This window comes from Schistocerca nitens, chromosome 5, assembly GCF_023898315.1.
Source record: "Schistocerca nitens isolate TAMUIC-IGC-003100 chromosome 5, iqSchNite1.1, whole genome shotgun sequence".
Classification (NCBI taxonomy): Eukaryota; Metazoa; Arthropoda; class Insecta; order Orthoptera; family Acrididae; genus Schistocerca; species Schistocerca nitens.
The window spans coordinates 411,111,683-411,391,945 of NC_064618.1; the positions used below are offsets into that span (position 1 = coordinate 411,111,683).

Below are 280,263 nucleotides of genomic sequence, written 5' to 3' on the forward strand. Positions count from 1 at the left end.
ACATCAATTTCCTCATACCCTAGTGATAATCTAATTGCTGCATGAAGATCTTTAGATGCTTCCCCCTAAATATCTCTGGTGCCAGACCTCTCAGAAAAGCATAAGCCCATGATGCTCAGCTTCCTGTGACAATACTTTATTCACCTCTACACTCTGCATTATCTCATAAGTATGTACATTCAACTTCCTAATCCTATCCACAAAATCGTCAACTGCTTTATTATATCTTTTGGAAATCGCACTCAACTGCCCATGGAAAAACCATGCACTGTTCTGTTTCCTACACTTTAGCTCTAATCCTGGCCTGAGTTGATCAAATGTCTCTGCATTGTGCAGCACCTCCTTTGCACCATACACATGACATACACATGACTTTGCTTCTCCTGTTAAACATAACACATTCTCAGGTGACCAACTAGAAATGGTAGAAACAAGGTTAGCAACAGCTGGATACACTCCTAGACCCTGTGACCTTAATACCTCCATTTCCTCATTTTCCTCCACTAGTTTATTGTCTGAAACCATTTCACCAGACTGAGCTACCTGATTCACCAATGACTGTATAGCCTCCTCACTGGTGACACCTTGTGTCTCTGATTTTTCCAGTGCCTCACTGTTACTTGTCTTCATGAGTCAGAATTAATACACCAGAGCAACACAATAATTATAATCCACGAATAACCCAGGTAGAACAGCTACCTTACCTACTTCTTTCGTCTAATCATGAGCCACCTGGACTCTCTACACTATCTAGCCATGTGGCCAAAACAATAACAGGTAAAGCAAACAACTGCTACAGACCGTGGCAAGGGGCAGAATGCCCAGCAAATTGCACTGTGTACAATGCACAGGTACTAACCATTCATCTCTAGAGTTCCCCTTAAACCATGATTAGTCATCTGATTCCTCTGGTTTTACAAAAGTAACCAAACTATCATCATGCCTTTTAATATTTGACCCCATGATTGTCGCCACAAAAGAAGAAAATAGTTTTGCTCTTCCTGAATGACAATACTGTTGGCTGTGGTGTAGATGTCAGGCTGTTGAGGGTGCCACATCCTCTGCTGCTGATTATGGGGATGTCAGCACACCTGACGAGTGCCCAGTGGTGATGAGCACTTGGACACCACTCTGGAGTGTGCAGTTGCATTCAGAGAGGTGCGTGGTGATGGTGATGGGTTGAAGGGTCCAGTGGACACACTGTTGACAGTACAGAATGACTTCATTTAACTCCAATACATGGTGTGTGATGTTGCACACATGATGTGTGATATGCACCCATGGTCTAAGGATAGTATCTCTGATTAGTAATCAAAATGTCTTTGGTCCTGGTTTTGAAACCCACCACTGCTTAAATTTTGATTAATAATCAGCATTGGCGGCAGAAGACTTCAGGCATATGAAGTCACCGTCACGGCCTTATCAAAGAGGGTGGAGGAGTGGGCAGATGTACAGGGCACTCTCTTCTCCTAGGGGTGGGAAACTGCCCCAAAAGGCAGAAGAATCAGTGATGATCATTGGCTTGAGACTGCAGAAGGCAATGGAAACCACTGCATTAGAGGCACGTAATGTGTATCCACTGGACATGTGGCATGTAATTGAAAAATGATCTCTCCATTGGCAAAAGATTCTGGAATAGTCCCTCATTCAGATCTCTGGGAGGGGACTGCCAAGGGGTGGATGACCATGAGAAAAAGATTGAATAATCAACAAAAGGATAACGTTCTACGAGTCAGGTTGGGGAATGTCATAAGCTTGAATGTATTAGCAAAGCTAGAGAATCCGAAAAGGGAAATGCAAAGGCTCAATCTAGATATAGTAGGTGTCAGAGAAGAGAAATGGAAAGAAGACAAGGATTTATGGTCAGATGAGTATAGGGTAGTATCAACAGCAGCAGAAAATGGTATAATGAGAGAAGGATTCGTTATGAATAGGAAGATAGGGCAGAGACACTGTTACCATGAACAGTTCAGTGATAGGGTTGTTCTTATCAGAATCGACAGCAGACCAACACTGACAACAACAATTGAGGTATACATGCCGACGTCACAAGCCGAAGATGAAGAGACAGAGAAAGTACATGACGATATTGAAAGATTAATATAGTATGTAAAGGGAGATGAAAATCTAATAGTTATGGGGGACTGGAGTGTAGTTATAGGGAAAGGAGGAGATGAAAAGGTTACAGGAGAATATGGGCTTGGGACAAGGAATGAGAGAGGAGAAAGACTAAATGAGTTCTGTAATAAATTTCAGCTAGTAATAGTGAATACTCTTTCAAGAATCACAAGAGGAGGAGGTATATACTTGGAAAAGGACAGATGACACAGAAAGATTTTAGTTAGATTACATCATGGTCAGACAGAGATTCTGAAATCAGATACTGGATTGTAAGGCATACCCAGGAGCAGATATAGACTCAGATCACAATATAGTAGTGATGAAGAGTAGGCTGAAGTTTAAGACATTAGTCAGGAAGATTCAATATGCCAGGAAGTGGGATACAGAAGTATTAAGGAAAGATAAGATACTCTTAAAGTTCTCTAAGGCTATAGATACAGCAATAAGGAATAGCTTAATAGGCAACAAAGTTGAAGAGGAATGGAAATCTCTAAAAAGGGCCATCACATTAGTTGGAAAGAAAAACATAGGCACAAAGAAAGTAACTGCAAAGAAACTATGGGTAACAGGCGAAATATTTCACTTGACCGATAAAAGGAGGAAGTACAAAAATGTTCCAGGGAACTCAGGAATACAGAAATACAAGTCGCTGAGGAATGAAATAAATAGAAAGTGCAAGGAAGCTAACAAGGGAACCTCCCCATCGCATCCCCCTCAGAATTAGTTATAAGTTGGTACAGTGGATAGGCCTTGAAAAACTGAACACAGATCAATCGAGAAAACAGGAAGAAGTTGTGTGGAACTATGAAAAAATAAGCAAAATATACAAACTGAGTAGTCCATGTGTAATATAGGCAACAACCAGGTGTTTGTAAATGCATGATCGCCGTGGTCCTGTGGTTAGCGTGTGCAGCTGTGGAACCTTAGGTCCTTGGTTCAAGTCTTCCCTCGGGAGAAAATTTTAATTTTTTATTTTCAGACAATTATCAAAGTTCAGGCACTCACATATAATCAACTTCGCTCTCCAAAATTCCAGACATGTTCAGATTTGCTTGGACATATGCAGCATTTGACGGCCTACACACGGAAAAATTTGAAAACGTTAAAAACATGTTTTGACAGAGCACAGACAAAACTGTGCGACTGTGAAACTGTTGCATTCATTTGTTGCAGTTTATGTGACAGACTCTTATGTTTTCACACTTTTTTGGGAGTGATTATCACATCCACAAGAAAAGCTAAATTGGGCAAGGTAGAAGAATCTTTTTACCCATTCACCAAGTGTACAAGTTAGGTGGGTCGACAACATATTCCTGTCATGTGATGCACATGCCGTCACCAGTGTCGTATAGAATATATCAGACGTGTTTTCCTGTGGAGGAATCGGTTGACCTATGACCTTGCAATCAAATGTTTTCGGTTTCCATTGGACAGACACGTCCTTTCGGCTACTAATCGCACGGTTTTGTGGTGCGGTCGCAAAACACAGACACTAAACTTATTACACTGAACAGAGACGTCAATGAACGAACGGACAGATCATAACTTTGCAAAAATAAAGAAAGTAAACTTTTCACTCTAGGAAAGATCTGAAGCAGGAACTTCTCGCTCTGCAGTTGCTCACGCTCACCACGGGACCACGGCGCTCCTGAACTCAGACTCTCCTAGATGTTGCATATCTTGCACATGGACTACTCAGTTTGTATATTTTGCTTAGTTTTTTCATAGTTCCACACAACTTCTTCCTGTTTTCTCGATTGATCTGTGTTCAGCTTTTCAAGGCCTATCCACTGTACCAACTTATAACTAAATCTGAGGGGGGTGCGATGGGGAGGTTCCCTTGTAAGACAAAATGGCTGCATGGAAAATGTGAAAAACTGAAAGAGAAATATTTGTTAGAAGTACAATGTGAAAAATTGAAACAAAATTATCAGAAGTACAGACTCAGCATACAGGAAAGTCAAAACAACCAGTGGCTTGAAAGCTAGGGTGGTAACATTAAGAGTGCAATGGGAATTCCACAGTTAAATGCAGAGATGAGACTGGATACCCTCTACAAGGGGGAAGATTTGTCCGATGTGATAGAAGACGAAACAGGAGTTGATTTAGAAGATATAGGGGATCCAGTATTAAACCAGAGTTTAAAAGAGCTTTGGAGGGCTTAAGATCAAATTAGGCAGAAGGGATCAATAACATTCCATCAGAATTTGTAAAATAAATGTATGAGTCTGGTGACATACCATCTGACTTTAGGAAAAATATCATCCACACAATTCTGAGGACTGCAAGAGCTGACAAGTGTGAGAATTATCACACAGTCAGCTTAACAGCTCATACATTGAAGTTGTTGACAAGAATAATATACAGAAGAATGGAAAAGAAAATTGAGGATGTGCTAGATGATGATCAGTTTGGTTTTAGAAAAGATAAATGCATGAGAGAGGCAATTCTGATATTGATAATGGAAGCAAGACTAAAGAAAAATCAAGACACGTTCAAAGAATTTGTCAATCTGGAAAATGTGTATGACAGTTTCAAATGGTGTACGATATTCAAAATTCTTAGGAAAATAGGGGTAAGCTGTAGGGAGAGGTGGGTAATATGCAATATGTACAAGAGCCAAGAGGGAATAATAAGAGTGGATGACCAAGAATGAAGTGTGCGGATTAATAAGGGTCTAAGACAGGGATGTAGTCTTTCGCCACTACTGTTCAATCTGTACATCAAAGAAGCAATGGTGGAAATAAAAGAAAGGTCCAGGAATGGAATTAAAATTCAAGGTGAAACGATATCAATGATACGATTCGCTGATGACATTGTTATGCTCAGTGAAAGTGAAGAAGAATTACACAATCTGATGAATGAAATGACCAACCTAATGAGTACAGAATGTGGATTGAGAGTAAATTGAAGAAAGATGGAAGTAATGAGAACAGCAAAAAACTTAACATCAGGATTGATGGTCAAGAGACCCTTTGTAGCTTAGCAGCGTCTGGAGGCCACGATCGTTGATGTCAGCGGCATCCTATTTCCCTCGGAGGCATGGAACTGTTGTGGCCCCCTGGTTCCTTATGCATCACTGCAGTGGTGCATGGAGACAGCTGTGAGGAGGACTCAACTCACTGTACTCTGGCAGGAATTGGATGGCGGCTCATGCTGAAGCACCAAATCCCTTTGGCGCCAAGTCCCATGAAGAACTTAGTGCTGATGGCAGCTGGCGCAGCCCAGTATCGAATCCATCGCTGCTGCTGGCAATACCCAATCATCTTACTTCTGGTGTAGCCCTGTCGTAGTGGTGTTGCTGCACCTCGGTGACAAGGATTGTACTCTTCCTCAAAATTTAGACTTATTTATATGCCTCTGGCATACATTTGTTTTAGTGAAACTTGACACCTAGTCACATTGCCCATAACAAGAAACTTGCCCGGTGTGGTGACATTGACTCAACCGCTACGGTCATTAACGCTGTGCAGCACACTTTTCTGCCGAGTGCAGCTAGCCTCATCTTGCAGTCTCCTTATATGTATGTTATTCTGATCCATTACTGTGGCTGCCTTCCTGTGGCTGTTAATGCCATACTTCACGGCAGCCTTCTCACTACTTCTTATTACTTTTGCTAATTACTTTTGCTCAGAGACTGGGTAGCAACATAATACATTTAAATCAATAGTGATGTTATCCTGTTCTGTGGTGTGTTGTTCTGTCTTTATCCATATAGACTTTAGTCTGTTGTCAGAATTATTTATTTCTGACATAATGTGCCCATTCCTTGATTTTTAAGTAACTATTCTTAGCGATTTTGAGAAATTTTTGTAGTGTGCAGCTACTGCGGGATCTTTATTTACTTGTTCTTGCCAACAGACACAGTCCCTTTTCCTTTCACAAAATAATGTAAACCCTCTAATGGTCCACATTTCAGCAGTATGATAACTGCTTGAGCATATCCGTATTTTCTCTTCTTCCATAGTCATATTTAGATTGCGTCCTTCCATGATTTGGGAAAGTGTCATGTATCTCAGGTTAGACTGAATAGTGTGAGAATAATTTCTTCAGTTGCCTAGGTGACACGGTTCTCTAAGTACAAATTGTTCTGTGTTCCAAATAGCTACATGTTTGTTTGGTGATAGTGATACATTTACAACTGCAAGAGTTTGTGCCAACAGCATTTCATGCCGTCTGGTGTCAGCAGTCATCCTCAAAATGGTTGCTATGTTAACTACAAGCATTTGTGAGGACTGTATTGCTTTAAGTGTCTTCTTTGCTTCAATTTACAGTACTTGTTGATGGTTGAGTAATATTTGTGTCCCAGAGTTATTTATTTGTACACTCCGTGGATCACAGTTGTGGCCTCTTGTTACGATGCTGAACGAGTCAGTTTTATAATAGAACCTCTGACAATAAAGCCCAGTGAATGAGGTCAGAACAGTCGATTGGGCAACACTGGTGACTCACAATGCTGCACCTGTATAGCGACCGGTGTTGACAACCTGCCCCCATCATAGTTCAGTTGAGCATCATGTGTGTACAGTGTTAGACCTGTTGGTCGAATAGCTTTTTTAGGGCATTGGTTCTAAAATGAGAACAGGACAACAAACGAGCAAAGGATCAATCTAAAGTTTTGTTTGAAGCCTGGCAAGACATCAAAAGAAACACATGCAATGCTGGTATGTGTTTATGAGGATCAAGCACTATTCATAAAGTGTATGTACAAGTGGTTCGCCCGTTTTCGAGGAGGCTCGGGAAGTGTTTCCGACAATCCGCGCAGCAACAGAGCAGCAACCTCTGTCAGTGACGAAAACATTGAGAATGTGAGGAAATTATTTATGAACAATCATCGATTAACTGTGCGCATGATAGCAGATGAGCTACAGATGAACCATGAATCCGTGCAACTAATCTTTACCCAAGAGTTAGAAAAGAGGGAAACGTGTTGTCATCTTATGACACATCACGTGACTGACAATAAGAAGCAGACACATTTAGGGGCTTCACAGGATTTTGTAGAAATGGTGGATGCAACACCCAATTTATTAAACTGTATTGTCACTGAGGATGAAACTTGGTGTCTCCAGTACAACCCTGAAACAAAACAGCAAAGCATGGAATGGCATTCTCCATCACCTCGTCGGAAAAAGATCAGAGCCGAAAAATCACACATCAAAACGATGCTCATCATCTTTTTCGATATTCAAGGCTTTAACCACAAAGAATTTCTACCTGAGGGAACGACGCTGAACGCTGCACGGTACACTGAAATTTTGACCCATCTCACGCACTGTCTACGCAGGGTATGACGCCAGTATGCACAACAAGTTCCTCGCTTTTTATTCACAACAACGCTTGCTCACACACAGTCAATATCATCAAACAGTTCCTGGCAAAAAAGGGGTTGGTGCAACTTCGACATCCACCATACTCGCCATATCTAAATCCTCCAGAATTCTTCCTATTCCCTCCACTAAAATTCGCTTTGAAAGGAAAGAGATTTGTCAATATTCCTGACATCCAACAAAATGTGATGCGGCTTTTGAACACCATCCCAAAGGAAGACTTCGTGCAAAGTTTCCAGGACATGTATCACAGAGCTCAGCAGTGCATAGTTATGGGAGGTGACTATTTCAGAGGACATTAAGGTAACTGTACTTCATAGTTCATCCACATTAATATTACATGACTATTCGCCGAACTTTATTGTCAGAGGTTGTATAATACACTTTCTCAGTGAAATATGGCAACATGCTGACCATTTACATATTTTCTTAAGTTGTGTACTTTTTTCATGCATACAGTAATTTAGGTTTAACTATGTTCAGTCTGTCTGTCTCTCCCTCTCTGGATGTAAAGACACTCAGTGGCACAAGCTGGAATTCAGACACTCATGGATGACACAGGAGCTGAACATTCATTTGATTCTTCCTTGAAAATTGCTCGAATGTGAGAGACGAATGCCGTATAGGGTCTAACAGATGATACTGAATACACACAAAGCACATCATGAATGGTGATAGGTTTATTTAACTCAAAGGAAAGTTCCATGGGTATGCTGAGAAACCTGAACGGGTAGATTCTTGAAGATGGACACCAATAATATTGTGAAAATCAAGTAAGTGTCAAGAACCAATATGAAACGATGAGTCTGGAAATACACTATTGCCTTCCCTATGTCACTCCTGCAGGAACAACAAATACGCGGTTAGATTAATTACCGCATACACAGATGCACTGAAGCAATCATTCTTCCAACATCCTATGTTCGAAATGGACAGGAGTCGGCGATGCCAACGAATTTGAAGGAAAAAACGGTTATGGTGACACACTGATCTGCAGTTTGGCCCAAGGTAGAGATCTGGTTGCAAGCGAGAAGTTTGGTTGTGCGATGGCGAAGCCAAAGAATGTGATGCTAAAAAACCGTTCGAAAGAAGTCGCCAATAACATCACATTATACTCGCCAGTCACCATATTGTCTACGGCATTGGTCATATGTATCCTACGTCACTAGACAAAGCCTTATCGAACATTCCTCTACATCTTATTTTGCCGATTATTGCAATAAGGAACCAGCTGCAGACCATATACTACCAGGCAGTATTTATCTGGAGGATACTCAGTGGCAGATGATAAGTTCCTGGAGGTCATCATCATGCAGAAATATTCCAAATTGCTCTAATACTTTCACTTCGTGCAAGATCTCTCAATAATCATTAATCAATTCTCTTGTTTCATTACCGACCAAAGATTATGATTAATGGCTGAAAGGAGAACTTTAAAAAAATATTTACCACATGAAAATTCCATGCACAGGCATCCATTTAAAACTTCAGTGGGACGGTATTTCTGATGAAACTCATATTTATCGTACAAATACAAAAGAAGCAACAAAACATTGTAACTTTACGCAGTGCTCTGTATTATCATTGACAATAAATTCGACATGCTGCAGCCTACGCTTCTGTACGATATACGAATTAGATGAAAACACATTCTCCAGAAAACTGTGGAACATAAAAGTTTAGATTGTCCTGGACTCCTGGGACTACTAGCGTATTGCGGGGAAGAGTTTAAAATTTCAGTTATGAGGACAGAAAATATTTACAATCATTTGCTTCACGATGAAATCATATCAGGTCTGACTTATTGACACAATATTATTATTTACATTAAATTCTAGGAAACATCTACAGCCATAATCTGTAGCTTGTTAATATGCATTGTTCACCTTTGCTGTTGGACTGCTATTTTGTGAGCGTTTTAGTGATGGCAATTTGATGTTAGCACATTAGAAATTCTATTCATTTTCGTAGATTGCAGAAAGACATTTGTAAAGATCAGTTGTAAGAATTGATGGCGGTAATAAATCGGTCAGGGACCCATGCTATGGTAGTAAAACACTTTTTGTAGAAGAGATTGAGGCTGATAGAGAACTTTAATAAGTTTTGTGTAGGGTAGAGAAAAGTAAAATTTAAGTTATGTAATCATGCATTGGAAAATTATTATTCCAGTAACATCAGAATTTTGAAGTCGGATAACGCGTAGAGAAGACAGCAAATAACGAGCAACGAGGGAGGGAGGTAGGTAGGTAGGTCTAAATAAACTAGCCACAACTGGGTTATTGCCGGTGGCAGTGTAATTATTCGTCATAGGTTTATCTATATCACGGTGGGTTTTGCGGGAAGGATTTGTCACTGAAGTGCAACGTTATCCAACATTCCCCTTTGTGTTTCTACATTATTTGTGAAGCGCCAGTAGGATTGTATTGTACCATGTCTTCATATCTTCGTTTTCCGCTGTAATATAGCAGTAAGCAGCCGATGATCTCCATGGCGAGCGTCATATGTTCTGCTAGTAAGGACCAATCAGCGATCGGGTTAGCTGTGGTATGTAGGTTTGGGTAGCGTGCATGGAAGTTTGAAAACGGTTAACTGAACGATAAGTGCAATGTGGATATCTGAGTATTTCAAGAATTCTGGATATCTCCGAATCAGTTCAGATCTAGTAGTACTATGCCGACGAACTTCAGAATCATGCTATATAAGGGAGTATCGTGATCGTAACTGAGGTGAGAAAATGAATTGAGTACGTAGACCGCAGCAAGCAGCAACTGGAGGTAATTTTTGGAATTAAGACCTACTAATGGTTTAGAAGTAAATTTTTGGTTGTGCATTTTAATTAACTATTGTCGTAGGTAGCGACAAATGTAATGTCAGGCGTTGCTTTGCACGCGCTCGTGTAAACAATTCAGACGCATTTGCTAAATGCCCTTATAATCGAGCGGTTTCAAATGTATGGAAGTTCACCTTAAAATTGTTCAGATACCAGGGTGCCCGTAGAATTAGGCTCAAAATTACAAACAGATTTTAAGCTTGAAAGTTGTATCGTGCGTCTGACAGCATCTCGCAGCCCGTGAAGTTATTTTGTAGGCGTGTACCACAACAGATGATGCTTTGCAAAAATTTCTTTGTCTGCTTATCGGACTGAATATTGGACTTCAAAGGTATATTTGAATATCCAGTTTCACACCACAACCAATGAAATTTTTCAATATGTAACCATGCTTTGCGATATTCTAGTCAGTAGGTATTTTATCGTTGTCAACCATTACCAAATTTTAAACTACACACAAGTAATGTGAAAACCATGATATCCTTATATAACAGGTTACAGTGTGAAAGCTTTTTTAATGTCGGTTACATATAAAGGAAGTCGTGCCATGAGTTTGAGACACTTATTTTGTTGCAAATTCTTAACGCATCCGAAGTAATTCATAATACTGATCATTTTAAAAGAATTCGATCAATGAACACACAATCTAGTGTGCCACTCAACGTGGAAATACATTGTAAAGTGTCTCTCTCTCTCTCTCTCTCTCTCTCTCTCTCTCTCTCTGTGTGTGTGTGTGTGTGTGTGTGTGTGTGTGTGTGTGTGTGTGAGAGAGAGAGAGTGGGGGGGGGGGGGGAGAAGCTGCAGTGAAGATACTTAACTAATGTTAAAGAGAAGCTGCAATCAGTGCTTCCCAGGGCCGTACTGTTGTGGGGTTTTCTTTATTCATTTTGTGTAACTGCTAGAACAATTTCTTCAGCAAGGTCTCAGTGGACTTCCTACAGTCTTCATCAGACAAGTTGTTATGATCTCAGTGTCAAAGTATGAAACAATGGTCTTCTTCCTTCCATTTTATTTAACTAGCACTGTGTTAATGTTCTCATGCTACAAACCTTATCCAAGTGTCTTGATATTTTTTTGCCATTTCTAGATTTGTTTCCATAATTTACAAGATTTTTGTGGTTACATGCCCTACCTATCAGTCTTATTACACTATCTGTTCAAAAATATTGGGCCACCAATTGGCGGACATTAATGTGGCGTGTGCCCACACATAACCTTTGTGACTGCTTGAAGTCAGTCAGGATCACGTTCAATTATTTCTCAAGAGCTGTAACCAGAGAAGGTAGGATGTTGGTTGGTGGGGATCCGGAGTGAAGTACGTGTTCAAACTATCCCAAAGCTGTTTCAGTGGGCTCGGCTTGGGAGATTTTATTGTCCTCACAGAAACTGTTTTATGACAGTGCACTGTTGTGCTGATGCAGTAGTCTCCAAACTGTTCCTCTGCCATAAGCAGTACACAGTGTTGTAATGCTGTAAAAAATGTGTTCTTATCCTCCCGCATTGAATGTTTCCTTGACTCCAATAAAGGGACTGCACCCGAACCACGAAAAACACTTGCGGGCACATCCATGTCAAATCAACAAGTGCTACAACCTGACCTTTCTGATTTTTATGAAATTAAGTATACTACTCATAAATCATGACACAAATTAATTTTTTCACATTTTTCTGAGGAAAAGTTACCGAGTAATGCCCCTTCAAAAATTGAAAAGACGTGATTAGCAGGTTAACCACAGTTATTGGTAGAGATGGGACATTAACAAAGCCTGAGAAGAAATAGTCATAGGATACGAGATCAGGAGATCTTGATGGCCAGAAGTGTAGATCAGATCTTGATTTCCCATGTGAGCTATCCATTGCCGAGGAACTTTTTGATTTAAAAATCTTCTGACATGATGGTGCCAGTGGGGCAGAGGGCCATCCTGCTGGAAAATCAAATCTTTGAATCTTTGTAACGTTTAGGAAAAAAACATTGTTCCAGTGTGTCCAAGTACATTATTCCACTTACAGTGCTGTCTGCGAAAAAGAACAGTCCATAAACTTTTGTCCATGATAAGGCACCAACACTTTTAGCTTTGCTGAGTCTCTCTCTCATGCTGCAGTGTTGTATGGGGATTCTGCTGGCCCCATATGCGAACATTGTGTCTTTTCACTTTTCCACTAAGATGGAACATAACTTCATCACTACAAATGAAGTGTGATAGAAACGTCATCCTCCATCTTTCTAGCATATCGCCACAAAATTCAATACACTGTTCTTCGTAATTCTCTTGACACATGTTGCGGCCTAGGCTTTTTCTTTGCATACACATCCTGTTTGTTAAAACTGCTTAAACCAATGGATTAAACATTTCCTAGTTGGTGGTTCAATGCTGAATTGGAGACGAAATGCCCACTGCACTGAAACTGCCCACGTACTTCATGCAAACTCAAGAAAGCAGAAAAATGTCTGCTGCCTTGTAGCTAACTTACTCACAACTGCCTATTGGCATGCATACCCAATGGCCATTTACTCAAGTATCACTGCCCTGTGGCTGTTTAGCAACTAGAGGTTAAAAAATAAAACTTAGGGCCTTCCAATTTCCTTTGGTATGTAGATTGTTCATGTTCCATTTACGTGTTGTGCATTGCAAATTAATTAAATTGGGTCCATCTGTTTGAAATGATTTAATTATCCATCACTCACTACTAATGTAGCCTGCATTATATACATCATAAACCTAAAAATATTTGTATAGTAGCTAAACTTTTTAGTCTATGAAATACAGCTTTTGTAAAATGTTTTACTGTTTCAATACACAAAGTCCACTTAATGAATTTTCATTCCATCTAAGTTTTCTGTCCTGTAAGGAAGGTAAGCCTCTGCTTTTTTTGTTATCAGAAAGGGCTCTCCTGTCAGGTAGGAGGAATTATAACGTTTGCATATCTCAGCATTTGCCTTCAGGGTCTCAGCATTGATTTGCTGGGTACAGGCTTGGCGACCCAGGTGTTGCAGAGTTGGGTACTGGTAAGCACTGCCAGTGCCCTGTGTCTGTAAGCTCTGGGCATGCTTCAGCAACCACCGTGCAGAGCGGCGGTGGAATGTTGTGTATCTCAGGGAACAGGGATATTGACTTGACTGTCCGCATTGTGAGGACAAGATAAACCTCTGTAAAAATAACCCTTACTCTCAAGGTGTGCTGTGCGCTGATGGGATGCCTGGCTGTTTAGGTGGAACAGTCACTAGTGGGCAACGTCTTGGGAACCTGCCACACCTCTGCGGTGATCGTTGAATCTCCACCACATGGGAACATCGATGTGATGGTTGAGCAGGTGACTATAACAATTGTTTCTGTGGCAGAAAAGATGGTCCCTCACTCTTTAGGGTGGGCCCGGTGAAAGACAGTCCTTCAGTGGTTGCTGGAAGTCGCTGAAGCAATTAAGGAGCGTCGGCGAGCTCTACAGCGGCATAAGCGGTACCCTTCCCTGGACAACCTCATAGTCTTTAAACGGTCCGTGCTTCGTTCGCCAACATGTCAAACAACGGAAGCAGGAGTGTTTGGAGAGATATGTCTCGTCCATTGGGTGCCATACATCACCTTCCCAAGTCTGGGTGAATATCAAACGTGTTTTCAGGGTCCAGACTTTGCTGAGCACTATGCTCGAGCCTCTGCGTCGTAGACTTACCCCCCAGCCTTTCGTACTCTCTCACGGCAGCTGGAAGGGAAAATCCTCTCATTTACTACACGCCACAGTGAATCTTTTAACACCCCATTTACAGAGTGGGAGCTCGTCAGTGTCCTTGCAAGTTACCCTGACACAGCTCCTGGACCGGATCGGATCCACAGCCAGATGATTAAACATCTCTCATCTGACTACAAGCGACATCTTCTCGTCATCTTCAACCGGATCTGGTGCAATGGCGTTGTTCCATCACAATGGCAGGAGAGCACCACCATTCCGGTGCTCATACCCGGTAAAAACCTACTTGGTGTGGATAGCTATCGGCCCATCAGCCTCACCAACGTTCTTTGTAAGTTGCTGGAATGTGTGGTGTGTCAGCGGTTGGGATGGGTCCTGGAGTCACGTGGCCTACTGGCTCCATGTTAGGGTGGCTTCCACCAGGTGCACTCTACCACTGATAATCTTGTGCCCCTAGAGTCTGCCATCCAAACAGTCTTTTCCAGACGCCAACACCTGGTTGCCATCTTTCTTGATTTGTGTAAAGTGTATGACACGACCTGGCGACGTAATATCCTTGCCACATTAGACGAGTGGGGTCTCCGAGGCCCACTGCCGATTTTTATCCAGAATTTCCTGTCACTTCATACTTTCCATGTCCAAGTTGGTGCCTCCCATACGCGGAAGAATGGGGTCCCACTGGGCTCTGCAGTGAGTGTCTCTGCTTTTAGTGGCCATTAATGGTCTAGCAGCAGCTATAGGGCCGTCCATCTCACCTTCTCTGTATGCAGACGACTTCTGCATTTCATGCTGCTCCACCATTACTGGTGTTGCTGAGCGGCGCCTACAGGGAGCCATCCACAAGGCACAGTCATCGACTCTAGCCCACGGTTTCCAGTTTTCTGCCGCAAAGTCGTGTGTTATGCACTTCTGTCGGCACCGTACCGTTCATCCAGAACCTGAACTTTACCTTAATGATGATCCACTCACTGTAGTGGAGATTATCGATTCTTAGAACTGGTTTTCGACACCTGATTGACTTGGCTACCTCACCTTCGTCAGCTTAAGGTGAGATCAGACCCCAAATTAAAAAAAAGACAATTTAGTTTTTTTCTGCTATATAAATATTTGGACTTTCATGGAGATGTTGGTACATAATTTTTTGAAAAAATTGCATTTAAATGTATTTTTAATGTCTTTTTAACTTTTAATTGACACACCGTGATGTGTACATTGATTTTGTCATCCTCTCACATTTATATTCAAATCTCAGAAATACATGCTGTAGAAGGCTGTGGTTTTTTTCTCTCTCTTTTTCATTGTTTACCAGGGGTTGGCTGCGCTGATTATTTAACATCCCTTGCCCATACACTTGCATATCTTTGAAAACAAGGGAAATGTTTACACGTTCGGTAGTTTGCTGTGTTTATAGTGAAAATGTGAATTGTTGCTCTTATTAAAATGACAAAACCAAAAGGTATCTTCGTGAGATGCCAAAACAAAGGAAATAGGTACTATAGAACTTCATCAATTGTGGATAATATGAATTGAATCAAAATAATAGCTGTAAAGGCTAGAAGACTGTTGGCACTCTTCCCAGTGCATCATAAAGAAAATTGCAAGCTCAGTGTGAAGGAGATGCATTATCTTTCCATGAATGCAGTTGTGTGAATATAATTATAGATTTGAATATTTTAACAGCAGTGTTGAAAGAGGCTTTAGCATGCAAGTTACGTGGTCGAGATATAGTGCTTTCAGAATATGACATTGCTAGGGACGGAATAGTGTGTAAACTTAAAATTATATGCAAAAATTGTGGTGTTGAAAAATCATTTCTATCTTCTGCCAAATTTCAGGAATACAATGGCAAAGCCATAAGAGAAAACCCACATGATTTGGAAAGCATGAAAAGAGCGGTGTGGGCAACATACTTTCACAGGCTATCCACAGACACTAACCCTGTACATAGCTTGTGCCTGCCTGCACAAGGTACATGATGCAAGTATAAAAAAGCAGTGACAGCAGGAAAATTAAATGTATTTAAACATAAACAATCAATACCTGAAGCAGTAATGGAGGCCATTAAGCCTATATTCAGAGAGTTAGCACATCCAGACTTGCTAAGGAAATGCCTCCATGGGAAGACACAGAATGCTAATGAGGCATTTAACAATATTGTGTGGACACGGAAACCAAAAAAAAAGTGTTTGTAGGCATAAAAACTTGAAGACTAGGTGTGTGAGATGCAGTTACTTCTTTCAATAATGCGAATTATGGGAGATTAAAAGTCCTGGATCAGCTGGGAATAAATATAGGGCAGAGTACGGCAACTACATTGGAAGCTATGGACTGATTAAGAGTGCGTAAAGTTGAAATTTCTGCTCAGCCAATGACTAAGGAGGCAAGAAAGAAGAGAAGAATGAAGAATCAGATTACGGAGCAGGCTGCTTTTAGCCAGTTTTTTTAAGAAGAAAGGTGTGCTCCTATAGTCTTCTTATTTAAACTTGAAGTATATCAAAACTGTAAATTTTCATGCAAAAGACCCATTTTCTCATGAACCAATTAACATAAAAACATAAAATTTATGGGGATTGTTTATAGGCCTATAGAGGTGGTGATTATACGAGTCTCCAATCAGTGTTTTGAGAGTTACATAATTGATGCTGTGTTATATAAAACACAAGAATTTATTCAAATAAACAGGCATATTTATAAAAAATTGTATCTCTATTTCCACTGTGTGTACTTTTTCCATTCTTATCAGTGAACTAAATACATTCAGATAGTCAATTGGTAAAAATTTGGTGGTCATATCTTCAATAGTTTTAGAAATAATAGGTTAAAAGTTGAAAGAATTTAGCATTGACAGCATAGGGGGTCTGATCTCACCTAAAGTGGAAGTGCTGGTAGCACCTCAATACTCTCCACTGCCTGAGCAACACCAACAGGGGTGCAGATCACTCTACGCTGCTGCAGCTCTACAGAGCCGTTGTTCAAACCCGCCTTTACTATGGGCGTCTGGTATCTACATCTACATCTACATCCATACTCCGCAAGCCACCTGACGGTGTGTGGCGGAGGGTACCCTGAGTACCTCTATCGGTTCTCCCGTCTATTCCAGTCTCGTATTGTTCGTGGAAAGAAGGATTGTCGGTATGCATCTGTGTGGGCTCTAATCTCTCTGATTTTATCCTCATATACGTGGGAGGGAGCAATATACTGCTTGACTCTTCAGTGAAGGTATGTTCTCGAAACTTTAACAAAAGCCCGTACCGAGCTACTGAGCGTCTCTCCTGCAGAGTCTTCCACTGGAGTTTATCTATCATCTCCGTAACGCTTTCGCGATTACTAAATGATCCTGTAACGAAGCGCGCTGCTCTCCGTTGGATCTTCTCTATCTCTTCTATCAACCCTATCTGGTACGGATCCCACACTGCTGAGCAGTATTCAAGCAGTGGGCGAACAAGCGTACTGTAACCTACTTCCTTTGTTTTCGCATTGCACTTCCGTAGGATTCTTCCAATGAATGGTTCGATGGTGCCCTCAGGGTTGCATTTACTGACCCAGTGCATCACTGTGGTGTTCGCCTAGCGACAGGAGCTTTTAGGAAGAGTGTGCCTCCATTGCAGGTTAGGCGTGCACAACTGCTGACCAGTTACGTAGCACACATTTGTAGTTCTCCTCCCGCGTAGGTGGCCTAGGTCAAGGCTTCCTATTGTAGTTCATGTCTGATCCCTTGTTTCTGGAGTCCTTGCTTTTACCACCTATACTTGAGGTCCATTCATGCACACCTCCATGTTGTACACCTAGGCAGCAGCTTCCTCTCGATTCTTGACAAGTACTGTACAAGCTCTTGACCAGTGCTACCCTCGGCATCCTTTGATAGCAACCATCCGGGAGTCCATCTATGCCCTTGAACAGTCCAGTTGTTCAGTGGTGTTTTTCTGGACCCCAGGTCACGTTGGAATACCAGGCAACAAACTTGCTGACAGGCTGGCCAAAAAGGCCACGCGGAAATCACTTATGGAGATCGGCTTCTCTGCAACTGACCTATGTTCAGTGCTACGCCACAAGGTTATGCGGCTTTGGGAGACAAAATGGCATAACCTCAGGACGCACATCTAACTGTGTTCCATTAAGGAGACTATGAATATATGGCAGTCCTCCACGTGGGCCTCTCGCAGGGACTCTGTGGTTCTCTGCCGGCTCCGCATTGGCCACGCTTGGTGACACATGGCCACCTCCTGTGCTGTGATGACCCACCTCAGTGTCGGTGCAGCACCTGGCTGATAGTGGCCCATATCTTGGTGAGCTGTCCTTCTTTGGTTGCCCTGCGACAGACTCTTCAGTTACTTGACTTGTTGCCATTAATTTTACCTGGCAATGCCTCATCACCTAATTTAGTTTTACGTTTTATACGCAACTGTGGGTTTTATTATATTAGACAAGTTTTAGCGCATGTCCTTTGTCCATTTGTGTTCTCCACTCTAATGCTTTTAGGGTGGATGTTTAAATGTGTCGCAGAGTGACTGGCTTCTCCTTTTTATTCTCGTGGTCGTCCAGCCACGGTCATCTGTTCTCTTGTTTTTACCCCTTGTACCTGTTTCTTGCTTTTCTCTATGGTTTTCTTTTCCTGTTTTTGTCCATAGTAGTGTTGTTCGTCCTTCTGTCATTCTTTTAGTTCTTCCTATCTCTTGTTGTTGTGCTGTACGTCTCCTTTCTTTTCTTCTTTCCGTTGTGTAATTATTTTACTGGGAACAAGGGACCGATGACCTTGCAGTTTGGTCCATTCTGCCCTCCCCCCCTCCCCCCCTTTTAAACCAACCAACATCTTATGGCGGGGTTCCTTTGACTTAATGTCCAGCCTTACATTCCAAACCCTATGCCGTGCTATAAACACCAGTGTTTTGGTCATACAACCATGAGTTGTGGAGGTGAAGCAATCTGTGGGAACTGCAGAAAAGCAACTCGTGACACTGGGACTGGCTGCCCGTCTCCAGTGATCTGCATCAATTGCTCTGGGAACCATCCAGTCTGGAGCCGAGACTGCCCTGTTTCTGCTGAAGAATGTAGAATACAGGAGATAAAAGTGACTAAGCAGATCCACTATGCCGAAGCCGTAAAAGAATATATGGTGACGAAATACCCTGCCTTTGCCACCTCGTTTTCTTCCATGGTGCAGAAACCTGTTACCGGCACAGACACTTCGACACAGATGACACAGTGTGTGCTTGTATCCACCACAAGCACATGTACTTGCCCATGTACATATCAAGGGAAAAAGATAAGGACAAAGCAATCTCGGCAGCTGCACCAGGAATGACCATCATCAGTTCCGCAACGAGCATCCAGAAGATACAAGAAAAGCACAGTGCCTCTCAACACCTCCTTTCTCCCTCATCATCAAAGGGACAGGGCACAGGGAAAGGCTCACGATGTTTGGGTCAAAAGCTGTCCCAAGCGCCTTCAGATGTCATTCTTTACCGTCTGACTGGTGATGAGGATATCATGGAGTTAGATGCCTTGGATCTAGGCAGCCCCTCCACTCCCCCTCACTTTTAAAGTGCTTTACCTCCCCGGTTCAGAGATAGGGGTAAATGAAACTGCACCGATGACATGGCTTCCATACAACATTGGAACATGAATGGGTTCAGGACTCGTGTGGAGGAACTGAAACTTCTAGCACAGGCATGTCCGTTGTGCTTTTGTTTAAAAAAAAAAATGTGTTTGAAAGATGCAGATGTCCCTATGCAACAGGGATATATGCTATACCGCAAGAATGACCTATCGGAGGGAAAGGGCCAAGGGAGGTGTCGCAGTGTTTGTCACTATTGCACACCACTCTTCTGCTCTCCTCTTGGCTACTGACCTGCAAGCAGTTACAGTTCAAATTCATGTGTGTCGAAGGATCACTGTTTGTTCACTGTATTTGCCTCTGCAAGATGCACTAGACTCTGAGGCTCTCAGGGATCTTATCGCACAACTCCTGCGACCATTCCTCATCCTGGGAGACTTCAGTGCCCATCACATCCTGTGGGGCTTGACCAATACTTGTCCTCAGGCTCTGGTTTTGGAGGGCCTCATGATGTTTCACGAGCTGTGCATCCTCAACACAGATACTCGCACACATTTCTGTACCGCTACTGGGTCATTGTAAGCCCTCGACCTCTCTTTCTGTTGTGCCCTCACCGACTCTGTTCAGTGGGAGGTCATTGGCGACCTTCATTCCAGTGACCACTTCCCAATCTGCTTTCATCTACTAAATGGCTTACCAACTGGAGTTAAGCCCCCAAAATGGATGGTCAGCAGGGTTAACTAGATTCATTTCGGCCAGCTGGCTGTGTTCGAACACTGCGACAGTGTCCAAGGACGGGTTGACCACTTCACATGAGAGATCTATTGTGCCGCTGACTTCTCCATTCCACAGTCGTCAGGTCATCTTGGGAGGCGACCAGTACCTTGGTGAACAGATGAGTGCCGTTCCGTGATCCGGGAAAGGCGTGCGGCGATTCTACATTTTAAATGCCAACCAACAGCAGACCACCTTAGGGCCTTTCAAGTCGTGAAGACCAAGACTCGACCTTTCATTAGGGAGAGTAAGAAAAGGTGATGGCAATCGTTCCTGGACTCCATCAATTGTTCCACTTCTTTTATGTAAGTATGGGAAGCCATCCGGAGGATTTCCGGTAAACGCAGCTGTTTACTGATAGCAGCAGTGCTGAAACAGGGGTGTCTCCAAACAACACCCAGAGACATTGCTCAGGCACATGCTGAACATTTTGCACAAACTACTGTCAATGCAAGCCAGGATCTGGCGTTTCGTCGCTATCGTGCGACTATAGAGAGGGAAAAGTTGGACTTCAGGTCCAACAGTTCTGAGGCCTACAACTCCCCTTTCTCCATGTGGGAGCTCAAATCAGCACTGATGAGACTTGTGACACTGCACCTGGTCGCGACCAAATCCGGTACTGCAAGCTTTGACATTTGCCAGCGGCATAAAAGGAAATCCTCCTCGAATGTTTTAATCTAATATGGCATGCAGGCAACTTCCTCAACTCATGGAAGGAGGCAATTCTGATCCCTCTCCTCAAACCAGAAAAGGACTGCACATGTCCCAGTAGTTATCGGAGTATCGCCTTAACGAGCTGTGCAGGAAAGACCCTGGAGCAAATGGTTAACTGTTGTCTGGTCTGGTTGCTAGAGACCAGGCATCTCCTTAGCTGCTAAGTAAGGCATACAATACTACTTGGAGACATTGTATTCTCACACAACTGCATCAATGGGGCTTACGTGGCCACCTCCCTACCTTCTTGCAGTCTTTCCTGTCTCAGCGGTTTTTTAGGACCCGAGTTGGTTATACGCTGTCCAATCGATTTGAGCAGGAGAAGTGTGTTCCTCAGGGCAGTGTTTCAAGTGTTACCCTGTTTGCCATAGCCATCAACAGTATCACACCTGTGGTAAGTAGTCCTGTACAGTGCACCTTATTCATAGATGATTTTGCTGTTTTCTGTTCCTCCTCCAGTGTTGCAACGCGAGCCATCAATTGCAACTTACAGTGCGGAGGTTAGAGGAGTGGGCTGCAAAGACAATGGGTTTTCAGTTTTCTGCAAATAAGTGTGTGTGTGTGGTTTTTTTTAAATCATTCTTGTCATCTTTTTAATTTGCCTGCCTTGAATATGGGGGGACACCATCCTACATTTTAGATACACAGTGCGGTTTCTGGGCCTCATTTTTGACTCCCGATTGTCGTGGTTGCCACACCTGCAAGACAGAACCCAGAAGGCACTGAACATCATCAAGTGCCTCAGCCACAGGTCTTGGGGAGCGGACATGGTGCGTCTCCTTCAGTTTTATCAGGCTTTTTTGTGTTCGCGGCTGGACTATGGTTGCACTATGTATGGGTCAGTGAGGTCCTCTTACTTGGTATCATTGACACTGTCCATCATGAGAGGATTCGGCTGGCCTCAGGTGCTTATCAGACAGTCCCATACCTAGCGTCTGTGCTGAGGTGGGGGAACTGCCACTTGCCATACGGTGCCAGCTCCTCGTGGTGCATCAGGCATGTAAGTTCCTTGCAGCTCCAACTTCCCCCATACACCACACTGTTGCTCGTCCACCTCTGGAATGCCTTTTCTCCAACTGTACATGAGCCACGATGCCTTTGGGATCCACATGCAGCATTTGCTGAAGTCACTTGGTGTGGAGCCAGTACGACCCCAAATCCAAGGTTTTAACCGCCTGCCACCCTGGTTACTGGAGAAGCCCAGTGTGATTTTAGATTTGGTGCGGTACAGGAGAGATAGCACTCCTTCTGTTTTTAATGCAATATTCTCTGATATTTTATCTGAGTACCGTGACCATATAGCTGTTTTACAGATGAGGTCCAAGCAGGGGAACTCTGTTGGTTGCTCAGTCGTTTTCCAGGAGTGTGTCCTCAAGGTCAGACTGCCTACAGAATTTATAGTCTTCGACGTTGAATTATATGCGATTTTGCGAGCACTGGAGCAGATGAGACATTCTCCCGATGTTAGATTTCTTGCCAGCTCAGATTCTCTGAGTGCCATTTACTCTCTCCAACATTTGTAGCCAGTAGATACAGTAACCCAGAATATCCAGGATGCCCTCCTACAATTACGACAACTGGAGAAGGAGGTGTTTTTCTGCTGGGTACCTGTACACACTGGAATTGCAGGGAATGAAAGGGCAGATTGAGCAGCCAAGGAAGCATGTCGTGATCCTCTGGTATTTAGATGTGCTACCCCTCTGCATGCTATCACCTCGCTGTTGAGGTACAAAGTCATGTTTCGGTGGGAAGACGAGTGGCTGGCAGTGACTGATAATAAGCTGTGGAGTACTTCCTTCCAGCCACGTCTGCGGGTCGAGGTCCTTCTTAATCATCTTCACATAGGCCACACCCCTATGACCAGGATTCTTACTTTGGCGAGAGGACCCTCCAATGTGTGGTGTGCAGATCACAGTGCGCCACATTTTATTGGACTGCATTTTATTCGCCGACCAGCAGACTGGTGGATTTGCCAGTGGATCTGTCGTCTATTTTGTGGAATGATCAAACTAATGTAGTTAGGGCTTTAAAGTTTTATGAATAGTCCACATTTTAGGGAGATGGTCTTAATTTGTCGAAGGGTGGCTGGTTCACCCTAAATTTTTGTATGTTGTCAGCCAGTCACATTTCCCTGTAGTTCTTGTGTGTTTTGTTTCTCTGTGTTTTAATTTCTTGATTGGCTCTCTTCCCTCCTAATTGGTTTTAATGCATGTGATACAGAGTGATTGTGTGGTCATTTCTAGTGCATGCACGTACAACACTTTTAGTTCATCTCCACATTCATTTGTTTTTATAAGTGTAAAGGCACTGATAACCTTGCCATTGGGTGCCCATCAAATCCGAACGCATGCATGCATGCATGCATGCACGCGCGCGCCCACACACACACACACACACACACACACACACACACACACACACACACACACTGACACATACACAGCCTATGCTCCTACGTGACGCCAGCTAGACTGACAGTACAAATGAGCAGGTGGACTGGTTGTAGTGAGCGTAATATCATGGGAGTTGTGAAAGGGAAGCAGGAGAGGTAGCTGGTTTGCCAGGTGTGTGTGTGTGTGTGTGTGTGTGTGTGTGTGTGTGTGTGTGTGTGTGTGTGTGTGTGTTGAGAGAGAGAGAGGGGGGGGAGGTGGTAGGTATAATTGGCTGGCAAGATTGTAGTGGCCAGTGAGAAGTGGTACACGTGAAAGGTGATGTGAACTGGGAGGGGGTGACAGGATGGAGGAAGGAGGAATTGTTGGGCGGAGAGTGCGGAGGTAGTGGGTTACCTGAGCTGAGACCAGGACTATTAAAAGTGCAGAGGACGTGTTGTGAGGAAAGTCCAATCTGCGTAGTTAGAGAAGCTGGTGGTGGGTGGAAGGATACAGACTGCTTGAGTTTTGAAGCTGCCATTGAAATTGAGCATGTAGTGCCCAGCTGCATGTTGAGCCACTGGGTATGCAACTTCGTTCTTGACAACAGTTTGACAGTGGTCATTCATTCTGGTGAACAGCTGGTTGGTAGTCATACCAGCCCAAAAGTTGTGCAGTGTTCGCAGCAGTGTTGGTATATGACATGGCTACTTTCACATGTGGCCCGGGCTCTGATGGGGTAGGATAAGCCTTTGACAGGACTGGAGTAGGAAGTGCTGGGTGGGTGGATAGGACAGCTGTTGCACCCTGATGGATCACAGCGATAAGACCCCTGTGGTGAGGGGTTGGGAGTGGAGTGGTTTAGGGATGGACTGGGATGTTATGTAGGTTGAGTAGGCAATGGAACCACTCTTAGAGTGGCATTCTGTCACCCAGTAAACCTACACAACATCCTAGTCCATCCCTATGCCACTCCCACTCCCATCCACTTGCCACTGGGATCAAATCCCTATGGCAGACCAAGGTACAAGACTTGCCCATTCCACCCACCCAGCACCCCCTACTCCCATCCTGTCACAGGCTTATCGTACCTCATCAGAGGTCAGGCCACCAGTGAAAGCACCCATGTCATATATCGACTCTACTGCAAACACTGTACAGCCTTTTGATGTTGGAATGACTACCAACCAGCTGTTCACCAGAATGAATGGCCACCATCAAACTGTTGTCAAGAAACAAAGCTGACCACACAGTGGCATAACATGCAGATGAGCACAACATGCTCAGTTTCAGTGGCTGCTTCACACCAAGCCACCTCCCTAACACCAGCTTCTCTGAACTACGCAAATGGCAGTTATCCTTACAACACATCCTCTCCTCTTGTAATCATCCTAGCCTCAATCTCAGGTTACCCACTGTCCCTTCACCGTCCACCCAACAGCTTCCTCTTCCTCCATCCTATCACCCCCTCCCAATTCCTGTTCCTGCATTGCCTTCAGTGTGTGCCACTTCCCACTGGCAGCTACAGTTGTGCTAGCCTGTTATACCTGCCAGCCCACACTAAATCTACATATGCGGTTCATAGTGGAGAGTACCTTGTACCATTTAAAGTTGTTTCATTTCCTGTTCCATTTGCAAATAGATACAGGTAAAAACAACTTTATCGTATCATTCATATTATTATTTCCCTGTCTGAGTGGACAATTTTTTCTTCTAAAGAAGCTTGCCTTTCTTGCTGTATTGCCTATGTACTTCACACACAGGTACAACTTTCTCTTGATATGAACAACAGTGTAATGAGATGGTTTGTCTGTGAGTGAGGGAGCATCTTTCGGTGACACTACAAAACAAACATATCCATAACATTACAAAATCAGCATATGTCAAGTTCTTGTGGCATAGAAATTGTACAAAACACAGTAATTGTATATGGACATGAAATAATTCATATGTTCAAAATTTTAAATGAATGATTTGTCCTTGATCATAACATTCACCCACTAGATTATCTCAGATGTAAAGAAATTATACAATGTATGGGCAGCTGGAGTCAAACCAGTTAACAGCAGCAAAGGAAAGAAAGTTCAACATCAAATTGTCGAATAAATAGGTATCCTACTCTGAAAAATGAGAATCATAAATGAAACATCAAGCACAACTTACATACTGCAAGGCTTTGGCATGAACACGTGATGTTGAAGTTAAATTAATATCAACCTCACAGAAACACTGAGAACATTTTGTGCTATGTACTATTGGTATGCTATATTTCTCAACAATGCCTTGATCCACACCCTCTTCCTTGTGCTGTCCTTCATGAAGTTACATTTGTAAACATAAAAATTTGAAGCCAGTACTTGCGAACATCGAAATGAATAGTCCGTATCTAAACAAAAAGTACTAGTTCAGCTAAAGGATTTATCTGTAGATAGTCAACTGACTTTCCACTTCCGTTTATGCAACCATAGACAGCATAAGGCATCATTTTTGCACAAATTTGCATTTTTGTCTTGGTGAATAACACTACTGCACAAACACTTCTCTCACAGTGTTTTGACCTCACTACTACAGTGGAGTGTAGAAGTCTCTTTGTTTTCTGCCTTAGAGCACCTCCATAGATTCTAACCTCCTTGGTAGTTTCAGCAGATTCTGTTGTTCAGGTTGGAGTTCGTTCAGTGAGTAAAATCCTTTATTACAATTAATACAAAGCCCAGACACCACTCTGCATTATTGAAACAACTATTTAACTACTGTCACATTGCGACCACAATAAAGTCCAAGTCTGAAATCAGGGTTATCGGTGAAGTAAGGCAGTTAGCACCAAAAGCATGTTTATTGTGGACACAAGTGTGCAAACAGAACAGCTTCAAGACAGTGTGTGCTGCTATTTTTACAAACGGTGAATATTTGAGAATATGAAAACATTACAAACATTAGAAATTTAGAGATCCTTGCAGAAATGATAATTAAAAAAAAATATTTGCTGGTAATTGTATTTGACGATAACTGCTACATAACAGTGCATGCAGCTCAGCTTATGGCATTGCTCCCTCTCCTTCAGAAATTCTCACTGGAGCCATCTACACTATCCAAGGTCTAGATCATGTCAGTGGTCCTTTGCATGGCAGCACTTGAGGATCCTCTTGTTATAATCATGTTGTCACATCCTCTTCCCTGTGATGACCTTTGAAGATAGGTCCCACCACCCCATTGAAGCTTTGCGGTCATCAAGTGGGTCATTAATTTCCTAGAATAAGAAGCCTCCATTGTCTACCCGTGCCCCAGTACTGCAGTAAGGCTTCATACAGAGGATATGGACGATATCTCCGCACTTCATTGTTTTCTTGATGAAGAGTCATAATCCTCAACATTGAATGTGATGACCAACAAACAATGAAGTATAAGATGCAGCCCAAAGTAGCATTTTAGTAACTGTTCCAGTAGTCTCAACTTTTGCGCAGGCATAAAAGTCGTTACTGAGTATCCCGGGTTGTATATCATTCGCTGGTACTTGACGTATCAGCGCTTTCAGCTTTTCTCCTGGGTGTCCATATGCAGGCCAGCTGTCTTGCTCTTTGGTCGTAGTGATGCAATGTTTCCATAGTCATCCTGAGTATCATCTGCTTGAAATGGGAACATTGTATTCATCGTTGTTTCAGCTATGCAACTGCGGTGCAGATAGACCAGTCTCGAGCATGTAGTGTCTTGCTTTATTGTGTTACGTGTGTATGTCACCATGGGCCGGCCGCCGTGGCCAAGTGGTTCTAGGCACTTCAGTCCGGAACCGCGCTGCTGCTACGGTTGCAGGTTCGAATCCTGCCTCGGGCATGAATGTGTGTGATGTCCTTAGGTTAGTTAGATTTAAATAGTTCTAAGTTTAGGGGACTCATGACCTCATATGTTAAGTCCCATAGTGCTTAGACACATTTGAACCATTTGTCACTGTGGATAGTATTGTATCCTGCTAATCATTCTGTCCAACATTAAGGAACATTGAGAGCACATCTGCCAACATCTTATTAAATCTTTCTGTGAGACCATTCACCTGTTGGTGATTGGTAGTTGTCATCTTCTGGTTTATGTAATGTGAAATTACCTCTGATTCTGGTCGCCACTGGAAAACTTTTCTGTGATCCGAGATTATCACTCGGGGTGCTCCGTGCTTCAAAATGATGTCTTCTATAAGCAACATTGCAGTTTCTGGAGCTTCTGGAAATGGCACAGCTTTGATGAAAGCATAGCAGATGAGGTACTCAGTACTGACTATTGTTCATAAAGTCCCATTTGTAGACCTCGAGAACCTGCACAAGACGTTGATTTTACTAGGGTAGAATGAAGCTGCTGAAAACAGAATTGGTATCAGATGCCATGGAGGTAATTGCAGCATGTGTTTTCCTCACCCCCCAAGGCACACTTGGCTTGCTTATTTCTGCACTTGGTCACATTACCAACCACTGTAGTCAAGCCTGCTACTCTCCTTGTCACCTTCTTGAATTTCTTTTACACTGGTTTGCGTACATTATATTTAATAAACATATTCAAAAATATGTGTATGGTTTTTTGTCCTATATCTTAACACCTACATTTTATCCTTTTATGTTGTTAATTTGCATTCATTCTGAGAGGATAAATAGGGCCAAAAATTGGGCCCAAACAATTGCAAAGCACTCTTTCCTGGTTGAAGAGCAGTTTGTATTGGACATGGAGTGTACTCTAGAAGCTTATGCTATTACTTTTTCAAACCATCACAAATTTGCACTAGAACTGCAACTATTCCGTAACTACAAACGTTGGTGGAAAGTTCTGCCTCGTCACTCTTGTCCAGTGCTGGAGCTGTAGATGTTAATACCTTCTTAAAGACAAGGGAAAACCTATCGTGCTTCTCATTTGAGGAAAATTTGGTATCTTCAGACATTAGGTCTCGAAAAAGGCAAGCCTTGGTACGAAAGTCCTTTTTGAATTGGCGGTAGTCTAAGCCCATACCAAGGAAACCTTTCAGATCATGAGTGTGACTGCTCTTATTGTCATATAGATTGCAAAGACATCTCGACCATTTAAGTTGTAGGAGCAGGTTGTTCATCATATGTTTGAAGGTAGCTAGAGTATTACACAGGCCAAACAGCGAACTTTGAATTCAATAGAGGCTTTCAGGAGTTATGAAGGCTGTCTATTTCGAGTCAACTCATCAGCATTTATTTACCAGTAGCCTTTCTACGTGTATGTAGTTGAGAGATACTTTGCTCCTTTCAAGCAGTCTAGGATGTCATCAATTCGTGGCATCTTTTTTTGTGATTTTGTTCAGTCATTGGTAGTCGATGTAGAAACACCATGTACCATCCTTCATGAGAAGGATTGCAGGAGAGGATGAAAGACTCCTTGTAGGTTCAGGATGTCATCTTGCTGCCTCTTCGTCACTTTCTCTGAATTATGCATTGTCAGCCAGCAACACTGTACACAAGTGCTGGCTAATTGATGGATATGTTTTCCATGGATCACTTAGTCTGTCTTTTCTTCACTCCTGATTCGAAACCATTCGAAATTTGGCACAGAATGGTTAATACTTCCTGATGTTCCTCAGTTGACTAGATCCTATTGGCAGTTTGATAGTAGATTCTCCATTATGTTATCTATAATGGTAGCAGAGCATAGTTCTTCATTGATGGCACTGAGCTGCCCATCATGGACTGCTTCAGTTATTCCTATGCACATACATTCAGGGACGAGTCATGGCTGACCTGTGACTTTTATGATAGTTCCCCAAGACCACCTGTAAAGCTTTTGATTGTTGTTAAGATGTAGATTTCTTTTGTGTGTGTGTGTGTGTGTGTGTGTGTGTGTGTGTGTGTTAGTAACATTTTACAGTTCACAAAGGCTTCATACATGAAGCTTCACAACATGACTGGAACTCATCTTGTTGATGACTATGGGATGTCAATAACTTCAATTACAAAGAGCTGCCCAGAACGATATAAAATTTTGTATGAACAATTGCACATGGTCCCAGTGAACATTGGCAGAGTTTCATGATCGTAAATTCAATACTTCAGAGATATAGTCATTTGTTTGAACCCCATAGTGTGAGTTTTCGGCAAACTTGAGACTTAATCTCTCTCTCTCTCTCTCCCTTTTTTTGAAAGAAACAAAAAGTCATATTGCATATGGAAAAGTTGAAGAGCAAAGTTAAATAGATACTCGAGTAACTGTCAAGTCCTAGCATTTTATACCTCAGAAAGTAATGGGCAATGCACCTGAAACCTTGCATGTAATATCTTACCAATACAAGGGTCTTAGAATATAAAATTTCATTCTCCTACTACTTTCCATTAGTTTATAAATAGAGGGCGAAGTTGACAGTTCTAAAAACTCCAGAAATAGCTATTTTTGGCCCCCTTTTACAGAAAATGTGTTCTGCAAACTAGATTAGATTAGATTAATACTTGTTCCATAGATCATGAATACGACACTTCGTAATGATGTGGAACGAGTCGGTTAATAAATTTCAATTGTTTTGTTTAGAAAGACCTTGTTCTAAACCACCAAAAAAACTATATTTGGTTTTGCAATACAAGCAGACAAGGCCCTAAAAAAGAACAGGTTAGAGATGCATTGAAAATGGGGCCCATATTCCGCTGATAAATTAAATCTGACATCTTTTATTATGTCTGCAGTGTTTAGCACTCTCTGTTTAAGATAATATCAGAAGTCCTGATTACTAGAAAATGAGCTTGAATAAAAAAAACTGCAAGTAAGTAGTAGTATTTTCCTTTTTATATATCTCTACTGCATTCAGCTCTATAAAATCCTTTTTATAAAAAATGAAAGCTTTTCCTTACTTGTGGCTCTAATAATCTGAGGTAATCACATTTGAAAAATGTATTTTTTTGGGTTCAGTCTCATCAAAATTTTTTCCCAAACAATCCCATCAGTGACATCATCTGGCCAGCAGTATAATTTTTCTCATGGTACTCTACAGAACATTAATGAAGCCTATAAAAAATTCAGCTAACTTGAATTAAACATAAGCTTAGGATCCTAAAAGAGACCTCTTCTAGCTTTGGCCTCTGACACTTAAAGTGTATCTTCAACTTGTGATCTTGTATAAAGAAAACCTTAACTGCAAACTTTGCCAACACATCATGCACTGTACGTTAAACCAGAATTGAACTAGCATATCAGTAGCATTGCTTAAGAAAAAGATATACTAATAATCCTCTAGAACTTGAATACGTTCCAAAAAAGTCTGGAAAACTGCAATGAACTTCGCCATAATATACACACGGGGACAATGGTCTTAAACCTGAAGGCCATTTGCACAATGTGTGCCGCAGCTGTTATGCATCAATTTTGCTAAAATGATCTCCAGTGCCTTGGTAATGCACAGTTAAACTGTGATGTTTATAATTACTTTCGCTCTGTAGTTCTAGCAGAAAACCATGACTGAAATATGTCATGATGAGTCATATAAGAAGTCACCTTTTTGAAGTTTTTCACATTATTCAGACTTTCGCACTTCCTAGTCATCAAGACTTTTGATATTGCTCTCCTCATAGAGTACTGGAAAACTGCAATGAACTTCGCCATGATATACACACAGGGACAATGGTCTTAAACCTGAAGGCCATTTGCACAATGTGTGCCGCAGCTGTTATGCATCAATTTTGCTAAAATGATCTCCAGTGCCTTGGTAATGCACAGTTAAACTGTGATGTTTATAATTACTTTCGCTCTGTAGTTCTAGCAGAAAACCATGACTGAAATATGTCATGATGAGTCATATAAGAAGTCACCTTTTTGAAGTTTTTCACATTATTCAGACTTTCGCACTTCCTAGTCATCAAGACTTTTGATATTGCTCTCCTCATAGAGTACTAAACAACTGTAAAATATAATAAAATATGTCAGATTTAAGTTAAGTACCATTGGAATATTGGCCCAATTTCAATGTGCCTCCACCTTGTCGTTTTTTAGTCTTATATGATCACAATGCAAAATCAGAGATATACCCCCTGCAGGACTGGGGGTTAGCATAGGCCTGAGGTATTCCTTTCTGCCGTAAGAGGTGACTAAATGGAGTCTCACACCTTTTGGCCTTTGTGACTGCTGTAGGGTTTGACCTACATTTTTCAAAATTTTCCTGAAGAGCGAGCCAGTTGGGGAAGGGTGCTTTACATGGTGCATCGTGTCCATCGTGCATTGAAATATTTAGCCCACTTTCTCGTGGCATTGCAGTCCCGCTCATACTCCATCTCTTGGGCGAGGGCACCTTCCTAGGTGCGTTTTCCTCCACCCACTATGCAGTGTCATTTTCTGCACCTACGATGATCATGGAATTCTTTGCATCTCATATCCAGCACGGTAGCCAGTCCGTTGTGGTGGGGCCACCATGTACCCTGCTGGTTGGAGCCCCCCGACTACACAGGGATCGCTCTACTGATGCCTGCGGCGTTAACTCCGCACATATGCTAAGGAGTAGATGCCCATCATCCTGGGGCATCAGGACTCCCGGCAATGGCCATTCTGCCAGGTGGCCTTTGCTGTGGCGCCAGTGGGGAGGGCCGCTGGCCAGAGTGGGTGGCATCAGGGTGGATGACAAGCCATGAAGTGTAGTATGTCATCTCTTGCTGGTGGTCAAACACCAGCAGTGTCTAAGTGGACAAGGTCTTAACTTCAGTGCTAAGAAATACAACCCCCAAATCTTCCCCCTCCCTGGCCACACCACGGGATGAACGCCTGGCCAAGGATGGCACCTCGTATGTACGAGAGATGATGCAGAATCTTTATTGTCAATGAAACCTAAGTTTTTTGTGGAGCATTAAGAGGACAAGTTTGGGGAAGTGGAGGGCTTGTCCAAAATGCGGTCAGGGTGAGTCTTGATAAAAACAACATCCTCTGCCCAGTAATGGGCATTACTCGCTTGTGACAAGCTGGGGGATGTTTCCGTTACAATCACGCCTCATAAGAGCTTAAATGTGACTCAGGGTATTATATTCCACAGGGACCTTCTTTTGCAGTCTGCCGATGAGCTGCGCGCCAGCTTAGAGCGACGAGGAGTTCATTTCATCCAGCACGTCCATCAGGGTCCGAGGGACAATCAGGTTGCCACCGGTGCCTTTATCTTGGCCTTCGAGGGTGACACATTACCCGAGAAGATTAAGGTGATGCTCTACTGCTGTGATGTCAACGATATATGTGATGTCAGGGATATATATCCCTCCCCAATGCGGTGCTTTAAGTGCAGGAAGTTCTGCCATATGTCTTCCCGCTGTACTTTCAGCATCACATGTCGACATTGTGGACGTCTATCCCACTGCAATACTCAATGTGCCCTGCCTCCCATCTGTGTCAACTGTGGAGAGCAATATTCCCCAGACTCCAGGATTTTACAGCGAGAAAGGAAAATAATGGAATACAAGACGCAGGATGCCACCCACTCCGCTAGTTGCTGAAGTGCCCAAAAACTGCTGGTCGTAGGGCTTCATGATCATCCTCTGTCACAGAGACTGAATCAGTGAAGCCCCCCCTCCTCCCCCCCCCCCCCCACGCAGCCAGAGAAACCCACGAATCTGCGAGAGAAATTCAGAATGTAGACCCCCCCCCCCCCCCAAGACAAAGGGGCACCAACACCACCTCTGAGTACAAGCTCTGCATCTGAGGATAAGGTGAAGATTCTGGCGTCTGCTGAGGACCTAGATCTCACCAGACCCTCAGACACTATGGATACAGCCTGTTCAGGAAATAAGTCTGTGGCAGCAGGTGACCCTGAGGTGTAGACTGCCTCATTGAGTGTTTCATGACTTCCCAGTCTCACAATCACATCATCCTCCTGTGAAATTGTGGCGTTTTTTTCCGCCACCTGGCTGAGCTACAGCAACTGTTTTTACACCTGCTTTCTGCATTGCCCTCCAGGAAACCTGGTTCCCGTCAATGCAGACCCCTGCCCTTTGCGGCTACAGGGGATATTACAAGAACCATAGCACGTATAATAGTGTGTCAGGTGGAGTTTGCATTTATGTCCTGAACTCGGTATGTAGTGAACCTGTTCCCCTTCAATCTCCTCTTGAAGCTGTATCTTCCTCTAGATGGTGCAGTACCCCTGAATGTATTGGCTGCACTGATTGGTCAACTCCCTAAACCTTTCCTACTTCTGGGAGATTTTAACACCTATAACCCCTTGTGGGGTAGCACCATGTTTACTCTCCGTGGCAGAGATGTCGAAAATTTACTGCCCCAACTCGACCTCTGCCTCTTAAATACTGGGGCTGCCACACATTTCAGTGTGGCTCATGGTAGTTACTCAGCCATTGATTTATCAATTTGCAGCCTAGGACTTCTCCCATCTATCCACAGGAGAGCACATGATGACCTTTGTTGTAGTGACCACTTCCCCATCTTCCTGTCACTCCCGTGGCGCATGCCCACGGACACCTACTCGATGGGCTTTAAACAAGGCAGAATGGGTAGCCTTCACCTCTGCTGTCACCATTGAATCTCCCTCACGTGGTGCCATTGATGTTGTGATTGAGCAGATCACTACAACGATAATTTATGCGGCGGAAAATGGGATCCCTCGTTCTCTAGGATGTGTCCCCCCCCCCCCGGCAAAAAAGACAAGTCACTTGATGGTCGCCGGAAGTTGCTGAAGCAATTAAAGAGCATCAGCAAGCTGTACAGCGACATTAGTGGCACCCTTCCCTAGAGCACCTAATAGCCTTTAAGTGGCTCCGTGCCAGTGTTCACCTGCTTATAAAACAACAGAAGCAGGAGTGTTGGGACAGGTATGTGTCGACCATTGGGTGCCATACGTCACTTTCCCACGTCTGGATAAAGATCAAAAGATCAGATGTCTTTTTGGGTACCAGACCCCAACAGGTGTCACTGGCGTTAACATCAATAGCGTGCTCTCTACCGACGCAAACGCGATTGCCGAACACTTTGCTAAGCACTAAGCTCAAGCCTCGGCGTTGGAGAACTCCCCCTACCGCCAGCCTTTCACGTTCTCAAACGGCGCATGGAGGGGAAAGTTCTCTCATTCCCTACACGCCACAAGTGAACCCTGTAACGCCCCATTTACAGAGTGGGATCTCCTCAGCGCCCTTGCACGTTGCCCCGACACAGCTCCTGGGCTGGATTGGATCCACAGTCAGATGATTAAACATCTCTCTTCTGACTACAAGCGATATCTCCTCGTCATCTTCAACTGGATCTGGTGCAATGGCATCTTTCCATCACAACGGCAGGAGAACACCATCATTCCAGTGCTAAAACCCGGTAAAAATCTGCTTGATGTGGATAGCTATTGGCCCATCAGCCTCACCAGCATTCTCTGTAAGCTGCTGGAACATAGGATGTGTTGGCGGTTGGGTTGGGTTGGTTCCTGGAGTCACATGGCCTGCTGGCTCCATGTCAGGGCGGCTTCCGCCAGGGAAGTTCTACCACTGATAATCTTGTGTCCTTAGAGTCTGCCATCCGAACAGCCTTTCCCAGATGTCACCACTTGGTTGCCATCTTTTTTGATGTAAAGTGTACGACACGACCTGGCGACATCATATCCTTGCCACATTGTATGAGTGAGGTCCCTGGGGCCCACTCCCGATTTTTATCCGAAACTTCTTGTCGCTCCGTACTTTCTGTGTCCAAGCTCGTGCCTCCCATAGTTCCCCCCTCCCACCACTGTGGCGTTCACCTAGCGACAGGAACTTTTAGAATGAGTCCGGTGACCGGTGTTCTGGTGGAGACCGGAGTCCCTCCCTTGCGGATCTGATGTGCACAACTGCTCGCCATTATGTTGCACACATTTGTAGTTCTCCTGGGCATCTGAATTACCATCTCCTTTTCCCACATGTGGCAATTCATCTCCCGCATCAGTGGCCCAGGTTCAGGCTCACGATTGTGGTTCGCGTGTGATCCCTTCTCTCCGAACTGGAGTCCTTCCCTTTACCACATCTACTTGAGGTCCATTCACGTACACCTCCATGGTGTACACCTTGGCCGAAGCTTCATCTGGACCTTTTGCATGGCCCTAAGGACTCAGTTAGCCCTGCTGCTCTCCACTGTCACTTCCTCTTGATTCTTGACGTGTTCCAAGGCTCGATGGCTGATGGTAATGTTGGCTTCGCCTAAGTCCACGGAGGCCATATTGCACAGTATTCCTTGCCTGCTGGCTGCAGTGTATTCCCTGCAGAGCTTGTGGCCATATCTCGTACATTTCAGTACATCTGTTCCTTTTCTGGTGAGTCGTTTCTTCTCTGTTCTGACTCTCTGAGCACCTTACAAACTGTTGACCAGTGCCACCCTCGCCACCCTTTGGTAGCAAACATCCAGGAGTCCATCTCTCCCCTGGAACGGTCCAGTCGTTCAGTGGTCTTTGTGTGGACTCCAGGACATGTCGGAATCCCAGGCAACGAACTTGCTGACAGGCTGGCCAAACAGGCTACGCGGAAACCGCTCATAGAGATGGGCATTTCTGAAACTGACCTGTGTTCTGTCTTATGCTGCATGGTTTTTCGGCTTTGGGAGACAGAGAGGCATAACAGTATGCACAACAAACTATGTGTCATTAAGGAGACTGTGAATGTATGGAAGTCTTCTTCTGCGGGCTTCTCGCAGGGAATCAGTTGTCCTTTGTCGACTCTGCTTTGCCCGCACATGGTTACCTCCTCCGTCACGAGGAGCCACTTAAGTGTCGCTGTGGCTCCCAACTGACAGTTGTCCACCTTTTGCTGGACTGTCCATTTTAGCTGCTCTGTGGCGGACTTTTAAATTTCCCAGCACCCTACCTTTGGCATTGGGGGACAGTGCCTCAACAGCAGCTTTAGTTTTACTTTTTAATCGTAAGGGTGGGTTTATCATTTGATCTGAGTTTAAGTGCATGTCCTTTGTCCCTCTGTGTCATCCACCCTAGGGCTTGTAGGGTGGAGGTTTTAATGTGTTGCAGAGTGGCTGGCTTCTCCTTTTTTATTCTCATGGTCAGCCAGCCTTGGTCATCTGCTTTCTTGTTTTTAATCTCTTCTTCCTGTTTCTTGCATCTCTCTGTGGTTTTCTTGTCCTGTTTTGTCCATTGTAGTGTGTTTTGTCCTTCTGTCATTCTTTTGGTTCTTCCTTTCTCCTGTTATTGGGCCTTACGTCGTCTTTGTTTTCTTATTTCCCTTGGTTAATTGTGCTATACTGGGAACAAGGGACCGATGACCACGCTGTTTGCCCCCCCCCCCCCCCCCCTTCAGGTGATTTAGGACATTGTCTTTCTAATGAAAATGTTTTGAATTTGTGGGAGACAATTTTTTTTGTTAAAGTAGTCAAAAATAGTCATTTTTGGCATTAGTTAGAAAAATCGTCAACTTTGCCCCCAATTTGTAAACTATTGAAAACAGTAGGAGAATGAAATATTATATGCCAAGACCTTACATTGGTAAGTCATTACATGCAAAGTTTGAACTCTTTATCCCATAATTACTTCAGAATCTACAAAAAGCTAAACTGCACTTTTGTTTTAGAATCTACTTTTCTGCCGTCTATGCTTCAAATTATCCATATGCGAACCGCTCAGGAAATTTTTTTGTTATTTCACTTAAGAAAATGCAACAAGCTGTGCAAGATGACGTAGCTTTGTTTCTTTCAAGAAAATATTGCTGAAGGTATTATGTCTCAAAGTTGCCGAAAACTCGCAAGTGCACTGCTGATAGCTGTGCTATGGGTTCAAACAAAGGACTCTATCTCCAGAAGTATTGAATTAATGGTCTTGAAACTTTACTGATATTCATTGGGAACGTGTGCGGTTGTTCATACGAAATTTCATCAAAATGCGTATAGTCATACAGGAACCTCCAGACTACTTGCCATGGAATGACCCATCATTATAAGCACATTCTGTTAAAACAGCAAATACGAAGTGCTATATTCTATCATTGATAATTATTCTTAAAATTTGTGTTTGTGTTGACTGTACAAATTTTCCATTCGCAAACTTCAATTCAATTGGTTTTGTATCACTGAAGATATTCTTCTTGAGCCAGCGAGAATAAGCATCTGACATTATAGCAAATGAAGAACAATTTTGTCTGCTGGTGATGACATCGAAGATGTTTCCTGGCATGTTGGTGACTGTCATCCAATGAAGATTTTCATTTATGATGACCTCACCTACATATATGATCTTCTCATCATTTAGTTTTCCTGAATTTGACAGCTAGACAAGTGGTTGGTACCTCAGTACAGTGGCAGGGAATGTCTATGACATGTTGGGGAGTGATCTTGTGCAGGTACAGTGATGGACTTTGCCTGGCAGGTTCACTTAATCTGCATTTGATTGGCATGAATGGGACTGTTGTGGTAGATGTCATGGAGCTTAATAGTAGACAAACACTCGTCAACTTTCTTTGCAGTAGAATATAGTGTGCCCGGGGCATCCACAGTGGAAACATAGTGGTACATTGTCCTCCATCCTCCAAATGTCTCTCTTTCTGCAGGGCATTGTGCTTGGCAGAGAAGTTGATTGCACCTGCATTGGTTGTATGCTGGGCCTGTGGCATAATACCGAGATGGCAGAGTCCATTCTCTCTACTTCATATATTACCTTCTGACACATGGGGTTGACATTTATGGCTACTATGTCTTGTTTACTTGGTCCAACATTGCTGGCTGCTCTTCTCTTACTACCTTGCATATGAGAGAAGCAAGGTCATGGTGGTCTTCCACAACTGCCATACAGAATATAGTCAGGAGTCGATCATAGCTCTTTTAACAGACTCTTTTTCTCTCACATTTCCTTGATGTGCGGGTACCACTTGATGAATTGCTCCTATACTAGACAAGCTAGGTACATTTCTTCTGTGACTCCTTTCATCAAGTAAGAGATGTTGTTGGTTTCTGTTGTATTTGGACTCTTTATGTGATATAGAGCCAAGACAGTCTGTATGTAAGAAAGTGCCTTTCCTTGTTTTTCTGCTAAGTAGTGGCTTTTATGCTGATTGCCACCAAATGATTTCTTCAGTTCAGCTGGAATTTACCTCCAACTATTGATAGTTCTTGAACCACCACGGGGGCTGTACTGTCCAAGTAAAAGTACATCTCGTGTCAGCCCACCTGTTGTATTTGGGGACTCATAGGCATTCTTTCAGCAGTTCTGTTGGGGCCAGACCATTGTCTCCAGTAAACACTGATGGATGTCCAATGTGCAGCTGATTTATTGGTGTTTTGGAATTATTAGTCTTCTGAATAAACAGACCTCATCGGGAACGATTCACTGCTTGCGTTCTGGTCCTTGTCCACGTAGGTATGCCTTTTACACTAACTAATTGGAGCCATGGTGATGCAGATGTATTGAACTATCTGGCATCTCCACCAAACAGTATCATGTTATAACCTCAGTAATGTAAATTCCAAATAGGTTTGGCAGTGAAGTACAACATAGCACTGAAAATGCATTTGTTGCAGATACAAATGTATAGATGGAACAGAACTGCGTCTTGGAGAGTGTGTGCTGCTATTTACATAAATATAAAATATTACGAAGTATGTGGAAGGTTACAAACATTAGAAACTGCAAGAATGTTCTAGAAATAACTGCAATATGAAAATGGTAGAATGCTGCTCACCACATAGGGAAGACATTGAGTTGTAGACAGGCACAATGAAACAGACTGGAAAAGATTTAAGCCTATGAACAAAATCCTTCTTCTGTAATAGAAAAACAAACCAATTTGCATGGGCACAACTCTCCAGGATCTGAGGCCTGACTTGACTGCTGATTTACTGGTGATTGTATCTTAACTGGTGACCCACAGCATGCCAGCCAGTGACACTAACTGCTACTCCACAGAACATGCAGCACAGATCACAGCAATGTTCTTTGAGGGATACTGTAAATATGATTCAAAGATTTTTCCAAAGGTTTTGGCATCGGTATTTGCTCTTTTGTTTTGAAGAAGTTTGTTTCGAAGTTTAACTCTCAGGTGGAAAGTAACTTTTTGACACACAGAAATGTTGATTTGGGTCCCTGATGCCTCCAAGAGATCCTACAAACAATTTTAAGGCCCTACACATGTGAAGTCGGTGACAAATTCATCCTATTAGATGTCAATGGAGGTCTGGACAGTACTCTAGCAGTGTCTCAGTATCTTCAGAGCTGCATCAACTGAATGCATTGGCCAGTACAGTCCCCAGACATGAATGTAATTGAACATGCATGATACCTGTTGAAGATGGTCTTTGCATAGTGTCTCAATCTACAGGACCTCACTGAAGCTGCCATTGAGGAGTGGGACCTCATCCCCCCAGATAGACTTGATGGTCTCATCCAGAGCATGGTGTGCGGGGAGGACATACTCACTACTGAAGACTGATAATCATCGTCATGAGATGAAAATTTTCACTGTTTTTGTTTTCAAGAAGTACACTTTGGAGAGAGCCTGCTTTGTTCTGTAATGCTTTTTTGTAACCAACCCAAATTATTCTTATTTCCAGAAGGAATTATGTTTATTTTGTTAATAAAGTATTCTACAAACCTCAATGGGTGTACTACAAGAACTCATTGTAGTAAACTCTTTGATATTCCAAACATTTGTTGAGGTGTGTAGATACTTCCTACCCACCTCCCCTATGAACTATGTACCTTGCTGAGAAGCGATGGCTAGACTACCACAACAATACAGGTACCTGCAACGTATTTGCACACAATGGAGGGTTATCTGTGAAAAGACCAGAGAAACATGGGGGTCCTGAAGAGGGACTGCAGCCTTTTCAGTAGTTGCAGTTGAGTAAAAATCTGTGTGATTGATGGATCTGGCCTTGTGACATTAGCCAACATGGTCTTGCTGTGCTGTGACTGAATGGCTGAAAGCAAGGGGAAATTTTTCCTGAGAGCTTGGAGCTCTTCTGTGTGGTTAAATGATGGTAGCACCCTGTGGAAGTAAAGTAGTCCCCCATTTGGGTCTGCAGTTGGTGACTACTCAGGAGGATATGTCAACAGGAAAAACAAAACTGGCATTCTGTGGATTGGAGTGTGGAATGTTAGATCCCTTAATTGGGTAGAAAGGTTAAAAAATTTTAAAAGGGAAGTAGGTAGGTTGAAGTTAGATATAGTGGGTATTAGTGGCAGGAGGAATAGAAATTCTGGTCAGATAAATAAAGGTTTGTAAATACATAATGAAATCGGTAATGGAGGAGTAGTCTAAGTAAACAAGGAAATAGGACTGTGGGTGTGATACAATGAACAGCATAGTGAATGCTTTGTTGTAGCTAAGATAGGCAGTAGTACAAGCTTGAATGCCAACTAGCTCCAGAGATGATGGTTTTGAAAAAATGTATGACAATGAGATACAAGAAATTATTCATATAGTTAAAAGAGAGAAAAACATAATTTTGATGGGAGACTGGAATTAAGAAAAAGAAGAGAAGAAAAATAGGAGACCATGGACTGGTGGAAGAAATGGAAGAGGAAGCCACCTGGTAGAATTTTGCACAGAGCATAATTTAATCATTGCTAACCCTTGGTTTAAGAACCACGTAAAAAAAGTTGTATATGTGTAAGAGACCTGGAAAAACTGGAAGGTTTCAGATTGATTGTTTCAGATTGATTATATAATGGTAAGACTGAGCTTTTGAACCAGGTTTAACTGTAACATACTTTACTAGCAGTTATAGAATTTGACCATCTTTATTGGTTATGAACTGTAAGTTAAAATTAAACAAATTGCAAAAAGGGATTAAATTAAGGAGATGGGACTCAGATTAAGTTGAAAGAACCAGAGGCTGTTGAAAGTTTCTTGGGGAGCATTAGGCAATATTTGATACGGGGAAGGGAATACAGTAGAAGGCAAATGAATAACTGTGAAGAGATGAAATTGGAAAGACAGCAGATAATCAAGTAGGTAAAAAGACAAAGCCTTGTAGAAATCATGGGATAACATGAGAGTTATTGAATTTAATTGATGAAAGAAGAAAATATAAAAATGCAGCTGGCAAAGGGGAAGTAGATAAAAAGGAGATGAGAGATATGGTACTGAAAGACCTAAGCCCAAACAAGACCCATGGAGTTAATGACACTCCCTCAGTATTATTGAGATTCTTGGCAGAGCAAGCAGTGACAAAACTATTCCACTTGACGTGCAAGATCTATGTGATGAGCAAAATACCTCTGGACTACATGTAGAATGTACCAATTCCAGCTCAAAAGAAGGAAGGTGCCAAAGGGAGTTAAAACTACTGAACCATCAGTTTAATAAGTCATTGTTGCAAAATAGTGACACAAATTATTTACAAAAGGATGGAAAAACCAGTAGAAGCTGACCTTGTGGAAGATGTTTGGATTCCATAGAAACATGAGAACACGCTAGACAATACTTAATATTGTGACTTATCTTAGGTAGGTTGAAGAAAGGTGGACTTACATTTATAGCATTTGTAGTCTTGAAGAAAGCTTTTGACAATGTTAACTGGAATACAATTTTTGAAATTCTGAAGACAGCTGGGGTAAAATGCAGGGAAGAAAAGGTTATATACAGTTTGTACAGAAACCAGGCAACAATTTCAAGAGTTGAAAGAACATGAAAGGGAAGCAGTAGTTGAGAAGAGAGTGAAGCAAGGTGGTATCCTATCAGGCAAGGTGGTATCCTATCTCTGTGCTATTCACTCTGTACGTTAAGGAAGTAGTAAAGGAAACCGAAGGAAAATTGAGAAATGGATTTAAAGTTCAGAGAGAAGAAGTAAGAAGTTTGAGGTTTGCTGATGACACTGTAATTCTTTCAGAGACAGCAAAGGATTTGGAAGAGCAGTTGAATGTAATGGGCTGCATATTGCAAGGAGAATGTAGCTGTAAGATGAGCAACAGCAGAAGCAAAACAAGGGTAATGGAAAGTAATTAAATCAGGCTTGCTGTAAGAGAATTAGTAAAGTACCAGATGCGTTTTGCTATTTGGGCCGTGTGTGCTGAGTGCAGCCTTGTCAGACAAGAAGAGAATAGAAGCTTTTGAAATGTCCTGTAGAGAAATGCTGAAGATCAGATGTGTAGATCATGTAATTACTGAGAATGTACTGAACTGAATCGGATAGAAAATAAATTTATGGCAGAACTTGACTAAAAGAAGAAATTTGTTGACAGGACATATTCTGAGACATGGAGAAATTGTTTTGATATTTGAGGGAGGTGTGGAGGTAAAATTTGTCAAGGGAGACCTAGGGATAACTATAGTAAGCAGTTTCATATGGCTATAGTTTGCAGTAGTTATTTGGAGAGAGGAGGCTTGCACAGGATAGTCAAGCACGGAGAGCTTCATCAAACCAGTCTTCAGACTGAAGGCAACAACAGTGATGATGACAACATGGAAATGCCGTGTGGTTAGGTCCTCCAGTCAGGTAGACTGTTGCCTGGTGCAAGTCTTTTAGAGTTGACACCACTTTGGCGACTTGTGTGTCAATGGGGATGAAGTGATGATGATAAGTGTAGTAACCAAAACCAACCGCAGGAACGCCTTGGGCTGCGGATCGGAGCCGCCAGGCGGGGAAGCCGCCGGTGGTGGAGCACGCACCACCGGGTAAACCCAAGGATGAGTCGGACGACAGACCAACAACTGACAGCAACCGACCACGACCGACTATGACCGACACAACAAGGAAGAGATAAACAACGGAGGCTTGTGGAAACCACAACACCAAACACCAACAGTAAATCCACTCGGAACCAGAGCCAGGCAAATGTCAACAACGAGCAATGACCAGAACACAGTACCGCCGAGATAGAAACGCGATCCAGAGCGAGTACCAGACTGACTGGACTAGGGCAGAGCGGGTCCCTATATACGAAACCGGAGGGAGCGGCTATTGGCCGCTGTCTGCATGTGGCGTAGCGGTGGCGCCCTCACTGCGCTAGACCCGCTGTGCGGAATAGCCGCCGCGGAGGCGGAGCCCTCTATGGGCTGACCACGTCCATTTGTTCTGGCGCATCTTAGACTTATGCGGCGGAAGGTACTAGAATAAGGACAACACAACACCCAGTCCCTGAGCAGAGAGAATCTCCAACCATGTTGGGAATCGAACCCGGGCCATTAGGTATGACATTCTGTCACGCTGACCACTCAGCTACCAGGGGCGGACACAACAGTGTAGATACATGTTAAAGGAGAAATACCAGAGAGCTTAAACAGTAATTTACATGAGTTTGCATCCAGATATGATTCTAACGGCTCATTTTTGCCATTTGAATGTGCTGGTGGCAGCTTTCAAGTTTTCTCGAAATATGTCTCCATATTTCAGATAAGAATGAAATTAGTCAAGATTTGCCCTATTGACTGTTTTTTCACTAAAGTAGTGTGTTATGGAGCAAAGAAGGTAGCAGGTTTTGCTCTAGTTTCCATTTAAATATTTTATAGACATATATTTATTCCATTTTACTTTGCTTTGCAGCCATATTCATAAGTATTGGTTTCCATGCTGTTGCCAACTGTTTTATCATTGATATAGATAAATCAGATGTACCTATCCATTTTTCAAACATGGAGAAAATGATAGTTCCTTCACAAATTTGTTAAGTTCTTAACATCTTGGTAAGATGTGCTTCATGTTACTGGTATATTTACAGTAATGATGAAACAAGCTTACATTTTTGAATAATGTAGTGAAGATGATTGTCTGTATCCCTAACATTACACTTGTGTCAGCAGTGACTGCACCAGATGGTATACCTATTTGAATATTATATATTGAGTATGCAAAAGAACTGCTAGTCCTGTAGCAACAGTGTGTCATAGTTTGCTGGAGGAACAGAAGTGTTCAAAATCAGATGAAAAATACAAATATCCTCCTTGTTTTTATGAATGGTTGTCAAATATGCTCACAGTCTGGACTGGTGACATCTAACTGTAGAAATTTGGAACCTGTTTTATTCTTGTATATCATGACAAGTAGATACTGGTGCTCAGGTCACTGCTTTGTTGCATGATTACTGGAAGGTGTTTGACATTGTTTTGCAGTGTTACCTAATGAACAAAATATGAGTGAATGGAATCCCAGACCAGCTTTATGATTTGGGTTGAAGTGTATAGAATTAGCATAGAAAAATCTTGAGATGCAATAGTAGCAGTGGGCATACCATAAAGGAGTATTTAGGATCATTACTGTTCACACTAATATTCTAATGAAAAATTCCAGAGGCACCACGAGGCTGTTTGCGGATAATGCTATAGTATACAAAGTTATATTGCTAGAAGGTTTAGTGAAATGCAAGAGCAGCAGAGGATTAACATTTGGTGCAGTGATTGACAGCTGACACACACAACAGACAAATATGTAATATGTTGTTCATAAATGGTTGGAAAGTCTTTTTAATTGACCACACAGTTGCTGAACAATCACTGAAAACAGTTCAATCCATTAAATACCTGGGAGTGTGGGAATGGAGCAATCAAAGTGGAATAACCACTTAAAACTAATCTTAGGAAAGATAGATACCAGAAATAGGTTCATCGGAAGAGTCCTCATGAAATGTAGTCCACTCATGAAAGAGATAGTTTAGAAAATCGTGAGCTGATTCATATTTGAAAACTGCCCCTCAGACTGAGACCTTTACTATTTAGAACTGATAGGGAACATAGCGAAGAATGAAAGGAGAGTGATTCATTTCATAACAGGTTCTTTTAGTAAATGTGAAAACCTTATGGGAATGCTTAGCCAATTCCTATAGCAAACACTGTAAGAGAGGCATATAGTTATCACAGTGTGAATTACTAAAGTTCCTAAAATAAACATTCCCAGAAGACTGTGAAGTTAATTTCAGCCAGTGCGTACAGAATATGTAGTGGCTGTAGGCTTATACTATAAAGTAATTTGAATATTCCATAAATTTAGCTTGGTTGATGAGGGCATCAATACATCCTATTAGAGGACTAGAATAAGAATCTCAATGACATGTTGACTCCCTGCATGCTTTGACACAGCCATTGGCCTAGCAATATTTATATCATATTGATAATGACCGATAAATTTTAAATTGGTATAACCACTGAATTCTGTGGTCATTGACTGAAGTAACCTTTATAGTGAGAAAATAATATGCTCATTGATGTTCTTGGCCAATAAAATGGCAAACATGAACAAAATTTGGATAAGACTTTACCAAAATTTTGCCTGCTCTTATATACTCTTGGGGAAACACAATAAAGATAAAATTAGAGATATTTGAACCTGCATGGCAGCTACCAACGATCATCTTCATGAAACTTCCTGGCAGATTAAACTGTGTGTAGTACCAAGACTCTAACTCGGGACCATTGCCTTTTGCAGTCAAGAACTCTACCAATCTCGGTCCAGCACACAGTCTTAATCTGCCAAGAAGTTTCATATCGGCACACACTCCGCTGCAGAGTGAAAATCTCGTTCTGGAATCATCTTCATGGCCATCATTCGCAACTTGTAATTCTCAGTTAGAGCAGGTAAAGGTGGAGGGGGAAGCAGCTGAGGTGGGGGAATGACTGACACGTGAACTACATTGTGCCAAACACTGAAAGTTGACTTGCAGAGTATAGACGTGGGTGTGAGCAGTCTGCATAGTTGAATAATTGCTACCTTCCATCAATGGTATGGATGGCAACTATTCAATTATGTATAGTGTTATGAAAATGCAATTCTGCTTACGAACTACATTCTTCAATTACTTTCTTGTAATGTATTATACCTTCTTCTTTCTTCTTCTTATTGTTATTATTATTATTATTACTACTACTACTACTACTACTACTACTACTACTACTACTACTACTACTTCCAATTTGGCATTGTATAATTTCACGTTTTATTGCTCAATCTTTTTCATCTCTTTCAATAATTTGTATTTTATGACATTGTCATTTACATAACATCTAGGAACAAAAATATTGTTATCTTGTAATAAAGAATAACGGTATTTTCTTTCAGAACAGCAATGGACCATTCTGATATTAAGCTGGTAGAGAAATTAAGAAGGGAATATCCAGAACAGTTTTATACACTAGTGAGGATGCATCTGTCATTCATTCTGGATCTTAATACAGATGAGTAAGTTTTCATTAAAATAAAATGCATTATACCAACTACAACAGTAACATCATTTGAGTAGGATTGTTGAAATCAGGTATATTTACGATATCATGCCATCACATATTGACCACTTGACTTGTGCATTCAGTTTTTTTGATTGCTTATTGTTGAACTTGAGATATTTCAATTGTAAATATCTTTCTGTTTATTTATCTAACTTCTATGTGTTTTCATCTATTTTATATATCATCTATGTTGTAGATCCTGACCAATAAAGAATTTGGAATAGGTTAAAAATTGGTTGCTTTTATTGGTTTCATGCAGGAACACAGTTTCTAGTTACTGATTGACCTTAGTAGGATCAGTCATCTGTAATTAATAAATGTGCTTGTCTGCCTTAATACATTTTTGCTTTTACCTGAAACGTGTCCTGTAAGAGCAAAACTTTTGAAATGTCCCCTTTTCTGTTCTAGTAATTTGACAGCAACAAATGTTGCACAGTTTTCATCCATTTTCTTTGTGGTTAGTAATGGAATGCTTTGATGGAACACTGTGTTGCCGTAGTGGGCAATATTTACAAATCTGGTGAATGTTGTGCAGAAACTGTTTGCAATTTCTGTGGAACACTTGGTCAACAAAATACGCTAAGTAAATTGAGTGTAATGACGCTCACGTGGTAGTCATTCTCTGCAAAACATTGCTGTTGTGGATGAGTGATAGTGTTGCAGTAAGTCCAATGAAATATGTTTGCCAATCTTGACAACAAGTGGATATTCCCAGAATCAGCATGCAGTGAATTCTGAAAGTTCTGCACCTTTGGGCTTGCCTAAAAAATTCCAACTTAAACAAGAACTGAAGCTAAACAATTGTGAAACAAAGAAGACACAACAGTATCATCAAGAAAATAATGCACATTGGTGGGGCACTTTTTGTTGAATAGCTTTGTGAACAAGCAAAATTGTAGGAATAGGGGCACAGGAAACCCTCAAATTGTTGTGGAGAAACAATTACATCCACACTGTCTGTCTGTCTGTCTGTCTGTGTGTGGTGTGGCATTTGGGCTGAGGGCATAGTTGGACCATACCTTTTTGAAGATGGTGCCAGAAATGCATCAACAGTGGACAGTAAGTGCTACTGCAATATGTTCAGTGCTTTGTGGTTTTAACTGGATCATGTGAATGCCGAAGAGGTTTAATTTCAGCAAGATGGTGCAACATGTCACAGTTTGATTGCAACAATGGACTTTTTAGAGAGGTTCCCTGTTCGGATGATTACTTTCAACGGTGACTTTACCACTCAGATCTTGTGATTTGACACCAAGTGATTTCTTCCTGCAGAGGTATTTGAAATCTAGTGTATACATACGCCAACATACCATGATCACTTGCAGAGCTCAAGGCCAACATTTAGCGTGTGATTTCAGAATCGAGGTGCAGGCATGCTAGAAAGATATGGGCAATTTCATCGAAAGAAGTAGTTGTGCGTGCAGAATCGTGAAGGGCATTTGAATAATACCATATTTAATACATAATTACAGGTAACATACACTGAAGTAATTTACATATTATTCAGTTCCATCAAGTAACTTGCATGTTATTATGCACTGAAAAGTTGCAGTCTTTATGGGACACCCTTTTCTTCAAATATTTTGTTCCTAACTTTCTTTAGTTCTAGTAACTTCCGTAGTGTAACATGTAAGTTAGGTGTTGGGAGGTACAAGAAAGATAAGAAAGCAACAATCACTCTCACACACTTGCATGATCAGGTACAGGTCTGATCTTGATTAAGGGATGGAAATAAGAATCCTTCTAAGTGTAATATTACAAAGTTAAAGTAACACATAATCTGATAAATGTTCAGATACTAGCTCCGTGCCGCAGTATCACCCACTGATAAGCCAGTATGTATTTTTGTAAATCTTCCATTAGTCCACCACCTCCAGCCTCCTTTCTCTTCCCATCCCTTCCCCCCATTGCTCTTTCCATCTCCTCCTCCCCCTACCTGCGTCCATCGCCTCCTCCCCCCTTGCCTGTCCATATTATTACCTTCACCCCAGTAGGGGGCTGGTGGTTCTCACACCCACAATGTCTTTCCCGATCATAATTAATGTGTGTACCAGATTTGGTTGAAATAGATACAGAGGTGTGGGATGAGCTTTCTATCTGCACTCATATTGTACCTGCATCTCAAGCGAATTCCACCCTGCAGTTTAGTTCCCACACAGCTCGATGATGATGATGATGATGATGATGATGATATATGACATAATTTTGCTGGTGCATCCTGCGGTATACGTGAATACTGTGTGCAGAATGTCGTGAATACAGCCACTAGTGAAAAAGTAATGAATTAGAACATGCATCTGTGATAGTTTTACTGTGTGAACAGTGAAATACAGTAAGTGATAAACTTTTTTTTTCTTGTCGTCAATTTGTGGGGGTTGAAGAGAGAAGACATTTCTTAAAGGTTTGATTTGTATGTAAAGTTTGGTGAAAGTAAAAAAGTGTTGTCATTCTTAAATACTGGGTGAATAAAGAAAGAGTATTCGTGTGTTGTGGGCTGCACTTATTTTTTACCCCAAGGTAGGGGTGTAAAAGATAGCCTGTGTGCTAGTTCAGACTGTAAGCTATCTCCATTCCACATCTCATCCAAATCTGCCAAAGCGTTACAGTATGAATCAACATACTCTCCCATATGTTGGGTCCCCTGCACCACCATCAGAACATGTTGACCACTTAGCTGAGCAGGCAGATTAGAGAATTGATAATTCTGTAAAAATACAATCAGATTGAGTTGCTACCCAGTGCTTGCCTACAGGAGACAAAATACTGCTGTTGTCGCAAAGTATATTATTTTAAAACAGAAATAATTATTCCTAGCTTTTGGAACTGTTGCTCCTTCCTCAAGGAGGAAAGTGAGGTGGGTTAGAAAGGATGAGGAAGGAGGGCCAAGTCATACAGACTCTAGGTTGAGGAGGACCTACTGTATAGCCATTTGTACTTTTTGTATTACATGTCCTGAGATGTTGTCCTTTTTTTCAGATCTGAAGTTGCTCATGAAAAGAACAAGTTCAAGCCGTCAAAATGGGTGTCTGTTGCTTTCTCCAGAAAAGCAAAGTGTCCATCAAAAGGTGTCATGGAAGGTGCTCCTTTAACACAAGAAGGAATTTGTCAAGTGTATCAGCTTATTGAATTTCTAGGAAAAGAACAGAGTAAGTTATATGTAAAAGCAATAGCTAAACCTTGATTCTTTAAATGTTGAGAAATGGAATGACGAAGCTTAGAAAGCAGCAATTATAATTAAGGAGTACATGTAACATTGTTGCTTGCTCTTGTTGTTACATTATTGGAAACTGTCAGTAGGAGTAAGTAAATAAAAAATAGGGACTCAAACCATGATTCTGGTAGTAATAATGTAAACTGCAGCTATGCAAAAGGAAATGGTTGGCAGTCTAATTAGCAAAGTTGTACTGAGTAATAGAGAAGGTTAACAATTGGTATCTAGTTTACTTGATACTGAAATACTATTTTTGCTTATAGAACATGAGACAGTAGTACACTTAAGCAAGCAGTATACCAATGGTTTGTTATGAATAACACAGAGTATTAAAACTGGCTTTCTGTAACACTTAGTATCTGTACATTAAAGCAGAAAGCTAAAGATCATTACAGGTAATTGATTATTAATGTTAGAGCACTAGTAATTGGGACTTGAGGATCTTTTTATCAGTTTAATTATTGGGAAATACTGTCATTGAAATGGTATCCAAATCTTTATTTATGCAGGTTTTTGTTTGTTTTGTCAGGGACCATTTACATCTGTGTACTAAATAAAGCTAACAGAAGACATGTGGTTCCTGAATCTGTAGTTGTTTGAAGAGTGGTAGCCAATTATTTATTATAGCAAGCAAATGTTATAAAATTGGTAGCTGCACTTAATTAGTATAGTAACTGTAATTTGGAAAGCTAAACTGACTGAAGAGTTCGTGTGGGGGGAGTCAGAAACGTATCTATCAGTGACTAAGTTCAAGGCTGATTAGTTTAATTAAAAAACACTATTAATTGCAAACACATGAAATATATACATAATTACAAACCTAAACATTAATTATTCCTTAAGCCTATTTTTCAAGTTTACTAGACAGTAACTACTCTCATTGCAGTTGTATGCAAGTAACTTTGTACTGTACTGATATTTCAATAAGAATGACATTTAATAAAGCACTTTAGATCTTTTCTTGGCAGTTACACTTCAGTGAAACTTTATCTTTCTATGAAAAACATGAGGAGTCCTTCAGAAACAAAATTCACTGATAGTAAAGAAATCTACTACTCTACGAAAGTTATTAAATGTTGTTGTAGAAATAAATTACTTTTCAGTTCAGTAAAATAAAATACTTGGGAATATCGCAGCACTTAGAATAGGACCCTGTCTAGGTAAATGACTAAGGATAAAATATGGGTCTTCACAACAAAGTTTAAATGAAACAGCATTATTATTTGGATAACAAATCAAATAAATGGTGCATGAAATTTTGCAGTACTCAACTGGTTATTAGAGAAAAGATGGTGGCTGTGGTGATCAGCGGTGGCTACTAAAAAAAGGCGGCAAAAGTATGCATGTCTCTTGCTATGTAACAAGCTCTGAAAATACTCTTCTAACATCAGATTTTCGTAGTACAGAGATAACCAATGTATGCTATGAATAATGCGTGAAATTTCTTCAACAGCAGAGGCTATATTAAATAATTTTGCTGCTCTTCCTACCGCGTTCAGCACACAAGATGCGAACATTTTGCATGCTGGCCATCAACTAACTCTAAAAGGAGCTTTGCAGTTCAACTGCCAAATCCACTTTTTTTATTCCCACCATGTGGGTTTTATTGCACAGGGTCTTTGCTCCGCGTTTTACATAATTACAAACCTAAATACCCTATGCATGAACCATTGTTACTAGTAAAGTTGTACATTTTCATTCTTTTGCAGAACATTACTTTTAAGATTACATCCATAGATTAATTATGTTGACCTGAATAAAACATTTATATAGATGTTACCTCAGAGTATCGTCGCATTAAGTAAAAGCTGATGAAGTTTTATGAGATAAGTATAGATAGTATTGATATTGGTCTTACAAATGGAAGTCCTAGTTAAATGGCGGTGTTAGAAAGTTCCATTGAAATCAGAGAGAACTTCAGTACTGATTTAAGTGAATGCAAAGCCTAATTGATAATATCTAAATGAAGCCAACGGAGTGCGAGGAGAGCAATGCAATAAACATTTAATGAATTCAGGAGTAAAATTTTGCCAACAATCTGACTTATGCATACTGTATTTACTCGAATCTAAGTTGCACTTTTTTTCCCATTTTTGTAATCCAAAAAACCGCCTGCGGCTTGAATCGAGTGCAAAGTAAGTGGAAGTTCTGAAAAATGTTGGTAGGTGCCGCCACAACTAACTTCTGCCATCAGATATATGTAGTGCTCCACAGGCAAGCTTTGCAGGCACAAAGATAAATACTGGTGCAAAAACCTCTGTGTCAGTAAATAAATTTAAAAAACAGAGGTGGAAGACGAGCTTTTTTCTCTGTCCCGAGTTTCAACCACTGCATTTTCATACATTATCCAACGAAGTAAATACAAATTCCGTATTGTTCATCTTCGAATGTAGCAGCATTTCAGTGTACTACGAAAATCCGACTGGCAAGACTGTTTGGGATGTGTGTCAATAAGGCCAACTCTACGTTCTGAATTTTTTCCTATCTGTCAGAAGAGATGGTTGCTAAAAGGAACTTTTATGAATTGTAAATCACATGCAGTATTCTCTTCACCATAAGAATAATACGAATATAAACATTTTGCCATGTATTCTTTCATGTTTGTTGCTATCTCATTTAAATCCTGTCTGCCTAATAAACTATGAAACTAGAGTGAGACAACAGCAAACACGGAAGAATATACATATCATGTCATGTTTATATTCGTATTATTCTTATGCCTAATAGTGATACAGTCAGAAATGAAGCATGGCAGTTGACTAGATTTTTAAATCTAAGATGACTCTAATTTCTGTGCAGAGTGTAATGTACTAAAGAGGCGTCTGCAAAGATTTTCAAACGGAGAGAAATTTTCGCTGAACTCTCATTCAGAACATCTTCTATCATACGCAGTCTATTATTTGGTTCTTGTTGATCATTATCAAAGAAAGCAGCAGTGTAAGTAACAACAAATAGCAGTCTCTTGCCATTGTTTCGCTAATGAGACAATTCCTCTCTCTCTCTCTCTCTTTTTTTTTTTTTTAATTGTAAGCGGCAGTATTGTGCCCAAAAGCAAGCCATGCCGCGAGTGGCGACAGGTCGTAAACATTCATCATCAGAATGCGACAAACAATGCATGACACAGTACAGTAATGCATTTTCAGCTTAGAGTGGCGTAAACATCTATAACAAAGAGAACGGCACTTATCAGATCAAAGAGAAATAAGCAATCAATTCAAACTAGACGAAGCACGTGAAAAAGGAAGGGTACCTGTATAAATACAGATGGAGCGCCTGACGCATAGCAATGGCTACCTGGTAAAGCTTAACTGTTAAGCTTACGACTCGAACCAAACTACTGTGGCTGTATCATCATTCATTCGACCTAAATTGTGTCTCATATTACAATGGACCAACTTTGTTTTTATTTGGAGGTGGGGTCTAAAACTTTTCTCTCCCCTTGAATTTCAAGTCTCAAATTTCAGGTGCGGCTTAGATTCGGGAAAATTTTTATTCCTTGATTTAGAGTCTCATTTTTCATGTGCAGCTTAGATTCAAGTAAATACGGTAGTCAGTAAATGGTTCAAAATCATCTAGCGGTCGCCCAGTGACCATACTAGGGGCTGTAATATGTGGACATCGCACAGAAAATCTTTTTGCCGATCGACTGTGGAGAGTGAAGCCTTAGGAAGACCGTCAGCATTGTGGCCAAGGGGTCACTTGTCATTGCAGGTAACAGCTTCTTCGAGTTGGTCAGCATTTCTCACTCGTGTTATCCAATTCTAAAATTTACAGTCTTGGTATGCATGAATAGCAGATCTAAGCTGCAAATGTGTGTGCCAATTTTTCTACCATACATTATAATTTGTCATTAACTATAATGATAGTGAGCAACTCTTTCTGGGCAATGTCTTGACATAACAGTATCAGTTCTTTGTGGGAAGTACTGCATTTGGTTTAATGTCTGCACTTTTAAATGGTTGCTTCTGTTAGCGATCGACGAATTCTTCTGGCCCCACACAGGAAACTGCCGCCATGTAGCGAGTTGCAACAACTTGACAATGCTTTGCATGTCATGCAAAAATTGGGCAAGTATTAATGAATGAATTCTTAAAAAACGTAGAAAATCCATCTTTATCTTAGAGTGAAAGTAACTTTTCTGTATTAGAGATAGTTCGAATATTATTTCACGACATTCCTATGTTTTGGAGTGTTACACTGATCTGTATGATGCAAACAACACAAATAAGAGGATACCAGAAAACACAGAGGCAAACACAAACAGTCTGATGTAAATTAGCTCTGCATCATTATTAGGCACTTTACAAAAGTCATGACGTGCCAGATTTTTAATAGCCATGTGCAGTTATTATAATAAACATTCTCATAAAGATTGTCGCTTAGCAAGTGTTTCCAGTAGTAAGTGAAGCAGTAAGTGTACAATGAATGTTGAACATGACTGGAAAAAAGTCAGTCTTTGGCACAAGCCCACATCCAGACCATTGGCCTGAATGCAGGCTTAAAGTACAACTTGTTGAGATTGCAAGTTTTCCATAATGAATTCATGTATTTGACGCAGTAGCTTAGCAATTCTGGCATTGCAGCAGCTGAACAATATTCGGCAATTGTTGCCCTTCCTCACTCTTCTAAACATTAAATCATCACAAGCATTCTTTGGTAAAAATTAATTTATATACAGAGTTTATATCAGGAACAACACACACATCTAGGCTCCTGAATTTATTAAGATTCAAAAGCATATTATTCAAATGGTTTCAGCATACAAGCAAGTTTTCCAAATATTGAAGATCATGTCGTGCTCGGAACTCTTTTTAGCAAACTACAAACTCATTGAAAACCTTTGGTAGTGGCAGCAGATGCATCACGAAGTGAAATGTCTTGCTTCTTTCACACAGTAGTCTGAATAGTTCCAACTGACCAGAGGAATTTGCTTTTAAGATGCTCAAGACATTTCATGTAATTACTCACAAAAAAAAAAAAAAAATCATTGGCACAGTATAAGCAATCACAAGGTTTATATGTACTTATACTAAAATAGGATTTTTTTCCCTTGTAACAGGCTTCAAACTGTTAATAGATAGTTTTGCACCATGGATGGAGACACCAGGAAAGGCAGCTCAGAGTGCAAATATGGGCCTTATTCGTGTTGTGACATGATTTATTCTGTGTATTGTAAATGTTGGGCATTATTAGACATAGTTTATTGTTTTTACATATAATTTTTAGAATAATTCCAAATTGAATCAGTTCTTTGTAATTTTTATGGCTTAACAAAAACTATGAATTTTCAGATATTATTCAAGAAGGTATATTTCGCCGAAGTGGAAAAATGACTCGTCAGAATGAGCTGAAGATGTTGATGAACCAGGGAGTGCCTCTAAAGTTGGGAGAAGGGAACTTCTCTGTGCATGACTGTGCTTCAGTATTGAAGAACTTCCTGGCAGAATTACCAGAGCCATTGTTAACTGATGCACATTTTCCAGCGTACTACCAAATATCAGGTACAGTCAGCTGAAATATGATTTGTTTAGTAGTTGTTCACTGTTTGAAAATAGGACTTGCTACTACCTTTGGACACTTCCTCTTTCTGAAAGCTTATGTTACTTATATTTGTTGTTACTAATGATTAATAATACCATGAAGAGTAAATCTTTGAATTAATCTATGTGTACTTCATTTTTGTAGTACGCAACCTGTGTGATATAATTAGTTTGCCAGAAATTGTTGAGAATAGATTTTTCTTGCTGACCGAAATTATGAAATAATCAAAAATTCACTTTGCATGTTAATCACATGTAATATGTTTTTCTTAATTGTGTTCCTTTAAGTATCTTTATTTTGAAATAAAGAGATTTTGTGATGCATCATCAAACAGTGATACAGAAGTTATGACTCTCACAGCAACTGTTGCAGATGTTAAAAAGGTTACATGTATTTTCAAGGCACCACCAGTTTTATACCGACCATAAAGCATGAGTTACGAATGATTCCCATACTTTTACAATGAAAGAGCTGAGACACCACTATTATGGTTGTACTGAAGAGAAATTGAACAAACATACATGTAGTATTTTTAGTTGTACAGATGTACAAAATATTTTCTTACATTAGTATAATGTGTATTACAATGAAGGGAGGAGTAAAGTTAACCACTTACCATATAGTTAGGCTGTTAAGTTTTGCAGAGCTTTCAGACAGATGCCTTTCCTTGCAACTAACTAAAAAAAAAAAAAAAAAAAAACACTTACAAATGTAGACGCACACCGCTGGTGGATGATAAAGTTAATGACCAACCATGTCTCAGACATGTTCGAGGTACATTATATTAGAAGACGGAGCAAATTGGGGAAGCAGTGACGCCAAAGCCAGCTTTGCACATTCATCATTCAATGTAACTGAACATTCTGTTGCTGAAATAAGACATTTGGAGTTGCGTAAAGGAGAAGCAGTGTATCAGGCTCTGGAGACTTCCCTGGTGCTACATATGCTGTTGAGATGTGACCACTGTATTGGAGTAAACATCACACAGTTTAGTTAAAGTCATCCTAAAATGTCTCACTTCACATTTGTCCACTACACCTAGCAGTAATGCGGGCTACTATATAGCAATCAACATGTTAGTGTCGTAACATACATGCATAGCTACAGGAAGGCAGTTGAAGCAACATTTGACTGCAGACATTCTGTTTTGTCACTAAGAATGCCAGTAATAACATACAAGATTCGTTCAAAAAATTCCAGAACATTCATAATTTCATACTAACGGCGTATTGGAGCAAAATGTTGGCATCCCTACACACGCCTGTATTTAATGTGTAGCTGCCAGAAGTTTCATTGTTGTATGTCTGTTAATTACTGTTCAGTGCTGTATTGCATAGAACGTTGTCACACACAGTTTGCAAATTTTGAGATGGCAGAGATAGATGAGCAATGTGTGTGCGTTAAATTTTGCATGAAACTCGAGAAAACTCTACAGACACACATCAAATGATGCAAGAAACCTACTGTGATGAGTGCTTCAGCCATACTTGGAGCTATGAATGGTTCACGTGGTTTAAAAATGGCCAGGTGAAAGTTAAAGATGACCCTTTGATTTCTGCCAACAATGCTCATGTCAGCAACGTCAACGAAATTGTGTGTACCAATCGAAGACTGACTGTCCGAGAGATTGCGGAAGAATGTAACACTTCAGTTAGATAATGTCATGAAATTCTAACACAGTAACCTTGAAGGCTTTGTATTTCTGCCAAGTTCATCCCATGGCTCATGAATTAAGAGCAGAAAGACCTTTGCCTCACAATTGGTGAAGAGCATGTGGATTGCACAAATGAGAATACATGTTCCCTAAGGGAATCGTAACTGGTGATGAGACGTGGGTCTATGGTTATGATCTCGAGATCAAGGTCCAATTTTCAAAGTGGGTCGGGAAAGGTTCTTAAAGACCAAAAAAAGCTCATTAGGTCAGTCAAATGGCAAAACCATGCTGATAGTTTTCTTTGACTTGGAACGATTAGTTCATCAAGAATTCGTGCCACGGGGATAAACCGTTAATCGATAGTACTTTCAGGATGTGTTGAGATGCTTGGGAGAAAATGTGAAAAGGAAACGGCCTGAAATGTGGTGACACAATTCACGGCTCTTGCATCACAATAATGCACCCGCACGTTCATCCCTGTTGGTGCATAATTATTTCACAGAAAATGAAATCACTGTGCTGCCTCATCGTCCGTACTTTGCAGACCTGACAACTGTGGACCTTTTTTTTAAATTTCCAAAGATGAAAATCCCGTTGAAAGGATGAAGATTTGCAATGGTAGACGAGATAAAAGAAAATTCGCTGAGTGCGCTTCACACGATCCAGCAAAAGGCGTACCAAGACCACTTCCAGAAGTGGTATCAGTGTTGGGAGCGGTGTATCAGTTGTGGAGGAGAGTACAAAGGAGACCATGCCCAAAGGTGAGCATGGAAAAATTTTGGGACAAAGTTCTGGAACTTTATGAACGGAACTCGTACATGTGTTCATTTCAGTGTGAAGAATTTGGTACACATGGACAATGTAAGCTGCCACAAGTGTACCGCAGATCCTTCCTGCATCTGTTGACATATATTGGTCCACAAATGCAGCAGTGACAAGCCAACAGTGTTGGCGAATCTGCATATTCAAATATGGTCATGCAGACAATATGAGGGATGTACCATGCAGTGGTCACATTGCAGGGACAGTTGCGCATGAACGCGCGCCCAAGCCCACACACACCCATACCAAAAATCGTCACATAGCAGGATGCATTGTACGCTGTGAGTCTCTGTATTACAAACCATGTTTCCTTGAGACTGACTGTCAGTGATTCTCCTGCTCATTTCAGTCATTGACACGCTGATATTGTACACATTGATGTCAGTGAGGTGTACTGGTACTTTATTATGTTTCCTCATTGATTCTACTGCACTGGCACACTTTGGCAGTCAGTGACTTTTTCTGATCATTCAAATTAATGTATCATTGGGCCTAAAACGGTGCCATCTCTGGTAGTCTTAATCAGTTACTATTGCTACACAGTCCTACTCATCCTTTGAGTTTCGACTCATTCACAGAATCCCTTCTGAGATGTAATTTTCACAAACATTTCCGTGATTGATCTGTATGTTCCTCCCAAGGAAATTGCTGCATTTTATGACAAACTACATGTTTGTTTCAAACAAATTATTTTTTGCAGCAAAAGAAATCTTTTGTTCATGCAATTTACTCAACATAATTATGCAATGATCCTGTGCGTGAGTAAGTATTTGCGCAGCCAAAAATCTAACTTGCTTGAAACAAAGTTGAAGGTAAATGTTGTAGGATAGTTCTTGTAGAATGTAAATACTTTATGATTAAAGGAGACCATTCACTGAAAAGAAAAAGCATTGAGTTATTGATAGGTACATAGGAAAGAAGGAAAATTTGCTAGCTTTTGGAAACATCCTTTGATGAACAAGAGTAAAACACACACACACACACACACACACACACACACACACACACACACACATACGCATGTGTGTGTGCCCTCCTCTGCCCCTATATGGTGGCAGCTACACTGACAGTGTCAATGCTATTTACGGCAAGTGGACAGGTTATGGTGAGAGTAGTGCTGGGTGGAGGGAGAGGGAGACGGGAGGCAGGGAGAGGGACCATGAGTGGTTGGCTAGCAGCTAGTAGGAAGGCCGGTGGTTTGCTGGCTATGAATGCGGAAGGAAGGGGTGGCCGGTATATGTAGTGACAAGTTTGTAGCAGCCAGTGGGAAGTGGCACACACTGAAGGTGGTGTGGGGACATTAATTGGGAGATAGGAGAAACTGTTGGGTGGAGGTTGCAGGGACAGTGGGTTACCTGAGATTGAGGCCAGGAGATGTACAGGAGCGTAGGATGTGTTGTAAGGATAACTCCCATCTGTGTAGTTCAGAGAAGATGGTTTTAGAGGGAAGGATCCAGATGACTCAGATTGTGAAGCAGCCACTGAAATTGAGCATCTTGTGCTCAACTGCATGTTGTGCATGGCACCATCAGCTTCTCTGAACTCCACAGATGGAAGTTATCCTTACAACTCGTCGTCTGCTCCCATGATCGTCCTGGCCTCAATCTCCGATAACCCTCTGTCCCCACACCCTCCACCTGTCAATTTCCCCTTCCTCCATCCTGTCACCCCCTTGTAATTCATGTCCCTACATTGACTTCAGCATGTACCATTTCCCACTGGCCGCAATTGTGCCAGTCCATATACTTGCCACCCCTCCCTCTCGCATTCGTAGCCAGCAAACAGACTTCATTTATATTTAATAATGCATTCTGACAATTGTGACAGTGCACATTGTTTTCGTATTTATCATATTTAACAGACTGCAAGGTGCACCTTAATTTTTAAGTAATTGATTTAAAAATAACATTTTTACCATTTTTATTATTAGATTGCACAGCCAGGCTAAAAAAATTATTAGTTAGAAACCTAATTGATGCTTAAAATCCTTGAAAAGGAACTTTCTTCTTCTTCTTCTTCTTCTTCTTCTCCTTCTTCTTCTTCGTCATCATCATTATTACTGTCCTCTTTATATATCATTTCACACCAGTCTCGTTCATCCAGCCTTTGTCGTGTATGTGAACACTACCACCCTGCAGTATTTCAGAAGGTTTTGGCATTGTTTTGCACTTGAAAATGGTCATTGGATTAAGTTTAGTATCATCAGCATGACATGAAAGGAAAACAGTGTAGCACATTTTTTTCATGTCCACTTGTTTTTATAGTTTTGGCACCTTTTGTGGCAACAGTTCTGTTACTCGAGACATCAAATGTGGGAGGAGTTTCGTCCATATTAGCTATTTGGCTTAGTTCCACACTGTTTTTTTTTTTATGTTGAATAATAAAGCAATGGAAAGATAATATTTTCTTTTCATACTCCTGTGACATTTTCAGAGAGATTTTGGTTTTCGTTAACATGTCAAGTCCATGATGCTTCATAAACCTGTACCACCAACCAACTTCACCCTTAATGTCTGTTAACTTCTACAGTAGTGCAAGCTATGAGCGTGTACTTAAATTATTTTTGTATTAATTCCAATGCCATTTTGACAGTGTCCTTGACTCCATTTCAGTATACCATCTAGTTTTCGCCATTTTTCCATTCAGTCCTCTATTTACACAATTAGTCTTTATCATCGTATTCAGTTCTTCTTTACTAGCCCACCAGTCGCGAATGGTTTTCCCTGTTGGTGGAGGGCCGAAATGCTGCTCAGATGCTCTGTTTCCAAGTTCCTCTGCATATGCTATTACTGTCCATTTATAGCCTGTCTCATATCTTGTTTTTTGTTTTTATATCTTACAAAATTAGCTACTAACAAAAATATTTTGCTGTCACCAGTAACACAAATAGCTTTCAATTCAAGTTAACTGGTACCACAGACTGCAATGTTGCATCATAGGCTAGACAGTGTTCTGGGTTTGTGATGGCAGGATGGGAGGGAGATAGTATTAGCAAGCTTGTGGATCCCTGGAACTCGTGTTCATCATGTCAGGGCACTGCTGCTACCAGTTGAACCCAATGTTGCCAGATAGAGATAGGCTTCCTGCAACATTAAATATATGGCCATTTTTAAGACTGGTGGGAATATTAAATCAAACACTGGACCTTTTTATATTAATTTCAAGTATAAGACACACACATTTTGGAGGCAATTTTTCGAAGAAAAAAGTGTCTTGTAGTCTGTAAAATATGCTATATGACTGTTAATTTTAAGGACAGAGTTTTAAGAATTTCTTACAACCGCAAATTAACTTTAGTGAACAATTACATCTGTTTTAAATTCCTGCACTCGAACAGTCACAATATGGGACATCACCAGAGTGTAATCTGTACGTAAATGGTAATAAATGAGACTCGATATGACCATACACACTAGGTTATTTAATGTCTAAGTGCCATTAAAGTGTGTGAGCTCACACTGGTATAGAACTTATCATTTGAAGTAGCCTACTTTCGACAACCACAAGCCAGATTTGAAGAGGCACTGCTACTGAGGGCACATTTGCACAGATGAAAACAATATACTACACACTATCAGTCTAGCTGGCACTATGTAGGTGTGTGTGAGTGAGGGCGCACGCGCGCATGTGGGTGTGTGTACTCAACGCTAGTGCCCCCTTTAATCCTAAAGTATTTACAAATTTGAAGATAAGCATTAAATGCTCCATCTTGCTCCAGAGAAATGCACACTCTGCCAATTGAATGAAGTAGTATAAAAAGGAAGAACTTGGAAATGAGAATAAATTCTTAGTTTTGTTGCGTATAACAATAGGCAATAACTAAGGTCTGACTGACAACAAAAAATGTACACACTCTACAAGAAATAGTCTTCTGTTTATACTGCCAAGTCTCTCCTTCAATAATTACGTAAAGGATCAAAAGAGGGTAAAATATTGGACTCATTGTGCAGGGCATTCGTACACTCTGATGTTGAACTTGATGTATTATTGTTTCAGTATCTTTGCAGGGCGTATAGGTTAGGTTTTTGCATTTTTACTCGTATGGGAGGGAACTCTGGGTATAATTTTAATGGTTAATGGAAACCAGCTCAGCATATGTTTATCGTGTTATGGCCATTCTTCTTCTTCTTCTTCTCTCTCTCTCTCTCTCTCTCTCTCTCTCTCTCTCTCTCTCTCTCTAATAACTCAGTAATTTGTTTTTCAAAGGAGCGTAATAGGAGAGAAACATAAGCCATATGTTCATGAATCTGTAGTTTACAATAACAGAATAGAGAATTCAAGATTGCAGAGGAGTTGTTGTTTTTTTTAAACAATTTTCGCTTGTTTGGCTTCTGTTTTTTAACAAACAACTGTATCTTTTACATGAAAGAGCTATAGTAATCTAATAAGCTCTGCTGTGGATTTTGCCTTTTCATTTTGTTGATTATCTGGTGACAAGCATGATGGAGAGCTCTTTCAGTGAGTCCTTGATTTTGATATGCAGCGTGTTGCCAAATTTTTTCCTATGACTGTCATCTTGGACAATTCAATAATAATCCACATTCAGTATAGGACTAGTGCTCCAAGAAGGTAGCCTGTGGATTTTCAGTTATGTAGGTGGCCTTATGTCTGGCCATACAAAGAGCTGACTTGTATTTAGTACTTGGATATCCCTCACTATCAGGCCACATCAATTCCGGAATGTTGAGATAGCGTGTGTTCATTCTATCAGCACTAGCTAGTTGGGGGTTGTGAAAATTCCATATATCCTGCACTGCTCCACAAACAAATCTGCATGTGAGTGAGTCAGCATTTACACATTTGTGCCAGGCAGCTGTTGCAACAAGGTGAATTCTGTGCATTTGTCATTCGTAGGAATTTTGTCATTGGCAGTCAGATAACATTGTGAGTGAATCTGTGAGGGCTGGAACATCTGCTGAATATGTCACCACCATACTGTCCAGTACACCTGGTCAAAGGATATGTGAGGGAGGCATGTGTCCTGATGCTGTTTCTTTTCTCATTCGGTTGGTTAGGAGCATTGCGAACTGGTGTCGAACGCTGATTAGCCCAAGTCCATCTTGGGAGAAAGGTAGGGTGAATGCCTTGAACAATACTTTAAAGATGTTACCACAAAGGAGCAGCCAGCTGAATACTGCCGCCAAAGCTTCAGGGAGTGCAAGTATTTGAGTCATTAGTACATTTTGCTAGCACTGGACACATGAATTGTTTGCACCTTTTTCAGGGAGTTCAGATGTCTGAGTGCTGATTCAGAATGGCTCTGATGCGGTTGAGGAGGTCCATGCAGTTGTTAGTTATCACGTGACCAGGTGTGGTGTCCCAGTAGATGTTAGAGAATGGGGTGAGGTCTGTTGTTTGGTTGATGTCACTTCTGGTATTTCATCAAAGCCCCCCCACGAAGGGGAAGTATGGTCATTTTCCTGCTGTTAATGTATGTAAATTCAAAGTACATCTACCAAGGAGGCTACATCATGCTGGAAAGATACAACAATGGATACACCGTCTTTGTATGCAGTGCAGCAGATCTGTGTGTTCTGAACCACTAGTCTTTGAATTACACTTCCAGTGAGACACAGTAGATGTTCAGTAACTCTGGCATACCGGATCATCGGTAGCTGGCGTTCTTGGCTGTCATATCAGCTGACATCGAGCATTTTTGTGAGGTGACCATTGATAAAAATCAGATACTACTCCACAGATGATTGTTGTGATATGATCTCAATATTCCATCATCATCACATTTATTAAAATCTCATGGCTCAGATGGTCCACTTTCCAACAGTATAAAAATATAATTGATAATCCAGTTTCAACCGATGTTGCGGAGCATATCATGACCCATAGTCCACACGTTCCAGAGAGGATGCTCCTATGAGGGACAGCATGATGTTGGTAGCTACATAAAGTCTTCTCCAGTAGTGTTTTCAAGCAAATCTTGGCTGCACACCTAATGGTTTTGAAATCTGCATTAAGCAGTGTGACGGGCTGGAGGTAGCGTACATGCACGCTACAGTTAGTTTTTGGGAGAATACTAGTGTCCCATTGTTCGTAGTGTTTCGTACCATTGCAGTTCATCACATGTCATTAGCAACAGCTTGAAGGGAGTTGTTGAGGATGTCCGCATAGCATTGGTAGAATTCTGTCCCTTGGCCATCAGGCCCTGGAACTTCCCTTAATCGCTCACAATGTTGCTTTCTCAGTTTCACTGATCGTGAATGCGTTTCCCAAAGGGACAATCCACCTCTTGCAGGTTGTGATGTTGGCCAGGTATATTACCAGTGGGAGGGATCTTATAAAATGGGAATATTGCTGGGACTATTTCTTTGGCCCGGAAGTTTCCCAAAAATTGGGAATTTATGAAAATTTTTAGATTTTGAACGTTTTAACACTTATTAACAGTAAAAAAACCTTAAAACTAGGTTAATTAAGTAAATTCGTACATTTCAATCAAGATTTATGATTCCATGCATTAATTTCTGTGCAAAGTCCAGGCAAAACATCATTTACTGGAAGTGTGGTGGAAAAAATAATTTAAAATATTTGCTAGGCCTATTTTTAGGCAAGTTGAAACCCCACAATTCTCTGAATGAAACCTAAACTTACAAAATATTTCTCTGGACGTGTAATTTTCAACCGGCCATTATCTGTAGTATTTTTTAATTTTTCCTAATGAATGACAAGAGGTGTTTCACTTTCAGAATTCAAAGACTCCTCATTTCCTGCGATGAATTATGATTTATAAATTTATTTTCCGAAATATCACTATCACTTTCACTTTTAGAATTGTTAATTAATATTTTACCATACTTTGTGTCAATAAAATCGCTTGTATTTTCAAGTACATCATAAATCTCGGCTGGTTTATTCGTATAATTTTTCCCTGAAATGCAATTTTCAATGACTAATGTTTACAAAATTCACGTAAGTTTATTTTAAACTTTATAACCTAAAATACCTCGAACATCGACAGAAAACTTAACAAATTGAATAAACAAACTTCCCTGTGTATTTTAGTAGCTTTAGTTACTCACTAGATGGCATATCAATATTATAAACTTGGTTTTTGTAAAGGTTGATTATTTCGATGTTAGCATTTGTAGGTAACGTAAGAATCGTAAATGTCGATGCTTGGCAACTCTAGGGCTAATTCTTTGCTCTGTAAAACTTTGAAAATAAAAAAATATGTTTATTTCTAACAAGGAGGTTAAGTCCAGATCCATATAAATTTGATTTAACCTATTTTTACCTATTAACAGTTTTTTGAGCTATCTTGCCAATTAATCATAAATTCCCAGGAGTTTATGAACTTGGGAATATTACCGGCAGTATTCCCTGGGAATATTTCTTTGATTTTAAATTACCGGGAATTTTACAACACCACTTGCAGGTGTTCCTGGATGGTGCTGACTACTGTGTGACAAGCCTGATTTTTGATGTCTTACCTATCATACAGCGTCAACTCCTTTCCTCGTGGCTCATGTCCTTCTAATAGACATACGTAGAAGACCTGGCCCATACACCCCTCCCACCACTATCTACTCCAGTCCGGTCATAAGTATCACCTGTCACAGTCCTACCTGTGAAAGCAATCGTGATCTACAAACTAAGCTGCAACTGCTGTGCTGTGTTCTGTGTGGGAATGATAACCAACAAGCTGTATCCGCATGAATAGTCACTGCCAGACTGTGGTCAAGAGACAGATGGATCACTCAGTTCCCAAAAATGCTGCCCAACACAACGTTCTTCGCTTCAGTGACTGCTTCACAGCCTGTGCCATCTGGATCCTTCCTACCTACACCAGCTTCTCTCATTGCGCAGGTGGGAACTCTCCCTGCAATATATCCTACATTCCCATATCCCACTTCGTCTTGACCTTCACTAGTCCCTGTCCTTCATCCACCTACCTGCTCCCACTCCACCATGACACAGCCTTCTATTCCACCAACGCACCCACTAGGGTCTCTTTTTTTCATTTTTTATCATAAAAATACTTAGATTTTACTTATGTTACAGTGTCTACAGCAGTAATTTCTGGTACAGGTCCTAATGCGTTGATAGTAAAACTTTATGCTTGATTTTTTACCAGAAGCTGTTCTGCCTGGTATACTGTTTCATAGGCATTGTGTAGCCAGTCCACCACGTTACTGTGTCAGGATGGCTGTGCGTATGAAAAGGAATTTGCTCCCATTTAAGTTTTATTTCATTTTTTAGCTCAAGAGTCCTGCAAGAGGCTATTTGGTTTCCAGTAGCCAAAACCAAGAGAGACCTGTTGAGTTGACATTGAAAGTATATAAAACGTGAGTAGGCACAGAAAAAAAGACTAGCTGTGTGTCATCGCTCATAACATGTAGCTGCAAAGTGGATGAGACAGATATCCTATCCAGTCTGCATGCTGCTCAGTGGGACAGATAGGTAAATGTCGTTGGTACCATGTAACTGTTCAAAGTGTCAGTGAGATGAAGACAGGTAACCAGTTTCCAATTCGTGACAGTTATGGGAGTGGGGTGTCTGGTCCTTTGTACATAGGATCCAGTTAATCTCCGGCAATGAGTAGCTGACTGCCATTGGTGCTGTTAATACTGGATAGCACTTTTTATTATTATTGTTACTGTTGTTGTTACTATTAATAGTAATAATAATAATAATAATAATAAACCCCGTGGAGGCCCGGGAGAAGAATAGGCCTCCGGTATGTTCTGCCAGTCGTAAAAGGCGACGAAAAGAACAAACCACTAATAGGGCTAACCCCCCTTTTAGTGTGATTAGTTGGTTCAGGACAGAACTAAAGAAGCCTCGGACAAGCGCCGTCATGGTCAGGGACGACGCTTGAACCCTATGCCCGCCCACAATGGTAACGACACTGCTAGCCAACTGGAAAATGATATAAATCCAAATAGAGGTGTTTTGCAGGATATGCTTCCTGCAACCACCCTAGAAGGAAAACAAAGACAGAGGATGAGATGTCAGATGAAGTTAATCAACACCTCATGTTCTGTTATTACCAAGCAACAAACCTAGGAACCAACACAACTGGATACAGATCACAAGTATACACAACATTTATTACCAGATACCCAGAATTAAAATTTTTAACAGGACGACGACTAGCTGATCAGATCCGTGTAATAATAAAAAATAACAGGATACCCCAGTCAGAATTAGAAAACATCAAACAACAAATACTGGAACAAAATAACGTGCAATCAGAAGAAGAAGAAAATACAGTAATGGACTCAAACATCACAGAGAAAACAAACAAAGAACAATACGCATCAATTAAACAATCAGAGGAAAACGAAATCTTAAGACAGCCACCAGAACAAGCACAAATAGAACACGAAGTGACACACATGTTAGATATAGAAGAAAAATTTCAGCTGACATATATAGAATACAAAGACACAAATACAGACATTAGACCATTCTTGCATAGACCGCCAAATAACCCACAAGTCGAAACAACAATAAAAACTATCAACACAATCATACACAACAAAATAAATGAAAACACAACTATGGAAGAGTTACAACTACTGGTTTATATAGGAGCACTCACTACACTAAATATACACACTAGGCAGAGATCAGAACCAACCAACACACAGAAGAAACCCACAAAACCAGCATGGCAACACAGGCTACAGATCAGAATAGAAAAACTGAGAAAAGACATCGGACAGCTAACACAATTTATAATAAATGAAATGTCAGAAAAAAAAACGAAAACGGTTAGGTAAAATCTCACAACAAGAAGCGATAGAGCAATTAGATGAAAAGAAGCAGAAATTACAAGCATTGGCCAAACGACTTAGAAGATACAAAAAAAAGTGAAAATAGAAGGAAACAAAGCCAAACATTCAACACAAACCAAAAGAAATTTTACCAGACAATAGATAACACACACATTAAAATAGACAATCCACCAAACATAAGACATGGAACACTTCTGGAGCAACATAAGGTCAAACCCGGTACAACATAACAGGCATGCACGGTGGATACAAGCAGAAACAGACACATACAAGATGATACCACAAATGCCTGAAGTGATAATTTTGCAACATGAAGCCACCCAAGCAATTAATTCTACTCACAATTGGAAAGCCCCTGGAAAAGATAAAATAGCAAATTTCTGGCTAAAGAAGTTCACCTCAACACATTCACATCTAACTAAATTATTTAACAGTATGAATATAACAGAGGGAAACATTCCACGTGGAAAAAAAAAATTATATATATATATATATATATATATATATATATATATATATATATTATTTAACAGTTACATTGCAGACCCATACATATTCCCTGATACACTTACACAAGGAATAACTTATCTGAAACCTAAAGATCAAGCAGACACAGCAAACCCAGCTAAATATCGCCCCATAACATGCCTACCAACAATATACAAAATATTAACTTCAGTCATTACACAGAAATTAATGACACATACAACACACAACAAAATTATAAATGAAGAACAAAAAGTCTGTTGCAAAGGAGCACGAGGATGTAAAGAGCAACTGATAATAGATGCAGAGGTGACATAATAAGCTAAAACTAAACAAAGGTCGCTACACTACGCATACATTGATTACCAAAAAGCTTTTGATAGTGTACCCCACTCATGGTTACTACAAATATTGGAAATATACAAAGTAGACCCTAGATTGATACAGTTCCTAAACATAGCAATGAAAAATTGGAAAACCACACTTAATATCCAAACAAATTCAAATAATATCACATCACAGCCAATACAGATTAAGCGAGGAATATACCAAGGAGACTCATTAAGTCCTTTCTGGTTCTGCCTTGCTCTGAACCCACTATCCAACATGCTAAATAATACAAATTATGGATACAATATTACTGGAACATACCAACACAAAATCACACACTTGCTATATATGGATGATCTAAAACCACTGGCAGCAACAAATCAACAACTCAACCAATTACTAAAGGTAACAGAAGTATTCAGCAATGATATAAATATGGCTTTTGGAACAGACAAATGTAAGAAAAATAGCATAGTCAAGGAAAAACATACTAAACAAGAAGATTACATATTGGATAACCACAGCGACTGCATAGAAGCGATGGAAAAAACAGATGCCTATAAATATCTAGGATACAGACAAAAAATAGGAATAGATAATACAAATATTAAAGAAGAACTAAAAGAAAAATATAGACAAAGACTAACAAAAATACTGAAAACAGAATTGACAGCAAGAAACAAGACAAAAGCTATAAATACTTACGCTATACCAATATTGACCTATTCATTTGGAGTAGTGAAATGGAGTAACACAGACCTAGAAGCACTCAATACACTTACACGATCACAATGCCACAAATATAGAATACATCACATACATTCAGCAACAGAAAGATTCACATTAAGCAGAAAGGAAGGAGGAAGGGGATTTATCGACATAAAAAGTCTACATTATGGACAGGTAGACAATTTAAGAAAATTCTTTATAGAACGAGCAGAAATTAGCAAAATACACAAAGCAATCACTCATATAAATACATCGGTTACACCATTGCAATTTCATAACCACCTCTACAACCTTTTAGATCACATAACATCAACAGATACGAAGAAAGTAAATTGGAAAAAGAAAACACTACATGGCAAGCACCCGTATCATCTAACACAGCCACACATCGATCAAGATGCATCCAACACATGGCTAAGAAAAGGCAATATATACAGTGAGACGGAAGGATTCATGATTGTAATACAGGATCAAACAATAAACACCAGATATTACAGCAAACATATTATTAAAGATCCCAATACCACAACAGATAAATGTAGACTTTGCAAACAACAAATAGAAACAGTAGATCACATCACAAGCGGATGTACAATACTAGCAAATACAGAATACCCCAGAAGACATGACAATGTAGCAAAAATAATACATCAACAACTTGCTATACAACGTAAACTAATAAAACAACACGTTCCCACATACAAGTATGCACCACAAAATGTACTGGAGAATGATGAATACAAATTACACTGGAACAGAACCATTATAACAGATAAAACACCACCACATAACAAACCTGACATCATACTCACCAATAAAAAGAAGAAATTAACACAACTAATCGAAATATCTATAGCCAATACAACAAATATACAAAAGAAAACAGGAGAAAAAATTGAAAAATACATCCAACTGGCTGAGGAAGTCAAGGACATGTGGCATCAGGATAAAGTTCACATTATACCAATTATACTATCAACTACAGGAGTCATACCACACAATATCCACCAGTACATCAATGCAATACAGCTACATCCAAACTTATATATACAACTACAGAAATTCGTAATTATTGATACATGTTCAATTACCCGAAAGTTCCTAAATGTAATATAACATATACCGTACAGTTAAAAGGAAGTCGCGCTTGATCAAGGTCTGCGTCACTTTCCATTTTTGACCAGACATAACGTCTGAGAAAAGAAAGAAAGATAATAGTAATAATAATAATAATAATAATAATAATATAAATGGGGAATTGTGTTGTTGTTTGGTGGAGCCTGATGGAGCATAGAGGTTTATCTCTCTCCTCTTGACGGTACATAAGATGGCTTGACTCTTAAGAAGACACTGCTCATTATTGAAGGGAATGCCACCATGCATCATGAGTGCGGTGACAGTAGAATATTTATAACCCATGTTAAAAATTGCAGTATAACCTACAACAATAGTATCGATACTGGTAACTTCCTGAAGAATAGTAATATACACCCCAGTTCCATAAACAAAGTCCACAAGAGCATGGATCTTATGGCTGCAAATAGTTAGGTTAATATGATTTTAGTGATGTTATCGGTTTGGCCCTGCTTCATGTAGCTATAGCTGCATTATAGCTAAAGATGGCATTCCCATCTCCACTTCTAACCCCCCGGGCAATGTTTCGGGCATCGTTGGTAGGTCGTCTTCCATCGTTGTAGTTCCAGCAGTGACATCAGGTTTAGGTTCCAAAGCGGTTGTAGATCCATTAATGGACGTGACCATTTCCTGTGGAGTAGGATTTATTTGTTCAGCTTTCTTTTGGTCCCTGGAACATGCAGTGCAAATTTTTTCAACTTGGGTTATAGAAATATTTAGTCTCCTTTCCCTTTGCCATTCATGTCCTTGTTATGTCACTCTTTAGGTTGTGTTTCATCTCTGGAATGTCGAATGGAGCTTCTGGTAGTAAGGACAGTGTTGCCATTATTTACAACTGAAGTTATACTGCATGTTTTGCGAGAAATTGCATTGAGGGTGCTTTCAGTGGGTCCAGGAGTGTCAACCACTTCTTTCACATCCTCCCTCGCCGTATTTTTTTCTGATCTGTGATTACGGTCTACAATAGGGCTAAGTCCAACTTCCAGCTCAGGCAGCAGAGCAACAGCAAAAGGTTTAATGTTAGCTGGCACGTAAGCCATGCCAGGTAAAACAGGGTGCAAGAATGCAGCAGCATAGCTCCTCATCTGCTGGGAGTAGTGACTGTCCCAGTTACGCTGTGGAAGTAATAACTTTTTTGCATAATTCAGAATTTTTTAGTCTAATAAAAAGAGTGTTAAAATGAAATCCAGTTGGAAACCAATAATATCATCATGCGCCATCTTAAGTTCCTCAAGATCCTGTTTTCGAATGTCAGAAGCATGAGAACACTGAGAGACCTGTTCAGTGATGCACTGAATACAATCTCTCTAATTTAAGTTCCACATTACTTACAGAACATTGTTAGGGCAGCTACAAAATAATGACTCTCATGTGTTGTGTAAACACACAGCAGCCACGCCACTGGATGAGAAACTGCTGCTGCACGTCTGCTCGTTACTATGGTTGCCTGCAGCTGGTGGTTTTCAGGTTGGGTTAGATTAGATTAGTACTTGTTCCATAGATCATGAATATGACACTTCGTAATGATGTGGAACTTGTCAGTTTAATAAAAGGTGTCTATACAAGATATTACATTCCACAAAATATGACATTACACCTTTCTTTCTTTCTTTCTTTCTTTCTTTTTTTTTGTGGGGGGGGGGGGGGGATATTACCCACTTATTATATCCAAAAATTCTTCTAATGAGTAGGAGGAGTTGCCATTAAGAAATTCTTTTAATTTCCTTTTAAATGGTATATGGCAATCTGTCAGACTTTTGATGCTATTAGGTAAGTGACCAAAGACTTCTGAGGCAGCATAATTTACCCTCTTCTGAGCCAAAGTTAGATTAGCAGGTTGCCAAGTAGTGCTAACCTGAAGAAGTTCTAAGAACAAAGCCAAACAAACACAATAAATTAGTAGTAATACGGCTAAAGTGGTTTTCATTAATCGTTAAAATTAGTGTCAACTCAGCTGTAGTGCTAAACATGATCAACAAGAGTATGGGAGTAATTGACTAATTATCAATGTTAAAAGGTCTATAGGAATATTACATACATTAGGTCATTTTGAGGGCTGTGGCAACAATTTTACTGTGTCGTGCATATTTCAGGTGTTACATATTGCAACAGCAAGACAATGGAGCTCAAAATAGACATTTTTAGAACTGTTTATGATACTACAGATGTTACTGTGTCAGCATATGGTACATATTACAGTAACCTTGATTGAAGTTCATATTTACTATTTCAGTAATTAATGTTTATTTTTATTTTTATAGATTTATGTAAAGAGGTAGCATCAGGACGTGGAAATGAGAAACGTTTACTCAGAGCACTTCAGCTACTTCTTCTTCTGTTACCAGTTGAAAACCGTTTGCTTCTGAGAGATCTGCTGCAGCTACTGCATCAAACAGCTTGTCATGAGGCTAAAAATAAGATGTCGGCAGACAACCTTGCAACACTGTTCACACCACATCTTATCTGCCCAAGAAAGGTTGTGACATGGTGCTTTCCTTAAAAGTTGTGACAAAGACTTGGTGATTTCACTTTACTAAGAGCATGCAACTAATATATGAATGTTAATTAGCAGATTATGCAAGAGAAATGAGCCATCTGCTTAACAAACATTAAATTCAAAGTAAAACCATGACTTATATTTATAGTGTTTCTATCTTTTGGTTATATTGTAGTATCTCTCTGTAAATATTATCATTGTAAATGCAGATGATGATAGCTCATTGAGATTTGTCACCATTAATATAAAAAAAGTTTTAGTCTGTATATGTAAAATGAGACAACCACTTATCTATAGAGGACTGGTACGTGGCTAACAGAAACACATAATAGAAGATAATTAACACTAGCTTTCAAACTCTTGCTCTTCTAGTAAGAGTACACACATACACAAACACAACCAGCAGCTATTGAGTGTACTGATTGTGTGTGTGAATGTATGTACTCTTACTAGAGAAAGAGCACGAAGTTGAAAAGCTAGTATTAAATGATTTCTATTATGTGTTTCTGTGTGCCACACCACAGACCTCTATAGGTTAGTAGTTCCCTTTGTCTTATATTACGTATTTTACCAACCAGGAATTTCCATTATTTTTATTCTGTGTAGATTAATATATGCGTGCGTGCGTGCGTGCGTGCGTGCGTGCGTGCGTGCGTGCGTGTTTGTGTAAATAAGATGACGTCTTGTAAATAGTAATTGTTTATACCCTGTGTATTAAAAATCTGTGTGTGTTTAGGAGGGAGGGGAGCTGTTATGAGATAACTGCAGCCAGGAAGTTTACAGTTATGTTTTTTAAGTTTAATTTTGACTGGTAATATCTAGATGGTCGGGTAATAATAACACTCAAAACTTTCAGCTGAAAAGGGGGAAATTAATACTGCTGCAAGAGTCCGTTTTAGTTAAACATGTTTAAGAAAGATTTGCTCTTTAAAGTGTATTTGAGTTCTCAAATTCAGTTATTTGTTGAAGTATGTTATGAAGTAATCGTATATCTGTTGTGGAAAAATTAACAGTGAAGTTTTACATTGAAATGTAAAGAATTGTAGCAACAATAATGTGTAGTTATCACTCTAAGTACTATAAATTCCTTTGATGTCTGAAGAAATGCGATAAGCAGTGCTCTCCAAATATGCATTTGAAGAAGAAGGGGAAGTGGAACATTATCTCTAATTCAGAATTAGTGGGAGAGAGAAAGGAGTGGAAGGAGTGGGGCATTCAGCAATAAAATCTTTAAACACTTACCAAAGTCTGTGAAAAATCAAATATATTTTTCTAGCCTGAAGTGCTTCAGTCCGCAGAGGAAAGAACAGCAGAACCTACCTTGTACGCAGTAATTAGTATAGTCTTTTCTTAAGTGCTTCTGTGAGGAGGAAGTAAAGACATTATCTATTTATCTGTTGAGTAGTGTTTATTAATTTTTTTGTGAGTGTTTATGTATTAGATGACCTTAAATGTCATTTGAGGTGGTTAACTGGGGTAGTAGTAGCAGCCAGAGGCAGTGTAGTGGCAGTACCTAAATGGTATTTTCTACTGCCTGAGTTAGTAATATGTTTCATGCATTGTTCACATCTGCATTATTATTTTCAGTTATTCAGACTGTGCTAGCCTCTAAACGATGTTGTGGGCATTAATGGAAATAAACTTTATAGCATCTAAACAGTATTATGAAAAGGATAGTTGCTGCTCATCATTAGCAGAGATGCTGAGTCGGAGATAGGCACAACAAAAAGATTGTCAGAAACTGAGCTTTCGATAACAAGGCCTTTGGACCTTTCCCCCCCCCCCCCCCCCCCAACACACACACACACACACACACACACACACACACACACACTCACACAAAATAACCAGTGTCTGGCAGCTGAAGCAAGGCTTAAAAATATCTTGTATTGTATAATGGAACACAGGTAAAGATGGGTATGGGTTTGCCTGTAGTGAAGGGACGCATGAGGAAGTGAATCCTGTTGAAACCTGCATTGACCATAGCCAACAAGTTTCAGACTGCTGCAGTGGACTGAGGTGGCATTCAAGCACCTGCAACACTAGACGTATCACCTATGATGCCCCTAGTCGTGTCTGCAAAACCTTAATGTCCCTACTCATTGTGATACAGCTGATATGAGTGGTTCATACTTATCTGCAGGTGAATGGGGAACAATGGCAGGTTCACAGTTTTGGATGAGAGGCGAAAGTGGGTGCCAGCTTCGCATCTGTCCCTTTATGCCTTAAAATTAGACACAAGGTCTTTCTAATTGCTGAGACTACATATTTGCCAGTACAGAATCCATGGTCTGTCTGGACTGCAGCTGAACTCCATAAAGGTTCAGACAATCGCATTGAGTGTGTGGTGGTCATTGGGAACTCCAGTGTTAGGTGGTTTATGGAGTCTACTCAGGTTACAAAGAAAGTCAGTGTCCACTCCATATGCTTACCACAAAGTCTCGGCCCAGATGTGGAGGCAGCTCTGCAGGCAGCTGTTAAGTGCACTTGTTGTAGCGAATTGTAAATCGAAAGGAATGATCCCTGCAGCCTACAGGTAACCTGTTGATTTGGTGAAGACCTATTGGGATGCTCTGGTTTCGAGCTAAATGCAAGGATTGCAGTTCCACTCACAATCACTTTCCCAGAAGAGCAAACTCAATTCCAGTGTGCTAAGTCTTTTGCATGGCTTGCTGAACTATACAGGGGGTGCCCATGCATTGTCACTTTCAAGTCCAAATCCTGACACGGGTAAGATTCCTCAAACCTTTTACTAATACAGACAAACTTACAAAAAACAATGAAATATCTAATAAATAGATAATTGGAATGAGAATGGAATATTTAAATTAGATCTTGTAGAATAATTACATTGCCTAAACCAAGTTGTTTAGAAATCGACCAAAGGTTTATTTCAAATAAGTACATAAATGGTGGTCACACATAAAATTCGTAAGTCAGGTGAATAATGTTTAAACTAGTAGTGCAAATTCTAATTATGTAGTGCAAGCAGGCAATTTACAAATGGTAGCCTATGCGAAATAAGTGCTTAATGTCTCGCATTTGTTACATGTTCATACTGTATTTTAAGGACTATAAGACACACTTTTTTCTTCAAAAAATTGCCTCCAAAATTCAAGTGCGTCTTATCCTCGACATTAATATAAAAAGTCTAGTGTTTGATTTAAGATTCCTGCCAGTCTTAAAAATAGCCATATATTCGATGCCGGGGGAAACCTGTCACTATCGGGCAACATTGGATTCAACTGGCAGCAGCTGTGCACTGATGCGAAAAATGTGAGTTGCGAGGAACCACAGACTTGCTAACACTGTTTACCTCATGCTCTGCCATCAAAAACCCATAACACTGTCTAACCTATGATGCGTCATTACAGTCTACAGTGCCAGTGAACTTGAATTGAAAGCGATTTATGTTATTGGTGACAGTAAAATATTTTTGTTAGTAGCTAGTTTTGTAATGTATAAAAATAAAAGGTATTCATATTATGTGGGCTGTAAACTGAAAGTAATAGCATATGCAAAAGGACATGGAAACAGAGCAGCTGAGAGGCATTTCAGCCCTCCACCCAACAGAAAAAAACCATTTGCGATTGGCGGGCTTACTATGAAGAACTTAAAAAGTTGAGGAAGACTAAATATGTAAATATAGTACCGAATTCAAAAATGGCCAAAACTAGAAGATGACATACTGAAATGGAGTCAAGGACACCATAACAATGGCATTGGAGTTAATACAAAAATTATTCAAATGCAGGTTCATGAAGCGTCATGGACTTGGCATGCGAACGAAAAACAAAATCTCTCAGAAAATGCCACAAGAGTATGAAGAGAGAATATTATCTTTCCATCGCTTTATTATTCAACACTGAAAGAAAACCAGTGTGGAACAAAGCGAAATAGTGAATGTGGATGAAACTCCTCCCACAGTTGATGTGCCGAGTAACAGAACTATTGCCATGAAAGGTGCTAAAACTGTAACTAGAAAAACAAGTGGACATGAAAAAATGCACATCACTGTTTTCCTTTCATGTCATGCTGATGGAACTAAACTTAATCCAAGTGCTAAACAGTGCCAGAACCTTCTGAAATATACCAAGGTGGTGGTGTTTGCATACATGACAAGGGTTGGATGGATGAAGCTGGTGTGAAATTATGGATTAACAGAGTGAGAGAGAAGGAAAGGTGCTTTATTAAAGAAGAGTTATCTTCTGGTGCTACATCAGTTTAGTACACATTTGAAAAATTCTCTGAAAGAGTAATTGAGACTGGGAAATACAGATTTTGCTGTTATTCCGAGAGGACTTACTTCACAATGGCAGCCTCTTGATGTCTCGATAAATAAACCATTTAAAGTGTATATGAGGGAGTAATGGAACAAATGGATCATGGGTGAAGCCCAACATGAATTCACTCCAAAGGGAGCTTTTAAACAACCTACAGTCAAACAAGTGTGTCAATGGATAAGAGTCGTAGTCTAGGGTGAGGTAAGACGTTATTGTTAAGTTTTTCGAAAATTGCGGCATACGTAATGCTCTAGATTCCAGTGAAAAACATCTTATATATAAAGAGGACAGTGATGATGATGACGAAGAAGAAGAAGAAGAAGAAGAAGAAGAAGAAAGTTCAGATGATGATTTTCAAGGATTTTAAGCATCAATTAGGTTTTGTAAACTAAGAATGTTTTAGCCTGGCTGTGCAAACTAATAATAAAAATGGTAAAAATGTTATTTTTTTAAAAAATTGCTTAAAAATGAAGGTGCAGTTCGTAGTTTGTAGTGTCTAATAAGCTGTAAAATACGGTACATCATTTGAACAGTTCTGTTATCGAAATGATCAGTAGTGAGTTGATTCATAGGATATGTGTATGTGATTAATGTTAATGAACACATTATTTTTTAGTCCCACCCATGTAACTACACTTAAAAACAACTAGTTTTCAAATAAAAATTTGTCCATTGAGTGGAAAGTGTTGTTCAGGAAAAATGGTTTTAGTCTAGCTTTAACACTTGCTTTTCTGCCTGTCAGACATTGTGTTATTAATATTTATTTATTTATTTTTTTGCTGCGTTTTGAATTCCTTTCTGAGCCACCAACAATTTTATCAATGGTTAAATAAAGGCCATTTTTCTCATCTGGTGTTGCAGGTGTAGACATCACTATTTCTCTGTAATTGTGATGCGTTATTTGTGATGATTTTGATTTGCGGATATGCAGGGTCAACCACAATTCCATCTGTAAGCTTTCAGTGGTTGTTCAGGAATATCATCGTAGTATTTTGGTATACAGGTTCCACAGTCCCTGGGCTTCATTACAGAGTTATAGCATTTTGTTTGGTCTCGTGGCCCAAATATATTTGTTTCCGTATTTCACTGAAAATGGTGCACAACAGTGCAGATGTTGACGGTATGTGCGTCTTGTTTGTATTCACTCACGGTACCTGCTATCATCAACAGTAGTATCCATTTTACTCTCTGCCTTCAAGCTTGCTTTAAGTACTGCTCTTTTCTCTCGTGGATTTGTTTTCCTGGCAATATTAGTTGTAAATTAACAGTGTTACACAGCTGTATGGATAGGTTTACTGATTAAAAGTTGGTTGTTAATTACTTTGTGTATGGTTTCATGTAATGTTATGGAAGAACAGCACAACAACAGTATTCTGAGCTTTTCTTGCAGTGATGGCAACCCCGTTCACAGTTCAATAGACACGAAGCACCCAACATAAGTGCAAAGAGGAACTAGTCCATTATGGCCAATAGGAGACGCTGACTCCAGTCATGTGATTTCCATTCCAGTCATAGCAAGACGTTCCCACACTGAGCAGCTGTTAGCATTAGTTTGTCATAATAATATTGCATAGTGCTAATATTAATAATTATTACTATGAGGACACAGTTACTTACCTGCTGACTAAGTTTTCATTAAACAAACTTCTATAAGAAAGGCCAACAAATGTAATACAAGAAGAATATAAAGAGGTGTACGAGTCGGTCGGTGAAGTAAGAAACCATTATAAAGATTGGAGAGTGATAAGACGTGAAATCTTGATCTGAAGGCCTGCAAAATTTAGATCGTGTAAGTTAAACAAATTTTTATATACAAGTATGAAGCTGTGGGAAACAATCATATTGACCCGGAGGCAGCTGTGTTCTGCAGGTCACAGCAAGATGTAAATGATGCAAAACAGTTGATGAATAAAACAGTGGAAAATCCAAGATGGAATGTAACATTGTTATGAAAAGGATAGTTGCTACTCACCATATAACAGAGATGCTGAGTTGCAGATAGGCACAAGAAGAAGACTGTTGTAAAGTGAGCTTTTGGCCAGCAGAGCCTTTGTCAAAAAACACACACACACACACACACAGAGTGAGTGTGTGTCACTCACACAAACACAACTCTCACACATGATCACAGTCTCTGGCAGCACTCGTGTGTGTGTGTGTGTGTGTGTGTGTGTGTGTGTGTGTGTGTGTGTATTTTTGGCAAAGGCATTGTTGGCCTAAAGCTCACTTTCCGACAGTCTTTTTTTGTTGTGCCTATTTGTGACTCGGCACCTCCGCTGTTTGGTGAGTAGCAGCTATCCTTCTCATATTATTCGTGAATAAGTATTCATAGTTTAAATAATAAATCATCTAGAATGCTGGTGTTTTTGTTTGCTTCTTGTACAGAATTCTAAAACTGCTGTTCATTCTCCTGGCTCAGTGCAGTTTCTGTTTCATAACTTAATTTATCTATGATTTTTACAGAAATATGGCTCAGTGGGTTAAGTTCCAGGCTACAAAAGTAAAAGTTTGGGGTTCAATCCCCTGTTGGTCCTACAATTTTATCTGTTACTTGTTACTTCTTCCACCCCTAACAATGACATAAATGCCAATTCAAGTTGCACTATGTTTCGGAGTGCATGATGAAATGTAGGTCCGACTCCAACTGGCTATGTTAGTCAGTTCATATGTGGGAGAACATCGAGGGCACACCACTATGCCTAGTAGAGCACTATAGTGTTAAGGTCAACCTTCAGGTTGAGCTTTACTTGCTTTACAAGTGCAACATGAAAATATTAATGGGCAGATGACCTTAGCAGTTACATTACTTAAAGAGTCCAGTTCAACTGTCTCTGCACCTGTTGGTACTTTCTCCCTTCCCCTACCAACATGCATGAATACGCTAATTAAGGTGCCAAAGGGGAGTAAGCAGCTGACGAAAACTCTAAATCTGCAGCGTCTTCCTTAGGTTGTTAATACTGTTGGTTGTGGGTGTCTGCTTGATATAATTATGTAATTCGTTCATGTTTATGATGCTACAAAATGAGCGAACCAAGCAAGAACTTGATGTTTACTAGTGACTAGCATTGACAAACATTTAATGTAAAGTCTCCTAATACTTTTATGGAATGCTGCTGAACATCCCGGGTCATTCGAAAATATTTTAGGATTAACTCTGAGTAAGCTTTCCTTTAGAATAGGAACAGTTTTTTGGTCCACTATGTGTGTTCATAATATTGCAGCACTCCGGCAATGTTTTTGATTGAGAAGGTGCCAAGAGACAGTGGGAATAATTTTTCCAACTATCTACACAAACTGCAGTAATTGCTTATCATCCACGATTTAAAAATAAATAGTTCACCTGCATTGCTACCTGTGACCAAGGGAGACCTACAATAACCCACATACATATAAAAAGAGAAAGAATTAGGCCACTAGTTTCAAATGATGTTACATCATAAAAAGTTAATTTTATTTTAAACGTGATGTGTGTGGAGAAGCTAAGATTGAATTACAACTAATTTTGCAAAAAGATTACAGCAGAATTGATGATTTCTCAGTTTTTGCTGAAGGTGGTGTGATTTGAAAGTTACTGTGAGCCCTTGATATTCACGTGATTGTGGAGAAGTGTGTGACATCCGCATGGCTGCATCCAAATGCTCACACGCTTATGTTGTTAGGCAAGGAAGCATCAGTCATATTCGTCAAGTTCCGCCAACATTCTCGAAGTGTATTTGTGTGCTCTCTCAAACAGCAGGCATGTGCAGACCATGTAGATAAACCACATGTTTGCAGGGCTCTATTTCCTTGACTTCGGGAAAGCACTCAATACAGGTTTACTCTGTCACCATATGAGCCAAATGCAGGTGTGCAGAATATCAGACCAGCTTTGTAATTGGATTGAAGAGTTTGTTGCAAACAGAACGCAGTATGCCATTCTTAACTAATAGAAATCTTCAGATACAAAAATGGGAAAGACAGAGGCCAGACAGATTCATTGCAGAAATCCTCAAGAAGTATAGTCCACCTGTGAGAGAAGTTACAAAACTCATTCAACTGACACTTGAATATGGTTCCTGAATACATTGCCCTTACCAGGTAAAATTAATAGAGAGAATAAAGAAGCTTCATTCAAATAGAGCATTGCTTTTCATTTCTGGTTTGCTTAGTAAGTCCAGTGCCAGTCATGACTAGAGAGGTGTCGTACATTGTGAAGAAGTTTGTCACAATTCTGAGAGTGCACATTCCTGGAAGAGTTGCCCCGTCTTTTGCTTTCTCCCCCAAAAAGATTATGAGGATAAAATACAGGAGATTGAAGCTCATGCAGAGGATTAACAAAAGTCATTCTTTTTGCATGCTACTCATGCCTGGTGTTGGAACTGAGGAAGTGTCAATGGTATATGACTTTCACTACATTCCATAAGATGCTTTGGAGAATATAGATGTGTATGTAGATACTCCAAGGAATAATTTTTCAAAATGTAATGTGTGTGTGTGTGTGTGTTTTATTGAACATACTTGTTTATAAATCACTGTACACAAAACTCAAAATAATAATAATAATAATAATAATAATGGATTAGGGTTAATGTTAGACAGTCATGTAAATGATCAGCCTGTTGTCATTGTGAAAATATCTAACTCCATGTTGCTTGTTATTATAGCTGACACCAGAAGCTTTGCATGACAATTCTCAGAAAATGTGTGGTGTAATTGCTTTCATGATCAAGCAGGAAAAGAACTTGTTCAATATTCCACCAAAATTGGCTACAGATGTTCGTGCTTTCTGGATTGAGCATAATAAATCAAGAATAACACCGAAGGTTTGACAAATTTCATTTTCCTTAATCTTTTTTCACAGTTGTATCAATGTGCTCCAATGTCTGAATGAACAAATTTTGTACATAATTTATCAAAAACTTTTATTATTACTGTTTCAGTTTATTATTACTGTTTCAGTTTATTATTTTAGGAAGTATGTACTAAAGACGAGAACTCAAGGCTCTCAACTTTTGGGAGTTATGTACGTTATTTCTGTTGGCTTATTAAGTACAGTAGAGAATTGATTATCTAAATAGGATTAGCTGGAATTGTGGTTAAGCGAAAATGTTCCAGTCAGCAAATTCAAATTTGTGCACATCCTATTTTGAAGTTCCATTGATGCAGCATTTATTGATTTCTGGAAAGCATTCGACTCAGTACCACACCTACACTTTTGAATGTTGGGCTCCATAAGGTTCCCTTGCTGTGCAGCGGCCGTGGAATATAAAATTATAAAGAATGTAGCAACCAGTCGCAGAAACATAATTTATCTATCTTGTTGCAAGTAGATTTCGACTGATATCAGTCATCATTGGTGCATTTTTCTAACTGATACATGCCATAAGTAGAAGTACTGTCCTTGGCTTCATGATAGAAATCTTCCAAGGACAGTACTTCTACTTATGGCATGTATCGGTTAGAAAAATGCACCGATGATGACTGATATCAGTCAAAATTGATTTGTAACAAGATAAATTATGTTTCCGCGACTCGTTGCTACATTCTTTATAATTTTATACCTACACTTGTAAAAATTTTGATCATATGGTGTATCAACTGAAATCTGTGGCTGGATTGACTACTTTATGGCAGAGAGGTCACAGCGTGTTACCTTGGATGGAGCGTCATCATTAGATGTAAAAGTAACTTCAGGTGTGCCTCAGGGAAGTGTGTTGGGACTCTTGTTCATGTTGTCTATTAATGACTTTGCAAATAATATTAATAGTAACCTCAGACTGTTTGCAGATGATGCAGTTGTCTGTAATGAACTGCTGAATCAAAGAGACTGCATAAATATTCAGTCAGATCTTTATAAGATTTCAAAGCAGTACAGAGATTGGCAACTTGCTTTAAACGTTTAGAAATGTAAAATTGTGCATGTCGCAAAACGAAGAAAGGGGGGGGGGGAACTTAGTGTTCTATGACTATAATATCAGTGAGTCACAGTTGGAATCAGCCAATTCGTACAAATATCTGGATGTGTAACCCTTTGTAGGGAGATGAAATGGAATAACAGCATAGGCTTGGTCATGGGTGAAGCATGTGGTAGCCTTGGTTGATCGCTAGACTATTGAGGAAGTGCACTCAATCTCCAAAGGAATTTACTTAAAAATCACTTGTGCATCTCATTCTAGAGTATCACTCAAGTGTGTGAGACCTGTACCAAATAGGACTAACAGGGGATATTGAACTTACACAGAAAAGGGCAGCACGAATGGTGACAGGATTGTCTGACACATGGGAGAGTGTTGCAGTGATGCTGAATAAACTGAACCGGTAGTCTCTTGAAAATACACGTAAACTATCCTGAGAAAGTCTGTTAATGCAGTTTCAAGGAGCGGTTTTAAATGTTGACTCTAGGAACGTACTACAATCTCATACATATTGTTCACATAGTAATCATGAGAACAAGATTAGAATAACTACAGCATACACAGAGGCATTCAATTAATCATTCTTCCTTTGTGCCATATACAAACAGAACGAGAAGAAACTGTAATGACTGGTACTATGGGATGTACCCTCTCCCTTGCACTTCACAGTGATTTGCAGTGTAAATATAGAAGCAGTTGCTGGCAAAAGACTGGACAATTTGGCAGTTTCTGCCTATCGACCTATAGCAACCTGTAGTGACTGGTGGAGGTGAAGTGCAGGCTGCTGCAGAAGCTGCGTACGAAGCATGGCCAGCAGCAGATGGAAAAGGAAAAGCAGGCTTGATTTTTATCCATCAGTCCCATTGAGCTGAAGCAAGTAAGGAACTGTGTATCACATCAGGTGTGGCTTAAATCTATGGGTCCAAAGGACTTACTTGCGAAGCGACACCTCTCAAATGCCTCACTCTTTACAAAATGCAACATAGTTATGATGTGACACAATATAGTACTGAATTCTTCAGTGTTCTTGACAAGTTACAAGCAAAGGGTGATCAGTTGTCAATAATTCTGCACTACAATCTTAAAGATGTCTACACCTTTTGAAGCCCATGACAGTCTACCAGATGTCGAGATTTTAAAAGTAAAAATGTTGAAAGAAAAACACAAGAATTCAGAAAAGCGGTGAAAATGAGTGTGCCATAATGTTTATTACATTGGATCAATGTTTCATGAACAAGACAAGAAGTACTGTGAGTGACAGTGACACATTGGAACAAAAATCAAAACTGAAACAAGAAAGGAAAGAATCATCATACAAACGCAGCTTTTGTAATAAGAGTGGACACAAAGAAGATAAGAGTTTTTCAAGAAGAAACTAAGTGTGCAAGTTGCAAAGACTGTCAACAAACTCAGTGTTGTTCCTCTATGAATGAGCCCTCTCTGTAGTTTGGTGCTTTCAATATTAGTTAGTGCATAGTCAGTGGTTGCACATCACACATGTGCAATTATCGAAAATTCACACAACAGATACACAGGCGAATTTAATGCTTGCAGACAAATGCCACACTAGTAATAGCTAAAGGTAACATATGCATCGTAAGCGAAGGTAGTGGCACCAACTGCATAATGCTGAAAAACTCTTTATATGTGCTAGAACTCTGAACCAATCTCATTTCATTGGCAAAGATTGTGGACGACAGTCGCACAGCAACATTTGAAAAAAAGCTCTTGCAGTTACATAAGATACTAACGGTAAAGCCAAAGTGACTGCAAACAGAGTTGAAACTTGTTTTATTTACAAGAAAATGGGCCAAGGAAGTGTGTCGTATCAAGCTGAAAGTTACAAAAAGTGATATGTTAATGTGGCATGGTTGATTAGGCCTCTTGAACATGCACGATATGATCAAAATGACCAAAAAAGAGAATATGGCAGGTTTGAAAATCAGTGATGTCAATCTCACTAGATCACTAAGGGTCTTTCCCCCTGCGGGTCCGGGGTAAGAATAGGCCCGAGTTATTCCTGCCTGTCGTAAGAGGCGACTAAAAGGAGTTTCAACCATTTCGGCCTTCCATGTGATGGTCCCCCTTGGGGTTTGACCTCCATTTTTCAAAATTCTACAGAAGTACGAGCCTTTTGGGGAAGGACGCCTTACGTGGTGTACCACTGGTCCTCAGTGCACTAAGACCTTGGCACTCAGCATTGTAACGGCGTTGTAACCATACCCACTATTCCTCAAATTGGGCCTAAACGCCTGATGGGTTGTACAAGTTACGCCCATAGTGCGTCCCCATCTGCACCTACGATCATGATGGACTTTCCATGGCACACAAAATCCAGCACGGTAGCCAGCCCGTTGTGGTGGGGTTGTCATGTACCCTCTAGGTTGTAGCCCCCTGACAACACAGGAATCGTACTGCCGATACCTGAGCTGCACCCTCCCCACGTCGGCCAAGGAGTAGATGCCCGTCTCCTTGGGGCATCAGGACTCCCGGCAACGGTCATCCTGCCAGGTGGCCCTTGCTGAGGCTGGGTGGCACCCGTGGGGAGAGCCCCTGGTCGGAGTGGGTGGTATCGGGGCGGACGTTTCGCAGATGAAACGTCAACACGTATCAGGTCGCTCTGCGGCCAAGTCTTTCAAAAGGAAAGGTACTGTTTCTAGTTCTGGTTCTCCTGCCCTTTCCCCCTTGGCCACTCCCTGGGAGGAGGGACAGGCCCGCCGGCTTGGGGCGAAGTACTTCCCCCGCTATTTGGTCTGTTCTCGAACCGATGGGGGGACATTCGCCACCTCCAAGCCCATGTTCTTTGTTCAGCACATTGAGGACATCTTCGGGGAAATCGAGGCTCTCAGTAAGATGCGTTCGGGGTCCGTTCTTATAAAGACCACCTCCGCCACACAGTCGGCGGCGCTCCAGGCGTGCGACCGCCTAGGGGACATCCCAGTGTCCATTGCCCCGCATCTGGCAGTAAATAGGACGCAGGGGGTTATTTTTCATCGGGACCTCCTGCTGCAATCTGATGAGGAGCTCAGGGCCAACCTGGAGCGCCGAGGTGTGCATTTCGTCCGGCGAGTCCAGCGCGGCCCCAAAGACCGTCGCATCGACACCGGGGCCTTTATCCTCGCCTTCGAGGGGGACGTTCTCCCGGAGAAGGTAAAGGTGATGTGCTACCGGTGCGACGTGCGACCTTACGTCCCACCTCCTATGCGCTGTTTTCGGTGTTTGCACTTTGGGCACATGTCGTCACGGTGTGAGGCTGAGCCCCTTTGTGGCGATTGTGGACGTCCTCTTCGTGAGGAACATACATGCACCCCACCACCTCGGTGCGTTAATTGTCCTGGCATCCACTCGCCAAGATCTTTAGACTGCCTCGCGTATCAGAAGGAGAAGAAGATTCAAGAACTTAAAACTTTGGATCGTCTCTCTTATTCTGAGGCCAGGAAGAAGTATGACCGCCTCCATCACGTGCCGTTGACAACTTCGTTTGCCTCAGTCGTGTCCACTCCTTCCACAGTATCCTCACCCATATCCTGTCCCCCCTCCACCTCCTCCCCCCATCCTGGGTCTATGCCTCCGCATCCCAAATCCCTCCCTTCCAAATCCTCCTCCCCCGCAGCCCCCGCCCCCTCTGCCCCAGGGGCCACCCTTCGTCCTCCCCCCCTCCTCCCCCCCTCCCCCCCCCCTTCCGCCTGAGAAGCGATCCTCTTCTCAGGCGTCCATCGGCGAAACGTTCCGGACCCCGGCTTCTGAGGTCCGGCGTTCCAAAACGGACCCCGCGCGTGAGGACCTTCTTCGGGTCCAGCCCACCATCCCTGTGCCTCCTCGGACTTCCAAGAAGGCCTCCAAAAAGAAGTCTCTATCCCCCTCTCCACCACGGCGCGTTTCGTCTGACGCTCCATCCGTGAGTCGCTGCTCCCGGCCGTCCTCAGTTTCGCCGGGACGCTCTGCTGCCAGGCGCTCAGCTGGCCTCTCGTCGGCAAATGATGCTGCCCCTCCTACACAACCAGGGACAGCGGCCGCAGCTGAAGACGACTCGATGGAACAGGATCCGCCTCCCGCCGGTTGTAGCGTTGTTCCCTCGAAACCTGGCCCTCCGCGGCCGTCGAGGTGACCAGCTCTGCCCCCGTCTCGTTCCCCCTCTTTTTTGACTAGCGATGGCCTTGTTACATTGGAACACAAGAGGTATTCGATCTAATCGGGAGGAATTACAACTGCTCCTCCGCCTGCACTGTCCGCTCGTCCTTGGTCTCCAGGAAACCAAGTTGCGCCCGACTGACCGTATTGCCTTTACCCACTATACCTCGGAGCGGTATGTCCTCACCCCTGTGGACGGTATCCCAGCTCATAGTGGGGTCATGTTGCTGGTTCGGGACGATGTCTATTACCATCCCATCCCATTGACCACCCCACTCCAAGCAATAGCTGTCCATATTACTCTTTCTGCTTTTACTTTTTCAGTTCGTACCATCTACACTCCATCGTCATCTGCTGTTAGTCGGGCTGACATGATGCACCTGATTGTTCAGCTTCCCCCGCTGTTTTTATTGTTTGGCGACTTCAATGCCCATCATCCCCTTTGGGGCTCTCCTGCATCCTGTCAAAGAGGCTCACTCTTGGTGGATGTCTTCAACCATCTCAATCTTGTCTGCCTCAATACTGGTGCCCCGACTTTCCTCTCGGACTCTACTCATACCTACTCCCACTTGGACCTCTCGATCTGGTCTACCACTCTTGCCCGTCGGTTCGAGTGGTATGTCCTTTCTGACACCTATTCGAGCGACCACTTCCCCTGTGTCGTTCGTCTCCTGCACCACACCCCGAACGTTCCATTCCTCGTACTACCTCTTCTTCACGTCGCGTTTCCGTCCCCTGGTGGAACGAGGCTTGTAGAGACGCTATCTGTGCTCGACGACGTGCTTTACGCACTTTTCGCCGCCATCCTACGTTGGCGAATTGTATTGGATACAAACGACTCCGAGCGCAATGCCGTAGAGTCATCAAAGACAGCAAAAAAGCTTGTTGGGCCTCTTTCACCAGCTCCTTTAACAGTTTCACTCTCTCTTCTGTCGTATGGGGTGGCCTGTGCTGGCTGTCGGGCATTAAGGCCCACTCCTCGGTACCTGGCCTGACCTCAGGTAACGAGGTCCTCGTTGATCCTGTGGCTGTCTCCAACGCCTTCGGCCGGTTTTTCACGGAGGTTTCAAGCTCCGCCCATTACCACCCTGCCTTCCTTCCCAGGAAAGAGGCAGAAGAGGCTCGGCGACCTTCCTTCCACTCGCTGAATCTGGAAACTTATAATGCCCCCTTTACTATGCGGGAACTCGAACGTGCGATTGCACCGTCCCGGTCCTCTGCTCCGGGGCCAGATGCCATTCACGTTCAGATGCTGGCACACCTTTCTCCGGCGGGCAAAAGCTTCCTTCTTCGTACCTACAATCGCGTCTGGACCGAAGGTCAGGTCCCCATGCGTTGGTGTGACGCCGTCGTTGTTCCTATACCCAAACCCGGGAAGGATAGACACCTTCCTTCTAGTTACCGCCCCATTTCTCTTACAAGCTGTGTCTGTAAGGTGATGGAGCGCATGGTTAACACTCGGTTAGTTTGGATTCTTGAATCTCGACGGCTACTTACCAATGTTCAATGCGGCTTTCGTCACCGCCGCTCCGCTGTTGACCACCTTGTGACCTTGTCGACATTCATCATGAACAACTTTTTGCGAAAGCGCCAAACGGTAGCCGTGTTCTTCGATTTGGAGAAGGCTTATGATACCTGTTGGAGAGGAGGTATCCTCCGCACTATGCACAGGTGGGGCCTACGCGGTCGCCTGCCCCTTTTTATTGATTCCTTTTTAACGGATCGAAAGTTTAGGGTACGTGTGGGTTCCGTATTGTCCGACATCTTCCTCCAGGAGAACGGAGTGCCTCAGGGCTCTGTCTTGAGCGTAGCCCTTTTTGCCATCGCGATCAATCCAATTATGGATTGCATTCCACCTAATGTCTCAGGCTCTCTCTTTGTCGATGACTTCACGATCTACTGCAGTGCCCAGAGAACATGCCTCCTGGAGCGCTGCCTTCAGCGTTGTCTAGACAGCCTATACTCATGGAGCGTGGCAAATGGCTTCCGGTTCTCTGAAGAGAAGACGGTTTGTATTAACTTTTGGCGATATAAAGCGTTCCTTCCGCCATCCTTACATCTCGGTCCCGTTGTTCTCCCATTCGTGGAAACAACTAAGTTTCTAGGGCTCACGTTGGACAGGAAACTGTGTTGGTCTCCGCATGTCTCTTATTTGGCGGCCCGTTGTACATGTTCCCTTAATGTCCTCAGAGTTCTTAGTGGTTCATCTTGGGGAGCGGACCGCACTGTCCTGCTTCGCTTGTATCGGTCCATAGTCCGATCGAAGCTGGATTATGGGAGCTTCGTCTACTCGTCTGCTCGGCCATCTCTCTTACGCCGTCTCAACTCCATCCACCATCGGGGGTTACGTCTTGCGACCGGAGCCTTCTACACTAGTCCTGTAGAGAGTCTTTATGCTGAAGCTGCCGAATTACCATTGACATACCGGCGCGACGTACTGCTGTGTCGGTATGCCTGCCGGCTGTTGTCAATGCCCGACCACCCCTCTTACCAGTCCTTCTTCGCCGATTCTCTCGACCGTCAGTACGGGTTGTATGTTTCTGCCCTGCTGCCCCCCGGAGTCCGCTTCCGTCGCCTGCTTCGACAATTGGATTTTGCCCTCCCTACCACCTTCAGAGAGGGTGAGAGCCTGACACCACCTTGGCTCCAGGCTCCGGTTCATATTTATCTCAACCTCAGCTCACTCCCGAAGGAGGGTACTCCGGCTGCAGTGTATTGCTCACGGTTTGTCGAACTTCGTGCTCGACTTGCCGGTCACACCTTTATTTACACCGATGGCTCCAAAACTGACGATGGTGTCGGCTGTGCCTTTGTCGTCGGGGCCGCCACCTTTAAATACCAGCTCCTCGACCAATGTTCGAGCTTTACGGCCGAGCTTTTAGCTCTCCATCAGGCCGTTCAGTATGCCCGCCGCCACCACCATTCATCGTATGTACTCTGCTCTGACTCACTCAGTGCTCTTCAGAGCCTTGGAGCTCCCTATCCTGTCCATCCCTTGATTCAACGTATACATCAGTCCCTCCATTCTTTCGCTGATCATGGTTCTCCTGTCAGCTTTCTGTGGGTTCCCGGACATGTAGGAGTGCCTGGGAATGAGGCTGCGGATGCTGCAGCCAAGGCTGCAGTCCTCCTGCCTCGGCCAGCCTCCCATTGTGTCCCGTCATCTGACGTTCGTGGGGTTGTTTGTAAGAGGCTTGTGTCGTTGTGGTGGGATGCTTGGTCATCCCTCCAAAGAAACAAGCTCCGGGCAGTAAAACCGCTCCCAACTGCTTGGACAACCTCCTCCCGACCATCTCGGCGAGAGGAGGTCCTTCTGACCAGGTTGCGGATTGGACATTGCCGGTTTAGCCACCGCTACTTGCTCTCCGGTGACCCAGCCCCACAGTGCCCTTGTGGTCAGGCATTAACAGTGCGCCATGTTTTATTGTCGTGTCCCCGCTGTAGTCAATCTCGTGTTGTCCTGTCCCTGCCATCTACTTTACCGTATATTTTAGCTGATGACGCTCAAGTAGCTGCTCGTGTTCTGTGTTTTATAACTTTGACTGGCTTGTCCAAAGACATCTAACCTTTTTACTTATTTTATCTGCATCTTTGTCAGGACTTTCTGGTGTCCCCCCCTCCCCTTGAGTTTTACTAGATTCCATGTGCTCTAACAACAGTGACTGGGCGCTTATGACCTCGGTAGTTGAGCGCCCTTAAACCCCACAAAAAAAAAAAAAAAAAAAAAAAAAAAAAAAACACCAAGGGTCTTGAAGGAAAAAGTGTCTCCATTCCTGTTACCAAACAAGAAGGTAACACAAACAAATTTCTGGAGTTTATCTACTCTGATGTCTGTGGGCCAAGGAGACAGACACCTCAAGGTGGTACAACATTTTTATGTGATTTTCGTATATGAACACTCTAGATGGTGTCAAGTATATTTCCTTCAACATAATGAGGAAGTTCTCAACAGATTCGTTGATTTCAAAAACCTATCTGAAAGTCAAAGTAGTCATAAAATTAAATTCTTTGAGTCAGACAAAGGAGTACTGCAATAAAAGACTGGACTCCTTCCCCAGGATGGCAGGAATACACTAACAGTTCCATACACCATTAAAATGGTGTTGCTGAAGAAAAGGGCTGCTCATTGGTCAAAGTGGCCCATTATATGCTGCTTGAGTCAGGGCAACGACCTTTGTTTTGGGCCGAAACCACCAACACAACTAACTACATCCAAAATTGTTCCTTTACATCTACATCCATACTCTGCAAACCACTATGAAATGCATGGCAAGGGCATGTCCGATTGTACCTGTTATTAGGGTTTCTTCCTGTACCATTCACATACAGGGCGGGAAAGAATGATAGTTAGAGAGACTCTGTGCATGCTGTAATTGTTCTAATCTTGTTCTCAAGATCCCTATGCGAACAAAACGTAAGGGGTTGTAGCATATTCGCAGAATCATCGTTTGAACCTGGTTCATGAAACTTTGTTAGTAGACATTTTCGGGATAGTTAATGTCTATCTTCAAGAGTCTGCCAATCCAATTTTATTCAGCGTCGCTTAAACAGTTTCCCATGGGTCAAACAAACCTGTGGCCATTCGTGCCGCCCGCTCTGTATATGTTCATATTCTAAAATGGGTCGTACAAGTGATTCGTAAGCAATCTTCCTTGTAGACTGATTGCACTTTCCCAGTATTTTACCAGTCAACCAAAGTCTACCACCTGCTTTACCCACAACTGCGCCTAGTGATCGTTCTACTTAATGTCCCTACAAAGTGCTATACCCAGGTATTTGTATGAGTTGGCTGATTCTCACTGTGACTCATTGATATTATAGTCATGAAATACTACACTTTTCATTTTGTGACGTATACAATTTTACATTTCTGAACATTTAAAGCAAGTTTCCAATCTCTGCACCATGTTGAAATCTTATCAAAATCTGACTGAATATTTATACAGACTCTTTCAGACAGTACTTCTTTGTAGATAACTGCATCATCTGCAAACTGTCTGTCCACAGAGTCACTGATACACAACATGGACAGCAAGGGTCGTAACACACCTGGGCCACACCAAAAGTTACTTCATCTAATGCTGACTCTCCATCCAAGATAACATGCTATGTCCTCCCTCCCAAAAAGTCTTGCATACAGTCACTAATTTCACGTGATACCCGATATGATCAAACTTTTGTCAACAAATGAAGGTGTGGTACCGAGTCAAATGCTTTTCAGAAATTAAGAAATACTGCATCTACCTGACTGCCTTGCTCCAAAGCTTTCAGCATGTCATGTGATAAAAGTACGAGTTGAGTTTCACATTTTTGGACTCCATGCTGGTTGGTGTGGATGTGGTTATCTGTTCATTATGTTAGAGCTCAGAATATGTTCTAAGATTCAACAGAAAATTGATTGTCAAGGATATTGGAAGTAGTTTTGTGGATCACTTCTACTAGCCATCTTGTAGACTGTTGTGACCTGTGCTTTCTTCCAACTACTGGGCACAGTTTTCTGTACGAGCAATCTATGATAGATTATAGACTGAAGAGAGGCTATCTCAGCTGAAATACTGGTTTAGAATCTATAGAGTTTTGATCGGGCCCTGGAGCTTTGTTCAGATTTAACGATTTCATTTGTTTTTCAACACCGCTGACACTGATACTGATTTCAGTCATCTTTTCAATGATAGGAGGATGAAATTGGGGCAGTTCTCCTGGGTTTCCCTTTGTAAAGAGCATTTGAAAATGGAGTTAAGTATTTCAGCGTTTGCTTTACTACCCTCAATTTCAGTTCCTGTCTCATTTGCGACATACTGGATACTAACTTTGGTGCCACTAGCAGCCTGTACACATGACCAGAATTTCTTTATTTCTTTGGCCTTTGGGGGAGATCATTTGACAATATTGTGCTACGGTAGTCATTAAAGGGTTCACCATTGCTCTCTTTACAGGGAAATGTGATTCATTCAACATCTCTCTACCTATAGCCGTATGCATTATTTTTATGTCAAATATGTAGTTATCACTGTTTCGTGAGAAGTGTATTTACAGTGACTGTATACTATCGAAGTTCCCTCCCTTTATGAACTGTTCTACTGGGCTTATCTATTCAGTGCATTGTCAACTGTCCTCTTAAACTTGAGCCATAATTCCTCCACATGCTTCTGCAATGTGCTAAAGGTTTCATGTTCCTCATTCAGATACGATGCTACTGATTTTTTATGTAGTTTACTGAAAATATATATCTTTCTGCTTGTTTTAGTTGCTTGTTGTACTTTGGTAATCATTGTTGTTACAACCACATCATGGTCACTTAGTACCAATTTCACTGTGGACATCCTCAAAGAGATCAGCTCTGTCATTATATCTAATATATATTTCCATCATGAATGGGATTCTGAACTATCTGTTGTAGATAGTTTCCAGAGAAGACATTCAGTACTGTTTCATAGCATATCTTGTCATGCCCAGCACTAACAAAACTGTAATTTTCTTAATTAATTGGATTATTAAATTCTTCATCTATGATTACAAAACAATTGGAGAGCTTACGTACAATGGAATTGAGATTATCTCTCTAAGTTTTTGATTACATCAGGATATGAGTCTGGTGGACAGTAGAAGGATCTAATTACCAATCTATGCCCACCCCTGATACTGTGGAGTGTGATTGGCGCTGAAGGGATTTTTGTTGGCTATTCATACTGTGTGTAGGTATCAAGAGATAACAAGATTCACATGTTGAAATGTGATGTCCTTCGATCAGTTTCTAGCCCAAACAAGCTGATGATAAATTTGATATCAGCGTGAATTCCATTGGAGGAGATTTCAATAATGATACAAATACTGAATCAGAGGCATCATCAGGCAATGAACCTCTGAAGGAGACTGACTTCCAATCAATACAGGCCAAGAATTCAGTCCCTACAATGACTTGTTAAATTATGAAGACAAAAATTCTTAAAGCATCACACCTGCTCAACAGTTTGTGCCAAAGACTTATCTGATATTTCCATCATGATACTGACTTCATTGCAAATGTGACAAAGGTCAGTGACAGTGATGCATTGTGTGGTCCAGATCATCAAGAGTGTTATGAAGCTATATATGATTATATCAGGTCGTTATTGAAAAATGATACCTGGGGCCATTGTAGACAAATCAACAAATGAAAGGGTAATTGACTGCAGGACTGTTTTGAGGAATAAATTCAGAAGTTATATATCTTCACTGAGAAGGTAACCGTGAATGGTTGCATGAGGATTCAACCATTGGCCTGGAGTTGACTTTGTGGAAATATTTGCAATAATCGACAAATCATTTAGGCTACCCAGGGCTCTGTCAGTCAAATCTGAATTGCTTGTCTTGCAGCTGGATATCACCACTGCATTTCTCAGTGGTGTAATTAACACAGAAATATTCACTGGTCATATTCTTGGTCTAAAGATGAAAGGTGAGGAGAAAGATAATCATATAGTCAAGAAGGCAAATGACATGCTCCAAACACTGAAATTCTGTGATTAAGTGCACAAACTTAGAAGAGCCATTTTTAAGTTGAATGCAACCTTAAAATCAATTATATTGCAGTCTACAGATTCAAATCTGTGTGTTTATAAACAATGTAAGAAACATCCAGTCTTCCTACTCATTTATGTAGATGACACTGTAATTGCTTCAGCAGACAAAGAAAGGACAAAACAAATCAAGAATGGTTTATTAATGAGATTTCACGTCGAGGCTCATGGTGCTGTAAGATGTTATCTGGCCATTGAATTAAATCATCTATTGACATAATTACATTATATCAGAGTGGTTATATCAGAGAAGTTTTTACATGAATGCAAGCCAGTAAGGACTCCATTGCCAGTTCGGAGCAAGTTGGATACAACAGCCATGAACACAGAAGATGGTATTCATTATTCAGTCTGAGAACTTATTGTATTATTGATGTACATTGCTTTCAGTCCTTGACCTGTCATACACTGTACAGTCAGTAAGCTAAGCCAGTACAATAACAGTCATAATTCTGTTCACTGGCAAGAGGCTAAGACAAGAAACTGACAAACATCAAGGAGAAGGAAGGACATCGTCTCAAAAGGTGGTTACACTACATTTTATTGGAAAGTTGAGTGCAGTTGTGTGTTCATGCATCAGTTGTTGCGAGAAGCTCATATTTGTTGAGTTGTTACAGACACAAGGGAGTTTGCATTAAAACAAAAATTTACATTGTCGAGTGTTACGTAAAAACACATTGTTGAGTGTTACGTAAAGACACACTTTATCAAGAAATGTAAAGGAATGTTTCAAGCAAAGTCTCCTGCTAGGAAATTCCCCTTGACCAGCACTATTCGAGATCTGTAAAAGAAATGGACGCTGTGATAAGATGCGTTGTCCATTACAAGAATGCTGGAGGGCTCTAATTTGGCCAGAACATCTCTAAACCACTTACGAAGCACTTCACCATTCATTTCTTTGTGATAGTCTCCTGTTTTCTTAGATTCAAAAATTAAATCACCGCCTTCCACAAAACCACAGTTGCTACCTACATGCATAATAATTCCTTTTCCCGTCGGGTTTTTTATCATTTGCAACAGACCTGCAACAAAAGATTGCCTCTTATCAGTAACTGTTTCCAGCCCATACTTTTTGTCTGACATGTCCCGCATTAACGCAAGTCTCATCAAGGTAATAAATATTATGTTTTTCATGTCTAAATTCATGATTCTCATGAAGATAATGCCTCTCCACAAAGAAATATGATCTCTGTCTGTTACTATACTATTTCGTTTCCTTTTTTTTTTTTTCAAACTGGGAACCAATGACTTGCATTAGCTTTTAAAATGTTGTCCTTTTAAAACTGGGCAAGTCATCGTCATTTACCAGGTTAAGTGCCTTATCTATTGTGGGTGCTTCGTGCCTAGTTTCTGAGGAAAAATGCGTGCCCCTTTGAATGCACAGCACTTTTCACAAAATCATCACTCTTTCGTAAGACATATGATTGATGTTTCCACATCTTCCCTGGTGTGGAAAGTTTGCCGGTATTCTGTGTTTCTTTCCACACACTCAGAACACTTGACACAGAGATACCAGTAAATTCAGAAGTCACTTCTGCAATCTGCCATATCACTAGCAACAGATACTTTTCTGTAAACTTGTTAAAAACATTCAGAACAATCTGTTTCTCATCACTTTTTAATCGTGTTCCATGCACATTTCACAACGGAGGTGGAAGCAGCCTTAAGATATTTATAAGGACTTACTTTCAGGAGCGTAACAACACTGGTGTATGTGTGCTACAACTGCTGACCAATCAGCGCATGTTTGTTCACATCAGATTTATCTTTGTGATGAACAGAGTGTAGAGGTGATTAACCAGTACATGAGGTGTACCAGTTTTACTTGGGACATCCTCTATATCTGGTCTGGTGCTAAACTTCCTTTTTTAAATTTATTTCTTACTGTTTGATCCATGATACAAAGCATAAGAGTAGTCAATAACACGTGGGGTTAAGAGTAGTCAATAACACGTGGGGTAAAAAAAGGAAACATCCAAGATACGATGTATTCTTTTGTAGAAGTTTGCTTTATAGTGGAGTTCTTACTGTCAAGAATAGATTGCCAGTGGGATAGTGATAATCATATTCCATATTTAAACTGGGAACAATTTGCGTTAAATCACATACTGTGTTCAGAAATGGGCACATGCATGACATTTCCCTGTTGTGCGAAGGTATATTGACTGTGCTTTGTGTGTTTCCACAAAACCTGTACAGTTACATTGTGCCGGCTGTTGCGACTGACAATTCGCAATGTTTCACAAACACTTTTATTGATGTAAGTTCACAAGGTTGATGACTGAACATACAAACAAAAGGTAAAAATAGTGAAAAAACTTTACTAATTGAGGCAAACAAAAGTTCACTTCCAAGTTTCTACAAAGGTTCTTGGTAACACACTCACACACACGAGTAACAGTCAAATTCCAAGACAAAGACGTAATCTTCAATGGTCGCAGTACACGAGGTCGGCATCCGGCGTGAACTGAACTTCGGGCCTGGTTCTAACCCCTAAATAGCTGTCTCCAGCCAATCAGGTTTTGGCGTAGTGGTACTTCCTGCAGGCCATGGCTCGAGCTCCCCTGCAGGAAGTAGTGCTTGACATGTCTGTTTACATTATCTTGTATGTAAATAGCTGGTGTTTACCATGGTGCTTTTGGGTACGCCTTGGGCATAGACAATCTCGTCCTCTGTGGTGTTATATGGGTTATCGGCCCTCAGGGGCTACCTTGGCTCCGGTATAACACTGGCTGAATGTACAATGCTGGGACTGCAGTTCTCCAGCTTGAATGGGGTCAGGGTTTGTCTGGTAGAATGGAAGAGGGGAAGAAAGGAGGTGTGGAGGGGAAGGGTGGGAAGGTTGAGGAAAGGGTCACTAATGGCTTGAAGGGAGGAAACAGGTGCACAGAATAGGAATACAACAGGCACCAGCACCAGTAAATTTGTAGTGTGTCCAGTCATGAGAGTGATATGGGGGAGAGGATTGGGATGGGATGCCAGAACACAGGAAGGGTAGACGTGGGGAACATCGTGTGAGTGCAAGATGGGTTAAGTGTGTGAAGCTAGATGTTCGTGGGACAGGGGACAGGAGTTGTTTGTTAATAAAAATAGAAGATTTCAATATGATTCATATTTCACTTTGAGCTGTATCTATATTTCACTTTGAGCTGTAGCTACGCACATAACTGACAGGGGTTAAAGGCAAAAGGTTATTTCCTTCATTAAGATCATGCCTTTAGAAAGTTCTGTGCTGTTTAAACCAAAAATTGGTGGTTCTGACACACAAATTGTTTTCTCTTGTTACACACCACAAGCTAAAAATCTAATACATCACACACTATTTAAAAAGTTAAATGAGACGTTCCACGTTTCCTGTGTGTTCCTAGGTCATCATCTCATTTATCTTGACTGAAAAGTAAAGTTCCTTAAATAGTTATCTTTATCTATTTACAGGTATGTAGAGTAAGCACTGATGGTTTAACAGCAAGTACAGTGTTCTCATTTGTCGATCGTGAACGCTCGGCAGAAGTTCATAAACAGGTGGGAGATCCTACTGAGGTAGCACTGGCCCAACTCTATGCCCACATTCAGACACTGCCAGAGTCTCAACACAAACGACGTCTTGTGAAACAGTTTAATCGAGAAAATGGTCATGGTACACCGTTACGTTTCAAACCACACGGCCGAAGCCGTAGTTTGGGTGATTCTATTAAGGTATGTCATTTTTAATCAAATTGTTTTTGTTGTAACAATAACTCTGAGATCATGTTTTTGCACATAAATTGTTCTCTCTCCCTCTCCCCTCCCCTCCCCTCCCCCTCCCCCTCCCTCCTCCCCTCTTGACATTCTGCATTCCATTTTTACTTTTGTGATGATTACCTAATAATGATTGGTGGTACCCTAAGTGCTTCACTGTTGTATAAATAGACTGCTGTTCATTACTACATTTTTGTCATTATTTGAAGGCTAACACCAAATACCTAACAGTAACATTTCCACTGTTTTAACAAGTTTTGGCAAATGTTGAAACAATATGTCCTCTTGTGAAGCTTAAATACGCATTGCCACTGTTGGGATAAGTGTGTTGTGTTTTATCCTCGTGAGACCTGCTGAGTTTCTAATAAAATAGACAGGGTGCATCTGTGATTAAATGCCTATGTGGTGACATTGTAAGAGGGGTGATGGCGATGTGATGCTATGCATATATGACAGTTGGCAGCAACAGCAGCTTGTCATTTTTACAAGAAGAATTTTGTATTCAACCATTTTTGTTGACCACCTTTAGCTGAATGCTTAGTGTTGCCGTCTTCAGCTTGGAAGAACCTAGGTTTGATTGCCAGTACCTCTTCAGACTTTTCATGAGGTAGTGAAGTCTGGTATGGGGACCTCTCAGCCCTTATGGTATCAAATGAGGAGCTGCATAGATAAGAAGCAGTGACATAATCAGGACTTATCTGGTGGCAATAATGGCTGGAGGGGTTGACAGCATGCTGATTACAAGTCCCACGATCGTATATCGCATCTCACTCTGCCCTGTAAGGCAGCAGCCAGCCAGTCAGAGCAGGCCTAAGACCTAATCTGTGAGTGGTGTTTACTTTTCTTGCTTTGCCATTATTATTTAGATTAATAGAGGCATTTTTCAGTAGCATTCTGATCAAAACATGTCAGGCTGTGTTGAAGGGTGTCCACCAATAGAAGTCCAGGGTATGTTCTAGGGAATCTTTCTCCATGCTGTTTGAGTAAGAATCCCTAGAATATTGACATTGCTTGCTGGAAGATTGCAAGAACCAAACAAGTTGCTAACCAACACTATCATAAACATGTTTGATGGTGAAGATGATGATCGAATGTGAAAGCACTGTAAGTAGAGGGCTTGGTTACTCTTCAAGAGGATTATATTTCTCATCATACATGATTGTGCAGTGTTCTGCTAAGGAATGACATGTGAACTTATCTGAAGGAAGTTAAACACCTAGTGCTCTAACTGCCCTCCCCTCCCCTTTTCCAATTGCAATGTGCGTACTGTTCAGAGTCTTTTCTGTATGTGGAAGTGAAGATTTTATGTTCGCATTCATTGGTGACAATGAATTGGCATTTGTGCTCTGTAACACTCAGCAGTACAGCGACATTGTAATGTGTATGAGGGCAGTGCTGTAGGGGAGGATAACTAACTAAAACCTGCAAACTTCCAATCAGCACATGAATTTTTTTCATGTAGACAGTGCAATCTAAGATATTTGCGGTTTCTGGGTGAAGGGAGCCAATGCAATATCATAGATGCTTCAGTCCATTCCAGGACATGGTGACAAAATTGTGCCAGCATATAGTGACAAATTGTGAGCACAGGCACATTCATGCCTATTGTAGCGCTACAGCTCTGGCCAACACTCACTGCTGATAACTCTGTTACGGCTATATGTACAAAGTGGCAGTCATTTTATCCTGTGGTCACATAATGGGTTGTATGAATAAACCAAAGAATATAAATTATACTCAAAAGTTTGGAGAAAGTTCTCTGGTTTGCTTGAGTAAAGTGAGTCTGAGAATATACTTCACCTGAGTATGTTCTCAATGTGAATTGAAGAATGGGGGAAGTTGCTCAAAACAAAGAATATTCTCAGATTTCATATGAATAAAACCAGAGAAGTTTCTCACAAGTGGAGAACATTCTCTGTTTCTGTGAGTTAGCTCCGTAGCATACGTTGAGCTGTGTTGTGGTTAAGTGTTACCGGGTGGTTTTAGTGAAAATGACAGGATCTATGGTTCTCCAAAGGCAAAAAAAAAAAAAAAAGATATATGTAGTATGAAGGAACATAGAAGAAATAAACTGTAGAAGTTTATATAGATTTAACAGTGGAAACATTATTTGGCTGGTGAATCACGTTTTCCCTAAAAATTGCAAAAGAGGAGGAGGCACCCTTTCCAACGAATGAAATAAAATACTCACATAGTGAGAAATTACTCCCAGATCAGAGGTTATGCTTCGAAGTTTTCATTCATACGAAATTGAGAACTTTCTGTGAGAATGTGCTTTTGCTCAGAGTATCTACTCTGGAGAATGTTCTTGTTTTTATTTATACGACTCAATGTAATCCAGCAGCCAGTCAGTATAGCTAAGTGTTACAGAGGACAAATGCCATTTCATGACCACGAAGAATGCAATATAATATTTATTTCTACACACAGAAATCACTCGTGCACACTACCATCAGAAGGGGGGAGGAGGGGGGGGGGTGAGAGCACTAGGTACTAAAAACTGCAAGTCATGTTTCAGCAGGACGTTACCCAGCCACTACTTTATGATACAATTCTGTTCATTAGTTCCTTCTGTCTCCTATTGACCTTGCTGTCAATGGGACATTAAAACCTAATGTCCTTCCTTTTTGTTCATACGTTCCATTCCTGTATCACTCATGTTCACTACTTTGTTCCTGCATTTTGTTTTCGTAGCTGTATATTTTGTCATAAATTTGTGTGTCTTGCAGACCTTGTCACTCCTACAGTGGTTTTGCCCTTACTCTCCTGATTTATGTTTTCATTATTTGTGGTTGATGTGGTTGTTACTATATCATCACACGTCATATCGATGAGGGTTATTGGGGTTGTTCTTTCTTCATCACACAGCACATCTTTGGGAATTGGTACTGATACCCCTACTTCATCACAAGTCACATCTTCAGGGATTGGTGGTGGTACCCGTACTTCATCACTTGCCACATCTTTAGGGGTTGGTGGAGGTTTCCTTCCTTCTCACATGCCACGTTTTTGGTATTAAAGGTGGTCTCCATTCACAATCATTCACTAAATTTTTCTTTTCTTACCCAATACACTATTGTTGTTGATCTGTTTTGTGGGCATTGCTATGGGTGGATGCAATGGCCTCTCATTGGTAGCAGAAGGGGTTTCCCCTGGGTTGTAGTATCCTCCTGAGATAGACTATCTAACTTATCTATTATGTACATTTTGTCGTGTCATATCTATCTGCATATTCAGGATTTGTTTGATATATAATTGATAGTTTTATGTTTTGTAGATGTTGTTGTGAGATGCATTTTGACACCCTCTATTTTGTGACTGAACTGCGTATGTGTAACGTTTTGAGCCTCTTTCAATTAGTTCATGTTCCAGTTCATCCACCATTAAAATTAATGCACTCTGAAACATAGTCCATTGCAAGAGTTCAGGTTTTACTGTATGTGTAACTATTGGACCTACCTTACCTACAGCACACATTTTGTCCAGATAATCTGTATTATCGATATATGTGTCTTGGGTGGCTTGCATGAATATTTACTGACTTTTTTAAAAAAATATTAGATTAAAAAAATCTACTCGCCAAGTGGCAGCAGAACACACACACATAATACTGTTGTAATTGGCAAGATGTTGGAGTTAGTCGCTCCTCCTTCAGGCATGAGGGTTGAAGGGGAAGGAAGAAGGATGAAAGAAAAGAACTGTAGAGGTCTAGGAAAAGGGGTAAATCTCGGGGAAAGTCTCGCAGAACCGTGGGTCAGGGGAGACTTAACCATACGGGAATGAGAAGGAAAGACTAATTGTTGGGGACTGCATCAGACGAGATTTGAAAACCTGAGAGCTTAAAGGTGGAAGACAGGGTGATACGCAAGACAGAGATTACTACTAAAACATCATGCACTGACTGGTTTGATATGGCCCTCCACAAATTCCTCTTCTGTGCCAACCTCTTCATCTGAGAGTAACACCTGCAACCTATGTCTTCAGTTATTTCCAGGATGTATTACAATCTGTCTTCAGTCTTCCTCTACATTTTTTACCCTCTACAGCTCCCTCTAGTGCCATGGCTGTTACTTCCTGAGGCCTCAACCCATGTCCTATAATCCTGTCCCTTCACATTGTCAGTGTTTCCCACATATTCCTTTCGTCCGCGATTTTGTGCAAAACCTCCTCATCCTCCTCATTTCTTACCATATCAGTCTACGTAATTTTCAAAATTCGTCTGTAACACCACATCTCAAATGCTTCGATACTCTTCTGTTTCGGCTTTCCCAATGTCCATGTCTCATTAACATACAATGATGTCCTCCAAACGTATATTCTCTTGGCCAGGAATGCCTCTTTTGTCAGCACTAGCCTGCTTTTGATGTCATCCTTGCTGTGTCTGTCATTGGTTATTTTGCTCCCTAGGTAACAGAATTCCTTAACTTCATCTACTTTGTGACCATTAATCCTGATGTTAAGTTTCTCACTGTTTACATTTCTGCTACTTCTCATTACTTTGGTCTTTCTTGGATTTGCTCTCAGTCCATATTCTGTACTCATTAGACTGTTCATTCCATTCAGCAGATCGTAATTCTTCACTTTCAGTCAGCATAGCAATGTCATCAGCGAATTATATCACTGGTATCCTTTCACTTTGAATTCTAATTCCACTCCTGAACCTTTCTTTTATTTCCATCATTGCTTTTTCATTGTACAGATTGAACAGTAGGGGCGAAAGACAACATCTCTGTCCTACAGTCTTTTTAATCCGTCCACTTCATCCTTAGTTGTCCACCCTTATTATTCCCTCTTGGCTCTCGTGTATTACCCATCTCTCCCAGTATCTTACTCCTATTTGTCAGAATTTTGAGCATCTTACACTATTTTACATTGTCGAATGCTTTTTCCAGGTTAACAAATCCTATGAATGTATCTTGATTTTTCTTTAGTCTTGCTTCCATTATCAACTGCAATGGCAGAATTGCCTCTCTCATGCCTTTACCTTTCCTAAAGCCAAACTGATCGTAATCCAATGCATCCTCAATTTTCTTTTCCATTCTTCTGTATATTATTCTTGTCAGGAACTTGGATGCAATAGCTGTTAAGCTGACTATGTGATAATTCTCACACTTGTCAGCTCTTGGCAGTTTTTGGAATTGTGTGGATGATTTTTTCCGAAAGTCAGATGGTATGTCACCAGACTTGTACATTTTGCATAACAATGTGAATAGACGTTTTGTTGCCACTTCCTCCAATAATTTTAGAAATTCTGATGGCATGTTACCTAGCTCTACTTCCGTATTTGCCCTTAATCTTACAAAGCTCTTTTAAATTCTGATTCTAATACTGGATCCCCTATATCTTCTAAATCGACTCCTGTTTCTTTTTCTATCACATCAGACAGATCTTCCCCCTAATAGAGGCCTTCAGTGTACTCTTCCCACCTATCTGCTCTTTCTTCTGCATTTCACAGTGGATTCCTGTTGAATTCTTAATGTTACCACCCTTGTTTTTTTTTTTTTTTTCGCTGAAAGTTGTTTTGACTTTCCTACATGCTGAGTCAGTCGTCCTGCCGATCCTTTCTTTTTCAATTTCTCCACATTTTCCAAGCTGCCATTTTGTTTTAGCTTTCCTGGACTTCCTATTTATGTCATTCCTCAGCGACTTGTGTTTCTGTATTCCTGAATTTTCCCCGCACATTTTTGTACTTCGTTCTTTCATCGATCAACTGAAGTATTTCTTCTGTTACTCATGGTTTCTTCACAATTACCTTCTTTGTCCTTATGTTTTTCTTTCCATCTTCTCTGATTGCCTTTTTTTGAGTTGTTCATTCCTCCTCAGCTGTATTGCCTACTGAGCTATTCCTTATTGCTGTCTCTATAGCCTTAGAGAACTTAAAATGTGTCTCGACATTCCTTAGTACTTTCGTGTTCCACTTCCTGACTAATCTCTTAGTTCACCCTACTCTTCGTCGCTACTACAATGTGATCTGAGTTGTATCTGCTCCTGGCTGCGCCTTACAATCCACTACCTGATTCCGGAATCTCTGATACGTTCTCTATTCATCTTCAGCTTGCGATGTTGACATGTATACCTGAACTATCATTGTCAGTGTTGGTTTGCTGTCAATTTTGATAAGAACAACTCACTCTCTGCCCTACCTTCCTATTCATAACAAATCCTACTCCCGTTACACCATTTTCTGCTGCTGTTAATATTACCCTATACTCACCTGACCAGAAATCCTTGTCTTCTTCACTTAACTCACCCCTCTTTATCTAGATTGAGCCTTTGCATTTCCATTTTCAGATTTTCTAGCTTCCCTGTCATATTCAAGCTTTTGACATTCCATGCCCCAACTTGTAGAACATTATCCTTTTGTTGGCTATTCAATCTTTTTCCTCATGGTGGTTTCCATTGCCTTCTGCATCCTTATGCCCATGATAATTGCTAATTCTCCCATCTTTAGGTCCAGTTTCCCACCCCAAGGACAAGAGAGTGCACTGAACCTCCCTCCGTTCCTCCGCCATATTTCACGAGGCTTTTGGCAGAATGAGGGTGACTTTGTATGCCAGAAGTCTTCAGTCACCAATACTGATGATTAATCAAAAGTTAAGTGGTGGCGAGATTCAAACCTGCGACTGGTATCTTTTTGATTACTAGAGTGGGTGTCACGTATCATGGCGGGTGGTGGGGGAGTTCTGTGCAGCCAGCAGTTAATGGTGGGGGGAGCCAGCTGCCAGCCGTGACAGTCAGTGTAGCCACATTGTGTGTTTCCGCTCCATTCGACTGTCGGCTACTGACCGCCGCCCATTGCAGTATGCGCGCATGCAGGAAAGGAGACAAGCGCAGTAATACCTACCGTATACGTCTTTGTGAGAAAGGTGTTGTCATCGAAACGTCTGCCTTTAAAATATGCAGTTGTATAAAATATGTAAAAAAAAAAAGCTATGAACATTGGCAAGAAAAATAGACAAACTTGCATTGTTTATTGTGTGTGTTTATCAACACAAGAATACCATGCTGAGTAACTGGGAAAACTGCTGCGCATTTATTTATCTTTCCTACTCTAACTCATAAAATACAATCTTCTTGTGCTGCCTTGAAAAATAAAATTTGAAAAGTAGAAGAACCAGCGTGAAGCACAATAAGGCGTCTCCCTTTTCCCACAGGAACCTTCAGGCCACCAACATCGTCACTTGTCTTCCAGCACATTGGTCTTGAATAGTTCCGGTGAACGTAATGTTTCATTGAGATAATAAATACGTGCTTTTTCTGCTTGTTTTATCTAGTGCATTTCTCTCAAGAACACAGTTCTTGCTGCTACAATGTCACTTCTCTCTAAGAGCAGTTTTCTTCCGTCATTGCTCTTTCTGTATTTAAATCCCATCTCCCTTAATATTCTGAGCATAGTAGATTTGCTGCCATTGAATCTTTCAGCTTCTTTCATGTAGGAACATAATTTAGCTGCCTTAGGATATTCACCTTGGCTATACATGTCGAATATTTTGCGCCGTAACACATTCTTGCTGAAATCTTCGAGCTCACTTACGAATTTCTTTCGATTTCGGCACTTACCAGGCGACTTAAAAATAGGTGCTTCGTTCTCTTCAGTAGATGCTTTGGCTTCGCTGGCGATCCGTTGTACAGTTCTCAAACCGATACCACACACCTCAACTGTTCATTCTTGGCACTTGGCAAGACTGGGCGACACTTTTTTGTCTGCTGTGGCTGCTGCTTCCAGCTCCCGTCTAAAGAACTGATACATGCGAAATATTATTTCTCTCGCCTGCCTGTGTAATACTGGGTGAGATTTGCTGTTGCCACTCACATTACCACAATACCTGGCAATAACTTCTAAAAAAGCACGACACACAATGCTAAAACCAGCCGTAAACTTGCTACGCACAGAATGACGTTAAATCGGGCGCTCGCTATTGCTGACTGACTCCTATTGGTCGGCAGGTCACGTGACTTCCGTGCTACTGTGCATCCAGTCCTCACCCGCCAAGTAACATGACGCCCGCTCTAATCAAAGACGCAGCCCCTAGACCATGGGCATGATGTCATTTCATTTTTACTGTTTAATGTATCCTACTGCAGTAAACGATGCTGCCATCGCCATGCCACAGTGGGGCTCCAGCTTCTGCTTTTTGTGTATGTAGATCATTTTTTCATCTTTTGTAGAAATGTCCGATTCTGGATTTACTGTGTATAGAGGCTGGAATTCGTATTCCAGTTAGAGGCTATAGTCAGTCTTCTCAATTTGTCTGATGTACGAGAGTTTGTAAGTTAAGACACTCAGTCTTTCTGCCCCTGGTGCAGGTCCTGCCTCATTTCTTACAGGCATTGGATCCTATTTTATGCTCCGGTCTTAGACATTTAGCTTTTTTATGCCCTTCTTCACCGCATGTGCCACAAATTATTCGAGGGGCTCTGCAACACTTCAGTGTGTCCCAGATTACAACACTTGAAACATTTTGCGCCTGAAAACCTTAATCTTGTGGCCTGGATTTAAATCTGTTTCACTTCATTTGTAAATTCCTCTCTGGATATGTGTTCTGATAAATTTAACTTGCATAGTTCATCCAGAAACTAATTTTCCTAGTAAGTTGTTGGCACCTGATAATTACCACTAGCAGTCTTCTCCCCCCCCCAATCTCCCCCCCGATCTCCCTCCCCCCGATCTCCCTCCCCCCCGATCTCCCTCCCCCCGATCTCCCTCCCCCCGATCTCCCTCCCCCCGATCTCCCTCCCCCCGATCTCCCTCCCCCCGATCTCCCTCCCCCCGATCTCCCTCCCCCCGATCTCCCTCCCCCCGATCTCCCTCCCCCCGATCTCCCTCCCCCCCGATCTCCCTCCCCCCCGATCTCCCTCCCCCCGATCTCCCTCCCCCCCGATCTCCCTCCCCCCCCCGATCTCCCTCCCCCCCGATCTCCCTCCCCCCGATCTCCCTCCCCCCCGATCTCCCTCCCCCCCGATCTCCCTCCCCCCCGATCTCCCTCCCCCCCGATCTCCCTCCCCGCCATCTCCCTCCCCCCCACCGTCTGTGGCCCCCCCCCACCGTCTGTGCCCCCCCCCACCGTCTGTGCGCCCCCCCACCGTCTGTGGCCCCCCCCACCGTCTGTGGCCCCCCCCACCGTCTGTGGCCCCCCCCCCACCGTCTGTGGCCCCCCCCCACCGTCTGTGGCCCCCCCCCCCCACCGTCTGTGGCCCCCCCACCGTCTGTGGCCCCCCCCCCACAGTCTGTGCCCCCCCCACCGTCTGTGCCCCCCCCCACCGTCTGTGACGCCCCCCCACCGTCTGTGACGCCCCCCCCACCGTCTGTGCCCCCCCGCCACCGTCTGTGACGCCCCCCACCGTCTGTGCCCCCCCCAACCGTCTGTGCCCCCCCCCCACCGTCTGTGCCCCCCCCCCACCGTCTGTGCCCCCCCCCCACCGTCTGTGCCCCCCCCACCGTCTGTGCCCCCCCCCCCACCGTCTGTGCCCCCCCCCCCACCGTCTGTGCCCCGCCCCCCACCGTCTGTGCCCCGCCCCCCACCGTCTGTGCCCGCCCCCCACCGTCTGTGCCCGCCCCCCACCGTCTGTGCCCGCCCCCCACCGTCTGTGCCCGCCCCCCACCGTCTGTGCCCGCCCCCCACCGTCTGTGCCCGCCCCCCACCGTCTGTGCCCGCCCCCCACCGTCTGTGCCCGCCCCCTCTCCACAGCCTGTGCCCGCCCCCTCTCCACAGCCTGTGCCCCCCCCCCTCTCCACAGCCTGTGCCCCCCCCCTCTCCACAGCCTGTGCCCCCCCCCCTCTCCACAGCCTGTGCCCCCCCCCCTCTCCACAGCCTGTGCCCCCCCCCCTCTCCACAGCCTGTGCCCCCCCCCCTCTCCACAGCCTGTGCCCCCCCCCCTCTCCACAGCCTGTGCCCCCCCCCCCCTCTCCACAGCCTGTGCCCCCCCCCCTCTCCACAGCCTGTGCCCCCCCCCTCTCCACAGCCTGTGCCCCTCCCCCTCCACCGCTTTAGTGCCCTGATGAATTTTGCAATCACCTTAAAGGTTATATTTTCAAAATTGATGTCTACTGGTGGTGCATGCAATGTCTGCACAAGTAAATATACTACATCTGTATTAAGTTGTTTATAACTGGGTACAGTGTTTGCTGGCACAGTGAGAAAGTAATCATTGAATTTGGTAGTCAGTAAGGTGAAAGTGTCACCAAGATAAGTGTGTCTGAAATTTTGTCACAGAGGCCTAATTTTTCCTTTTACTTGATGTATGTCAGGAATCATATGATCAGTCAATTGAGGGAGATGGTGCAGTGGTTGAGGCAGTAGAGTCATATGCAGGGATGGGGTACACATCCCTAAATAAGCACTGAGCGAGGTGGCACAGTGGCTAGCACACTGGACTCGCATTCGGGAGGACGACGGTTTAATCCTGTGTCCAGCCATCCCGATTTAGGTTTTCCATGATTTCTCTAAATCGCTGCAGGCAAATGCTGGGATGGTTTCTTTGAAAGAGCACAGCTGACTTCCTTCGCCATCCTTCCCTAATCCGATGAGACCGATGACCTCGCTGTCTGGTGTCCTCCCACAAACAACCCCTAAATGAGCATTCAAATTTAATTAATCATAAGCAAAGGTTTTAAGAAGTCTACAACTGTGTTGTTAATAATTAAAATAATAAATTTAATGCACCAGTTAAGTTTCTTTCATGTGTGGCACAGTGTGTTTCAAGAATTCAATCTCATTTTCAAGTGCTGTAGAAGTTAACTTCATTTTTGAATCAAATCAGTTCATGTGCAGATGTACGAGGTCTGTTCAAAAAATTTCAGAACTTTGTCCACAAAATTTTTCTAACTTACTGTTTACTTATTGTGCATGGTCTCCTTCGAAATACAATTGTCCACAATTGATACACTGCTCCCAACACTGTTTCCACTTTTGGAAGCAGTCATGGTATGCCATTTTCATTTTCTGTGCAGTAGTCACGCACCAACATGGATGAATGTGTGGGTGCATTATCGTGATGCAAGAGCCAGGAATTGTCTCTCACATTACAGGCCATTTCCTTCTCACATTTTCTCGCAGGCATTGCAATGTGGCCCAATAACACTATCAATTAACAGTTTGTTCCTGTGGCATGAATACATGATGAACTAATACTTTAAAAGTCAAAGGAAAGTATCATCATGGCTTTGACATTTGACATTTGATCTGACCTGACCTGACTGGTCTTGGAGAGAGCCTTTCCCAACCCATTGTGAAGACTGAACATTGATCTCGACATCGTCTACATCGATACTCTGCAAGCCACTGTAATGCGTGTGGTGGATGGTACCATGCTCCACTAATCATTTCCTTTCTTGTTCTATTCGCGAATAGAGCAAGGGAAAAACTATTGTGTATATGCCTCCATATGAGCCTTAATTTCTCGTATCTTGCCTTTGTGGTCCTTACGTGCAATGTATGTTGGCAGCAGCAGAATCGTTTGGCAGTCCTCTTCAAATGCTGATTCTCTAAATTTTCTCAATAGTTTCTCGAAAAGAATGTCGCCTTCTCTAAGGGTTTCCCATTTGAGTTCCTGAAGCATCTCCGTAATACTTCCATGTTGTTCAAACCTACCTGTAACAAATCTAGCAGCCTGCAACTGAATTGCTTTGACATCTTCCTTCAACCTGAGCTGGTATGGATCCCAAACACTTGAGCAGTGCTCAAGAAGTGGTCACGCCACCGTCCTATATGTGGTCTTCTGTACAGGTGAACCACTGTCTCCTAAAATTTTCAAATAAACCAAAGTCGACTATTTGACTTTCGTACCACAGTTCTCACAAGCTTGTTCCATTTCATATCGCTTTGCACTATTACGCCCAGATATTTAAACAACATGACTGTGTCAAGGATACTAGTAACATTGTATTCGAACGTTACAGGTTTGATCTTCCTACTCATCCACATTAACTTAAGATTTCCCACATTTAGGCCTAAGTGCCATTCATCGCACCAACTGGAAATTTTGTTTAAGTTGTCTTGTATCTTCCTACAGTCAATCAACTTCGACATCTTACGGTACATCATGGCATCATCAGCAAACGGCCTCAGATTGCTGCCCACCCTGTCCACCAAATCATTTATGTATATAGAGAACAGCAGGAGGTCTATCACACTTCCCTGGGGGCACTGCTGGCTATACCCTTGTCTCTGATGAACACTTGCCTGTGAGGACAACATCCTGGGTTCTGTTGTTTAAGAAGTCTTCAAGCCACTCGCATATCTGTGTTCATACCTTCAACGGGCGTCCTGAACAAGGGTTATCTTTAACTTCCACCAGGCCATTTCTAAACCATGTGAACCATTTGTAACACAGAGTTTGTCTTAAGCGCTCATCACTGTAGGCTTCCTATGTCGTTTGGTGTGTCTCTGTAAAGGCTTTCTTGAGTTCCATAGAAAATTTATTGCAGACACCTTGCTCCTCTAACTTTGCTATCTTGAAATTCGCAAACTGTGCACCACAACACTCTACTCAATACAGCACTGAACAATAAGTAACAGACATACTCATATTTCCAGCAGTTACACATCAGACACAGGTGGGTGCAGGGATACCAACTGCATTTCATTCCAACACACCATTAGTGCAAAATTATGAATTTTCTGTAATTTTTTGAACAGACTTTGTATTTGCATTATCTTTGTATTATTTTATAAAGAAAAAAGATCTCACACACACACACACACACACACACAAACACACACACGCACACACACACGGGGAGGGGCAGGGCAGAGAGAGAGAGAGAGAGAGAGAGAGAGAGAGAGAGAGAGTGTTTCTCTTTGGTCTTCATTGTAGCTTTAATGAAGAATATCTAAATGTAGCATTGAACCCTGACCCATCTCTATTTTAAGATCACTCACATTTTCTGTGAAAATTTACATTATCCAGTATCCATCATTATTGATTGACTGATTGATTGATTTTAACAGGAGAGCTAAAACACCATAGGTCTTACCGCCACTGCCTGCACTGAAACTAGGTTTATTGTGCGGTATCACTCCCTGTATATCTAGTAAAGCTAACCAGTGCCATTATATAGTGCAAGGAGTCCCTCAACCAGTTTTTTGTTAGACACAATTTCTTCAGGTCTAGTTGTCCGGAAGATTCTGTATCTTTTACTCTCCAATGCCATGCATTCGAAGATTAGGTGTGATCAGTTTCTTCACCCTCATCACAGATCCTTCATTGTGTGTAGGTGTTTTTTGAAGTTCCCATGACTGGTCATCAGTCCAGTCATGAGTTTGATCTCTGTTCAATCCCAGGATTACAGAGCTTCTTTTAAAACATGGCTTGGGCATCATTACCTTACCATGTTTTTGTTTATGGACCTTGGTCCAATATCCTACGCGCTGTTTCCTAAGCCAGTTCTGTAGTTCTAATTTGATCATATCCTTGGTGCTTGTCAAGACAGGTTCCCGTCCAGTAAATGGAGTTGTTGCCCCCATCCTAGCCAATCTATCAGCTTGTTCATTGCCGCAGATCCCCAAGTGGCCAGGGAACCACACTAGGTTCAGCCTTTTGCTTCCCCCCAGCTCCACCAGAGCCCTGTGGCAATCTGCAACAATCTTAGATCTTCTTGCCGGAGCTGCCAATGATTTCAGGGCTATCTGGCTGTCTGAATGGATGTAGATGCTACACATATTCTCCTCCACACATTCCCTAATTGCAGTAATTTCGGCTTGGAATACAGAGGCCAGTTTCCGTAGAGACATGATGCTCTCCAGTCTTGGCTGAACCCCGTACAAACCTGCCCCAATGCCTTGGTCTGGTTTCGACTCATCGTTGAACCAAACGATGTCCCCCATACGATGTCGAACTGTTTTCTCCCACTGCTCTGTACTTCCAATTATTATGTTCTAAGGCTTGTCGAAGCAGTTGGGAGTTGTTATATAGTCGGCAGGCATTTCCCCAGCCATACCTATATTTACCTCATTCACCATGTTAGTGTGTGATTCTGGATATCCAAATGAGACACAGTTTTGGCCAGTTTTAAGTCTGTATGCACCAGCCGCTGCCTCCATCTTAACCCAAAGATGAAGTGGAGGCATATCCAGCATGGCTTCGATTCCAGTAGTTGGTGTGCTGCTAATTCCGTCCGTTATGGCTAAACAGGCCAATCTCTGCACCTTATCTAGCTCTTTAGCAGCAACCCGCTGTTCTGCCTTCTTCCACCACACTATGGCCCCATAGGAAATCCTAGGTGTGTATCCAATGCATACCCCTGGGGCTTAGGGCCTAGTTTTTGCCACAATCCCTCCTAGTACTCACTAAAGTACTTTTTGCCTTGGAGCAGATACTCTTAATATGAGGGGTCCAAGTTAGCTTCTCATCCAAGGTTACCCCCTAGATATTTCACTGTACCCTTCACAGGTAGAGTTTCATCGAAGAGCTTTAGATTCCAACTTGTATGCTGAATATGTCTCTTCGTAAATGGCACCACAACAGTCTTCTTAGGATTAACTCTCAGATCCTGTTTAATGCACTATTTTTGCACAATATCCAACCCTCCTTGTGCCATATTCCTGACTGTGTCAGTAAATTTGCCAAGTATTACTATGACAAGGTCATCTGCGTATCCTTGACAGAAGCATTGTCTAGCATTTACTTCCTCAATGAGTTTGTTCACCACTAGATTCCACAATAGAGGAGACAAAACTCCTCCTTGTGGACAGCCTCTAGTGGTCTTAATTACCATCTTTTTATTCATCATGGTACCTCCTACCTTCCTTCCACTAAGCATGGCCCTGGTCCACCTACATTTAGTGGTCCCCAGGTCATGCACCTCTGCTGCCCTTACCATGGAATCAAAGGTCATGTTACTGAAGGCCCCCTCAATATCCAGGAAGATGCAGAGGGCTATTTCTCGGAAGTGAAGTGCTTTTTCCACCTTCCCAACGAGTTGGTGGAGAGCTGTCTCACATGATTTACCTGGTTGGTATGCGTGTTGGTTCAGGTGTAGAGTGACTCTCCTTAACCCCCTCTCCCCAACATAAACATTAACCAATTTTTTCAACGTTTTGAGAATGGAGGAGGACAGACTGAATGGTCTCATATCCTTTCTGGGGTCACATACTGGTCTGTGTTATCTGGCAGAGCATATTGAGGAAAGTGAGTTTTGAGGAACAATTCCAGTGTCTCATGTGCTGTCTTTGTAAATTCCCCATCCTCCTTCCTCAACATACCTCCTGGATTGGTTGGTACGCTAGTGAGACTCTTGTGAAATCTGGCTTGTGCAGCCGTGCCCTCCACTTCCTCACAGACTGCCTGCCAGGATGCTTCCTTTGCTTGTCTTATTGCAAGATTGTAATTGACAAGGACCTCACGATATTTAGCCCATTGTCCTTTACGTCTCGCAATGTTAAACAGTCTCTGTACCTGTTTTCTTTGTGTTTCCAGTTTGTTATTCCACCAAGGAACACTCCTATTTGTGCACTTTCTGGTGATTGTGCAGTTGTCCTGATATGAGGTCACTATGGCAGAGGTAACAGCCTCTGCTACTTCCTCAAATTCTACTGGCTTCCTTATCGTGGTTTTAATTTCTGATAAACCCAAGTCAAGGTCCCTTCTATGTGTCTCCTAGTCTGTTTTCCTGGGATTTCTGTAAGTCATGGTCTGTCAATTCCCATTTCAACCTTGAATTTAATGTACATGTGGTCCGATGAGGATGGCTCCAACACCACATGCAATTTTTTGACATAGCTACCCATTGTCATGGAACCAAGTGTTACGTCAATTACTTCTGCTATTCCTGAATGTAGGTTCATTGCCCCTATTGAGGACCTCTAAGTTGTTAGCTAAGAGAAATTCAAGAAGGTACTCACCTCTACTGTTGGTATCCTTGCTTCTCCACAGTAGGTTGTGGATATTGGCGTCGCATCCCAACAGCAGTTGGTCACCTTGCTGATGGCAAATCTCTACCAGTCTCCTCACCTCCAAGGGAGGGGGAGAACTGTCTTCATAAGGAAGGTATGCTGAGGCCAAAATAATTTCCCTCGTGATACCTTCCTCACATTGCTGCATTTTGATGGTTACTAAGTCCCTAGAGCAGAAATCCATCATTGGCATGAAAGAAATGCCATTTCTAACATATGTGCATGTTCTGGAGTTTCTTAGATTCCTAGCGTATATCAGCTTACCTCCAGTGCCTCTGAGGTCCGATACACCCCCTTTGTATAAATAGGGTTCTTGTATCAGGGCCATGTCCACTTCCTGTCTCTCCAGGCAGCAGCTCAGGGCAGCAGAGGCCCCTTTACTGTGCTGCAGACTAATCTGTAGCACCTACAGGCTCCGTCTTAACTGCCATTTTTGAGTTCTTTGAGAACCCTGACAGTGACCTGCGAGAACCCTAAAAACAGTTTCAGGTCCTGCTCCTGCGTCACCTTCAGGGACTTCTCACCAACGTCCACCACCAGGGTTCGTCCTTCCGGAGCAACCTTCTGGTTAATCACTCTCCAGTCTTCTGTCGGGTCTTTTGGGTTCTGGGCCCCTATTTTCCTGAACAGAGTCCTGGGAGGGACTTCCTTAAGGATCTTAGGAACCCATAATGATATCTTTGCAGTCTTAAGAAGCTCCGCTACCGTCTTGACCAGCAGCTTCTCATCTTCCCATGGGGATATCATGGGCGCCTTGTCCTTGAGCCATTTTACTGTGTGCACCCCCTCACAGACAAAAATGAGTGCACCATGATCTAGATAGACCCTCCTGAAGTTGGGACCTGGGCCAGCGTCCCCACCAATCTTTTCAAAGAGGGCCATCTGTACTAGTTCCTCCTGCTGTTAGGTGATGGCCACCAGTGCATAACCTTCCATGATAACTGCCATCCTAAAAACCGAGACTGCAGTACTATAGGTCTGTTTCCCTATTTATTGCCTCGGTTTTTTCTGGACTCACTTATCCAGGGAGGAGGGAGTCTTTGATTCCTCCCTTATCCGCTTACTACCTGTCTTTGACGTTGTGGGGGTCTGTGTGTCCCCTTCAACCTGAGACAGTTTTTTCCTGGGGGTCTCGGGTTCTAGTACCTTTACTTCCAACCACTTGTTTTTAGGAAGCGATTCTTTTCCTTCCTTTTTCCTCTGTTCCTTGAGTAGCTTCCTCCTCTGGGCCCCAGACAAGCCTTTGATCTTAATTTGGTCTAGCTTCTCGGTTACTGTTCCCACTTCTGGCTCAGTTCTAGACCCTGATTCAGTAGTGGAAATGCCTTTCATCAGTCCTGTCTCTGATGTTTGAGTATCTGAGGTCTCAATTTGCCCCTCAGTTTCTTTTTCTTTATTTTCTATAGTCATGTCCATGTTGGCCCCACGAGATTTGGGGATCTAGAAGGTCCACACTACGAATACCCTGCGCGGTGTAAGGCTAATTACTCAGGGAGGTCGCCCGGTATCCCTGAGGCTCCATTTGTGACACATCTTCCCATGTGCCACGCACTCCTCACCACGGATCACATCACACCTTGGGTTGGGTCAGGGAATATGGTAGGACTAGGAGTGGATAGGGAAGATGGGACGTTGTGGGACACTATTAGTCTAATCCATTGGCTGAGGCCTTTCCGGCAGTAGGTCCTCTACCTTCGGCATAGCCTTCAGCTTCCCGCAGATACGCAAGCCCCTCCACCCGCACGGACAGTGCTTCGACAAGTTGTTGTCCTCCGGAGAGGATCCATCATTATTAGTTGATATCAAATACATCTACTTGTGTTTCTAATTTGTGCTGCAATTGCTGAATGAATGCATGATAGACTTACGTATATCGTACGATTATTTGCTTTATTATGGAAGTATTCAGTGGAGTGATTTCATTGCAATAGTGGTGTAACCTTATATAAGAAAACTAGCTACAAATAGAGCTCCGCAGAAATAGGTAAGTTCTAGGTAATGTAGAGAAAACAGTTACTGTACATCTGTTGAGTCTGATTATTAGCATGTAGTTGATTGACACTTGTATGTTTTTGCATACTATTTAGACCACAGTTGCACAGTCTTTGTATAATGTCAAATATATTTAAACGGTGTACATAATTTGTAGCAGTTAATTTAGGGTGTAAAGGGAAAATCACAGTTATAATGTCTTATTACAAAATGTATACATAGAAAAACTGCAAGAATTCACAGGGGAGAAACAACATTGAGGAAAGGACTGCATGGGGCACATGCAAAAATTTCTCGGACTAGTTACCTAAATGTAATAGAGATTTATTATAAAATTAACAAAGTTAGAGATATTAAGAGAAATGAATGAAATAAGTATAGTACAGATTGAAAGCTTGATAAAACCACTTGACTGTTGGTACACAAGTGTCATCATTTATACTTCTTGGCCGCACGGTTAGGGGTGCCATGTCACGGATTGCTCGGGCCTTCCCGCTGGAGGTTTGAGTCGTCCTTTGGGCATGGGTGTGCATAAGTTAGTTCAAGTAGTGTGTAAGTCTAAGGACTGATGACCTCAGCAGTTTGGTCCCTTAGGATTTCACACACATTTGAACATTTTTTTATACTTCTTGCAGTAATTAACAATATTTTCCCAGTAGTCGCACACCCATTCAAGAAGTGTGCATATTAATTGTTTTCAGAGACATATTTTCAAAGGTGGAACAAAGATGGACAAGTGTGAGGATTCTTTGGGGCGGCGGTGCAGTGTGGTTAGGTCTTTGAGTCAAGAAGATATAAGTGTAAGTAATTTTTTTAATACATTTACTCATTGCATAACAAGAAGTTACATAACTTTCCTATTGTATTCCACAGTTTCTATTTACAATCTGTTGCTGTTGCCACACTTTGTTTCGGATTTCTTTGCTCCACAGCATTATCATTTTATCATACCCTGTTGTGTTGCTATATTTTATCCACCATATTTGAGCGAGTCTGATTTCCAATTAGAAATTTGAATTCCACTATTTTTGGGCTACATAAGCCTTAAAAATAATTGTACTGCAAACTGACTAGGTTGCTCTGTTCGAATTTATAGTTTTCGTTAGTTTGGCATTTTATTGTAAAATTTAGTGCAAAGGTTGAGAAGAGGCTATCCGTGCATTTGTCATTGGTTCTTGAAAGCTTGTTAATTTGTTTCTGATTAATGGAACTGTGTTTCACAGTGTGTGAACGTAATTGATATTCCTTTGTCAGAATCTTTCAGTAAGACTACGGCCCTTTATTTAAAAAAAAAAAAAAAAGATAGTATAGCAGTGTTTGCTAGGTACTTGTTTATTACGTTAATACTCCAGTAGCTACACAACTGCTGCTCACTTATCTTAACCAGTTAGTTTCTGTTCTGGTGTCATTGAAGCAGATACTTAGTTAACATTGTAATTTAAGGAATTGAAAGTAATTGCAACTTGGCAGAATATCAGTATTATGAGAGCATGTTGTATATATATATATATATTTTCAGTGATCATATTTTTTGCCCTTTTACAATATCTTCAGATAAACACTAATGTGAGAAGAAAGTCTTGTACATGTGGTGCTGTGCCCCTTCCAGATATTGAAAATATTAATATTGTTGACATAATCTTCCCAGTAGAGTTTCATTTTATTTCATTGCTGAACTGGTGTTAGGCACATGCCAGTCAGCTGTGGCATGTTGTATATAATGTTTTTTCAGAACGTGCCAAAGAAATTTGCTAGTAACATTCCTGTAATTATTCAATTATATGACTGGTATGGTAATTAGCATACAAATTCTGATGATTTGCAGGACAGGGACATTTGCTTAGTTGCTTGTTTCATAACCTTTGAAAAGGTAATGTATTTCTCCGCAGGTGCAGTTTTCAGACTTTTCAACACTGTAAAGGGTCATAGGCAGAAGTAAGAACCTGCATGGTGTATGAAATAAATTACATGCAAATGATCATATCACATATGTTACTTATGTGACACAAATTTCTTAATTGTTTGAATTGGACCTTGTGCATCATTTTTTTTTTTGCACTGTCTTCACTTCATGAGCATGACTTTTAGTTGCATCTGCTTCTGTCAATTTGCTCATTTGATTCTGATATACATTTAATTTCGGTGTTTATTCCAGCAAGGTCCCCCCCCCCCCCCCCCTCCATGCTTATGTCTTACACAGTTAAACCTACTATTCATGTATCTGCTCATCCGAGACAAGAATTACCTTCTAGATTAATTATTCATGGACAGAACAATAACAGTATTTCAGTTTGTGACAGCAGTCGTACATGCTGTAGCTTGAAAATTGAAGTGTTTCAATTTTACCTGTAGATATTGTTTTATTGTGGAATACTATCCCAGGTGCAAATCATTATGTAAAGCTATTATCAGGCAATGAATCTGAGGAGGAGAGGCCGGACTCAGACACTGTGACCCACTGATTTTGATGAGTTTCAGCATAGTAATTATCAGCCACTCAGAAGTAATTCCTGTGAAAGAGTGGCATATGTCATAACACTTCTCCAAATTCAAAACTGTGTACATGGGTTCATATTACACTTTTCGCAGTATCTCTTACTGTTTTATTCTTCATCGTGATAATGCAGAGTGTCATACTCCTTATTTACAATGTATTAGCTGATGGAGAGGAACACTGGATTAATGTCTCATTGCCCCTATTCACTTGGTCTGTTGGCTAACAACTTCCTTTGTTCTCTGATATCAAAGTAAAAATTCATGGACTCCTATTTTCATCACTTCAATAAGCCTTTCAGTCCTTCTAAAACCATGTTTTTGAGATACCAACATCAAAATGGAAAAAAAAAAATTTCCAGGATTGATGCAAAGGTGTATAAAAGTTAGTTAATTGCAAAGGCAAATGTGTGAAAAACAATAAAATGTTTTGTCTCAAAACATGTTTTTATCTATTTGTGTTTGTAAAAAAGGCAACCCTGTATATAGATTTCACATCAACTTGCATTCTCTGTGAAAAAGTAAAAAATATTGCAAAAAGTGAGATTCAAACACGTCTACCCAGTGTTGAGCACGATTTGAATGCAGGCCTTATTTTTCTTCATGACATTCACATTTGACCAGGACTTTCCTTCTGACATATATCTCCAACTAATCAGAATCAGATATTTTTAAATTTCTTGGAAACTATTAGTATGCAGACCTGATAAGTAGTAGTAATAAGATTTCCTTGGTTTTGAGTGGTCTGATGAATCCACCAGTTCTGGAATTGACCTATCATGACATATGACATTGATTTTTTTTTTTTCAAATGTATGTGCAAATCAGTTGGTTTCAGTGTCTGGTCATACTTCATAAGGCTCAATGAAATAGTTATTTTTGAATTTTCAGTTGTTTCATTTTGGTCTCTGCCTAGAGTGTTTGGTTTCAGGGTAAGAAGAGCTGAATTTAGCGAACTTCCTAATTTTAATAATTTCTGCATACAAAGGGGCCACCTAAAACATGTAGTCCCTCTTCCTTTTATAGTTTTTGAACAAAAAATTAACCTCTTTGTGTCTCCTGTATGAAAGTAGTCTTAAAAATGTAGAAAACAGGAAATGAATCTTTCCATTTGTATGTCTAGATTCGAATTTACTTTCAGTTGTTTGTGTAAAATGAAGTATTTACCGTAACAATATACACTCTTTGAAGGAAAAAAAAGGGATTTGACTAACTTAATATTATTCTTGTTAGTACGTGATTAACACTTTGAGTTGGGTCCCACAGAATGGACTTATTTGGACAGTTCTTTCATCCTTTTTCTTTCTGTATGTGTGTTTTTTCTGTCTTTTCAATTTCTGTGGCTATTTGGAATTTCCTTCATTTTCAGACACCAACAAGAACAGGCGATCGTATTAAATTATTCCAGGAACATGGGAGTGGTGGATTCACTCCCCTCTGTGAATTCCCTACTTTGAAAAAATCATTGTGTGACTCTAATTCGACCGTAGTACGCCTAAGATACTCAAGGAAAACTGCCAAACCACTGTTGTTGAGACGGCGGCTGATTTGTGTTGATTCTGAGAATAGCATGTGTGAAGAAAACAGTGTTATGCTGAAGTCACTTAGGCATAATAACTGTGACTCTAGTAGTGGATCCCATTCCAGCAAATGGGATGGCTTACATAAAAATTCAGTGAGCAATAAGTCTCAAATGAATATTGCTTTTAGCTCAGTGCAGTGCCAACAACCTACTGTTGATACTCATAATGAATTATTAGTAAATGATTACTGTGACAGACATCTTATAGATGGTAACATTCCCCTTACAGTTAGAAATATGAAATTAATTGGTGTACCTGAAAGCCTGAGTAATGGGAGATTGTTTCATGCAAAGTCTGTGACTTTTGAAGCGGAAGGTGATCACAGTAATTCCCCTGCCTTCCATGTCAACCTCCATTCAGCCTATCCAGTGGCAGCACCTTTACATAACTCAAGTGATAGAAATTGCAGTGTATGGTTAAGTGAATTGGACACAGAACGTACACAAGCTTTACAAAGAGACCAGTCTCCTTCTGTTCTTCCATCTACCCCAATCTGGGCTGCAAGTACACCTGCCCTGCAGGTCATCAGCTTAAACCAAAGCAGCTCCATATCACCCATCACCCGGTCTACTCAGAAAATGCCTAAAGCTATGCAGGTAAGCAATAAATCTTAAATGCGTAGACTCGTCCTTGCATGGAGGGCATAGGGTTGATGAGCATTATGGACTGACTAGCAAGCACTGGTGAACTGGTTAAGTTTTATGATTGGTGCAAATATTAAGTTCTCTTATGTGTAGCTTCAGTTTTGCACATTATGTGCAACTGAATAGTTGAAGAAGTAGAATTGAAATATTTAAGTGCACAGTGTTTTGTTTCAACAACAAAGTTTATTGTGTCTTCAAATAAGACAGTACATCTGGGTATATATAACACAGATAACTATCAGTTATTGCACTCATTTTAGTGGGAAGCTTTCTTGGTGATTGGTTGCTGCAATTAGTCAGTTTGTGTGAATTTTTAGTAAAATAATGATACATTTCTTGACACACGCATCTGAAATATAATCTCCTCACAGTCTGTTGACCACTGCAGATAATTTTTAGCTATTCACACATATTGCAACCTGGACTGTGTGTATTGCTTTTGTTATTTGTCATAAATTTTTGCAACACTTTGCAGATTCAGTTCAAGAACAACATTAGATCTTGGTATTGTATGAGGTTAGTCATTAAGTGGCAGTTGGTGGTACTAAGTTGCAGTTTGTCTACAAATGTCACATAATATGCATGTATCTTGATCGGAATGGAGAAGTGCAGCCTGTTGCGGTTGGGGAGGGGGGCTACAAAGTTGAAGCATGGCTCACTGTTTGGGACTTACATTAACTTGAAAATTGTTTCTTTGACATCTCAGTTTATCATCTAATATATATATATATATATAACAGAGGGAAACATTCCACGTGGAAAAAATATATCTAAAAAGAAAGATGATGAGACTTACCAAACAAAAGCGCTGGCAGGTCGATAGACACACAAACAAACACAAATATACACACAAAATTCAAGCTTTCGCAACAAACTGTTGCCTCATCAGGAAAGAGGGAAGGAGAGGGAAAGACGAAAGGATGTGGGTTTTAAGGGAGAGGGTAAGGAGTCATTCCAATCCCGGGAGCGGAAAGACTTACCTTAGGGGGAAAAAAGGACAGGTATACACTCGCGCACACACACACACATATCCATCCACACATACAGACACAAGCAGACAAGCTACAAAGTTGAAGCATGGCTCACTGTTTGGGACTTACATTAACTTGAAAATTGTTTCTTTGACATCTCAGTTTATCATCTAATATATATATATAACAGAGGGAAACATTCCATGTGGAAAAAATATATCTATATATATATCTATATATATATATATATATATATATATATATATATATATATATATATATATATATATATATATATAGTTGAGGTGGAAATGACAAAATAATATGTTACGCATCCAAGTATGGACAACCACCAACCTGATCAGACTTGGGCCCTACTCCTTATTCTAGTCCCATAATTTTATTGTTCGCACTATACTGCTATTAAGTTAAACTGTGGTTACCAGTCCTCATTCAGTCTTTGCCTGTGTAGTGCTCCGGACTCTTCCTTTATATTGCAGCATACCAAAATTTTGGTAGTTGCCACAGATGAAAGTGAACTTCACGAACTGTTTAAGTGAATGCTGTATGTCACTTTGAGTTTAAGCTCTGATCTCCACAAGTGATCAATTCTTTATACCTCTTTGAGAAATGTAGGTCAGATTTGGAATGACACAATAGTTTGCCTTAAGATGAAAGCATTATGGCTTTAAAGCCCTTACTCTAGACTAGAGAGGAAGCTTCCCATTCTTGAAATGGGAAGACAGGATTTTACATAGGTGGACCTATTTTTGTTCCATTCAGATTATTAAGAATTATTTTGTAAATTGTTTTTTTAGTGTACTGACAAAGTACACCAAACCTAAGATAGAAGTATTTGTTGTATCTGTTCTGTTTTCCAAAATGAATCACTTCTGGCCCTTTGTCATCTTTCCTTTTCTGTTATTTTGGAGTATTTCATTCGTAATGTATACATAAGCTAAAACTCTAATGTTGTATTTAGTAAATGTTGCAGTACAACATAAGGTCATTTTTGTTGTATCAGCAGATTACAATGAAATGAAAATAATAGGTTTCCATGATAAATGTACATGCACGTATGGGCAGTGTGGGTGGAATGTAGTTATTCATTAGTGAACATTAGTACAGGTGTGTGTATTTTTAAATCTGTAGTAGTTGTGAATTATGTTATAATTTTTGTTATTAATATTGTTTTTTAGTGTTTTTGTGTTTTTGTTTTCGGTCTTCCAGAACTATTTTGTTGTTTTATTGATAGTATTTTCTATGTGGGAAATATATGATTACTTGTAAGTACTTACGGTACATTTGAAACATTTGATTAACATTTTGAACTGTGGTTTGCTCTTATGAGAGTATTCAGTGATCTGTATAGTTATGTTGTACCGTGTTAACAAAAATACACAAATAACAGTTCTCTCAGTGCTCTGAAATTAATCCATTTCTGCAGTCAGTAGTGGAGTAAACAGCAAAACAATAATAAAAATTGGGCACTAATGAGCACACTGCTACATGCCTTGTCACTTAGAGAATGGTGAAAATATTGGAATAGTGCTTCAATTTGAAACAACCAGAGAATATGCATATCACCCCCACGCCCCCCCCCCCTCCCACCCCAATTCTTTAAAAGCCACAAGCGGGATACTGACTAGAAACAAATGTATCCAGAACCATTTGTGAAATCTCAATAGTATTTCTCCATTGACTGTGAAATTAATAAGTTTCCTCCACTCTTCCAAAGCTCATATCCTGGGCATGCTCTTGCACCTCAGGTGCAAGTGAAATGCTGTGCCACATCTAGAGCATCCCTGTATGCAGAGAGAGAGAGAGAGAGAGAGAGAGAGAGTGAGAGTGTGTGTGTGTGTGTGTGTGTGTGTGTGTGTGTGTGTGTGTGTGATATATATGGTAACTAATTACTTATATAACTTATGGGTAGACAAGAGACAGAGCCTGGGTGGGTAGCAAGTAACATTTGTAAACACGAAAAGTTATTTTGTTTTGTAAATGAACACCATTTTGCAGAGATGAGGGACATTTAATATTACATTCATTGAAAATAAAGCGTATGATTTAGAAGTGAACATTGCTAAACTGAAAAGTGTATAAGTGGATTTGGATTTGGGGAAGAGCAGTGTGGAGGAAAAGTTATTGCTTATGTAATAACAAGTGTCACTTTAACTTCACTCAGTTAAAAGGTGTACAGCTTTGCTTCCGCCATTTGCTGATAGGTGGTGACAACGGTAAGTAGCGGTCGAAAGAAACAGATCACAGACGTCAGGCAGTTAGTTTGGACATCGGTCAACATAACCTCATTCAAACATTAGTCAATTTGTGTCTGCATCATGAAGTTGTTCTGGATTGAAGATGTCAATTTACGAACCTAATTCTCGTCTTTTGCGGGAGGTGTTACTGTTTTGTTTCAGTATGAAGAAAACAGTGGCTGAGTCTCATCAAATGCTCTCAAGTGCGTTTGGTAAGGATGCTATTAGTGAAAGAATGTGTCATGAGTGGTTTCAATGCTTCAAGAACTGTGATTTTAACGTCGTAGACCGGCATGGTGGTGGAAGAGAGAGTGTTTTCTAAGGTGCAGAATTGGAGACCTTACTGAGTGAAGACTCAAGTGAAACTCGAGAAGAATTGGCACAATTAGTGGGAGCAAGCCATTTCAAAACATCTCAAGGCTATGGGCATGATTCAAAAGAAGGAACTTGGATCCCATGTGAGCTGAAACCAAGGGACATTGAACGGCATTTGTGTGTTTCTGAACAGTTGTTTCAGAGGCAAAAACTGAAGGGATTTCTGCATAGCATTGTGACTGGGGACAAAAAAATGGGTTCATTACAATAACCCTAAACGCAAAAAATCGTGGGGATATCCTGGCCATGCTTCCACGTCGATAGCCAAACCGAATATTCACGACTCCAAGATAATTCTCTGCGTTTGGTGGGACCAGCTCGTCGTCGTGTACTATAAGGTGTTAAAACCAAGTGAAACAATCACAGGTCCTGGTTATTGAACACAGTTAATGTGTTTGAGCAGAGCATTAAAAGACAAATGGCCGCAATACAGCGAGAGGCATGATAAGATGATTTTGCAGCTCGACAACGCCCCACGTTGCAAAAGAGGTCCAAACATACTTGGAAACGTTAAAATGGGAAGTCCTATCCCACCCGCCGTATTCTCCAGACATTGCTCCCCCTGACTATCACCTGTTTAGATCACTGGAGCATGGTCTGGCTGACCAACACTTGCGATCTCATGAAGAAGTCACAAATTGGATCGATTTGTGGATCACTTCAAAAGATGAACAATTTTTTCGACGCGGGATTCATACACTGCCCAAAAGATGGGTGAAAGTAGTGACCAGCAATTGAAAATACTTTGAATGATACATGTGTAACCAATTTGTTACATTAAAGCCTCAAATGTTGGGGGAAAAAAAGGCGAAAGCGAATTTGTACACCCTGTAGTGCACAGGTTACTTCATTTCTCCAAAAAAAGAAAAAAAAAAGAAGTTATATACTATAAATTTCCAAAGAATTGAAAATGCTGTTACTGCTAATAAACTACTTGCTGAGGCGTGTTATAGTGATGTGCACATGAAAAGGCGGTTGGTGGACATGCATGTGGCAAGGAGCAGTATACCATGTAATGCTCCAGCCAGTAGCTTCATTCTGCCATGTCTGCCTGCAGCAAGCAGGCTCTTTGGGGGATGCATAGAACATTTTGCCTTGATTTTCATGTTACTTTAGATATGATGAGGTTACTTAGCCACTTTAGTGTTCATTACACTGGTCAACAACAAAAGTACAATTCAGGTTCAGAGAGAGAACGTGGTGGACGTAACTAATTTGAACCTGCTGATTCTGAAACTGAAGTTGCTGTTAGGTTTTTGTCATCAGTCTCCAGTTTGATGTTATTGAAGTTTCAAAATACCAGTGTCTATTTAACAGAGGCTGCAGTGGTCTCTGTATCTACTACATTAAATTTGTACAATTATAACATAGTTTGTCATAAAATTAAGTTACTGTGCTGCCCTAGGGCTAATGTAGATTTTTACAGTCAAATATACAACATTCATATCCTGGATGATGATGATGATTGGTTGAATCCTCTTGTTGATAACTTCCTTCTGTGGGATGTAGATTCTTCATATTTTAGAAACTAACAGTAATCACCTTTAGGCCTATACCTGTCTCCGTCTGCAATCTGTCCTGATGGAACCTTCCCCCATGCTCGTTACTGTTGCCAAATAGGCAAGAAAGAAATCAGATGAAGGAAGAGCATTTTTAGAGACATTCAGCATCCAAAGTTTTTATAGTTCTCTACAAGATTCCTATTAACTTATCACTCTTTTCTGCTCTTGTATCTGTTAGGAAACTGACAATTTAAAATAAAACCAGGCTGCAAGCTCTGATTGAATTAATTTTTCTTCAAAGTTCTTACAGCATATTTATTAACTTTCTAATCTTTGGCTCTATAAAAATCCCTTCTTTCAGTTTCACATAACTTAACTGAGAAATCACTCCATGTAGGTGCATGAAACCATTACCACTTTCGTCTGTCCGCTTCACCAAATTCTTGGCATACGGCAGGGGAATGAAACAGTTTGAGAATCCACCAAAGGATTCACATTTTCTTTCCATGGAGCGAATTCCCCGGTGTCCACAGTATAATTGTATAATGTTTCTGTTGCAGGGCTGTCCCAAAGACAAAAGAAACAACAGTACTTAGTAAAACCATTCTGGAGACCAGTTAATAAACCGGTTATCTTCAGATTGCCACATATTTTCTGATTTCTTTTGTTAGTTAATATCTTCGGTTAGCTCTGATAAATTTATGTAATTCTCTTTCATCACTCAACATCCTACAGGTGCAGATGGAAAAGTATTGCAATTATGTAGTAGTTCAGCCTTCAGGCTTGTTTATAAACAAGTGCCACTCTGTAGCATGGTATGGTGTGTTTAACTATTTTATTAAACCTACTGCATAAATACAAGCACAAATGTTGTCCACCATGCGGTAGTTTGGCATCAGATATTTGTTGTGTTGTCCGAAGTGAATAATTTTTGTTTCTTCATTAAGTTAGTTCCATTTCTTTGGATGCGAAGACAAAAATTCTGCAAACTTCTTGGATAAGCATCATTCACGAACATCACTATTCAGGTCTACTTGGGTTATTAAACGTGGCCTTTGTTCTGGAAAGTGGCCATCTTCACTTGATTGATACTGTGCTTCCTCTGAGTTTGTAGATGCATGGTCAGAATCAGAAACTTTTTCCCATAAGGATGAAGGAGCTGGTGCTGTTAAGTCTTCACCATAGGGGACAGGTTAGGATACTCAGTTTACTTCTTATTCTTCGATGGAAAGTTTGTTATATTTGTCAAGCATAAGTAGCAATTGGCATGGTTTCAAGGCACGTGTCAGATAATTGATATGCCAAATGGTAAGTGCTCTTTTTTTACATTTTAGCCAGTGTGTTAGTTTAGATTTACATCTCGAGCGCGTTATGTGAGGTGCCCAATTTTTATCTTGATCATCCAATTGCCATTTGAAATACAAATGATACGGTGCCATCAGTGAGCTAGAAATTAGTCATCTTTATTTCCTTGTTATGAATTCATCATAAGTAACAATATGTTTCTGGATGGTTTGTACAAGCAAGTTGTGATTCCTTCAGGGTATGTTATATGCATACAAACCACTTTTCACTATCAGTAAATTGCATGACAACCAAATTAATTCCCAAAAAAACAAAACAAAAGTTATTAGACTCCAGGTAATAAATTAAGTAAATGAACATATAATACGTATTGGCTGATGTGAAAAAGTACACGATAGGGAGTACAGAAGTGGTATATGTTACATTCAAATCCACGCAGGGGGCTCGTCGCTCTTTGGCGGGTTGGTGCTTGGCTACGACTGTGCCCCAGCCTTTGCAGCATTTTTTCCCCTCCATGCTGCATGTCTATCGAACTGCTATTCTTTTTCCCTTCCCTTAGGGAACGTGTCTGGGGTATTATTGGAAATGTTCTGCATTGTGTCACTGACAGAACAGTCTAACCTTTGTTTTTTGCTCCCTTTTCCATTCTTTGTTTCCCTTCTCCTCTTGTTCCTCCGCTTCGGTGTTTGAGGATCCTCTTTTTGTCTTCTTCCGTCCTGTGCGCACCTGAAGGCCAGCACATGCGTCTGACGCGTAACAGGTGACTGGCTAACACGTAATTCCCGGCCCCGGGTCGCCAGGTAGGGTTCACACATACCCCCTGGTACAGGTCAGGCCCAGGGAGGGGTGATTGCCTGAGCTGCAACCTTCCCAAATTGCCGATTGGTCCCTCTGTCGTATGTTCGGGAGGTATGACCTGAGGTGTGAACGAATTACCTGAGGTGGGTGTGCCCCATTGTGAAGGGGGCCTCCAGTTGGAAAGAGCACAGCATTGGAGATGCTGGCAATCGTGGGGGATTTCCTCGCGATTAGTCAATCATCTTCCTACACGACGACTACAAAGCATAAATGTAATGAAGCTAATGATTCAAAGACCTTTCCCGCTGCACCACGGTTCCTCGTGGTATCATGTACTGAAGACGGTGAGTCCTTTGCCACGGTCAATCCGTTTATTATTCAGAAAGGTGTATAGGCAAATGCTAGCCTTGTGAAATCTTGCTCTCGTTTGCGGAATGACACTTTGCTTTTTCTGGTTCTCAAGCACAACAACTGCTTGCTACCTCGCTTCTCCACGGTTACCCTGTTCGTGTCGAGGCCCATAGGACTTTGAATTCTTCCCATGGTGTAATTTACACCAGGCTGTTCGAAAGTCTAACGGAGGCCGAAATAAAATATTATCTATCTCATCAGGGTGTCATTGCCGTCCATCGTGTAATGAAGAAGGTAGATTCCTTCTTAGTGCCCACCCGCATTGTCTTTCTCACCTTGTGCTTCCGTCCAAGCTCAAAGGAGGCTATGAAATTGTCACCATCTGGCCATACATTCCGAACCTGAAGCACTGCCACCAATGTCATCGTTTCAACCACACTAGAACGTCATGTTGGCACCCAGCCAAATGTGTCACCTGTGGTATGGATGCACACAAGAGCGATTGTCCACCTCCTCCCCACTGTATCAACTGCAATGGTGGCCATGCCACCTCCTCTCAGGATTGTACAGTGCATCTTGACGAGCGGGCTGTTCAAGGGATCTGGGTAAAGGTAAAGGTGCCTTACCCAGTCACTTGCAAACACTGCATTCTCCCATCTGGTACCTATAATTCTGTTTTTCTTCCCATCTCCCTGAATACCCATCTTAAAGCTGTTGCAGTTCATCTTTTCCTTCCCCACCTGACTTTCTCCCTCTGTACCATATATGTCTCTCCATCATTCACTGTCACCAGGGCAGACTTCCTTCAACTTGTTGGCAGCTACTTGCCCCCTTTTGGCTACTCGCTGACTTTAATGCACATCGTCCCCTTTGTGGTTCTCCCAGGACATGTCAGAGAGATGCCTTCTTGTCTGACCAACTTAAACTCCTCTACCTTAACACTGGGGCACCCACTTTCCCTTCCGACTCCTCGCACACCTACTCCCATCTGGACCTATCTTTCTGCACTACCCATTGTTTTGAGTGGTCCGTTTTTTCTGACACCTACGCGAGCAACCATTTCCCTTGTGCTATCCGTTTTCTGACTCCTGCCCCATCTGCATGCACGCCTAAATGGCAGCTTCCTAAGGCAGACTGTCAGCTTTACTCCTCCCTGATGAACTTTGAAGAAAGAGATTTCCCAATTGTGATGACCAGTTCGAATATCTCACAAACTTTATCCTTACTGCTGCAGAATGTTCCCTTTCCCGCACTAACTCTTTATCACGTTGAGTCCCAGCCCCTTGGTGGACTGAGGCATGCCGCGACATGATTCGCACACGGAGACATGCTCTCCGCGGTTTTAACCACCACCTTACACAAGCAAACTGCATTCGTTATAAACAGATGCGTCCAAAGTGTCGTCTCGTTCTTCAGGATAGCAAAAGAGCTAGCTGGATTTCATTCACTAGTTCTTTTAACAATTCCACACCTTCCTCTGTCATGTGGGCCAACCTTCGACAGCTCTCCCAAGATCCAATCCCCGGCCTGACAGTAGCTGACGATGTCATCGTGGAGCCTATTGCTATCTCCAACGCTTGGGGGCCACCATTTTGCAAAAGTTTCGAGCTCTTCCCACTATCACTCTGCCTTCCTCCATCGGAAACGAGCGGAGGAGGCTCAGGCGATACCCTTCTCTTCTCAGAATTGGGAGTGCTACAATGCTGCCTTTACTATGAGGGAGCTAGATCATGCTCTCAGTTCATCCCGATCTTCCGCCCCAGGGCCAGATGCCATCCATATTCAGATGTTGCAGCACCTTTTTTCTTGTGTCAAGCACTTTCTGCTTAACACGTACAACTGCATCTAGGCAGGGGACACATGTCCTGGATGCTGGCGTGAAGCCACCGTCATACCCATACCTAAGTCCGGTAAGGGTAAAAACTTTCCTTCTAGCTACCGCCCCATCTCTCTTAACCAGCTGCGTTTGCAAGGTGATGGAACGTACGAGTCGTGCCCGACTGGTGTGGTGGCTCGAGTCTCGCCATTTACTAACTAATCTAACTAATGCACAGTCTGGATTTAGAGCGCGGCATTCTGCAGCTGACCATCTCGTTACTTTTTCCACCCAAGTCAGGAATGGTTTTCTGCAGAAATCCCAGACTGTTGCTGTGTTTTTCGATTTGGAGAAGGCCTAAGACACCTGCTGGAGAACTGGTATCCTCCGTACTCTTTATACGTGGGGCTTCCAATGGAGCCTGCCCTGTTTTCTTCAGGCATTTTTACATGACTGAGTTTTTGAGGTGCATGTGGGTTCTGCCTTGTCGGACACCTCTATCCAGGAAAATTGTGTGCCTCAGGGTTCTGTCCTGAGCATCGACCTCTTTGCTATCGCCATTAACCGTATAATGGCCTATCTCCCGCCGGGCGCCTCCGGCTCCCTTTTTGTTGACAATTTTCCATTTATTGCAGTTCTCCATGGACTTGTCTCACTGAGCAGCGGCTTCACCGATGTCTTTATTGTCTTTACTCCTGGAGCATCGACAATGGCTTTCACTTTTCCACTAACAAAACCATCTGTATGAATTTCTGGTGGTGCAAATGTCTTCTCCCACCATCTTTACATCTTGGGTCTGTTGCCTTTCCGTTCATTGAAACTACGAAATTTCTGGGGCTCATGCTTGATAGGCAACACTCTTGTCCCTCCCATGTGTCTTACCTGGCAACCCACTCTATGCGGTCCCTCAATGTCCTACGTTCTGTTTGTACCAGTCTTTTGTTGGTTCGAAAATTGACTATGGTTGCTTTATTTATGCGTCTGCACGTCCATACCTCTTACGCTGTCTCAACACTTTCCACCATCGTGACATCCGTTTGGCCATGGGTGCCTTTTACACTAGCCTGGTTGAGAGTCTGTATGCTGAAGCTGCTGAACTACCACTGTCCTATTGCCGTGACTTTCTCCTCAGCAGGTATGCATCCCGTTTGTCTACCATGCGTGGCCACCCTTCCTATGCCTCCTTTGATGATTCCTTTGATCATGAGTACGGGGCTTGTCCCTCTTCTGTTACCTCCTGGAGTCCACTTTTGGCACTTCTTATGGTGGCTTAACTTCACACTGCGTGCATCTTTCCTGGTGGGTGCGGAACCCTTCACCACCCATGTTAATTTTGGCCTTCATTCGCTTCCTAAAGAGTCTACTCCAGCCTCGATCTATCGCCTTCAGTTTCACAACCTTCGCATGGAACTTCGTGATAGTACCTTTGTACACACTGATGGCTCTTGGACTGAGTGGGGCCAGGTTTGCCTTTGTCATTGGCACCCGTGCCTTTCAATATTGGCTTCCGGCACACTCCTCAGTATTTACAGCCTAGCTCTTCACTCTGCATCAGGCCACAGCGTACATCCAGCGGCACAGGCTTTTCAATAGTGTTCTCTGCTCAGACTCACTCAGTGCCCTTCAAAGTCTATGTGCGCTGTACACTGTCCATCCCTTAGTGCAGCAGGTCCAGGAGAACTGTCACTTGCTCACTCTTGGTGGAGCCAGTGTCATGTTTATGTGGGTTCCCGTTCATGTTGGTCTGCCAGGAAACAAGGCTGAAGACACTGCTGCCAAGGCTGCAGTCCTCGTACTTCAGCCCTTGAATACCTGTATTCCCTCCGATGATCTCTGTGTTGCCGTCTGCCAGGAGGTGGTGTCCCTTTGGCATCGCCAATGGTCCTCCCTTCAAGGGAATAAGCTTCGGCTTATTAAGCCTCTCCCAGTGCCTTGGATGACCTACTCTTATCCCTCCCACCGGGAGGAGATAAAATTGGGCACTGCCTTTTTAGCCATAGTCATTTGCTAAGTGGTGCTACCCCACCACTTTGTACATATTGCACCCAAATTTTAACTGCCCACCACTTCCTGATGGACTGTCCTTTTTTTAACCATTTATGTTCCAGCTTGGGTTTGCCGTCTGATTTTATCAGGCGTTTCAGCGAATGACGCTTGGGTTGTCGACCGCATTTTACTTTTTATCCGCCGAATCAATATGGCGAATGCCATTTAATTTTTAGTTTCAGACCTCCATTTTTGTATGGTGTCTTTTTTTTAGCCCCATTACAGCATGCCTGCTTTTAGCTATCTTCTCTTCTGTCAGTTGGGAATGACATATAGTTGCTTAACTCCTCTCTATGTTCATGTTCTATAGTTCTGACTTGGGCTTATATACCCCAGGTGTTTTTTGCATCCTAAAGCACAACAAAACAATGTTACATTCAAACAATAATTCACAGTAAAGTTAATGACAGAAAAGTCACTGTCCCTATACTTTCCATACTGCTTTCGAACAAAAATCACTTAAAAATTATACAGTAAATCTCTCAACTGTTACCACTTAGAGCTCCTAACTTTTAATCCTGACATGATGTACACTTTCTGATTTCACGTTTCATGTCACATTATGATATAGAATTAAGTTTAATATGTAATTTGTGTACCAAAATCCCTGTTGACCAGAGTGACAGATGGCATAAAGCAAACATGATAAGTATTACCTTAAGAACTGACAGTATTAGTTTTCTGAACATGAAAATTCTACTATGGAGATTCAGAAGAAGCTGAACCAGTGGTCTGGTGTACCAGTCACCTCATCATTGCCAGTTACCAGGGTAGGAAGTGGCTGGAGGGTGAGGTGTGGGACAGACACAGAGAGCACACTGGTGATGCTGCAAAGTATTCTCTTTCTCTAGGTGCACAAAACGCATTGTACTGGCACCTGCTTACACACACACTGCTGTAGTACATATCTAATTTCAACCTTGGAAATGTGTCCTTATGCTGAGGCAAGTATTATCTCTCTCTGTCAACTCAGACTGAACATTTTCCTACGCATGTATTCTTGTGCTCTACCAGAAGGCAAAAGTTCCTGCACAGCATTGTAGAAAATTATGTATAGAAATATTTATAGCAGTTGAAGGACAAAAATTAAATGTTTGTGATCTCAAATGGTTTGTATTCACCCATAACTAATTCAACATATTTGGTAAGTACACAATGTTTTTTGATGGAGTGCATGTGTATGCCTGTTGCAAACTGTTTGTCCACTGCCACTGAGTTGATTGATTTTGGCAGAACTTCTCATAGTAAATAAAAACTCTTTCAAAGTTGACAGATAGTACCTTAGCACTACAATAACCTTTGTTTTATTTTATGTCAAGATAGTATGCTGCTTTCACTTGTTTGCTTGCCAATTGGAAAGTAACTAGGTATTGAAAAAGGCAAATAAATTCTACATTTACAATGCTAATTTATTTAAATTAATGTCATGCATACATTGTTGTAAAAGAATGTGGATGCATACTTTAAAATTCGCTGTAGGTGCCAGTGACATCCACTTATCATCCCAAATGGCTGGGTATCAACCCCACAGTCCTCTGGAGGAAGTCGCATGCGATGTTGCTGATAATGTCCTGAATATATACTTGTGCGAGGTTTTGTCCTTTACACCTTGTATTTTTCCCATCCCCATAAAAAGTCACATGGTATCTGGTGTGGACTTCTTGAAGGCCACTCATGTGGTCCATGTTTTCCTAGCCAGTGTCCTGGAAACTTCTCGTCCAATCACACAGACATAACATTTACAAAGTGAGGTGGTGCACCATCTTGCATAAAAGACTCATCACTATTATCCCATGCAGATACTGTGGGCCAGACATAATTTTCAGGCATCCATAGGTAGCTTTCTGCGTTCATTGTGTTGCACAGGATAAATGGACCGATAAAATTTGTGGCTGACATTCCATACTACACAGTCTCTTTTGAGTGAGCCAACATCATCTTCACTGTAATACCAGGCTCCTATTCTGCCCAATAATTTTAACTGTGGCAATTGATAAAACATCCCACATGGAATAGTGTTTCATCACTCTAGAGGATGTTATTGAACAATTGACGCCAGTCGTCGTGCCAACCAAACATGGGCTCCCCACATTCTATGATCGTGGTCTCCTGGTGATGGGGTTTCCACATTCAAGAATTCGATTCCTTACACTGATTTGACATACCGAATACCTTGTGAGCCCACTTTCATGTGCTGCCATACTTGTTGATTTTGAAGGGCTGAATACAAAAATTTCCTGCACAGTCACCACTTTTATCAACAGATCAAGACATGGATGGACGGCCAGTTTGCCTTGCATCTTTTACTGAGCCTGTGGCCACTAACTGTCAGTTACAATTATTTATTGTTTCGGGACAAATTGTGGAATTCACTCCACTCACAATATGCTACAGTCTCTACACTAGGATGATGGAATTCCACACCTCATAATCTGTTGGTTGGTTGGGGGAAGGAGACCAGACAGCGTGGTCATCGGTCTCATCGGAATAGGGAAGGATGGGGAAGGAAGTCAGCCGTGCCCTTTCAGAGGAACCATCCCGGCATTTGCCTGGAGTGATTTATGGAAATCACAGAAAACCTAAATCAGGATGGCCGGACGCGGGATTGAACCGTCGTCCTTCCGAATGCGAGTCCAGTGTCTAACCACTGCGCCACCTCGCTCGGTCTCATAATCTGTGCTCACTGTTGAATAGTCAGGCAGTCAGCCATCTTTTCAGTTATTGTATGCATCATTGTTCATGGCCACCATATTTACTGAAGAAAACAAGCTCTCACCACGGGACGTGGCAGGGGGTGGGGGGAAGTGTTGTGAACGAGGAAGATGGAACAAATGCAGAATGTGGAACGCAAGTCTGGCATGGGAGCCATATGTTTGCAACTGTATCAGTGCCAATATGGATTAAGATTCCATTAATATCAAAACTTGTACAGCCATTTTATACCTAGTTACTTTCCAGAAACCCTGTGTATCACTATATGTTTCTTGTCTAGTCTTGCTATGTACTTATAGAAAGCTTAACTTATTTTATCATCATAGGAAACAATGATGACTCCAAGAAGCAGAAAACCAGTTGTTGTTCTATCTGGATCTAATCTCTGCCATCTTACAAGTATTAATAATATGGACACTCCAGATGATGCTAATAGGATGCCTTCACCCATTGATGGGAGCTGTGCCATTAAAGCATTTGTGAATGGTGACTGTGTGGGCACAGAAATACACACACCTATAAAACCTTCTGGTGCTTTTTGCACAATAAGTGATTATGATAAAGAAAATAGCTGTTCAAGAAAAATAGTCCTGGAAAATGAAAACGGTATTTTCAACATGTACACCGATGGCCATGAAGCTGATAGTTGTAATGGCGGTTCCCTGAGCAGCCCGTTTAAATCATATCTGTCAAGTCGTAGTGTCCTTACTGCTTCTCCAGTTGACTTGAGTTTTATAAGCCGTGGGAGTGATTTGGACTCTTCTGTAGAAGAACATAGGATTCTGCAAAGTGTTGAGAACAATCTGAGTGAATCATTATTGTTTTGCCTAAATGGAGGTCAACCATCTTCTCTTGAGGATGATAGTGTGGAAAATAGCAGGTTTGCAGCAGACAAACTGTGTGCTGTTCAAGTAGCTACCTCTGTACCTGTTAAAGATGTGGGGACTGAGTCTTCTACATTTTGCAAGAACTTTCTGCAAGAAACATCATTATGATGTTGATCAGGTATTTTTACGTAATCATCATAAATACGTACTGAGGCCAGTATTGACATAATGTTGATAGTTCAACATTAACTGTATTTGTCCTAAATGTGATATGGAATACCAAAAACCTGTAACAATAGTATTTACAACCAAGTACAAGAACTAACTTGTAATGTTTCTATGACATTGTAGAAAAATTTCACTGGAATCAGGCCAAAGTAAGACTGTTACTTCAAAAGTTATCAAACACAAGCTTCAAACTGTCTTGCAGCTTTCGTAGTGACATTAAATATTTAAGGATTCTTAGATGTTTCATATACCTTCTAAATGTCACATTATTTCAAATGTTTGGAAAAAACTTCCTTTTCTTAGTTTCTTTAAAGAACTTTGTGCTTATCAAAAATTAAGATTGTAAATTTTAAAACAGATGTAAACATATTGTAATATAGATTCTCACATTAATTTATATTTCATTCAAACTGAAATGTTCATCTAGTTATAATGAGTTAATGCTCCTTTCTGTTTTGTTTACTGGATTCTACTTTCATGATGTATAGTACAAGAAACTGTAAGTGCCATGTACAAAAAGAAATTTATTAACTTTCACCTATTTTGGTGCTGTTACGGCTTACATAATTAAATTATTTTGAAGAAAATATTGTGAGTACATTACTGTTTTTGTATAACTCCAGTTTATATTGCCTTCTACATACATTATGTTGTGCACTTGTGTGGTAATAATTCTGTATCCATTTTGACCGTCCTGTGATATCCAGCAGCAATATGTTACTGCAGCGATAGGCATTCAACTTCAATTATTTCAGTTTGTTTCTTTAGAATGAGGTTGCACCTGGCGGCCTATGAATCTTGTTGTGAATTTAAGCATGCGTAATTCCAACTGAAATACACACAGATGCTAAATAGTACAGAAGCCAGTGTACATAGCATTTTACAGACACATGAACTTCCACAAATGCAAGGAAAACTTGTGATGACTCTAGAGTCATTGTCATTTAACATATCTGTACTCAACATAAATTTCATTTTGCCATTTGAATTGGCAGTATGTATTTGGACAGACTTGTATTTACCAAGATTATTTTGGGAACAGTATGGGTCTCAATTGACAGTTCAAAAACGAGTCAGTGTCAGTGGAATATGTGCATTGTTGGGTAATAGTAATACCTTGAATAATTTGTAGAGAATAACTACTCAAAAGCAGGAATTAGTGCATTAAATACTTTGGGGAATGTTTATGTTTGTGAAATGGGAAGATGGTCTTTTGAGAAATTACCACACTATGGGATTCAAAAAGTTTTGCCGAGTGCCAGGAGGATGTGGATGCCATCAAAAAAAAAATATATTGCAATAAGGATATTTTCAGTGGAGCAACCTTTGCAGATTGCAAATTAGCTGCTGTCTACACAGTTATGTGTGAGCTTCAGAATGTCCTGAATCCCTTTCAGGAAGCTGCCTGGAAGGTAAAAGAATTGTATGAAATAGTAAGTACAGCAGATGTTAAGAGTACAATGAAGTAGTTAAATGGTAAATTGGAAAAAAGTCTGGCTTTGTACTCGCAATGTGTGCCCTAACCTGTTGCCAGAAGTGAAGTCTTGTACTCACAGTCCAGTAAGGAACTTTAACCAGATAATAGCAGCACACAGCTGAAGCTGCCATCCCAACAGGCCAATAGAGGGGAAAGTAGTGCAAAGCCAAATGGAAAGTGAGCTACTGTACTCAATTAGAAGAAATGGGCAACCAGAAACCAAACCACACTTCATTCATATCTATTGTGCCGGAAGGTTACTCACTGAGAATGCCGTTTGTGGGGGGAGGGGGGGATGTGAGTGGGCACGCAGTTGCTCCAGTATGCTTCCGCAAATGCACCTGGTGAAGGAACTAGTCAAAAATAATCAAGGCATGAAAAATGACAATAGTTCCCAAGGTGGCCTATTGGTGATGAATAAAAAGTGGATTGATGTGAAATAAAAGTAACCAGAATGCACATGTATGAGGCATGTTCAGAAAGTAAGTGTATTAGGTTTTTATTTTATTTTTAGAAAAAGTGTATTTGAAAAAATAATTACAAGTATTATTGATACAATTGTTGACTTTTTTCCTCACATAATTGCCATCTTGTTCAGTACATTGGAGAGCTGAGACACAAGCTTCTTTATGTCCTCCTCAAAGATCTCTCTCCAGCTCCTTCCCCCACTTCAGAATCTCCTTCTGCACCTGCTCATTAGTTGAAAAGTTTATTCCACTTGGGTGCCTTCGAGGAGTTGAAAAGATCATCATCTGAAGACACCAGATGAGGGGAATACTGGGGGGGGGGGGGTGTGTTTGAAACATCCGAGCCAAATTAATCCAAGAGCACATTGGCCAAGGCTGGGAGAGAACGGGCAGTGTCAAGCAACTATCACACTCCTCTTGTCACCATTCACATCCTTTTCTTTTGAATGCTCGTTTTGAGTTTCTCTAGTCTCACAATATCATTGTGCATTGATGATAGCCCTCTGAGGCAGAAATTTGATGAAAATGATGCCTTTTCAGTCCCAGAACGTTGAGGCCATGATTTATGATTCTGAAATTGTGATTTTGAATTCAGATGGGGGAATTGGTGTGACAACTGTCTTTTTGTTTCAGACTTGTAGTGAATCACTGAGGTTTCAGATCTAGTCACAGTAGAGCTTAGAAAATCCTCACCTTCTAATTCAAGTCAGTGATGAAATTTGGAGGTTCCGTTGACCTGATTTTTCTTATGCTTCTCCGTTGGCTGTGTTGAAACCCATCCTTTGCACAATTTCTGGTGTCCCAGTGTTTCTGTGTGTGTCCCATGTAAGAGAGTTCTGGAGAGTTGTAGAAAAACTGCAAAAATTTCATCCACTGTCAATAGATGGTCTTCAAAGTTTCTTGGGTGTTTTTTTTTTTTTTTTTTTTTTTTTTTTTTTTTTTTTTTTTTTTTTTTTTTTTTTTTTGCAGCAACTCACCAGTCAAATTGGAAGGCCTACCACTACTCTGTCTTGAACATTCGTTCTACCTCCACTGAACTCCCTTCACAAATTAAATGTACTTGTTCTGTTCATGAAACCTTCACCGTAAACCGTTGTGATAAATAAAAAAATTTCGGTAAGTGTTATTCTTATCACAAGTAGGAAGTGGATCACAGCATGTAGCTCACTTCTGACAGAATTTCGTACCTAAATCTTTCATGCTACTGGACACTACAATTTGAGTTTTCATGCTGCGATGCTCACTCTGTTCTGAGAGTCCCCCTCTACCACTCAGTGTTGCCAACCTTCAAAAGAAATCCACAGCTCATTAGGGTTCCAATACATGTAGTTTTGAACATGCCTCATATTAGTGCTAAAAGGCCAAAAATATGTGCTAAAATATATTGATCACATAGTGTAACTCACACACTATTAGCAATTTGTAACATCAGCAATAAGTGTTTCACCTTGGTGATGTCTGTTACAACATAGATCTAAAAAGTTACCGAAATCTCTGAAATAAATACCTATCTGTCAAATTATTTACCACATTTAAAAAAACTGTTTCTACATTTGATATTAGTGGGCAGAACTTATTGCAGCGATGTCACTAGGACAGTGGTCCTAAAATTTCTTTGCTGGTACTGAGCCAACATCATGAATAAAACATGGAACTCCAGCTTTCTTAACAGAAATTGACTCCAACATCACAACACTGGTATCAGATACACACATCTTCGAAGCAGACAGCAAAGGAAGTTCTACTCCCTCCAGATGTTTGCTGATGCCAGGATGCTGAAAGGTATACAAGTGGGCCCAAGAGTTCTTGCTCCACCATGCACTTTAAAAGCAACCTTGGTGCTGTATGTTTCCTTGGCTCAGGTCAAGTAAAAAATATAAAACTGTGAATTATTTAAAGGAATAAACATTCAACTTGTCATGTAATTGATACCTGAGTTGTCAATAAGCACGTAAATGAGATGACCGAGAACAGTACTAGCTTTTGGACGAATCCTCCTTCAGAGCTTAGAATACACATACATCTGTACCGCTAAATTATCACAACTGACTACATTGTGCTGGGCCTACAGTTCGACTGAGGTGAAGTGTGCAGCATAGCAGGTGAGGTGAGGATTAGGGAAGTGTGGCTTGTGTCTGGGAGAGAGAGGCAGCAGTCGCATAAGATGGGAATGTACCTCCAGTGAGCTCATTCTGGCTACAGGCCAGGGAGAGCTGTGTGCAGTGCACAGTGAGGTGGAGTGGATTGGGAGGAGGAGAGAACCAAAGAGGAAGATGTGACTGCAGGTTGGCTGAAGGAAGGATACTTGGACATTGGTAGAGGTGATTTTGAATGGGAGCTAGTGAAGATAGACGTCAGCAGGATTATGAGAGTGAAGGCTCTGGTGTAAGAACAACTCTCAGCTATGTAAGTTGGAGAAACGATGTTAAGGAGAAGGATCCAGATGGCACAGGATGTGAAACAGCAATTAAAAGTTGAGTGTGTGTGCAGCAACATGTTCTCCCACTGTGTGTTCGCCTGCAGTCGTGGTCACAGTTTGGCAGTGGCCATTCAGCTGGGTGTAAACCTTGTCGGTGTTCATGCACAGATCATTTTCCCAATTATATGGATAGGTAGTTGTAAGAACAGCTGAGCTGACATATGAAATGCCTGTATTCATGGGTGGCTCTGCCTCTTGGCCCTTTCATAGATGAACTCAAAATGTTGGCCCTCTATGACCAAGGTGCGTCTCCCCTTGTGGTGTCAGATGTGAGTGCAAAAGCCCCTCTGTGATAAAGTGGACAAACTAATAATCGAGGGAGGATACTAGAGGACCCAGTACATGTTTGAACTGGACTTCATCATTTAAAATCAGGGAGCCAGCTGAGTTTGTTTGAGGGATGAGCAGCTGTTACCACTAATATAGATGTCACATAACAAACCACATGGCAGTAGCTAAGATCACTAGCTCATGAATGCTCCATAACATGATGTCCAGCAACCATAATGCAAATGTCGTCAAAGGGGCAAGTGGCATCAATAGAGGGAGAAAAGCAGAGGAAATCATGATTGGGTTAGATTTTAAGAAAATGGATTTGGATGGTTTAACTGCCTACCTTGCAGCATTTCCAACTGACTTGCTCCCAGTACATGTAGACCTAGGTTTGCAGCTATTAACTGAGCTCCTACAAAGATCATAGGACACTTTTATCCTTATGAAAAAGATAAATAGCCATGGTGCAGTCCTGCAGAGCACAAAACATTCCATGTTGAGCCAAAGGGTAAGATTAAAAAGAGCAGCTTACGAACACGTTAAAGGTCAATCAGAGCACACTGCGAGGCTCCATGAATACAGACCAGTTAAGATGCTACAAAACATTGCTTCAGGAAACTAAGAGAATACACTGGCAGAAATTTCTTCTAAGGCAACTGGAATCTGACATATGAGGAAAAGAAGTTGTTGACTGAAAAAGTTAAGAACCTACTGCTGTGCCACAATTCGTGGAGAGGATGGCTGTGACAGCTGGATGGAGGGACTCGGCAGAATATCTACTAATGCCCCTTTTCCTGATGGTGACTCATACGCAGGTACTGAAATAATTCACATCCTTTAAGCAAATTAGGTAATGAACATGACAATCAGATGTTTGTGTTATGTTTTGCTCGGGATGAAGTTCTATTGCAATTTCTAAACTCAAAACATGAAAGGAACTAGGTCCAGATGGCATCCACGCTGAGCCTGTGCAGATGTTGGGTACATTGATAATGCCATATTAGACAGTATTAGTAAAGAAGGGATTGTGAATAGGTAGGATACTAGTGAACTGAAAACATTGCGGGTAGTAGAAAGAATGAAGACATGGCATCTCAAAAAGCACATATCCATTTCCTTTCTCACTTGTTTTGGTCAAGGTTCATGAGAGACTGCTTTGTGATTGGTTGTGGGCAGGCAGGGAGCTATTGTAACTGAGCCAATGCCAGTAATTCTGAATTCAGAAAAGGAAAATCAAATTTGTAGATGATGCGGTTTATAGGGCTCTTCAGAATGGAGCAAATACGACTCCAAAGTATCATTTGTACTTGATGTATGGTGCCCGTATTAACAGATTCTTATCCTAAACACATAAATCAAGTTGAATGTAGGAACACACCAATCTATGAAGGTGGAGAGGAAGGTTCCACTGATCATTTTGTTTTCAGTTGTTCCCGTTTTTAGGTAGGCAGACAACACTGATGATTAGGTTGCCATCTGCAAATAATTGTAAGTGACTGAAAGTTGTGGACAACAGTTAATATGATTGCACATCATATGTCTAAAATTTAACTGCTCAATTTTTGGTCTTTAAGGTTAAGTGGACACTCAGAATATCAAAACAATGACAACAGATGAGGTGAACAAAACAGTAGACTAACAAGAAGTGTTTCCTACATAATAGGGAATGGTAGGCGCAAATAAAATGTAACTAAGAGAAACTGTAAAAAATTAAAATAAAATATGCAGTGGCCACCCATATGGACTTGAGGAATCTGAGACATGCTCATACCAGTGGGGGCAATGTAGAACAATGCAGCCACAGTAAGTATACTTATAGTCAGTTGGTAGGAACACACATTTTCAGTAAATTGTCAGCAACCATTAAAAACTGGTTTTAGATAAAGCTCAGCTTAAACAGAGTTTGAAAGACTTTAAGCAACTCCTCCTCCTCTATAGATGAATATCTTAACAGGGACTGTTGGACCAACTTAAGTAAAAATGTGTATTAGATTTCAGTTTTGGCAACCCTTGGTCACAACAGAGATTATTAAAAGTGCATAACTGTGCTTCATTTTGACAGTGTATTAATTCTGTAAATAAGTTCCAGTTCACTGTATTCACATATTTTGACAGACTGCTGATAAACAATCAGGGTAATGAATTTTATATTCAAATTTTTTTATGTTATACTTTTTGACTTGTTCCACACCCATGAGAATCGTCTCATTTTTGGGTCTATGGAACAAAATCTGAATCCAACCCAGTATAATCTAAACTAATCGTCCAAATCTTAATAGGCTGCCAGTAGCAGATCTAGAAATGTAACCTGGAACTTGTTCACATAGAACTTTAATTAAGTTCATTTTATTTAAGTTTATTTTATTTGACTGTATTTTCAACATTGTTTTATTCCTGGGTGAGTGGTGGATTTTTCACTTTAGGAGGGATAGGAAGGATTGTGGGTAGCCACATTCCTATATATGTTGTTATGGGTACTGAGTATGTATGACGTATTTAGAGTTTGGATGGAAACAAACTGAATTGCCTCTGATAGTATAGGATAAGATAAACCTATATGGGACTGGAGTAGGATGTGCTGGATGGGTGTATCAGACAGGTCTTGCACCTGTGTCTTCCACAGCTGTATGGCTCGTGTTCAAAGCCCTGTTGAAGGATATGGCTAAGTTATTCCAGTTCAGGATGATACAATACTGGTGATGAGGATGGTGCTCTTTGCAGTTGGTTCCTGGAGATAGTCAGAGGATTAGGAGTGTGTGTGGATAAGGCATGTGAAATCTGTGAGCTAAGTTTGGGGTGTACCGCGTGTCTGAAGATCTTAGTAAGATTTTCAGTACTCTGTGGGCTCAGGATAAGTTGATACATGGGGGCTGGTACATTCACTTTAGTTATCACGTATGGATCATTATTTTAGCTTAACTGTTACTGTTTACCTGTAGTTAACACAGTGTGTAAAAATATATACTGATGATTTTAAGGATTTGTAGAGGATGTCTTCAGGATTGGAACCTGTGCTCGAAAATATCATCCAAGGATGCTACAGAGCTTTGAAGTTAGAGGCTAAAGCACTTGCTGCTAGGCAAATGTGAGCTGTAATGCTGATGCCTATGCATAGTGCCTTGTAATAATATTTTGATAGGTATGGTTGTGTCACTTACCATTTTATGCCCTGATTTCTGTTAAGTCCATTATAAGTAGCTTGGGCAGCCTAGTAGCAGGCATTTTCCTCTGTAACTTTGGCAGTCTTTATTGTCAATGGATGTTATTTGCAGACATAGATTCCTATCCTCATCATGTTTCTCAAGGCATTCTCTACAACCTTCAACAGGTTTTTCGGTATATTGTTGTCACACACTGAATATTTACACCCAGAGGCTTCTGATTGTCATATGATGCAGCCTTATGGACTAGTGTTCCTAGCAAGTTGGTAATTACTTTTGGAAATTGTATTTGCGGCTGTGCTCCACCAAGCAGCCATTGATTTGTGACAGAGGGTATGTGATGACCAGAATAATTTTCTCCCTAGCTGGTTCTATTTGCAGGTGGTATGTGGGAAGAAAGATTGATAGTCCCATCTGTATAAACCCATACTTCTCTTAAATTTACCCCTGTGATCATTAAATGAGACTTAAGGAGGTTGTACACTGATTAAGAATCTGGACTAAAACTCAGGTGGACTGGTGTTTTAATTCTCTATCCAGACTTCAGATCTTTCCTTAAATTGCGTAACATAAAAGTCAGAATGTTTATTTGAATTTGGACATGACCAGTTGCCTTCCCACTTGTTTCCCAATACGAGTAATTGACATTGATAGGACAGGCAACTGTAATGTTCCCTTATTATTTGAAGGGTATGTTTAAAAAGAAATCAAACCTCATGATCAGGCCCTGAAGACCATACAATAGTCAACTGACTGCCGTATCATCATCAGCCCTGCAGTACGGAAGAGCATGGGCTCAGGTGGTTGATGTTTGGACCCTCTCAGTTAGGTAGCTCTTCAGTTGGCTTGGCATTACAAGTGCATCCCAGTCCAGTCCTCTCACAAAGAAAAATCCCTGGGAGTACTGGGAATCAAATCTGGTCCCCCCCCCCCCCGTCCCCCCCCTACCTGCCTCTCTCGAGGACAACGCGCCCCCCCCCCCCCCTTTACACACACACACACACACACATATATTGATATCCCAGACTGCTCAAAAATACTGTGTAGGTGGTTAATGGTGTTTTTATTATTGCTCTTCTTTGTAGGTGAATTACATTTGCTTAGGAATGTCTACCCAGCATGTACCTTGTTCACAGCTATATGGTCATTTCACCTTTAGTTGCTCAGGAGAGATAATATTAGATGCAGCTTGTCCATGATACATTGAGGATTCGTGGCGCAGTTGTAGTGAATGGCAGAAGGTGACCCTTGCTCCTTCATTAGAACTGTTGGAAGGGAGAGGAGTGATGAGGCAATGAGATGCTGCAGTGCTGGTGCCATTATTCGTAACAATGTGTAAGGAAGTACTTATCTGCTTTTGGCAGCTCCAATAAAATCATCAAGTTAATGTGGACAAGCCATACTTGATAATTGCCTAATTTGAATACTGTCACCAATTATGCTGTCAAACAATATCAGTATTTTTTCCTCTAATTAGACAACATAAGTGATATAGATATTATTGTCACTGAGAAACAGCTGTGCTTGTTCAGATCAAACAAGGGTCCAGGGCCCAGTGTAATCAGCTGAGTTAGGCTCCTTTCAACAATAATGCATTGTACGTGCCTCGAACAAAATACTGTTCCTAGTAGCTGGAAGAAAGCATGGGTCACACTGTTCTGCAAGAAAGATGACAGAAGTGATTTACAAAACTAGTATCCAATACCATTGACATCAGCTTTACCTCTCCTGGGCCTGCAAGGTATGCAGGAGAACTGTGAAGTATGGAAATTGGGCAAAAAGTACTGGTCCAAGTAAAACTGTGAGTTGTGTCTGGGCAGCTAAGTCAGTACTGTTTTCTCACAAAAGGCAAAGGTTCCAGATTGGAGTACCAGTCCAGCAAACAGTTTTAGTCTGCCGCAAAGTTTCAAATTCGTGCACACTCTCTGTAAAGTAAAAATTCATTCTGATAATGAAGCATCTCAAACTTTAAAATACCTTCCATGCCAACCAGCATGGGTTCTGAAACCATCAGCTCTGTGCAAACCAAGTTGCGCTTTTGTTGTATAACCTACTGGAAGCTGTTCTTCAAGGCAGTCTGGTGGATGCAGTATTTACTGTCTTCCGACAAACAGTAGACTCAGTACCACATCAATGTTGAATAATGAAAATATGATCATATGGGATATCATTTGTGACTGGACTGAGGATTTCTTTGTATGGAGGACACAGTAGACTCTCTTGAATCTAGGGTCCTTGACAGAGGTGTAACTAACTTCAAATGATCGCCATGGAAAGTTACTGAGATTATTACTTCTCCTCTTGTTTTTTAATGACATGGCAGACAATATTAATAGTAAACTCTGAGCCTTTGTTTTCCCCAGATGATACAGTTGCTTGCAATAAAGTGGCCAACTATTCTCAAAAAGGCGACATAAACATCAAGTGAAATTTTAACCAGATCTGAAAGTATGAAGACATGTCCGAAAGAACAGATGCCATCTTCATATCATTGAGGCTAACCATCTGATGACCTCCAGTGTGGATGCACACGAATTGCCTGAACTCTTACAGCACTTGGTGGATTGTCTGCCTTGAGTAATGGATGTAATGGCAGGGGCACTATGAACATAGTGTGTAGACTATTCAGTTGAGAATGTGGGTCTCACAGGGAGTGTTCCGGCGATAAGTCCCTCCAGTTGCACTATCCTCTGTGCCTTCAGTGCCTCGGATGGATAGAGCGTCTGCCATGTATGCAGGAGATCTCGGGTTTGAATCCCGGTCATGGCGCAAATTTTCAACTGTCCCCATTGCTGTATTTCAAAGCCTGTCAGCAGCTAATGCTATTGATTTAATTTATAAGTTCAGATCTGAAAGTGGTGCAAAGATTGGTGACTTGTTTTAAATGTTCAGGAATTAAGTACCTCATAAAACACAACATCAGAGTATCTCATGACTATTATATCACAATTAGGATCAGTCAACTAATACAAATATCTGGCTGTAACAATTTGTGGGAAAATGAAAGTTCCATATTTGTGTGGTGCTGAGACCTTGTGTTGAATGTATCAACTGTTTTGAGCCAACAGGCTCATTGTTTGGCACCTAATGCTTGAGATATCGCTTGATAATTTCATTTGTGCATTGTGTACCTTGTTTTTTGGCGATTTTATGGATATTTTTTCCTGGTTGTAACAGTTAAGCTCAGTAAAGATATTTACTTTCTTCTTTATGTTGTTAGCGAGGAATATGTAGATTTGTGCACTTATTTACAGATATCACACTTTTAAATTAATTTGATAGATTTGCCTTGTGTCCAATGTGTGTAGAGAATTTGTGTTTGTACCTTTCGTTCATATTTGTGGCTTATTTTTTACATTTATATATTTTATTCAGAGCTGTAATCTTATCTAACTGCAGCCTTATGTTATTTCCCTTCATTTAATATCAAACAGAAATCTCCGCAAACTCCTAGTTTGTTTTTTGTGATGAATGCTTGCCTTTCCCTTCCCGTTATGTTCCACCCAGTTGAAAGCTGTGTTACAAGAACAAGGTGCAAAGAACATTTTCTTCCATTATTTCTGTTTATTGTTGCAACAGCCAAAAGAAACTAAAAAAGATGATTCTACCATTTGAGTGACCTGCTGCCACTCTTTCTCTCTGCCTGTCAAACCGGTGTACAGCCCCCATTGCAGCTGTGTGCTCTGCTGTGGATGCAGGTAGGGAGATAGCTGAGGATGTCCCATATTTATTTTTCTCATGTGACAAATCATTTCTGTCGGGTGGTGAGCAGTTGACTGAACTGTAACTGGCTTATTATCTTGGCATTACTGCAGATACACACTGTTTTGTACAGGTGATGTGTACTTATATGCAGCTGGGAAATATTTTCCGGCAAGTAACACAAGGTGGTGATGCAGTTCATCAGTAGAATCCTGGAAAAGTGCAGCCTACAAATGACACTGCTTACAAAACACTTTTGTGTCTCATCTGAGAACATTTCTGAAATGTGTGACAGCCCGTACCAGATATGATTTACTGTATATATTCAAAGAAGTGCAGCACGAGTGGTCGAATGTTTTTTTTAACCTTTGGAAGTGGGTCATAAAAATGCTGAAAAACCTGAATTGGGGAGACACTTGAAAATTGATGCCAAATATCTCTGGGAAGTCAAGAACCAGTACTAAGTAAGGAATCCAGGAATATACTGCAGTCCCCCATGTATGATTCCCATAGGGACCACAAAGATAAGGTTGGCTAAGATAAGATTAATTACAAAGTGCACAGACGCATTCCCCCTGGACTCCACACACATATGGAATGGGAAGAACACTCTTGTCATGCACTTCACAATGTTTGCAGAGTAAGAATGAAGATACAACTGCAGAATTGGTCAATGGAAGCAGAGATTAAGGTGAGGAGATGGAGACATTAGTTGGAGAAACTTCATAAATGTGACATCCAGGGATGTCGAATTAATATCGTGAAACACCACCTCTACCCTTGATAATTATTGACATAAATTTGACAAGGAAGGGTCTCCACAGTGTGCTTCAGATCAATATTCAGATGAAGCCACTCATCACTGATTGTTGTTGTTGTGGTCTTCAGTCCTGAGACTGGTTTCATGCGTCTCTCCATGCTACTCTATCCTGTGCAAGCTGCTTCATCTCCCAGTACCTACTGCAACCTACATCCTTCTGAATCTGCTTAGTGTATTCATCTCTTGGTCTCCCTCTACGATTTTTACCCTCCACGCTGCCCTCCAGTACTAAATTGGTGATCCCTTGATGCCTCAAAACATGTCCTACCAACCGATCCCTTCTTCTAGTCAAGTTGTGCCACAAACTTCTCTTCTCCCCAATTCTATTCAATACCTCCTCATTAGTTATGTGATCTACCCATCTAATCTTCAGCATTCTTCTGTAGCACCACATTTCATAAGCTTCTATTCTCTTCTTGTCTAAACTATTTATCACCCATGTTTCACTTCGATACATGGCTACACTCCATACAAATACTTTCAGAAACGACTTCCTGACACTTAAATCAATACTCAATGTTAACAAATTTATCTTCTTCAGAAATGCTTTCCTCGCCATTGCCAATCTACATTTTATATCCTCTCTACTTCGACCATCATCAGTTATTTTGCTCCCCAAATAGCAAAACTCCTTTACTACTTTAAGTGTCTCATTTCCTAATCTAATTCCCTCAGCATCACCCGACTTAATTCGAGTACAGTCCATTATCCTCGTTTTGCTTTTGTTGATGTTCATCTTATACCCTCCTTTCAAGACACTGTCCATTCTGTTCAACTGCTCTTCCAAGTCCTTTGCTGTCTCTGACAGAATTACAATGTCATCGGCGAACCTCAAAGTTTTTATTTCTTCTCCATGGATTTTAAAATCTACTCTGAACTTCTATTTTGTTTCCTTTACTGCTTGCTCAATATACGGATTGAATAGCATCGGGGAAAGGCTACAACCCTGTCTCACTCCCTTCCCAACCGCTGCTTCCCTTTCATGTCCCTCAACTCTTATAACTGCCATCTGGTTTCTGTACAAAATGTAAATAGCCTTTCGCTCTTTGTATTTTACCCCTGCCACCTTCAGAATTTGAAAGAGAGTATTCCAGTCAACATGGTCAATAGCTTTCTCTAAGTCTACAAATGTAGAAACATAGGTTTGCCTTTCCTTAATCTTTCTTCTAAGATAAGTCGTAGGGTCAGTATTGCCTCATGTGTTCCAACATTTCTACAGAATCCAAACTGATCTTCCCCGAGGTCGACTTCTACCAGTTTTTCCATTCGTCTGTAAAGAATTCGCATTAGTATTTTGCAGCTGTGACTTATTAAACTGATAGTTCGGTAATTTTCACACCTGTCAACACCTGCTTTCTTTGGGATTGGAATTATTATATTCTTCTTGAAGTCTGTGGGTATTTCACCTGTCTCATACATCGTGCTCACCAGATGGTAGAGTTTTGTCAGGACTGGCTCTCTCAAGGCCTTCAGTAGTTCTAATGGAATGTTGTATACTCCCGGGGCCTTGTTTCGACTTAGGTCTTTCAGTGCTCTGTCAAACTCTTCACGCAGTATCATATCTCCCATTTCATCTTCATCTACATCCTCTTCCATTTCCATAATATTGTCCTCAAGAACATTGCCCCTGTATAGACCCTCTATATACTCCCTCCATCTTTCTGCTTTCCCTTCTTTGCTTAGAACTGCGTTTCTATCTGAGCTCTTGATATTGATGCAAGTGGTTCTTTTTTCTCCAAAGATCTCTTTAATTTTCCTGTAGGCAGTATCTATCTTACCCCTAGAGAGACAAGCCTCTACATCCTTACATTTGTCCTCTAGCCATCCCTGCTTAGCCATTTTGCTCTTCCTGTCGATCTCATTTTTTAGACATTTGTATTCCTTTTTGCCTGCTTCATTTACTGCATTTTTATATTTTCTCCTTTCATCAATTAAATTCAATATTTCTTCTGTTACCCAAGTATTTCTACTAGCCCTCGTCTTTTTACCTACTTGATCCTCTGCTGCCTTCACTATTTTATCCCTCAAAGCTACCCATTCTTCTTCTACTGTATTTCTTTCCCCCATTCCTGTCAGTTGTTTCCTTATGCTCTCCCTGAAACTCTGTACAACCTCTGGTTTAGTCAGTTTATACAGGTCCCATCTCCTTAAATTCCCACCTTTTTGCACTGCAGCCAGCAATCATGTACAGTGGCTACATTCCTGCCAAGTCTCTCTGGAGTACCACACTAGGAACATTCAGCTTCTCATAGCCCTATTACACGACCTCATTCAAATTCATTGAGGTGTTGATAATGGTGTATTTGTCACCTTAAAGGCATTTTAGACTAACACCATGTTACTTCACACGATCTCAAAACTAAGTCTCACTCACAAACATTAGCGCATGTGTTTAAAGCAAACCTGATTTGCATCCTCATAGTGGTGCTACTAGAGACTGGCACCAAATTTTAATAGACATAACATTTCAGATGTAGAAATGCATCTACCAACTTTATGTTGCACAACTACTCCTTGGTGGTCCAATATTTTTTAGGATAAGTGAAAGTATTTATCTAGCACAGTTATTTTGACGAAGCAGTAGCAAGCTTGGTGAAAATAGAGACTTCATTGACAGTGGCCTCTGTCCAATGATATCCAGGAAGTCTGTCAGTATTATTCATGTTATCGCAGTCATTTACTTAGATGGGCATATTATTATTGTTTTAGTATGATTGTTGTTGTCTTTGAATTGGTTAGTGTACACAGTATACTTGTGAAGTTGCACAACAAAGAGAAACTGAGAAATTTGGGGGAAAAAATCCTTGTTCATGTTTACAGTAACCTGAAAGAGTGAGCATAAGTCAAGATATGAAAAACATTCACAAAATACTGCAAATCACCTGTGGCCTGAACTACGCCCTCCACACAATATGGGTTAAATACTGCACTCAACGAAATTAGTGCGTGCTACACCTAGCATACTTTGAAAAGAGGCAAAAATCGCAAATTGGAGTGTACTACACATCTCCCTCCAATTAGCTACTGTCTTTTTTTTTGTTTTGTGCCCCATTGAAGCCATGGAACTTCATGTGCAGCTATGAGCATGGCCCTTTGTTAGGGGCTCACTTTCGAATGTCCATTACATGGAGTTCCCTTGGTATTTGCTTGTAAACTGATAGAGATGAACCTACATTCACAGTGAGCAGTGATTCCTGTAGGGTTTCAAACCAGTTATCATTGACAAAGTGCAACACTAATTCCCAGTTCCTGTCGCATTATGATCTGTCTATGACCACTGTTCTTACTCCGTGTTACATGACTACAGATGGTAGCCATTCCTTGTAGACGTGTTCAACAGTCCACACTGAGTGAAAAAAAAAAAAACACGTCATGCAACTTCATTCATGTCCAAACAAAATAGCTCCTTTCTGTCAAGTTGACCCGTTTGACTATGTTGATACCAAACAACTGACAGACAGAAACCATCATTTCACTGTCGTACCTTAAAGTCAGCAGAGCAAAGGGTTGCATGAGGGCCTAATACCAGTTCTGCACCATCGACAGCACTCCAAAGTGACCTATTTGCTCTTATAACAGAGTGAATAACATATGGTGAGCCTAGTTGCTCAAGAGAGATTAGCCTAATTGAAAATTGGGACACAATGCGAGAAGTGGATAGAGGAGATTCAATATTCATTTCTGAATTCCAGGAAGTTATGCATAAACTGGGAAGGGTCAGATACCCAGGTATTATTGAAAAACCACTGGAGTTGGAGTGCTTACAGGAATAGCAAGAACTATACAATGACGTAAATGAAATTTGTTGTGAAGGGAATATAATTATAATTTTCCAAAGAAAGCAAGACTGGATATAAGTGAAAATTACTCCACAATCAGTTTAATATTTGACATGCTTAAAAATATTATGACAGTGCTATGTAGAAGAATGGAAGGAAAAATCTGAAAGTAGATTTAGGGAGAGCCACTTTGGATTTAGGAGGAGCAGGAGCAGAGTAGTAGAAAAGCAGTTTCAATGCTGCACTTAACAGTGGCAGGAAGATGTAGAAACAACAAATCATACACTGCATTCATATATTTGAAAAATGAACATTTCCATTCTCTTTGTGGGAAGCAGAACTGAAGTAGTCAATACTGATGGGATGGTACGAGAGGCCAAAATCAGAAAAGCTCTAAAACCAAATTACTCTGTTTCCCCTCTAATAGTAATCTGTTAACCGATTGCTGCAGTGTGCTTACAAAATGAAACTAAGGTGATTGTATGTGCAGCACATGAACATTTGGAATGGCTAAATGTTGGGTGGTGGTGGTGGTTAGTGTTTAACGTCCCGTCGACAACGAGGTCATTAGAGACGGAGCGCAAGCTCGGGTTAGGGAAGGATTGAGAAGGAAATCGGCCGTGCCCTTTCAAAGGAACCATCCCGGCATTTGCCTGAAACGATTTAGGGAAATCACGGAAAACCTAAATCAGGATGGCCGGAGACGGGATTGAACTGTCATCCTCCCGAATGCGAGCTAAATGTTGGGCAAGAGACTCTCGATGAGCTGGACAAATGCTGCTATTGAGGAAGTAATATGTAAAGAAGGAAGAGGTTCAGAAATAGATTCATGAAATAATTGAGACAGTGCTCTATATTGATGTGAAACATAGACAACACATGATCTGGGAATTGGAGGGGGGGGGGGGGGGGTGAAACGATTAGAAGCAATTTGAACTGTGTTGTTACAGGAGATTGTTTAAGGTTAGACAGTGTGAGACAGTAATGAGAATGGCCTGTGATGAGGAAGAATGCCTAATAAAGAACATGATGCAAGAGAGAGAATGGTAGAGCACACGTTACGACAAGTTGTTGCTGAAAACTGTAGTTGAAGAAATGGTGGGAAGAAAGAATCAGGAGCAGACCTAAAAAAGAGCATTAAACAATGTTGATGATAAAGAATGCCCCATTTACGCTTAAATAAAGAGCATAGCTAGAAAATGAGAGGAATGTCGAAGAAAACAACTGGTATGTAGGACTGCAACAAAGCAACCGTACTATTGAATAATCAAAAAACACTAAGGAATTTCATTCACACGTTGTTGGGTGCTTGTGAGGCCACAAGAACAATCTAATACACAACTGTGTGTGTGTGTGTGTGTGTGTGTGTGTGTGTGTGTGTTTGTGGCTGCATCACACTGAAATGACCGTATGGATTTGGATGAAATTTGGAGTGGAAATTGCTTATATTCTGAACAGACACAAAGGCTACCTTATACAAGGATGGAAAAAAGTTCAAAAATTTGTGTGATGGAGTTGGTAAGTGGCAGTAGTGTTCCTTGAGGCCCACAATGTGACTGACAGGTGACAATATTGTGCCACAATGCAGCAGTGTCCATAATAAGATGGCCTTCCCGATGTCAACATGCACCGTGATTGAGCAGTGATCTGTGATGCAATTTTTGTGTAATGAAGGTGTCAGACCAATCAAAATTTATTACAGAAAGATGGTATAGTATGGTGATTCGTGTCTTGTCATCTCAGCAAGTGTTCGAGTGGTGTAGGAAGTCTGTGGAGGATGCCCAAAGACCATGGCTGGCTCACTGTTTAGTGACTGACGAGAACATTGCTTTAGTGGAGGAGCTTGTAAAGGAGAACAGTTGCGTAACTCTGAATGAAATAGCCACGAGTCTGAAGGTTAGTATTGGTTCAATGCAGAATATTGATCACAGTATACTTCACTTCACTAAGGTGTCTACAAAGTGGGTGCCACATTAGTTGACTGCTGAACTGAAAGACTGTCAGGTTGATGCCTGTGAAGAACTTTTATATCATTTCCACATTGAAGGTGATGCATTTCCGGGAAAAACTGTTAAGGCTATGAGACTGGGTTCCGTTATCACCAACCAGAAACAAAAAGGCCAACAGAGGAATGCCACCACAGCTCATCACTGAAACCAAAAGAATTCCGCATTCACATGTCTGCTGGAAAAGTCATGCTCATTCTCTTGTGGGATGCAAATAAGTAATACTGGAGCGTTACATGGATAGGGGAAATACAGGGTGATTCAAAAAGAATACCACAACTTTAGGAATTTAAAACTCTGCAACGACAAAAGGCAGAGCTAAGCACCTGTCGGCGAATTAAGGGAGTTATAAAGTTTCATTTAGTTGTACATTTGGTCGCTTGAGGCGCTGTTGACTAGGCGTCAGCGTCAGTTGATGCTAAGATGGCGACCGCTCAACAGAAAGCTTTTTGTGTTATTGAGTACGGCAGAAGTGAATCGACGACAGTTGTTCAGCGTGCATTTCGAACGAAGTATGGTGTTAAACCTCCTGATAGGTGGTGTATTAAACGTTGGTATAAACAGTTTACAGAGAATGGGTGTTTGTGCAAAGGGAAAAGTTCCGGACGGCCGAGAACGAGTGATGAAAATGTAGCACGCATCCAGCAAGCATTTGTTCTCAGCCCAGGAAAATCGACTCGCAGAGCTAGCAGAGAGCTGCAAATTCCACAATCAACTGTATGGAGAGTCCTACGAAAAAGGTTAGTTATGAAACCTTATCGTCTGAAATTGGTTCAAGCACTGTCTGCAGCTGATAAGATTAAAAGAATCGATTTCTGTGATTTTATCCTTGCTCAAATGGAAACAGATGAATCTTTCGTTTCAAAGATTGTGTTTAGTGATGAAGCAACTTTCCACACTAACGGGAAAGTCAACCGTCACAATGTCTGTATATGGGGCACTGAGAATCCGTGGGAAACAACTCAGTATGAACGTGACTCGCCTAAGGTGAACGTTTTCTGTGCCATTTCAGCCAATAAAGTTTTTGGTCCCTTTTTCTTCGAAGGTGCTACTGTAACTGGACTACAGTATCTGGAGATGTTAGAGAATTGGCTGTTCCCTCAGCTCGAACAAGAAGCACAACAATTCATATTTCAGCAAGATGGAGCGCCACCACATTGGCACTTATCTGTCCGTAACTACCTGAACGTCAACTACCCGAGACGATGGATCGGCCGCCAGGCAGCCCGTGACAGAGCACTTCATCACTGGCCTCCAAGAAGCCCTGATCTTACCCCCTGCGATTTTTTCTTATGGGGGTATGTTAAGGATATGGTGTTTCGGCCACCTCTCTCAGCCACCACTGATGATTTGAAACGAGAAATAACAGCAGCTATCCAAACTGTTACGCCTGATATGCTACAGAGAGTGTGGAACGAGTTGGAGTATCGGGTTGATATTGCTCGAGTGTCTGGAGGGGGCCATATTGAACATCTCTGAACTTGTTTTTGAGTGAAAAAAAAAACCTTTTTAAATACTCTTTGTAATGATGTATAACAGAAGGTTATATTATGTTTCTTTCATTAAATACACATTTTTAAAGTTGTGGTATTCTTTTTGAATCACCCTGTACAGTAACGAGTACTTCTCATTCAGACATGCTAAAAAATCATCTTATCCATGCAATCAGGAATAAATGACGAGGTCTTCAGACTTCTGGAGTATTGTTACAACATGACAATGCCTGACTGTATAGAGCCCATAAGACAGTTGAGAGCATTTAGGAAATTCAATTTGAATGTCTATTACATCCACTTTATTCACCAGACCTCACTCCTAGTGACTTTCATTTGTTTGGTACACTCAGAGAATCAGTGGGAGGCAGGCAGGCAGTTAAGAGGTGACGAAGAGGTGAAAACTTGCGGTCTGTGACTGGCTACACATGTGACCAAAGAATTTTTCATTGTGGCATCTATGCACTTCCAAAGTGGCGGAATACAGGCATTCAACTTCAGGGAGACTGCGTTGAAAAATGACATGTAAGTTTATTGTTCATTGTTAGAATTACATGTATTGTAGTTCTTTTAAGGTTTTCATTTGAATCACCCTTGTGTATACAGTAGTGGACATCAGCATCAAAATAGGATTCTTCCAAAATAATAGAACTACAATGTCAAAAGCATATATGTATCAAATTTATTATGTAATTAGTAGAACGGACATAAGACAAACAATCATGATGGATGTACATAGTTTCTTTCACAAGATGAGTAACAAAATAAGCTGTTGGCATTTCCTGGGTGGAAACTGGTGTAATGGCACTCATTGTTCTGTTGTGTTACCGCATTGTTTAGTGCTTTGTTCAATCTCCATTCTTCCTAATTACGTCAAAAATTCTCTTGGCCATTGATTTTGTTTTGAGTTGTAATTCCTGCAGTGCAGTTGTCACTCATTCTTCTCATATCAGTCTTTTCAGCTCACATATGGCCTCAAATTACCTTCCAGTGCGATAAACATGCATTGCAAGTATGACCCAAAGATTTTCCTTGGGATTCAAACCTGCGCTACGCGCATGCCCGGGCAAGACATCAATATCTTTATCTTCAAATTACTTTGTGGTTGCAGCAGAAACATGGACAGATGCATTGTCTTTTTGAAACATTACACTTTCATGCCCAAGGTCGATATGCATTCTAATCAGTTCCGTCTCTAGCATCTCACTGTGTATTTTAGAGTTCATTCTAGTGTTTAGACAATCAATGCATGATTTAGTAAGACAAAGTATTCCAGATCGTCACGAATTAGCAAAATATTATGTGCATTCAGCCGCGAAACGGTCTGTATCAACGTTCAGATCAGTCATACTGGATTACCGTTGCTGACCTACCATGAAACTGTCCAAATTTAGCAATGCGTGAAGATTCATAACGAAATTCAGTGAAAAATCATTCAGTGCCACACTTAAGTCAATTCAATTATTGACAGAAGCGGAAAAAGTAGGCAGTAACAAGTACGAAATTCTTCAAGAGTTTCATATTGACATCCACAGGGCGCCGGTACAGAATAAAGGTAGCAATAAAACGTATTGGGGACGCGAGAATTTCTTAAAATTGCTTTACTGATAGTCTATCTACCTCCATCGAGATTAGAACCGAAAACAAACCAGACCTCCCTTGCAGTAGAAAAACACCTTTCACTACGCTAGCAGACAACCCAGGCAAACAGCCCTCTATTATTACTCCAGACATCAATAAGCCGGCAATTTCACAATGTAAACGGCAAAATGATCTACAGTTTCCGTTGCATAGAGCTTTCTGGACTCAAAAACATGAATATTCTACCTTTATGTCACCGCTCATGTGACAATCATTCGGCATGTTTATCGAAATAACAAAATACTCTTATTAGCGAGTAAATTTAGAAGGATAATTCTGCACCACCACAAGAAATAAACGGCGACAATAGCTGCCAAACGTATTCTACAATGTTTCTAATTCTCCATTAGACGCGCCACAGCCATAAAACGTTCAAAAATAGCCGGAGTGTTTCTCAAGCTATCTAGCAATGGGAATGCTCGCACTTCTAAAACGCGGTCGCATTAATACTGGGATCTGAATTACCACTTGTATAGGCAAATGGATTTTATTTGCATTCCTGTAAAAGTGATTTGGATCGAAAGCTTAGCTACGATTAAAATGCTGATGTATCGACTGCAGCTAGAACACTTCGAACAATGAGTAGGGGGAATTATTTATGCAGCCCTCATCTTCAGCAACTGTCGTAGCTATTTTCGTTGTTAGGATTTCGTCACTTAAAAATGGAACCCTACTAATCGCACTTTCTTGACCATCTATCGGTCTACCCAACCCTTAAAACCCCTTTATCTCGAGTACGGGTAGAAATATTAAGCGGAAATGTATCGCATAACCTGTGGCATACGGTCTTTTGGTGGTGTAAAAAAGTGAGCTTCTATGTCAACGTAATCGAAAGATACGGCCATATATATAAAAAAAATTTACGCGAAAGGTCAAAAAATGAGTGGTGCAGAATTATCCTACTAAATTTACTCGTTAACAACAGTATTTTGTTATTTCGATAAACATGCCAAATGATTGTCACATAAGCGGTAACATGAAGGTAGAAAATTCATGTTTTCGAGTCCAGAAAGCTCTATGCAACGGAAACTGCAGATCATTTTGCCATTTACATTGCGAAATTTCCGTCTTATTTATGTCTGGAGTAATAATAGAGGGCTGTTTGCCTGGGTTGTCTGCTAGCGTAGTGAAAGGTGTTTTGCTACTGCAAGGGAGGTCTGGTTCGTTTTCGGTTCTAATCTCGATGGAGGCAGATAGACTATCAGTAAAGCAATTTTAAGAAATTCTCGCGTCCCCAATACGTTTTATTGCTACCTTTATTCTGTACCGGCGCCCTGTGGATGTCAATATGAAACTCTTGAAGAATTTTGTACTTGTTACTGCCTACTTTTTCCGCTTCTGTCAATAATTGAATTGACTTAAGTGTGGCACTGAATGATTTTTCACTGAATTTCGTTATGAATCTTCACGCATTGCTAAATTTGGACAGTTTCATGGTAGGTCAGCAACGGTAATCCAGTATGACTGATCTGAACGTTGCTACAGACCGTTTCGCGGCGGAATGCACAAATTATTTTGCTAAAACAGTCATGTTATTCTAGATAAGCTGAAACTGATTTTTATTAGTGCAGCTCATAGTAATTAGCATTTCTTCTTTCATTTATATCTTATATTTACGTGTTGTGTTTAACACACTAATCAGCATTAATGTATTGTTACACATGACTGAAAACAGTCTAACAAAGTTCGGACAGTTTTTCAATTTCACGCCTGTGCATAGTATGTTGGTAGCACTTCGTCGCCTTGCCTGTTATGCTGTGTACCAGACTTTAAAGCTGTGCGGATCAGCATAACGGAAAGGCGAGGGGTCTCGCTTGATATTGGCAGAAGTAAAGCCGTGGGTACCGGGCGTGAGTCGTGCTTCAGTAGCTCAGAGCACTTGCCCGCGAAAGGCAAAGGTCCCGAGTTCGAGTTTCGGTCGGGCACACAGTTTTAATCTGCCAGGAAGTTTCATATCAGTGCACACTCCGCTGCAGAGTGAAAATCTCATTCTGGATGATTGAAAACAGTCTGACAACGTTCGGTTCAGAATGGTTCAAATGGCTCTGAGCACTGTGGGACTTAACTTCTGAGGTCATCAGTCCCTTAGAACTTAGAACTACCTAAACCTAACTAACCTAAGGACATCACACACATCCATGCGCGAGGCAGGATTCGAACTTGCGACCGTAGCGGTCGCGCGGTTCCAGACTGTAGCGCCTAGAACCGCTCGGCCACTCCGGCCGGCTACAAAGTTCGGATGGTTTTTCAATTTCACGCCTGTGCGTGGTATGTTGGTAGCACTTCGTCGCCTTGCCTGTTATGCTGTGTAGCAGACTTTAAAGCTGTGCAGATCAGCATAACGAAAAGGCGAGGGGTCTCGCTCGTTTTGTCCACGACTGTACACAACACGCACTGTCACTAATTGTACATGTTTCCTATCTGCAGTAAAGGCACATACGCACATAGTCACAGCTTTTATACCAAGTTCCATTCTCTACCAATTGAATGGTCAATGTCTTGTAACACACTGTAGAACTGACATCAAATCCGATACCATTTGACTACATTTGTCGATGTACTGGATCTCATGCTGTTGCATATACTCGGTGCACAACTATTCGAATCAACAATGTTAATTTTCCTACAAATATCCATGCCTTTATACTGATTTCCACTGCTGTACCTACATCTATATCTATACTATGCAAACCACCGTGAGGTGCATGGCAGAGGGTATGTCCCATATCAAAGGGGTGGAACCGAAAACGAAATGTAGCCTATGATGTGTGAGCACCCATACTTTATTCATCCAGTATTTCAGAATGACAGCACTTAGTGAGTTGCGACAAACTTTACACAAAATATCAAACCCGTATGGTACCAAATTTTTTCTCGCTGTCAACCCCCACAAAATGATGAAAGGAAAATTTTTTATTGCTTGCTCCACAGCCCAGTCACATTAATGTGACCACCACCTACGTTCGACATCAACGTGCAGTAACCACTGACAGGTGGCAGTTACAGCACAAGCAGTGGAGGGTATATAAAACGTGCTGGGGGGGGGATGCAGAAATGCGGAAACAGAGCAATTTATCTGATGTCCAAAAGGACATGACCATTGGCTTTCGGACCAAGGGTGGAAGCATTTCAGAAAGAGCTAAGATTGTATACTGTCCGTATGCTGCCTTGGTTAAAGTACGCTGTACACGGCAAAATGACATTATCCGAAACTGGCGCAGAGCCGGCTGTGGTCCACCACGAGCCATAGGTGACAGGGGTGAACGACGGCTGTGGAAATGTGTACAGGCAAATAGATGAGCAACTGTTGAGCAGCTGACTGCCCAGATGAACATAGGGGCTTCCAACAATGTCTCCTTAGTGACCGTTTAACGAACATTTCTGCTTGTGGGCCTCTGCAGGAGACGCCTGGTTCATGCACCCATGCTGACTCCTCCCATTCATTAGCGACAAAGGCTGGAATTTCCACGCCAATACCGCAACAGGATGTCCATTGAGTGGCCTCTTCACATGAGTCACGTTTTATACTCCATCGGATGGATGGCCCCTTGAAGAGTATCATATAAAAAAAATTTTATTTTTTATTACTTTCAAGTAGAAAGCATTAACCTGTAATGAACTCTTAGGTCACTAAATGTACATGTAATATCAAGGATTGAAGAACCAATGTTGGTTATGACTCAGACAGTATGCAATAGGCATTTTTTAAAGAAACAAACGGCGATTTAGGAATCAAAGACTTCCTCTTATGGCTTCAGATCTCCAAGTATTAGGAGTTACGCGCTGTTATCTCTGTACATATCTGATTTATTGAATAATAATCATTTTATCCATAATTACTGATGTCTGCAGTAATTGCAGGAATCTTTGTGATTACCATATTAATTTTATTTAATGATCTCATATGTTTCAGGTAGACTTACCAGGAAATTGTGTCCACATTGTTTGAGGCACAACGACTGACTGATTATCACGTAGTGTCGTTTAAGCATTATGTTCTCTACAAGTCGAACCTGCAGATCTATTTTTATGAAGTCTGTGTTAATATCTATTATGGTAAAGGCGCCAAATTTCGTGTCCATGCCTAAATTCGTCCCCCTAACGTTCTCAGTTCTGCCGGTAGGGGCGCCATGAGTGATATTTTTCATCAGTTGTGCTCATCGTCACGAGTTAGATGTGAAAGTTTCATGCGTTCGGTCTCCTGTGCGTGGCCGTTTGAGAAAATGTATTCTAATTTGTCAAAAGGTGAGTTGTCGAAATACTATTTGTAAATGCTCTTTTCTAATTATTATAATGCGTTTGTTTAGTTGTGCTTGACATATCTGTTAAGGGTAAGCTATAAAGTGAGTTATCTGTGCATTTCGCAGTGTTTGGTTTACTTCACTTTGTGTAGGAAGCCGCCATATTGGCAAGTAGGATGTTCCTATTTTCGTCCCCCCATCAGTTACTAAATTCGTCCAGGGGACGAAATTTAAACATATTTTTTCATTTTGTTTCAGATGCCGCATAGGAAGAAGCGGGACAGAGAGGCGATGAAATCGGCAATAATTGCGGTGAGAAACAAGGAAATATATAAAGCTGTGAGTAAAACATTTAGTGTGCCTAGGGCAACTCTCAAGGATTATATAAAGAAAGGAGAAGGTAAAAGTTCTGACGAGTTAATTGAAAAAGCTACTGGTAGCAAACCAGTTTTTCACATGAGTTAGAAGATGACATAGTGTCTTATTGCAAGGACATGGATAAAAATTTCTATGGCCCTACACTGAATAATCTTGAGCGAATAGCCTTTCAGCTTGCTATACGCAATAATGTTGCTCACCCATTTTCAGTCAGGCAAAAAACAGCTGGACGGAAGTGGTTGCGCCTGTTTCTTCAGAGACATCCGACATTTTCTACACGAACGCCGCAATCCTTGCCAGTAGCTAGGGTACAAGGTTTCAACGAAGAAAATGTTAAGTTCTTTTTCTCTATTTTGAAGCCCGAGTTGGAGGAAATACAATTTAATCCACTTAAAGTGTCCAACATAGGTGAAACCGGCATCACAGTGGTACAACACAAAGTAAGAAAGATTGTTGCTATGAAAGGGAAGAAGTCTGTGCACTAACTGCAGAGAGAGAGAGAGAGAGAGAGAGAGAGAGAGAGAGAGGTGCACCAGTGACCGTTGTTTTGTGCATGTCGGCATCAGGTACATTTGTGCCTCCTCTTAATGATTTTTCCCATGATGAAGAATGAACTCATGGGTCAATAGGAGCAGCGAATGAGTCTGGTTGGATTACAAGTGATTGTTTTGAAAAATGGTTACGACATTTCATTTCAATCGTAAAGCCATCAATGGAAGATCCCATTGTGTTGATATTGGACAGACACTATTCACATTCTCGCAATGTGAATGTTATTAACATTGCTCCTGGTAATGGTGGTGCCATAGTCTGCTTGCCTCCTCACTCCACTTCAAAACTGCAGCCTCTCGATGTGTTGTTCATGTTTGCTTTTAAAACATTTTATGGATAGGCAATAGAACATTGTCTGTCTAACCATCCTGGCAGAATTGTTGGTAACCTGCAGATTGCACAGCTATTCAATGAAGCCTATGAAAAGGCAGCAGTTGTAAAAACTGCCGTAAATGGTTGTAAGAAAACTGGGATTCTGCCTTACAACCCAAATGTGTTTGGCTCAGAAGACTTTTCGGCGATTGCTGACGCCTCCTCAGCTGCTGACCCACATGCAAAAAGTCAACCCTCAGCAAGCACAACTATACAGCCTGCCTTTCCAGCCACTCAACCTTACATCAGTACTTAGATGCCACAGTTAACAGCAGTTAGCCCAAGAGATATCTTAGGGGTGCTTGTTATCCATTCATCTTCATCTAAGCGACGAGGCAGTGCTACTCTTATTACAGGCTAACCTTACAAGATGAAACTATAACAATCTCTAGAGGAAGCCAATCGTAATGTGAGAAAGCCGGCCGCTGTGGCCGAGCGGTTCTAGGCGCTACAGTCTGGAACCGCGCGACCACTACAGTCGCAGGTTCGAATCCTGTCTCGGGCATGGTTGTGTGTGATGTCCTTAGGTTAGTTAGGTTTTAGTAGTTCTAAGTTCTAGGGGACTGATGACCTCAGATGTTATGTCCCATTGTGCTAAGAGCCATTTTAACCATTTGTAATGTGAGAAAACGGTTAAATCTAACTCCGAAGACATTGCCAGGAAAGGTAAAGAAACTGTAAAAAAAGAAAACAAAACTAGAAATATACAGTGACTCTGATGATGACTGTGATGTCCCATACCAAGATTCAAGTGGAAGCGTTGATAATGAAGATGATGTGGAGTGCCCCATTTGTCTAAAACATTTTTCTCAAGACAATCATGGGGGAAAATGGGTGCATTGCAACATGAAACGTGATAAAAAAAAGAGTGGGGGAGGGAGTGCATTGCGACTCTTGTTTGGAAGGGTAAAAAATAGTCATACAGTTGCTAATCAATATTTTTTGTACCAACGGTGAACGTTTGTAACCTGTATGTGATATAAATAAATATTGTAACATGTCTTTATTATTATTATTATTACCTTGTTTTTAAACTGTTAGTACCTCTTTTACAAGACGTATTAGTAGGGGACGAAGATAGGACCAGTTTGGTAAAAGTACATTGTTTCTGAAGTTTTTCCTGTAAAGATAACAAATCGTTTCTGATATATTTTGAGCTAAATACCATGTGTAGGTTTAGTTGGTGGTGTTATATAAATTTTTGGGAACAATTGGCTTAAAGATATGGTATTCAGAGGTCAAAAACAGACTGGTGGACGAAATTTGGCGCCTTTACCTCACTACTTTTTATGTGGGAGTCAGTGTAGTATTTTTAGTCAATGAGCCTATGAACAATGATGATGTTCAGTAGCCGCCAGGGCCTGATACATCAAGAGATCACAATGCAGGATGGCATAAGTATTTGAATGACGGCGATTCAGTCCAGTAGTTTCATTGTATTTCAATTTGCAATGTTATTAATCACATCGTGGCATGGCATTTGTAGCGTGTCTTTCACGAGGGTAACATTCATTCAACTGTAGCATATTTTTATCTAAACGTAAATACACTCCTGGAAATGGAAAAAAGAACACATTGACACCGGTGTGTCAGACCCACCATACTTGCTCCGGACACTGCGAGAGGGCTGTACAAGCAATGATCACACGCACGGCACAGCGGACACACCAGGAACCGCGGTGTTGGCCGTCGAATGGCGCTAGCTGCGCAGCATTTGTGCACCGCCGCCGTCAGTGTCAGCCAGTTTGCCGTGGCATACGGAGCTCCATCGCAATCTTTAACACTGGTAGCATGCCGCGACAGCGTGGACGTGAACCGTATGTGCAGTTGACGGACTTTGAGCGAGGGCGTATAGTGGGCATGCGGGAGGCCGGGTGGACGTACCGCCGAATTGCTCAACACGTGGGGCGTGGGGTCTCCACAGTACATCGATGTTGTCGCCAGTGGTCGGCGGAAGGTGCACGTGCCCGTCGACCTGGGACCGGACCGCAGCGATGCACGGATGCACGCCAAGACCGTAGGATCCTACGCAGTGCCGTAGGGGACCGCACCGCCACTTCCCAGCAAATTAGGGACACTGTTGCTCCTGGGGTATCGGCGAGGACCATTCGCAACCGTCTCCATGAAGCTGGGCTACGGTCCCGCACACCGTTAGGCTGTCTTCCGCTCACGCCCCAACATCGTGCAGCCCGCCTCCAGTGGTGTCGCGACAGGCGTGAATGGAGGGACGAATGGAGACGTGTCGTCTTCAGCGATGAGAGTCGCTTCTGCCTTGGTGCCAATGATGGTCGTATGCGTGTTTGGCGCCGTGCAGGTGAGCGCAACAATCAGGACTGCATACGACCGAGGCACACAGGGCCAACACCCGGCATCATGGTGTGGGGAGCGATCTCCTACACTGGCCGTACACCACTGGTGATCGTCGAGGGGACACCGAATAGTGCACGGTACATCCAAACCGTCATCGAACCCATCGTTCTACCATTCCTAGACCGGCAAGGGAACTTGCTGTTCCAACAGGACAATGCACGTCCGCATGTATCCCGTGCCACCCAACGTGCTCTAGAAGGTGTAAGTCAACTACCCTGGCCAGCAAGATCTCCGGATCTGTCCCCCATTGAGCATGTTTGGGACTGGATGAAGCGTCGTCTCACGCGGTCTGCACGTCCAGCACGAACGCTGGTCCAACTGAGGCGCCAGGTGGAAATGGCATGGCAAGCCGTTCCACAGGACTACATCCAGCATCTCTACGATCGTCTCCATGGGAGAATAGCAGCCTGCATTGCTGCGAAAGGTGGATATACACTGTACTAGTGCCGACATTGTGCATGCTCTGTTGCCTGTGTCTATGTGCCTGTGGTTCTGTCAGTGTGATCATGTGATGTATCTGACCCCAGGAATGTGTCAATAAAGTTTCCCCTTCCTGGGACAATGAATTCACGGTGTTCTTATTTCAATTTCCAGGAGTGTATATATTGCTCTCTCTTTTATCTCCCAGAAAGGAAAGATACATTACACGTTGGTGTGTATGGCGTGAGAAATCTAAAAGCAAATACCCTGCAACAATCGTCGAAAGGGTCCAGGCCCTAGGAGGGAGCGTTATGGTCTGGGAAATGTTTTCGTGACGTTCCCTGGGTGATCTCGTTGTTCTGGAAGGCACAGTGGATCAACACAAGTATGCATCTATCCTTGGGGACCGTGTCCACCGGTACATGCAGTTTGCTTCTTCTCACCATGATGGTATCTACTAGCAGGACAACACAACGCGTCACACAGCTCCCAGTGTAAGTGCGTGCTTCGAAGAACACCGGGTCGAGTTCACCGTATTCCCCCGGCCGTCAAACTTCCTGGATTTAAACCCAATCGATAATCTGTGGCACCTCTTCGATCGAGCTGTTCGTGCCATGGATCCTCAACAGAGAAACCTAGTGCAGCTGTCCACAGCACTGGAGTTGGCATGGCATCACATCCCCGTCTGTATGTTCCAGAATCTCACTGACTCTCTTCCTGCACGTCTCGTAGCAATCCGCACTGAAAAAGGTGGTTGTTCAGGCTTTTGCCTGGTGGCCACATTAATGTGAATGGATAATGTGTACATTTTCACTGTTCATGCAGTAAAACTGGCACATTAGTCCAGCCAACTGGTTCTCACACAGGCCAAATAGCGGAAAGTTTTCTAGAAGTCTTTTTGACAAGCTTTATATATAAGTTTTCGAGGGTGGTGAATCCAAATTTTCAAAGCTCCACCAAAATTTCGGCGCGGAAGTGGGTCAAAAATGAAAAAAACGTAAAAATGCGACCTTTTTGCGCTTTTCGCTTATAACTCCAAAACAACGCAGTATTCGGCAGTGTTGACCAGCTATGAAAATAAAGAGGATAAAATTTCCCACAAAATAAATGTGACTTTTTCGTCAGATCAACCATATGGTTTGTAGTTCGTGTTGAAGTCAGCATGATTTCGAGGCTGAGGAGATAGTTCATCTTAGGACCTTCTGCCTCCCCGAGCCTCACCCATCCCCCTCCCCTTCCCCACGCTCTCCCGTACTTTAGTACATCCAATGCCGAATTCCATCCTCCAGTAGTGCCACGATATTACTGGTGTTGTTGGTAGTTAACGCTCGCCTTGGAAGTGAGTAAGATGTTTGTGAGCTGGCATTGACCTCTTGCTTCTGATGGGGGATACCTGCCACATCGAGTTGTTTGATGCATTGGGCAGTCATTTTCACACATCCGTGACAGCTACGTTTCTCTCATTCAGTCGAAGTACAATTCAAGATCTGTTGTGTTTGACAGTTAACCTATCAAGTTTAGCACGAGCACCAAGGTGAACGAGCGAGCGAAAAGGTCCTACAAATCATCTCTTTAGATATAATATTCAGGAAGACAATGGTAATACAAGTCGCTCATAAAAAATTCCTCTATAATTCGAAGTACAAGGACCACTTAATATAATGTTAACGGACAAACTAGCTAAAGCAGGCATAGCTTACAAGCTAGCTGTGGAAGATGTTGATACCTTCATTATCAACATCGCACTATCTTTAGTACCCAGATATTCAACCATCGTAGCTGTTGTGGAAGACGTGGACCTTCTCGCCATTCTAACAGCCCTCAGCCTAAAAAGTAAAGAACAGTGGTTACTCTCCTCAGGGAACTCCCCACCGTGCTAGGGAGCATATCCTGTTTTTGCGCGCGGCCGGTGGCTGTGATACTATTTCCGCTCATTACAGTCAGGGAAAAGTGAAACGCATCGCAGCCCTAAGGAAAAACCTGAAATTACAACATGACATACAAACATTTAAAGATCCGAACGCGGACAAGGACGCCATAGTGGAGTGCGGGAAACAATTCCTCATCAAGTTGTATGGTTGTGTAGGCAAAAAGTCTCTGAACGACCACAGATACAGAAGCTACAGCAAATGGTCAATCAAACCAAATTGCCAACATCATTTCTCTGCCGCCATCTGAGGATGCCACTTGTCAGAAGATGCTCCAAGTATACCACCATCTACATCAGTGGCTGGGTGAAGGAAAAATCTCGAGGAATGGGGTTGGACGAGGTCCAAAGATCGCAATCAATTTGCTTCAGCCACTAGCACCCGATGTTATTCTGACCTATATCGCATGCAAATTCATTACTGGGTCTTGTGGCTGCTCTTCCCAAAAAAACAAGCCTCTATTGCTCGAAGCTCTGCATCAACTGCGATACACTTTGCGAGAATGCCAGCGTTTCAACTCGCGAGACTTAGAAGAAGCAAGTAGAGAAGGAACAGGAAGCTGCTACAGATGTAGACAAGCCATATTTCACATTGTTGTTATTATAATTTCCCGTTGTGAAAGCTCATTGTCTCATTACTGTAAGAAACACTGTACATTGGTTTCAACTATAATTATTTACTTATTATCAGATATGAACTGAAATTAGTCATTACCTTACTTAGTTGAGACATACCCATATATATTCTCAGTTTACAGACGAATGAAGTGAACACTATGGCAGTGGAGCACGAAGCGCAAAGGGGACGAAACTTCATTGAAATGTCTTTAAAATTATTATATTAATGATATAATATATGGCAATTATTACTACTACCAAATCCCAATAAATAAAGCATAATTATTATGTCATTTACATAAGCTATTTCAGCGCCTTCTAATTGTAGGAGTGATGAAAGTTTTCATTTTGCCGTTTGAACGAACATCACAGCGTATTGAGGGATGAGAAGTTGGGTTTTGGTAGTGACACCCGAAATTACGCTAATTTCGCCGTGCGCTACATGCTGTACAGTTGATCTAACCCGTGATTAAAACCTATTCTGTGGAAAATGTTATTCTCTTTACTTTCATATATAGTCAACATTAGCGTAAAGTGCATTGTTTCCGTGTTATAAGCGAAAATCCGAAAAAAGTTCCCTTTTTCGAGTTTTTTTTTTCCTTTTTTGACCAATTTCTGTGCCGAAATTTAGGCGGGACTTCGAAAATTCGGATTCAGCACCCTCTAAAACTTGTAGGAGGCGTGTCAAAAAACCTATAAAATTTTCCGCTAAGAATCACGATTTCACTGGACTAAAGTGAAGCATGACGTATTAATTTATTACTTCTTTATTACTAATTGGCACATTTTTCAGCCAGTATTCACATATATACCACTGAATGTATCAGAAAATTTATATCATGTACGAGACATTAGTTCAGGAGATATAACGTCATAAACATTGAGATGTGTGAAAATGAAAATGCATGGCGAAATTCGCTAGGGACGCATGTGAAATACATGCGAAATATGTTAAATAAATCGGAAATATAGTTGATGTGTGCGTACACGAGTAAAGCCACGTGTAAAATGCGCATCCTAAATCCCTGGAACACCTTCAGCCAAATTTGGTATACATATTAGTTACGACGTGAAAAGAAAAACATCGAGTAGACAAAAGTCATGGGATACCTTCTAATATCGTGTCGGACATCCTTTTTCCTGGCATAGTGCAGCAATTCGACGTGGCATGGACTAAACAAGTCATTGGAATATTGAGCCATGCTGCCTCTGTATCCGTCCATAATCGCGAAAGTGTTGCCTTTGCAGGATTTTGTGCACAAATTAAATTCTCGATTATATCCCATAAATGCTCGACGAGATTCATGTCAGGCGGTCTGTGTGGCCGAATCATTCTGTCGAATTGTCCAGAACGTTCTTCAAACCAACTGCGAACAATTGTGGCCTGGCGATATGGCGCATTGTCTTCCATAGAAATTCCATTAATGGCTGCAAATGGTAGCCGAACACAGTCATTTCCAGTCAATGATCGGTTCTAGGACCAGAGGTCACAATCCATTCCGTGTAAACACAGCCCACATCGTTATGGAACGACCACCAGATTACACAGTGCCTTGTTGACAACCTAGGTCCGTGGCTTCGTGGCGTCTGCGCCATACTCAAACCCTACCGTCGGGACTCATCTGACCAGGCCATGGTTTTTCAGTCGTTTGGGGTTCAACCGGTATGGTCTTGAGCCCAAGAGAGGCGCTTCCGGCGACGTCGTGCTGCTAGTAAAGGTACTCGCGTCGGTTGTCTGCTGCCATAGCCCATTAACGACAAATTTCGCCGCACTGTCGGAACGGATACGTTCGTCGTATGTCCCACATTGTTTTCTGCAGTTATTTCACGCAGCGTTGCTTGTCTGTTAACACTGACATCTCTACGCAAATGCCGCTACTTTCGATCGTTACGTGAAGACCGTAGGTCACTGCGTTGTCCGTGGTAACGCCTGGAATTCGGTGTTCTCGTCTCACTCTTGACACGGTAGATCTCAGAATATTGAATTCCTTGACGATTTCCGCAATGGAATGTCCCATGTCTTTTAATCCCCGTCGGCGGCCATAATCAAGTCGGAAACATTTTCATATGAATCACCTGAGTATAAACGACAACTCCGCGAATCCACCACCCTTTTATACTTTGTGTACTCGATACTACCGCCATCTGTATACGTGCACGTCGTTATCCCACGACTTTTGTCACCTCAGTGTAATGTGGGGAGTAAGAAACACCAGTCTTCTGTTGGAGTGGGGGTGATAATGTGGAGAGAGAAGGGGAGGAGGAGGAGATGGACAGACAGAGAGAGGGAAGGAGGAGATGTACAGAGAGAGGGGTAGGGGGTAATAAAGGGAAGAGGAGAAGATGGACAAGGAGTGGAGAAGATGGACAGAGAAAGGAGGGAAGAGGAAATGGGCAGAGTGGGGGAGAAGAAGATGGCAGAGAGCGGTGAGTGGAGATGGTGGACAGAGAGGGTGGGGGGGGGGGGGTGGAGGAGTTCTACAAAGACAAGTGGAAGGAGGAAATGGACTAATAGAGGCTTGGAATAAATACACACTCGGACTTTTTTTATAAGTAACTAAATGAGGGGCGCAGCTAATGCTTGTTTATTGTCTTGATAAGGAGGCAAGGGATCGGTTAATAGGAAACATCCTGAGACCTCAAAGACTCACAATTTTAGTACGGTATTGGAGGGAAATGTTGGGTGGTTAAAATTTTAGAGGGACACGTTCAAACAGATGTTATTCGCAGATGATGAGGCTTCCTTAGGATAGAGAGTAGCATGGGGGGTTACATCAAACTAGCCTTCGTTCTGAAGACCACAGCAACAAAGGAGGCAATTTTTGTATTGAAGATGCAATGAGGGAAGTACTCTGGAAATTGGTACGGAATTTGGTGTCTCCTAAACTTCTGCACCCTAAGCGATTGCGGAATTCTCCTGCGCGATAGAACCATTCTGGAAGTAATGTTAACTTAAGAATTGAAGGATTAATGATTAGTCAACACACTTCGTAAAATAGAATAACGAAATTACCTAAGTAAGAAATATTAAAGTTTGGACTCTCATTTTGTATCGTAATCATTAGAGAAAGAGGACTGTCAGTGGAAGAATAAATCTGCTGTAGCTTTGGTGGAGGCAGCACCTCTGTATTAACGTGGAGTGATTTAGAGGAATTATAGATAAACAACAGGGCTTTGATAGTGCGCCGTCGTAACCAGTGCGACACCTGCCTCAATACTACTATCCCAGTTAACAGTCGCTTGCGAAAAAACGACCATATCTCGGAAGTTCACGTGAGCTGCAAGGTGGGTTAAAGATTTAATATGGGAACCAGATTTCACCACAATTCTGCCCAACGCCACCGTCGACGTCTCACTCGACTGGAAGGTCGTTACACGCCTTCTTACCCACATTTCAACCGTTCTTTAGACGCCTCTGTGATGGAGGTCGGAACCACGACGCCAGATCCTGAAATAACGCGGTTTACTTATGTGTGACCAAGAAAAACACACCGCTACGCAGAACTGACACAAAAATCTCCTAGGGGGGGGGGTTCATTAAGGCCGTCAATGAAACTACCGGTATCCTTGGGGCATCGATTGCTACACAGTTCGCGGTCGAAACGAAAGTTCACAGTGCGAAGAGAAACAGGACGACGTTCTTGACACCTGAGGCACAGGATTTCCCCCATTGCGTCCAATGCTGGGGTGCTATTCCAATGCTGGAGATCCTCGGTAATAATGACGATCTAAGAAGGGGAAACTAAGCTGAAGATGTGAATTGAAGTTTGTGGTGGGGAGGGCGTCAGACTTGGGTAGTCCGTGGAGCGATGTTAGCTTTAGTGCTGCGGTGATCTCATGGCTAGTATTCCTTCCCAGTACACAAGGAGCCATGGGTTCGAGTCCTGACTGCAGCAGAAATTGTAATTCATTTTTTTTTTCAGGTTCCATCATTATCTTAGATAAAGATGAGACTCAAATATCTTGAGGAAAAATTTAATTATAAGATTATTTAAGGACATTATGGGCTGCAAACCTATTGAATGTGATCGTACCCCTTTGGACTGAGATGCGACCGATATTTTTTGCTGTGGTGTAGGAAGCATTCAAAACAATTCAACGAAATTTGAACGTGATCCGAAACAGCAAAGGGTGCTTACACTTTCTCATCCCTCCTGTTTCGCACCGTCCTAAGGCGTCATCATGGAGGTTAGACTTTAACACATGCATGAATAAAATTGGGTTTGTTCCCTTTAAGATCCCCTAGTTCGGCAACACCCTTGGTGTCACTCGTGCATATTTGTTGACCACTTTAACAACACACCTGTACAGAGACAACCCATGACGGAGTCCTGGGCGCATGCAGGGAGTCAAACCTTTGTCACTCCTCTGATTCCGCATGCTCGCCAGCAGGGGCTACAGCAGCAGCGTAACCTGCCTGCAGGCACTTAGGAGTCTGTCACAGGTTGTCTCTGTGGATGTACATTTATTAAGAGCTCCACAAAGGTGGGCGGGTGGCACCGAGGGTGTTGCTGAACTGGATGGCCTTAGAGATACCCTTTGCCGTTTTATTCATGCATGTATCGATGTCGCACTCACTAGTGATCACGCCACATGAAGCTGTGAAATAGGGAGACTGAAGAAGCATAAGCATCCATTGCTGCTTCGGATCGCTTTCAAATTTCGTCGAATGATTTTAAACGGTCTCTAGGGGTTCCACTGTAAATTACGGTAAGATTTAAAGAAACAGGTGCGATCGTGTTGAATAGACAAGGGTTGAATCGTTCAGAGGGTGTCATCGGTGTCAAAAGGTGTCAAGCACGTCGTCCTGCTGCTCACCGCAGTGCGATCTGCAGTTTCCCACCGCAAAATGAGTGGGAATCAACGCCCTAAGGAAAGGGGTGGTGTTATTGAAGGCCTTTATACCACTCCCTGAGGGCTTTTCGTGTGGCGTGTGCCAGTGTCTCTGAAACGTTTTCCTGGGCCATCCATAAGAAAACTGGGTTATTTCTATGTTGAGCGTCGTGGTTCTGACCTCCATTGCAGAGACGTCAAAAGAAAGGGTAAAATGTGGCTAAAAAGGGGTGTGAGGACCTTCCTATCGTGTGGCACGTCGACGGCGGTGTTGGGCAGAATTGTGGTGAAATTTGGTGCCAATTTGACGTCATTAGCCTTTCTTACAGCTCACGTGGACTTCAGAGCTGTGGCCATTGTTGCGCAAGCGTCGACATCTTGCTGTTTAAAGCGTTGCCGAGCCCGAGTGTGACGTAACAGGGCGCCTGCTTTTGCAACATTGCAGGAGAAGGTTGTAAGCACCTTTGAGCCAAATTTCAAACTTGTACGTCACAATGACAGGCAATTACAGGGTTTCGAAATAGTGACCCTTTAATTGTGTTGCACAGTGTACAAAGCATAATATACACGTCGATTGAGGAGAGGAACCTCGAGCTGCAAGCGCGTTATTCGATTATAGCGACGACAGTGCTTAACTCATTTTCTTAGGTTCTGTGTTAGTATTTCTATGTTGAGGAGATTCTTTCAACAGTAACCTAACAAGTTTAAAAGTTACAGAAATTCATCTAGATAACTTACAGGATTGTGCATGGTATCATTTCGTAGTAAAGCACTGAAATTCTTTTGTCAAATAGTCAATTTTGGTACACATGATTACTTTAGAGATCATACCAAGCTGCCAATGCAATGGTTGTCATTCCTGCATATGCAGAGTCCAATAACTAGACAACAGATCATATTTGAAATATTTTACTTACGTGCGATAGCCTTATTGTAGTGAAGGAGAGCGTAAAGGTGGTCGTCGTCCTCGATTTGTAGAATGACAGCAATTTTGCACCTATTCAGGAACACAGTGCCATCTACCTTTCCATTATGAGCTTTTTCCGATGGATCAAAGATATTTTCTTGTGGGCTAGGGTAAAATTGTTGCAAAAAATGCTCATCGAATTTTCTACCTCAGTGGCCTCTGTATACCTTCCTACTGATGTAAAAATGTCCACTGACTGCTGAAGATGATTTCCGGGAAGGTATTTTCAAAAATGGTTCAAATGGCTCTGAGCACTATGGGACTCAACTGCTGAGGTCATTAGTCCCCTAGAACTTAGAACTAGTTAAACCTAACTAACCTAAGGACATCACAAACATCCATGCCCGAGGCAGGATTCGAACCTGCGACCGTAGCGGTCTTGCGGTTCCAGACTGCAGCGCCTTTAACCGCACGGCCACTTTTTTTTTTTTTTGTATTTTATTTTATTTTATTTTGATACAAATGGATAAAAGGAAGGCCGTTCCTCTTCGGCTACATAAACAGAATAATAGGAAGTCGTCCCGTTACGACAAAGGATGCTCCATACTATAGCCTGCTGCGAATTTTTCGATGACTGTCTTCTCGTTGCTGTGTTGTTTCCGTTGTGTGTTCAATCTCAGAAAAAAAAAGGAACTGGGAAGAGGTGCTATGGTTATCTTCTCATGTCATCGATAATCCAGCTGCGAGGCGGATTATGGAATGCGCTCCAAAGAAAATTAGAAAAATATTGCCTATATTTAGGGTTCTTGACGATCGCACAATGTCGTTCGTTGAGGTAATACCAAAAATCGGGTACCGTCTTTTCGCCATTACCGAAGAGGTAGTGAACAGCGTGGCCGCTGATCCACGTCACAGAGTTCGTTTTTGCTCTTGGGAAATAAATCTTATCGGGGAAAAGAAGTGATCGGGTAGTTATCCTGTCGGGAGTCGTGCGTGTGAGAAAAGCCAATATCTGACGCACCAAATACCAAACGTCCTTTGCCGACCCGCATTCGAAACGATGTTCATCCGTGTCAATCACTTGGCATGTGGCACACAAGGGTGAAGCAGCTAGGTGGATGTGATGTAGGCGGGACTGGCACAACTGTTTCCCATTAACAGTTACGTACCATGCAGATTGCACGTTAGTATCAAGGGTGGTGGCATTCACTGCCTGCCACACCGCGCGCCACTTGGTGTTGGGGTGTTTGCTTTCAATCACATTCGGCATCCTGTTCATTTGCAAGGCAGCATATACCGCCCTCGTCATCATCAAGCGTGTGGGTAGTAGTGCGGTGCGGATGTAGCTTAATTCAAGGAAGAACTGGCTAATGTAGAAGAAAGGTGCTGGGATGTCCGATATCATCACAGGGGGTGCGAGTGAGATTGGTCGTAAGGCTTCCAGTAAGAGACTTGTGAGGCACGTCGGACTTCGTCGCCACAGTTGCAGGTGACAGCTGACGAACAGGGCCTTCGCTCTGTTCTGAACATGACAAAGGCCTAAACCCCCTCTGCTCCTCGGGAGGGTTAGGGACTCGTAACGAATCTTAAATAACATGCCCGTATTAACAAAGGATCCGAAAACCGCCAACATGCGGTAAGCCAGGGTAGGTGGTATGGGGAGTATCTGTGCAAAATGGGGGATACGTGACGCCAAATAGACGTTAGCATATCGTGTCCGTTGCAGGAGGTCTAGATGTCGCAGACGGTGGTCACTTATTCCTGCTCTCATCTGATTCAATAAACGCCTGTAGTTAAGGGCTGTTGAACGCTTCATGTCAGATGTGAAATCAATGCCAAGACAGCGGATTGTGTCACTGATTCTTAGCGGTGCGACACTCTCGTCGGGTAGGCCTCTGCCTATAGACAGGGCGTGTGATTTGCGGAGATTGAGATGGCTCCCCGATGCCGCGCCGTAGGTCGCCACCCACGCCAGTGCTGCACGAACTTCGTCATTATTGCGAAGAAGGAGTACCAGATCATCCGCATAGGCAGTGCAGCAAAAAGTGTGTCCACCAAGGGATATTCCAGTCAGGCGTTGTCGGAGGCCGCAGAGGAGTGGTTCCAAGACGAGGGCGTACAATATCGCCGAAAGAGGGCAGCCTTGTCGCACCGATCGCTGGATCTGTATCGGCGGCGTAAGACGGCCATTATATAACACCTTGGACGTCACGCCGCGTAGGAGACGCATCAGTACATTAACTATGACGTCCGGATACCCCATGTGTCGCAGTACCTCCATCAAAAATGTGTGGTCGACTCTGTCAAAGGCCTGGCTAAAGTCGAGTGAGGCCAAAACTCCTGGCAGTTGGCGAGCTTTGGCTAGCGCGATCATATCTCTATATCGGCACAATGCAGTGCGAATATTATGGTCACCACCTAACGATGCCTGGTCCTGCGACACAACACATCGTACTGATCGCTTTAGGCGTGCCGCCAGAAGCCGGGTGAAAATCTTCAAGTCACTGTTGAGTAAGGTCAAGGGCCGATAGTCGCTGATCCTGGATCCGCCTCGTGGTTTGTGTATAGGCACAATCAGTCCTTCTAGGAAGGCCCCAGGTATCTGCGTCGTGGGAGACATAAGATCGCGGCAAATATCAGTCCATGCTGATGCCAGCAATTGTTGATATGTCCGGTAAAATTCCAGAGGAAGGCCATCAGGTCCCGGGGACTTATGAGCAGCCCCAGCCTGTATTGCTTCAATGATTTCCTCTTCCGTTACATCTGCAGTCAAATCCGCCGCCGCCGTCGGAGAGATCGAGCCATAAGTGAGTTGAGAGACTTCGGCGATCACCTCTGGGGGATGTCGATGTTCCGAGTACAGCCTAGTGTAGTGAGCATGAAGGGCGTTTCCTATGTCGCGCTGGGTATCAAGGCGTCGTCCGTCTTCCGTCGTGATAGCGTGGATCAGTGTCCTGCGTCGGCGCCGTCGTTCTGCAATGACGTGGTACATAGACGGTTCCTCCTGGGCCACTCTGTCGTGAGTGCGCGCTCTGACGATCGCACCCTCAAGGTGGCAACGTGTTAATCTGATGATCTGTGCCTTGGCACGGTTCACCGTCACCTGCCGTGCAGGTGAGTACGGCAGTGTTGTACATTCCCGTAAGATGCTGTAGTAAAAGTCCATGGTATGTCTCTTCCATGCTGCAACATCTCGGTCGTAGCCTATCAAGGTCTTCCGGAGGGCTGGTTTGGCGCAGAGTAACCACCACGACAGTGTAGACCGGTAGGTACCACGCCGGCGGCTACAAGAGTCCCACGTGTGCTCTATAAGGCGGCGGCATTCCTGAGAAGCGAGGTGGGCGGCGTTCAACTTCCAAGGACCACGGCTGTGCCATACCTTCTGGCGGCCGAGGGTAATAGCGCAGATGTAGGCCTCGTGGTCAGAAAAAGCTGTGGGCCAAACTTCGGCAGCTCTTGTCCCCACCGCTATGGAGCGCGAGATGTAAATCCGGTCGATGCGGCTGGAGGAATGGCTGGTGTAGTGAGTAAATCCGGGCCGATCGCCACAAACATGTTCCCACGAGTCCATCAATTGAAGATTATTAATAATTGTCGTAAGTTCTGCGCAGGAAGAATGATGTGGTAACTGATCCTTAGGTGCTTGGCTACAGTTAAAGTCCCCTCCCATTATCAAGGCGTCCTGACGGCCCATAAAGAGGGGCGTGATTGTATGAGCGAAAAAGGTGGATCGTTCCCTACGCCGACCAGATCCTGACGGTGCATAGATGTTAATAAGTTTGACTCCTTGGATAGTAAGAGCCATGCCTCTGGCGTCAGGGAGATACTCGACGTCGTCTGCGGATATTCCTTCGCGGAGGAGGATCGCCACACCACTGCCATTTGCAGACGCATGTGAGACCCAAGTCTTGTAGCCATAGGGTCCCTTGAAGTCTGTGACATACACCTCTTGAAGGAGCGCAATGTCGATGTCTGCTGCGTTGAGCAGGTCCTGTAGCATCTTTAGTTTATGTCGGGCACGTATGTTGTTGATGTTAATCGTCGCTAGACGGTACGTTTGGTCATCCAGGTCGGCAACTGGGTTGTGCAGGAGGCCAGGTGTGGGCGGCAGGGGCGGCCCCACAGAGGCTGACGATACAGCCGTAGTCACTGTTGTTGGTCGATGCTGGGTACAGCCGCGGGAGCATCTCTGCCTTCGGCATCCTCCTGGTGCTGTGGCTCATCCTCGACATCATCCGCCCAAGAATCAGATGCAGCAATTGGTAACTGTTGATGAGTGCTGTCAGTAGAGCACTCGCGCGCATGTTCAGTAGCAGAAGTGATGTTGTCAGACTGAGGCTCAGAAATTGTATCCGCCGTAGCATCGTGACGGGAAGGGTGAGTTGTGGTGGTAGAGTCCTGATTGTCGTCCGACGCCGGATGTTCGTCCGAGTCACACATCCGAAGCAGGCAATCATCGGATGGCGTATGGCGCCGTTTCTTGCGTTTGCGAGGGGACCGTTGTTTCCGGACATGTTGTTCTGTGTCAGAGTGCGGGCGACAATCATCTGATGCGGTCTCCATTGGTAGGAAGGCAGAGGTCGGGACAATTTCAGTTTCTACTTCCATCTTCTCTTTAGGCTCGTCTTGGAGGCACAATTGATCACCGTCTTGAGGCAAGTCTGCCGATGACGTCGTAGAGGGGGATATGCTGTCCGCCACACTGTCATCGACCACTGACTGCAATAAGGTGTTACGATCCTGGGCAGGAACAGCTGTTGCGGTTGCAGCCGCTGCATAAGTGATGGGGAGTGAAGTAGGCGTCGCCGGGGATGGAACTTCACCAACCGGTGTCTGAGTCAGTCGGCGTTGAATGCAGGCCGATCGAACATGTCCTTCCTGGCCACAGCCGGCGCAAGTACGCGGTTGTCCGTCGTACATGACAATGGCTCTGCAGCCGCCAATTACTAAATAGGATGGCACATGCTTCGTCAGTGCAATCTTAATTTGTCGCACTCCATTTAAGACGGGGTACGTTTCAAACGTTTGCCATTTTTCAGCCAAGTGGCTTAGCACGTTGCCGTACGGTTTGAAAGCTGTCACCACAACATCTGGCGGGACTTCGAATGGCAGCTCGAAGACCCTCAGAGTGCGAAGGCCTAATCCAGCGTGGTCGATCGTGACAGTTCCTATGTGACCATCAGAATGCTTGAATTTAAGTCCATGAGCGTGTCGACACACAACATCAGTGCACGCCGTTTCATTGATCATTTTTATGTAGACGACGCTTTGTGTTATAGAAAAGTGGATCCCAATGATGTCGTGAGGTGCAATATGAAGTTCTTCCCGGATGAAACGTTCAATGTCAAGTGCTCGAGGTCTTGCATAGTCCGCTTGAAATGTGATCTTAATGGTGGACTTGCGATACGAGTGCGCCATGGCGCTACCGAGACACGGACGCGTGACACTCGCCGCAGCGGAAGGTAAACGTAAACACTCGCGCGCGCGGTGCGCTAACAGGTGGACACAGGCACGACGACCTTGCCCCACCGCTGCTAACAGCGGACTTCCACTTCGGCCGGCCAAGGTATTTTCGTTCGGTACTAGATGCAGTAATTTCGCACATTATTATTATTATTGTTATTATTATGAGTGGGGTTCAATAAGTAATGCAACATATTGTTTTACGAGCCAATTTAGGTTGAAAAATAACGGAATTTGTTGTGGGGCATAGTGTAATTTCCCGCTTCAGTACCTGTAGCTTCATGGAGCTCCGATAAGTGGCGGGGCTATATATATGTAACGGTGTTGTGTTCCAAGCAGAGAAATGTCATTCTTTTTCTTTTGGCAGAAAACCTGAGCTTAGCAGATATTGATAATCGCTTGCACATAGAGTATAAATATCTGTGGAGTGAGCATTCGGATGCGCAAAACGAGAATTCTGTCCGCAACATCTCCTGCAGCTCAAGTCACGTGATTTGGGACGGCACATTTTAGCCCGTATAGCGCTTAGATTATTTTGCTTTTTATTACTTCATTGCTACAGATAGAAAACCATCAGAAGTACCATGAAACTTTGTATACACGTTTTATACACATCTTAACAATTTGATAGCAGGAACTGAAGTTGGCTTGAATATGTGAGTGGCAATGGTGTTGTGCTTCTTCGCCACTTGTCATAGCTCAGATTCCACTTCATTTGCATTTTTTTCGGTAACGGGATAAGAAGCGCCAGCCAACAATATTTTATACGTTTTCTATTGCACTTATCTGTATTTTCGAATCTCTGCACTAATTAATCATGTTAAAATGACACTGTCGACAGTGCTGAAGTGTAATGACAGACCAACACAACTGTTGCAGTAAATACGTTAAGCTATTTGCACCACTTGCATATCCATTATTATTTTCACTTTTTCTTTATTTACCCTTCTGCTTTTTATATAAAAGTAAGGTATCTATAGCATTTTGTCGGCATCTCATCAGAAAAATAAAACCATAAACTATGCACAAAAAAATAAAAAATACAAAATCAATCTCGAATTTTGGAGTAATAAAAGAAGATAAAGCCGATAATATATACTTTTTTGGTTTTCCGAGGCACTGATTCATATTGTCGAAACTGGTCTAATTAATTACTTTACAATGACACTGTATAGGAAAATGCCTACTGCAGAAATACTTAGATATACACAAGGGTTTGGGAAACCGCATAAACTGGAGGAAATTAATCAGACTAACATGTGTAAATCTTATCAGCATATGAACATAGCACCAACATAGGGTGAACATTAATAAAACCGACTGGAAACGGAGGTAAAAAGGTACTATGAACAAGTGTCCGGAAATGCATCGCTGTCACAGTAGATGGCGCTGACAAGTTCCTCTGACCTTGTGCCGCGTGTTCAAATCAAGTGGCTTCAAGCACTATGGGACTTAAAATCTAAGATCATCAGTCCCCTAGACTTAGAACTACTTAAACCTAACCAGCCTAAGGACATCACACACATCCATGCCCGAGGCAGGATTCGAACTTGCGACCGTAGCAGCAGCGCGGTTCCGGACTGAAGCGCCTAGAACCCCTCGGTCAGAAGGGCCGGCGCTTTGTGTTCCTTGTGTGTCTCAGGCTGTTATTGGTGCAGCGTACTGTAAGCAGCAGAATGGTCCGATATTCATGTAGGGAACAAGCCGAGATGGTGTTTGTCTACGGCTAAGCAGATGGAAACGGTCGAGATGCAGCATGGCTACACCAAAACACGTACCCTCACAAACATCAACCACATCACACAACATTTCAAGCCCATTTTGGACTTTTGTGTGATGATGGATTCTTTCAGATAGATGAATGTGCATGGAGGCGCGGACTGTTCGTACATCATATTTGGATTTCCAGGTTCTACAGGATATTGAGACGAACACCATCACAAGCTCCAGGCAAATGACTCGCCAACATGGTGTAAGACAAAGTACGATTATGTGTGTGTCCTGCATGACAGACGCTACTGTCCATATCACCTGTAGCCCCATGGAGGCCACAATGGGTATGTGTTGTGACGTGGATCCGATGGAACTCTGTACTGTCTTCCGGGACGATTTGTTGTCGTTGCACTTACACTGTCCATTTCCGGACACATGTTCATAGGACCTTTTTTCCTCCATTTCTAGTCAGGAATCTGTTCCTTATGCTTGGCGATTTTATTAATGATGATTTATTCTGGGGTTCACAGCCGAGTGGTGGCGTCGTCGTGTCGCAACGTTTCGATGAGTTTCGTATCCATCATCATCGCAACAAGGTCGCGCAAACCTGTTCGATCTCTCGCGTGCCGGTCGGTCGCACACAGCTGTGACTCCTGTGTTGGAGTGTGCGGACACACTCACTGATGTGATCGACGAATCACCATCAAACAACTCGCTGCACAACTGGACGTCTCTGTTGGTGGTGCTGACTCTATCGTCCACCAGTTGGAGTACACAAAGGTGTGTGCCCGCTGTCTTCCTCGCCTCCTAAAAGAAGACCGTAAAGAGCAATGAAGGACTACCAGTGCAGAATTTCTTGCACGTTACGAGGGAGGTTACTGATGCAGCAAGACCCTAGCTCCGGCGTCGCCCAGTAGAGTGGTACCATGCGGGCATACAGCCCTTTCTGTAACGTGGCATAAGGCCGTCGCATTGAATGAGGGTTAGATTTAAAAATAGGGTACTGTAGCCAAAAGAGTGGGCAATAAAATGGTGTACTGAAATCCTGAATAAAACCAACTTGCTTTCAAAAATAAAAAAAAATTGTTGCGTTATTTATTGAACGCCCCTCGCGTTAGTAGTTTCCAGCGACTTCACATGAGAATGATTACTCTAAGCAACCCAGACTAAAAAGTGTTGTATTCTAGGCGAAAACGAAGAATTAATAATTTGATGCAATGATCCCACAGGGAGATGCACACTGTATCTGCTAGCCTTATCAGTACTTATGTTCCACCTCCAATGACCTCGTCGTCGTTGGGACTTTAAACATTGATTTCCGCTTTTAATTTTTTGACTTCCGTAGTGATTCATTTCGGAGGCCACTAGAGCACAAGAATGATAAGTATTTAATGACATTCCAGAAACGAAGAAACAGCCTTGAAGCAGGATCGTTAGTCATCTACTAACAAGATTATATTAGGTTGGTACATAAGTTGTAGCTTTTTTCCACAACTTTCGTAAACAAAACAGATGCACACAATAGAGACATTATTCATCAATAACACAGTATGCCGATAAAAGTTTGCCCCATTTTCAAGATTAAATATTAATTTTATTTATGTGGTAACGTTTGTTTTTTTGTTATAGGTCTGCTAGGGAAGCCAAGAAGTTTCTGTACATCTGTCTCTGCCACAAGGAGCGCTGTGTGAGCTATATCGTAAAAATGGCTTCCTCTCAGTAGAACGCTCAATGTGTTGCGTGGGTATCAGAAAGCAAATCATAATTACTGTGTAACGAAAGTTTGTGTCCCGTTATGGAAAGAAAGCATCTGACCTCAAGTTAAACAGAACATGGATGGAATCTTCTTTAGCAACAGGGTCTATTCAGAAACGGACAAGCAGAGGCAGACCATCTATTTCTGAGGAGACTGTGCAGGTAATTCAGACCACATTCACGTCACCACAGAAATCGGTTACAGAAGCTTCGAGGGAGCTACAAGTGCCAAAGTGTACAGTGCGTATAAAGTGGTTAGCAAATGTCTTACATTGTATGCGTAAAACGTCCAAATTATTCAGGCATTACAATCAGATGATCCCCCGAAACGTGAACAATTTACAATGGACATTATAAACCGTTTGAAGGGGGCAATGATTTCTTGAAGCGTGTGTGCTTTTCTGATGAGGCTACATTTCATGTTTGTGGCTCTGTTAACCGCCATAATATCCGAATCTGGGGATCGGAAAATCTTCGTGTCGTACTCGAACACATTCGGGACAGTCCAAAAGTTAATGTGTGGTGTGGATTAATGTGTGATGGAGTGATTGTGCCATGTTTCGTCCTTGAAAGCAAAATAAGTGGATATGTTTACCATACATGTTGGTGAATTATGCTATTCCCCAGCTACAGGATATGCAAGAGAGTATCATCTTTCAGCAAGATGGCATCCACCTCATTGGGCTCTAGAAGTCCACGACTTTCTTAGAGAAACATTCCCCAACAGGCGGACTAGCATAGACGAAACATTTCCATGGTCGCCGAGATCACCTGACATTATACCCTTAGACTTCTTTCTTTGAGGGTATGTGAAAGATATTGTGTACAAAACAGCAGTTCCTGATACTGCGACGTTGCAACGACGTATCAGAGATGCCACTTGCGCAATCACACTAGACATGCTGCAGATTGTGTGGCAAGAGATTGATACCGCCTTGATATTTTGCGTTTTACCAGGGCTGCACATGCTGAAGTGGTTTAAATGCAGAAGTGTATTAGCTGTATTAAATGTTTATGCAAAGTTCAAAACTTAATGAGTAGAGGCATATGTAGTATAACGCATGTTTCTTTGATTTTATCCATACTGGATGAGAGGTCGTGGTTGTGAATGTCAATTAAAAAATATATCGGCTCAGCCACTTGTTTATAGTGTAAAACACTAAGATTGACTCGTTTTGGAAGTCAAGCTTCCATCATCAGAATAATAAAAAGTAAAAGAACCTGTTAAAACTCGCTAAAATGGAATATGCACCAGGCACAATAAAATTGATAATAAAATAAAAACATCGTGGCTACTTCCCTTGTTGCAGCCGTATCTTCCAAGGTGCATCTCCACATAGTCGTCAAAATATAAAAAACTCTAAAATGGTGTCGCCTATGGTGTTCAACATCTAACCACAAAATAATTTTCAGCAGGAAAGCGATAAATATGAGAGAGCTGGGGTCTATAAAATTCAGTGTAACACGTGCAAGGCAATCTATGTAGGCCAAACTGGTAGGTCCTTTAAAGTACGTTACAAAGAACATAGCGATGCTTTCCGGCTTAATAATTTCGAAAAGTCAGCTGTAGCCACGCATATTTGGGAAACGGGACACCCCATGTTGGGAATGGATCAGGATCTCGTTATTTTGCAAAGACAGGACAAAGGCAAAAAGCTGGATCTACTAGAACAGCTGGAAATTACGATACATAGCGTGGATAATCAAAACACACTGAATAAACAGCTAACTGGTGATACAAATAACTTTATCAAACATTTCACTGGTTTCTTTTAGTAACTACGTTTTTAGCAATTGGCAGGATACCATCATTTCATGAGGTCCTTGGAACATGTATACGTTATCTGTTTGTATAGACATCTCTGTGACTTCCTTGTTTGCTTGCGCGTGAGCTTACTCGCGTTTCAGTGTCGTGTTTGGCTACGTGGTGTGTGGTATCAACGAAGACGCACGGGCGGTTTACGACCATAGAGGAGGGAGCCATGTGGTTAGATGTTGAACACCATAGGCGACACCATTTTAGAGTTTTTTATATTTTGACGACTATGTGAAGATGCACCTTGGAAGACACGGCTGCAACAAGGGAAGTAGCCACGATGTTTTAATTTTATTATCAATTTTGTTATGCCTGGTGCATGTTCCATTTTAGCGAGTTTTAACAGGTTCTTTTACTTTTTATTATTCTGATGATGGAAGCTTGACTTCCGAAACGCGTCAATCTTAGTGTTTTACACTATAAACAAGTGGTTGAGCCGATATTTTTTAACATTGCATGTTTCTTTGTTTATCCAATAAAGAGTTACAGTGCTTCGTTATCAGGGAAAACGTTTGTGGACATCCTGTACATTCTCCTTCACTATTAACAACAGTCTGCCAATGCTGGGGTAACTTTTGGTTCCGCAATTGTAGACAACACGTTGTTTTGAGGCAAAGAACTTGCCGAGTCATATTCCGAGCGCATTTTCATCCGAGAGCGAAGTTTCTTGAAAGCTGTTCGATAGAGATCGGAAAAGGCGAAAATCTGAGGCCCACGATCAGTTGTATAAGGTGGGTGCAGAATGACCTCCCAAATACAACTCCTCTATAGCGTTTTTTGTCAGTCCAGCGAAATGTCAGCGGGCGTTATCACGGAGCAGCATCACTTCATGTGCAGTCTTCCTGCTTGTTGTCTGCAAGACGTCTCAGTTGTTGACAATAAATGTCAGCGGTGATAGTTACACCTCGAGGAAGCAACTGATAGTACACCACATAATTCCACGAGATGCGTGACATTATCTTTTATGGATGCGCGCAGGTCTTTGTACTGGGAGTTGCTGCTTTGTTTGAGCTCAACCATTCCTTTCATTCTTTTCCTCAAGTTAACATAAAGGATCTATTTCTCGTCACCAGTAACGATACAGGACAGGAATGGTGGGTGTTGTTCATGAGCCAGTTGATGACGAGCAAGCAGAGATGCGCAAACGATCACCCGCTGACTTTTGTGATTTTAGCTTAGAGTATGCGGCACCAATACATCCAATTTTTGAACCTTCCCCTTTGCATGCAAACGTCGCACGATTGTGGAACGATCACAGTTCATCAAATTCGCCATTTGTCGAGTATATTGACCTGAATCATTATGGATTAATGCGTTTAAATGCTCTTCATCAAACCACGAAGGTCTTCCTGAAGGTGGAGAGTCAGTAATGTCAAAACGATCCTCCTTAAAGCGAGAAAACCATTTTCTTTCCGTGCTCTGTTCAGTGACATTATCCCCAAACATGGTGAAAATGTTTCTGGCTGCCTCCGCCGCTGTCACCCCTCTATTGAGCTGAAACACAAGAATTTGTCGGAAATATTCCGATTTCTCCACTTAGGACTCAGATCAGATCAAAGGAAGACACCGAAGCAATTCACAGGTGAGCGGCTAGATTTGTTACCGGTAGGTTCGATCAACACACGAGTGATACGGACATGCTTCGTCAACTCAAATGGGAACTGCTGGAGCGGAGACGACGTTCTTTTCGTAAAACACGACTGAGAAAATTTCGAAAGTCGGCATTTGTAACTGATTGCAGAACGATTCTACTGCCGCGAGGACCATGAAGATAAGAGACATTAAAGATCGTACAAAGGCATGTAGATTTTCCCTCGCTCTATTTGCGAGTGGACCAGGAAAGAAAATAACTATTAGTGGTATAAGTTACCCTCCACCATGCACCATACAGTGGCTTGCGAAGTATGTATGTAGTTGTAGATTATAGATCGAAAAGGAATTGTCATTACGAGCCGGACACCCTGCGTACTATTCTCCAACGCCATCACCTTCTGTGATAATTCAGTTTCGAATCTGTAGGGGATGGGTTTTCTAAGTGATAATTGTTCTACCAGGATGTTAATTAGAGAAATAGTTTCACGCGCAGCAAACGTGGCGCCTGGAAGTGTCATAAGACTGATGCAGAAGTTTGTCATTTAGACCACAGCTGGCTGTGGACATGAAGAATGCTTCAAACCATTTATGACAGTGAGGTGCTTCCTTTGTCGAGAATCAGTAGTGGATGGATTGGTTTTGCCAGCCGACTTACAGACTATGTTTTCCACTATGCCAGTGGAGGTGGCGCCTAACAGAGGTTTATTATTAGCAGTAGAGACGTCAGAGCCGATAAGAGTCCACATTACTGAGACCAACGTCAGTCTATAACTCTAATGCATATATGGCCAAAAACACAAAAAAAATTGGCTTAGAGCATGTGGTGCCCATACAGCCGATATTTAAGCCTTTCCCAATGCATGAAAATGTCACATGATGGTGGAGTGATCACAGTTCATCACATTTGCCATTTTTCCGGTACACTGATGTGAATAATTGAGGATTAATGCATTAAAGTTCTGGAGTTGCTCTGAACTCGAAAATCAGGGAGTGGTTTTTGGACATTTTGGAGGACAGATGACGTGTTCTTGATGTCCAAAGGCTTGCAGAAAGGAAGTAAACATTTTCGGAAGCTTAACAGTTCCTCAACTCGACAGCTTTCATTGACATTAATCATCAATAAGCCCGGCAATCTGCAGTGACGTTCCATTTCAAGAGCGCGCAGCTTTATTAGCTGTTATGGTTTTCGAAATGTGTGTTGTGATTTGAATGAAGCACGTGTGACTTCTTAGCGGCAAATTTTAGGTTACATGACAAAGCTAATAGTTGGATGGAGGAGTGGGTGTCGAGAAATCGGACTTGATGAGGTTTGTGAAAGTGGAATTAAACCTTATTGCTTCCACGGAAATTAAAGCGTTTGATATTGCGTGGGTATTTCGACTCTTTTACTTTCAAACTGTTATCTTGAAACCTAATTTGTCGCAGATACCGAGGTATGAGTGGGAGGTACAGCTGAAATTCCGCGAGCTTATTTTCATTGAATAGTCGATCCAGTGACGGTGGTAGCAGTAGTGCCCTTTGCCACATACCGTAAGGCGGCTCATGGGATACAGACGTAGGTGAACAGTAGAAGAGCGAACATCTGGCGACCTCATTCTGACCGTTACCTGCGTCCTATCTGCCAAAGTCCGTACGTCGCACTTGCATTTCTTCCACAAAATGTTGCCTCGGTGCCAGTCGCACAAGTTCATTTGTCCAGAGTTTTCTCTCGCACTCACAGCTATCGCCATCCTACAGCAGGAATTGCTGTTGTCTGCTACGTAGGTCTACACTTGACGCAAGCTCGCAAGCGAGATGCAGCGCCACTAATTTGCATGCATCGCTGTTTCAGTAACAATAAACAATTTCTTTCGTGTCGATCGGTTCATGTTTTTTTCGCATTATTTGCAGTATTTGTGATTTATCCGTGAAACTACTCAGTCTCTCTCTCTCTCTCTCTCTCTCTCTCTCTCTCACACACACACACACACACACACACACAGAGAGAGAGAGAGAGAGAGAGAGAGAGAGAGAAGATGTTAAACGTCGTGGATAATGCTTGCAACAGATGAATCGTGATAGGAAACGTGTGACAGGTTGTGGAACGGAAAAGATGCATACGTAATGGTAAAATTCTGTAAGTGCACAGTACCCAGTGTAGAACCATTATGGCGATGGCCCAAGCTGCGACGCTTATCATTGAGTGAGATCTTTACAAGGCATAAATAACACAGTGCGCCACTTCACTGCGTATGAATGAGCAAGCTAACGTCACTAACAGAAAATTACTCCTTCTAGGTGAAAGCAAAGAGTGCCGTAGACACGCCAAAGTTTTCTCTTACACCATTTCATTTCAAATATATTAGCTTTGACTTTCCTTCGCTTCTTTAAACAGAATGCTCGACTGCTATAGATTCCAACAGGTTGGCGGCATAAAAGCCATAAAAATAGTGCTGGCCTTGGGGACATTACAGCCTCTTCGTAATGCACATCACACCTAGAAGCTAAATTAGAAACGGTGTAACATATAACGTGAAACTGTTCATACTTTTTTACGTTAAAATATTTACAAGTAAGTATCCAGAGTGCATTATTGCGTATATCTATCATTTTTAAAGAAACGAGGCGTTCTTCTATGAATGCTATAACGTATGCACTTGGTATGTGTGTTAATGACAAATCATAGGGAAATAATATGTATTTTTACTCCCTCATTGTTTCATTTTTACTTTGTTCAAAGTAAGCCATGTAGAGGCTGTTCAAACAGAGGTGAACAGCTGCTCTGTGAAGAGCACCCAAATTGCTTTCTACGATTTACCCCCTTTCTTCTTCTTCGCGGATGGATCACTTAGGACCACGCGTAATCAACATTTGTTGGCCATCCTTTTCGCCCAGTATTCCTTCATAAGCAACGAATGGGCTAGCTTTCGTTGCGTAGACTATGTATGTCGGTTAGTTTTTCTCTGTTCTTCCTCAAAACCCCGTGTGTTTGTGATTTTTCTGATTTTTTTTTCTGTCATGTACCGGCTGATCAAACAGTTAGTATAAATTTGAAAACTGAGTAAATCACGGAATAGTGTAGATAGAGAGGTACAAATTGACACACATGCTTGGAATGACATGGGGTTTTATTAGAACCAAAAAATACAAAAGTTCAAAAAATGTCCGACAGACGGCTCTTCATCTGATCAGCATAGCATAATTAGCATAACAAAGTAAGACAAAGCAAAGATGACGTTCTTTACAGGAAATGCTCAATATGTCCACCATCATTCCTCAAAAATAGCTATAGTCGAGGAATAATGTTGTGAACAGCACTGTAAAGCATGTCCGGAGTTATGGTGAGGCATTGGCGTCGAATGTTGTCTTTCAGCACCCCTAGAGATGTCGGTCGATCACGATACACTTGCGACTTCAGGTAACCCCAAAGCCAATAATCGCACGCACTGAGGTCTGGGGACCTGGGAGGCCAAGCATGACGAAAGTGGCGGCTGAGCACACGATCATCACCAAACGACGCGCGCAAGAGATCTTTCACGCGTCTAGCAATATGGGGTGGAGCGCCATCCTGCATAAACATCGTACGTTCCAGCAGGTGTTTATCAGCCAGGCTGGGGATGATGCGATTCTGTAACATATCGTCGTACCTCTCACCCGTCACGGTAGCAGTTACAAAACCAGAATCACGCATTTCCTCGAAGAAAAAAGGTCCGATAGCGGTAGATGTGGTAAATCCAACCCATACCGTGAGTTTCTCGTCGTGCAATGGAGTTTCCACGACAGTTATAGGATTTTCGGTAGCCCAATTTCTGCAGTTGTGGGCGTTGATAGACACTCGGAGCGTGAAATGAGCTTCGTCGCTCCATAACACGTTACTCAACCAATCGCCATCTTCTGCCATCTTTTGAAACGCCCACACCGCAAATGCCCTCCGCTTCACTAAATCGTCAGGTAACAGTTGATGATGCCGATGGATTTTGTAAGGATAGTATCGGAGGGTACGCCTCAGTGCCAACCAAACTGTAGTGTATGGAATGCCGGTGCGACGTGCGACTGCACTAGCGCTGACTTCCCCGTGCATAGACGAACCCGCTACAGTCTCCATTTCTTCCTGAACTGTCTCAGCAGCATTACGCCTTGTGCTCGGTCGGCCACTACGGGGTCTATTGTCTAAACAACCCGTGGCTTCGAACTTCGAAATCATTCTCGCCACAGCTACATTTGTCAACGAACCTTTACCCGTTCGAATCCCCTTCCTATGGTGATAGGATCGTAACGCTGAACTAGCACATTCCCCATTCTGATAATACAGCTTCACTAAAAGCGCCTTTTCAGGTAACGTCAACATGCTGCGACTGCTGGCGCATCTGATTCTCTCTTTCATTACAGCTCCTTTTATACACGATTGTCATTTCCAAGCATGTGTGTCAATTTTTACCTCTCTATCTACATTATTCCGTGGTTTCTTAAGTTTTCAAATTCATACTGACTTTTTGATCACCCGGTAGATTTGGAGACCCTAATTCTCTCAGGTCTTTTTCCGTCTGTTTGTACCAGTTCACTCTTGTAGTTTTGTTCTTTAAAAATGTATGGATTTTGTGCGTTAACCTGTTTGAGTCCATTCTTTCTAAATGCCCCATGAACTGGATTCTTCTCATGCACATTGTCTGTTATTTTGGAGATATTTTTATATATTTCTGCATTGGGTTATGGATGATGCACATCATCTTTAGTTCTTGGTCCTAGGATTTTCCTCATATTTTACGTTCTTTCACTTCTAATTCCCCTTTCAGTGTTCTATGTTGAAGGTTTAGTGTCTCAGATCCGCGGAGAGCTTCGGGTTTTATTACTGTTGTGTAGTGTCGTATTTTGCAGTTCCACGAGAGACTCTTTTTGTTGTAAACGTCTTTTGTTAACTGAAACGCCGCCTCCATTTTCTGGACTCTTGCTCTGACAGATTTCTTTTCATTGGAATTTTCTGCAATCATTTCACTTAAATATTTAAATTCTTTTACTCGAGAGAGGTAGCTATTACCAATTTTGAGATCAGAAGGTGCAACTTTGATGTCAGTCATAAATTTTGTTTTTTCAAATGAAATTTGTAATTCTATTTTTGCTGCCTGCTCTTGTAATAATTCTAGTTATTTCTGTGCTTCGGTAATGTCTTGGGTGATCAGTGCCATGTCGTCAGCAAATGCTAAACAGAGTAATTCTATGCCCTTACGTTTTGGTCCCAGTCTGTGTGGTGGTAACCCTGCTTTTCTCCATTCTCGAACAACTTTTTCAAGAGCACAATTGAAGAGCACTGGGAACAGTCCATCCCCTTGTCGTACTCCTGTGTCCCCCATTTATAGGTCCAAATAAACGTAATAAATTGTGTAATGATGATACAAAAATTCGCATATTAAAATTACGCCATGAATGTCCTAGTAACTCCTGTAAGTGAGTGTAGCTGAATGAGGCATGCTCCTGTATGATGCCAAATGTTTCGTCGTTGATAATCTACAGTGTGCATCATAATTGATAATGAAACCTGACACGAGTGAAGGTATATGACGACAGAAGCAAAAACTTTCCAATAAACATGTACCCACAAATGAGCCACTTGTGAAATAACTGCAAATGTGTGCTTACGAGTCGCCGCCGACTTCAGTATGAAATATTGCCCTAGTCAACAAAAATGTATTTTAAACATAAACTTTTCGACCAAGTTCCCATCTAGCTACGCAAAAATTTCATCCATGGCCCATGGTTCAAGAAAGTGGTACATTAATGACAGGGTACCAGTAAGTTTTGCTGCTATGAGTATAACACTTCAATATGGTCCAATATGGATATACCGAGTAGGATCTATACCTTCATCTCAGAGATCATAAGACTTCAAGCCTCTGAATTTTTATGTCTGTGGTCCTCTCAGAAGTGAAATATACGGCACAGCAACTGGAACAGGGTCAATGAGACAGTGGTACACAAAGTACCTTCTGCCTTTCCTTGCAGAGTATAGATATGGATGTAGATGTCTAAGTGCTGTATCCCTTATTAAATGTAGATCATCTGTAACAGAGGTTTCATAATGGAACATGGTGTGAAATATGTGGATGGTTAGACGGAAGAGAAGACCTGATGGCATACATAAAGCAGATTATACGTGTGTATGCCTGAGATCTCCTCCAAAACCCCTGGATCGATTTCAACCAAATTTGGCACAGCAACAGCAGATGTAATGAGTATCAGCACTGTGGTGTTCATAACCTCCTAGCTCCAATAGGAGCAGAGATACAGGCAACAATGTGTTGTTTCAGCCTCTGGTGTATAGGCAACTCTGAGCAACAGGCATGTTATATGGGAACAGTATTAGTCCGCCAAATCAACCTGCTTTGTAGGGCAGCCTACACATAAGAGGAAAGAAATGGTTTTCTGAATCCAAACATGTAGACTGGCCTACGTGACAGGTGTGTTGTGTTGGAACATTATTTTTCTGTTTTATCGACCTGATCTGCATGACGGCCTATACTTCAGGGACAAATAAATGACTTTCAAGCCCCTGATGGGATGGACAGGATGAGGGGGAGGAGGAAATCGACAGAGAGAGTGGAGTAAAGGGAGCTGCATGAAGCAGGTGGAAGGTGTAGAGGAGTAGTGGGCTGGTGGAAAAGGAAGATGGGTAGACAGTGATCGAAAGAAAGAGGGGGAGGACGATAATATCAGAGGAAGAGAGGAGGAAGATACAGGAAGAGAGAGAGGATGAAGAAAATAGACAAAGAGAGGGTGAGGAGGAGATGAAGAGACAGAGTGGGGAGGAGGAGATAGATAGAAGTGAGAGAATGAGGTGGACAAACAGAAGGAGGAAGAAGTTGGCACAGAGAGGGGGAGGAGGAGGTGTGTTCAATACATGTGTCAAATGCATGTGGAGGCAAAGCTGTGGGGAAAGGGTAGTCTTATCAGTATGCATAAATCAACATTTAGAACATAGGACTTGTCTCTTTTGAACATTAAATTGACTTCTTTCTTATATAAAAGTTCATTATTTTATTCTCAAATAAAGCAAAATGTCCATTCAGATAGTTAGGAAACAGAATGTTGCAAACCCTGCCAGGCCTGTACAAAAAAGGTACACCATAACTTTGTATTTTGTCTGAGTAATTCACGTGTAGCAGGTACAGATTGCTGACAGCAAGATCGACAAGAGGATTATTGAGAGGTATGCAGAAAAGTCTTCTGATACTGTCTAATAAGAATAACAAGTCTGCGAATGTGTGAAATGTTGGTAGTACCTCTGGAATAAATCAAAGCCGTGGTATTCGCATTGTCCGCACAAACAGCTTCGATCCGTCTCATGTGTCACTTCACCAGTAAATTAACCAGTGGCCTTGCAGAAGACACATGGAATATTATGTCGCCCAGTTCACATCAGGGCTTCATTGTGCACAGAAATTTTGCCAAGAGGGGGCAAGATTGTATAATTATCACTTCTGATGCAACTGGTTCGGTGAAGAACTAACTTCAGTAAAAAGAACAGAAAACTTGTTGTCTCTTTAACAATTGAAACCCATTTAGTATTTTCAAGATAGATTACTTTGATACCTAAACAATGTCCGTAGACCATAATTAACAGTACTTAAAAAAATAAGTCTTTTTGTAATAAGAATATGAATGTCATCCTTTTGACTCAACAATCTGGAATTACAACCTCATTTGATTAAACCCACAGTATTTACCGCATAAAAAATCTGAAATAGAAAAAAAAATCAGAACGACTGAGAAAATCCTGTTGGGTATCGACAGAAGTAACGAACAAAGTGGAGAAACAGGGGATGAACCTTAATGAAAACTTATGTAACTTAGGTGTCACATTCAACACATTGTTGTCTTAAACATCTTGTCATTGATTGGCGTTGCTGGATTTATTGCATCATTTTCATTCCCTCTAGTTTTGTTCCTTAAGGGAATTGTGGATGATGACCGGCACGTACACTGCTGCCATGTTTGTGTTGTGCTGGCAATGCGCGCATCAGGGTGTCGGATCGGTACCTTTCTGCAGCTCGATATGAGCGTCATAAATGCCAGAGAAAGGACTGAGGACGCTATTTCGGCGTTTTTCTGTAAAGGTTCGTGTTGTGACTTGGCAAGACAGCCAAGACACTAGGAGATAACCGAAAGGCACGTGTTTAAGCTCACGCAGGCTGGCGTGAGGTCTGGAACAGGTAAAGTAATTATACTAGCAAAAAAGGTACGTAGCTTCTGGAATACTTAACTTTAATCCATAATTGGTAAACATCGGTCTGACGGTACATGCATCACAAGATAATTAGCAAATGATAATGGCGCCTTGCTAGGTCGTAGCAAATGACGTAGCTGAAGGCTATGCTAACTATCGTCTTAGCAAATGAGAGCGTAATTTGTCAGTGAACCATCGCTAGCAAAGTCGGCTGTACAACTGGGGGCGAGTGCTAGGAAGTCTCTCTAGACCTGCCGTGTGGCGGCGCTCGGTCTGCAATCACTGATAGTGGCGACACGCGGGTCCGACGTATACTACCGGACTGCGGCCGATTTAAAGGCTACCACCTAGCAAGTGTGGTGTCTGGCGGTGACACCACATTCCTCCCCCGCAAATCAGCGAACGGTTGTGTTATAAGGCTTCCGCCCGCCGTGGGGAGGACCCCATGTTGACGTATGCGACGAGGTGGGGAGCCTAACAACAGGCGAGGCTGTGCTACCCGCACCCTGCCATTCGGTCCGAGGGGAGCTAGGAAACGCCTGAAAACCTAGTCCAGGGTGCACGCCAACATGCGGTGTATGCGCCCGTATATAGACAGGAGGGGCCGAAGGGTCGACCTCCATCGGGTCGGGGCACCCGACGGGCGAAGACGACATATGGTCCGGAGCGGGCAAGAGTTCCATGGCGGAGGACAACTGGTCACGGGAAGCGATCGGCGGCGCGTGACCCAGGGAGGCGCCCGGCGGTTGCAGCGACGCGTCCACTGCGGGCGTCGCCGGCGGGAGAACAGGCAGCGGCGGCGGCGGCGCGTCGCCATGGGGCAAAATGGAAGGCATCGTCGGTAACACCTGGGGCTGAGGCGAGACAGTAGAAAGGTCCCCAGGGCGCTGACCGGACGGCACCGTCGCTGAAAGCAGACGGGGAGCGGCAGAACCCGTGCGACGACAGAGGCGCAGCTGATTGAGATGCCGACGCACCTCACCAGAGGCCCCCAAAACCAGATACATAGCGCGGCCGAGGCAGCGAAGAATGCGCCCTTCGAGCCAACGCCGTGAACCTCGATAGTTGCGATAGTATACAACGTCGCCTGGAGAAAAAGCAGGTGGCTGCCGCTGCACAGGAACCTGATGCGGCGGATGTAGCAAAGACATCAAGGTTCGATGAGGACGACCGTGGACCAACTCAGCCGGCGAGCGACCATCTCAGGGCTGAGAGCGATACGAGGACAAAAAGAGCAATAACGCGTCCTCCCGAGAATGCGAATCTTTCAACTTCAACATCTGTGACTTGAAAGTCCGGACCAATCGTTCAGCGTCACCGTTTGACTGAGGCGAAAACGGCGTGGATGTCAGATGTTGAATACCATTGGCCTTGCAGAATGACTGAAATTCTGCGGACATGAATTGCGGGCCATTGTCGGAAACAATAGTCTGTGGAAGACCTTCAATGCAAAAGATAGCAGATAACTCTTGGATGGTGGCAGATGACGTCGTGGAAGACATCCGGACAACGAAAGGAAAATTACTGAAAGAATCTACCACAACCAACCATCGAGCATTCCAGAATGGACCAGCAAAATCGACGTGTAAGCGTTGCCAAGGGGAAGTGGCTTTCGGCCATGCAAAGAATTTCCGTGGTGGTGCGGATTGTTGTTCGGCACACGCCATGCAAGAAGAGCACATATTCGTAATCGCAGCATCGATTCCGAACTAAGTACAGTGCTGACGAGCAAGTTGTTTCGTTCACACTATACCCCAATGTCCTTGGTGGAGAAGCCGTAAGACAGAGGACTGTAACGAACGTGGTACCACGACCCTGGACTGATCATTATCAGAACGCAACAGCAGAACACCACGTCGTACAAAAAGTCTCTCCCTGTGAGCAAAAAATCTGCGAACCAACGGATCCCTGATCCGTGACTTTGACAAGGGCCAGTGCGTAGCAACAAAACGCAAAACGGTAGCAAGGACAGGGTCGGCAGCTGTGGCTGTAGCTACACGACGAAAATCAATCGGAAACGATTCGACCACGTCATCGGTTTCCACATCAATGAACATGCAAGCAAGTTCGGAGGAATCGAATGCTCTATCCTCAGCAACAGGCAAACGGGACAACGCATCGGCGTTTCCGTGCTTAGCAGTGGACCGATACAAGATATCGTAGCGGTACCGCGAGAGGAAAATAGACCAGCGAATGAATTTCTGCGCTGTACGTGGAGGTACAGGCTTGGTCGGATGAAAAAGCGATGTCAAAGGTTTGTGGTCTGTGATGATGGTAAAGTGACGACCATACAAGAAATCATGAATCTTTGTAACACCAAATACGAGAGCCAAAGCTTCTTTCTCGATCTGTGAATAATTTCTTTGCGCAGACGAGAGCAATTTGGACGCAAAGTCAATAGGGCGATCGTGCGATCCATCTTTGTGCGCAAGCACAGCAGCGATCCCGAAATCCGATGCATCCACCATCAACAAAAGGGGTTTCTGGGGATCGAATGGCGTAAGGCAAGTATTGGAAAGCAACGCCGATTTCAACTGGCGAAAGGCGCGTTCGCATTCCTTCGTCCAGACGAACGGAACACCTTTACGGCGTAAGCGATGAAGCGGAGCTGAAATGGAAGAGGCGTGGCGCACATATTTATGGTAGTAATTGATTTATCCCAGCACACACTGTAGCTGCTTCAAATTCTGCGGCGAAGGCAAGTCCTGTATGGCACGGAGGTGCTCTGGACTGGGATGTATGCCTTGGGCATTGAGTACATGGCCCAGATAGGGTAAGTCACGAGCAAAAAACACACATTTGTCCTTCCGCAAGTGAAGACCATTTTGTCGCAAGACCTGAAATAATGTTCTGAGATTGACTAAATGTTCTTCTTCCGTCTTTCCGGAGATCACAATATCGTCCAGATAGTTTGCTGCAGTAGGGACCGATGCACAAACAGTTTGTAGATATTGCTGAAACAATGCAGGGGCGGATGCACACCCGAATGGCAGTCGTTTGAATCGGTACAAACCAAGATGCGTGTTAACCACCAAAACGCGCTGGGATTCTTCGTCCACCGGTATTTGCAAGTACGCATCCGCTAGGTCCAACATCGAAAAATATTTACCCGGGCACAGTTTGTCAAAAAGATCTTCCGGGCGGGGTAAAGGAAAAGTTGCAGTCACTAGTTGTGGCTTCACTGTTGCCTTGAAGTCCACACAAAGTCTCAATTTTCCGGAAGGTTTTGGCAAAATTACTAAGGGTGATGCCCAGAGAGAAGCCTGCACACGTTCAGTCACACCTTGTGATTCCAAATCGTGTAATGTTTTTGCGACCTCATCACGCAATGTGTGGGGAACATTGCGCGCTCTGAAAAATTTTGGTTGTGCGTGTACTTTCAGTTCCAAATGTGCTTCATAGTTCTTAGCGCAACTGAGGCCCGGTGCAAATATCTGCAAATTCTTCACATAGACGAGAAACACTGGCTGAAGGCACAGTCTGGTTCACTGAGAGGACCTGATTTACTATAGACAAGTGAAACAACTGAAATAAATCTAAACCAAACAAGTTCACAGCAGAAGAAGAACGAAGGACGTAAAATGACACAAGTTTTGTTTGTCTCTTGTATGTTGCAAGAAGGCTGCACTGTCCTAACACAGGGAGCCCGTGACCTGAATATGTAGTTAGCTTAACATTTGCGGGACGCAACGGAGGTGTGCCCAGCTGTTTGTACATGTCTTGATTGATCAGTGAAACTGCAGCTCCGGTATCGAGCTGGAATGCTATCACTTTGCCGTTTATGTCCAAATCTACAAAAAGTTTATTGTCCTGCTGACGACAAGAGCGACTGTCTTATGCAACATGAACTGACACTGGTACAGAATCACTTGCGACTTGATGTGATTTCCGGCGACGTCGACGCACACTATTTGTGGGACGAACACAGTCCCTTTTAGAGATAGTGGCACTGGGCGGAGTGGCATGAACTACATGAATTTCCATAGGCGAAGTATCGCGAGCCTGAATATCCCTAGTTCGATTCCGATTCCGGCGCGAAGCAAAGGGCCTGGAATGGTTTTGAGCGTCCGATCGGAGCTTTTTCTGGCAAACACTTTGAACATGTCCTTTTTTATTACAGAAAAAGCAAATAGCCTGGCGTGACGGGCAATTCTCACGCGAATGTCAAGTGGCACACCGCGGGCATGATTTCACTGCATTTGCTTGCTGGCGCGGGACACGTGGCGGAGAGCTAGGCGGCTCTGGCGCGGCCGGGCGTGAGGACTGTTTACTGTTCTGTGCAGCTCGCCCGGCGGGCCGGTTAACCTGACACACGGGTGGCGAAGTTTCAAATGATTCCTGAGCAAAGTCAAGTGTGTCATGCCGATCCAATATGTCCATCACTTCTTGATGGGAGGGATTGACTAATTTCAAAATCTGTTCCCGTATACGAACATCAGAAACGTTCTGTGCAATTGCATCACGTACCATAGTATCTGAATAAGGGAGTCCACATTGACACTCAAAAGCACAATCCCTAGTAAGGCCTTGCAAGGTTGCAACCCACTCCCTATTAGTCTGTCCTGCCGTCCGTTTGGTACGAAAGAACGTATACCGTTTGGCAACTACATTGACTGATTCTTTGAAATATGTATCTAATGCTGACAAAATTTCTTCATAGGACAGCGTTGCTACGTCGCGTCGGGGAAACAATTTGACTATCACACGGTACGTGGACACGCCGACGCACGATAATAAGAAAGGCTGCCGCTCATTACCTTGAATTCTGTAGGCGGCGAGATGGAATCCAAATTGGCGTGACCACTCCGTCCAGCTTTCCAGTGCAGCATCAAACGGACGAAAAGGTGGTGCAACAGCATGTTGTGGCTGCGTGAGCGGTGGAGCGGCGGCTGCCACATCGTTGTGCATTGCACGTTGACCCTGGACGAGCTGTCCAAGGGCATCCAGTAAGGCCTGCGTCTGCTGATTCTGTAAGCGATAAAATTCGGACAGTACATCTGGAGATGGTGGCGAAGCCATTACACAAGTAAATCAGTCTATCAATACGAACGCAAAATCCTCGTCGTCAAACTGTTGTGACTTGGCAAGACAGCCAAGCCACTAGGAGATAGCCGAAACGCACGTGTTTAAGCTCACACAGGCTGGCGTGAGGTCTGGAACAGGTAAAGTAATTATACTAGCAAAAAAGGTACGTAGCTTCTGGAATACTTAACTTTAATTCATAATTGGTAAACATCGGTCTGACGGTACATGCATCACAAGATAATTAGCAAATGATAATGGCGCCTTGCTAGGTCGTAGCAAATGACGTAGCTGAAGGCTATGCTAACTATCGTCTCGGCAAATGAGAGCGTAATTTGTCAGTGAACCATCGCTAGCAAAGTCGGCTGTACAACTGGTGGCGAGTGCTAGGAAGTCTCTCTAGACCTGCCGTGTCAATCACTGATAGTGGCGACACGCGGGTCCGACGTATACTACCGGACCGCAGCCGATTTAAAGGCTACCACCTAGCAAGTGTGGTGTCTGGCGGTGACACCACAGTTCGGATACATCTAGACTGCAGAACAGTGCCAAAACCGAGGCTGCAACAAGGAATCGTCTGATTTCCTGTGAACTGCATGACAACCAGAAAAAATCTAAGACACACAGTTATATAGATCCTCTCACTCTGTCGCCATGATGCAGCAACAGTGGTACATTTTCACTGGGAAAAAAGGTCTAGATTGCCTCAAAAAGACGAAATATGTCAATGAAGCTTCTGCTGTCTGCAGCCTAGACCGTTTTCTCCTACTACCAAGATACACAGGGTGAACCAGAACTCCACCGACAAACTTTCGGAGGTGGTAGTATGTGCCACAAGAAGAAAAAAACTCAAGAAGACATGGGCTCTGAAATGCATACCTTAACAGACATGAGCAGTTGTACACCTTCGATACTGTGAAAGACGTCTCTTCTATTGCAAGTTCTTTGCTTTCCATGTTTTGCGAGGACCAAGACAAGTTATCATTGCTCTTTTTTGAGATACGCACTTTAGAGCCCAAGTTTACAGGAGATTTGTTTCTTGTGTTGGTCTGTACTACCGCCTCTTAAAATATGGAAGGCAAAGAGCTTTCAGTAGAAGATGCGGCTCACAGTAGCGAATATGAACAAGTGCTCACGACTCTTAATGTATGCATTTTAGAACCCATGTTTATTATACATTTTTTCTTGTTTTCGTCCACAATAACACCTCTGAAGGTTTGTCGGTGTGGATCTGGTTCACCCTGTATAGTGACTGCTACTGAAGCTATAGTACTTCACCTGGCGATCGTTAATTATATATATTCGTTTGGTAGATATTAGCGTGAATTCTGTGTTTAGAAAAACCCTGCAGCGGTATCCAGTCACCAGAGGGGAGCCAGTCAGTGCCTCTTCTTGCCTCCCCCCTCCCCCATTTCGGACGCCTGTGCATTAGGACAATAGGTTCGTTGTTCTAAGAATTCTATTTACCAATGGAGTAATTTTTACATTGTGTGGAAAGCTGAATGTAAGAAATATGGATTATTGGAGACTATATAATTGATCCTTACTTCATTGAATAAACCCTAACGGGTAGACGATTACCAAAATTTCTTACCGGTTTCCCGTTCTTCTAGAGGAAATATATAGTCGATTAGGATCGGTGCCTGGTTCAGTTCATGTTTATGGCTAGGAAAGCGCCCAACCAGCTCTTTCACACTTTCACATTCGCTTGATAGGCTCTAAAACCCTTATCATCTGGCCTTGCACGCTCTCTTGGTTTTTCGCCACTGGAATATTTTCTGTGATGTATGCTCAAAGAAGAAATCCATGCTCACGTTCCGACGATCCGAAAGGATTTAAAACACCGTATTGTTGGTGCGTCTGCAGTTGATATCGAAGGAAACTCTCCAGTATGTCCGGAAGACGTTGCACCATAACTGCAAACGTGTACTGCCGTCGACGTTGAGCATTTCGAACACTTTATTACAGAAATCGAACTTTATGGAAGTGTTTATAACCATTTTATTTTGTGATTTTACACTACTGGCCATTAAAATTGCTCCATCAAGAAGAAACGCAGATGATAAACGGGTATTCATTGGACAAACATATTATACTAGAACTGACATGTGATTACATTTTCACGCAATTTGGGTGCATAGATCCTGAGAAATCAGTACCTAGAACAACAACCTCTGGCCGTAATAACGACCTTGATACGCCTGGGCATTGAGTCAAATAGAGCTTCGATGGCGTGTACAGGTACAGCTGCCCATGCAGCTTCAACACGATACCACAGTTCATCAAGAGAAGTGACTGGCGTATTGTGACGCGCCAGTTGCTCGGCCCCCATTGACCAGACGTTTTAAATTGGTGAGAGATCCTGAGAATGTGCTGGCCAGGGCAGCAGTCGAACGTTTTCTGTATCCAGAAAGGCCCGTACAGGACCTGCAACGTGCAGTCATGCATTATCCTGCTGAAATGTAGGGTTTCGCAAGGATCGAATGAAGAGTAGAGCCACGGGTCGAAACACATCTGAAATGTAACGTCCACTGGTAAAAGTGCCGTCAATGCGAACAAGAGGTGACCGAGACGTGTAACCAGTGGCACCCCATACCATCACGCCGGGTGAAACGCCAGTATGGCAATGACGAATACACGCTTCCAATGTGCGTTCACCGCGATGTCGCCAAAAACGCGTGCGACCATCATGATGCTGTAAACAGAACCTGGTTTCATCCGAAAAAATGACGTTTTGCCATTCGTACACCCAGGTTCGTCGTTGAGTACACCATCGCAGGCGCTCCTGTCTGTGATGCAACGTCAAGGGTAACCGCAGTCATGGTCTCCGAGCCGATAGACCATGCTGCTGCAAACCTCGTCGAACTGTTCGTGCAGATGGTTGTTGTCTTGCAAACGTCCCCATCTGTTGACTCAGGACTCGAGACGTGGCTGCACGATCCGTTACAGCCATGCGGATAAGATGCCTTTCATCTCGACTGCTAGTGATACGAGGCCGTTGGGATCCAGCACGGCGTTCCGTATTACCTTCTTGAACCCACTGATTCCATATTCTGCTAACAATCATTGGATCTCGACCAACGCGAGTAGCAGTGTCGCGATACGATAAACCGCAATCGCGATAGGCTACAATCCGACCTTTATCAAAGTCGGAAACGTGATGGTACGCATTTCTCCTCCTTACACGAGGCATCAAAACAACGCTTTACCAGGCAACGCCGGTCAACTGCTGTTTGTGTATGAGAAATCTGTTGGAAACTTTCCTCATGTCAGCACGCTGTAGGTGTCGCCACCGGCGCCACCCTTGTGTGAATGCTCTGAAAAGTTGATCATTCGCAAATCACCGTATCTTCTTCCTGTCGGTTAAATTTCGCGTCTGTAGCACGTCATCTTCGTGGTGTAGCAATTTTAATGCTCAGTAGTGTATTTTCGTTGCTGTTACTGATGTTGTGATTTTAAAATATACACTACTTGATAAGTGCTACGAAACAACTGACATGTACTAAGAAGCAACTGCCAATTGCTACAGAACAACCGAATACTAGTTAAAGCCGGCCGGAGTGGCCGAGCGGTTCTAGGAGCTACAGTCTGGAACCGCGCGACCCCCACGATCGCAGGTTCGAATCCTGCCTCAGGCATGGATGTGTGTGATGTCCTTAGGTTAGTTAGGTTTAAATAGTTCTAAGTTCTAGGGGACTGATGACTTCAGAAGTTAAGTCCCATCGTGCTCAGAGCCATTTGAACCATTTGAACTAGTAAAAGGAAACTTAAGAGGACGGAGCATGTTAACTCCAGCGAAGCCTGTGCACGAACGTCCTGTATGCATTCGACACTCATACTTTACTGTGTCTGTCAAAGGTGGTTGTGCAACCGATTAGTGAGACATTCCGTATGGTATGGCAACATCTCTACAAGACATAATGTGAGTGCTTACGATTGTGGATGGACAGTTGGACGGTTCTAAACCAGTCAGAATGTGGCCACAGTAATGGGTGTGTCCAGAAAGGTCATCTCGCGATTTAAAAAGGCCGCTTACGGTGGGAATGCACTCCTGTAATTGTAGTCGGACAACCACATTGCAAGAGGACTCATACGTAGCCCTGTAGGCGAATAGGAGCTGACAGCTCACTTCTAGGCAGATCGCTGCAGATCTTGCAACCGCCACAGGTATGCGTGTCTCTGCCAGAAGAACCATTTCGCGGCGATTAAATCAAGCAGGTTGGCATACTCGGAAGCCTGTTCACTTTAATCATTCCATCGTCGGGAAAGAATTCGTTGGTGTGGGGATTACGTTGGTTGGGCTCAGCAACAGTGGTCCTTAGTGAATTTCTCCGGGGGTCCCGCTTCACCGTGACAAGTGATTCTGGCCACCAGTTAGGGTGGAGATGGAGGGGAACGCGTTGCACACTAACGTTAATGAACGTCATCGATATAGTATAGGCGTTATGGCGTGAACATTGCATTATGCACAATGGCCCAACACCGCTGCATACCTTTGCACGAGGTACCGTTACAGCACAGCGGACCCGAATTTCTATTTATGGACGACAGAGTCCGCCCACAGAAGATCGCTGAGGTGTCGAACGCACTGGAAAGTCAACATGTTGCACTTACGGCATGGCCTACGTACTCCCCGGCCCTAAATCGTATAGAGCACGCCTGGTATGCTCTTGGCAGCCGTGTTTCTCAACGAAGACGCCCTCCCGGAACCGTGCAAGAACTGAAAATCGCCTTGCGAGAGGAGTGGGACAATATCCCTCAAGAACTCCTCAACAGTTTGGTAGCAAGCTTGAATACCAGGTGCAAAATGAGCGTTAGTGCCTGAGGAGTGCGTTAGGAACTGAGAGTCCGATATCGACCTTTATGTTGGGTGCCCGACCTGTGTCAAAAATGATGTCTGTTATCCTGCTGTCCCATGTCTAGAAATCTGTACCGTTTTTCGTTCTAAATATACCACTTCATCTCTCTTATGTATTTACTGTGTTTTGGGTCGTCCATAATTGCCTGTAATTGTTCTTGTCCAAGTGTATCTCTGTTCCTTAGCAATTGTCAAGCAGTGTAAGTATGTGTCTTGAGATGAAACTCGTGTTTCCATTATTCATATGAGGACATCATTTAACAATCTTTATACCTCTGACTTTATGTTGTACAAATCGTTTCACTCTGTAACATTCATCTTTCCTTCAGCTCTGACAGAAATAAGTTCAGAACTGTTACCGTAGTTAAATCCCATTTCGTGCACCAAAGTAACCATGTCTGTGACTAGAATGAGTTATAAATTTTACTGTCTTCAAATATTCAGAATTAAATTTTAATTAGACTCTCAGATGTGTCAAGTTGCATCGTCCCAACATCGGACGCCACTGTTCCATACGATAACTTGAAAATTCGCATGAGGCAGCAATTGGTTTGATATTGCTAACAGATAGTTCGTAGGATTTCGGAGTGTAAAATGCGCCGGCCGAAGTGGCCGTGCGGTTAAAGGCGCTGCAGTCTGGAACCGCAAGACCGCTACGGTCGCAGGTTCGAATCCTGCCTCGGGCATGGATGTTTGTGATGTCGTTAGGTTAGTTAGGTTTAACTAGTTCTAAGTTCTAGGGGACTAATGACCTCAGCAGTTGAGTCCCATAGTGCTCAGAGCCATTTGAACCATTTGTAAAATGCGGCTGAATCCGGCTCATTGAATCTACGACACTAGCGGCAGAAATTAATGTTGTTCAACTTAAAAAAAGCAAAGCTCATACCGATATTTCTCTAATCAATATAGCTATTTCAAGGGAATATTCGACATTTAGTGAGGGCCTTCTTGCAATTTACCTGGACGAAAATGAAGTTATTATTTGGAACGCTTTTGGAAAAATGTTGGACGTCAACACCTTAACTGAATGTGTATCAGTGGTTTGCTTGCATTTATTTTGCATACTGTTGTATCAAGAGGATCATCAGTTCAATAAAATCTCGATGTGTGGTTAAAATGAAATAAAATGGGCACTTCAGTGAATGAACTGTATCAATGACGGAATTCTTGAAATCCGTAAATGTATGTTGAAATTTTTGACTTATCATAGGTTCTCGAAGTAATGAATACATCATTGCAGCAGATAGAAAGTAAGAGTAGCAGCTGCACGTTAATCTCAATAATAATATTTCGTATATAAAAAGTCCATATATTCTGTTCTGGGATTGAACTTCAGAGAGTTCGTACGTGAGTTATGGTCTGTCAACGACAATGCAGCAGTTTGATGTATAAACTGTAGCCTTTCTTCAGATTTGTGTTTCTACTGTAGTATCAACACGATCGAGACCGGTGGCTCAAACGTTAAGCCTTGAGGTCAGTGCTTCCCTTGAGAAGAACGTGGCTCATTTCTCTGTCTCGTCGTCGACGGAACGCTTTTAGCGTGAACCAACCAGCTTACCTACGCTTAACAAAAGACATCATACACGACACGAAAGAGGCTTCCTGAGAAGATTAGTTTACAGCTACCCGCAGTAACTTGAGGATAACGCAAGAACTACGGGCTATAATGTTTGCAGCCATTAAGATAAAAACGTTATGTCAAACTGTCTAATAGATTTTCTTGTTATTCGATAAAAAAGATCACCAGGGATGGTGGTTTAGCTATTTGGCAAATGAACCTACAAAGAATTAAGAAGTTCCTCAAATGATGCACTACACATTAAAAGAGGCAGGGTTTGGGACGTGAGGTAAAATGATTGCGAAAGTAGGCGATACTTTGAATAAAGAATATGTTTAATGGTGGTGATATGGAAATGAAATTAAGGGTATTTTCTGAACGTACATAAAATTAACACGAAACTCTATGGCTTCATATATGTTTCCGTAACTTTAAACTTTTTTGTCGATGAACTTCGCAGAATCTGTTATAAATTTATGGGAAGCTCAAATGTGAAACGATGAGAACACGAGTATAGTTATCAGCTTCAACGTGCTCGAATAGTTTACTATGTTATATGATGTATTTTTAGATACACTGTTGTGGTATACTCGTATTTTTCATTAATGAGACTGCAAATTTATGAAGTTTATAAGTTGCTGTTCAGATATAGCTGAGATCCTCATGTCTGAACAGCAAAATAAATTTGCTGTTTCAATGTCCTCCTACTTTCGTTAGCATTTACCCCGTCTAGATACAGGCTCCGCTGTACTCAAGTTTTTCCAAATTTATTTGTTGCCGCTATCATCAGTCACCTAAGAGACAGGAGCCGTGTATGCCACTTGTCTGTGAATTGTGTAAACTTTTCTCCCCGTGAGCCTAGTTTAACTATTTGTGTATCGTATTTTTTGACCTGGAAAATGAGAAACAGCCACGTATTTACCTAAACAAGAGCTTAAAAATCACTCTCAGGCTGGCTGGTGCTCCAGCTGTGAGGTGTCGGTCGAGTATTCAGCATACCCCTGAGATGCTATCAGAACTGAACCCAGTGACCTATACAGTGAACATATCACTCCCCCCGAGATCACGTGGAATGAAAAAGCAAACTCGCACAATGGATAACTAATTAAATATCTGAAATGAACTGTGGTGACCCAGTTGAACATGAAATACGGATATCACAGCTTGCATAGGTATACTGATAAATATTACTATCAATATACTGAATGAAACAAAAGGTCACTATACTGGTCCGATTTATTGCTAGATGCATTGCTATATGGGGGCATGAGGACGCTTTTGATATCACATTGATATGCAAATTAATCAAATTGATCGATTAGTTCCACCCTCCCCCCCCCCCCAACGACGACCACCCACACACCTGACAATGCCCACTCCCACCTCTGGATGACGTCATGTATTTTTCTCAGCCTGCATGTGGACCCCACCCTCCCACTCCCCCTCCCCTCCCCCACATACTCTATTGGCTGGAATTTCGAATTTTGGGAAATTGATGGGAAATTAAAATTGGCCGTGCCCTCTCTGGGACTCGAATCCTGGTTCTACTGGATGGGAAGCCCAAGTGCACCTCCCCAAAACATGGAAACTGTCCAGATATAGGAGAGGTTGGTCGACAAAATGAAGTAGAGATAGATCCTTATTACGTAATTAATGATAAAGATCGGGCCTAATTCACAATTATATGCATAGCGCTACACAAGGACGGATTAAAGTCGCAATACAACTCAAAAACTGATGATACCATACAACTGATTTTATACTGCTAGGAAAAAATATCGCAATACCATTCGAAATTAGTGACAGACACATTCAAACTTTACCCTTCAGCTACAAGCTGGCGGGAGAAAGGTAGAGGTGTAAGGTAATATCTGTATTCTCTTTGGCTGGAAATATGTTCAACTGACGAGATGCTGGTGTTGGGCAGAGAGGAGTTTAAAAAGTGTATTACCTGGAAGCATACAGCTGAGGACCGTATCTATTGTTGTTTGACATCAGAGTTCACTACAGACGCCTGTTCAGTAAACACCCTGCAACCCAAGTAAATGGAGCCAATACTTACTACCACAACCGAAAGAAAAAATGGATCACAGTTCTAAGTACACTTCAAAATTATCATGAAAAAACCATCACTCGTAATGAGGGGGTCATAAAGCAAAACACCTACTGGCGAAAATAGTTGTCCCAAAAGACTACAGAGGGGGCAGTAGTTGAGTGTGCATTCTCCTCAAGAGGTGACCACAAACTGCCGAAAATCGAGGCCCTCATACCTCCATCATCCCTCCCATCACCCCTCCTTCCATCCATTCACCTACAGGGAAGACAGGCTGTTTCAAATGGCCAGCTGCTCCGCCATGCTTTGCGCTCTACCTCCCTTCTGCCGTCGCCATGGTCGCTAACTGCCTTGAAGCTATGCTCCTTCACCAACACAATAGTATGTACAATCAACTAAACAATAGGAGGTAAAAGGACAGTCGCCCCAAGTGCAACTTGTTCGTCTAAAATGTAGCGACACGGCCTCCACACTCTGCTCCCTGGTCAGAGTGCGGCTGTGACGAGCAACCACCAACAGTAGACACGCCCCCCGCCCCCCTCACCCCCAGCAGCACAGCTCACCGTTCTGTGATGCAGAGCAATTTATTTATTGTCAACGCAACTCTTCTGTTAAATGTATTTCTCGGAAAAACTGGACCCCTCTGGAACAACAGCAAAATTCCGGAGAATGCTCCAGATAACTTTTTCAAATGGGTAGCTGCTCCGCCAAGTGCTTTTTAAGTGGTCAGTTGCAGTCACTGGTCTCACGAGGCATTCCGCTACTCTCTGCGGTCACTCGCGGTACGCAGCATGCCTTGAGGCAACGACCCTTCACCAACACAAAAGCGAAAATTATAGCAGCACCGCCTCACCCCTTTCAAATCACAGCTGTGAGATGTGTTCGGCAACTACCAGAGTAGACTCGCTCCCCCCCCCCCCCACCCCCTGCCCACTGTTCTGCGGTGGAGAACAAATGTATTTGATGTCAATGCATCTCCTATAATAAAGCATCTATTAAAAAAGCAAGACACTATTGCGACGATAATAAATGTCCTCTTCCCACGAAAATAGGCGCAGTCCATTTTCTTTTAGATTTACAAGCAAAATCGGTCTAGATTTTATATTCAACGGCAGGGTACATTTCGCATCTCATTATTCTGCGACATCCAGCGATGTGTACCGTCGCCGATTACAGATGATCAGGAGAGACATGTCCGCTCTGCATAAAACCAGAAAAAAAATTTGACTCTTTTGCTGCGAAAGATACCAATCATCCCAAGAATTCGATAATTATTTCGAAACCGGCATTGGAGTGAAAAAAGCGAGAATTTAAACTTTGAAGAAAAAGAATCTATATTAAGCAATTTCTTTCAGCTTGATAGGCAAATTACACGACCTGAGAGCATCTCTGCATTCAGTGTCTGTAAATAAATTGTCATGGACGTGTGTATTGCAACCATTCCAGACCTGTGAAATAAAATTATAGAATACAATTTTTCACGTCACTTGCTCACATATCGTAAGAAACACAACGATTTTACATTCGACAACAACATGATATAATTCAAGAGGACGTAGCTGTTTTGTACACTATGGCAGGTGTCAAGAATCATTCCGCGGTGCCCTAGCATCTCTTCCACCCATCAGGCGGCACGTTATTGTTATTGAATTGATAGGCTAATTAATTAAATTGATCATGAGCGTCACTTTGCATGGCGAGTAATTTTTTTTTCACCAGTCGGTTTACACTCACCAGATAGGTCAAATGGGAATCCGTGGATGGAAGACGATGTTATTTTTTAGGAACACTGTTGAGAAACGACATTTGAAGCTCAGCAAAGAGGTGATTCTACAGCCCACAACATACATTTTGCATAAGGACACTGCTATTAAAAACACAGTCATAACGACTATATTACTGTCACCCTGCATAAAAAGTGGTCTTGAGTCTACAGGAACACACGCATTGTGCATTTCGTGGAGAAACAGGAAGAGCTGAGTTAATGCGACAGGACCGCACTTTAACCCCTCGGTGGAAATGGGAACGTGTTGTTGTAGTTCTGCCAACCACATACAGAGTGTAAGGCCAGTGGCAAATGAAGCTTTCACCTACAACAGGAGGTAGTACAAAAGATAGAACAAGCGGTTACGGTGGTGTTTCTTGTTGGGAAAATTAGGAAGACTCCACATCATACAGGGCTTGGAGGAAGCACGATGATTTAACTACTGCATTGCTATACATCTCCAAACTACAGGGTGATTCAAAAAGAATACCACAACTTTAAAAATGTGTATTTAATGAAAGAAACATAATATAACCTTCTGTTATACATCATTACAAAGAGTATTTAAAAAGGTTTTTTTTCACTCAAAAACAAGTTCAGAGATGTTCAATATGGCCCCCTCCAGACACTCGAGCAATATCAACCCGATACTCCAACTCGTTCCACACTCTCTGTAGCATATCAGGCGTAACAGTTTGGATAGCTGCTGTTATTTCTCGTTTCAAATCATCAATGGTGGCTGGGAGAGGTGGCCGAAACACCATATCCTTAACATACCCCCATAAGAAAAAATCGCAGGGGGTAAGATCAGGGCTTCTTGGAGGCCAGTGATGAAGTGCTCTGTCACGGGCTGCCTGGCGGCCGATCCATCGCCTCGGGTAGTTGACGTTCAGGTAGTTACGGACAGATAAGTGCCAACGTGGTGGCGCTCCATCCTGCTGAAATATGAATTGTTGTGCTTCTTGTTCGAGCTGAGGGAACAGCCAATTCTCTAACATATCCAGATACTGTAGTCCAGTTACAGTAGCACTTTTGGAAGAAAAAGGGACCAAAAACTTTATTGGCTGAAATGGCACAGAAAACGTTCACCTTAGGCGAGTCACGTTCATACTGAGTTGTTTCCCGCGGATTCTCAGTGCCCCATATACAGACATTGTGACGGTTGACTTTCCCGTTAGTGTGGAAAGTTGCTTCATCACTAAACACAATCTTTGAAACGAAAGATTCATCTGTTTCCATTTGAGCAAGGATAAAATCACAGAAATCGATTCTTTTAATCTTATCAGCTGCAGACAGTGCTTGAACCAATTTCAGACGATAAGGTTTCATAACTAACCTTTTTCGTAGGACTCTCCATACATTTGATTGTGGAATATGCAGCTCTCTGCTAGCTCTGCGAGTCGATTTTCCTGGGCTGCGAACAAATGCTTGCTGGATGCGTGCTACATTTTCATCACTCGTTCTCGGTCGTCCAGAACTTTTCCCTTTGCACAAACACCCATTCTCTGTAAACTGTTCATACCAACGTTTAATACACCACCTATCAGGAGGTTTAACACCATACTTCGTTCGAAATGCACGCTGAACAACTGTCGTCGATTCACTTCTGCCGTACTCAATAACACAAAAAGCTTTCTGTTGAGCGGTCGCCATCTTAGCATCAACTGACGCTGACGCCTAGTCAACAGCGCCTCAAGCGACCAAATGTACAACTAAATGAAACTTTATAGCTCCCTTAATTCGCCGACAGATAGTGCTTAGCTCTGCCTTTTGTCGTTGCAGAGTTTTAAATTCCTAAAGTTGTGGTATTCTTTTTGAATCACCCTGTAAATACAGGCACTGCAGTCCGAGGAGATCTACGTCTCTCAAGGTACAGTACAGTACAGTACCGTACAGTCCAACTAATGTATCATTCTGTGCTGTACACTGCCGGCCGGTGTGGCCGTGCGGCTCTAGGCGCTTCAGTCTGGAACCGCGTGACCGCTACGGTCGCAGGTTCGAATCCTGCCTCGCGCATGATGTGTGTGGTGTCCTTAGGTTAGTTAGGTTTAAGTAGTTCTAAGTTCTAGGGGACTGATGACCACAGATGTTAAGTCCCATAGTGGTCAGAGCCATTTGAGCCAGCCTGTGCTGTACCTAACAATAATACCCACGAAGTACTGTCACCATCCATCCAATGGACATCTGGCACACAAAATAGTAGAGTCGGGATGATTATGTTCCATCATCATGGATCCTGAACAGTATAAAAGTAGGCGTGATAGGCGCAGCAGGATGTCATGGTTTGTTGTTATTACTGGCGAATCTCGACAATATTCTTACGTAATATCGGTAGTATAACATGCATCAAAGATGTTATGCCCTTTAGCAGGATGTTTAAGTATGGTTACATCCCCTACAGAATTGCTTTTCGAAGAGTTTTTCGCTATTTGCAGGGCTGTAGTACTGTCGAAAATAACGTACAAGCGGTTGAAATCGAGACTCGGCGATTGGTAATATTCATGCATTGTCTCTATATGCACGTGAGTAGTGCTGTCGGTGGTTGAAAGTTGCGGTTCGAATGTATAACTTGCTAACTGTCCGTCTATAAGTTACACTGTTGGGGGTGCGCCCTCTCTAGGTACAGGAAGGGGAAACTCCCACGGTCCAGGATGCTATATGTAGTCAACACATTGTTACCTAACGAAAAACTTATTACTAGGATAAAAAATACCTGAAACCTACAGTTTTCAAGTGTCCTGATGTGGCTGTGGAGGTTTATCAGAGTTGGATGATGAAAACAAAAGTAGCGGAGCTCATTTGGTAAGCAATAAGAGCATATACTTACGGGGAAAAAGAATATCAGAGCAGCGCAGAAATCACCTCTGTACACATGTCAACTCCCTGTTACGGATCCATACATGGTAAAGTGGAAGTCAGATGAACGTGTAGAACTGTGTCAGACTTAGTTTCCACTAAGTGCATCACTACATGAGACTGCAGACATGCTCTCTGATGTGCCATAGCAGTACATGGATTTGTTTGCCGACTACGAGTTTCGAATCTGCACCACTAGCTGAATCTCATCTAGGTATGAGGCGACTGTCACTATATTTTCTATGACCTTTCTATCCAAAATGCGTTCGTGTAGATCACTGGAAAGAGGGGAATTGTTAGCGGTTTTTAAAAGGCAGGTATATAGAACGTACAAATATCCTCGTATAAAATCAGACAACGCATGGGCATGCCTGCAATACGACCATATACATACGGAAAATATAAAAACAAATGAAAAAGACATAAAATCTCCGAAATTAAAAGAAAACCATGTATAATTACGACAAATTGATGGTAAATGCGTAAAATTGTGGTAAATACGACAAAATATGTAAAACTGCGAAAAAACTTCCAAAACTACTTAAATTGACTGAGAATACGTAAAATTAGAGAAAATGACCACGAAATGCCGGGAACTGAGGAGGGTAGGGGGGGGGGGGTACCCAGTCACTCAGGACTGACAAAAGCTTAAAAATTTTGCTCTGGCTCCTTTAACTTTTAACCCTCCCCCTCCCCATGTAAATTACGTGGATTATCGTAATACACACTCCAACACTGGCGACTAATGTGTGACACAGAAGTGCCATATTAAACCAGGTAAAACATATGCCTCCCGATCCAAACTGTGTTCTCACACATGCGGTCGAATATATAAATATATTTCCGAATTACGGCAGGTTCTCACAAACAGTGTTATTCCTTAAGTATTAAAGAGAATAATCACTACGTTTATCAGACCTAAACCGTTCCTAGAGTGTTACGTAGGGGAGTAGATAGATGACACATGTATCACCTTTAAGAGTGTGATGAGGTAGTACTCGAGAGATGACGTGTTAGGATGAAAGTGCTATATTATCCTGGCTGCTATATTATCCTGACTGCTATATTATCATGATCAAAACTGTCTTACACGAGACCAGGACTTCTTTGTGCAAGATAAATGCTACCACAGCTGTGGTTATGCTAATGTAAACAGCAATAAGACTCTTTTGTCTACTGATCATGGCGCTTACTCCCTTGTAAGATGCTGCTGCTTCATCAAGTGCATTTTCCTGCAACAGTGTATGTGTGGTACCTCAATGTATCAGATATCTAAAATATTGAAGTCCGTTTTTCTTCGCTCTATTTCCTACTGGGACATAGCCACATCCATCAAAACCGATACTACTACTACTATTACTAATGATATACACGACTGACATGGGGAGTGTTATTGAGGGTACGTCCATTTCCGATTTAAAAACATGTATAAAATCAATTAATTCCCAAAGAAACAGAACAACAGTCTCCAGACTTCATTCTAATTGGTTTTTAAGCAGCTTGAGCTGTGGATACAAACTGATGATGCCTTCCTAGGATACGGGAATGGTGTAGAAGGAAGTAGTTTTAACATTTTAAAATTTGTCACCATAGTGAATAATGGGGTAACATACTTGCGGAGAGGTTGTGCGACTGATGTTGGACAAATATATCCTCCATTAGAGTATTAAGAGTATTGCATTCCGCACGACTAATACTTCAGAAACCATATGGCTTTAACAGTATAGCATTTTTAGGTGCAGAACTGTGTAACCATCGTAGTGTGCGTTTATCCTCTACGCTCATTTCTCTCGTGCCGGTACCTTCCTGGTACTTGACTCTGGACAGTGGAATAATGCTTCAGAATTAATTACACGGTTGATTTACGTGAAATGTTTCAAACTCCATACGTCTGAACCTCCATCATGAATATACCGATTGTTAAGGCAAAGCAACACTTTCATGTCTGCTCGACACGCACGCATCTGGGGAAATCTTGTGCTTTTGGACAGGTGCCGTGGTTAAGATTAGTGCTGCAGGAAGGATTGGTCAAGGACAATGTGGGAGAGATCTGTCACTCTCTGACTTTATCCTACGAATGTGACAATACCCTGTGGCGCCCATCCACACAGGGAAAAATGGTCAGTCGTAATCGTAAATTCTGCACTATGATGGATGTACTGGAAATATGTAGATAACCTCTTCGCATCGATATAAGACGCTGATTGGTATACTTTGGTGTATACAGCAGACTGAATGTACTGCGCACTCATCTAGCAGCATTCGCAATCTAATATATGGTACTTGCAAAGTAGTGGAGGGGTGATTTAGCGATGATGTAGAAGCTGGGAAGCGTTCTACCGTGTCATTGACCGCCGTGAAATTATGAAACAACAGGTAACATCGCTAAAATCGATCTCGCTATCAACTGCGATGTGTATCACAGTACATCATCCCACATCAACGGTGTCTTTCCCATCCCAACCGTCCAATGACTACGCTGTTAATTACTGCATGATGATTGACTGACACCACTCTGTTGAGATGGAGGGAGCCTTGCTGGAACACTGGATATCTGCTACATGTCGCTGTGGACCATGGGATTAAATATAGATGTCATCATCTTCATACAGTTGTTTGGAAGCGTTCCTCAATGCTGCAGTCTCGGCCTATTTCCATATGCTGCGATGCCCTCCACAATTTTTTTTTATTTTTTTAAAATTCTTTTCACCAATAAGATAAAAGAACCACTTTTTATTTGTATTACCTCACACGTGTTGTGAACAGAGTCTTCCAGCAATGGTCAATACTGGAACAGTAATCACATACATGACTGCAAAATGAAGGAACAATGCTTTTTGAAATAGAACACCGTGACATCCACTACCCTGTTGATCAGGAAGATGAGATTAACTGTACAGGTCATCACCTTCGAATAGCTGTTGGAAGCGCTCTGCAATACCGTAAACTCTTCAAGTTTCCATATGTTAAGATGTCTTCCACATTTTTGTCAATGAGAAACATTGCCTCTGTGTTCTGGTTCTACCAGCCTGTGTTGTGGTAGCTGTATAGCCGTCATGCGATGTTCAGCTTTCTGTGAGAGCCAAAGGATCGAAAATAGTTAATATCAGTTTAGCAGCAGCTGGCACACACCTCTAAGTCATAGTAGAAAAAACAAATTGTATGACGGTGCACACAGATTTGATGTGTTACAAACGAAAAAAAATTATTAAACTGCTTATGGAGGAACAATACAGGAACTCTCTCATATGATTGATAATCTGCTGGATATGGTCCTCCTATAGTACAGGTGACGAAACTTTACACCGATCTGTGGAAGCCACTTCGATCACAAACCACCTGCTCCAGTGAACCAATACCTGTATATTTAAGTGGATCACCACACTTGGTCAATGCCGGAAAGCAGACTGTATTTGTTTCAGATCTATCACAAGACAGGGACGCAGTAATATCTTATTGAATCCGCTAATGGATGATGTTAGCAGAGTTTTTATAGTTCGTAGGTTTCCTCTGTTGGATGGCACACAATACTGAGGTTGGAGAGAATGTTTCAATAATAGACATGAATGCACACTGAGAGATGCAGATCTCCTTCGGACTTCAGTAGTTTGGAGATGTATTGCAATGCAGTAGCTCGTTTTTCCTCCATGCCCTGTATGATGTGGAATCTTCCTAATTTCCCCAGCAAGAAGCACGACTGTAACTGCTTATACTATCTTTTCTAGTACCTTGTATTGCAGGTGAAAGCTTCATTTGGCACTGGCGTTACGCAATGTATACGGTTGGCAGAGCTACAACATGTTCCCATTTCCACTGAGGGGTCAAAACATGGTCTTGTCGAATTAGCTCAGCTCGTCCTGTTACCCCAAAGGATACAGAAGGTCTAAGATATAGCAATCCCTGATTTCCGTTCAGCTCCATCTTAAATTGGGATGATCACATGGACGAAGCTGCAGAAAGGGCAGGGCAGAGACTAGGGTGCACTTACAAAGTACAGAGGGACTGTCTAAAAAACAGCTCTGGAGTTTCTGCTGTATGGGATCCTTAGCAGATAGGTTCGAAAAAAGCGACTCGTTTCGAGGTATGAGAGTGGCACGAATATGATTCACCGGTGCTGTAATCATCAAAAGCCATCTCTGCAGGATCCAACGCAAGTATGTGGTTGAATGGATATACTTGATTCCAAATACTAGACAGCATTTCTACCGGAAATTGTAACGCTGTCAGCGACCCGTGTGTGCCTGTTGACTCAAGACCGCTTTTTATGCATGGTGACAGAAGTACAGTCGTTATGATCGTGTTTTTAATAGCACTGTCCTTATGCGAAATGTATGTGGTGAGCTGTAGATTCCTCTGTGGTCGGCTTCAAATGTCGTTTCTCAACAGTGTTCCTCGAAAATAACACCGTCTTCCCTCCATGGATTCGCAATTGACCTATCTGGTGAGTGTAATCTGACTGGTGAAAAAAATTATTCGCCATGCAAAGTGAATCTCTTAACTAGCCTTTCAATTTGGTGACAATTACATTCCGCCTGATGGCTGGAATAGATGCCTGGGTCCCCAAGGAATGACTCTTGGCAGGCGTTTCGTTTTAACGAAATTACAGTTTCCCACCTGCTCAGGACGAGACAGGCTCTCTCGATTTGTTTCGTAAACGCTAGTGTGGTAAAAGGGGACCTGCCACAGTGTACAAAACAGCTTTGTCCTCTTGAATTATAGCATGTTGTTGTCGAAAGAAAATGATTGTGTTTTTTCCAGCATGTGACCCGGTGGCATGAAAGATTGTATTCTCTAATGTTATTTCACATGTCTGAAATGCTTGTAATACACACGTCCTTGACAGTTTATTTACAGACACTGAATGCAGAGATGTTCTCAGGTCGTGTAATTTGTCCATCAAGCTGAATATAAATGTTTTTTCTCACTTTTTTTTTTACTCCAGTGCCGGTTTCGAAATAATGTTGAAATTCTGGGGATGATTGGTATCTTTTGCAGCAAAAGAGTAAAAAATTTTTTCCTGATTTTACTCAGGGTGGACATGTCTCTGCTGATCATCTGTAATCGGCGACGGTACACATCGCTGGTTGTCGCAAAATAAGGAGATGCGAAATGTATCTTGCAGTTGAATGTAAAAGCTATTCCGATTTTGCTCGTAAATCTAAAAGAAAATGGACTGCACCTATTTTCGTGGGAAGAGGACATATATTATCGTCGCAATGGTGCTTTACTCTTTTAATAAATGCTTGATTATAGGAGATCATAATATAATTGTTCTCCACCGCAGAACAGCGGGTGCAGGGGGACCAGTCTACTGTGGGTGGATGCCGTACACAGCAGTGATTTGGTGAGGGGTGGGACGGTGCTGCTATATTTCGCTTTTCGTTGCCTCTAGGGAGGCCGCGAACGATCGTGGAGGATAGTGGAGGACCTGGTGAGACCAGTGACCACAGAGGGTAACTGTGGGCTGCAGAAAAAGCGCTTGGCGGAGCAGTTAGCCTATTTGAAGAAGCTATCTGGAGCATTTTTCGGAATTTTGTTGTACTAGAGGGGTCCAGTGGGTCCAGCCTTTCTGAGAAATATGTTTAACAGATTGCATGAAAGAGTTTCATTGACGATAAATGCAATTGTTCTCCACCGCAGAACGGCAGGCTTCTGGGGGCGAGAGGGTGACCCCTGTGTACTGTGGGTGGTCACTGAACACAGCCACACTCTAAGCAGGGGCAGAGTATGGGGGCTGTGTCACTACATTTTAGACGAACAAGTTGCACTTCTGGTGGCTGTCCTTTTATCTCCTGTTGTTTAGTTGACTATACATTCTGTTGAGTTGGTGAAGGACCGATGCCTCAATGTTGTTAGCATCCATAGCGATGGCGGAAGGGTAGAGCGCAAAGCATGGCGGAGCAAGTGGCTATTAGAAAAACCCGTGTCTTCCCCATAGGTGGGTGGGTGGAGGGAGGGGAGAAGGGAGGGATGAAGGGAGGTAAGAAGGCCTCGATTTTCGGCACTTTGTGGACGCCTCTTGAGGAGAATGCACATTCAACTACTGCCCCCTCTGCAGACTTTCGGGACGACGATTTTCACCAGTACATGTGTTGCATCATGACCTGTTCATTATGAGGGCTGGTTATTTCATGACAATTTTGAAGTGTACATAGAACTGTGATCCATTTTTTCCATCGGTTGTGGTAGCATGTATTGGCTTCAATACCTGGCTTCAGTTACCTGGGTTTTAGGTTGTTTGCTGAGCAGGCATCTGTAGTGAACTCTGGTGTCAAACAACAATAGATACTGTCCTCAGCTGTATGCTTCCAGTTAATACACTTACACCCCTGCCTTTTTCCCGCCATCTTGTAGGTGAAGGGTAAAGTTTGAGTGTGTCAGTCGCTAGTTTCGAATGGTATTGCAAATTTTTTCCCAGTAGAATAACACCAGTTGTATGATATCTTCAGTTTGGAGCTGTATTGAGATTTTAGGCCGTCCTTGTGTAGCGCTACACATATAGTTGAGTAATAAGGCCCAATATTTATGGTTAATTAGGTAATTAGGACCTATCTTTACTTCTTTTTCCCGACCAAAATAAATAAAATACACTAACCTAACCTTCCTTTCGTGCATCTGGAGAGTATCCATGCTTTGGGAGATTGGGGGGGGGGGGGGGGCAGGGCACTTGGGTTTTCCATCCAGAGGGACCAGGTTTTTAGTCCCGGAAAGGGTACCGCCAATTTTAATTTCCTGTCGTTTCCTGGGTGTGGGGTGTGGTGGGATGACGGCACAGCCCTAGGACAAAGAAATTCCCACCAAAATTCGAAATTCCCGCCAGAATTCGAAATTCCAGCCAATAGGGTACGGGTGGGAGGGGAGGGGGAGGGTGTGTAGGGTCTGGGGCCCACTTGCAGGCTGAGAAAAAACACATGACATGATCCAGGGTTGTGGGTGGGCGTGATTGGGGGTGGGTGTGGGGGTGGGCGTTATTGGGGTGGAACTAATTGATCAGTTTTATTAATTTGCTTATCAATTTGATATCAAAAGTGTCCTCATGCCCCTCATCTCCATACTACATGTATCAATGTGATTATAACAACTGGAAGAACAACACAAATAATTGCAAAAGGGTACAAGGATGCAAAAACGGATACAAAACGCTTTGTCACAGTTGGGCGGATATGAACTAGGAATAATACGAAAGCTGTGTCCAAGAAATCGCCAGTGATCGCTGAATAAGTTGAAGTCTACAGAAAAGACCCAGAAAAGTGCGTACAAGTACCAGTTCTCTCGCCTAATTTCACATTTAATGCAGGTAGCTGACTGTATGGAATAATTCAGAAAAACTAACTTTGGTGTGAAGCAAAAATCTTTGCAGTCCCTTAGTCATGACGCATACAAATGCGGCCCTTGCTTACCACTTTGCTGATACTCAGGGGCAGGGGATGGCTGCAGTAAAGGCTGAGAATTCTATGTTCAATCCTGGTATCTGTGATCAGCTCTAAAGCGAAGACATCTCCCTCTGCAGTACTAATATATCCTCAGTCTGCAGTCACAAGGCGAAGTCTTCTCCCTATGGAGATCTGAGATGAAGTATGTATCATGCCACGAGACAAAGTGTCTTTCGCCACTTCTCCACAAAGACTACCTCGTTCTTCTAGCGCTAGAATCTCGGTAGGCAATAGCAGGATACTTCCCGTGTTCTGACTAATGAAAAGTTTATGTCAATAGGACGAATTTCCCTTTTCCTAACGAAACTGGCGTTTTAGCCAATACAGGTCAGTTCTCTCTTGGGGCGGGGCAGATGACACAAAAATTCTCTCCTACTATATGTGCGCTTCTGAGTTTCGTCCACAGAAATGGCAGCACATCTGCACTCCCAAGTCTCTACCACTACTGTGAAATTAATTGTCCGTACAAAATTTAAACATCTACACATGCAGCCTCCTTCGGTCTCCAATGGCTATGTCTGACATTGAGTTCACCATGTTCTCCTTCTCCCTCTGCAGGTCTTATCTTTTCTACAGGGGGTTCTTTACATTCTTCAATCACTGAAAGTTTGCAATGTGATGGACACTCTTGCTCTGCTGACCTCATGGCGAACATCTGAGGTTTTCGCATCTGTCGAAAAACTATGCTCGGTTCCCAATGATTACCTGGCTGAGGGCTTTCAACAGAAATATTTTTATGGTCTGTGCACTATCCTTTCCCTCATATCACTTATTCATTTTCATAACTGGCTAGCCATTCCAAGTTGCAGAAAAACACTACATGGACCTGTCACCATACAGAATTAAAGGAAACAGTACTACTTAGATTTGCAATGTTTGTATTAGATTTAATTGTATGCATAGTTTCAAGTAGCATTAATAGTTTAAATGGATCAGGTATCCTCATGTATATGAAGATTTATTAATAAGGTTATGGAGTAGTTTTTGAAAAACCTTTCCCATAACACAGCCACTGTCTTTAATCCGCTCCTCAGATACGATGCTCGTTTGTTTCACCTTCCTGTGTCAGAAGCTAGCAAGCTGAGCATTATGCTAAACGATTGGGCAAATGTAGAGTATACACCATCGACGACTTAGCAGAGATAGCTGTCTGAGCACAAATTTATGGGCAAAGAGCCTCACATATGGTACAGTATTTGAATGGGCAAGTGTTACATTAAAAATTTCAAGTTCTAGAGTTTCATCCTCGACTGGTCCAAGGACTTTCATCTTGCACTTACCTTTCACCTCTAGCAATGATCTGTGAATGTAAAAAAATTCCAGGTTGCACATTTATGGATAAATAGCGTGGTGCAAACTGTAATACTGTGCAGTATGGGTTAGCGTGTTGCATTGTGATCAGGAGTTAAGCCGTGGCTGTTCACATAATTACAGTTGCTCGCCTTGTATTGGGTCACAGTAGCATGGTCTTACATGGTTGTGTTGCCTTTTTTGGCCTCTGATTGGTCAGAATTAAGGGACAGAGGCTTCACTGCAGCCTGACAAGTTCGGTGGCGTCTGTTGCTGAGAGCGGTCGTTAAACATAAGTCATGGATTGAGGAAGTTCATGGGCGAAGCAGAATTGTAATTTTGAGCCTGCCGGAGTGGTCGAGTGGTTCTAGGCGCTACACTCTGGAACCGCGCGACCGCTACAGTCGCAGGTTCGAATCCTGCCTCGGGCATGGATGTGTGTGATGTCCTTGGGTTAGTTACGTTTGAAGTAGTTCTTAGTTCTAGGGGACTGATGATCTCAGAAGTTAAGTCCCATAGTGCTCAGAGCCATTTGAACCATTTTGTGATTTTGATACAGTGTCATTCAACTGTAAACGCATTGCTGGAATATTCTGCTGGAAAGAGTGTAGCGGAACATAATTGTGATTGTAACAGCAACTGTGATAAGTATTGCGTCCGAGAGTTGCAACCGTGGAATAAAGTCCTGGCATCCCTTAATCCCTTATAAATTACATACTCATTACTGGGAGATGACCTGCACATTCCTATAACAGATTCACAGAGCCAAATTAACGGAACCGTGACGGTGCGTGATCTTCTGCGTGAGGGACGCAACTTCAGAAAACGCCAGGTGAGGAATCAGAGCTGTGGTGACTTGTGCAAGTGTACATATCCAGCTGCAGCTCTCTTTCTATAACTGTTTGGGCAATTCAGCTTGATGGTAAAAGGAAGGTTAGAGAATAGACGTATGGGTAGATGAAGCACTATGATGTTCAAACCAACCTCTTGTGAGGGGTAGTTTTACCCTAAATTCCTTGTTTGAGCCAAGGGACAGACAATGAATGAGATAAACTTTTCTGTTGTTGTTACACCACGTTTATAAATTCAAAAACAAAGATACAGTTTGCAGCAAAAACACAAGTTCAGTCGTTACATTGAGAGCAGGTTATGATTCTGGCCAATTAGCTACTGGTCGTTGAGAAAGTCAAAGTCTACAACCAGTAAGAAGTAAGAACAATCACCATCAAGATCGTGCAACATGTGGGCGACATCACAAGTACATCAGAGACTATCCGAAGCGCAATATCTGGGAAAAATAGTGAAGCACCTAGAAGACATGATTGGATGACAATGGAACTTTGTACACATACATACCATAGGTCGGTATGTAAATGCTTAGAATTGCAAGTCTCTGTGAGAAATAGAGTGGCCACCAGAGTTTATTAGTGTTGTATGTGTTTAGTATTGTAGGTCTGGTAAGGTCTATAAGAAGTGTCAGCAGCCTCAGATGTTGAGTGATCACCGTGAAGGACATGGTGACCTCACATACTCCTGTGAGACAGTGTAATCAACAACCGAAAGAGTTAGAAAGCGGCCTCATTGTGGATCTCCATTTGGCCAGCTGGTCGAATCGTGTAGTATACGTATTTGTGGGGCATTTAAATACACAGAGGACCAACGTTGGGCTGTGTTGGTACCTAAGGATAGGCGTACTCTTCATCAGTGTTCCAGTAGACCACGTCTGGCCACCACAAGGAAGGATTGCCATATGGTACCAAACCTAGTGTAATTCCTTCACATCAGCACCTACCATCTGTGAACAACATTCTGTGTCATCCTGCAACATAGGTTTGAGACAAGCAGCACCTGGGCTAAGGAAGCACCAACCCATGCTTAGGTTGCCGTTAACACAACAACATAAACGGCTGCATTTGGATTGGTGCCGCGACCAAGAAGCATGGACAGCTGATAAATGACGTCGCAATTTGTTCAGCGCCAAGTCGTGATTCTGAATTACCCCAAATGATCGTCATCGGCGAGTATGGTGGCGACCCTGGAGTGAGGTCACATTCTTCTAAAGTTTTAGAGAGGCACATCGATGTTACTCCTGGCATCACGGTGGGGGCAGCCATAGAGTATGACTTCAGGACGTGATTGAGGTAACTCTGGCGGCACAACACTACACCATCGATATCCTGTGTCCTCGTGTGTTACATCTAATATGACAATATTGTGGAGTCGTTTTTTAACAGGACAGTGCTTATCCTCGCGTGGCAAGTGTCTATAAACTGTCTGCCTAGTGTTGAGGAACTGCTGTGGCCAGCTGTATCTCCAACTGCGTCCACACTAGGACAAGTGTGGCACCAACTTGGACGTCAACTCTGTCGCAGTACCCAACATGTCAAGGACCAGTTCCAATAGCTGTCGACCAGCATGTCTTATGAGGAGACACAACAGCTTAATGACACCCTTCCCAACTGAATCAGAATCCGAATCGTCTGACGTCCAAAAGGGCATGAACATTGGCTCTCGGGTTGGGGTGGAAGCATTTCTCTAATGGTTAAGTCTGTAAACTGTACGCGCCCTAGCATGGTTAAAGAATACTGTGCATGGCAAAATGGCGCTATTCACAATCGGCGCCGATGCAACAATTTTGCTGTATGGGCCATAGGTGACATGGGTGAACGAAAGCTGTGGAAATGTGTACAGGGAATAGACGTGAATTTGTTGAGAAACTGACCGCCCAGATGGAACCAAGTGTCTCAACAACTGTACAGTGAATGTTGCTGAATGTGGGCTTCCGCAGTAGGCGCCTGGTTCATGCACCCATGTTGACCACAGTGCATTGGCGACGAAGACTGAAATTTTAATGCCAGTATAGCAACTGGATTTCTACTGAGTGGCGACAGGTGACCTTTTCAGGTGAATCACGTATTACGCTCCATCGGACAGATGGCCATTGACTTATATGGCATGAAACGTCTAAAAGCAAATACCTTGCAACGAGGTGTAGTGTCGTTTCCTCTTAACAACATCAGCTTATTCCCACGAACTAGCAGCTTTCACTCAGTTAATACTCGGCATGAAATTCAATCTGCATTTGGATTGCGCTTCCTTAACTCTTGTGCAGAAAGGTGTTATTACTTTTATGTTGTAATTTCATCTCCTGACACGTTCCATGACCTCAGTTTGGTCCGAAGGAACTAGAAGTGTAAAATAACAACAACAAATAATAGAGGAGGGAGTGTAACGGTCTGGGGAATTTCGTGGCATTCATTGTGTGATCTTGTCGTTCTGTAAGGCTCATTGGATCAACACAAGTATGTATCTATCCTTGGGAGCCATGTCCACCCCTACAAGCAGTTTGTTTTTTCTCGGCATGGTGGCATTTACTGGCAGGACATTGCGCCGTGTCACATAGGTCACAGTTTATGAACGTGGTTCACAGAGCACCAGGATGAGGTTACCGTACTCCCTGGGCACCAGGCTCCCCAGATTTACATTCAGTCGGTCTGTTCGCTCCATGGATCATCAACTGAGCAACCTAGCGCGGCTGGCCACGGCGCTGGAGCCAGCATGTCTCCACATTCCTGTCGGCACCATCCAGAACCTCATTGACTCTCTCCTCCGCTTTCCGCACTGCAAAAGGTGATTACTCATGCTTCTGACCAGTGGTTACATTAATGTGTCTTGACAATGTAGTTCTACTATGAAATCTGTCAATGGAGTAGAAAATATTGACCAGAAATGAAATTACTTAGGCTCACTTTAAACTGAACCTTTGAAAGGTGGCAACACTGAGTCACAGCGCCAGAGATTGCGCCAAAGAGTTTTATTCCGCCGCCTCCACTGGCAGTGCTTGTTCAGAAGTTGCTGTGGGAAGTAGTAGTTCTGAAGTTGCCGTGACTAGTTGTGAGCATGTCGTGTGCAGTTGTTCTGATGGGCTAGACAGCCGATGCTGTTCGAATGGGGATGTTGTAATGATCAGAGTGTATTTTTCGTCAATATACAAGGGCAGTTCAATAAGTAATGCAACACTTTTTTTTCTGAAACAGGGGTTGTTTTATTCAGCATTGAAATACACCAGGTTATTCCCCAATCTTTTAGCTACACAACACTATTTTTCAACGTAATCTCCATTCAATGCTACGGCCTTCCGCCACCTTGAAATGAGGGCCTGTATGCCTGCGCGGTACCATTCCACTGGTCGATGTCGGAGCCAACGTCGTACTGCATCAATAACTTCTTCATCATCCGCGTAGTGCGTCCCACGGATTGCGTCCTTCATTGGGCCAAACATATGGAAATCCGACGGTGCGAGATCGGGGCTGTAGGGTGCATGAGGAAGAACAGTCCACTGAAGTTTTGTGAGCTCCTCTCGGGTGCGAAGACTTGTGTGAGGTCTTGCGTTGTCATGAAGGAGAAGTTCGTTCTGATTTTTGTGCCTACGAACACGCTGAAGTCGTTTCTTCAATTTCTGAAGAGTAGCACAATACACTTCAGAGTTGATCGTTTGACCATGGTGAAGGACATCGAACAGAATAACCCCTTCAGCGTCCCAGAAGACTGTAACCATGACTTTACCGGCTGAGGGTATGGCTTTAAACTTTTTCTTGGTAGGGGAGTGGCTGTGGCGCCACTCCATTGATTGCCGTTTTGTTTCAGGTTCGAAGTGATGAACCCATGTTTCATCGCCTGTAACAATTTTTGACAAGAAATTGTCACCCTCAGCCACATGACGAGCAAGCAATTCCGCACAGATGGTTCTCCTTTGCTCTTTATGGTGTTCGGTTAGACAACGAGGGACCCAGCGGGAACAAACCTTTGAATATCCCGACTGGTGAACAATTGTGACAGCACTACCAACAGAGATGTCAAGTTGAGCACTGAGTTGTTTGATGGTGATCCGTCGATCATCTCGAACGAGTGTGTTCGCACGCTCCGCCATTGCAGGAGTCACAGCTGTGCACGGCCGGCCCGCACGCGGGAGATCAGACAGTCTTGCTTGACCTTGCGGCGATGATGACACACGCTTTGCCCAACGACTCACCGTGCTTTTGTCCACTGCCAGATCACCGTAGACATTCTGCAAGCGCCTATGAATATCTGAGATGCCCTGGTTTTCCGCCAAAAGAAACTCGATCACTGCCCGTTGTTTGCAACACACATCCGTTACAGACGCCATTTTAACAGCTCCGTACAGCGCTGCCAATTGTCGGAAGTCAATGAAACTATACGAGACGAAGCGGGAATGTTTGAAAATATTCCACAAGAAATTTCCGGTTTTTTCAACCAAATTGGCCGAGAAAAAAAATGTGTTGCATTACTTATTGAACTGCCCTCGTATATGAAGGTAAAAAAAAACATTTTTTTATTTCAAATTTCCTAACTAACAATGTCTCTTGGTCACAGGTTCAGTCAACAAAGCATCTGGCTTGTGTTCATGTATTAGAGTGTAATTCTGGTTTCTATGTGCAATTATAGTATTTCTGTTTTTTTTAATTACTTCAGTGTAAATGGTGCTTAAAATACCTTGTCTTATTGAGGAAGAACCGTGCCAGATGTGTACGTTGAATCACACTTCCACACACAGAACAGTTACACTTGTGCTTTGTTATTTCGTAATTTTTATTTCGTAGCTTTTATAGTTGCTGGGGACTTAATTAATTAATTGTTTTAACGGAAATTTCCTTTCATTTTTTGTTGTTATTCTACGCAGTCAGATTGCGTACTAATACTAGTCAGGGCCAACCGGTTACGAGACTTCGTAACCGGACAGGCAGCGACTAAAATTAAAAATTATTTGCATTATATTTAATTAAGCCCCCATGCACATGGCGACCGCTGCTTCGGATCGTCCCTTGGAATTCTTTTGATAGTAAAAATAGCAGACAGTAGGATTGTTGTAGTAATTTGTAGTTTAGTAATTGTAGTCTATATTGCATGTTTAGATTTGGTAATTGAACATTTGTAGTTGTCTTGTCATCCTTCTAATGGTATTTTTGCAGAATTTAATTTTTGATGTCTTGTATACGGGTTTGACAATTTTGTGCAATGATCAAGATTTTAATTGTTCGTTAGGCGTGTTTGTCGGGAAGCATTTCGTGTGAATGGTATTGTTGGTGATAAAGTGTTATATTGTGTGTAATTTTCGTATAGTGACGAGTTTTGTATGTTTTGTAAATGATTACGCGATCGATGAAAAAGGCAAAAATGATGAAAAGTGAGAATGACGAAATTGTTAACATGGCGAACTCGCCAACACAGGAGAATAGTATGATGATTAATGAAGTAGAAAACAATTTAATAAGTCGGGAAAATAGTCCGGAACCAGTTCAAAATTTTTCACAATCAAAAAATTTTCAGAATACGAGATTAACGACAGAAGATTCTGCAATAGTATCGAACACAGATAGCTTTACTGCTATGACGAAGGAAGTTAGTTTTACGGGAAATGTTAGGGGCGAAAAGAATTTCGAACAAGTTAACATGGAGTAGTTTATGAGTGCAATATTAAATTTGGGATCACGGTTAGACTCACAAATAGGAACAATTAAAACAGATATGGGAACATTGGCAACACGGTTAGAAACTGATATGTGAACAATGGAAACATGGTTAGACTCACTGGGATCACAGTTAGGATCTGAATTAAAAACAGAGATAGGAACTTTGGCAACACGGTTAGAAACTGGTATGGGACCAATGGAAACACGGTTAGACTCACGAATAGGGACAAGTTTTAAAAACATGAAAGATGAATTAAAGAAAGAAATTAGAGAAGAAGTACAACCGATTTTGAATGCTCACAATAATAGATTAATTTCAATAGAAATCAGACAAAAGGAACAGAATAGAGAACAGGAAGAAAGAGATTGCGTGATAGTACAAAAATTTTCAGAGGTAAACTTACAACGTGCACACGATAAGGAAGAAATATTTGAAAGAATCGAGGAATCCATACCAAATGACAGAATAAATAACCTAACACAACAGTATGAACAGTTAACTACTAAATGTGTCAATACTGAAACCCGAGTCGCGACACTTACGGAAGAAGTGAATAAACAGAAAGAAAAAATAGGTGACTTATCGGAAAGAGTTGAGGAGATTTCAGATAAATTGACAAATCTTAGTTTAAATGGGGACAGAGATTCAGATGACACAGCTCCATTGACATTTGCAGAAACCGAAGAGTACCAGAACATAAATAAGCATGTTGAAAATCAGGGAAAATTTAATGAACGCGTTAAAAGGGAATTTGAGGCATTACGAAAGCAAGTCAAACAAATTGAAGGCGAAATCGTAGGAAAAGACAGTAGAAGAAATTTAGAAACACAGATAGCAGCGGGTTTTGAAGAAAATAATTTGTTTCATTTACGAGATGCAACAAGAGAGCGCCAGGCGCGCGAACTTGACAATAATCGACGTTCGGACTGGGACAGACGCGGTAGGTCTTTGTCGCCACAAGGCGAAAACTTTGACTATAAACAGTTTTTAACTGTTCGGAAATTTAAGATCTTTCGCAATTCTAAGAATTGTTCATGGTTAGATCAATTTATGTACGCACTTCCACCAAATTGGCCACTAAGACACAAAATGGAATTTATGTGCGGCTATTTAAGTCCTCAGGGGATTCGCTACATTAAGTGAATATTGCCGTAGCGTGCACAGGGCCCCGAGCTGTAGTGGTTTAGTTTTCTGCACCGCTGCCTACTCTTTTACTATTCTTTGTATCTATCAAAACAACTCTTCAACTATCAATCTATCTAGAGAGTCGGTAAAGAATAACTGGATATGACTATTTTACCCAAAAGTGATTTCGGAAATTACCCTTTGGACTTACTGTATCTTCAGCAGCATTCATTCGTAGTTTAAACGAAATTTTACCTGTTAATCTTCGGAGCAATATTACTTCATATGTTGACGATATTCTTATTGCTAAACGTTCTTGGAGTGAGCATAACAAAATTTTGGATTCATTATTACGTATTTTTGCAAGAGTTGGCATTACAGTGAACTTGGAAAAATCTGAATTTGGTCGTTCTCAGGTGAAATTTCTTGGTCATATTATTTCTACAGAAGGTATTCCCCCTGATCCAGAGAAGCTAGACGCTATTCGTAATTATGCTGTTCCTACTACAAAACGTGATGTTCGTAGTTTCCTTGGTGTCTGTAATTTTCTTAGACACTTTGTTAGATTGGACGATTTGGCCACACCTCGTTTATGTGAACTATCTGGAAAGAATTATAATTGGTGTTGGGATGAGGAAGCTCAGTCAGAATTTGAACAACTTCGTGATGCTTTAGTTGCTGCTCCACTTTTTTCACATCCGGATTTATCTAAAGATCTTTGTTTGGCGACGGACTCATCATACAAAGGCCTAGGTGCACACTTATTTCAAGAGATAGAAGAAAACGGCGTTGTAGTACAGAAAACTATTGCATTTGGAAGTCGTGTTCTCTCTAAATCAGAAAAGAATTATTCTATTACGAACTTGAGGCTTTGGCTGTTGTATGGGCTTTCACAAAATTTCGCATATTTTTGTATGGCAGACATACTAAGGTTTACACCGATCATCGAGCTCTGGAATTTCTTATGTCAACAAAATTAACACATGGAAGATTGTCACGATGGGCGCTGTATCTATAGCAATTTGATTTTAGTATTGTTTACATACAGGGATCTTCAAATATTGTTGCTGATGCTTTATCACGTGCACCTATGGGTTTGAAACAAAGTGCTGAGGAGGACTGCAAAGAAAACAATTATTGTTTGATGTATATTCAAGGTGTTGCGTTTGAAAATTTTATTTCGTCTTCGCTCCAGGACATCGCTAAGGAGCAAAACAAGGATCCAATCTGGAAGGACATTAAGGAGAAGTGGAGGAGAAAGGAAAGCGTAGCGATTAGACAGTATTATTTAGTTCGCAATGATATTCTTTTTAAACGAAAATCGGTCGACAACTCTGTTTGGTTAGTTTGTATTCCTGATGAGTGGGTTAATAAATTGATTTGGTATACACATTTCAGTTATGCACACTTTGGTCCCAGAAAATGCTTTCATAAATTACGAGAAAATTGCTATTTCAGTAATATGGAAAAACGTATTCGATCTGTTCTTGCGAAATGCAAATTATGTCAAAAGGCTAAGCCGCCAACTATTTCTCACAGAGCACCGTTGTTTCCTATCATTCCAGCGAAATTAAAGGAGATCGCTGCAGTCGATTTGTTCGGTCCAGTGGTTCGTACTACTAATGGTTTTGCGTACATTTTGGTAGCAATGGAATTGACATCAAAATATGTGTGATTTACACCTTTACGCAAAGCAACAGCTCGTTCAGTATCTAATGCTTTCATAAAACATTTTCTTAAAGAAGTGGGTCATGTTGATAAGGTTATATCAGATAATGGATCACAGTTTCGCTCTAAAATTTGGCTTCGTACTCTAAGGCGTCGTAAGATTAAACCAATTTTCATTTCACTTTTTCACCCTCAATCTAACGCTTCAGAGAGATGGATGAAGGAAATAAATAAATTGTGTCGACTTTATTGTCATCAGAATCACGGAACGTGGGATCAGTAGCTTCATATTTTTCAAAACATTCTGAATGAACTCCCTAATGATTAAACTTCTTTACCGCCTATATTGATATTAAAAAATAAAGCACCGACAAATTGCATTTCTGAAATCGTTCCTTTTCCGCCTTCACGAAAACTGCGGCATTCTGAAGTTGTCAACCTGGCTCTACAAAATATTGCATCTGCGGCTGCTAGAAGAGAGAAATCAGCTAAACGTCCTGGTCGTTTAAAAACCTTGTCAGTTGGACAAAAGGTGTTAATTAAGTCTCATCGTTTGTCTCACAAAGGAAAGGGCTTGTGTCGCAAATTTTTTCTGCTTTATAACGGTCCATATAGAGTTCGCAAAATTATTCATGATAACACTGTCGAAGTAGAAACTCTTAAATCTCGGCGCTGTAAGGGAATACATCATATATCGAACGTTAAAATTTTTGTGGAATGACATACTTTTGAGAAACTAACAGTTATACGTAAACACGGAGAATACAAGGATACCGCGCCGTGTTCCGGCGGCGGCACAATCTCAAAGCAACAGTCAAGTCTGCGCGCCACACAAGGCAGTCGTTTACCGCAAACAATTACTTCCTACGTCACGCGTACCTACAGCTGATCGAGCGCTCAGTACGAATGCACTGACAGCCGTAAACAAATACACAATCTAATTTCTCCGAATAAATTCAGTATAAAGCTATAGTGACTTGATAAATTATGTTATTAACGTTCAGTATTTTTCAGGATACGGTTGTATAAAATATTTAAAAACTTCAGGTAAATTCTGTGTGTGTCCGACGTTAAGAGGACTTGCTATCGAGAAAATTTCAGTTAGAATGTAATTTCGAAGAAGAAACTAATAAACTAAAAAGATAATTATTAATTGAGTTTATTTTTCAGGAAACATATTTCCACTTTGGTACGTACTTTAGACGTAATTTGCTGCTCGCGATTACGTGATTTATACTTTGTGTTTGCTGATTTTGAAAATGATTGATTAATGAACAGGGTTGTTACTTATGTATATTATGCATCGCTTGGCTGCACTGCTTTTTCACTGATGTCATATTTTTTATTATGTGCCTGCTGTGCTTATTTATTTAAATTATAATTGTCACCTGATTAATTGTGCTGACTGTGGTTATGTATGTAAGTTATACTTTGTGATTTATCTGCTTGCGCCTTCATGTTTACTTATTAAGATTACATATGAACAATTATTTGCTTATGCTGATATGATGCTAATGACCTGTTTATTATGTAAGATACATATTTGCTGCTTTGCGTATGGATTGCATATTTATAAATTTCTGTTTGTTGTCATAACTTCTCTTTAATTTGTTATATAGAAATGCTGATATGCGGTGTACGAACATGGAGTTCATTGTTCGCTTGGCAGAGCCTCGTTGTAGGAATTGTGCTGCATCCACTTGTTGACATTCTGTTCTCTACTGGTATATTTACTCGCTATTGCAAGTTTTGCTTACGCTTAGTGCCTTATATTTTAAGATAAGAAAATGAACTGCTATAATTCTACGAACGATGTTGGTACAAGAAACTTCATTGAAGTCACACGAGCTGGAGGTTTTATGGAAGCTGTATAAATTTATGCTAATAGGAAGGAAGCTAACGATATGACATACCAACACTAGGTTTAGACCATTGACAGTTATTACACTGCATTCTTCGTGAGCAATTGAAATAGAAAGTGACACTTGGTACAACAAATACTCCACATGTTTGCTTCTGTTTTGCCATGATTCGTGTAGTGGTGTACACACTGTGAAATATTACGATCATTCACAGTCCGTACTCGTACTTACTTACTGAAAGTTATTCAAACTAAAGGCTGTTAGAGGTCATGTATGCATTTCTTTTATTTAATGATGGACAAGGTAACCAAAATGTATTTTATAGTTCATAATGAGTAGAAGATTTGGGGCAGATGGATTACACAGAGGTTGTGTGTGGACATTATGTCTTCGGATTGTATGGGATGATGAAGTTTGCACTAGGATTTTATCTGTACTTGTTCGAGGAGACTGACTAGAGGAAAGAGTTGTTATGGAAGTGAAATGATATTGGCGATAAGGTTTATATGTGTCGACGTATTGAAGAGGTATTATTGAGGTATTGAGATTGTGTAAAGTTGATGATTATTGGAGTTTTGGTGGACAAGAGGTAAGGTAAATGATATTGATGATAAGGTTTATACACTCCTGGAAATTGAAATAAGAACACCGTGAATTCATTGTCCCAGGAAGGGGAAACTTTGACACATTCCTGGGGTCAGATACATCACATGATCACACTGACAGAACCACAGGCACATAGACACAGGCAACAGAGCATGCACAATGTCGGCACTAGTACAGTGTATATCCACCTTTCGCAGCAATGCAGGCTGCTATTCTCCCATGGAGACGATCGTAGAGATGCTGGATGTAGTCCTGTGGAACGGCTTGCCATGCCATTTCCACCTGGCGCCTCAGTTGGACCAGCGTTCGTGCTGGACGTGCAGACCGCGTGAGACGACGCTTCATCCAGTCCCAAACATGCTCAATGGGGGACAGATCCGGAGATCTTGCTGGCCAGGGTACTTGACTTACACCTTCTAGAGCACGTTGGGTGGCACGGGATACATGCGGACGTGCATTGTCCTGTTGGAACAGCAAGTTCCCTTGCCGGTCTAGGAATGGTAGAACGATGGGTTCGATGACGGTTTGGATGTACCGTGCACTATTCAGTGTCCCCTCGACGACCACCAGTGGTGTACGGCCAGTGTAGGAGATCGCTCCCCACACCATGATGCCGGGTGTTGGCCCTGTGTGCCTCGGTCGTATGCAGTCCTGATTGTGGCGCTCACCTGCACGGCGCCAAACACGCATACGACCATCATTGGCACCAAGGCAGAAGCGACTCTCATCGCTGAAGACGACACGTCTCCATTCGTCCCTCCATTCACGCCTGTCGCGACACCACTGGAGGCGGGCTGCACGATGTTGGGGCGTGAGCGGAAGACGGCCTAACGGTGTGCGGGACCGTAGCCCAGCTTCATGGAGACGGTTGCGAATGGTCCTCGCCGATACCCCAGGAGCAACAGTGTCCCTAATTTGCTGGGAAGTGGCGGTGCGGTCCCCTGCGTAGGATCCTACGGTCTTGGCGTGCATCCGTGCGTCGCTGCGGTCCGGTCCCAGGTCGACGGGCACGTGCACCTTCCGCCGACCACCGGCGACAACATCGATGTACTGTGGAGACCTCACGCCCCACGTGTTGATCAACTCGGCGGTACGTCCACCCGGCCTCCCGCATGCCCACTATACGCCCTCGCTCAAAGTCCGTCAACTGCACATACGGTTCACGTCCACGCTGTCGCGGCATGCTACCAGTGTTAAAGACTGCGATGGAGCTCCGTATGCCACGGCAAACTGGCTGACACTGACGGCGGCGGTGCACAAATGCTGCGCAGCTAGCGCCATTCGACGGCCAACACCGCGGTTCCTGGTGTGTCCGCTGTGCCGTGCGTGTGATCATTGCTTGTACAGCCCTCTCGCAGTGTCCGGAGCAAGTATGGTGGGTCTGACACACCGGTGTCAATGTGTTCTTTTTTCCATTTCCAGGAGTGTATGTATAGACGTAAGAAGTATTATTGAAGTATTAAGATTATGTGATGCTGATGATTATTGGAGTTTTGGTGGATAAGAGGTAAAGTAAGTGAGGAGCATATTTTTTTTTTTGTTGGTTTATATGGAACAAGGAGAATGAATATGACAGACTAGAACACTCAAGTAGAAGGAAGATTGTCTACACACACACACTTTTTTTGAATCAATAAGCAGTATATACTTTTTTTTGGAGAGAGGAAGTATTTGCATATCTTGGCACACTGACAGTTATTCAGAAACCGTACATTTTGATTTGGCTTGGCAAACATTGGTCTTGACATGATGACTATGACGTTGACTAACTATTATTGACTGTTGTACATTGCTGCCACAACTACTTGATACACATGTTGAACATCAAATTTTGACAGAATTGCATTTACACAGTTAACACTATTCAATTACAAAGATGAGTGAGTGTGTTTTGTGTGTTTTCCTTTCCTAATCCCAAATAATTGGTACCGACCTATCTCCTAAATATTATTTTACTTGTTTGTTGTGGCTTGCACTGACACCCACAAATATTATGGGTTTACTGATATTTGTTTATTTGTAATAGTTAATATGACAATTATCTGATATCACTTGTGTGTTTGTTATAATTTGTATGTTTAGTGTAAGAGCATTAATAATAATTTTGTAAAAGCAATTGCGTGTGCCTTCAAACTGTTGTTCATGCTTGCACCTGTTCAACATTGATGGGTGCCACTTAGAAATGTTTAATTTATGCTAATGAACTCTGATGAACTGTCTAATTAGTGATAGTGAATATTATGGACTGTTACCTGCACTTGCTCAATATGATGGGTGCCACTTGGAAATGTTTAATTTATGCTGATAAACTCTGATGAACTGTCTGATTAGTGATAGTGAATATTATGGACTGTTACCTGCACCTGCTCAACATTGCTGGGTGCCACTGATGGAACTGCTTCTACTGAGATGATGTCACTTGTTGGTGTCTTCGCCTGCTCGCCATTGCTGGGTGCCACTGTTGGAGCTGTTTAAATACTGCTGATGAAATGTTATGAGACTGCTATTTGCACCTGTTGACCATTGCTGGGTGCTACTGCTGGAACTGTCATCTACTCTAAGGAGTGCTACTTGTTTTTTGAACTATTGAAAGGATTTTATGTGAATATTTGTATAAACTGATTTTTTGTGTATTTACTGTTTATGAAATGTTATGAGACTCTTACCTACACCTATTCGTCATTGCTGGTGCCATTGATTGAATGATACTTGTCTAAACTATTATGTAAAATCACATGTATGAAAGCATTTGTATTCCTTACTGTATTTTATATATTAGGTTATTGAAGGGTCTGTGCAAAGCCAAATTTTATCTAGTTATGTGATATTTACTTATTAATATTATCTTTTATTTTTGTCTGTATTTTTTTGGACGAATTTGGTGGTATTTTCACCACCAATGCTGGCAAAAATACCATCAAATTCTAGCCCGTGGAGGAGGGGCATATGACAGGTGGCTACACTGAGTCACAGCGCCAGAGATTGCGCCAAAGAGTTTTTTTCCGCCGCCTCCACTGGCAGTGCTTGTTCAGAAGTTGCTGTGGGAAGTAGTAGTTCTGAAGTTGCCGTGACTAGTTGTGAGCATGTCGTGTGCAGTTGTTCTGATGGGCTAGACAGCCGATGCTGTTCGAATGGGGATGTTGTAATGATCAGAGTGTATTTTTCGTCAATATATATGAAGGTAAAAAAAAAACATTTTTTTAATTTCAGATTTCCTAACTAACAATGTCTCTTGGTCACAGGTTCAATCAACAAAGCATCTGGCTTGTGTTCATGTATTATAGTGTAATTCTGGTTTCTATGTGCAATTATAGTATTTCTGTTTTTTTTAATTACTTCAGTGTAAATGGTTATTTAACATACCTTGTCTTATTGAGGAAGAACCGTGCCACATGTGTACGTTGAATCACTCTTCCACACACAGAACAGTTACACTTGTGCTTTGTTGTTTCGTAGTTTTTATTTCGTAGCTTTTATAGTTGCTGGGGACTTAATTAATTAATTGTGTTAACGGAAATTTCCTTTCATTCTTTGTTGTTATTCTATGCAGTCAGATTGCGTACTAATACTAGTCAGGGCCAACCGGTTACGAGACTTCGTAACCGGACAGACAGCGACTAAAATTAAAATTATTTGCATTATATTTAATTAAGCCCCCATGCACCTTATTGGCAGCTAGACTTCTTGTCGGTGCCGAAAAGTTATTCTAAATGTGTTCCAGTGAGTAATGGGTTCCTTTCTGGACCAAAGTTACTGACTTTAAATCTTTATGTAGGTTATTCTAATTCCTAGTATCGATTACACGAAAAGTGGTATCGGTTTGAAAAAGAGCTAAATTAGTTATGACAAATTTCGTTAAGAAATTTCGAAAGAAGTAATTAGTATCCTAGTTCCTTGATCAAGCCATTGCAGGATATTCCTGAGTTCATACCACAAATAACTCGTATGAAACGCTTTCAGATTTGGGAAACTATTGCTTTGTTTCATGAGTTACATCCTATAAATGATTCGCTATGGTATTACTAAATGAAAGTAAGCGAAGTATACCAACATTTTTAATTTTAGATCACTTATGCTTGACAACATCCACACTGCCGATATGCGAAGTCTGCATCCTTCCAACTGATTAGCATCTCGGCTGCATTATAAAACATATCGTCTCCCCATGCACATATAACGAAATGAGAAGTAACATTATCGAAGCGTTCACACGACGCGAAGTTTTGAGCGTCAATAATAAAACCTGCAGCGAGATACTTTTACTGCCTCACGCAAGTAACAATAGTTACTGGAGAAAACTTTGTCTATTGGTGGAAGGCCATTCATTCAACAGTAAAACTGTTTTATGGTTTTTCTCACAACTCAATAATTAGGATTTCCAGGGATGATTACTTCGCTGCTTCCCAATGACTTTTCCCAAGAGTCCGAGTAGAGAAGCTTGGCGGACAGAATCAATTAGCGAAGGTCGCGTGGCCGGCAGACAAATGGTCACTCTTGTCTGGAAACTTTGTTGTTCTACTTAACGCTGAGTGGACGTAATAACACGACATGTTCCTTTATTTAAAAAATTATAATCATGTATGGAGTACTCAAACATATTTCTCCGTTTCGTAATGTCAAGGAATTGTACTGCAGAGATTAGGTTCCGCGTTCTAAGATGTTGTTTCATACCTTTGCCAGTTAATCTTTTAAAACAAAAGAAAGACACTACTGTACGTCTTCTGTCACGACAATATCGGTGTAACTTGATTATCTTGGATGGTAGTATTTGTAAGGGTCGCTTAGGTAAAATCATTTCTTGAATAATTAATTAATTATATAGAGGTGTTTTATTTAGTAAGCATATTTGAAGCAAACATTTTTATATATCCTCAACTAATCAAACCCGTAGGTTATTATTTCACAGGAGGCCGGTTTCAACAGGATTACAGTCGTCATTGTTCCATGACGAAACGATAGGAGCTTCATGTTGTCTCTTCCTTAAACATTTTACAGTAATCAAAGAACCTATCTTTGTAGAAACGAATTTCCATAATTTAATTTTCTTTCTTTTCGTAGATTTTCGCGGTGTGGGAATTTGGACCAAAATCTCACGGTCAAAAAGTCAATGAACAATGACGGAAGCCATCCGCAAAGCTTCGGCCTGGACACCCAGCGATGAAAGAAAAAGAATGCAGTTACTTAAGACCTCATTAATTATAATGAGAATCAGTCCCATTGCTCTTTGAATGAGCTTTCGTGAAACGGCAAAATGTGCATGCGAAACTTTCGAATTACTCGCATTGTTAAATGTTGCCTAACTGGAGGATTTTTCCTTTGATGCAGTTTACAATAACTTGAAGGCAAGTTTCAACGTGCTGATCTGTTTAGTATAGACGCTTTGTAGAGTAATAATGAAGTGAGTATACTGAATTATGGTCATATTTTTTAAAGCGTACTTGATTAAATCGTAGCTGTACAATTCCTCAACAATTTACATATACTAGCATATAAAGATGTTGTTATTTTTATTCACCACACGAATAAAGTGTCATTGTCATTTTCCTCAAGTTCGTCTTGTACCTATGGCGTGGTTGCTGCCTCACACGTTGCACTACATTTACGTGTTTTTACGTTTCGAGCTTTTTACTATAAAACACTTGATTTCTTTACGAGAGATACTTTGCAGTCAGGTTCAACGTGGGCAGTTTTGGGTCTTGGTTTGATTTGACAACTGCGTTAGAACATGTCGGAATCAACATCCAATTTTTATTCAGTCATGCTAGCTTTCAAGCTGTTTTTCTCGCTGCCCTTCAGGCTCTATAAGGCGTTAATGCTAATATTTGGCGATATTTTTTGTGTATTATATGCGGATGGTGGTGTAAGACACATGTCCATTAAATGGGATTTCTGTATGAAACATTTGTGAACAATGTATTAAGTGTGTATGTAAACCGGCATTCTTACAAACCTATTTTTCACTTCTCTGATCCTTATTGAGGTTGAAGTTTTCGCGGATTCCATGTCCCTGCAAGTGTTCACTTAACCCTTTCAGATCCTCTGGCTACAATTGCATACGTTAACGTTTATTGTGTCTTCGCTGCAACAGAATATTTTCTCCCAATGGAAACCTGTGGTATACATTTGTGAATGTTCCACCTTTGCATTATGTACAAGTGCTGCCAACTGTCGGGCATCACTATGAGCGGTGCGCAGCAGCAAGTGACCACCAGAATACACGGATGTGGTTGGTACGCCATATTCCACTGTATAATTGACTATTGTTATTGTTATTTTGCATGAAACTTATTCAATGATCATTTTACTGTTCATTACGATAGTGAATATTCCGTAATTAGTTATTTTAGCCCATAAAATGAAGCCAAGTGAGCAAAGTATGTTTTGGAAACGGGTACATGTTTTTGTATAAATCTTGCATGTACAATCATTAAAAAATCACCTGAGAACATTGCCATATAAATAAAAAAAATTTTCATCCAGAAAAAATTCAAGTCTGAAAAGGTTAAGAACTATGTTCTCGAACGTTCTACGTTCGCTTTAACTACAATTAAAGGCGCAAGGGAAGAAACTGCCTTAATCAGTGATGATATTTTTATTTTAAATGAAATTTTCAGCTTTGTAGATAAGTTCGTGTTTCTGTGGGACTTCGACATGTGCTTGTGGAGAAGGAGACGTCGAGATAATATTCTACTATAAAACTAGCTAAATGTTGAAATGTGTGTGTGTGAATTCTTAAGGGACCAAACTGCTGAGGTCATTGGTCCCTAGACTTACACACTACTTGAACTAACTTATGCTAAGAACTACACACACACACCCATGCCCGAGTAAGGACTCGAACCTCCGGCGGGAGGGACCTCGCAATCCGTGACATGGCACCTGAAACCGCGCGGTCATTCCGCGCGGCACCAAACTAGCTCACATTTTTTCCATTTACTAAGTGTTGTAGGATACAGAGTACAAACAAATTTGCGTCGCACAATTTACAACTATAAGGTGTAATTCATACATGCATATAGCGACTAGATACATGAGATTTGTTGTAAGGATTACTGTTTCAGTTTTGTCTTAATTTACTCCTATTAAATCCCTCTTTAATTATTCTGTTGACACTATGAAATTTAACAACACGTACGAGTCAGGTTCTACATTAAGGGGTAATATTTCAGGGCATTAAAAACAGTGGTCATACTCCCTTATGAAGTCACAGGTTAAAGTATAACATAGTGCAGCGCTTTCAAAAACAACCTGAAACAGTACCGCACACGCTACAAAGTAGAAATGGAAACGCAGGTTCAGGGAAAACATAGCAACCACAGGCAATGTCGTTACTGACTACACTCTGCCGATATAGGCAGACCGAGTTGAGGGAACCTGTTATTCACTCGAGTGAGTTACGGATACTGCCGTCTGGACACCTGGAGAGAGTGCACGATAGTCACACTCTCCAAACGATGTAAGTTTTCACGTTTTCCTTCGAGTTATTCAAAATTTTTATTTTTGTCTAGGATACCAAGAGATCTGTGGTAAGAGTGTGCAGATTCGTTAATGGTTCTAGTATCGTGGCTTTCAACTGACTCTAAACTCACATTGTTATTGAAGTTAACTGATTAGGGCTATGCAGTACCAACTGAAAGTTTGTGCCAGACCAGGACTGAAACCCACACCTCCTGCTTCTTTTCTAGCAGCCACACCAATCACTGCGCTGCCTGAGCGAGCCTCTGGGACTGATTCACACTTTCTTTCATTGCCGCTGATGTTCACTTCTGTTAAATGGAAGTTTGAGTCAGGCCTGCTAAGAGCGGTAGTTTACCGTTGGGATCATCAGGGAAACGGATATGGTGAAGGACAGTGAATCACCCACACACATGGGATATTTACCAACTGGAATGAATTCTCTAAAATGAATCGCTGATTATGAACTGAACAGAAATACGCTTAGAAAATATTCTGGCGTAGCCACAAGCGCCGGAACGAAGAACGCAAGAGAAGAGAAGGCGGTGAGACGACGTCAGCCAATAGTGCGCTGACCAGGGCGTCACCAAAATACGAGCGGCATCTAGCCGAAGTGAAAATAAGAGCGGCTCCTGCCAGCCTCGGCCGGACGTTTGTGGACAGTATTCGCAGAGTATTAACACGGCCTAGCAGAGAGTGCTGCGATAGCAGTTATTAGTGATCCACAAACTGTGTGTCAAACTTGCATGAACATTATATGTAGCAAAGGACTCGGATTTATGTTGCATGTTGCCCATCGCTTGTTACACCATTGTTATTTCAAAGTTAAGTATTTCCAATCTGCTTTATTTAAATAAAACTACTAATGTCATTTGCTTGAATTGTTGTATAGCATTCCGAGAACGCAGCATCCCTTAGGCACCCTATACGAGACGAGTGGGCAAGACCCCACGTTTTGGCGAAGAGGATGGGATCGCCCGTCGACTTGGCGCTTACATGTATCTTCTTTCAGGTCCAGATGGCTTGCAGCGCCTCCATCAAAATCACCTTCGCCTCTCTCCTTTCAGTATCTCTTCCCCCAGATTCATGGATCCAGAGTGCAGCGCGGCCACAACAGCAGCCAGAGGGTGTCCTCACGACACCGCGAGACGACCCCATGGAGACGGAGCCTTCGACTGCTCCGCCTCCTCCAATGAAGCTGGACCCGCCCATACCGCAGCAGTCGCCGCCTTCTTCATCTGGTTCGTGGCCGCAGGAGGTGGGTGCGTACCCTTCTGGTCGTTTTCCAGGGACGTCTCTGCCAGAGCGCAGACCGGATGGCGGGGTACAGTCGGAAGCTTGAAGTCCCCTGCAACCACAACTTCTGGGCCAACGATGCGCCCACATTCCTGCTTCCCCCCCCCCCCCCCCGCTCCCCACAGCCCCCCCCGCCCCCAGCTGTGCTCACACTCCTTACACGCACGGTGGTCCATCGCTTCGGATGGGGGGGAAGATAAAATGCTGAATTCCACTGAAAAGAAAGTATCGTGACTAATGAAATTTTGCCAATCCAGGAGTTGAGTGCATGTGTCCCACTTTTCGTGGATAGTAGTCTTTGTGAGTGTGGGATTGATCTGTTATTCTGTTTTTCTGCGCAACGGATTAATCTGAGATGTACCCTTTACCCTGTGGCTCCTGCAAGATGCAATTTCCACCCTCACACTACTACAGAAGTCAGACAGACGGTCCTAACCTTCTAAAGAGAAATGCCTGAAAAACTTTCAGCAATAAATGTCTTCTGGAGTCGTCCGCTGTAAGGAAATGACACAAAAATTCACAAAATTTCTTACGTAACTAGTGGGATACTTGGGTACTGGAGTAGTGCTAGTTAGTGTAAGAAAAACATGAAACTAACGAAAGTTATTATTTATTTTGCAAAAATTCTGAGAAATCACAATGGCACTTTTAGTTATGAATTGAACAAGTTATATCCTGGTTCTTTTCGGAATGTGAAGTTACCTCTTAAGGATAGTATAGTGGACTGACAAGGCAGCCAGTCCACAGTGACGGGTAACCGAAAGGCACGCGTACACACACGCCGACTGGCGTTAAGTCTGAAACAGGATACTTTATGAATGCTATAAAGAAAAGAACGGAGCTTCTCGTATACTTAACTTTAATTCATTGTGGTACATTTCTCTTGATAATACAAGTGAGACTCTCTCCAGATATGGTTAACTGCGCCTTGCTAGGTCGTAGCCATGGACTTAGCTGAAGGCTATTCTAACTGTCTCTCGGCAATTGAGAGAAAGGCTTCGTACGTGTAGTCGCTAGCAATGTCGTCCGTACAACTGGGGCGAGTGCTCGTACGTCTCTCGAGACCTGCCGTGTGGTGGCGCTCGGTCTGCGATCACTCAGTGGCGACACGCGGGTCCGACATGTACTAATGGACCGCGGCCGATTTAAGCTACCACCTAGCAAGTGTGGTGTCTGGCGGTGACACCACAGATAGGATTTGCTAATGAAATTTCTATACAAAGTTTAAGATGGTTGTTGACTTGGCAGAATGGCTGAGAGGCGCACCTACTCAACTTGAATAATTATCCTTTAGAATGTTGCTAGGTACTGTTGAGGCTGTCACGTGTGAAATGCTGTGAAGTGTACTGTTGCGGAGGAAATACGGGGCTCGCAATAGTTGTAGCGCACAATACCGTAAGCTGCGATGACTGCTGTCTGCGCCGCTCGCTGCTGACAAATAAGATAACTCTCGTTCTATCTGGATTGACCTTCGCCAATCAAACTCTCCCTATGCCTTGATGAAGTCAAAGATTCCTATTCGCCCCTAGTCTAACTATTGGTGTGGTACACTGGTCAGATAACCAGTCCACCGTGATACCACTCAAAATTCGCTCGCAGGCGTTTAACTATAACTCTGTCTGTTCACACTGCACAATAAGTGTGTCGGCCAACACAGTGAACAACGCTTAATAGCAAGGTCTCAATATAGAGTAGCACTTCGATTCGCTCTCGACAGAAGTGCTTTCCCAGTGAAGTACTGAGGAGTGACTTGTTCCTCGCTCCAAGAGTGACAACGGAACTGTGCCTCTCCATGCCAGACATGAAGGGGTATATCTTTCGGTCTCTTCCATTATTCCTTCAGCTAAAGGCGTCAGAAATATCGTCTGCCAATCAGCATTGCTCTTCTAAAATGGGAGAATGATGTTTCGTTTAGGGATACCAATCCAGAAACCTGTAGCATTGGCGTTTGGCGTTTGCTGTCTCCCTGTGAAAGTCTCTGGAACTGCGTGCTATGCGTAAAGAATGCGTAGGCTGGCCGCTCCCATACAATGTAGCGGAATTTGCTTTTAAGCCGAACACAGGGTTGTTCCCCCCTTTCACTCGGGCCCACGCTGTCCGCTCCACGGGCGGTCACCGGCCGACATAGGCTGGGTCGTCCTCTGAAGGGACCGGCATCCCGTTGTGCGGTTTCTCTCCCGAACTAAAAGCTTCTGTGACCGTTGTGTCTGGAATGTATGTGTGTATGCCAGCTTCGAGTATTTGAACCATGGTGCACTTACTTGTTAATTGGACGTTGTTTACATGAATTCATACAACACTGAGTTTATCTTAACGAGTTTGGGTTCGAATGAAGCGTCTTGATGTGCGGAATATGATTGTGAGGGCGGAATATGTAAGCAATGAAGGTCAGGAGACCACGACATCTTACATACCTCCCTCCTTCTGACAAAATTTTTGTCTGGGGTTTGTCAATGCTGAGGAAAACATTGACAGTCAGGCAAAAAGTGTTCTTTTAGATTTTCCAATAAGCTTTTCTCAGCCGTTCTCAACAATTTTTTCTAAAGATTTCTTTATAGCTATTGTTTCTATTTTTTTAATTCGACAATTTATGTTTTGTTGTTAGGCAAATATAGGCTTTACAAAGGCTGTTATTCTTTGTTGTTGCCAATATGTGTCTTTGTTTTTCTTTTTCATTTCCAAATATTTGTTTTTACAATATTAATTTTTCTAAACTCATAAGTGTGCAGTGTATCATGTTTTTGTGTGGTTATATCTTTTCTTTAGTTAAGCTTGTGTAAATGTTCGCAAAAGCTCTGTAGTGTTCCTTTGTTTTATTTATTTAGGCATTATCTTTTTTTTATGTGTTTTTTTTTTGTAAGAATGAAGAGGTGTTTCCTCTTAATTCTATCCTCGGTATTAATATTATTTCCCCAAAAAGGTGTTTTTGAATGTTACTTAAAGAAGAAAAATCCTGCACAAATCCTTTTCTAATTTTACTTATAAAAGAACTAAATAGACTTTCCATGAGTTTGTGAGATTATATAGCTATACTAACTAAGTTTCTTTACAAAAGGTTTAAGGTATCTATAAATTGTGGATTATACATACATAACAAAAAAATTACTTTTACAAGAAAAGAAAAAATATTTTTACAAATATATCATTTTCTTAACTCTACATTCGTATTTTATCAATTTTTTTGTTTTGTTTTGTGCTGCGTCAGATTCTGTGCTTGACGATCCCCACTGAAATACTGGAAGGCGTCAACTCATTTGTATGGGTGTCACAAATCATGAGAGAAGCACTCTGGCATGCGATGCCGGGTCTTACTTGTTGACATTGTCATCATGGAGTCGTACTTTTGACCGATGCTGATGACTGTGGTTTACTGCATGAACAGTGATGTCTTGGTACTCCTTTGCTGCCTCACCTGGGACGGTATGGCAATTTGATGATGTGGTTCTGAGAATACTGTTCATTTTGCTGACTCTATTTCTAGACAATGTTGGTTGGTACTACTTAATATTCCGTTTGCCGTTCGCTTGTATTTGTTTGACGATTCAAGGTTTATTTTTGGAGAGGTGGTTGTAGTAATTGCTATGCCTCAAAGTTCATGGAAAGACGTTTGTAGCAATTTGCTTTGTAGGATAGGAAAGAAAGGTATCTTGCTGTCTTCTGCCCTTCTTCTTCTTGCATCTTCTGTTCTTCTTTTCTTTATTGCATTCTTCTGTTCTTCTTGGGCTAGGAATATGTGAATTTTAGTGTAGGAGTGATGTAGGATTTGTAGGATCTGACTGCCTTTCCAATTGTTACTTGATGAGTTTGTAGATCTTAGTAATTTTTTGTACCTTCATTGTCGTCTCGTCATATTGTGATTCTCCCCACACTCTTCTATTGTGTAGCAGTGTCGTGACATATGAAATGTCCATGCTGCACGTTGTCCTCCTGAAGTCCAACCTGGTTGCAATCTGCATTTCCAGTGTGGCGTTGGTCTTCAAGTTGTTGTTATTGCCCTAAGTGCTTTCTCAACATGTCTGTACCCTCTCCGTCGCTATCTCGAAGCATCTGGTGTTAAGGGAGCTGGTGATTGGCTTTGGTGGCGATGTCCCTCTGATGCGTAGAAATATTTTAATTTTTGTTTTACATATATTTGTTATTTACAAAAAAAACTCTGATTTTATATAATGCAAAAATTTTCTGATAGTGGCAAAAATTATTGTGTGTGTGTAATATATATATATATATATATATATACAGGGTGTTTCAAAAATGACCGGTATATTTGAAACGGCAATAAACACTAAACGAGCAGCGATAGAAATACACCGTTTGTTGCAATATGCTTGGGACAACAGTACATTTTCAGGCGGACAAACTTTCGAAATTACAGTAGTTACAATTTTCAACAACAGATGGCGCTGCAAGTGATGTGAAAGATATAGAAGACAACGCAGTCTGTGGGTGCGCCATTCTGTACGTCGTCTTTCTGCTGTAAGCGTGTGCTGTTCACAACGTGCAAGTGTGCTGTAGACAACATGGTTTATTCCTTAGAACAGAGGATTTTTCTGGTGTTGGAATTCCACCGCCTAGAACACAGTGTTGTTGCAACAAGACGAAGTTTTCAACGGAGGTTTAATGTAACCAAAGGACCGAAAAGCGATACAATAAAGGATCTGTTTGAAAAATTTCAACGGACTGGGAACGTGACGGATGAATGTGCTGGAAAGGTAGGGCGACCGCATACGGCAACCACAGAGGGCAACGCGCAGCTAGTGCAGCAGGTGATCTAACAGCGGCCTCGGGTTTCCGTTCGCCGTGTTGCAGCTGCGGTCCAAATGACGCCAACGTCCACGTATCGTCTCATGCGCCAGAGTTTACACCTCTATCCATACAAAAATCAAACGCGGCAACCCCTCAGCGCCGCTACCATTGCTGCACGAGAGACACTCGCTAACGATATAGTGCACAGGATTGATGACGGCGATATGCATGTGGGCAGCATTTGGTTTACTGACGAAGCTTATTTTTACCTGGATGGCTTCGTCAATAAACAGAACTGGCGCATATGGGGAACCGAAAAGCCCCATGTTGCAGTCCCATCGTCGCTGCATCCTCAAAAAGTACTGGTCTGGGCCGCCATTTCTTCCAAAGGAATCATTGGCCCATTTTTCAGATCCGAAACGATTAAACGATTACTGCATCACGCTATCTGGACATTCTTCGTGAATTTGTGGCGGTACAAACTGCCTTAGACGACACTGCGAACACCTCGTGGTTTATGCAAGATGGTGCCCGACTACATCGCACGGCCGACGTCTTTAATTTCCTGAATGAATATTTCGATGATCGTGTGATTGCTTTGGGCTATCCGAAACATACAGGAGGCGGCGTAGATTGGCCTCCCTATTCGCCAGGCATGAACCCCTGTGACTTCTTTCTGTGGGGACACTTGAAAGACCAGGTGTACCGCCAGAATCCAGAAACAATTGAACAGCTGAAGCAGGACATCTCATCTGCATGTGAAGCCATTCCGCCAGACACGTTGTCAAAGGTTTCGGGTAATTTCATTCAGAGACTACGCCATATTATTGCTACGCATGGTGGATATGTGGAAAATATCGTACTATAGAGTTTCCCAGACCGCAGCGCCATCTGTTGTTGAAAATTGTAACTACTGTAATTTCGAAAGTTTGTCTGCCTGAAAATGTACTGTCGTCCCAAGCATATTGCAACAAACGGTGTATTTCTATCGCTGCTCGTTTAGTTTTTATTGCCGTTTCAAATATACCGGTCATTTTTGAAACACCCTTTCTTTATTCTAATTATGTCCTACCACTTCTTCATTCTTTTAATTGTTGTGTACCATTTATTGTTTGTGTGCATGTTGTAGTGTACTTGATACTACAAGATATTGTTAGTGTGTATTGTGTCTCTTTTTTCTTTTAATTAATGTTATTTTGTTGATTTATTAATTTAACTTTTTTTTAGTGGTTAGTATAAGATGGGGTGGACGTTAGTTTGTCTAACCTCTTCCGCATTTTTCAATTCAATCCTTACGTTTTGCAGTGTTTGGTGGCCTAATTTCTACATCTGGTTTCTCTTTGCTGTGTTGTTCTTGTCTCTGTGGACCATAATTTCCTCGGTAATTATTCGCGCTCTGGTCTCGCCATTTGCTGTTTCTAACATCGTGACCTCTTTCAAAGTATCATTGACCGTTGGCATTTTGATTCCTAAATCCATATCCGCCACTGTGTGAGTGTCCATTACAGTTCCTATTTCGGTACCAATTATTCTGGTTATCGTTTCTATGCAAATTGTCTCCATTGTGCCACTGTCCTTGTCTGTGAAATTGCCTGAAATTATTGGTGTTAGGATTACGATTATTATTATTAGAATAATCGTTCCTAGCCCTCTCCTTTTGCTGTTCCCTTTCCTGTCTTTTTTCTTTCACCTCGTCTTCTTTAAAGATATATTCAAGTTCCCTTAAAACCTCTTTGAATTCTTCGGTATTTTCATTTTTTCCTACTGTCGCCTGTTGATACTTTACCGGTAAGTTCATTCTACATAGACGTATCAGCTCTCCGTTACTGTATGGTTTGTCTAGGCATTGATTTTTTTTGTCTATTGTATCAAAGAATTTTACCACGCTTTTCTCTCCTGAGTTTTCATCTGGTGGCATCTGAAGTAACTCGTATTTAATTTTGTTTTGCGCCTCCTTGGACCAATGTCTTTCGAGAACTGCTGTTCTGAACTGTAGGTAAGACGTACAGGTAGCCGCGATCTTTCGTATCACCTCTGCTACTGTCCCTGACATGTGTGCACAAATGAAGTCAAGTTTGTGAGCTACGCTCCAGTGGTTTGGTAAGCCCACTTGAAACTGGTCGATGAACGTGCGTGCATGCAAGCTACCACCTTCTTCCTTGAAATGTTGAAATTTTCTAACTGTAAGGAAGTGGTCTGTATCATATCTACTCATAAATCCGGTTTGTGGCTGATTCATGGACTCAAATAATCTGCCATTGCTTGTGTCGTCGTGTTTATTCTCTGGTAATCTACTGCCTGTCTGCCTATTCTCAATTTCCTGACTCATATCCGCGTCATATCGTATCATTCGTGAACAAAAGTGTTGTTCGTGTGTTTCTACTCTCGTCGTTCGTGGTATAGTACCTGTGCTGCTATTATGTTGTGTCATTGGATTTACGGGTTCAGTTGCCTGTCTTTCGATTGGTATCGGCTGAATGTATGTGTTCCGCTTTTCTGGTTACTGTGCCTGGTCCTGTGGCATGTCATGTATTACTTTAATCGGGGTTTTCTGTTTCGATTTCTGCCCGAGTGTTACGTCTAGCCTTGGTTCTACTAGAACTTTCTTAGACGGCGCGTGTTCGTGTACTGAATTAATGCTTGACGCGTCAGTTGTTTCGCTACAGGTGTAATCGGTCTCGATCTTTTCTTCGATAGTTTGTATCAACTCTGTTCGAAGCTTTTCAAACTGATCTTTGTTTTTAAGTTCTATTTTATTAATCCGCCGATCATACTTTTTCAGTGCAACCTTTGCGACCTTGCTTTGAATTGCTTGTTCTTCCGAAATTTGTATTGCTGTTCGAGTGGCCTTTTTCGTAAAACGTTCTACCTTTTTGTCAACGTTTACGATGTCCAATTAAACCTTGTCCACGTCAGTGCGTAATTGCTGCTGACCTTGTGTTAGTACCTGAATTCTTTCTCTAGATTCTTTCGCGTCTTTGTTTATCCGTGTGATCTGACTATCAATTCTAGCGATCCCTTCTTCCATCTGAATTTTGACCTGTTGGATCTGTGCCTTAATCGCCTGATTATCCTGTTTCAATTCCTGATACTGTTTTGTCATCTGTGTATTAATATCCTGATTCTGTTTCGTCATACTAGCGTTCATTTTTTGTAATATCTCCATGATCGCGTCCCGTCCTGTAACACTACCTTCTGCTGAACTATGCATTCTCGATCTATTGTTTTCCACTCGGCCAATCACGTCGTTTGCTGGGCTATGCTGTGGCGTTTCTAAGTTTGATAACTGCAATAACCCGTGCTGTCTGTGTTGAGGACTAGTTGCGTTTGTCATTGAACCATTACGTGGCGCAAACAACTCCGCATTCTACCCTCTCTGTTGTGTATGTCTTGTGTTTGTAGGTAAAGTTGCGTCTGTTACGGAACCTTTTCGTGGCGCTCGTAACTCCGCAAAATTCTGTGTCTGCTGTTGGGGCATATTTAGAATTTGTACGATAGGTTCGACGTATTCTAAATGTTTCACCTCTTCCTCACTGTCTACTTCTCTTTGAACGTTAGCTAACTGCCGGTTCATTGACTATACTGACGCGTATTCTGTCCCTGAATTTGCGGCAAACAAACGCGTTTCCTGTGCTCGTTTCGCTTCTAATCTTTGCCATTTCCTACGTGGGCTGTCTATTTCTGGCTCAGAATGTGCCCTAGCTGGAATTTCATGTTCTGGAAATTCGATGTTCTCATCCCTTCGATTCCCATCTGTCTGATCTGTCTCAATTTTATCCCAGTCTAACTGAGCCTGCTGATTCTGCAGCTCCCCGACTGTGCTATTCTCTGATTCACCGTCTGTCCTATTTTCAGGTTCATCTTCTGTCCTATTCTCAATAAGCTCGTTTACTTGCTGTCTATCTGGTTGGTTCTCCCCCATCTTGTCTACTTGTTGTCTCTCACGTAACCTTTTGGCTTGTGCTCTCGTTAACATGGAAATTCTTTCAACACACCACAACCCTATCTCCAAAACTGTACGACCACTTACCAGTTGGTTGAACCAACAACAACAACGTCGTGACTTCTCGGCTAATGTTCTGTCTGCTCTGCTACAGTCTCCAATCTCTACCTGTGCGCTTGCAAAGGGAGAAAAATGTTATTTCTTAATTCTAATTTATATGATGCTGCGTCACACTGCGTCTCTGCGTCATTCTGCGTCTGTGCCTATCACCTGAAAATTCTATGCCCTAACAGCTACACAAAAATTGTAAAATATATATATATATATATATATATATATATATATATATATATATGCAAAATTTTCCAACACAATAACACACGCCCTTTTCCCTACGATTCTGCTTTCTTTACTACCTGTATCTATTCTGATCCCAATCTTTGCAAATAGCTATTTAATACATGAAAGAAAGTTCTTCAAAGTGCTACTGCTGCGACCTGCCGTACCTAACTATCCTGACACTTTCCTATCCTGGTAGCTTACCTATTTTACCTATCCTGGCAGGGTCTCCATTTTCTGAGGTGTGGGCTTGATCTGTTATTCTGTTATTCTGCGCAACTGATTAATCTGAGATGTACCCTTTACCCTGTGGCTCCTGCAAGTCCGCAGCTCGTGGTCGTGCGGTAGCGTTATCGCTTCCCACGTCCGGGTTCCCGGGTTCGATTCCCGGCGGGGTCAGAGATTTTCTCTGCCTCGTGATGACTGGGTGTCGTGTGATGTCCTTAGGTTAGTTAGGTTTAAGTAGTTCTAAGTTCTAGGGGACTGATGACCATAGATGTTAAGTCCCATAGTGCTCAGAGCTCCTGCAAGATGCAATTTCCACCCCCACGCTACTACAGAAGTCAGACAGACGGTCCTAACGTTCTAAAGAGAAATGCCTGAAAAACTTTCAGCAATAAATGTCTTCTGGAGTCGTCCGCTGTAAGGAAATGACACAAAAATTCACAAAATTTCTTACGTAACTAGTGGGATACTTGGGTACTGGAGTAGTGCTAGTTAGTGTAAGAAAAACATGAAACTAACGAAAGTTATTATTTATTTTGCAAAAATTCTGAGAAATCACAATGGCACTTTTAGTTATGAATTGAACAAGTTATATCCTGGTTCTTTTCGGAATGTGAAGTTACCTCTCAAGGATAGGATTTGCTAATGAAATTTTTATACAAAGTTTAAGATGGTTGTTGACTTGGCAGAATGGCTGAGACGCGCCTATTCAAATTGAATAATTATCCTTTAGAATGTCGCTAGGTACGGTTGAGGCTGTCGCGTGTGCAATTCTGTGAAGTGTACTGTTGCGGAGGAAATATGGGGCTCGCAATAGCTGTAGTGCACAATACCGTAAGCTGCGATGACTGCTGTCTGCGCCGCTCGCTGCTGACAAATAAGATAACTCTCGTTCTATCTGGATTGACCTTCGCCAATCAAACTCTCCCTATGCCTTGATGAAGTCAGAGATTCCTATTCGCCCCTAGTCTAACTATTGGCGTGGTACACCGGTCAGATAACCAATCCACCGCGATACCACTCGAAATTCTTCTTTGTTGCCTGTGTTAATCATACGTAGAATGCCCCGGAGAAATGCTCACTGAATGTTGCTTCTTCCCAAAGGAGAGATACCATTTCACACGAATGAAGCAAGTGTCGATATCAGTGTTTTTCGTAGCTTTCCTGTATTCAAAGTACGTAGCCCAATATATCTTCAAGTGTCTCCGCTGCTTATATAAAGTCTATGTGGCTTTCGATTGGTCTGCAGAATACCTTTTACGGTGGTGTCAGCTACATCTTTCTAAGATTGAATTATTCTAGTGAATCCGGCAGAAATGTTGTTTTAGGGCCAATAAAATCTAATAAATGTGATATCGATGGTCTAGTGACATCGTCATGAAAAAAATGTACAGATGCACTCAGACCACAGCTCACACGTCTCTACCCTCACGGAGGATGCTGCCACACGGCCATAAAGTCGGTACATTTTAATTTTGGAATTATTTTATAAGCTTACGAACCAACATAACCAGAAAGCTTTTGATGGGATTAACACCAAGCGTGAAAGCCTACACACGTATATGAATAGACTCTGACCTTCCTTTTTGACATACCCCTTATTTCCGTAAAGGGATCCATTGTCCAGTGGAGCGTCTGATGACAAGCATTTCCGTACTCTGAAGTTGCCCAGACCTTTTAGAAAGATGTTGTGCTGGCTTAGATGTACTTAAAACAGTGGGTAATACCTCTTACCTGTTTTTGAGGCTTAAGGGGACAGACATGTGGTCAACTCTGATGTTCACTTTCACAAGGCTTGACAGTCGTATGCAGGCCCTGTCGGATAGCATTTTTTTACGGCTACTGTTCTTATACAGTGTTACATGGGTGAGAGAGGGGGACAATTCTTTGTAGACCTATTGGACAGTTCGTGTTGATACTCCAACAAATCGGGCAACTTCATTCATGGGCACATCCGAAAATGATAACTCCTTTGTTGCTTGCCGAGAATGCCTGGAAAATACATTTCAAGTCACGTTATCCACGAGTATCTTCATTTGAAACGCTCTCTCGTGAACGTTTAGTTATTTAGTTTCTATGTTCTCTGTCGCACTGTCTTATTTACTGTTAGTCCCTTGGGATTTTTGGTACGTACTAATTTACAAACAAGTTTTTTATCCTCAGTGTCCACTCGCCGCCTGCTCTCGATTGAGATCTTGTAAGGACTGTGTCGTGGAATGTTTTGTCCACGGAGGAGCGGTATCCTCTCGACAGACAAACAAGGTGGTTTTATTGCTATGGGAATTCCCTGATTGGCTCAGAAAATATAATTTTGCCTTCCTCTTCTGAAGTCTCTTCCACCGGTGGGTTCGCATTTTTCTGTACCATTGCGGGAACAGACCGCATGGAAGTCTGGAGCGCATTTTTTGTTTCATCTACCAGCCGCTATTTTCCGCTCAGTGGATTATCACTTTCCTGCAGGGCGGTTCGCAAGGGTGCTCCTGCGTGTCTGTGAGGATATGACCTATATCGAGGGGACGTCAAATGGTTCAAATGGCTCTGAGCACTAAGAGACTTAACATCTGAGGTCATCAGTCCCCTAGAACTTAGAACTACTTAAACCTAACTAACCTAAGGACATCACACTGAAACATCCCCTTTTTGAAGAATTATACAAGACTGTGCTTTAACTGACACACAGTATTTTTAGCGCAACGCAATCTGACTTTCAAAAAATCCCTACAAAAGAATGGGCCCTGACTAACATTAAACTATACCTTTCACAAATCACTTACCTCACAAAAATCTTCGCTACTCAAGCTACTGCAATACAGCTAGCGCCACTACTGCCAGCTAAATAAAAGATTCAAAGTACTGAAGGCACTAACTACTGATAGGCATAGTTAGCAAATGAAAGATTTTGATAGAGAACAACCAATGTATTTACCTTAATAGTCATAATATGTATAGCAGTTCATGACAAACTCCGCCATCTCTCTCTCCCCACATCCACCACTGCTGGCGGCTCACCTCCAACTGCGCAGCGCTACGCGCTGTTCACAGCCAGCTGCCTAACACTACAATGGCGAGTATTACAACAATGCAAAGCAGCCACAGACTGCACACAGCACAGCCAGTGATTTTCATACAGAGGTGGCGTTACCAATAAAAAAACCTAAACAGCCTACTTACAACACAAATCCATACCTGAGGCAGGATTCGAACCTGTGACCGTAGCGGTCGCGCAGTTCCAGACTGAAGCGCCTAGAACCGCTCGGCCACACCGGCAGGCGGGGGAATGTCATTTGAAGGTGGTTACTTTGTTCCGATATTGTCCGCACAGAATTTGGAGAGCCCACTAGTGTTTGCATATTATGATCTGTCTGACCTGTATGTACCTGGTGTATCAACGCTGCATGTGGACACTGGAATTGAAGGTGTGCCGTTTGTCCACAAATCGCGCGTACGAGCGTCGTATAGACTCCGAGGGAAAAAGAAATGACACGCTATGAAGAAATTTTGTGGAAGGGCGGGATATCGGTAGATGTGATGCACACCTGCAGACAAACAAATTATTAAATTATTACAGTTTCAGAAAAATTGGATGATTTATTCAAGAAAAACAGCTTCACAAATTGGCCAAGTCAATAACGCGTTGGTCCGTCTCTGGCACCTATGCAAGCAGTTATTCGGCTTGGAACTGATTGATAGAGTTGTTGGATGTCTACCTAAGGGATATGGTATCAAATTCTGTCCAACTGGCACATTAGATCGTCAAAATACCGAGCTGGTTGAAGGGCCCTGCCCGCAATGCTCCAAACGTTCTCAATTGGGGAGAAATTCCGCTATCTCGCTGGCGAAGATAGGGTTTGGCAAGCACGAAGACAAGCCATCGAAACTCTAGCACTGTGCTGGTGGGCGTTATCTTGCTGAAATGTAAGCCCAGAATGGCTTACCATCAAGGCCAACAAAAGGGGCACAGAATATCGTTGACGTACCGCTGTGCTGTAAGGGTGTCGCGAATGACAACCTGGTATGTAATGAAATTGCATCCCAGACCATTACTCCAGATTTTTAGGCCGTATGGCGGGCGACAGTCGGGCTCGTATCCCTCCACTGTCTGGGCGTCTCCAGACACGTCTTCGTTGGTCATCGTGGCTCAATTCGAAGCGGGACTCATCACTGAAGACTAATCTACTCCAGACAATGAGACTCCATTCTGAATGTGCCCGATACCACTGCAAACGGGCTTGTTGTTGTGCAGAAGTCAATGGTAATCGGCGAAGGGGGCGTCGTGAGCTCAGTCCCCTTTCTGTGAGCCGCTTACCAATGGTCCTTGTTGTCATTGAAGCACCAGTTACATAGGGTCGATGATAATGATGAATCTAGGGCAGTGAGTGCCTCTCTTACTATTGCTCGGTCCTCACGTTCTGTCTTTTCTTAGGTCGATCGCTTCCTTCTTCATGCCGTGTTCGACCATGGTTCACTCATTCCTGCCAACCTCGTCGAATAGGGGCACCGCTCCTATTCAAATGTCGAGCTATTCCCCGATTACTCCAGCCGGCTCCTTTCAGTCCACCTACACCTCCTCTCTCAAACGCTGATATCTGCGTATATTGTTCATGCGCCTGCCTGCGAACCATAGTTATTGTCCAACTGAGTACACGGAATAAAATTCGCAAAGACTTTATGCGCTGCTATCGACATGTCACCTGTTGCCGGCCGCGGTGGTCTCGCGGTTCTAGGCTCTCAGTCCGGAACCGCGCGACTGCTACGGTCGCAGGTTCGAATCCTGCCTCGGGCTTGGATGTGTGTGATGTCCTTAGGTTTGTTAGGTTTAAGTAGTTCTAAGTTCTAGGGGACTGATGACCTAAGATGTTAAGTCCCATAGTGCTCAGAGCCATTTGAACCATTTTTGTCACCTGTTCACTATACTTGGCAGCAGCACGGTGAAATTGCGTTGCAGCGTCAGACGTTCAGCCATCGGCCGCCAAAGTTTACAGTTTTGCATGTTCTGTTATGTTAGGTTAGTGTTTCTTAACGTCCCGTCGACAACTAGGTCATTAGAGACGGAGCACAAGCTCGGGTTAGGGAAGGATGGGGAAGGAAATCGGCCGTGCCCTTTCAAAGGAACCATCCCGGCATTTGCTTGAAACGATTTAGGGAAATCACGGAAAACCTAAATCACGATGGCTGGAGACGGGATTGAACCGTCGTTCTCCCGAATGCGAGTCCAGTGTGCTAACCACTGCGCCACCTCGCTCGGTGCATGTTCTGTCAACAGCTGTATGAATATCAATTTGTGACCAGTTTGCATAGCTCCTTCGTGGTGCATCGCTTAATTTTTTTGTGTTAGTGTATCAATCGCGCCCCGGATGTCCGAAAATATGAAGTAATGTGCTTGTGTATATCCATACGAATAACGCACACACCACTGTCTACGTTAAAGTATCTGTGTTTGCCATATGAGACAATAATGCTCGAACAAAATCGTTATTTATCTCAAATGGGATATTATGTACATGCACAGAACGCTACGCTAGATCCGCTCGGGAAACTGAAACTTTGCTGGTATCTCTGGAGGTGGTATTAAAATCTGCAACACCGTTGCATTCTGTGACAATAGGCTCACATGTATCTTCAGATGCTATTTTGTAGTAAACTACATTGGCTAGGAAAATTTATTGAACGTCAATGACCTCATTACAAGCATTCCGCATCATCTTCTTCTTCCTTTTTTTTCCGTCAGTCTTCTGACTGGTTTGATGCGGCCCGCCACGAATTCCTCTCCTGTGCCAACCTCTTCATCTCAGAGTAGCACTTGCAACCAACGTCCTCAATTGTTTGCTGGATGTAGTCCAATCTCTGTCTTCCCCTATTGTTTTTGCTCTGTACAGCTCCCTCTAGTACCATGGAAGTCATTCCCTCATGTCTTAATAGATGCCCTATCGCCCTGTCCCTTCTCCTTATCAGTGTTTTCCCCATATTCCTTTCCTCTCCGATTCTGCGCAGAACATCCTCATTCCTTATCTTATCAGTCCACCTAATTTTCAATATTCGTCTGTAGCACCACATCTCAAATGCTTCGGTTCTCTTCTGTTCCGGTTTTCCCACAGTTCATGTTTCACTACCATAAATGCTGTACTCCAGACGTACATTCTCAGAAATTTCTTCCTCAAATTAAGGCCGATATTTGATATTAGTAGACTTCTCTTGGCCAGGAATGCCCTTTTTTCCATTGATGTCCTCCTTCCTCCGTCCGTCATTGGTTATTTTACTGCCTAGGAAGCAGAATTCCTTAACTTCATCTACTTCGTGACCACCAATCCTGATGTTAAGTTTCTCACTGTTCTCATTTCTGCTACTCCTCATTACCTTCGTCTTCCTTCTATTTACTCTCAATCCATACTCTCAGTAGACTGTTCATTCCGTTCGGCAGATCATGTAATTCCTCTTCACTTTCACTCAGGATAGCAATGTCATCAGCGAATCGTATCATTGATATCCTTTCACCTTGAATTTTAATTCCACTCCTGAACCTTTCTTTTATTTCCATCATTGCTTCCTCGATATACAGATTGAACAGTAGCAGTGAAAGGCTACAACTTTGCCTCACACCTTTTTTAACACGAACACTTCGTTATTGGTCGTCCACTCTTATTATTCCCTCTTGGCTCTTGTACATATTGTATATGACCCGTCTCTCCCAATAGCTTACCCCTACTTTTTTCAGAATTTAGAACATCTTGCGCCATTTTACATTGTCGAACGCTTTTTTCAGGTCGACAAATCCTATGAACGTGTCTTGAGTTTTCTTTAGTCTTGCTTCCATTATTCGCCGCAACTTCAGAATTGCCTCTCCCGTGTCTTTACCTTTCCTAAAGCCAAACTGATCGTCTGTATATTATTCTTGTAAGCAACTTGGATGCATGAGCTATTAAGCTGATGGTGCGGTAATTCTCGCACTTACCAGCACTTGCTGTCTCCGGAATTGTGTAGATGACGCTTTTCCGAAAGTCAGATGGTATGTCACCAGATTCAAACATTCTACAGACCAAAGTGAACAGTCGTTTTGTTGCCACTTCCGCCACTGGTTTTAGAAATTCTGATGGAATGTTATCTATCCCTTCTGCCTTATTTGATAGTTAGTGCTCCAAAGCTCTTTTAAATTCTGATTCTAATGCTGGATCCCTATCTCTTCTAAATCGACTCCTGTTTCTTCTTCTGTCCCATCAGACAAATCTTCCCCTCATAGAGGCTTTCAATATATTCTTTCCACCCATCCGCTCTCTCCTCTGTATTTAACAGTGGAATTCCCGTTGCACCCTTAATGTTGTCACTCTTGCTTTTAATGTCACTGAAGGTTGTTTTGACTTTCCTGTATGCCGAGTCTGTCCTTCCTACAATCATTTCTTTTTCGATGTCTTCACATTTTTCTGCAGCTATTTCGTCTTAGCTTCCCTGAACTTCCATTTTATTTAATTCCTCAGCGACTTGTATTTCTCTATTCCTGAGTTTACCGGAACATTTTTGTACTTCCTCCTTTGATCGATCAATTGAAGTATTTCTTCCGTTACCCATGGTTTCTTCGCAGTTGACTTCTTTGTACCTATGTTTTCCTTCCCAACTTCAGTGATGGCCCTTTTTAGAGATGTCCATCCCTCTTCTACTGTACTGCCTACTGAGCTATTCCTTATTGCTGTATCTATAGCCTCAGAGAATTTCAACCGTATCTCGTCGTTCCTTAGTACTTCCGTATCCCACTTCTTCACGTTTGATTCTTCCTGACTAATGTCTTAAACTTCAGCCTACTCTGCATCACTACTGCATTGTGATCTGAGTCTATGTCTGCTCCTGGGTACGCCTTACGGTCAGGTATCTGATTTCGGAATCTCTGTCTGACCATGATGTAATCTAACTGAAATCTTCCCGTATCACTTGGCCTTTACCAAGTATACCTCCTCCTCTTGTGATTCTTGAACAGAGTATTCGCTATTATTAGCTGAAACTTGTTACAGAACTCAATTAGTCTTTCTCCTCTCTCATTCCTTGTCCCAAGGCCATATTCTCCTTAACCTTTTCTTCTAGTCCTTACCCTGCAACTGCATTCCAGTCTCCCATGACTATTAGATTTTCATATCCCTTTACACATTGTATTACCCTTTCAACACCCAAACATTTTCTCTATCTCTTCATCTTCAGCTAGCGATGTCGGCATGTATACCTGAAGTATCGTTGTCGTGTTGGTTTGCTTACAAAAGCCTTTAAATAATAAAATGTACTGACGTATCATGGGAAACCCGGTGGGCAAGAAGATCTGGTTTGGAAAGGAATGTGAAATTGCCCTGGAAAGGAGAAAGGAAGCCAGGAGCAAGTGGCTGAAGGGGACAAATCTGGCACAAGGCAAAGCACAATTTGAGGTGGTCCGAAAGACTACACAAGAAATCCTGAGAAGAGCAAAGAGGAAATACATAAGCGATATCATTAAAGCAGAAACAGACTTCAGAGGACAAAAGACTAGCGAAATGTTTCTGAAGGTGAAGTACCTTTGCAAAGGTCACCAGGCCAAGCAGAAATTTGTCAGAGATTCCCATGATAAGATCCTGACGAACGATATGGACATAGCTGAGAGATGGAAAGAGTACTTTCGACAGCTGCTAAATTGTGATGAACCCGAACTGCAGCCGATGCAGACTATCCTCCACCTACCCTGGATGAGATAAAAACCAGAATCAGACACCTTGAACAGAATAACAGTCCAGGTGAAGATGGAATACAGGCTGAAATGATCCTGGCAGAAGGAGAGAAACTTTCAGAAAAAATACACCGACTGATACAGGCAATATGGACCAAAGAAGAACTACCACGAGAATGGAAAATAGTTCTGATTTGTCCAATACATAAGAAGGGCGACAAACTGAAATGTGACAACTATCGAGGAATCGCCCTGATTAACGTCTGCTATAAGATCCTGTCCAATTGCCTCATACGTAGAATTCAGCCAGTGGCAGAATCGGTGACTGGGGAGTACAAGGGAGGTTTCCGGCCAGGACGGTCAACAGCAGATCACATCTTCAGTCTCCAGCAGCTCACTGAGAAACTGGGTGAATATGGTAAAGATTTGCATATTTTATTCGTTGATTTTAAGAAGGAAAATGATTGCATACATCGCAAGAGCCTGCTCAACTGTTTAAGGGAGTTTGGCATAGCAGAGAAACTCACCCATCTGATAAAGATCTGTCTGAAAGAAACACAAGCAAAGGTGAAGATGGGAAATCGGAAAACTGGGGAGTTTGAAATTGTGACAGGACTCAGGCAAGGAGATGGGTTGTCCCCTATCCTGTTCAACTTTGCCCCCGAGAAGATCGTAGGCGAAACCTTCCAAGAGAACGAAGGGATTGAAATCGAAGGAAAGAGACTGGCATACTTAGCCTATGCAGACGACATCTGTTTACTCTCTAGGTTGGAAGAGGAGCTGGAGCAAATGACCAAAGCACTAAAGGAGGCTGCCAGCAAATTTGGGTTAAACATAAATGAAGCCAAGACAGAGTACCTCATTATGACGCGTGGTCATTGTCAGACTTCTGATCATCTACAATCACTGCAGGTTGGGACCAGTCCTACAAGAGAGTGCAAGAATTCAAATACCTAGGGGCACTTTTCACTGAGAACTCGTCATGTGAAGCAGAGTTCAATGCCAGAATACAGGCAGAAAACCAATCTTACCACAGCCTAGCACAACTGCTTCGGTCCAGATGTCTCTCCAGACAGTTCAAGATTCGACTGTACAAAACTCTGATCCAGCCTGTTGTTCTATATGGCTGTGAGACATGGAGTATCCGGAAACAGGACTTCCATGAGCTCCTTGTTTTTGAGAGAAAAGTGCTTCGGAACATCTTCGGTCCGGTTCTGGATGCAGACACAGGGGAATGGAGAATCAGATACAACCAAGAGCTTGAGGAGCTATACCAGCAGCCCAACATAGCAGGAATTGTCAAAGCCAAACAAATGCAGTGGGCCGGCCATGTGGCCTGGATGGAGGATCACAGATGGCCTCGGAAGCTCCTGGATTTCACACCTACAGGAAAGAGACCGCCAGGGAGACCCAAGAAGCGTTGGAGGGATGGACTCCATGAAGATTTAAACCAAGGGTCAATAGATGTGCACGGCTGGCGGATAGCAACAATGGACAGAATAGAGTGGAAGAGGAAATGTGTAGATACGTGCGGTCCACTGGGCCTGATCACGTAGTAGCAGTAGTAGTACTGACGTATCAGCCGTATCGCAACGGCCTTCCACATGGCAGAGAGAGAGGAAGGTCGTTGCAGGTCGTACGAAACGTCTATACGTTTTAGTATTTGAAGTATTTTATAACATGATGTGGCAATAAACTCAGAACGGTTGTAATAAGATTGACAATGGCCGCGGAAGCTTACGCCTTTATACTGCTCACTTCGTTTTCCGGTACACACCGACATCTCTACTCCTAAAATTGTGTGGTGAAAGGGCACTTCTGGTAACATAATCATTTCCAGTCGCGAATAGTGGGTGGGAAGGCCGTGAACGTCCGTAAGAGGCCTAACTTCTGTGAATTCCTCATTGTGGTCATTTACGTGAGACAAAAGGAAGAATTAGTAATATATTCTTGGACTCGCCTTGGAAAGTACGCTTTGTGAATTTAACCAGGATTTTATTGATTACAGTGCCATCTACAACGAATGGAAAATAAAGAGTTTTGGTAAAAAGTACTATTTTTTGGTGTAGAATCTAAATATGCAATAAAAATAGGGGGTTCCCATTTGAAAACACAAAGTTGACCCCACCCAACAGAAGAGTTAGTTGGGTGCTGGCAGTTGTAACACAGACAGATGTCCCCTTTACTAATACAAACTTTTCACTTAGAACATTTTTTTCCGTGTGATATGACATTATCAAGATTTTATTTATCTCAAGTTAAAAAAACACCTTGTGTTCAAATGGTTGAAATGGCTCTGAGCACTATGGGACTTCTGAGGTCATCAGTCCCCTAGAACTGAGAACTACTTAAACCTATCTAACCTACAAACATCACACACACCCATGCCCGAGGCAGGATTCGAACCTGCGACCGTAGCGGTCGCACGGTTCCAGACTGTAGCGCCTATAACCGCTCGGCCACCCCAGCCGGCGTCACCTTGTGTATTTTAAGCAATAATGTCCTATAACACTGCCTTTATGTTGTGAATTCAGTAACTGGATTGTACTATTAATGCAGCCCAACATCCACAGTAGCAGAAAACTGTTTTCCCACTAACGGTCATAAATGGAGGCTGATTTGTATGCTTGCAAATAAATATTAGTGTGCTAGGGTGATACTATAACAGAAATGTAGAAACATAATCAGAAATAACAAACGCCCTTTATTAAGAATATGTTACAAAATGATACTTAACATTGGTACAGTTTGATGTGTGGCACTCGATGTCCTAAACATATATTGTCACTATATCTGTAACTGTACAGACTCTCTGGGCTGGCTCAAATTCTTCGTAAACAGCGACTGCTAGGTCGGAAGGTAGTCTTCAGAGTACGGCACTGAGCTGTACACAGGCACTGAACGGTTCTGTATGACTGTCAGAGCAGAACTGTGTCCAAGGGATGTCGTGTTTTGATGCATGGCGACGGAAGAATGTTCCTCTCCCACAGTATGAGCAAGCAAAGTAGTCCATGGTTGTCACTTTCCTTACTGGCTGTCCGAACTATCAGTGGAAATGATGTGGCCTTCTCCACCAGACATCTCGCCGCCTAGAGGATCAGCAACCAAACTGACAGCCTGCAACCGCGGGTTGCCCGCCTCACAGGCACACCGAAGCACTACACAACCGAAAGGCAATATTGATGAACGGCCACAGCAACAACCACAACAACAACACCACAGCAAAGACACCAGTGGCCACCAGGGGCCACTGCCAGCCCACATAAACGTAAGGAAGAGATCGCTGCAGATCCCGGAATTATTTTCACACGTCAAACCACGTAATGGAAAATAGTTCCGAGGTACTCATCCGCCGAAGCGCTATAAAGGCCGGCGCTCGGCCGCTCATCGTCAGTTCATCGACCGCCAGCAGACGTGGATAGCTGCCGCCCCGGCTTGGATCTTCTCTCATCAGAGGGTTGGATCCCCTCATTCGAAGGCGCCTGATTGCAAAGCCTGGGCTACTCTCAGGTTGGAATCTCCGCTTTCGAGGATTGTGTCCGTCTGTCTGTCTGTCGTTTACTGCTGTAGCTGTTCGTTCGTTCGTTCGTCCGTCCGTCCGTCCGTCCGTCCGTCTGCCTGCCTGCTCGTTGTCCGTCTCCGCTGCTGCCTGCTGTCCGTCCGTCCGTCTGTTCGCCGCCGCCTGCTGTCCGTCCGTCCGTCCGTCCGTCTGTTCGTCGCCGCCGCCGCCGCCAGCCGGTGCTCGCCGCCGCCGCCGTCGCCGCCGCCGTCCGTCCTGGTCGTCGTCCGTCCTGGTCGTCGTCCGTCTGCGTCTTCCCCTGTTCCCAGTTTTGTGTCCTTTCTTTTTCGTGCTGTGCGTTTTTTCTTCCTGTCGTCATGTCCGCCGCCACCACCACCGTCACTACTACCACCACCGCTATCGTCTATACATCCCCTTCCGCCGCCTCCACCACTATAACTTGGTGTGCCCAGTCACACCCCCCTCCTTCCATCCCACCTCTCCTCACTATCCCTTCACCCTCGCTCTTTGTCGCCCCCTCTCCCGCTTCTTCCTCTCGCTCCTCTCGTTCTGATCCTTTCCCCCCACTCCCCCAGCCTGTCACTGCAGCTCCGGCTCGGGTGGTGGCCCGTCGGGCCACTGTCCACGCCCAGCTCTCCCCGTCACCTTCGCCATCACCGCCGCCACTGCCACCGTCATCGTCATCGTCGCCGTCGCCTTCACCGTCACCGTCACCATCTCCGGCGCCGACTCCAGCCCCGGGACCTGCCACTCCCCGCCACATTCCAGTTGTAACCATCCCCCACACCTCCTCCGCCGCCGTCAAGCGCCCCAGTGGCACCCCTGCCTCGTATGCTCCAAAAAAGGCTCTGCCTCGTCCCCCTTCCCCCACCCCTGATGCCATGGATGTTTCCCCACCCGTCCTTGCCCCCTCCTCCTCCTCCTCTACCCCCTCCTCCTACCGCTACCTCCTCTCCCATCCGGATCCCTCCCTCCTTGAAGCCCGGAACCTCACCCTCTTCCTTCGCCAGAATTGTCCTGGTGCTCCCATCTCCCTCCTCACTCTTCGCCGTGATTCGGTACTAATCTCCTCCCCCAGCCCTACCCTCCACACAGACCTCCTTTCCCGCATCCCTGTCACCCGCTTTGGCCCTCATGCTTCTCTCACCCCTTCTCCCTCGCCACCTCCCTCCCGCCAACCCCAACCTCCGCGTCGCCCGCCGACCCTCACCGCCGTGATCACTCGGCTCAGTCCAGTGATCACAGAGGAGGAGGTGTTGGCGGAGCTTCAGGCCCATCCCCATCTGGAAGTGCGTGCAGTTCGCCGGATCCATAACGCTGCCGGCCCCACCCGCCTTATGCGGGTTTTTTCTGACCGTCTCCTGAAGGAGGGTGCCCTCCTTTTTAACCAGCGTTATAAGGTTGACCCCTCCCGTTCCCCTCCTCAATCCCTCCGCTGCCAAAGGTGCTTGCGGTATAATGCGCACCCAACATCTGAGTGCCGCGAGGCCCCCACCTGCCCACACTGTAGGCAAGCCCACTTTTTACGGCAGTGCCGCAATCTCCAGTCCCCCCCCTCCTGTAATACCTGTAACCTCCCTCATCCCACCTACTCCCAGAAGTGTAAGGCCCGACCGCTCCTGAACCCACCGTCCCTGTCCATCCCCTGGACGCCCCCACCCCTCCTGGCAATTCCCTTCGTCCCACCCCACCGCTGAGGACATCATCAGGTTCATCACCATCGTCCTTCAAAATGTTCATCCCTTTCAGCGCCCCCACACCCTCCAGCAGATCTCCCTTGCCGCCCGTTCCATCTTCCAACTCAAGATGTACGCCACCTACTCCAACAACCAGGCCCATTTCACCTTCTCCCGTCTTGACACCCTTGTCTAAATCCCTGTCATGGCGCGACAGCAACGTATCCTTTTCAACAATATCTGCTCCCTCTCCGCCAACAAGAACCTCTTCCTGCACACCCTTGCCACCCACCGCGTGGATGCCTTCCTCCTCAATGAAACCTTCCTCCAACCCCACCACTCCATCCACACCTCACCCTATCTCCTCCACCGCTCCGATAACCCCCTCCCAATTGCGCGTGGCGGAGTTGCCATTGGTCACCACCGCCAGATCCCCGTTTGGCTCCAACCTCTCCTTCCCGACCCCACCGAACACCTGATCCTTAGTCTCTTCTTCCCCAGCCTTACCGTTACCTGCGCCACCATCTATGTCCGCCCTAACGCCCCTATTCCCTTCGACTTCCTCTCCCACATTGACCGTACCTTCTCCTCCAATGTGATTGCCGCCGACCTCAACATCCATAGTCGTTCCGCCGCCCAGTTACGGCGGTGGCATCGGTTCCTCTCCACCCTTCAAGGCGACCTCATCCCCATCCCCCAGCATACCCGTCCCGAATCCAGCTCCACTCCTGATGTTATCCTCTCCTCCCCCAACCTCCTTGGCCGCATCACGGTGGATGTCCTGGAGCCTATTGGTAGCGACCACCTCCCTGTCCTCCTCACCGTTTCAGACGGTCGTCGCCCTTGCCCCGACCCTCGTACTGACCCTCCCCCTAAGTATGTCCACGACTATTCCCGTGCCGACTGGAATGCCTACCGGGATACCCTCTCCACCCAGGTCGATAGCCACCCTTTCACCTACCACCACCCCGATGATGTCACCCATGCTGCCTCCTTTCTCCAGCAGACCTTGTCTGAGGCCGTGGAGGCTCACGTCCCTACTGTCGCCATCCACCCCCACCGTCTTACCTTACCCCCACAGGCCGTCCTCCTCCTCCGTGAATCCCGCCGTCTCTACCGTGCCTTCCTCCACACGCGTGACCCGGACACACTACAACGCCACCGGCAACTCCAACGACACATTCGCAATTTGCTCGCGGCTAAGAAACACCGGGACTGGCGACAGACATGCACCCGTTTAAATGCTACCCTACCAATCAACTCGTCCAAGTTCTGGTCAGCCTTCCGTCGCCTTACCGGAACTAAACCCTCCCCCTACTATCCTCTCCTCCATGATGATCACCCCTTCCCTGACACCCTTAGTAAGGCCAACCACTTTGCCTCCTACCTCTCCGATGTATTTTCCATCCCTGATGATCCCCAGTTCAATTACTCCCTCTTCCCTGATATCCGCGATCGAACTGACACCTCTGTCCCTCCCCTCGCTCCTGGTTTCCAGTACTTGGACAACATTACACACACGGAACTCAATGCCCCTATCACTACACAGGATCTCATTGCTACACTCCGCACGAAACGCAACACCGCTCCTGGTCACGATTGTGTCACCTACCGTCACCTTCATGAAGCGCCTGTCTCTTTCCTCTCCACCCTGGCCAGGCTCTACAATGTAGTCCTGTCCACCGGTTACTACCCCGACCTGTGGAAAACCTCCCGTATCCTCATGTTCCTTAAACCTGGCAAACCGCCGTCCGCCGTCTCCTCCTACCATCCCATCAGCCTTACCTCGGTCTTCAGCAAGGTCCTGGAATCTATCCTCACCCGCTGCATCCACCAGCATCTCCGCCAGCACCGCCTCCTTCCCGTTACCCAGTGTGGCTTTCGGCCGTCCTTCTCTTCCGACGACCTTCTCCTTCACCTCACTCATCTCCTTTCCGAACAGCTTAATTCCCGTCGCTCCGCAATCTTCCTCTCCCTGGACCTCGAACGTGCCTATGACCGCATATGGCATTCCGGTCTCCTCTTCAAGCTCCAAACCTTCGCCCTTCCCGTTAACTACGTCCGTCTGATCGGCTCCTTTCTCTCCCGCCGTCCTTCCTATGTCACCGTCCATAACACAGATTCCTACACCTTTTTCCCCTCTGCCGGTGTGCCCCAAGGCTCCGTCCTCTCCCCCCTTTTGTACACGGCGGACATGCCGCCGCCGTCAGCCCCCGTCCACCTTCTCCAGTTTGCCGATGACACCGCCTTCCTTGCCCTTGCCCCCACCCTACATCGCTCCCAACACCTTCTCCAATCCCATCTTGACTGGTTCACCGCTTGGTGCAACCAGTGGTTGCTCAAGGTCAATCCCTCCAAAACCCAGGCGATCATTGTAGGCAAAACCACCCCTTCCTTCCGCCTCCTTGATTTCTACATCACCATCTATGGCCATCCTATCGCCCTCACTCCCACCCTTAAGTACCTTGGCGTCACCCTCGACCGTCGCCTCTCCTGGACTCCCCACCTCCGGACAATCCAAGCCAAGGCACGCTCCCGACTCAGTCTCATCAAGCTCCTCTCCGGCCGCACGTGTGGTCTGGACCCCTCCACCATCCTCCACACTTATAAATCCCTCATCCGCCCTATCCTTTGTTATGCCCATCCGGCTTGGATCTCCGCCTCCCCTTCCTTTTATAAATCCCTCCAAATCCTTGAACGCCATGCTCTCCGCCTCGCCTATCGCATCCGTCTCCCCTCCCCTACGCGGATCCTGTACGATCTCATCCCCTTCCCCCACCTCCTCCTTTTCCTTGAAAGGATACGGATCCTGTACACCTCCCGCAAACTCGATCCTCCTCACCCGCTCGTCTCCCCAATCCTCTCCCACCCCCGCCCGCTGCCGCGCCTGTATGCCCACGTCCCACCTGGTCTCCATCTCTCCACCCTCCTTACCCTCTCCCAAGGTGGCTTCCGCCAGCTCCCCCTCCCTGATGATGTCCTCCTCCCCTCCATCTACCCCTCCTATCAACTTTGACCCTGCCCCACCCCCCACTTCCAGTGTCCTTTCCTTTAGGCACCCTCCCTCCCTCCCTTCTCTTCCCTTCCCTTCCCTTCTCTTTCCTTTTCCCCCGTCCCCTCCCTCCAACCCTCTTCCCCCCGGGCTTCCCCTCCCCCTTCCTCCCTCCCCCCTTTCTCCCCTGCCCGTGGCATCTCTGCTCTCCCCTCTCCCTCTCCCACTCCCCTTCCTCCTCCTCCTCTCTTCGCAGGTCCCCGGACTCGCACACGCATAGTGAACATTCACGCGCCGGAGATCATCGCCATCAGTGTCTAGTGTGTGTGCTTCGTTTTGTGTTTCGTGCAGTTACAACTCAACTGTTCACATGTGCCGTCGCTGTTCTCTGTGTTTTGTGCGCCGTGTCAACAAGTGTTAGTGTTTTTATCGTCCAACGTGAACGGCTTCTTGTTTTTCGTTTTTTGTAACTACTTTCTTTGCCCGCCATTTGTTGTATTGTCTGTGTCACCTATATCATATTATTGTACCCCATAAGGCTGAAGAGCAGCGTATTAAGCTGCTGCCAGCCCGCCTTGTATGAGGTGATTAAAATTACAATAAAGAAAAAAAAATTGGATCTTCTCGCTGATCTCTGGATTAGGCTTGGTATATCAGAGAAGCCTCTTGCGGAGACTAGTAGGAAATTATTTCAGTTGTTTTCTATATTATTCTTGTATGTAGTTGTGATTCGAAGACGGATCACTGTTGTGTGTTGGTGTTATACTAGGAGAATTTGTTTTGGTTAATTGAACAGTCCAATAAATTGTTTTCGGGCTTTTATCGTTAGTTTCTTCTGCTTATGCAAACATATCAGTGACGACGAGTTGGTTCGTAGTTTTCACACGTTTGTTGCTTGTTCTCCTCCATGGCAGAGGATATTCCGGGAATTGATCAGCGCCTCCGGCATTCGCCTCACACTACAATATATCGAGGCCATCCAAAAGCTGCCGCCGCCGCGGGACGTCTCCCAGCTCAAGTCCGGTTTGGGCCAGCTTAACTACTACCGCCATTTTATTCCGCACGCCGCGGCCTTGGCGGAACCTCTCCACCGTCTCCTTCGGAAGAACGTTGTCTGGGACTGGCCTCCGGCTTGATAGGGCGTTTCGCCGTCTGAAGGCGGCTCTCTTGACGCCGGCTTGCCTGGTTTCGTACGATCCCGCATTGCCTCTCACATTGGCTGCTGACGCGTCTGACTACGGCATCGGGGCGGTGCTGTCTCACATCATCGACGGCTGTGGAGCGCCCGGTGGCTTTCGTCTCGGAGAGGCTCTCTCTGGTTCAGCGGAACTAAAGCCAGATCGAGAAGGAAGCGTTGGCGATCATATTTGGCTTCAAGAAGTTCCACGATTTCATATATGGTCGTCAGTTCACCTTGTACACCGACCACAAACCGTTGGTCTCGTTGTTCAGCTCTACGTCCGCCATCCCCACCCGGTACACGATGCGCTGGAGGAAGTGGCACGGAAGCAGGATGAGGCCCGGGTTGGTGACCACCATCTGGAGGCTGCTGCACGGACCTGAAAGACGCGAGGTGAGTGGTTGCACCTGTGTTGTGGCGGCCTCTCGCTGTAATTGTTGCGAGCCTCTTGCTTGGTACACAGCATTTTACATTTGTCGATTTCATTCCACTGAGAACAACATGTTTAGTTCTACCTGCAACATATCCTGAAGCCAGTCACAAATGTGGTCTGGTGCTAAGCGAGCTTCTATTTTGTTCACTAAACAATTGTATCGACAGCCTTCCTGAAGTGAAGAAACATTGCATCAACGTGGGTACCATTTCTTCTGCAAAAAATTTCATACGCAGTGGCCATAAAATGTCGTTTAAAACTACAGCAGATTGACATCAGTGATGACAATAATTGGGTACATTATCCGGCAACCCTTCTTGAAAACGAGGATGGTCTTCGGTTTCTTCCAACCGCTTGGTAACCTTTGTTTATCCAACGACCTACGAGCTGCAGCTAGAACAGTGCTCGTGGAATCTGACGTATATCTCGTCTGTTCAAGGTGCCTTTTCGTTGTTGAGGTATTTCAGTTGATTCTGTATTCCTCGATCATGTATTCATCAAGGGAATTCCGATGATTAAAAGGAGGATCGTATTACGAACTTTCTCAATTAACAAATTTTGGGCTACTAAGCCAGTATTTCGGTCTGTTATAATAGCTTTATGAATACTGACGATGTCCTCTACGTTAACTGATCCGAAATGTTGGTGTCTGTTAGTTACTAAGAGATCCAACACGTTGCCGTCATCATCCGGTTCTTTATCTGCTCTGCGTAACTTGGAATACCAGGTGAAACATCTCTGCGGTTTGGTAATTCTGTGGGATTCAATCATGAATGAATGACTCCAGTTGAATATAGCGTACCTGAAGAAACCTAAGGAGCTCTAGCTCTTGCCTCTTCAAATCTCTGACCGAATTAGGGCTCAAGACTATCACGTAACAACCACAATAATGTTGTTGTTGTTGTTGTTGTTGTTGTTGTGGTCTTCAGTCCTGAGACTGGTTTGATGCAGCTCTCCATGCTACTCTATCCTGTGCAATCTTCATCTCCCAGTACCTACTGCAGCCTACATCCTTCTGAATCTGCTTAGTGTATTCATCTCTTGGTCTCCCTCTACGATTTTTACCCTCCACACTGCCCTCCAATGCTAAATTTGTGATCCCTTGATGCCTCAAAACATGTCCTACCAACCGATCCCTTCTTCTAGTCAAGTTGTGCCACAAACTTCTCTTCTCCTCAATCCTATTCAATACCTCCTCATTAGTTACGTGATCTACCCACCTTATCTTCAGCATTCTTCTGTAGCACCACATTTCGAAAGCTTCTATTCTCTTCTTGTCCAAACTGGTTATCGTCCATGTTTCACTTCCATACATGGCTATGCTCCATAAAAATACTTTCAGAAACGACTTCCTGACATTTAAATCTATACCCGATGTTAACAAATTTCTCTTCTTCAGAAACGATTTCCTTGCCATTGCCAGTCTACATTTTATATCCTCTCTACTTCGACCATCATCAGTTATTTTACTCCCTAAATAGCAAAACTCCTTTACTACTTTAAGTGTCTCATTTCCTAATCTAATTCTCTCAGCATCACCCGATTGTGCCACCACAATAATAGTAATTTGCATTATTGATTTGCATAATTAATTGGCAACAATAATAATAGAGTAACACTAATAATGACAATGGAAGCATGAAGAGTGATATTGGTTAATTATTACATAATAAGCGCAATAATAATAATAGTTTGCATTAATGATAAAAATAACAGCAGTAATAATAACTCTAATAACAAAAATAAAATAATGGAGGCATTAAGGTTGATATTGATTAGAATATGTACAACTTTCTTTAGTATTAGAAGAAATAGAGGGGATAATGAAAGAGAAGTCTGAATGAAAGTGAGAATGGCTATTAGGAAAGAAGAGAGTTAGCTTCACTAGAGCACTCTGTCGAAAAGGTGCTTGGGGGGGGGGGGGGGAGGGGGGAGGAGAGGACTGCCACGAGTGTGCTGCAGACAATTATATGGAAAAGATAGCTATTGTGATAGAAGATGGGTAGTTAGCTGTCTTTTGAAGTTTGAAAGGATTCTCGTTTCTCAAATATTTTTATAACGATTGTTCCAAAGTCAGGTTCCTGTTACAGAAAAGATTCAGAGAAAGTGGAAGTGTTGTATAGTGGTACACAGAGGATTTTACTATGTTAAGAACGGCGCAAGTCACAAATGTGTTGCATACAAGCATTCATCGCCAGTTCCAGCCGGCATAAGCTCTTATACGAAAGATTCGGAGAATAGGATCACCATAATCAAAGATGGGGAGTATTAGTGACTATGCGAGTTTCTTTTTAAGCTTTAGAGGAAATACCTTTTTTATATTTCAGCCAAGTGTTAAGGAGACCACACGGCAATCAACTTCTTGTATTTTTATATTTACAGCACATAAAGCTCAGAAGTCAAATATCAGACACCCAGCGCTGTCAATGCAACTCTCAAAAATTTTCGACAAAATCGACTTTGAGATTTTCCGAGCGTTTTTAATACCCTACAGTGAACTCGTTTTTCCGTCAGGTGGCATGATTCTGCCACTGGTGTGGTCCAGATTCGATTCCCAGTTATAGTGAACTTTTAAACGGAGATGCATATTCCATATGTATTTCCTGAAGTGTGAAATATGTAAGGCTGAAAAATTAGTTTTTAATGTTTTTTTAAGTTTAAACATCTTTACTATTAATTTTTTATAGAAGATCGGTAACTAAAAATTTATATTCCCGATTAAAACGGAATTTTTTTGTGCAATTTGTAATTAGAAATAAGAGGACGTGCATTTTTCACAAAAACGACAGTTTTATTTGTAAGGTATTCTTTTTATTATTTTTGAGTCATTCACTTCTTTAGGTCACAATCTCAATCGGCTTCGGCCATAAAAGGCCATTTTTAAATGCTATGAGCGGCGTAGCAACTGAAGACGGACTTTGCAGGCCGAAACCGAATGTGATTGTAACATAAAGTGACTGAGTAAAAAATAAAAAATATTACCTTACCGTAAGTAAATCACCGTCTCTGCAAGCGGAATGTTGTTTTTTTTCCAAAATTACATATGTGTTAATTAGCATATATTTAACAAATTTACATTTAAATGATGTCGCTATCAAAACTGAACGAAAATTTAAAAAAAAAGAAATAATGGCCGAAACGAAACTGGGAACAGCAATACAGCCTCGAGCGCTACTGAATTTTCCATCTTTATGTATTTTACGCTTCACTGAAATGTTCGTAGAATATGCATCTTTATTTAAAAATTTGCATCGATCAGGAATCCAACATAAACACCTACGTGGCTCTTGAGCACTGTACCACAGACATATTACATGTCGAAAAAATTGACGTTGGTTTAGGACATTAAAGAGGGTCGGAAAATTTCAGAGTCGATTATCTCTAGAATTTTTGACAGCTGCATCGAACTGCTTTGCAGATTAATATTTGAGTTCTGAACTTCAGGAACTAGAATGGTAAAAAAATTTCAGAAATTCAACTTCCGTGTGTTTTCCATGTAAGTGATGGAGCAGAATCAGTGCTGGCTCCAGGAATATGGCCGGCCCGTGTCGAATTTGAAGTGCTGTGCCTCCCCCTCCCTCCACCCCACCCTCCCCGCTTCCCTCTCCCTGAATTTTCAAAACAGCCCTTTTCACCACGTCATTCATTCGTGAAGTAATACTCTCACATACCGCAGCTACTCAGACATATTTTTGACGTGAATACGTGTTTAAAACCAGAGCCAGGTATGAGCCAACGGTCAGTGAAATAGAAGTGAAACGTTTATAGTGTACCGGTAACACATTTTGAGTTACAACGCCGAAGTTAATTATGCAGGCAAAATAAAGATACGTCACTCGCAGAGTATATAACTAAAATCTGTTCGCTTTTTCTCTTTCCCTAACCAGAGGAGAGCGTGCGGTGCGAGGCCTGTGGCAATCAGCACAGCTGAGTAAAACGTTGTCGGCGGTTCGTCGTCGCTTCTGCTGTACAAAGTTGAAGGTCACAGGACAGCGGGTCACCTACATACAAATGCTCTATTCGTTGAAAAATAACTGTATGAATCGGCAGTGCCTATTTACCGGTAATATCTCTGTAGTACATAACAGACCAACGGCTATAAATAAATAAAATAAATAAAATATTAATTATTGTATATGTATGATAGTGATTGGTTGTAATTAATATTTGCTTATCCGGAACGTGGACGTTTAATTATTTGGTATCAGACGCTTGACAATGGCTTCTTCGTAAATGCAATGTTATTCGTAGTTGACCGTGAAATGTGATTCAAATAATCGGACTTCGTATTTAAATCGTTTCCAAAGACTGCTGCGGTAGGTGCGGACTCAAATCTAAATCTCAATATTAGAATAACTTGCCAGCCATGTCAATACGTCGTACAGAGGTGACTGTCTACTAAACATAAAAAGTTTACACAGTTAGTTAAATCAGATATATTCAACGAATAAGCCTACAGTTAAATAATTCTACTTACTTTCATAAATATAAATTCTTTACAGAATCGAGTGCCTAGTAAGATTGCAACTCGCAGTGTTCTTATATAACATCAAATATGGCGGTGTGCCAGTTAATAAAATATACGTGCTTCCCCACACCAGCTATTCTCCAGACCTCCTCCTTGTTAATCAAACATAAGAGTGTCCCAATTGTATTTTGTTTTATCAGCGACATAGCGCTGCAGTTCTGTGCCATAGGCTTTATTTATTTGTCAGAGATTAATTATTTAATTAAGATTTCGCGTTTCCGAGGAAACTCACGCACGGCATGCAAATGAGCCTTTATATTGCCCCCTGAATTGCGAGGCGAAAGGACACACCTGGAGGCGAGCAATTCACCTAAAGGCACAAGAAAATCTAAGTTATCTACAACTATTTACATGACATGCATTATACAGTATATTATATACAAAATTTTAATGACGCGAGTGCGCCGTAAAGGATCTTATGTTTGCAAAATAGAGTGCGCACATGCGCAGAAGCGTCTGTGTGACTCCGGCACTGCCGTTATATCGTAAATTTAGATCACGCGGCACAGTATTGCAGTTCATATTGTTCGTGTGCGCGCGCGTTTCTTAGTCGTTGCATAAAGGAAATATTCCACCAAGATTACATATGAAGATTACATTCTATGACAGGTAACTTAGTTTTAAAATTACAATATTTGTTATAATACAATACAACTTTAGATTGTTGAATGTTCTTAGTTACATAGTATTGCATTGAAATGCTTCAAAGAAAAATGTCTTTTTGTTTCAGGTGCGTTGACCTATACACATCGTGTCGTTATTACAGTTCATATTCATCTGCTGCACAATAATTTTTCACAGGTTAGTGTCGTCGTGGTAAAGTTTTTTTGATCACAGTAACATCGCTGTATAACAACGTAATTGATACATAAGCATGTCCATTTCCTATTTCCATTATAGTCGTTGTGATGCAGTTCGTTGTGACAGATCAGACTTCACCCGTCGAGTAATTGGTTCATATGCAGTTCGTTTTCGATATTCCGTGGAAGCTTGGTTGCAGAACCTCGGACGGCACATAGCTGGCGTCGATCCTTGGACAGTCCAGGTAAGTGTGTCCCTCACATTTCGAGAACATTCCATTCCCTGAAGTTCCAACCAAAATTCTTCCACTCGTCGTGTTGTTTTCTGGACAAGCACGTTGTGACCATTTAATCCAGTTAACATCTTGAAGTTAGGTACTGTAGTAATGTCACTAGACGATGCACCATTTACGTACTTAACATTTTCAGTTTTTTTTTGCTGAATATAGCTCACCTAAATGTTCGTAGTTACTTATCAAAGAAATCGTTCATCGCGTTTACAAAGGTACGATGCATGATGAATGTCATTAACAGTTTCTTTCACATAGGTTTCTGCGTAGTTGCAGACTTAGTAATGTACGTTAATGTCCGTGAACAGTGGTTCACTATGCAATGTTTTTTTTAAGTTTCTCACATTTTGGCACTCGTTATCGTTCAAATTTTCACATAGTAACAGTTACATTATACGTCATTTTTTAAAAAAAACATAAGTAATCATACATATACACGTCACATATTTTCTTAGCATAAACATAATACAGTTACACATAAACATGTTTACATCATCATTACATAGCTATAAATTATTACATTGTGTCACATTTGATTACATGAATTGCAGATATTTACGTTCTCTTTAACGGTTTTGCTGGGATTTTATCGATGTTTTTTTTTTGTGCTGTCATCTGAAATTAAGATAGGTTAGACACAACATTCATTACATCAGTAGGCAAGACCAGGCGTTTTCACTACTCAATAAATATTCAAAATAATAAGAGAAGGAAAACTGTTAGATTCTTCGCGTTTTGTGAGTGTGTTTATAGTGTCTGTGTGGCCTTGGCTACTGGTAGATGCTTTTCTTGCTAAGAGATGGCCGGCCGAAGTGGCCGTGCGGTTAAAGGCGCTGCAGTCTGGAACCGCAAGACCGCTACGGTCGCAGGTTCGAATCCTGCCTCGGGCATGGGTGTTTGTGATGTCCTTAGGTTAGTTAGGTTTAACTAGTTCTAAGTTCTAGGGGACTAATGACCTCAGCAGTTGAGTCCCATAGTGCTCAGAGCCATTTTTGCTAAGAGATGTGCGTCTAATCTATTTCTCGAAGTAAAAGATCGCTTCACAGATGACGTCTGTCGGTTCGTCACGTGTCATACCAAGTCAGTGATACCTACAGTCACAAATGTTCCGTGCAAAATTAACATATCATTCACTGCTACGTAATCATAAATTTTGCCTTAATGCGACTTAACTTCTGAGGTCATCAGTCGCCTAGAACTTAGAACTAATTAAACCTAATTAACTAACTTAAGGACATCACACACATCCATGCCCGAGGCAGGATTCGAACCTGCGCCCGTAGCGGTCACGCGGTTCCAGACTGAAGCGCCTAGAACCGCACGGCCACACCGGTCGGCCAACGGCTATGGTTGAATATCGAGAAGACTTCTCCGACATGCCACGACCATGACTTAAGGCTCGAAACGAGCGCTTTTGAGTGCACTTTCATTAATTCTAGCGAAAAGTAACAGTTATTTCATAAATGAAGTTGTTGGAACGCAAACAGTATGAAACAGGACATACTGGATAAACAGTTCGTGCAACGCATTTTAGTTGCTTCAGTTACAAAATTAAGTTTGCCAGGTTTTTTTTTGTAATATCTTAAGTATTTGATATACAGGGTGTAAATTTTAAGTTGACAAACCAGAATAACTCGAAAAATAAGCTTCACACGAAAAAATGTGTAGAATCCAAAGTTGATTATTTTCGAGGAGGACATCTGTTGGTGCTAAAATTAGCCCGCCACCCCCAGCTCCCTGGGGGTGGGGCGGGAGGCAACTTTAAAATTTCAAATGGGAACCCCCATTTTTATTGCAGAATCAGATTCTACATAAAAAACTACGTACATTTTGTCTTAAACATTTGTTTTGATTCTTGGTAGTTGGCGCTGTAATTCAAGAAAATCCATGTTCTCATTTTTGCGTGGAAAATGGTTACGGATAAATAAAGAATACTTATTTACTTCGCCGCCCGGTGTGGCCGTGCGGTTCTAGGCGCTTCAGTCTGGAACCGCGTGACTACTACGGTCGCAGGTTCGCATCCTGCCTTGGCCATGGATGTGTGTGATGTCCTTAGGTTAGTTAGGTTTAAGTAGTTCTAGGGGACTGATGCCCTGAGATTTTAAGTCCCATAGTGCTCAGAGCCATTTGAACCATTTTTGAACTTATTTACTTCGTAAATTTTGAATCGCTAAAACTAAAACTAGTTAGTTAGCTAGTCAAATGATTTGTTTGATAATTAAGTTGTGTGGCCTCATGACCACGAAACAAACAAAACTTATCCGAATCTGCGGAAAAAATTAATATTTGGGTCAACATTTGTAAAACTCTAATTTCTCTCTCTCTCTCTCTCTCTCTCTCTCTCTCTCAAACCTCACCCTATGGGGTGAGAGGGAGAGTTTTAGTTTATGATGCACCCAGTGGATTCAACCGCCACCCCACACTGTCAATATTGGCTCCTGAGCAAGAAGTTTTGACGAGCACTGCCTTAGGCCTATAAAACAGATTGCAGGGATTGTCTGCTGCTTTAAGTATTACTGTTTTAGCAAATATTTTTGTTTCTTATTGAGCAGGAAAGCTGACCTACACTCTTCAGAAGCTCTTAAAGTTAGTTGACGCTTCTCTGTGCCACAACAATGGAAATACTATCGACGACAGCGCTGCCAAAGCAGAGTTACTAAACACAGCCTTCCGAAATTCCTTCACCGAAGAAGACGAAGTAAATATTCAGGAATACCTGCCAACATGAGTAACGGAGAAACAGATATCCTAAGAGTAGCGAAGCAACTTAAATCACTTAACAAAATCAAGTCTTCCGGTCCAGACTGTATAACAGTATTCAAGAAAGGTGGTAGGAATAATACACTAACTTATGCGCCCGTATCATTAGCATCAATATGAAGCAGTATTTTAGAACATATATTGTATTCGAATATTATGTATTGCTTCGAAGAGAACGGTCTACTGACACACAGTCAACACGGGTTTAGGAAACATCGTTCTTGTGAAACGCGACTAGTTTTTTACTCACACGAAGTCTTCAGTGCAATTGACAAGGGATTTCAAATTGATTCTGTATTTCTAGGGCTTTTGACACTGTACCAAACAAGCGGCTTGTAATGAAATTGCATGCTTATGTAATATCGTCTCAGTTATGTGACTGGATTCTAATTTCCTGTCAGAGAGGTCACAGTTCGTAGTAACCGACTGAAAGTCATCCATTAAAACAGATGTGACTTCTGACGTTTGCCAAGGTAGTGTTAAAAGCCCTTTGCTGTTCCTTACCTACAGGGGGAGTCACTAGCTATTGCCACCTAGAATAACTCCGAAAGTAGGGCAGTAGCTGAAATGTTTGTGGGACAAATGTTGCATGGGACAACAGGGGCCATAAAATTACGTTGGTTTTTTGTTGCAAGGTGAGGTCGCGTCAGAAATACGAAGGTCAACTTTGTTTTTTTTAATGGGATGCTATAGTTTGGTACTTATTTTTTGATTGCGGCTATCGAGACGGATCCAATGATGTGTAACAGTAAGGTCTTTGAAGGTCAATGAAGGCCAAAAAGGTGGCATGAACGCCGATTTACAGAAGATGTTCGACGTGATGACCATTGGCATCAATGCAGTGCTGCAATCTTCTAATCATGGATTGAGTGGCATTCCTTATCACTTCGTCACTTATCGAAGCACATGCTCTGACAATTCTCTCTCGTATATAAATATTCGCCAAATACGGCCATTGACATGTAAACACCATTCGACGGTTTCGCAATACAACACTAATAGGAACGGTAAGACCAGTATCGTCGAATCAAGCGAATGTGAATGATTTATTCCTTCGACGAACAAGTCGATGTGCTTCTCATTTACGGAGAATGCAACGAAATTCAGTGAGAGCTAGAGACTTATATGCTGAAAGATATCCACAACGTACGTTTAAATTTGTGTATGATAAATGAGAACAACTGGATCTTTAACGCATCGGAAACATATACGGCAAAGGAAAGTTACTAACGAGGAAACGGAAATTGGTACTCTTGCCACTGTGCTTCGAGATCCTTGTGTTAGTTCGCATCAAATCGCAAGGGAATCTGGCATGAGCCATAGTAGTGTTGTTTGTATTCTGCATCGCCATAAATATCATCCTTACCATATCAGTCTCCACCAAGAATTAACTGGTACGGATTGTACGCGTCGCATTGAATTCTGCCGATGGGCTCAACTTCAGATTCAGAGGTATGAATTTACTGCCGAAGCTACGTTCACGAACCATGGAAATGTTAATTTGCATAACATGCATTATTCGGTAACTGAAAATCCATGTTTGCTGCGGCAAGTTGCACACCAAAAACCGTGGTCGGTGAATGTATGGTGTGTGATTCTGGAGGACAGAATTATAGGCCCCTATTTCATCGAAGGAAATCTTAATGGTAGGAAGTACACCACATTCCTGCACAAAAGAATTAGGTCTCTTATTTGAAATAAATTCCTTTAGGAACAAGGAACAGAATGCGGTATCGACACGATGGGTGTCCGGCACATTTTTGGCTGATGGCTAGAAATGAGTTGCAGAGACAGTTCCCAAATCGTTGGATTCGACGCGGAGGAGATATGTCGTGGTTGGCTCGTTCGGCAGACTTGACGCCTCTGGATTTTTTCTTGTGCGGATTCGTAAAAGACATTGTTTATAAAGATGTTCCAACTGTACCTGAAGATATGCGAGAGAGAACTATCAGAGCATGTCCTTCGATAAGTGCAGATTTGATAAGGAATGCCACTCAATCCATGATACCAATGGTCATCACTTCGACCACCTTCTGTAAATGGGCGTTCATGCCACCTGTGTGACCTCGTTGACCTTCAAAGATCTTACTGTTGCACATCAATGGATTCATCTCGATAGCTGATATCAGAAAATAAGTACCAAACTATAGCATCCCATTTAAAAAAACAAAGTTGACCATCATATCACTGACACGACCCCACCTAGCAACAAAAGACCAACGTCATATTATGGCCCCCGTTGTCCCATACAACTTTTGTCCCACCAGGCTTTCTGCTCCTATCATACTTTCGGAGTTATAGTTAGTGACTCACACTGTATATAAACGATTTAGGAGGCAATCTCAGCAGCCGTCTTTCGTTGTTTTCAGATGAT

At 42.5% G+C, this 280,263-nt stretch overlaps 1 protein-coding gene across 6 annotated transcripts; it reads left to right on the plus strand.

The window, feature by feature from the left end:
• The first annotated feature begins 9,925 nt into the window (after positions 1-9,925).
• LOC126259675 (rho GTPase-activating protein 19) lies at positions 9,926-136,533 on the plus strand. Of its 6 annotated transcripts, none has more exons than XM_049956622.1 (10): positions 9,927-10,225; positions 46,273-46,392; positions 49,416-49,585; positions 54,942-55,151; positions 72,360-72,574; positions 81,522-81,680; positions 97,898-98,158; positions 116,787-116,885; positions 119,948-120,757; positions 135,266-136,526. In XM_049956622.1, exons 2-10 carry the CDS (start codon positions 46,280-46,282, stop codon positions 135,932-135,934), a joined length of 2,706 nt encoding a protein of 901 aa, XP_049812579.1. In that variant the 5' UTR covers positions 9,927-10,225; positions 46,273-46,279; the 3' UTR covers positions 135,935-136,526. The 6 variants fall into 6 exon arrangements, with proteins under 6 accessions (XP_049812581.1, XP_049812579.1, XP_049812580.1 ...); XM_049956623.1 differs by having other exon boundaries at positions 9,927-10,177; XM_049956624.1 differs by lacking the exon at positions 116,787-116,885 and having other exon boundaries at positions 9,926-10,225; positions 135,266-136,527.
• The last annotated feature ends 143,730 nt before the right edge of the window (positions 136,534-280,263 follow it).

What these genes read in the sequence shown, in the direction of transcription:
- LOC126259675 (XM_049956622.1), top strand. Translation starts at nt 46,280, where the DNA reads ATGGACCATTCTGATATTAAGCTGGTAGAGAAATTAAGAAGGGAATAT. An exon ending in ATCTTATCTGCCCAAGAAAG is followed by an intron (nt 72,575 to 81,521) that starts GTTGTGACATGG and finishes TTGTTATTATAG; the next exon opens with CTGACACCAGAAGCTTTGCA. An exon ending in TGAGTCAAGAAGATATAAGT is followed by an intron (nt 116,886 to 119,947) that starts GTAAGTAATTTT and finishes CTTCATTTTCAG; the next exon opens with ACACCAACAAGAACAGGCGA.